The sequence below is a fragment of the Micromys minutus genome (genome assembly GCF_963924665.1).
Source record: "Micromys minutus genome assembly, chromosome: 7".
Taxonomy (NCBI): domain Eukaryota; kingdom Metazoa; phylum Chordata; class Mammalia; order Rodentia; family Muridae; genus Micromys; species Micromys minutus.
In genome coordinates this window covers 16,835,037-17,123,394 of record NC_137976.1, presented here as the reverse complement: position 1 = coordinate 17,123,394, position 288,358 = coordinate 16,835,037, and the positions used below count along the sequence as shown (strand labels likewise).

Below are 288,358 nucleotides of genomic sequence, written 5' to 3'. Positions count from 1 at the left end.
ACCATGAATGTAAAAGAGCAATGAGTAGCCAATGGGAGGGTTAGGGAACTGAAATGGAAAGAAAAAATGTTGTGACTATATTACATTCTTAAAAATAAGTGATATTTTTAAAACCATGTGTGATTTTCACAAGAAGAATGTTGATGATCAAAGAAGATGCTTTTTTTTTGTTTTACCTGACTCAACATTTTTAAATCGTTGCTGTCCTTCTCTGGGTAAACTTCCATTCTATGAGAATATTTCTGCTCAGACCTTTGGTACGTGTTCTCTCATTCTATTAAACCACAGTGGTCATCAGTTTTCCAGCTACATGGATATGATTGTAATCTCAGTCTTTGCATGAGGTGTATGCAACGGGAACAGAACTGCAACACCACACCTCCTCCAACAATCATTCAGGAATATATAATCAGCAGCCATGGTAATATTAACAATGGAAGCTGATTTCAGGGGTAGCCATGCTATTTTACCTTAAGGATTGATTGAGTTTAAAACATTACTGAACATCTTAAGAAATTTTCAGTAGAGATCTGAGAAAAGGAGTTAAGCTTGTAATTGTAAAGGAAAATTTTACCATATAAGTGTGAGTGAGGATTGAAGTGAATAAAGTTATTACTATATTAGGAAAAGAATAACAACAAATTTTGGAAACAATGACGACAGAACTTTTGCTACATAATGGTTGATTTTAGTCTTCAGGGACCTTAAGATGCCATCTCACCTTGTGCTGTTTATAGAGCTCATGCATTTAATTCCAACAATTAGGGGGCAGAGGGCGGCAGATCTCTTGAGTTTGAAGCCAACTTGGTCTTCAGAGCTAGTTCCAGGACAGCCAGGGCTACAAGAGAAACCTTACCTTGAAAAACCAAAACCCAAACCAAACAACAACAACAACAAAAATCAAATCTAAGTAAAAATGCTGCTTTTTCTACAGTGTTCCAAACTGAGCCTTAGGTGTAAGAGTTATGTTGTAGAAATACTACGATGAGGTCTACAACTCTCCATTTTATTGGTTGTAGTTTTATGCAACTGATTCTATTTTTAAAAACATGGATATTTTTATTTACATTTCAGATGTTATTCTCTTTCCTGGCTTCCCCTCCAGAACCCCCCTATCCCAACCTGCTTTCCTGCTTCTATGAGCGTACTCCCCAACCCACCCACCCACCCACCCACTCCCTCCTGCCTCCTCACCCTGGCATTTCCCTACACTGGGGCATCGAGCCTCCACAGCACCAAGGGCTTCTCCTCCCACTGTCCAACAAGCCCATCTTTTGCTACATCTGCTGCTGGAGAGATGGGTCTCTCCATGTGTACTCTTTGGGTGGTGGTTTAGTCACTGGGAGCTCATGGTGGGCGCATATTATTAGTTGATATGTTCTTCTTATGGGGTTCCAATTGTCTTTGTATTGCAAAAAGAAATGTACTTAGTGAGGACTGAGGACAATGCTTATTTGTGGGCATCAGGATAAATATTCAGGGCATCAGAATAAATATTTAGAGTACAATTTAGAATTTCAATGATCTAATAACGTGGCAGTTGAGGACTTCTACCAAGATCCATTACTTCTCTAGTGTTGAATAGTTGTGTAGGTTTCTAGTACTAGGCATTATTTTCTTCTCATGGCGTATTTTCTCAGTGGGTTACAGAGTGCTGTTAGTTACCCCCGAAGATTTGCATGTCACTAAGCACACATAGGGCTATCCTGGATTGCTGGCTGTTGTGTCTGCCAAGTATATTAGCAGAAAAAGACTATTGGCTATCACCCTTGGGAAACATGCTGGCTACCTTTCCAGGCACTGTGGAAAGGTGACATTTAGGGACCCATTGTTTCTACTAGTTCAAATGGAAAGGCATTTTGTACACAATATATTCATTAATACTCTAAATAAATTTACTAAACTACAACCTTAAAATGTGGAATAATTTTCAGATGTCAAATTAGAAATTAGAGTCTAATTTTTTATTCATAATGCAATAGTTTAGATCTGTTTGTATGCATTAACATGTAAAATTTATATATTGAACCACAATCTTTATAGACATTATTATATAGCTCTTAACCTAATGCCTATCAGTAAATCAATTTGTTTTGACAACCAGACAAAATATTTATATAAATAATTGAGTCATTGCATCTAATAAATTTTCTTCAATAAGTGAAGTTGAAACTAGACCCTGGAAGGAAGAAGAAATAAGTTAGAAATATAAAGATAACATTATTGTCACTATTGTCAATAGAAAATGAAATTGTAATGAAAAGCAATAATGTCAAACAAAATATCAAACATAAGAGCTGAGCTTCTTAAGCAAACACTTTACATGATTCTGTAGGTCTAGATCATGAATGCTTTCCTATAACTTCAAGAGCTTTCACTCCTTAGAAAATTTAAATTGGCGAAATATTTCTTCACAGGAAGTCTGTTCAACTTAATGAGCATTTAAAAAAATGAAAGGCATCCTGTGGTTTATGGCAAAATATAGAAACATGGATTTCACCTTCCTTTGAGGGACTCTTTCATATACTTATTTGTAGGAAGACAGGAGGTACATTTGAAAAAGAGATTTTAAGGACATTTGTAATGCTACATTTGCATTCACAGGACACCAGTTCTTTTTTACATTCATATTTCAAACATATTATTGTGTTGATTCTTTAAAGAAATATCTCTGCACATTCTGTCTACATTGTAATTCTTGAATTTTTTCAACATTTAATTTTGTCATTTAGTTTTGAGTGTGCAATTATTGACTTCAATTTCACAGATAGGGAAAGATGTATATCTTATGGCATTCAGATAGTAACATTTAAAAATATGTGGAACAAACATCACCAAGAGATAGGTTATATTTTGCATATTTCTCATTCCCATGTCAGTTGGTGATATTATTGGTCAGTATCAGTCATGTATTTATATAGGAGGATATTCATAGCTATTTTGAATAAGTTACTGCTAGTACAAGATATGCTTTAAGATGCGGGCCTGTCTTTGAGCCTTTGTTGTGGTCACAGTACAAAATACACTGAGTCTTAACTATTTCTCATGAGAATCTAAGCAAGGTGGTAAACACAGTAACAGACCAAGGGTAATGCAAATCAAAACCTTATGACTGCAGAAGCTTACTCTGGAATAAAACCTAAATCAGGCATATATATATACATACATACATACATACATACATACATACATACATACATATATATGATGTGGCAAGCCATCCCTGGTGAGGTTTTCTTCATTTTACAGCAAGCCTTATAAATTCTTACGGAGAATTTGGGATATATAATGTAACTAAGGATATCATAGTAGAAGTATATAAGTAATAAAATGACAACCACACATGCTTACACAATTTTGAGAATATGTACTTATGATTGTCCAGTAGATATAATTATCTTTGCAAATTAAAGTAAGGTAGCCACAGGTCTGAAATCCAGGGTGTATTTTTACATTGAGAAGGTAAAATCTAGAGACATGTCTAGTCTCTTTGCTGATACTCATATGAGACTTTGTCAATGAACAAGCTATGCTTGTTAAATATTCCCAAAAATCCTGTCTCCCTACAGTTGGTTCAGTTACACATAGACTACATTTACAAAACCAAATTTCTGTCATGCTGGGCTGATTAAAGAGACTAAAGAATTCAATAAATCAGACACACAAAATTGTCGTAACACACTTCTTTGCTTTTCTGCCACTTTGTTCATTTTAACAGACTTTGGAGAGGCCTGTGCATTACATTTACCAGTTTGTGAAATGTTTTTTTAATTTATATGAAGCAATTTGTTATGATAAAAATTATTTTTTAAATTTCATATTCGAAAACACCGTATTTACACCATATGTACCCCTCTTTCTCCAACTCTTTCCTGGACTCATGATCTCTTTTGTAATCGCTATTGTTATACATATACATGTCCACACTCACAGCCACTTGTTCAGTGTTACATTTGTGTTGTTGGTATGTACGTATGCTTAGGGATAATCACTTGATATTGGATAATGTATCAGGAAAGTCACCCCTGGAAAATAGTGATATTTTTCTCTCATAACTGCCTGCTGTTCTTACTATGGGAATAGTCACCTTGTGGAATGTCCTCCATCTGCACTGGCATGTCCAATGCTGTGCTCATTATGGGAGTTGTTTTAGGCAATGACAGTGTGGCATTCTCATGGCTGTTGCATATTTGTTATGTCTACTGGTTCTCTGGCTCTTAGACTCCTTTCTCTCCGTTTCCCTAGTGTTCTCTGAGCCTTAGGTGTAGGGCTGTGCTGTTCGATATTCTATTTAGCAACAAGTATTCCATGGTCATTTATTCTCCGCATTTTTACCAGTTGTGGATCTTGACAGTAGTTCTTACCTGCTGCTAAAACTTTTTTTGTTGTTGCTGTTTTATTGGATTGCTTATATATTTACATTTCAACTGATATTCTCTTTCCTTGTTCCACCCTCTCTGAACCCCTGCCCTAGCTGCTACCTGAGGTCAAATTCAAAATAGAAATGATTTCCCAACACCTAGAGTATACCTCCTGTCCCTAATTATGTTTGTAGATTCAGTACCTCTCATGGTAACTTAATGGTATTTAAGATATTTTCTTACTGATATTTGCCCTAAGATGCCAGGTGCTTCTAATTGCCTAGCTTGAAGACTAAAGCAAACTCTAATGGGCCTTCCTTTTGCCTCTGCAGACCCGGGTAATAAAATATCTTAGTGTTATGTACAATCTTCTCACACATAGAAGACATTGACACAGAAATTCTATCTTCTTCCCAAGTTTGTACTGTGCATCATTGGCAGCTGCTATCAGAAATATTATCTGAAGTTTCTTGCTTTCCCATCAGCATATTTAAAAATAATTTACATTTCTTCTTAAGCCTCCTGTTGCTGGCCCTGCAGTAGTGGCCTGAGTGTGACTTAGTGCTCTTCATCGAGACTTGGCTATCGATAAAGAGCATCAGGGCATTTTAAGCACTGTGACAGATTGGCTTTTCATTTACTACCTCTTTCCAAAGAAGCACTTAAGCCTGATAAGTCTATGTCTTTGGAAAGCTTACTTTCTCATTTACAATAAAGCTATTTAGAAAAAAAAAAGCAAGATCATGTGCCCAAGTGATCTTTCAGTCTATGCATGTGGAGGAAAAAATAAATAAAACTTATCCCCTCCAACATTCATCTTTAGCCATTAATCTTAAAGATAGATCAAGATAAAAGAAGAAAGTTCACTTTAACTGGAGGTTTTTTGCTAATATCTATCATAATTTAACACTAACAATTTCGTGTAGGCCATGTTTGCTTATTTCTTTATACATGTTTAAGTGATGCTTGTGTAGGCATAGTCTGATTTGTGCTATCGATACTCCAAAGCCAGAATCAGGGGTGACTTATGTTTGGTGATGACTTACACACTTGACATATTTCTGGCCTTATCCACTGCTTGCCAGACTGACTACATTGCTGTTCTGGTTAGATTTTTGTAAATTTTATAGAAGCTCGTGCTGAGAAAATGTCTCCATGAGACTGGCCTGTCAGCCAATCCATGGGTCATTTTTTCTGTTGTCAATGTGACCTCTGGGCAAGGTAGTACTGGGTGTCATAAGAAAGCAGGCTTAACAGGCTATAGGGAACAAGCCAGTAATTGGCATTCTTTCAGGACCTCTGCTGTAGTCCTGACTCCAGGTTCCTGCTCAGAATTTCTCAGCTGAATTCCCTTCACGATGAAATTGTAAAATGAAATAAACCTTTCTCTACCAAGTTTCTTTGGGTCATGCTAGTTATCATAGCAACAGAAATGAAATTAGTCCAATTGTCCTTGGCTGATGAGGCTCTCCAATTGAGGTTTCTGTCCCAGGTTACAGTTCATCATAGTGAAGAAGAAATTACGTGCTGATGCCAAGAAGTACTTCCTGGCAGGAACCAGATAGGGGTGCTTCCTCAGGGGCTCTGCCAGAGTCATACAGATACAGCTGACCATGCTTGCAGTTAACCAGCAGACTGAACATGGGGACCCCAATGAAGGTGCTAAAGAAAGGACTGAAGGAGCTAAAAGGGGTTGCAACCTCGTGGGAAGAACAACATTATCAATCAAACAAACCTTCCACAACTCTCATGGACTACAACACCAACCATTGAGCACACATTGAAAGACCTATGGCTCCAGGTGCATATGGAACTGAAAATAGCAGTGTCTAGCATCAATGTGAGAAGAGACCGTTGTTCCAGGGAGGGCATGTTTTTCCAATGTAGGAGAAGGTTAAGGCACTGGGATGGCAAGGATGATTAGGAGGGAGTACACCTTCTGGAGACAAGTGGAGGGTGATGGGGAATAGGAGCAGGGTGAGGAAAAGGGATAACATTTCAAATGTAAATACAGAGAGTATCTAATAAAAACAAAGTCACCATGTGAGGACCTTAAAGGTGCAGCTTGAATTTGTAGCCAGTGGAAAAAGAGGAACACATACATGTGAGTGCTTATCTCCTTCATTTTCATTTTTGGAGTCCGGGGACTCCCTGTCCAGGGAATACTCTGCCCATAATTAAGATGTTTTCCCCATCATGTCAATTAACATAATCAAGATTATCCCCAAGGCACCCCTTAAGATGTCAGTCTTCCTGGTAATTCTAGATTTTGTCAAGTAGATAATTAACAATCTCCATCACAAAATGTAAACAAAGAAGCCTGAGCAGAATTAATTATAAGTCATGACATTTTGGGAACTAGAACAATGGAAGATTTGAGAGAAAATATTTCTTTTGCTTATCAGCCTTTATATGATAGTGACAATCTAAACGTTCGTGGTTTTGACTGCCACATCCCTTTCAGTGTTGCTCACAATAACCAAGTTCTGAAACTGACTTTAGTGAATAAAGAAGGTGTGATGAGCACATTCAGATGGTTCCTGGGTTTAGCACGTAGTCTTAAGGATGTCCTGTTGTTTGTGACATCTATGATGCTGGAGAACACCATGCTAAGTAAAATAAGTCAATCCAAGATGGACAAATGCTTCATAGTTCTACTTACATGTGAAATTGCAAGATCCTTAATACAAAGAAACAGAGAATTGTGGTTTCAGGTCATGTGGAAAAAAATGAGATGATATTAATAAAAGGACCCTAAATTTTGGTTATGCATGTATATCTTCTCTAGAGACTTAATCTAAGAGCATAGTGACTATTATTAAGGAGTACATCGATGTTTTTAGTAAATTAGATCTTATTCTATATATAAGCATATAGTTTCTCTCTTATACACATGCATATACATATCTCACACACAAAGTTTCTCTCTTACACATACACACACTCTCTGTTATATATCCACTTACCTTCTTTTTCTCTCACACAGAGATGTTTTCTAGCATACGTGGAATCATATGAAGGAATGATATGTGAACTATCTTGAGAGTGTTAATAATTTTCAAGTATAGACTTATAACAAAATATTAATTGAATATGTTAAATATATAATCTTTTCATTTATATTGTAATAAAGCTGGAATAAAGTAAAATTCTGAAGATGGACAGACTTGACTAGTATATTTAGGTTGCTAGTATACTTAAATTAAAGTATGGATTCAACTGAAATTTGAACATGGTGTTAAATAGTTTTAATATGCAAGTATTGTGAAATGATAAGTGTATAAAATAATTATTTGCAATTTAATTTGGTGAAAATAAGGTTTAAAAATTAGTTGGTGCCTCTTATTGGATGATGGAAGAATGGGACAAAACTTTGTAAAGTCACCAGAGGGGAGAGAGGGAGAGAGAGACTTCAATTAGAATATCACAATTAAAAACCACAAAATTAATAAAGCCAAGCTTAAACAAGTATACATAAGATTGTTGACATTTCTGTGATTTACAGTGCCCTTAGCTTTCAGTATTTTAATTGTTCATTAGTTAAAAAATCTTAAGTTTAGATTTTAATAAATGGAGAATCTCTAAAAAAAAAAAAAAAACTGCCTCATTAGGAGGCGAAAGACACCTGAAAAACAATCAAATAGAAGACAAAACTTGCAAGGGAAGCCTTGTCCATTTCGCAGTTATTCGTGGGAGTGTAAAATTTGCAAATGTGCCTGAATAAATATTTCATGATACTTTAAACTTACCTAAGCATCTTGAGTCACTACTAAGAGGAAGAACACAAAATTGACTGGACAATCAAAAGGCATTTACTTAATGAAAAGCAATGGGTATTAGTGGACTTTCTTATTTATTTGAAAATAGCAAGCTGAAAGTTATCTGCACGTCAGCAAATAATGCAGACAACTGAAAGCACAAAGGTTCTTTGGCATCTATGATTTTACCTAATTAGATTTTCAGTTAGACACTAAGCAATGCATTATATAAAGGGCTTCCATATTCCCTAGGTGGATATAATAGTTTATGGAGGTATTGCATTCTATTAATCTAGGTATAATTATAGATCAGTGATACGATTATGCTTCATTTCATAGCAGACCATGGAGATATTTCCAATAACATTAAGATAAAATGAGTCTCTGTCAATTATTTATGCTATTTCTCCCACTTTTAAAAATATGTCCTATTATTAAAATCCAGGATTTTTTAAAAAAAAAGAGTAAAAATTAACATGATTATTGTCTAAAATAGGGAATGGTTTGATGTTATAGAATACTATAAATAATTAACTGATACAATTTGACATTGTTATTTGTTGTATTTCTAAACAAAAAAACACTCCTAGTTTATAATATACATATATTTTCAACAATTTATCTCTTATATGTTTGTTGTGTTTGTGTTAATATAGTAGGAGTTTAAGACAGATGTTATTGAGGAAAGAAAAGTGTTTTCTTTTTTTTACAACTTTATTTTAAAAAAGAGAGACATGTATAGATTTTTAAAAGCATTTTGGCATAAAAATATATTAATATATTTTTGTCAGTACTTGATTTTTAAAGATTTGATAGTATGCATTGAAATCTTACTAGTTACCATAAGCATAAATTACATGTAAAACAAAACATAACATGGAAATAGTCAAAGTTTTCTTGGTGTGTATAGATTAGACATAATGATTTTTAAATATCAAAAATTGCCACAAGGCTATCTTTTTAGCTCTTGAGTTATTAATGATTTAAGTTCTAGGTGTACCACACTCTGAGTGAGTGCTATACACTTGTTGTTGCTGTTGTTGTTTTTCTAAGAAGAACAAGAGGCTTCCAATTTTTGGTCTTTCTTTTTTTGAACTTCATATGATCTGTGAATTGTTTCTTGGGAATTCAGGGCTTTCTGGGTCTAGTATCCAATTATCAGTGACTGCATATTATGTCTGTTCTTTTGTGATTGGGTTACCTCACTCAGGATGATATTCTCTAGATAAATCCATTTTCCTAGGACTTTCCATGTAATTTGAGGTTAAGTTCATTATATAGGTATCTTATCTAGAGTTTTACTGCTATAAACAGACAAGATTACCGAGTAACTCTTATAAATGTCAACATGTACTTTTTGCTCATTGTAACTAGTAAGACCTTAATGCAGAGTATCAAACCTTAAAAAAAAAAAAAAAAAAAAAAAAAAGAAGCCAAGCACGGACACAATTGTATTTGTATACATTTATGCAAAAATGTTTAAAATTTTTTCTTTTATTTTTGTTTTTTAAAATAAAGTTTTAGAAAAAATAAATGGCAACATTTAATTGCAGCTGGCTTACAGGTTGAGAGGGTCAGTCCATTATCATTAATGTAGGAGCATGGCAGTGTCCAGGCAGGCATGGCCCAGGAAGAGATAAAAGTTATATATCTATATCCAAAGGTAGCCAAGGCCCAGACTGATTATTTGCCATTGGGCAGAACTTCAAAGCCCACCCGCACAGTGACACACTTTCTCCAACAAGGTCAAGGTTCCTGACAGTATCACTCCCTATGGGTCAAGCATATTCAAACCACCACAATTGGTAGGATATGTGTTACTATACAAACATGAAAACAAAGGGAGTAGCAACATTATACAAGTTAAAAACAAAGGTTCAATAGCACAACATAGCCTTGCCTTCAAATTACAGCAGGTGAGAAGGAAAACTAATCACATTTGAGTCAGACATCATCAGTGAATAAATAAACTTGTTATGCAATAAAAATTGTATGAAATCATTTTTTAATTAAAGTTGAATTTTAAGCTCCTGTCTCATAAAATTTTAAGGATATAGAGACCTATTAGAAGCAGACTTAAAATAAGTTGATGAACTTATCTTCTGCTTGTTAGAAAACCACAACTGCAAGTAAAATACTATTTGGAGTCATAGAAATAAAATAGCAGCCTCTATTTATTTTCTGGCTTTCAGATACTGTCAGAAAGTGGATCCAGTAAGGATGAAAGAGAAGAATGACCATAGACCAGGTATCATGTGATGAGATGGGTAACCTCAGGTAACTTTTAAGAGCTGATTGAGTCAAATCAATCTTAATTTTAGATAAAAAGAAAAATTCACTTTAGAGTTTTATTTTTCATAATAGTCCTAGGTAGATTAATATACTTAAACAGATATTCGTAACCATTCCACAAATGTTTGGAAGTATTTTACATGTAAGAAACATTTAAAAAGAATATTTTAAGAAAATGTTTAGACAAAGGAGATTTGATAAGGGGTTCAGAGGATTCCCTTCACACCAGCTCTCTTCTCTTTGTTTCTATTACTATTAATATCCTTATCACCATGGTGGCTGTTGCAGTTGACTAATTTACACTGATATAGCATTAGCCAAAGCCTAACTAATGTTGATACAGCATTAACAGAAGTCTAGTACTGGTATAGCACTAACCAAAGTGCATACCTACATTAGGGTTCACTTCGATTTTGTGGCTATAGTTTCTGAAAATCTATATCATGTCAACTAGTTTTTTTTTTTTATTTTTTACAGAAATAGTTTAACTGACATAAAAGCCCATGTACACAGATTTCATTTCCTTTGACCCTTAAGTTTTTCACCAATAAGACCCCAAGCCTTTCCTCATTCTCTTTCTCATCCACAAGGTTGCATTAGCTACTCTTGTATTGTCGTGGCATAAGGAAGGATTTATTTGGGGTTTTATGTTCCAGAGAGTACCCATGATGCTGGAGCCGAAGGCTTGCAGAGAAGGTTCAATTTAGAGCTCATTATGTTGGACAGCAAGCAGGAAAAAGAGTGAAGTCCACAGGGCACTGGTTTTTGAAAACTCAAAGCCCACCTCCAACAAGGCTGCACTTCCTAATCTTTCACAGTTTCAACAACTGGTGACCCAGTATTCAAGTATATCAACCCACTGAATCTTTTATGTTCAAGTCGGCACAGAGGTGAAGAGAATTTCTTACTACCCGCTACCACCACACAGTCTGCAAAACAAAGACACAACTGTTACAGAATTGAAGCCTTAAAAATCCAAGTTTCCACTCTCAGTTGGCAGTCCTAGGTACTCACTGTGTCTGAAAGTTCTCATAGGAAAATGGCGCCAGAAATTGCGACTATTGTTGATGCACTGTTGTGATGTGGTGACATTTTCTGGATTACTTTGCAGGAAGATTTTGGAAAAGTTTAGAGGAAGAGGTATGACACACCTATAATCCTAACTGTCTACAAACCAAAAGAGAATAAACAACAGAAAACCGAGTTTGTCTGGCTCTGAAACATGTGCTTCTGACATTAAGAATAATGAAAATAACTTAGTGTCTCTGTTGAATAAACTGACTTTGTAATATCCCATAGCAACCCAAGTAAACTAATAGTGTTTGTATGATCATATAATTAGTGCTTAATCTACTTCATATTCCTTGGAAAGTTCATATAAGTATTATTACCACCACAGAGGATAGAAACTAATAGAAAAGTAATTTGTTTTGTACTAAAGTGTCTTTCTATTCAAAGGGATAATATTCTGTTCAACTTAACATAAATAATAAATTTGCTAAAACTAGTAATTGTCCAATGTCATGTTCAATAATTTAAGGGAACATTTGTCTTAAAATTTGTTTTTATTATCTGATAGAAAAAATAACTCATATGCAAAGATCAGTGGAACCATTAAATAAACTGTATTCTAAATTCAATGGTTTTTATATTTGTGATCTAAATTATTTATACTACCAAAAAATTCACATACATTATTTAATATACCTGAAGTCTTTTTTAAACATTTTTTTGCTTAAAATTATACATTTTTGTCAGTACTGTTTTTTCAGACATTAAAATAATTTCTACATAAAACCATGTGAATATATTTTTTAGTCAGTACTTGATTTTTTTCAAAGGCTTGACAGTATGCATTGAAAACCTAATAGTTACAATAAGCATAAAGTACATGCAAAACAAAATGCAACATGGAAATAGTCAAAGTCTTCTTGTTTTGTAAATATATATATATATATATATACATATATATATATATATATATATATATATATTTGTTTTCTTTATTTTTTGGACTTCATACAGTCTGTGAGTTGTTTCTGGGGGAGTGCAAGCCTCTGGGGTTAGCATCCCACTGCCTGAAGTCTTAAGTTTCTTATTTTGATTAAAATCAGAAGATCCTGTCTCAGATAAAGTTTTGAGACCATTAGAAGATGAAGAAAAACAGTAGCAAATTTTGTAGGGAGCCATTGAGTATCTTGTAGTTTTTAATACTTGGGTGAAAATTCAGCTCTGAAGCCTGATTTTTTTTTTCAATCAAATATGGAGATGAATTCTGCAGTATTTTAAAATAATAATGAAAATGCTTGCTTATATAAATGTACATGTAGACACTTTATATTTTCAGGCTGACTTTTTAGTTGCATCTAAATCTTTGCAGACAACAGTTACAAGGATTTATGGTGTTACTTTTTACTGCTGACTACACATACCATTTCCTTGGTATAATTGAAAGGGTAAGGGGGGTTTCAGTGCTAGTGTAATAGCTCATTAAAGCTCTGAATTTTCCACATCAAGAGTCTTTTTATTACTCTACCCCATTTACTTCATATTTTGTAAAGCTTTATCCACTTGGAAGAATGTAGAGATTAATGTATATCTAATTTTAAACTAATCAAAGGAAGATAGTTCTTTGCATCTACTCACTATGAAATAATGAGGTTGTTTCTTTGACCACTACATTGTATATTTGTTTAAAACAAAGTAATACTGTATGGAAGCAATAGGAGTAGCTTGATCTACATCAAACCTTAGGGGTCAGGATTACAGTAGATGATTTTGATTTGACAATGCCATCTCCAAAATAACCAATATAAGCCCGAGGATTCTACTGTGTGCTTTTCATACTGAAATAGTGTGTTCCTGTGATATTCGTTGCTTAAATTCTTTCTTTTTATTCAAATTATTATAATATTGGAGGTAAGGTTCAACAAAATATTTTAAGAAAAATAAAAACTGCTAGTTTTTAATTTTATTATTTATTTATTTATTTATTTTTGCTATCTTTTTAGGTATTATAGGGAACTATCCCCAAAGCTGTTGCCCATATGTTCAACACAGAACTGGAAGTCTCAGACAAAACAGTCAAAGAAGGAAAATAAAATTCATCTATACTGTAGAGGAAGAAAAATTATGGCACTTTCAGATTGATAATTATATATAAATAAATTACTCTTAAATATTCACAAAACCACTGTTAAGGCTAACAGAATTAATGGAGTTGCCAGACACAAATTCAACATGTAAAAATCTGTGTTTCTATATACAAATAGCAGGTTAACTAACATTGAAATGAAATCATTTGTAGAATCTTGTGGTGGCATTTAAAATATCATCAAAAATGAAATCAAAACAAATTTCATGAAATGTATGAAGTATGCTCACACTAAGAACTATAAAGCATTCATGAGAAAGTAAAGACTTGATGAAACACAAATATATAGAAAAGTATCTCATATTCATGGAATCAACAATAAAATATATTCAGCTCCTAAAGAAAGCTATAGATTAGATGAGGTTCTTATTTGTTTTGCACAGACATTTAAAAAGAGTATAAGCAATGTGAGACCCTGAGATCAATTATCTAACACTCAGGAACCCAAAAATGTAGATTATTAGTGTGAGTCTAGCTTGGGCTACATACTGAGATGCTAACTTGAAAATTAAAAAAAAATTGGAAAAAAATCATAGAATTAGGTAACAACAGAAGACACCAAATAATCAAAATCATATCAAGAAAACAAATAGACAACACATGAAACTGAAGATGTTCTACTAAGAAAGTTAAAACATAGAACAAATACAGAGTAATTGAATAGCATGATATCGTCATACAAAATGATACTCATTCAGATTGTAAAGAGTAGGACAAAAATAAATTCATACCTTTATAGTGTGCAGTTGGGATAGGTACTCAGTTGACAAAAACCAGTTTCTTCAATAAATGTATTTTAAAATGATATTTACATGAAGAGAAAACACTATGACCATATTAGAAAAAAATACACAGGGAAAAAATCTTTAGGCCCCTGTACTTTGGAGGAGGCTATGTAGCTGCCCATGTAGGATTAAGTAATTCACCATCACTAATTTGAACAGTTTTACAAGTTACTTATTTGTTTTTCAACTTAAGTTTGTTCCTTTGAAAATATTCTATGTTGCCCATCTGAGACCCTCTCTGGGAATAAAAACTGACAGACCGTTATGGAAATCAGTGTGGAGATCCCTTCAAATGCTAAAAATTGATCTGCCACACTATCTAGTGTTGAATCTGTCTTGTTACAGAGACACTTACTCATCCACATTCATTTCTGCTTTATTTATAGTAGCCTGAATTTGAAAGTAGCCTAGCTGTTAATCAAATAACAAAAGTTGTAAAGTTTGCAGGAAAATAGATGGAGCTAGAAAGAGTTACACTGAATGAGAAACCCACTCAGACTCAAGAAGACATATATATATATATATTTTTTTTTTTCTTATATATGTGGATGGTAAATTTTAAGCTTTCAATGTGTGTGCATTAGTATGAATAGACACAGAATTAAGGGATCTACTCAGGAGTATGAGGAGATCTTCCAAGGTAGAAGAGATAAAATGGAGTGTTAAAAATAGAGAAAGAGGAAACTGGAACAGGAGAATTAAATGAAAGGGGCTGGGATGACTGAGAGATGACAGGAATAAAGAAAAGTAGAGAAAACTAATACTAAAGGCCTTTGGAAATGCAAAAATAAAAGGGGGTTTTTTGGAAACCTTCTATTCTAGAAGCTTCCATGTGTACACACACACACACACACACACACACACACACACACACACACACATGATTCCTAATGGCATATTACTATACCCGTAGATAGGATATTTCTCAGCCATCATCAGAGAAGTTTATTTTCTCATTGGATGCCAGTTAACACAAACACCTATAACTTGACAGTGTGCAGGGTGAGAAACTTTGGAGCACTCAGTCTGAAATTGTGTGTCTTCAACAAACTATTTCCCTCAAGGCTTAGAAAGTTACATGAAACAGGAGAAAGAGTGATTGTGAGGACCAGAGGTGGAAGATGATTAGTAGGAAAGTGTCTTTCATACATAACAGAACTGAAACACATGAGCTCCCAGATACAGTTACAAAATACACAAGACTCACAGACTCAGAATAGACAAAATCCAATTACTGAGAAAGGAGAGTGGACACAAATTCCCGCCAAGAAGCAACTGCAATTGGTACCTCCTAGGAAAGGGAAAATCAATGATTCCAAAGGCATGTCACTGGCCGTACTAACCACATGTCACATTTGGCTCCTTGCCCAGTCAATAAAAAACCAACACACCAAGAACTTTACAGTCCTGTGTGTGTTTTCTCTCGGTCTCTCTGTCTCTCTGTCTCTCTCTTTCTCTCTCTCTTTGTCTCTCACTGTTTCTCTGTCTCTCTGTCTTTTTTCTTTCGCTCTCTGTTCCTTTCTTCCTTCCTTCCTTCCTTCCTTCCTTCCTTCCTTCCTTTTTCCCCCTTGCTCCTTGTCTCCTTCCCTTCCATTCCATCCCCCTCCCTCTTTGTCTCCCGCCCTTCCTTCCTTCCTTCCTGCCTTGCTTTCTTCCTTTATGTTCTTTTTTTTTTTTTGTTTTGTTTTTGTTTTTGAGACAGGGTCTCTTTCTCTATGTAGACAAGGGTAGACTTGAATCCACAAAGATTCTCTTGCCTTTGCCTCCCAAGTGCTGATTAGTAGTTTGAACAACCATGCTTGGTTCATTTGGATTTTTTCTTTGTCAAATTGGTTTGTTTATGTTGTTTGATATTAATTTTGTTTTGTTTGGGGGAGAAAGAAAATAAAATAATGAGCTTGAAAAGTTCTGGGAGGAATTGGCTAGGGGAAAGAATGTCATCAAAATATATTCCACAAAAAATTGCTAAATAAAAATCTAATTAGTATATATAGATATGTTATAGATAAAAAGAGAAACTGTTCTTCAGGAAGCAAAGCAGTTGTGAATTAAGGATATGTGTTTGTTTATTTAGGGGATGTGTAAATTACTGCAGTTTTTCTGATTGCACAAACAGATATTGTTCTATTCACTAATTCAATTGATTATATGTGGACATTGTAGGTTTCCATCCATACATAAACTTTTGTTGTTATATTTAAAAATTTATCAGTTGTAATGATTATTTAAAACTTAGTCACAATTGACTAAATAGTTAACAGTCAGTTTGTTGTAACAATTTTAATAATTTACCTGTAATTTTTAAAAATAAAACTTTGTGTGTCATTATCTATTTTCTTCCCAGGGTAGGAATAATACCAAATCTGCATTTTTCTTAATAAATCTAGAAGGCTGAATGTTTAGAAAATAGAACAAGTTTAAGAAACTTAGTGTAAAAGAATAATGTTAGAACAAAATATCATGTAGTAAATGTTTTATTAGAAGGACATATGAAATATTAAATGTACAGAAATAAAGTAGCAATTAATCTTTTGTCATGTATAGACAGGAATAGGCATGTAATATACTTAAATATCTTTTTGCTAGAATCATAACTCTCAGAAAGAAAAAGCTGAACATTTATGTTGAGAATATTTATGTTTATTGTTGAAAATTGGCAATTACTTTCGGTCTGACTATTAACTAATAACATGACTCTGCCTCTGTCCAAATAAAGTCATAGTTAATAGCAATTTTAGTGTCTGAAACCACCATAATTGCTCTTAGAAATCAATAAATCAATGAGCGAAGCTTTTTGGTTTTAGATACAAATACCAAACAATAAATCTCATTTGGAAAGGTTACTTTTGATCTTGACAACCCAGACAAATTTAGAATTGGTTTGAAAACAAAATAGAAAGAAGTGAATTGCTTTTCCAGCTCCCATATGTATGAGCTCAAAGAAGTGCCAACCCATATTTACAAGCTGAAGTCACTGAAGCATTAACAACTTTCTTTGTAAAAAAAAATTCACTACACTAAAGGAACTGGTAGATGAAGAAAGCAAAACCATTGCTACTTGTGCACAACACAATTTTCTCATGTATATTCACTCTGGGTTCTCAAAATGTACTGAGAAACATACATTGGACTTAAGATAAAACTTGGTCAAGAAACAGTTTATAGTGATCCTTCTGTGAGGATTGTTTGGAAGTAGTCAGCTCATCTCTTTCTTGATTTATTTTCATTACACATAAAAGGAAAATGATGCTGCAATAAAATGTGTCAATACAATACTCATTACATCTAAGCACCAAAACAGGGTGAAAGCAGGGAGCCCAGGAACAGAATGCTATTTGGGAAGTGATGATGTTGTCAGCTCAAGAGTAATCACCTGCATTGACTGAATCCACTATTCAGGAAACACCAATGAAGATGCAAAGATTTGTTTGCTTTCTCAATAGCTGATGTCAAGAGAATTCGCTAGGCCCAATCTGCAACACAGGAGCAATGCTTATGGTGGCATTTGTTCCAGGAATTGTGAGTAATGTTCTGATCAAAGATGTATCTTTTAAGTTGCTCTTGTCATTTCTCCAGGCTCCCTGGCTTCGATTGCTATTTGGACATTTTCAACCTTTAATGTTGCAGGGACTTGTGTGACTGCACACTACTTTTATGTACAAAATGGTTATCAGCATGATCAAAGTGCCTATAATTTTGAAGGGAGCAGAAAACTATCATTTCAGTCACAGAATACAAAGTGTCGTATAGATGCTTTATTATGTTTCAATCAAAAATCAGATAACAGTGTTACCCAGTTCTTTTACTTTTCTTGTTTGGGATTGAAAGCACATTTCAATGTTGTTCTCAGCATAGCTTGTGTACGTTAGTATGTTTCATAGCATTTAGTGGATTGAACTTAGATGGATTGGAAATAAATAAGAAGAAATGAAGCTGGCTTGAGGGTAAAGGGAAATCAGCTTATGCTGGAATTTGAATTTTAACAGAGGTGTGGTCCACAGGAACAGAAGCTAAGACCCAGGGACATGTGACCCGATGATCTTAGAAACAAGGTGGCAAAGGCTACTATTGGGGTGAGTGAGTATAGAGACTTCATATTTAACATCAAGGCAGAGGAAAGAAAGACTGAACCCCGATAATTGAATGTAGTTTAGATCAAAATGTCCAAATGAGGCAGATTTTCCATCACTAGTTATGGCAGTAAAGTAGCCTGATAAAATCAGAGGGAGTTGGATCCTTGCCAGATGAGCAAGCTACATCCCTTCTGTATAGTGAATGGTACCATCTAGATAGCTTTGAATGTGTGTGGATAACTGCCACTGTGTGAGGCTTCAATGAGTGTTTAGTACAGAGTTAAGATTATTTTCCTGATTATGTCTTGTATATGCAACTTTCTTCCATTTCAAACATGAACTGATTTGTTTAGCATTACCTATGAAATCTGGGATGGTACAAAGATATATTCATTAAAAAATAGGATAGAAATAATATGTTTAAAAGTTTGATAATTTCTTTTTTAATAGTCTATTGATTTATCATCTACATCATATGTCTCCAGGAGAGAATGGCTGTTATTAATGGGGATAGCACAAGTACTGGTTTCCTTGTTGATTATATGCATTTTTAACTCAATGTAAGTAGATTTAGAAACACTGTTACTTTATGAGTTCTAGTGTACCTGTCAAATTGTAAAAACTGATAAAAAACAGAAACCCTGGATTTGAAAATGAACTGGAAGGTTTTGGAGGGGGAAGTGAAGGGGGAGATGTAATTAAGTTATAACCTCAGAGAGAGAGAGAGAAGAAAACTTTGTTAGTCTGTTCTTTCAAGATAATAATATTTTTGGTAGACTGAGCATTTGTCCAGTAATTCTTTTATCCTTTATGATTTGTGGTATGACATAAAACATCTGGTATCATTCTGAACAAATTCTAAGTTTGCTATACTTAAGAGATGATATATGTCATTATTAGAAAAATTTTGTAATTACTCTTGAAGAAGACTAACTCTTTTGTTCATTTTGCGTTCGTATTTAAAATGCTTATTCTTATATTCAAGGGCGGTTGCTTATCACCTGTGGTTGTTGCTTCATAGACTGGGATTTGTACGAAAGCAGATGAAGTGACTATGGACATGTGACCAGGTTTGATATTTGGCTTAATATCTTACATTTTCTTTAACTTTTCTAACAGTCATTGAATATTTACCTTTTGTTCCCTTGATATTAAGGCACTCAAGAAAGGTACAGATTATATTCTTAATTGAAAATAAAGTCCTCTACGCAATAAAAATTCAGCTCCATTTGGAGTTAGAAAATCTTCATTCAGAATTGGCTTCTTATTATCAGCCATGGGAAGAACTGAGAAGATAAACAAATTATTTGATGATGTCTCAGGTATTTCATAAGGTAAATGAAAAAGATACTATCATGTACTGAGCATTTAATAAAATCGTTAGCAGCGCTCTTTGTGAATTAGAATAACCTGGAAACTATTATTTGTTCCTGTGGTGAAAAAAAATTATAATCCCAGCCCAGGGCTTCTTCCCTGTCTTAGGCAATTTATTTGACTAGACGAAAGACACACATAGCCTTTATAATTTTAATAGGCCCACAATTACTGAGCAGCTGCCTATCCTCCATGATGTTAGAATCCAGGTTACTATCGATAATCCCAAATTATCGCTTACCATGACTATGTTCTATCTGAGCTACTCTTAGTTCACATTTGCCAGCTTTCTGGACTACATTCTCTTTCCCTTAGCTCATGGTAGTTCTCCTTCATCCTCTACCCCCACCTCCTCTTCCTCCTCCTCCTTTTTCCATGGTGGTTGCTTCTTCCCTCTCTCCCTCCTCCTACTTAGTGCTTCTCTCTCTCCCAATCTCATGAAAACTCAACCTACCTATGTCTCTTCTGTCTCTTCTGCCCAGCCATTGGCTGTTGGCACCTTTATTTACTAATCACAATTACCTGGGGTCAGGGACACTCAGCATCTTACACAGAGGAGGACTCTCTCTTCTGTGGGGCACCAGTCTTGGGGACCCCAAATTAATATTAGAATACAAGCATCCTTAGGCCAACTCACTACATAATCCTTCCTGATTATGGTGGTTTGAATAGAAAATACCTCCCACAGGTTTTGTTGTTGAAATCTTTGGTTCCTGTTGGAGTTGTTTGGGGAGGCTTACTAGGTGAGGCCATGCTGTGGGGGATGCATGTTGCTAGGGTCAGGTTGTGAGGATAAAAAGCCCTTCCTGTTTCCAGTGTAAGCCTCCAGCTTCTTGCTTGCAATTCCATATACCTGCTACTTGCTGCCATGCTGTTCCCATCATTTTACAGATTCTAATTCTCTGCAAAAAAAAAGAAGCCATGTAAAGTTTGCTCCCATGAATTGTATTGGACCTGCTGTTTTTATCACAACAGAAAGACAATGATATAGAGCACATAAACTGGAACAAATTCAGATCTCCACTATTATTATTATTATTATTATTATTATTATTATTATTATTATTACTATTATTATTTGTAGATTGATTCAGAAAACAGAGGACACTGACAGTATCCAAATGAACTCTATGGTTTACTATAGAACTAGTTAAATTCCTAATTTCCAGGAAGGGCAAGACTTGAGTGTTGACATGATTATTGTGACATGGTTATGCCGTGGCTACTGAGAAAAACTTGAGTCCTGCTGGGAAACCCTGAGTTCCCCGGTTTTCATCTTTTAATTTGATAGAGTCCAATCAATTACATCTGTGTGTTTAGTACGTTTATAAACTATTGCTACTCTTCTTGTATCCCACCTCAATATTTACACTAATAATTTAAGTGTAATTTAAATTTAATTTTTTAAATTAATTTTTAAGTAATTAATTATTTAAGTGTAATTCGATTTTAAAATGTAAGCTTTGAGTGGGACACTCATAAGTATGTGGATGGTGTAAAAGAAGATCACACAGCAAGGAGAGTTTCAAATTTCTGAATGGCTAGACATTAGACTATGTCTGTATGCCATTGTAGCATCCATGTGTAACTTGTTTTCATGTTCTGCTGTTTCTTTTCTTCCTCTTTCTCTTTCTTTTACCATTCCTTGATACACATCTGTAAGAAACAAAATAGTGGATGCATATCCACCAGATGGCTTTATCTTAACGGCTGTACCATGGATGCCTCGTTAATACTAACTTTACTGTGGGCATCTGCCTGCCAGTTCCTCCGGGGGCTTGTCAGACAAGTAATCCAAGAATCTCAGCTGTGCTTTTAGTCCCCTAGTGGCTGCTCTGGCATGAAAAGGCACTCATGGGCCCGCATAATCCTCTTGCCAATTTTATGAACTGCTAGAAGAGAACTCTTAAATCCTAAAGCCTTATTAACCACAACAACTTTCTTCTATCTTTTAAAAGAGTTGATCTGTTGCTGTTTCTCACTGTGGGTTTGTTTAGTGAGATTTAGGATATTATCATTAAAAGTAAAAAACTCAATGAGAACAAAGATACTGTATATGGGATGGATCCCCACATGGTGTGATCTCTCTATGGCCTTTTCTTCAGTATCTGCTCCATACACTGTCTCTGTATTTCCTTCTGTGAGTATTTTGTTTCCCTTTCTAAGGAGGACTGAAGCATCTCCACTTTGGTCCTCCCATATACAGTCACCAAACCCAGACACTATTGCAGATGCCAAGAAGCACTTTATGACAGGAGCCTGATACAGCTGTCTTCTGAGAGGCTCTGCCAGAGACTGACAAATACAGAGGCAGATGCCCACAGCCAACCATTGGACTGAGCACAGAGACCCCAATGGAGGAGGTAGAGAAAGGACTGAATGAGCTGAAGGGGGTTGCAACCCCATAAGAAGAACAACAATAGCAACCAACCAGAGGCTCCAGAACTCCCAGTGACTAAACCACCAACCTACAGTACACGTGGAAAAACCCATGGCTCCAGCCACTTATTTAGCAGAGGATGGCCTTGGTGGCATCAATAGGAGGGGAGAGGCTCTTGGACCTGTGAAGGTTTGATTTCCCAATGTAGGGGAATGCCAGGGCAGGAAAGCGCAAAGGAGTGGGTGGGTGGGTGGGGGAGCACCCTCATAGAAACAGAGGGAGGGAAATGGGATAAGGGGTTTCCAGAGCAAACCCAGAAAAGGGGGTACCATTTGAAATGTAAATAGAGTGTTTAATGAGAAAAGAACTAAAGTGCTGTTTATATTGAGGTCAAGCAGATAAGGAGTAATAATCATGGAGCAAGGCCTCTACAGAATGCAATCATAAATTTTATTGATGTCTTATGGCTTTAGCACAGCAGATAATATAGAATTCCATGCAGCTTTTCCCCCATGCCATCCTCATTTACCACGTTCTTGCAGATTAGAAGTGCAGAACTTAATATTTAGTCATGGGTCTCCTGGAATACAGATTGTAAGAATGCTTGGTTAAGTAAAACTGATTATTAACGCATATCTATTTTTGCCATACAATAGATTGTATAAAACACATTCAGATAGGGGAAGGTTGCAAGAGTTGATAATCAAGTAAAATCTTACTTTTGCCCTCATGTAACTTTAAATTGCTATTTTGAACTTACAGCATTGTGTATTTGTGAGATTTATCTGAGATGATTTTTAAGTAAGAAATTACTGCATTTTTTCAATAGCTTAGATAAAAAGTCTTTATTTCCTCTTTACATGTCTGTTTCTAGATCTAGGTATACCAGGTGCATTCAGCTTAGCTGTCATTTACAGCTCTTGTGTGGACAAACACTGACAAATATATTGCTAGTGGTGAAATAGAAAATAGGGTGAACCGAAACAATGAAGCTCACTTTCAGCTTTGGTGTGAGTAAGCCTGTGCTGAATCCTATCCCAAAGGCTTGGTTGAAAGAAATCATGCCAAGAAGCCTGCCACTAGTAAGATGGACACCTATTCTTTCCCAGGGATAGTTTGGGAAGAATGGAAATCATGATTGGAAAACAACCCATGGGTACACTGTTTTTTAGACCACAAGTATACATTTCCTCTATTCTGTCCATTAGTTATTAGAGCCCTGATTCAGGGAAGGTTTTCTCTTCTTCTCAAAGTACCTTTTCCTTTATTGGAATTTTAAAAAGTACGGTTATACCATTTTATCCTCATCTTCTTCCTTTCAAATCCTTCTCAGGAGTCCTCTTTATAAGCTCTCCCAGTCCTACTCAAACTCACAGGTTTTTCTCTTTGATTACAATTGTTACACACACACACGGGGAGAGAGAGAGAGAGAGAGAGAGAGAGAGAGAGAGAGAGAGAGAGAGAGAGAGAGAGAGAGAGAGAGAGAGGGAGGGAGGGAGGGAGGGAGGGAGGGGGAGAGGGAGAGGGAGAGAGAGAGAGAGAGAGAGAGAGAGAGAGAGAGAGAGAGAGAGAGAGAGAGAGAGAGAGAGAGAGAAATCCATTTAGAGTTGCTTGTATATATGTGATTTTAGGGTTGATCACTTGGTTTTGAAGACCCACTAAGGGCTTACTTTCAATGAAGACTAATCATCCCTCCCTTTCTCAGCAGGCATTAGTTTATAGTTTTTTGTTTGATTGTTTTAATCTATGGATAGGGTTCCCTGAGCTTTTCCCTTTGCATTTTAGTATATTCTTATTCAGATGTTTTTAAGGTAGCAATAATGTTAAGGTGCCAGAGGCCAGCCCCAGAGATGGCCCAGTCCTACAGAGGAGATAAAAAAATCAGAGACAAAGGAGTGAGTGAGGCATGGGTATCAGGGAAATCCTGCAGCCTGCCTGATTGGCAGTCAAGTTGATTCTTGTACAGACCTCGATAAGCAGGGGTAGATTCATGTTATTCCAAAACACCGATGATATTTTTGTCTCTGGACACAGGTTTGACTTCCTCTTGATTGTAAATTTAGTCATCATTGATAGACTGTAGCAGAAGAGTTATCTTTTACAATCATTTCCTCTCTTCAACCCCATAATCTAACTATTAAGTATCTAAAGGCATAGTCTTCCAAAGAGTGATATTCTCAGGGTGATAGCTCTTGTGGTTTCAAGGACACGGGACGAAAAGAAAATTGCCAACCCAGCCTTGGAAGTTCATATACTGATAGTGCAGTATCAACTTTGAATGGTTGGAGTGTTAATTGTCTTTAGAACTAGAAAAATATTCAAGCCAAACCTGCTGTGGTTATTATTCAATTTCTGCCACAGTGGCAATGTTTGTATTTTTTTTAGAATTTATTTATATGTTTAATCTTGGTATCCTTTTGTTCCTTGGTCATAAGGTAAGGCATGAGCTAACTTTTCTAAGAAATGGAGAACTTGATACTTCATATATAACTTTCCACACCATTCTTTGTCTATTAATGTAAGTCCCAGGGTAGGGCAGAGAATACTTTAGCCAATCAGACTTTGTTGCTGTATCTTTTCCTCAAGGGGCATGTCACATGTAGCCCCAAATCTTATACAACATATAATACTCTGAATGTTCATTAGAAAAAGACTGTAGTGTGATCTGCTGACAACTCCTCTATCCCAGTGAATCTCTTTTACTACCTGATTTTCTTGTTCCTAAGATGTTCTTGTTCCTAAGTACAGATGTTCTCAGGGGCAGATGTTACAAGAGCCTCATAAGGAGAATTTCTGGCATCTTTGAGTCACAACTTCAAGTAGGGACAGCTACGATATCTCCCTAAAAGTGAGAGGGGCAGTCTGCAAGGACTTCCCTAGGGAAGTTTAAAAACAGTACTCCTAGGAGAAGGCAGAAGTGATTTATAAGAAATGCCTCAAACTGTACAAATAATAAAAGCTCCCCCACCCCCGTAGCCTAGCAACACTTGAGGTCAAGACCAAAAATGAATGATGGCATGACAGCATCATGCAGTTCAGCTTTGCTGGATTTTTGACAGGCTTAAAGTTGACTTTATGACTTTTGCTGCCCCATGGATGTGCTCCCCTACCTTCAGTGGCTGTGCTGTTAAGGTATCATAGATGTAACTTCCCTGTCATGTCTGGTATATATTATTTTACAACAGACTTTACAGTCCTCTGATTCATATACTCTTTTTACCTCCTCGATAATGACCCTTGAGACATAATAGTAGGATTTGAGCTGTCAATACATCTTTTGAGGCTGTGTACCTCAATAGCAGCTTAATCTCTTTATTGTACTAGTTGTACTTCTCTGAAATGGTTCCTATCTGATGCAAAGAGAATATTCTTTGGAATGGATGAGAACTACACTTATCTTTGGATGTACGTACTGTACTAGCTAGCTTTATGCCAATACAAGCTAGAGGAGGTAGCCTCAAGTGAGGAAATGACTCTGTAAGACGGAGATGCATGTATTTTCTTAATTAGTGACAAAAGGGGCAGAGCCTAGCCCATTGGAGGAGTGCCATGACTTTTGTGGCTATTCTATGAGAAAGCACACTAATAAAGCTGCAGCGAGCAAGCAAGTAAGCAGCACTCCTTCTGTGGCCTCTGCATCAACCACTGCCTATAGGCTTCTCTCTTCTGTGAGCTCCTGCCCTCACTGTCTATAATGATGAACTGTTATGTGGAACTGTGGGTGGAATCTAGGTTCTTTAAGTTGTTTTTTGTCATAGAGTTTCATCACGGCAATATATCGTCACACAACTATGTCCAGTATAGCGAACACCTTTTGGAGTTATGCTGACTTAGTAAATTGGGCACAGTAGGGTTCTCCTCCAAGATCCATTACTTCCATAGTCCAGGTAGGTGGCTGGGTTTCTAGTACCAGGCATGAGTTTTCAGCTTTAAAGCAGGTGTTAAGTTCAATTAGACAGTTTGGTTATCATAAAGACACATGGGTACTATTACGCTCAGGAATATCATGTCATGCTGTTAAATATGGCTTATAGACATCATGGAATGTATAGAATGTTTTCCTCCTTTGGCAGCTTATATAGCATGTATGATATAATATCATAAAAACTAGTCAGCAAGAAAGACAATTTCTGGTCAAATCCTGGTTAATATTATTTCAACCTTTTTCTTAAATTACATGGCATCATTAGCAATAGGGGTTTATCTTCCATCTCTACATGAAAAATCAAAGGAAACAATATACTATATTGTTTTGGGATGTATACCTATGTCTATCAATCTGTATCTATTTCTCTCTCTCTATCATCTATTTGTGTACTATAAAATCACATATATGTGTGTACATGTGTATGCCTATGTAATATATGTAGTATTTTCTATGAAATAATATGCTTACTTAAGGGTTTCTCAAACATACTTAATGTTATCTATTCCTCCTTTCTCTCTCCTTCTTCTGAAATGACCTCCCTCATTCCTCTCCAGTTACAACTTCCTTTCCCATTTCTTCTGCTTTGCCCTTCATAGCCTCACAATATCCATTTTTATTGTTTAAATTTGTACTTTGACAGCCTCTCTCTCTCTCTCTCTCTCTCTCTCTCTCTCTCTCTCTCTCTCTCTCTCTCTCTCTCTCTCTCTCGGAATAATGTCTGGATGTGGTAATTAGTAATTTTATTGTTGTTTTTTTTAACACACCAAGTGTACCAAGGTCTCTAGAATATATACTTTCTGGTTTTTGGTTACCTAGTGTACTAGTTGGGTTTGTGCCAACTTGACACAAGCTGGGGTTATTACAGAGAAAGGAGCCTCAGTTGAGAAAATGCCTCCATGAGATCTAGCTGTAAGGCATTTTCTTAACTAGTGATCAAGAGGGGAGGACCCAGCAATCAATGGTACCATCCTTGGGCTGGTAGACCTGGGTTATATAAGAAAGAAGGCTGAGCAAGCCAGGGGAAGCAAGCCAGTGAGTAACATCCCTCCATGGCCTGTGCATCAGCTCCTGCTTCCTGACCTGCTTGGGTTTCAGTCCTGACTTCCTTTGGTGATGAACAGTGATGTGGAAGTGTAAGCTGAATAACTCCTTTTCTCCCCAGCTTGCTTCTTAGTCATGATGTTTGTTCAGAAATAGAAACCCTGACTAAGACACCTAGGCAGTTTTGCGTATGGGTTCCTTCTTGTGGAGTGTGGCTTAAGTCAAATCGGACATTGGTTGGCTATTGCCCTGAAGTTTGTGCCACCATTACCCTCGCAGATCTTGAAGATGGGACATATTTCAAGTCAAAAGTTTTGTAGCTCGGGAAAGGCATATATTGTAGCTTGCTTTTGAAAAATGACTCAGCTTTTCAGTTTAAAAATACCATAATCTGTGTAATAATACAATAGCATACTTTTAATAAAGATTTCTGACAAGGTAAATGACTTTTGTATGCCCTGCCAGACCACTAAAGTGCTCAATGCTTTGGAGCACATCACAAAATGAAACTGCTTTGAGAGTGCCCTGCAATAACCCATTTTATTTTATAACCTACTCAGCAGAAATGGGTTCTATGGCTGCTGGCCACTGAGTGTACAAAAACTCCATGACTTGGCACACAGTGCTACCACTTAAGTTAATTTAAACACTTTTCATCTCCAAGTAGACTGGCTACTGAATTCTCAAGGCTTTCCAGAAATGGTCTAGAAGAATAAAGAAGTCATGAACTAGCTTGTTGATTGTAGTAGTTCAGGGTAGTAGTTCTGGAATCATGACTATGTGGATATTCTAACATTTGTAAATCATGAAAGAATCAAAATATATTTTTGGTCTTTTAAAGATTCATTCTTTTTCATATTCTCTTTCCCTCCCTTCTATATCTCTCTCCCTCCATTTTCATTTTAAGGTATAAAATAACACTGGGCCTTTGTCTTGGCACCATTTTGAAGAATAATGTAGACAAAGTTTATGTAGCCTCCTATCAAAGGCTTTGTTTAGTATGGGCTAGTATTTCCCCTCTTAGGACCATCAATTTGATGATGTTCTTTTCTATCTGCCACTATCTTTTCCCCTCTCTGTTCTACAGTACTTTCCAAAACTGCATGGTTAGTTGTTCTGGCAACTTAAGCCCTATTCTGTTCCACAAACTACCACAGATGAAGAAGGAATATGACTACTTCCCTTGTGATTCATGGTTTTGGTGAAAAGATAAATCTTTTGAATCTATATAACATAATGTCTTAGCAACATCATGATGTGGTTCTAATGATTTAGCTGCAGAGTTGCTCAGGGACTCAAGGCTGATCCATAAAAAAATTGTCTTCATAAAAGACAGCATTGTTGAGGCCAATGTTTTACAAATCTCTCTTTATCATGTCATCTACACAATTTATTTTTATCTACCTCTATATCTTTATTTCTATTTCTGATTGTATACAACACAGAACCATTTTGTCTTTTACAATAGGTTCTACAGTCATCTCATGTTGCATATTACTTTTCATACATAGATTTTTAGCTGCACATCTGTTGTGCTGTATGTTTAACCTAGAGTGCATTTGGAATCAAGGAAACTGGAATAAAGCCTTTGGAATGAGGTATGCCTGAAGGAAGGAGAGATAGCAGGATTTGGCAAGGTGATGAATGAGAGTGGTCATGCGATAGAAAGGTTCAAAAAGATACTAGAGTGATGGTGATGGGAAAATGAAGGGGGATTGAAATGGTTAGCTATAACAATTTAGTGAGCATAAAAACTGCCATAGAAACATGACCTCACAACTTTATAATTTATGTGTATGTATGTGTGTATGTGTTTATGAAGAAGTAGCAGAGCAGATAAGATATGGAATGTGTGGGTGGTATTAGGGGCTAAGGTTGAAGGGCAGATAGGAGAAGAGAGACAGCAAAAGAACAGAGGAGTGTTTACTAAACTAAAGATGTGTGAAAGAACCCGTAGTCCTGGAAGCTAATTGAAAATATATTGACCAAGGATGGCCTTATGTGGGCATCAGTAGGAGGAGAAGCCCTTGGTCCTGCCAAGACTCGATGCCCCAGTGTACGGGAATGTCAAGGCAGAGAGACAAGAGGGTATAGGTAGGAGAGTGGGAGGGGCAACCTCATAGAAGCATGGGAATCGGGGATTGGATAGTTAGTTTATGGAGGAGGAATAAGCAATATCATTTGAAATGTAAATAAAGTATATCCAAATAAAGCAATTAAAAAAGATTTAAAAAATGTTTTGCCATTCAGTAGTGGTGCATGTCTTTAATCCCAACACTCAGGATGCAGAGGCAGGTAACTATCTTGAGTTCAATGCCAGCTTGATCTATAGAGTAACTTCCAAAATGGCCAGAACTACACAGAGAAGCCTTTTTTTTGGAAAAGACAAAACAACAATAACAACAAAAAAGCAAACAGGCAAACTAAAATAAGAAACAAAAGAAAATACTAAAAATAGAAAAATAAATTTGAACAGAGGTACTCTGCATGAATGAACAGGATTGTACCAAAAGAAATCGCAAATTAAATGGAAATCCCAGGTATAGGTCATCTGTCTATGAGCTATTTGTCTCAGGTACTCCAGAGGCATATTATCCAATAAAGGCTATTGTTATTGATCATTGGCATGGCGAGATGGTAAATTCCTATTGTGGTTGACACCACACATTTTGAATGCAGGTCACAGATAAAGCAATCTCAGTCTGACCATAAAACTCATTACAAACATCCTAGCCTTTACAGTTCGAGAAATTGATAAGCTGATGGAGAAGAGATACACCAATGGTCTTACCTAGAGATGGACCCTGTATTTTACAATATGGGCCTGGAAGAGAAGATGTTCTCATTAATTCAATAGTGGCAAGACTTCTTGTGGGATAATCAAATGAGCACTTGATTGAATTTGAAGTCTTATCCACATGATCATGCCTGGTTTAGCAATCTAATTTTAAAATTTATTTTAGTAGTTGTTTGGGAATAAGAGACCATGAAATACACATTCTTGTCTTTAAAGAGGAATCTAAAAGATTATGAAAGCCTTGGGCATTAGATGATGTGGTGATTTGAGAAATATTCCTCATTTGAAAAAATTGTCCCAAGCTGGATAAAATATCAATGTGAATTTGTTTGAGAAAGTAAGTTACTAGTGGCAGGCCTATGGGTGGTCACTGTTTCCTACTTGCTGTTTGAAGTATAAAGTCTTATTCACTTTTGCCCCCATGTTTTTTGCTGACACTCTTTCCTTCTGTGATCATAAAGGGCTCCTATCCCTCTTCAACTGTAAGCCCAAAATTAACCTTTGTTTATGTAAGGTTATGTGGTCATGGTGTTTGTTACAGTCAATAAATGTAAGTAATGAAAATATCCACAATGTAACATTGTCATCTGGACACAGTAGAGGCAGCTGTGTACATGAACTCACAATGAGTGTGACAGTATGCACCTGACCTATTGAAGCCCAAACCAGATTATGTCCCAGCATGTAGGGGCAGGTGGACACAGAATCTTACTCCTAGCTGTGGGACTCATGACAATTGGTAGCTACTGGGGCTTAGATTTTAGAAGGCAATGAATGAAGGACAGAGAAATTCTGTTTCTCTTTTACTGGACAAACTACCAGTTAAAGCCTACACACTTTAAAAGTAGGAGCCTTAGAAACTGAAGGGATGACTAAATTTTTTAAAGAGGACTCACTGCTCTTTCAAAGAACCCAAGTTCAGTTTACAAAACTTATGTTAGGTGGCTGATTGCTGCTGTTTTTTCCAGCTCTGGTGAGCCAATGTCTTTGTCTTCTGTGGGCACTTTCATTCACATTCACATACTCACATGGACACACACACACACACACACACACACACACACACACAGAGAGAGAGAGAGAGAGAGAGAGAGAGAGAGAGAGAGAGAGAGAGAGAGAGAGAGAGTTTTATGAGTAATAGAAACATTGAAAAGAACTTTAGAATTTTGTGTGAACTGGAGTAGAAACACAGCTCAGAAGTTAGGCACACTTGCTTCTCTTACAGAGGTATCAGGTTTAACTTCAAAAACACATCATGGCAGCCTACAACTTCCTTTAACTCTACTTCCAAGGGATCCTATGCCTTCTTCTGTCCTTCTGAAACTAGACATAATTGTCTACATATCAGTACATTATAGGTACTCATAAAAGACACAAAGAGAGATCTTTGAATAAATAGAAATTTGAACTGACTGCCCCGACTTTATATATAGTGCCCAGGTAGCAGATGAGTTTTACTACACACAGCCTATAAGGTGTGAATCAAACCCAAGACTTCATGCACGTTTAGAAAACACTTTGCCAAGTGAGCTGTATCCCCACACACATGGTGTAGATTTTATAAGCATATTTCTACTAAAATTGAAAAAAATAAGAAATTAAAATCCTAAGTATTTGAAAAATAAAGTGGTATTTGAGACACAATAATGTGTTCGTGTAGATGGGATGCTAAGTGGTTGGAAACAGCTGGAACATGAATACTAGTTTACTCTTAGGATTGCACACCATTACCTCTATGTGTCTATGAGTGTTAAGCATCATTTAAGTGTGTTTAAGGGTTAACAAGTACCTGGCAGAGGGAAGAACATGTTCAAATACTTTTATAAATAGCAGATTCTCTGATACATGTGACTGTGTTCAGTTAAATAAAGTATATGTTATAAATATTTTTTCTATCAAAGCTTATTGTCAATTGTATTTTGTTGTCACGGCAACCTAAAATAGAAATTGAAAACTAGAGAATTAGAGGTGAGTCAGAGAAGGCAAATATCTTCTATTCAGCCATATGCTATTCCTCTTAACTTCCATATATTAAGAATTTTACATTTTAAAGTTTCATGTACTTTTCTCCTAATAATTGTTAGATTTAGAGTGTCCAGTCACAGTTGAATTCTCTTTGAGTTATTAAATAAGTAAATCATCTCCCCAGTCTTTCTGAACCTGAAAATGTTCTATACTTTTTCAGGCTTGTCAACTTGTGGTGGATTCTAAACACTTGCATTCTTCAAGAAATATTTTGGTCAAATCATGGTCTTTAGAGTGTGTTTTATAAAGGTTCAAAATTCTGCAAATAAACACTCAGGATTCTTTAAAAGTTGTGAGCTTGCAGCTGTGTAATGCCACCAGTATTTATTATACCTTTTCTGTTTCCTGTCAATGTCAAAGTGAAAATCACAGTAGGAGCATCAAAAGAAGTCAAGGCACAAGAAACAGGGGGCAGGAGGACTGCATTGCATCTGTAGTTAGGAAACTGAGAGTGATCAGGCATTTGGAATCAGGTACAAATATCTCAAGGCCAGTTTCCACTCATCAACTTCCTCCAGCAAGGTTTCTAATCTTGAAGGATTCACAACCATCATCATTTGGAGACCAAGTGTTTAAGCTCATGAGGCTATGGGGTACATTTCCTGTTCAAACCACATCATCATTTAATATTTGTAGCATGACACATACTCTTAAGTGTAAGTGGTAACTTGATAATTAATGTTTATTTACAAAATAAATTATTTTGCCCTCCTATTTTTTATTTATGAAAATGTATCAAATATTCTGTTTATTGTGCATTTGCCATATAGTCATTCTACTTATGACATAGGCAACAGATTTGTGAGCAAACACACCCACTAACAGTAAATAAAACAAGCTCAAAATTTACAGTATGCAGGAAGAGACACACATAATAGACATATAACCACAACCATTTTAGCAGCGTAACTTCATGGTATACTTAAGCAAGTATTTGTTAAATGAGTGACAGATGTTGTATTGAGACACATTGAAGGCACAATTAGCAATCAGATGTGGATTTAGATTCTGTGGTCAGGGACCACTGGCTACAGGCTTAGGTACAAGCAGATATATTCTCTCTCTCTCTCTCTCTCTCTCTCTCTCTCTCTCTCTCTCTCTCTCTCTCTCTCTCTCTCTCTCTCTCTCTCATTTGATAGGGCCACCTTACAGCTCTGGGTAAATTGAAGACTGGACTTGGGAAAAGAACCCACCATGCTACCTATAGGACAGGGTACTAATGGCCTCTGACTATTAGAATCAGCTGTGTTGTGTCATGCCTCATGTGAGAGTCTAGGTCTGGTTGACTATAGATGGTATCATGATTATTTAAGATAATAAGACTCTCTCTCTCTCTCTCTCTCTCTCTCTCTCTCTCTCTCTGTGTGTGTGTGTGTGTGTGTGTGTGTGTGTGTGTGCTTGTGCATGTGACTGTACACATGCAAATGTACCCATGTGTATGCATAAAGAGGTAAAAGGAGGTATGAGGGCTCATTTTCTACCACCGTATTGTCTTTGACACAGGGTACCTCAGTGAACAAGAATGATCACAAAACTTGAGGTATTCAGGCTGGCTGCTCAGTATGTGGGTCTTTGTCCCCATCAGTGCTAGGGTGACATGTGCAGCCATGCAGCCATACCTAGTGTTTTGTATTTTGGGTGCTGGAGATTTCAGGTCAGGTCCTTATGCTTACAGAAAAAGTGCTTTGAACCACTGAGCCCCACCCCAGTTCAACAGAATTCTTTTACAGTCTCATTTTATTGAGTCCCCGTGGAGATGAGCCCAAGGCCACAGTACTTATGCTTGTGTTTGGTAAGAACATGTTGTGTAGCTTGTTGTACTACTTAACTTTATAAATATTAAAACTCTTAAATGTTATTTCTGGTATTTTAGTATCAGGTTAAATGCCTTCTTCCCATTGGAGAAATACTTGTCTAAAATCTCTTGTCTTGCTGATGGTCTTTAAAGATTTTATAAATCAGGGCTATTTTATTCTATATCCATTCTTTGGAAGTAAACAGTAGAGCACCCATTCCTCCAGTAAGTTCTGTTACGAAGAGGTTGGCAACAGAGGAAGACTTAGTTTTATTCTTTCCTCATTTCTTACCAGCATTATTTTGAAAACATGGATGACATGCTTTTCTGTGGATGGCAGAATAGGTGACTCGGTGACAGCGTTTCCTTATTACTTCGAAAATGCCCCCTGCGCTGTGCTGCATCTCACACATGGGCTTGGCCTCTGAGCTGTTTACCCATTGAAACAGGTTCTGAAAACGCAGCAAAGCGGCAGGTGCACATCCAGAAGGATATGCAAATTGACTTTTTTGTACAAAATACCTTCGTGTTTTCCCGAAAATTCCCTTCACACGAAGCACCTCAAGCTACGCGACTCAGTTAATTTGCTACTATGCCTAGCGTCAGAATTCTCACCTTTTTAGTTGCGTGACTGATATGAGCCCACACTATTTGGAAACACAACAAATGCACCATTTATGCTTTGCCAGGTCTTTAGCTCTTCTTCTGCTCGCACTTTTTAAGATTTTTTTTCTTATGTAAAAGTCGGGATTTTCAAATCGTCTTCAAAGTTCTACCATCTGTTGCTTGGCTTAGCTTTCACTCACCTTGGCCCTCTGTTTAATTTGACCGTGTTTGGACTTTATGTGGCATCTTTGTGATGCGATGGCATTTCATAGAGGGCCACCGAAGCAGACATAGGACTTTGATTTGCCGAGAATTTGAACATCTACTGGGATAATACTCGTTCATTATGAATTGGTATTTTTTTATAGAAAGAATTTGTGAGAAAGGAAGGAAAATAGAAAGTGATGAAGGCAACTAAGAGGAAAGTGGGAGAACAAGGTAGACGGGGTGAAGGAAAGGGAAGGGGGACATAAAACAGAGGCTTTTCCAACTCTGTGAACATAAAATGCAAAATTGGAGATTTCAGAAATAATCTGTCCGCATATTGATTACATATATGGAAAGTAGCTCTATAACTTTCATGATATTTAAAAATTAACTTTACATTTTATTAGAAACGAGGACTACACGTACTCATAAAATAAGTACAGACCTCATACTACACTCGGGCAGGGTGCTGTGTTCGAAACTAGGACAATTTGTAAAAGAGAGAAGCAGCATTTCAAATGAAGGACATGGTGCAGTTGGGAACCGCACAATTTCTTCCTCTCATTCTTTTAAAGTCAAAGACAAACAGGTTAGAGACATTTGGAGAAGACTGTGGCAGGAAGAGTGGGGGCACCTCTTAGGTAAACACCAGGGGCCTCAAAGTGCAAAAGCAGCACCTGATGGAGGACCTAATTGAGGACTACTGGAGCGACCAAAGATTGCGGATGCAGACAATGCCAGCCAGTTGGGAACTGCTGTTTAGAAGAGATGCTTTCTTGGGACCAAGGGGGTGCAGGCGGAGGAGGGTGTTAAAGGAGCTTGCAGCAGCGTTCAGATGAGCTTGCTCAGGTGTTTCTCACCTGCTCCTGGTGTCTGGTGTCATTGACTCTGTTCCAGCTGACCTCCAACCCAAGGATCAGTAGGGTCAGGTGTCCAATAGTCTAGGGTACAGGTAACAGAAGATGACACCTAAAAAATTAGGGTCATATTTCTGACAGTGAAGTAGATGCCTAGTAATCTTTTTCGTCCTTGAAACCCCACCTTCCAGGTCTTCTTTTGACCTCCTCTGTGTTAGATCACTACAGTTTTTATAAAAGCTTACAAACACTGCACGGGTCACCCTCAGAATAATCCAAATACAAGTGTTTTTATGGGGCTCCTGTCTATCTGCATCACTTAAACAATAACATTGAGTTTTTCATTCATTTGTATCCTTGCACTGGATTGTTATATATTTTACAACTATATGTAACTATATGTTTTTTTATGTTCCATGCATATTTAAACTCAGAGCAAGTGTTTTGACTTATATAATATGAAATGAGGTAAAATTCCTGCATAGATAGGGACTCCAATGCCCCACCCCTATGGTAGGAGCTAGCTATAGTTAAGAACTGCTGAGAGAAGGAAGTCTCTTTCCTTTACGAATGTGGCAACTGGGAGGATGCTCCTGCCCCATAACCATATATAGGTAGAACTGACTGCATCGAGAGCATTATTAATAAAATCTATTAAAAAGAGGAAACAAAAGCTGGGAGTCAGATGCATGAAGTACACTAGAGAGTGTTGGAGGGAGGCACTGGTCTGATGGGTATGATCATAATGAAGGAGTTTGTCAACTGTGTATCTAATAAAGCTAGACAGCTAAGGCGGAGGGAAAGATGACACTAATATAAATTACAATTGGATTCAGTAATTAAGACAGGGTTAGAGTAAAAGCATTTACTCATTCTGGATCCATAGCAGTGCCATTCACCTTAATTATTTTTAAGCTATATTAAATGTTTGAGAACTTGATGCGCACAGATTGGTCATATTCCATCCACCCCTCATGCTAATTCTGCCGAAATCCACTCCCACCTTCCTACCACACTCAACTTTATGTCTTCCTTTTATTTTAATAACTCATTGTTTCTAATTTGCCCCTAAATAAACCTGAGTGTGGAGTCATCCATTTGAGCATAGTTGACCTACTAGAAGCTACTAAAAGTATTTAATTAAAATTGACTTTAATTTTAAGTGATCAGTTCTTCAGTTCTGATGTAAAATGTTCCACTGGTAGAGATCCACACTTAGAACAGATTTAATGATCAGTAAACGTAAAGTGACAGAAAAACATCCTTTTGCTGCCTATGCAATTCTCCATTACATTTCTAGCATCACTATGAACACTGGAGATCTGCCAGATAGCCCTACAAGAATATTTCTGGAATTTCAAGAGTCACACTCGTCCCCAATTGAGTTAGATCATGTATCCAACAGTCCAAAGACCCTTTGAGATGACCAAGTGCGTCTTGGAGGGAGTTTGGCCACCTGTTCATCCCATGTTTGAGCCAGTTACAAAATGTCTGCAGAAATTCAAACTTTCTGTTTCTATCCCAAGCTAATGACTTTTTTCTCTATTCATTCACTTTTTAAAAAATGGTGGCACATGTTTTTAATACCAGGACCCAGGAAGTAGAGGCAGGCAGATCTTTGTGAGTTCCAGGTCAGCCTGGTCTACAAATTGAGTCCAGGAGAGCCAGAGCTCTGTTATATAGAGAAACTTTTATCTTTAAAAACTAAAAAGTAAAATAAAATTACTTGTCAGAAAGGTCTATATTCACTTTCAAGGTGCACTCCTCACTAAGCAACTCTTTTCATGTGCCCATTAGTTCATCTGAAGATAGCCCGGAATCCAGAAACTTGTTTGCAATGAGTGGCTTTTGTGTAGGACAACAGTACACAGTCACTTGATGATCAGACACAGCAGAGTTCATTCATGTATGCCTCAATTAAGAAAAACGACCATCACCTTCTCCAAGAGAGAGCTCCTATAACTTTACATTTATATAATTGTGATTTATCAAACCCCAAATTATATAGTTCATTAATTTTATTACACTTTTGTAGGCTTACATTTTTCAAAGCCAACTTTATTTAGTGTTCTTGAATGCTTCAACTTCCCTTCTAACCCACTGACTAAACGTAGAGGATAAAGATGAGTAATAGGCCAAGGGTGTTGTAGACCTGTATAGAAGTAGTTCTTTGAGGTGATTCCAATCATTGTCAGGATATCTGCAGCTCAGTCCAACAGGAAATGCCAAGCACAAATCAGTAGCAGTGTCTTGATCCAACAGAAAGCACAAGGTTCTGCCAAAACAGTGTGAGTCAGAGGAAGTGACAAGAATCATCCAGAACACCATGAGAAGTTTTTTTTTGGCACATTTCTCTCTATGAAGTGAAGACCAGTGAAGAAGAAAAACCAGTGAAGATTAGCAAAGACCAGCAAAGTGTTGCAAAGCATAGCAATGTAAGAGCATCCTTTCATTGTCTATAGGGTTATACTTATACCCTTTCTGAACATTACATACCCTCTTATGCATTCACTTCAGCAAAACACCATATGCCCACTCACATGTCTGCTTCAGCAAAACATCCTCTCATGTGTCTGTCTTGGCAAAGCATCCTCTCACAAGACAACATCTGGTAAAACACCGTGTAACACAACTGAGTTCCCAAAAGAAACCAGAAAATTTCTACTTCACACTTTACTTAATAATAGTGTATGATTTTTCCTGAACCATCGGAACATGGTGAGATGATTTGGGAGATACCCTTTTGGAGATTACCTCCAAAACATGAGGCCTGTCCTAGAGTGGTTGATGTACCTAGTCTCACTCTATTGGAGAAACTTATCTTCCAGCAGTCATAGATGACAGCTTATCTTTAGTTTCCTCTCGTCACTAGGTTTCATGAGAGATGATTATAATATATGTTCACTCACATATGGATATTATAAGCTGTGAAGTCAGTAATAACCAAACTACAATGAATAGAACCATACAACCACAGAGGGTAGTTGGAGACTAAGGAACTAGAGGGAACAGATAGATCTCATTAGGAAAGGGAAGAGAATAGATAGCTACAGATAGATGGTGGTGACTGGAATGAAAGGATCAAGAGAAGAGGGAAAGAAGAGATGGACTTATGGGAAAGACTACAAGGAAACACAGATAAAATCAAAGGATATTTGCAGGGTAATACGGAAACCCAATACAGTATAAATTCAATAAGTATATAGGCAAGTTAAATGAAGTTGGAATAATATTTCAATTAAAATTTGGTGGGTTTTGATATAAATCTTCTATATTATATAGATTATATAATACAAAAATATATGTAATCTCTATGAAAAAATTCTGTTACATATATTCATAAAATACTTTTCTCATAGTAGTGCTCTTTATGGAAAATATCCACTCATTATTCTATATTTAAGACCCAAACGAAGCTCCCTGTAGTTAGTGATAAGCCACCCAGATATTTTTAGTGGTAGAGAAACAAACAAACAAAAAATTTTTGATTTTGCCTGTTAATCCCCTTTAAAATACTGACTCAAAAGTGATTAAGAAACAAGACTGTATTTCTCTTAATACATTAGCTACTAGAAACACTGCTGGACCAATTAGTCGATGGCTAACTCAATTGCATTGGTATAATTCTAGCATGAACGATAAAAGCCCATGAATCCACACTGAGGGTGTAGTTGTAGCTGGCATTCAGATTTGACCAAGTACTAAAAGTATAGTGTTCCTTCCCACCAGTGGTGGTTTCAACTGCATTATGTCTTTGGTGTCTAAGAGAAGTCTGGTGTTCAGGAGTCAGTTTGCTGGATTTTCTTCCCCAAGAAGGATCATTTCATGATAGTGCTGGGTGATGCTGGTGTCTGCAGATGGGTGGCATGATAGAGGAAAATAAGTTTCAGCCTGGATTTCTTCTATAGGCATTAATAAAAATCACATATATCAGCCAATGCAGATAACCACAAATATAACTCCACCTTCATTTCTACTTCTTCCATGTGGTTCGATCCTTCATTTACTCTTCTTCTACACCTTGCTTTATACTGTGGTACTTTTTTCCTTCCCATGTGGAAACATGAGCCCAAGCCAGACAACTTTCTGAACAAAGATACCGACGAGGGTTCGCACTGACATGGTTTTCAGGGGCACACTACAAACGCAGGATCTAAGGGCTTTTTCCATTTCTCATCTTTTATTTAAAATTTCAATAACATCTTCTCTGTGAGGACATGAACTAATGGTAAAAATAATAGACCCTCTATCAAATCTAAATTTATCAATTGTTCATAACCCTATAGTGAGATAGTTCATTCACAGTCAATAAAAAGAACAAAAAGTGTATATAGATCTATCTTAATCTAATCTGTCTATCCATAATACATATACACACATGTATACGTATTCATATACATATGCATGTGCATATACATATGTATATGCATATACACATACACATATATATACACATACACATACATATACATGTACATATACACACATACACACACACACAAACACATGAACACACACACACATATATGTATATATATTTCTGAAATATCTGATTCCACGAGACTGGTCCTTATTATGGTAGTGCAAACTGCCCTTTTCCAAGTAAATGATCCCTTAGACAGAGTCCTCATTTTATAAGAAAATTAAAGACAGTTAGACCTTGGAGGAAAGTGTGCTTCCCATTAAGACATAAAATGATCCTATTTAACAAATCTTGGTGCATTTAAGCAATATAATAGGGGCTGAGGAAATGGATCAGCAGTTAAAACACTCAGCACTCAAACAGAAGGACAAGAGTTAGGATATGCAGAACCCACCCAAATGCCACGTGGGTGTGGGTGTGGGTATGGTGGCCCTCCAGTAATGGACCCTCTGAAGATGAAGATGGGGACCCCTCAGCAGTTGGGCTAAGGAGACAGGTCATATGGATAAGGTCTGGGTTTCAATGTAAGACGCTGCACCAATGAATAAGGTAGAAGGAAGGTAAGGGAGAATCCTGACAGTGCCTTTGGGCCACAACACATACACGTACAACACAAACAACACACACACAAAACACACACAACACACACAATCACACACATATAATAACATACACACACAGGTACAGGCACACACACACACAATAACACACATACACGAGCACACACACATACACACACACAGTCACATACTTGAACACAGAAAAAAATAAAACTATAACAAATTATGAATTATAATGAAAAGCAACATAACAAAAAATTCCCTTTTAATAGAAGCTAATACTAAGAAGAATTTTAGGTTTCCTATCATGGAATATATATAAGCTCTCATTGCAAGAGCTCTCACGATCCATCAAAATGGCAAGTCAGTCATGGGCTTGGAGTAGAATGGATCAAGTTTAGAAAGGTACACATTCCTTAAAGTGATACTTTCCTTTAATGGAATTCACAGACCACTGATGGGTAAGTTCAAAGAAATACAGTCATTTTACATTAGTGAAGTTTCCAAAACTGGTTTCCAGGATTCTTTTCAATTTGCTTCTGTGGCAATTTATTCAAGCAACCTGCTTGGAAAGAATCTATTTGCAGAACATAGGTGGGGAAAAAGCTTCCACGTTATATAATTCACTGAGTAGATTTTGGCTTCCACTCTGCCAATCCATCTTAAATAGTGGCTAGTGCCCTGCATCGTGCCATACATATGATCAAGCAATTTAGCAGGAAAAGAGAAAGACCCTGAAACTTGGCATCCCCGTGGACATTTATCTCTGAGAAAACCAAATGGAGCCAACTTTTGCCCGAGTTTAATAGCAAAGCTGTCACATTTTACACAAATGAGTACTGAAGTCTGTTGGCAAATGGGAAGGGGGTGGGGACCGGAGTGGAGGAGGAGGGACTGCTGACTGGACTCTTTTCAAAGTGGCTCCAGTTTTTGGGGGAGGGGCCAGGATGCTCTGCTTGGCAGGAGGAACGAAGTAGTTAAAATGATTACTAGCTAGGGGCTGGAACCCTAGGCTCTGGGCATATATAAGAGTGCGCAGCCAGCACAGAGCGGCTGTTGCTGCTTCTGCTGTTGCTACTCTTGGAACCAGGACCAGGGCACACCAGCTCAGTCCCTTAGAACAGAGACCTGAGAAGGGAAAGCGGCTGCTTGGGTTGGTGCTAGAGCTCCTGCTTAACCTTTTCAACAGATCCAGACACAGGAACTTTTAACACCGTCCCCTGCTCCCAGACACACGCCCACGGTGTCCTGCACTCCAACCCAGCGCTGCCCGGGGCAGCCTGGTAGCAGGTCACTAAAGGCAATGCTCACAGGGATCCCAGCTCCTGCGCTGGGACGGAGGGAGTAGGAACCGGCAGGAAAGCAAGGAAGCTGCTGTTTAGAGCCGCCTCCGGCAGTGGCTGTGCTGCGGGAGGACCTCGCCTTTCCCTCACTGGACACCTGCTGCAGAACCCTGGCCAGGATGATCCCCATTGCCTCGCTAGTGCTGGGAGCTGCGCTGCTCTGCGCCCAGGGAGCCTTTGCCCGAAGGGTGGTCAGCGGTGAGTCAGGGTAGGGGTATTGTCCACGCAGCAGAAACCAAGGGACTTGGGATTCTGGGGCGACATAGGGTACTCTGCACTAGGGTGGGGACTCCTTGTAGAGTTAGAAAACTGTACTTAGTAGGGCGTCCAGAGGGATGCTGAAAAACATGCTATTGTCTTTTTCTTTACCTTCTCCCCGGGTAACAGAAACGTTTCCTGTCTTTTCTTTTTTTTTTTTTTTTTTTTTTTTTTTTTTTTTTTTTGAGTGCCATCTATAGATACAGAGCAAGCTCTCGGCGCTCTCTACTTTCTTTGGAAGACAGTGAGTGGAACACAGGGAGTGGTAGAGCTACGCAGACAGAGCTCAGACACTCAGGAGCTGCTGCTGCCGCATGAATGCCACCTCCTGTTGGTCTGGCTCTAGTCCAGCCTGGGTGCTCACAGGGATGGTTTCTAAGACCAGCCCAGTCCAGATGTCTGAGTTTGCAGCCTTTGTTCTCGGGAGGACTGACAAAGAACAGGGGAGAGCTACTGCCTTGCTACCTTTGCTTTTGTACTTCTTTCTAAAGGAGAACACTCAGTGAACACCCACTGGAGTTGTGTAGAGGTTTCGCTGGAGTTGTTCGTGGTAACGAGAATTTGGATTTGTGCAAACAACAGGTGCACAATTAAGTCTCTCAAATCAGTGAAAGGTCAGAATTGCCAGACTTCCTTGCTGTGTATCTGATTTTGTTTTGCCCCCAGTGTTTATTGGCTAGTCACTGAGCAATTCACACCTCATCCATTCTCTTAGTTTGGGAAAAGTCTTCTAAGGTTCTTCGGGGTCTGAGACAACTGTGACGAGAACTGCACAGGACAGCTGAACAGTCACCCATAAAGAAAGCTCTTGCTATGCTTATCAAACTGTTGGAATGAGAATGTTGCTTCTGCCAGACAAGGGCAATGTGGTCCTCTGAAGGCTTACCCACCTGTGTAATAGGTGTTACCAGTAACGAGGTAGATATGAGAAGGCAGTACCCTAATGCGTTCAGAAAACAGACCTTTAGGATCTGGCATACTAAGCTTGCCTTTCTCCTCAGCAATTCATGGATTTCACTCAGTCAGGTACAATTCTTAAATATACAGGTAACCAATCAGTCTCCAGTAGCTTTATACAGGCTGTTCAGAGCCTGTTTAAGTCTCGTTCCTTCTTAATTTAGCAGAAGATAAGAAGTCTGTATTAAGATCTATCTGCTGGAACAAACTATATATTTCACTACTTTTGTTTATGAGTATTTATGCAAATAAATAAGTAGCAAAAGATCATGCCTTGAACATATGACGTTTTCAAAACAAAGAGAAGCATTTAACTAACCAAAATAATGTTCCTTTGTTGTATGCCTATTTATATACCTTAAAGTTCCAGGGGATGAGGAGATGTCCAGAGTAGAAAATAGAATTCAAGTACTTTGTTGATGAAAAGTTTAATTTCCAATATAGTTCTACACAAATTATTCCAAACTTTTGGCTATGTTTGTTTCATTTTATTTTATTTTTTTGGCAATTCATAGGCATCTTGAAGGTAACATCTGGACATTTTCTAAGTAACTGAGCATGATTTATTTGATTTGGTATAAATCATGATGTTGAGTTGAGATTAAAACAATTATTTAGATATGTTTCTCTTGTAGATAATTTGATTCTCTCTACATTGAAATTTATCCATCTGTAAACGGATTTCTGAATCATAGGATTAGATCCATTCTAGCTGTTACTGGGTGAGCATAGAACAGCTTAAAATGTATTATTTTTGAAGCAGTATTTCCCAACATGTCTACTGACTGCCTGTTGATATTTGTTCTGAATGGTGTGGCAAACATTTTAGGCCACTGGGGACTGGTTATCCAGTTTGGAGAGAACCGAGACAGCATTTTTACTTTCCATTATTTGGATCACACTTAGATCAAAATCACTTACCCACCATGACCTCAAAAGACAGACACTGACAAACAAAGTATGTTGTTCCTGTACCAATACATTCAGCAAGATACATTATAATCGTTTTAACATGCCATTGTAAGGGTAAAATATTTTAGGGATAACACATCTTGAGCTGATCTACAAAAGATTTAAGGGTATCTAATGTAATATGATAGTACACAGACACACAAAGAAGTCTCTGATGATAATAGTCACTGTATTTACTGAATTTATGGTTCATGGGAAACTAATTTGAGGATTTGAATTGTATGGTGATCTCTTACGCCACATAGATGTGTGGAAAACATCTGTTGCAGCCCTTTAAACACTCAGTTCAGAAAGTCAATAGCTGATGATTACGTTTTTCTTATGACCATCTTTTAAGATTTTTCTTTATGGTATAATATGAAAAAGGGGGATTCAAATTTGGAGTCTCTAGTTTGGGACTATACTTGGAAGCAAGTGAAAATTTTTCCAGAACACTTGAAGTATTTTAACATTTTTTGTGTGTTTTCTTTTAGAGTTCAGATCACTGGCCCTCATCACCCACATGCTGTGACGTGGCAGTCACCATATTTCTGGCATCTCTTAAATTTTTAAAGAACTCTATTACATGTGCAGCTTTAACTCTACTACAATTGAGATACACTTCATTTTAAAGGTGGAGTGAAAACAGACCATTAGAGAGAAGGGTAATAAGTCTGCTACTGACTTCAGCAATTTATGCTCTTCATAGAATCAGACATAATTTTTAAATGTACACTCCCCACAAACTTTTTCTCAGTCTCTGACTTTATGCCATTCTCCATCATTTCACAGCGAGTAAAGAACTCACTATTAACTATAGAGGTCTAGCTAGTGGAACCAATTCTATGCAGGCTTCTATCTCTAGTATCATAAAGAGACTGTAGAATGTTGCATAAGTGATGAACGCTAAGTAGCTTTAGAAAGGACTTTAAATGTAAGGAATATATAAATGAAACTGCAGAGCATATTCAGGGTTACAGAATCATTCCCTGATATCATCAAAGTCGAAAATGATGACAGTGCAAGTTGCAAAGATGCAATTACTTTAAGTGTTTCTTGGGCAGATTAATCTTATTACTAGGCATTTAATAATCTACCCATTTATCATAGGCACTATTCCTTACCGGCTGTTCATCATTACCTTATGGTGGCTATATATATATAGATCAATGCTAGAAACCCATATGTAATTTAAAACAATTCTGAAAGGGGATATTCAGCTGATGCTTCAGTAGTTGTTTGTATTATTATCAACTCTTTTCTGTGTTATGTCTTCATTTAAGATACATGTGTAATCATTCAGACATCTGGAAGGTGAAATTTTAAAAATCTGTTTGAGTATATACCACAATGATCTGACTACAGTGACCATTTTGGTATTTGAGACAACATTCAATTTAGGCCCTAATTGTTTTATTGATAAAATAAAATAAAATAAAATAAAAATGACATCATATATATGTGATGTCTCTTCTGCTCTTTCATTACACACACACACACACACATAGATACACACACACACACACACACACACACACATAGATACACACACACACACACACACACACACACACATATATATATATATATATATATAGAGAGAGAGAGAGAGAGAGAGTTGTCCTCAAATTAACTTAGATCTAATTATTCAGCATGAAACTTCCACACTCAGAAACAAGTTCCCAATACATAATCCTGTGCTCATACCAGCAATCAATAACTCACCAATGCCTATACTAGATTGACGTATCTGCCACAGAGAGACCCATGACATGCAACAATCCTTCTATAAATAGTGTCTTAGCCGTCCAGACACATGTGAAGAAGCATAAACACCAAGAACAACAGGTAACAGTGAGCTTGGTTCCAAACCTGAGTTTGCAATTTTAAGCTGTGTGAACATGGACAAATTATTAAACTCTCTCTGCCTCCTTCCTTCCCTTAGAGATGGGGTGAGAAAATATGTATCACACACTTGCTGGAAAGACTGAAAGCCTTTTAATACAATCTGTGTCTTTGAATGTGTAGAGGGTAGGAAAAGGGCTTAACTTGGTAAGCCATGAGTCTAGAGTTGAGCTTTTCATGGGCAAGAACTACTTCTCTAGTTGAATAGTTTACCAAAAGGACGTCTTAGTAGTGTATCAACAAATCTGATTTTCTATTTCCTTTAAAGGTACAAATTGTATTGGAATTGGTGACTCGTATTTGGAATTATTGACCAATCTCAGACAATAACCGACAGTTCTTATCATTAGTTCTATGAAACATATAGCCTATGTCAGTATTTAAAAAATAATAACAACCTTTTTTCATTATTTGTTCATTCCAACTACCTGTAGTTCTGCTGAACTCAAAGTATTACTTTTTTTTAATTGAACAACTTTATTTTAAAAAACAGAGATAAATGTACAGATTTTAAAAGCATTTTTGCATAAAAGTATATGAATACATTTTTGTCAGTACTTGATAATTTTAAAGATTTCATAGTATGCCTTAAAATCTTACTAGTTACAATGAGCATAAAGTACATGTAAAGCAGGATGTAACCTGGAAATAGTCAAAGTTATCTTGGCGTGTAAAGATTAAGCATTATGATTTTTCTTTTCTTTTTTTTTTTTTTTGACCTTTGTTTTTCTTGAACTGCATAGTCTGAGAGTTGTTTCTGGGGTGTTCAGACTTTCTGGGGTTAGTATTCAATTATCAGTGACTGCATATTATGTCTGTTTTTTTGTAACTGGGTTATCTCTCTCAGGATGATATTCTCTAAATGCATCCATTGTCTTAAGAATTTCATAAAGTCATTGTTTCTGATAGCTGAGTAGTACTCCATTGTGTAAATATACCACAATTTTTGTATCCATTCATTTACTGAAGGGCATCTGGGTTCTTCCAGCTTCTGGTTATTATAAATAGGGCTGCTATGAACATTGTGGTGCATGTGTCTTTGTTTTATGTTGGAGTGTCTCTGAGGTATATGCCCAGAAGTGGAATAACTGGGTCTTCAGGTAGTACTATGTCCAATTTTTTTGAGGAATAGCCAGACTGATTTCCAGAGTGGTTGTACCAGTTTACAACCCTACCAGCAGTGGTGAAGTGTTCCTCTTTCTCTGCATCCTTGCCAGCATCTGCTGTCATCTGAGTTTTTTATCTTAGTCATTCTGACTGGTGTGAGGTGGAATCTCAGGGTTGTTTTGATTTGCATTTCCATGATGACTAATGATGTCGAGCACTTCCTTAGATGCTTCTCAGCCAATCGATATCCCTCAATTGAGAACTTTTTGTTTAAGTCTGTACCCCATTTTTTAATATGGCTGTTTGATTCTCTGGTGTCTAACTTCTTGAGTTATTTGTATAGCTTGGATATTAGGCCTCTATCAAATGTGGGGTTGGTAAAGATCTTTTCCCACTCTGTTGGCTGCTGTTTTGTTTTCTTGACCTTAGCCTTACAGAAAATTTTGATTGGCTTCTTGAACCCTGATGTCATACTATTACATAGAATCTTTGTAACTATTTCAAATATCAGGATGTAAAATATGAGACCACTCTCTTCTCAGAAAGCCCATTGTGTTGTGGGGCGATAAATATGGAAGGCTGCTGCCACCACCATCCCCGAACTGACCCAAAATGGCATATTTGATTTTCTTAGTGTAAGAGAATATATTCCAGCCACAGTGCACTCTACAATTAAGTGAATCACAAAATTCATCTCTCATAAATAATTTAGTTTTTGTAAATCTGTGTCAACTTCAAACAAAAATTCTTAAGGAATTGGTGTTCTCTTGTGAACTGCACATAGAACACTTACTAAAAGATGGCACTATATTTCATTTAGTTTAAGATAATTGGCTTTATTCTCAGAGATCATGCAACCTGATATTGCAATACAACCATGCATTTTAGTATGTTTTAGGGGAATAGGAAAGAAATATAAAAAAGATCAGTTTCTTGAATTCTAGTTGAGCATCTAAAGTTTCACCAATCTGGCTTAGGGAAGAAGGATCATGTTTCCATTTTTACTATTTTTTCAGTTTTTAAAATTTGTGTTAAAACTTTCAATTTTTAGAATTGAGTGGCTCATAACTGATGAAAAATTTATAATATGTCATCTGTGTTTTTATTGAACAACATGAACTATATATAACACTTACCTAAAGTTGCTTACATTTTATTATAGTAAGATAAATAAGGAACACATTTGACAACCTCACAGCTGCAGAGCATTCTACAATAAGTATTTTAGCTAAAATAAAACTAAGTTATTGTTTCCATTCAAGAAGAAAAACAAATTGTTATAACTTCATGATTTTACCCTTGGTTTCATATAATTGCTAAAACCATTGTCAAGTTTTGCTAAAATTTTGTGATTGTTCTATTTTTTATTAGATATTTTATGTATTTACATTTCAAATGTTATTCCTTTAATTGTTTTCCCCTCTCCCATCCCACCCTGCTTCTATGAGGATGGTCTCCCTCTCATCCACCTACTCCCACCTCAGCACCCTGGTTTCCCTACACTGGGGAAACAAGCCTTCACAGGAAGAAGGGCTTCTTCTCCTATTAGTGCCAGACAATTCCACCCTCTGCTACACATGCAGCTGGAACCATGGCTCTCTCCATGTGTACTCATTGGTTGGTGGTTTAGTTCTTAGAAGCTCGCGGGGGTATGGTTGGTTGATAATTTTGTTCCTCCTGTGGGGTTACAAACCCCTTCAACTCCTTCAGTCCTTTCTCTAACTCCTTCATTGGGGTGCCTGTGCTCAGTCTGGTAGTTACCCACAAGCATCCTCATCTGTGTCAGTAAGGCACTGACAGAGCCTCTCAGGAGACATCCATATTAGGTTCCTGTCAGCAAGCACTTCTTGGTATCAGCAATAGTGGCCGTGTTTGTTTTTACATAATTATAAAAACAAAAATACTCATTTATGGAAATGACAACAGAAAATTAGTTGTGAAAATGATAGAGATGTTTAATAGTTATTACTAAGAATTATCTAAAACTAAAAGTACACATGTAGATTTTCTGGTCAGTGTGTTCATGTATGTATAAATCTAATATGGGTAAATATTTCTGTCTATAATTTTATGCAAATTTACTTGAGAAAATTATAAAATATTTAAGTAATATTCTTAAATATTCCTGGAATCCAGAATCAATGTTTTTGAAATGCAGAGTGGAAAGTCTTTGTAGATAAGGCAAAACATAAAGTGATTTTTTTCCAACTAGATTCTAAATTGAGACTTCTGTAGAATTAGATAGTATGGGTATAACCTCAGTGTACCATAAATCATGGTATGGCTTACAGAAAATTTACCCTTCCCATAAAATATTTCTGGAAGATTTTATTTGACTATGATATTTAAATCTGAATGTCAGGGAAAGTTTTCATGTAACCAGCCAGGGTGGGAAGGGAGGCCATCATCATCCTCTTTCTCTAGGAAGGCAGTGGGAAAGTCAATCAGAGCTTCCCTAGCAGAGCTTGTCTGGGAATTAGGGCAGCCTTTGATTCCAGCTGTTGGAGTTCCCCTTGTGATAGCAGCCAAATGCAAAAGCAGAAGAGCAGCAGCAAGCACCATGCCACGACTTGTACCAAATGTGCATAGTAAGGTAGAAATCAGTAGTAAAGTAGAATTATATGTAAAGGCATTCATCCTGTTAGCATTAACTGATTCTACATGAGCCATAATAATTGTCCAGCATGTCTTTAATTTCCAAGAAACTGCCTTGCTCTCCCTGACCTGGTGGGAGCTTTTGAGTTCAAACATGAAGACTCAGCTGGTACTCATCCAAGGTCATGTGGGTTAACGTGTGTGTTCCTGCTGATAAAAGGCTTCCATCTTGACCCCTCCAGAAGCACTCTTTTGTGCTGTCATCATCACCTCTATTGTTCTTTTACTGAGAACATGAGCAACTCCATCTACAGGGAACGATTGGGTGCCATAGAATGACAGGTCTGGCAACATATCCTGGACCCATATAACATTAGGTGTGGCTATTTTAAAAAAATGTTATCCCCCTTCTCAGTTTCCCCTCCACAAACTCCTAGGAGAGTGCTAGCCCACCTACCCCCTAACTCTCAGCCCCAAGCCCTGATATTCCCCTACACTGGGTCAACGAGCCTTGGCAGGATGAAAGGCTTTTCCACCACTGATGCTCAACAAGGCCATCCTCTGCTACATATGGACCTGGAGCCATGGATCTGTCCATGTGGTTTAGTACCTGGGAGCTCTGGTTGGTTGGTATTGTTCTGATAAGGTTGCAAACCCCTTTAGCTCCTTCAATTCTTTCTTTAATTCCTCAATTGGGGACCCAGTTCTCAGTTCAATGGTTGGCTTTGAGCATCCACCTCTGTATTTGTCAGGATCTGGCAGAGCCTCTTAGGGCACAGCTTTATCAGGTTCCTGTCACTATGCACTTCTTGGCATCGGCAATATTGTCTGGGTTTGGTGGCTGCATATGGGCTGGATCCCCATATACTCCATACATATGCCCCACTCCAGGTGGGGCAGTCTCTGGATGGCCTTTGCTGCAGTCTCAGCTTCAAACTTTGTCTCAATACTTCCTCTTGTGAATATTTTTGTTCCCCTTCTAAAAATAACAGAAGTATCTGCACTTTGGTCTTCCTTCTTCTTGAGCTTCATGTGGTCTGTGGATTGTATCTTGGGTATTCTGAGCTTTTGGGCCGATATCCACTTACCCGTAAGCGTATACCATGTAGTTTTGTTGTTGTTGCTGATTTTGTGTGTGTGATTGTGTTACCTAACTTAGGATGTACTTTCTAGAATCATTCATTTGCCTTAGAATTTCATGAAGTCATTGATTTTAATAGCTGAGTTGTACTCCATTGTGTGAATGTCCCACATTTTCTGTATCCATTCCTCTGTTGAAGGACATCTGGGTTCTCTCCAGCTTCTGGTTATTATAAATAAGGGTGCTATGAACTTAGTGGAGCCTGTGTTCTTGTTAATTTGTTGGAACACCTTTTGGCTATATGCTCAGGAGTGGTATAGCTGGGTACTCAGGTAGTTCTATGTCTAATTTTCTGAGGAATTGCCAGACTGATTTTCAGAGTTGTAGTACCCACTTACAATCCTATCAACAATGGAGGAGTGTTCCTCTTTCTCCACATTCTTGCCAGCATCTTCTGTCACCTGAATTTTTGATCTTAGCAATTCTGACTGTTGTGAGGTGGAATCTCAGGGTTGTTTTGATTTTCATTTCCCTTATCTCTTGAATACAGTTGTGAGGATCTTGATCTTCAACCAATTTCTGTTTGCCCAGACCTTGACTGTCATTCCTTATCACAAATTGAAGTTTAAGGGGATGGGTTTTGCTTTAATGTTGGTATGGTAATAGTTGCTGAGCATGACAGACTGCAATTAAGTGTAAAACATTGTAAGTGCTTCAGTATTTTTTTCAGTATTTTTCAGTATTTATCCCAGTGTTTAAGCATGGTCCCTCAACCTACACGTGACAACTTTTCATGCAGACTCTGAAATTCAATAGACAGTATAAGAGAATGGCAAACATTTTATGTGGGTACTGGGAAGAAGAACTTACACAGCAAACATTCTACGCGTACAGCATGTCTCAAGTCCCATTACTTTTGGAAATTGAAAACAATAGATTAGAAAGGTAAACTTTTTGATCTTATTTGGTGAGAAGGCGCTCTTAAAATATTTTTGTCAATTCTTAGAGAATTTCACACAGGATAATTTTTTATCATATTCAGCTCAAATTTTTCTTTAACTCCTTTCAGATCTTCCACTCCCACCCCTTCCCAACTTTATGCCCTCTTTTTATTAAAATTAATAGCTAATCACCGCTAATATGTGCTGTTCACATAGTTATTGGTATGGGGCCATCCATTCAAACTATTAAGGAAAACTGGTTATTTTTTCCCAAGAAACTATCAGTTGTCCACAGTTTCTTAAAGGTGGGGTCTCATGAAACTCTCCCTACTCTATAATAAAATGCTGACTGATTTTATCACAAGACTAATTTTATCTTGTGCTGACAATTACAACTTCTATGGGTACCTGAATCTAGTGCTCCTGTCATATTTATAAAACAGGTTTGACCTAGTCCTTCCTAGCCTTTGACTCTTACATTCTTGCTCTGCCCTTTTTCAATACCTTGGGTAGAGGAGTCTGATATTTATGACTTATTGCTAGCAGAGTGCTCTATAGTACTCTATAGTCACCCTTTCTTTATAGAATTTCTGAGATAACCAGTATCCACTGCCCATAGACACATTTCTAATCTGTTCTGAGGGGTGCACCGGTCTATGAGTGGAGACATGTGAGCTTAGAGGAAAGGTTTGATAATATGTTATACATACCAACAATATCAGTAGTAACATCCCGTGGTGGCCTGTGATCTCCCCATTCAGTAGTTCTTGACCCAGTTTACAACACTGGGTTTGTACTTCATCTTGGAGAGGAGGTGTTTAAGTCCACCCAGAGGGTATTTGTTTACATCCATAACTATCATGAGACTATGTCAACCATAGGCATAGTTTGGCAGAAAGAACTCATGATATTTTTTCTATTTTGAATTATTGTGTTATTGCGATTAATATCAAACTTATGAATAGAGACCTCACAGTTTACTTTATTTGTTTGTTTGTTTGTTTGTTTATTTATTTATTTATTTATTTATTTATTTATTTATTTATTGTTTTAGGTCAAAAGGTGTGTTTTGCTGATGTGAAACATCCCTGCTACAAAATGGCCTACTTCCACGAACTGTCTAGCCGGGTGAGCTTCCAGGAAGCACGGCTGGCTTGTGAAAGTGAAGGAGGTGTCCTCCTCAGTCTCGAGAATGAAGCCGAACAGAAGTTAATAGAGAGCATGTTGCAGAACCTGACAAAACCTGGAACAGGTATTTCAGACGGTGACTTCTGGATCGGACTTTTGAGAAGTGGAGATGGCCAGACATCGGGTGCCTGCCCAGATCTCTACCAGTGGTCTGACGGAAGCAGCTCCCAGTTTCGGTAAGCTGTGATTGGGTCCTAAGCTATTAATTTGTACCTGCTGGAGTCATTAGGGCAGAAAAAAAAAAAAAAAAAAAAAAAAACCAAAAAGCTCTGAGAGATGTTGCTAAGTGTCCCCATGGCTCTCTATTTGTAGGAACTGGTACACCGATGAACCTTCTTGTGGAAGTGAAAAATGTGTAGTCATGTATCACCAGCCAACTGCCAACCCTGGCCTGGGAGGTCCCTACCTTTACCAGTGGAACGATGACAGGTGCAACATGAAGCACAATTACATCTGCAAGTATGAACCAGGTAAAAGACATCCAGAGTTATGGTAGATGTTTGCGCGTGTTTGCTTGTATGAGACTGTCTTTACAGGTCCCAGGCTTTCTCTATTATTCCTGTGGAAGAGGCATTACCGCACAGCTTGCCCTGTTAATGTACTGAAGCACATTGTTTGCAGTAGAGTCAGCCATAATAGTGGGCTTAATCAAGGGGAATGAGAAATTTGTTGGGAAAGGGGTTTCCAAAAGAAAATAATAATGATTTATACAAGAAACAATTTGTTCTCATGTTTTGTAAATGACCATGGTCTCTATGAAAATATCTTAAAAACTAATGGGATGTACAGAAAGTACTACCAATGTGCCTATGGACATACACACTTCCTTGGTTTATACCTGTTGAATTTAGGGGAGTAAAGCAGTTTCCTTCAGACTCAGTACATCATGTCACAGCATAATGCTTGCTACATGGCCTGTTACTTGGCTGCAACATTTTGCTCCATAGTTAGAAGGATTAAGTTCACATTATATTCTTACTCTGATTTGTAGCCTTAGAAAAATGACACTTTGGTCAGTTTTCTTTTGTCATGTGCAGTAACTGCAAAATTTACCTTGACCTATGGCACACTAGCATGGCTTCCTGCTGAAACAGTGAAATTGAGTTACTTTAATAAAACACTTCAATTGAGTTGGAATTTGACCTGAAAGAAGGACTAATCAAAGATGTGCAAACATATACTTGATCCTCTTAGACACTCAAGTTAGAAACTTAAGCCTTGATATATTTATTTTTCCATTTTTCTCCACAATGTTAGAAAGGGTCATATTAACACTTCTGAAGGACTGTCTGCATGACTTCATAATGTGTGCCCATAAAAGGCAATTATAACCAAGTGGCAATGTTCCTATTATTCTCCTGAAATTACATAATTTCTTTTCTCACAAAGCCATGAAGCACAAGAGATTATTGGATTAGACTTACTCTTATGCTTATCCTTCTTTCCAGTATATTAGCCAACTTCTTCTATCCCTGGTGAGTTTATACTTGGTTGCTAAATCTGTCATTACAGTCTTGGAAGCCTGTGCAGACTTGGTCTGCTATTCATTAATATTCTTTCTAATTGTGTCTTAGAGACACACAATTGAAATTCTGTGATATTTAAGGTTTGATGTAGCACTTGACATTTATTAATGTCAAGGTTTTATTATTCATTATTTTACAAGTTATTATTTAGTAATTATTATTTATTAATTGTCAGTGTCAAGGGTTAAAATGAGTTAAGTAGTAAGTATGTATTTATGTACATGTAATATGCTCAATCAGTTTGAAATTTATTATTTACTGTCATGATTTTACTCCCATGTGCTGACTAATAACATGGCCAATAAAGTTGATAATGTTTTCAAAAATTACCCTAGGTATTCAGAAATGGAATAAATGAATTTTAAGTTTTTTCTCTACTAAAACACGTATATGTTCTTTTAGTTCACTGATATCATCTGTTTTTTATGTCAGTGCTTTTAAATATATTATTTGTGCTAAATTTACCCTTTAGGGCTGTTGAGATGACTTAATAGAGAAAGACATTGATTGTCAAGCTTGGAAGTTGAGTTCCATCCCAGGGATTTATACAGTAGAAGAAAACCTAGTAGTAGAAAGAAAACCTAGTCTTTCAAGTTTGTTTGTTGGCCTCTATATGGTCAACATGGCACCAAAGCCCTCAGCCACACCCAAAATAGATGTAATTTTAAAAATTAAAATTTTCTCATTAGCGTTTTACCTTTACCTAAAAATAACATATATAGAATCATGTTACTAAATTTTTGTTTAATTATCAGTCATATTACAGTTTGTTAAAAATGTTTTAAATATAAATAGTTTATTGACTAATTATATTTATATATAAGTTACTCTAAAATATCAGTTGAAATAAGTGGCTATACCACCAATGAATCAAGATTGTAGGACAATATGACAATTGACATTTTAAAACTATTATTATGCTCCAATGACTACAGTAAAATGCTCCATGTACCACTTTTGTTCATAAAAATAACAAAAGTAAAATAATGAATTTAATTATTTGAACAGTGAACACATTTATGTCTTTTTTCTGCTATTGTTATTGTTTGTTTTTGATGGCAGGGTTTTACTTAATGACCAAATCTGGTGTGAAACTTAAAATGTAGCCCAGGGTGGCTTCAAACTCATAGTTAACCTCTAGAGTTGTCACAAAAAAAGAGAATGTTATAGGTTTATAGAATGAAAGTATAAAGCTTACTACCCAACCCCAAAGAGCTTCATTAAGTAAGAAACCATTACAGATACCACGATTTACTCCTGCACAAAGGTAACCTTCTGTTTTATTTCAGTTCTCAGAGAACTCCATTTAGAATGACACACATCATGAATAGCATTATCAGAGTTCCATAGGGAAGCACTGTTGACTCCCTTCACTATCAGAATATTGGAGGAGTTATAGTGTGTGCCATATGGGAGAGAATTCCCACAGGTCAGGAGAAATAAAAGGAATTTCTTGCCTTACAAATTTCTAGAGTTAGAGGTAGATGAGTTGAGGGTGTGGCAGACACCACACCAAGGTGCCTAACCTGAGCTCAAGCCGGTTTAATAGAGGTGTGGCACTAGATAAGACTTATTCTTGGTTCAGATTTGGGGCTTTAGGATGAAATTCTTGCAGCTAGTAGCAAGTTGGAAGAGACATTAAGACCACAGTAGGTTTGCTGTTCAGCTTGACTGGGCCTCACTACAGTCTGTGAGTGCTGGGTTGGGGCTTAGTTAGAAGAATTGTAACTTTTTCATTCCTTGCTACATTTTTCCCCCTCAGGAGTACAATTTGCTTTGGCTAACTGTTAAGGCAACAATTGTTTTCTCTAGGGAAAAGTATATGAGATGGTCTTATCTGACCATCTTAACAATAAGAAATCTCAAGAGTTTCTCATGAATTTGAAAATTGAAAAGATATCATCATACAAAACTAGAAGAGAAACAACTTGTAAATCTTAATCTTAATTTACTCCCATTTAAAGGTGTGGGCTCTATTTGAGTGCACACCTACAAATCTCATCATTTGGGTAGCACAGACATGCTCTTCAGAGGGCTGCTGCTTGAATCAGCAATTCCACATGCAACTATGCCGTCATCTGCTAATTATTATTTCCCAGTAAATTCTATTACATACAGAACTTACTTTGGTTGCCTTTTGAATTGTTTCTTATTCCTTACATTTTTAAAAAATAATCATTTTTGTCCTTTCCATCCCAAATGAGATCCCTCTTCCCAGTTACCCCTCCACAATACCTCCCCAATTAATCCACCCTTTCCCCCTCCAATTTGCCTCTATGAGGGTGCTCCCCACCCACCCACCCTCTCCTGTCCCACCATCCTACCATCCCCCTACACTGGGGCCTCAAACCTCCACAGGACCAAAGGCCTTCCTTTCCATAGATGTCAGATAAGGCCATCATCCTTTGCTACATATGCAGCTGGAGCCATAGGTACCTCCGTGTGCTCTCCTTGCTTGATGGTCTAGTACCTCGGAGGTCTGGGTAGTTCACAAATTATTGTGTACTCCTGTATCCCTTTGTCATTTCTGACTGTAGCAGACCAATTGAGGCACTGTACCATCCTTGGTTGTTAATGATGTTTGCGTTATAAAGGCAATTCATCAAATTGGTTGTTTTGTTTAAACATAATTAAATATTGACTACTGTTAGCTGATTTTTTTGTACATTTAAATTTAGAATATATATTTACCTACAAGATATTCAGAAATCAAAATCAACCTTCTTTTCTGTTTGTTGATACATTTTCATTTTACTGACACTTGCATTTTTTTTTTTTTTTTGTGTAATTATTATTAATGATTCCTGTGCTAATCGCTGTTTACAGAGATTCAGCCAACAGACCCCGTGGAAAAGCCGTATCTTACAAACCAACCAGAAGACACCCACAAGAATGTTCTCGTTACTGAAGCAGGTGATTCTCTTCTGTGCCTCTTAACAATCACCTCAAGTACTGTGCTTTGAGCCAATACTTCACTTTAACCCCAGTGAAATTTTTCTTGTTCTTCAGGGATGTGGTACATTAATTACGGGCCCATCAACACTTTTGAACTACATTAGACATAATTATGCAATGATAGCATTTCCAATTGAAAACCATTTCTTAAAATTTCTATTTCAGATGGAACCATCTAGTATGAAACCAAGTGATCAATATTAACACCTGAATCTACAAAGCATTTCCCAATCTAAAGTAGTGACTGTCATTTAAATTAGCTTGTTTAGTGGCTTAGAACAGTGGCTTGCTGTTGAATGTACAGGCCGTGTCTGAGCAATAAGGTATAAGTAAGCCTGATTATACCTTCTGTAGACTTCTCTGTATAGAAACCTCTATCTGACCACTTCAAAGCTGCCACCGGGATACAACTGTGTGGCTTGTTAGAAGGGGTTCACACAAATGGGCTTTCTATCCCACTGCCACCCCAGATGACAGAATAAAACAAATCTAATCCTGATGTGAGTTTCATATTAGCCAGCAACTTGTCTTATATTCCTTAGACCTCCTTTTAAAAAAATAAAAAACATGGTGTAAAGCCTATGGACAAAAATGTTTTATCTATTTTTCGTTGTTAATATTGACCCAAAGACCCAAGTGTTTCAAAATCCATAACTCCTAGATGTAATTTGATATGTTTTGCCATTTGTATTGGAAATGTCAACAGTAATTTAAAAAGAAAGTCTTTCAGAAATCCTTCAAACGTTTCATAGACCTGGTGAAGCCTCAGAAAGAAGGCTGAGGACTTTGTGATCACTATTGTCTGCATTTTGATCCCACTAGATAGCACATGACCGCCCCCCTCTCTCTCTCTCTCACACACACACACACACACACACACACACACGGAATAAGAAAAAGAAATGGATCTTTGAGCACTTGGAGTGAGGAGTGAGGGGTGACTTTGATTAAAATAAAGTGAATTCATCACATATGAACTTAAAAATATCTGAAACAGCAATGTAGCTTTGAATTCTTCATCACTAGATCTCTTTAAATGAACTCCTTAGCAAAGGAAAGACTGAGCAATGAAGAGAACTCACTATGGGCAACTCTTCTCGGAAGCACGAACATTTATGAGTGTAGATTAACTTCCAGTTTGCAAGCCAAATGCCATGTTCCTCAGCTTGTTGTCCTTAGGCAGACATCTCTTAAGCCTCTGAGCATTTTCTGTTTCAAGTATCTGTCTGTAACATCATTCATAACAGTAAACATAATTAGAATCATTAGTAAATAATTAAACTGCAGATATTTTACTCTTATATCCTCTTATAAGATTGGTTTCATTTCATGCTCTGCAGGTCTTGAGTGTTGGTTGTTTTTTAAATGTACTAAGAATACCCATCATTATGGAGTGTGATAGAGTAGGGTTAAAAAAGTACATATTAAGTCCAAGAAATAAAGAAAACAAAAAAAAATATATATTTACAAAACAAGAAGACTTTGACTATTTCCATGTTGCGTTTTGTTTTGCATGTACTTTACACTCATTGTAACTATTAGGTTTTCAATGCATACTGTCAAGCCCTTGAAAAAATCAAGTACTGACTAAAAAATAAAAAAAAAGAGCACATATTTCTAGAATGTAATTAAATCTGGTCATTGTCTCCAGAGTCTTATGACTCTCTTATGATGGTTTCACAACCTAGTATGTGCTATCGTTCTGCAATCCCCAGTACTTTCATCTTATCATGACACTGAGCTTATTGAGGAAGATAATTCATTATCTTCTGGGCGAACAATGATTATAATAACTGTCATTCCTTAATATAAAGTCTTAATGTGTCCAATGATTCAGAAAATTAAAAAAATGAGACAGGTAGGATTATTAATGCAGTATGAAAATTAGCTCATGTTGGAACCACAGATGCAATAGAAATTTTAAAAGCATGCATCTTTAATTGAACATGTCAGCCAGGGCATTACAATTTTGTTTATCATTTTTTTTCAAAGCATCCCTGTATTTTTAATAACCTTGTGTTGATAACCTTGTCTTGGCGTCCTTCCTGAACTATTACTGAACACAAAAACTATTTTTCTTCTGTAGGCATAATTCCCAATCTAATCTATGTCATCATACCAACGATTCCGCTGCTCTTACTGATACTGGTTGCATTGGGAACCTGCTGTTTTCAGATGTTGCATAAAAGGTAAAAGCCATATTGCTGTTCATATAATTAAGGGAAATAAATTCTTTGCAATAAACTTTAATACATATTTTAAAAATGTCACTATGTCTTTAACTTATATTAAACAGGTTTAGTTTTCTTAGCTGTCAGTAAAATTCCAGGACATACAACTATAGTACATACTTGGATTTTATTAGGCATCCACTGTCTCCTTTACACTTCATAAATCCTGTGGGCTCTTTGCCTTATGGTTTCTTTTATTCAGTCAGAAAGGTGGTGTGTCACCTTTATTTGCCTTGTGTTGTACACTTAGCGTATGTTGTGGGTCTCAAGTTAGAGTGTTTGTAACCTCATTTGAGATGTACTTTACCATCCAGTCTCTGGCTGGGTAAAAAAAAAAAAAAAAAAAAAAAAAACTAAACCTTTCAATGAGAATATTGTGTTTTATGGAAGGCTTGACTTTAAAGGTATGTATGGAATGTTGTATAGATTCCAATCATAGCCTTCTGTTTTATTTCAAAAACACTTTTTTTAGGTTAAGAAACTAAGTGCAGCTATAAAGATAGCAAGGTGAGTGTGGTAGCTGGAAAGACTGAGGCAGGATTATCATGAATGAAAGGTCAGCTTGAGGGATCATTCTCCATCATCACCATCATCATCACCATCATCATAAAGAAAAAGCATCAGTTCACACACACACACACACACACGTAATTTCTTGTTCTAATTCCTAAGACTATGGATGGAACCACATTGATTTCTTGCTGGGAAAGTGGTGGCTTGGGAAATTGCAGATCTTTTCTTACGCAGACAGACTGTTAAACTGGGCCCTTTAAGTAGCAGAACAGTTAGTGAACACTAAATACATGATTTAAACATTCCCACTTGTCAAGTGAAATGTGGCAACATGTTGAGCAATGGCCTTGCCTTAGGTTTGTTTTGTTGTGCCCGAGAGTGGTTGTTTTCACTCGGAAGGGTTGTGGTTGCTTTTGCTCATTTGCAAATTTTCAGTGTGAGAAAATTAAACCAAAATTGGGCACTTTCAGTTGCCGGGATGAGCTCAAGTGCTTTGTCCATCATTCTTAGACCCTCCCCTTTTCCTTTCTTCCAGGAAAGCAAGGAGAAACTTCATCAAAGACTCCACTCCATTATCATCTGAGTGCCTTGCAGAAAGTTTAAATTCCAATCTGGTACACATGGCGGGTTCTCTCATTCCATACCATGTCCAAAATAATTCTCCTTCCCTTAACTAGTAGAACTTTTTTTTTTTTTAGTAAATATTAATTACTATTGAAGCCACATGGCTAACTTAATTATTTTTCCTTCAATTTGAAATACTCTCATCTTTGTAAACTTTGCCTGACTTATTTTCTGTTTATGCTGGATATACCTGGAAGAATTAAGTTATGTTGACTTATTTGTTAGAAGCTATAACCATAGAATGTGTAATTTTAGTTATCACCACAACACTCAAATTGATAGGAATCAAGTATTTTTGCATTGTAATGCTCAGAGCTTTAGAATTAGATCTTTTTTTCTTTAAGGAGTTCTGCAAATTGTCAGGATGGTGGAATGGTGCCAGAGTATATCTGTGAGGGTGGCAAAAACTATTAGAGGCTGTGACGTGTGGGAGCCTAGGGACAGACGTTTGCCCTAAATGTAGAGTGCTGTGGACAGACCAAGTGAGAGATCATATCCAGGAAACGAAGGCAAAGAAATGCAGATCCTGATATGTAATCTTAGGGATACTTACAAACAGGAACTTTTCCTGGAGTCAGAACAGTCACTACTCTGGGAAATAACAATCCGAGTCCCAGGCACAAATTACCATAAGGGCCTAGGTCTAGTTCTAGAAAGTGGAAGTTACATGTCAGACATATCTTGGAGGAAGAACTCGCGAGCTCCTCCTAAGTAGCTCAATATGCATCTGCCTTTGGCAAGCATTGGTTTGAGAGAGAGAGAGAGAGAGAGAGAGAGAGAGAGAGAGAGAGAGAGAGAGAGAGAGAGAGAGAGAGAGAGAGAGAGAGAGAGAGGCACAATTAACCTCTCAGGACACAAATGACTTAAGTATAGTTCAGGAAGAATGGTGGAAATCAGCAATAGGTGGTTCCTTGCACTTAGGACCAGAGCATGTGCTTGTGAATGATTTGTCACTAATTGTATCAACCATTATATGAGAGTGCACATAAGGCAACATTCAGAAACATGGCCAAAGAAAACACAGTTTATTGAGGAAGAATGGGAAGTTTTAGTACTGTCAGGCATTGTTACACATGAGGGTTTGAACTCTATAGTTAGTCAAAAGGTGCAAATATATTTGCTTGTCTGCTTGTAACATTCGCAAGAACTGTTTGCCATCTTTACACATTGGAATAATCCAGACTTTTTTTGTAGGAATGAAAAATGTGCTCAGGAGGAGAGAAGAACTCATAATATCTCGTTGTCTTCGTCTGGACCAAGAAACGTCTAGTTCAATATGATTCACGAGCTGAATTTATTTCTTTTTGTTTTTCAGTAAAGGAAGGACAAAAACGAGCCCGAACCAGTCTACACTCTGGATTTCAAAAAGCACGCGGAAGGAGAGTGGCATGGAGGTATAACAGTGGGCTGGCATTGCTCTGGAAAATAAAAATAGTTTCATAATTCTTGGTCAGTGTAAGGAATGGCATCATTAGTTTGGAATGGCTTGAAATCTCAAAGGATCTGCAAGATGAACTGTAAGCTCCCCCTTGAGGCAAATGTCAAAATACATTTTATATGTTCATAGTTTCACTTATGAAATAAGCTGAGTGAGAGAGACCTGCTCACTCTACTGAAGGACACACCCAAACTTCATGTAAACAGAATGGACCATGCAGATATCATTTCTGTGGACAGATCTGGAATACCTGTGTTGCAGTAGTTACTTTTGTTTTGTTATTTTTTTTCATCTTCATAAATTTTGATCTACTTTATGTAATATAAATTGTATCCCAATTGACAGTGTGCAGAAACATTTTACCTTCGCTAAGTGTTTGATGAAGATAGAGTGTTCTGATATTTATATTCATGGTATTTGATCTTTACAGACATGCTGTTTTCATTAAAAACTGAATTCACCTAGACACAAAGAAACCTATCCCTAGGGAAAACATTTCTTTTGTAGAATAGTTTATGTTCTTTCTGTTTCTTTGCTTTTGGTTCAACAAAGTTTAGAAATTCTCTTCAGAAATAAACTATTTCATTGACTTACTATACACCTGCTAAAACACTTTACTTAGAGGCAAGAACTGTCTAACTTCAGTTGTGCAAGACACGTGCCTTACAATTATTCTTAATTTGAAATTAAACAGATTTTTGTAATAAAGTGTCTTTACTAATACTTGTATAGACATCAATGTAGTTAACCTTGAAAAAAAATGGCATCTACGGTACAAATCACAGGTCTTCACCTGTTGCCTATCCTATTACAAATAGCTCCCGGAGTGTCTGAAATCAATGTGGCTCCTCACCATCAATAAAACAGGATGGCTATTGGAAGCTTTTGGACTCAGTCAGTTGCTGTTTGGCTGAGGTTTTTCTAACTGAATTTAGCCTGTATAATATATAAAGTTCAATGGTTTCTAGCAGTGTGATGCTAAGCAGAACTTACATTACAGACGAAAAAAGAAGAAGAAGAAAAACAAAACTACAAATCACATCAAGTAATGAGCCATGGACTAGAGGTCACGGATGTTTGCTTATCTTTGATGAGTGTTGTTTGTGATTGTGAACTGTGGCTTCCTTCTGTCTGATGGAGTTTCCTCAACACATAGTGTTTGTTCTTCTCAAGAGAGTTGTAACTATTTTGTCTTCAAATGTCCCAGTGTTACTTTTAGCCAAATAAAGAGTTCTTGTTTCTGAAGTATCATCACTGGTGGTGTCCACGTTCTTAAGGGATCAAAGTCCATATGTGTTTCACTGTCACCTGAAGATGAAACCAAACGTTCCTTGGGAAGAGCACAGACAGCCACATATCCGAATGAGCAGGGAGGTTTCTTCTTTCTCTGTGAGTCTGTTTCAGTTAGACAGTAATGCATGTTCCTTAAGTAGACTTGGTTTTCCAAACAGGGGGCAAAAATGGGCCCTCTGATCCTTTTCTGCTGCTTTGAGACAGGATAGGCAGCTGCATCCTAAGCTCAGCTGTCCTCACTTCGCCCCATCCTTGTGGGTCAAATAGGAAGCCAGCTGCTTGGATCTATGTTTTCCCTCTATGCCAACTCCACCCATTTCTCCATTTAGCTAGGCAGTGAGAAGGAAAACTGGCCCCCCCCTTTGTCTGAGCCACCCAGTACTCTAACAGCTTAGGCTGGGAACACAATGTGAACGGGGAGAGCTTGTGTTCTCCTTCTTATCATTATCCAGGTCAGAGAAACTTCCAGTGTCAATGAGGAACTCCATCTGTGACAAGGGTGGAAAACCACTTCTCCTTTAAAAGGTGGTGATGATACGGTCCTAAGGTTTCTGTGTTTTAGCTGGCCCTTGAAAAACAGATATATGATGTAACTGTTCTGTATTTTCAGAACAGTGTTCTAATATATGTTGGGAAATGCTACAATCAAATGTTCAAAACAAACCACACCTGCTTCTTCTGCTTGTTCCTCCTTTTTACCATTAGGTTATTAGCAAGTTTTTATTAAAAAGATCTGTCAAGAGACCTTTGATTATGAATGCCACTGCTTGTGGGAGCATCTAGTTCTCCATTATCTTGACAAATCTTCTTTTACTGAAATGTTTTCCAAGCTCTGACTATCTTTAGGTACAACATGGTTGCCACTCAACCTCTGCCCTCCACTATCAGGGTCACTGTCACCTGCTGAGTTGTTTCCAGTGTCTCTTAAATGCATTGGATTGTAATTATTCCATCTAAGTGTAGCTCAAACTTTCTTCCTTCCACAAAGCAAATAATAGCAGTTGCTTCTTTTTGATACAACTTGTTTGAACCGTATTCATTCTTGCATTGGGTTAATACATTACAAAAAAGAGTATGTTTCTGTTGGTGGAATATGTCTGTCTTAGTGTGAGCATATATGTATATGCATTTGTGCTACTTTACTGTGGATATCAGCAGATTCTACGTGATGAACTGAACTGACATTTGCAATTACTCTGGAAATAGTCCAAGGGATTAAAGGAGTGGGGCAAATTCATTTATTACGCATTGTTGCCTTTACAGGATAATTCCACTGTGTCTGAACAGATTTTTCACATGTCCAGGATCGTCTATAAGTCTATAAACTGTACATTTTTAAACTGTCTTCTTTTTTTTTTTTTAGATAAAAAAGCAGTTTGAAGTAAATGCATAGATTATTTGTGGAGAATAAGGGTGTGGAGTGGTTCACTGATATGTTGCTGCTTGGCCAAGGGAAAGACATTTGCATGCTCTGTTTATCTGAAAGAAAGGCACACTTAGGATGTGATTGTTTGATATGGGCTCATAATCAATATATGTTTATGAGCAGGGAAATATATTTAAATAGAAATGCATGTGAATGGAGAAGCAAGAAAAAATGGTGACTCTGGCGGTAACACTAAATTGAAATGAGATGAGTTACAACAACTTATTTCAAACAATAACATACTTTAGGAAAACAACCTCATTTCACCTCACCAATTTTTACTTAGAAGTATGGAAAATGTCTTAAAATAATATCCCTTCACACATGGAAAATGGTTAAAATTGATTCAAGACAAAGGAAATGATAAAATCTATAGAAGAGTAATAGTTTATTATGAAACAGGATTTCAATTTATGCAAAGATTAATTTTGATTTATTGTTTGTCTCTCTCTTTGCCATTCCAGCATTTAAATGATTTAGCTAAAAATATGTTTTCTTCTTCCTCTCATGAAACTCTTAGTTGTCATACTCGATCGAGTAAAAATGAAGGGAAAAAACCTGTCCATCATGTATGTGTGGGTCAGGAAAATGCCTAATGCAGAAAGCTATGGATCCATTCTACAAACTGTGAGGCCCGGGCATATACCCCAGGGCGATTAGGCAGTGCACACTGGACTCCAAATGACGTCACACCAACAAGAAACCATCTGTTGTTTTCTTGGCACATTAATGGTCCTCCAGAATCACCCTGAAATAAGAACCACAGAAGAAAAGTGTGAGTACATAACCACTCAGTAAGTACAACATTGATAAGTTCACCGATCAATAATGTGCAGAAAAACGACTGGTTGATGATTACACTTCTGTATTTTCACTGTGTCATTCCAGTCATGAGACATTTTCCTCAAGGAGACAGTGCAAAATGGGAACAACAGAAAGGTGGTAATTCTGATAGTGCACTTCTTAGCAATTATTTTCTCACTTCCATTATTCAACATAGTCTCTAAAATGGTGGAATTAAAAACAATCATGTCAACCTAGACAATCACCTAGTTACCTAATATGTGAAAGATCCAAAAAGCCTTCAAAGAAAAGGCAAAATATACTGTTGGACCCTGCTACTAGGGTTGTAGTCTCTCATGTCCATACAGCTTTCCTGAGCTTGGTGCAAAATGGAGAACTCCCTTTTCTTAGCAGGGCTTTCTCTTTTATGCCTGATTTGGAGGGTTTGCCACCCATATCTTCTACCTGAGGAATGGCACATAGTCCTTGGCAAAATTAAAGGTGTAACTTACTCTCTCCACTTTAGAGCACAATTAGCCAGCCTCCCAAATTCCAGCAATGCCTCTCCCTGAATATGAGGCATTTCAAGTATGTTTTCCATTCAATGACTTACATTCAACCTGAAAACTCCATCCTACTCTCCAAGTTTTGTATACAGCTCTTGTTCACCCTGAATAAAGTGTATGTGAACAAGTTGTCTCACTGAATATTATCTAAGAGAGCTATAACACTAAAAATTTAGGAGAATTACTTCTCTCTCTGGCACTCCATGCCAGATGGGGATCCTGCTGACCCAACCATTCCAGACTTCATTTCATCCTTTCCTTTCCAGTATGCACCCTGAAGGAGGAAGCCAGATTTGGAACCACAGTGTTCTACATACACTCAATTTTAGAAGAGTTAAGAGCTTATGCATGGAGTTGGTTTTACTTCTCCTATGTGAAGAAAGTTTTGTTAACTAGTCATTAGGTTGGAAACTTGAAGGTCTCAACAGATATAAGCAAACCTCTTGTTTTCTGGTAACCAGTACATGTGTTTTCACTGGAGATTTCATTTGTAGGAGGATGTCTCTTTATCACAATGCAAGTGACAGTGGTGACAGTGGTGCTAGTGCATTTAGCCATGCAGCTCCTGTTTGTGCGCAATGGTTCCTTTCTAATGCAAATGTGGACAGGTAGTAGTATTATCTGATTATGAAAATTTTTTTCTTATGTTATGCACTGAATTCTGGTTATTTATTTATGTAATTGTTTATTTTTGAGGCAAGGCCTCAGCATGTAGCTTTTCTGGTTTGGAACTGGCTATGCTTGGCGATCCTTGAACTCACAGAGATCTGCCAGTGCCTGCTGGTGTGAACTACCCAGCAAGTCATCTGTTTTTGTCTCATGAGACAGTATGCAACCTTATATATTTTGACCAAAGTAACTGCTGCAATCACGTATTTAATTTGAACCATATGTTAGGAATTACCTTGTGAGATCCCTTGTCTGATATTTTAACGACGATCATTGGTGCTATATTTAAAAGGAACAGGTGACGGGACGAAGCCCTTCCTGCTCCAGAGTTGGATTTAGAGGAGTTCAAGTGGCATTGGCAACCACAGGTCGCCTGTATTTGAGGTGATAGAACTGTACTAGAACGGACTGAAGGAATGGTTGTCATTTTCATTTTTGTTTCCTGAGGCCTAGATCTGTATCTTTGAAATACTTATGGAGAAGTCTTGTCCACAAAATGTTACATATTATTTAGAAGTCATTAAAACAAACTGAGGTTTAATTGGAGGTTTTAAGAAGGAGTCACATGGTTCTTTGCATTTTATAAAAGTGTTTGACATTTTTATTAGGTAAATATAAGATATTGGTGTTGGAATAGGGGACCTTAATTTACTCAGTGTATACTAAGTCAGTTTGAGTTGCAGAGATTTGGGCACCATACAGAAGGCTCGCTAACTTCCTTCTGGGTGTCTGCCTGCCTCGGAGCTTTGTCTTTGTTTCAACTGTATTGCTTTCAATTATCAGGACATATTATGCCATTTATTATGTAAATCCATGGCCTTGGTTTTATAATTCATTCAATGACATTCCTATTATTATTTCAAAGAAATTGTAAGCTAATGCAACAAAACAAAATATTAAAACTGACTGTGTATTTGTACTTAGGCATTACCTGTAGTATATAAGAATGTATAGTATGTATTAATAAAAACACAAAAGATTCCTAATTTATTTGAATGTGAAGGAATATTGACTATTTTTTATCTAGAATGATTCCCAATCTTTATTATATATTATGATCACTTGTAGGACACAAGAAAGCAGTCATCACTGGGCCTGAATTTAATATTTTGATTTGCTGATGTGTGATGGGCTCTAAAATTTACAACTTAAACAAGTTCTAGGGAAAGAGATTCATTTGATGGACTGAAGGCCATGTTTTTGATGCTACTGATAAAGAATGCAGTTTCTGAGTGGACAATGTGATGACATTTACTTTTCTTATCAATGAGAAGTAATTTTTTACTCTTTCTTATTGTCTCTAATTTCAAAAGACTACTTCAAATATGCAAAGGAATTTGGCATGCCTGACTGAATATATTTTAAAGGCTAAAAAAAATGATTCAATGAACATGTTCACACAATGATGTATGAAAATCTTGAAATAATGTGTTAATATTTAACCTGTTAATATTCAAGTTGCCCCAAGAAAATTGTATTATAATCTTGTGATGGCTACTCACCTATAGCAACATTCTATTACATGAAATATTTCTATGCACTGGGAATTTTTCTTGCTAATGAATAAAATGCTTAGATCCTGTTGAAAAGCAGAGCCAAACAAGATTTCACAGGTCTGGAATGAGTTACTTGCTTAATGTAACTCTAAGATCAATAGCATTAGTTATCATATTTTCTACCTCATCTGTGAGGTGTCTGCCATTCAACCCCCATTAAGTATAATTGAAGTAGCATAAATGGTTTCCCTCTTACAAATAATTCCATAAATCACATGTTAAGTGCTAATGTATCTTATCCTTAGAACATTTTTTTTATTATATAAGGAAAGCATAAAGATCCAGAGGTAAATCTTAAATAAGTATAGAGCTATTTAATTTGTATAGAATTAAAGTGTTCAATGTAAAAGCAATCTGAAAATTTAACGACTTGAGACATTGATTTAAGTAGGGAGTATATCTACAAATGTATCTTCCTGTCTGTTAAAATACATTGTAAAATAATCTTTATCATAGGAGACAAGTAGTTACACTTTAATGCAGTATAAGATTTTTCACAGTATAAGTGGCTACTTTTATATCTGTGAGTTATTCATTTGTTCTATAATAATTTTTAGTTTAATTTAATGCAGTAGATGTGGATACAATAATATTTCATTAATTTTCAAAGAGTTAAGATATGCCAGATAATGTATTTAGTGAATCTTCTGATAAAATATCCTAATAGGATTTTAATGTTTGCTGATCGCTTTACATGTGTTATCCTTCTTAACCCTCTCAATAAATGGCAAGTAGCTAACCAAAAGTTACTCATTCTCAACATGAAAGGGGAGTTGAGGATCCTTAGTGACACTGTGATTCCCGAATCATGTCTAAACAAAGAAAGTGCGATCTCAGTGTATAAGATGACTACTGTCCTGTATTTACCTGGCAGGAATCTATTCCTCCTTCCTCATATCCCGCACATATCATACTCTCAGTGATGTTGTATTCTGGCAGCTGTTGCTGGCACTTTTCATTAGATATAAGAGGAACGTCAGCTTCTTTCAGCACATCAACAGTAGAACCTGCTAGAAAGGGGAAATGCAGACAGCCAGTCAGTCACGATTCACAGGCATCCTTGAATGAAACGCCATCCATCTGATTGATTCCAGCATTCTGCTCTCATTATCAAGTACTATGTGGATGCATAATGGGACTAACTACCAACCTTGCACTTTCAAGTACATAATAAACCCATCTGTGCACTTTGGCAAATGGATAGCATTTCTTTCTTCCTTTTGTAAGGGGTAGTAGGAATGGTGGATTGGACTAGGGTCGTCTTTAGGCATTCTCAGTGTTTTTTAAAGAGTTACAGTACTACTCATAGAAGCGAAGTCTGCCAGCACAAAGAGTTCATTCATGGAAATCAGCACCAACGTGGATATCCAGGAGAGCTTTTCATCCAGCACCTGAGGAGGTGCTCCCTCCTGTACAAAGGCATTCAGCTCCTTTGTGGTTCTGTGTGTGTGAGCAGGTGCACACTGAGCAGAGAACAAAGCTCCGATGAACTGTGCTCTGCTCTGGGGCAATAAGCTTGCCATCCCGTGCAGGTGAACAGAAGAAAAGTATATTTTAGCATTGTGTATTTGCATTTGTTTTGTATAACAAATCACTCATGGGAAGTATGACTCTCTCCTCACTAAACTACTATTCCCAAGAAGCATGTGAAGCAAGCAGGTGTCAGTACCTGGAGAAAAGGTACATAAGCACTTCTTCATGATTAGCAATTCTATTTGGTGTCACAAAAGAGGTAGCAATTTAAATGTAACCTATTCTCTCTGCCAGGCAATACTGTAAAACCATATACAATCTCACTTTGGGCTAAGTTTCACCTCTACATTAAGGAAATTACTATATTAAGAAAACAAACAAGGTGTGTTATGTTATGTGTGTGATTTAAGTGAAATTACACACACACACACACACACACACACACACACACACACACACACACACCTTAGTATATGTTTGTAAATATGTAGCTATTTGTTATCTAGGGGAAAATGTCTCAAATATGCCCTCTTTTCTTCTTATAGCAAACAGGTCTACAATGGATGATTTAAATGTAGAGGCACTAAGATGTAAACAGAGTAGGAAAGAGAATGTACAATTAGCTCTTGACTTCATGATTCCAGCTAAGTAAACAACACACAGCCCACCACTGGCTTCTAAGATCTGGCAGATTTCAAGCTAAGAAAGCAAACACAGGAGACTGAAACGAAGTGGAAGGTTCAACACCTCTTGTCATTTGCCCTGTGAACATCAATGATGTGTGGTCAGAATGAAAAATACAGTAAAAACAGAAACTTCTCTTTGTACTTGCCCCTGAATATATATTTTCTTTGAATAAGTAACAGAGCTCGTTTTAATGGAAACTATGAGCAATGTATGCATATTTAATATTTCTCTCATATGATTTTTTGTTTTTATGACTTTAAAGTTATGATTATGTGTATGCCAAGGTGTATAAAAGAACAAATGCCAGAAGAGGGTATCTGATACCCTAAATCTAGAGTTAATGGCATTTGGTTGTGAGCTAACTGCATTGGTGTGGACTCAGGTCCTCTGAAAGAACAATGTACACTCAACTGCTTGCTGACCCATCTCTGCAGCATGTGTGTATGTCTTTATATTAGTGTCCATCTGTGTGATGGAGAGGACACATAGATATAAATAGAAAATCATAGATGGCCAATATCTGGCTATTTTAAAGCACTGGCTGCCTAACTTAAACACTTAATTCCTCAGCTATTGCTAGTGAAAAAAATATGCCCCAAATACCTTTGATAATTAATGAAGAAAATATCCTCACAGTATCAGAAAATGGGACGATATTAAATTAGGTATGAATCATAAGGCAAAATTAATAAAATTCATGAAAACATATAAGAAGGATTGAAACATGGTCTGGCCATTTCATTATAAATGATTTCTGATGTTGTTTGCCTCTTCTGGCTCCACACGGCCTTGAGAGACATTTTAATTTAATTAAATATATATTTTAGGAAAAATAAGTAAGCCATGATTACTCAGTTCCAAAAAAAATAATACATGGAATAAAGAGTCTTAAATCTTGTTAGCAGATAATTTGTTTTTTATGTCTATATTATGGCTAAAATTATTTTTTTTGAAATTTGAAAAATAAGACATCCATTTCTTAATCATTTTACTATTTAAGTTTCAAATGTAATATGTCATTACATTTTCAAGCAGAAGAAATAAAAATAATGCACATAGTCTTTAGCTTGAATATACTTTGTGGACAACACCATGAGGTACTGTCAGCCAGATAGTGTGACTGTTATAGAGAATTATACTGAGCCAAAAGCAGGTGAGCACTGGCTCCGAAGCTTAATGCTTTCTTTAATAAGTGAGTTGGTTTTTAAAATATTTTTAAAGATTACTTTGTGATTAAAATTTCATTTTTAATGATTAGCATATGTGAATCACAGTTTCTTTTTTCTCTTTTACTTTTTAAAATATTTATTTGATTGAATATTCTCTGTATTTACAATTCAAATATCCCCTTTCCACCAATCCTATCCCTCCTGCCCCTCCACTTGGTTCCATGAAGCTGCCCCCTCTCCCAACATCCCTCTCCACCTCAGTGCCTTGCCATCCCCTAGTTTCTTGGGTTATATTGATCCAAGTCCTCTCTGTCATTCCATTCTAAAAGTGAAATAAGGAACAGAATGGAAACAGTGTATATTACACATGTATGATGTCATGTTGAGATTTCATGTCATCATGTCTCATCTGAACAAAGATTAGAAAACCTCTGAGCCATTACATACTTTTTCTCCAAAGGGTATTTTCAAAGTGAGTACTTTGATTCTGAGACTAGGCTTATCCATTTGTGGATTTTATTTTAAATACATCTGAAGCAATTAACCATCAGAACTATAATATTTTGTGACTATAGAACACAGGTAATTGCTCCATACAAAAGTGTCTTTGCTTTTTGCCTTGCCTTACTGAACATTCAAAACTCTGTTCAAGATTTTGTGGACCTAGAAGGAAGGTGAAATATTTGGTGTTATTAAACAAGCACAAACATAGATAAGGTCCTGACAATTGTTCAGCAGATTGTGCAAATATAATAGACTAAGAGATGTAAAAATATTAAAAATAGCCACAACAAATTTCAGTAGCATACACATTTCAAATGTGATAACTTACCATTTATTTTATTATATCCCCAGCCAGCAATTGAACAAATTCTTCCAGGCATAAATATTTGATTTTCTTCTGGTAAACAAATAGGCTGTATATAATCTGAAAACTCAAGCAAAACAAAATAAACAACAGAAGAACAATAACAGCAACAACAGAGAGAGAGAGAGAGAGAGAGAGAGGGAGAGAGAGAGGGAGAGAGAGAGAGAGAGAGAGAGAGAGAGAGAGAGAGAATGTGCCACTTTGTTTCTTACAAATAAATATCATCCTGAGCGAGATAACCCAGTCACAAAAGAACAGACATAATATGCAGTCACTGATAGTGGGATACTAACCCCAGAAAGCTCTGAACACCCCAGAAACAACTCACAGACTGTGTGAAATTCAACAACAAAAAAACCCAATATATTTTTATTAAAATAGAACTGTATCACATCCCCTTTTCCTCCCTACAGCCCCTCCTAGTCTCTCTCCTATCCCCTCAAATTAATAGCCTCTTTTCCTATATTATTGATACATATATACATATGTGTATGTATATGTACCCACAAATACTTAATTACAACCTTAAAAATGTATTCATATACTTTTATGCAAAAATGCTGAAAATTTGTACATTTATCTTTGTTTTTTTTAAATAAAGTAAAAAAATAAAAATAAAAAAAGAAAAACTCAACGATTTCCAACATTTAATCAATACAATTGTATTTGATTTTATTATAGCTGAACACCTTCAGATAATAAGGACAAAGGCATCCAGGAGCATTGATTACTTGTGTTTGACTTGATGGTGTTGGTGGTCACTTTGGATTCCTGTACTTTATTATCCAATTAATCTTTTTATGTCAATGATTCAGGATTCATCAGTTGTATTTTTAAATAGTCATGGTACTCATTTCAGGATAGTTTCAATTTTGTGAAGTGTCCAAAATGTTCTTTTAAATCTTTATTTATTTTCATTATATGTGTTTATATATATATATATATATATATATATATATATATATATATATATATATATGAGTGACTATATCTGCATATATGTATAGATGCCTATGTACATGTATGTCAAATTTCACTCATTTGTATGATGAAGGCAGGGGACAACTCTACCGAGCTGGTTCTTTCCTGTCATTTTGCAGGATCCAGCCGTGAACGCAGGTTATTGGGCCTGCAAGAAAGTGCCTCTGCCTACTTCTCTCTTCCTGTGGAAGCACCTTTTAATGTTCTTCCAAATGTTAGCTAAGAAAAACATATTTAGAATATTTTTGAATATTCTTTTAGAATATTTTTAGAACTTAGAATTTGCAAGTCTTTTAGATGATTTTTGACACATATAAACATATTAAAATAGCTTCCCCCCAACAGTTGTTCTACTTGGATCTTACCGGAGAGTCCTGTTTGATCTTTCTACATCACTTACAAGTAATTAGATTTCATCTGAAGCTCACAGATGCAAGAAAAGTACAGAAAAGAAGACAACCCCAAAAGTGTGGTGGTAGTAAAGAGTGAAATGGTCTACTTTCCACATGTAGACCAACCTCATAAATTTGGTTTTTGTATTAAACACAAGTATAATCATAATAATTGTTTTATAAGATTCTGCAAAGATAAATTAAATTCAGAGGGTGGTAATGTCTCCATGTCTGCCTGTGGGCAACCACACCTTCCTTTCTCCTTGTGTATTGTTTTGTGCATTGTAGTAGATGGACCCATGTTTTTATTACAGAGCAAACAGAGGCAGCAGAGCCGTTCTGGATACTTCTTCCTTAGGAAATTTTAAGAGTTCCCTAAAGCTGAATTTACACACTATGATGAAGATTTCACACACTTTCCTTTAGACTTTAATTGCATTTAGGTTATACACGTGTCTGCAGAGAACTGCTAATTTTTATGGCTTCCCCGAGTTCTGCTCTGGATGACATTGCAAGTCTCACTTTGGCATTTAGCACATGGGATGGCTAGGTTCTCTTACCTGTGTAATTTACTTCCAACTCAAGGTGCATCATAGCAATGTCATTGACCTTTCTTCGACTGTCATAATGAGGATTCATGACAATTTGATCGACCACCCTTCTTACTACTTGAGGAGAAGTCAGATTTGATTGCATATGCAGGCCCAGGACTGCTGTCCATCTGGTTGGATCTAGATTTCTTCTGAAGATTATAATAAGAAAATAGTTTCAAGAAATCTCTCTTCCAGAACAGAACTTTCCAGAATATAGCTAGCACACAATGTTTGGACTCTGCAACATTTCCATTCTATAGTATCCCTGATTCCCCTATGGAATGCTTTTGTGAAAGTGATTTTTATTATTTTTTATTTTTATTCGGTATTTGAAAATATCTAGGGATTGACTTTTGCTGTTTTGATGCAGGCATATATATCACATTGTAACATTTAAGTCAAGGTAAGTGTGTACAACTTCTCTAACATTATTTTCTTGTGAAATTTTTCAAAGCACTTTCATTCACCATCTTGAAACACACAATGGCACTGTTATCTGCAGCCACACTGCTCTGACATAGAACACTCACTTCTACCTATGTCCCAGCCTTACATTTTGATTAAGTTTTCTTCCACTCTTCTGTCTGTCCTTCCTCACTTAGTGTTACACACTACTGCATTATTAGTTTCCCGAAGACCACATTTTCTGAACTTGTTTGTGATCCCATTTTAATATTTCAATCCAAATGACAGAAGAAGCTCATTAAATAATGTCATTCTTCTAGATGGTTTCCTTAAACACCTTTTCACATTATATTACTTATTTTTCTATTGCTATAAAAAATGTCACCACAAAGACAACTTATAGAAGGAAAAGTTTGTATCACTTCTGGCTCCAGTGGGACAGATAGAAAAGTCTTCCTGGATATCATTTCATCAGAAAAAAATTCTTTGGGATTTTTTCTTTCTTCACAGATTCTACTACCTTCTAGCCAAAGTATAATTGCTGTTCTGGAGGTTTAACTCAGTGGTGGAACACTTGGCTTGCATAGGCAAAGTCTTCAGATTAATCACAGCTCTGAAGGGGGGGCATAGAGGAAAAGAAAGAATAGAACGAGTAAGAATAGAGGGGAAAAGAGAAGAATAGGTGATGAGATGAGAGGCAGGCAGAGGAAGAAATACTCGTGTAATACAGAAGACAAGTAGACAGGCTGTCAGATAGATAGCAATACCCAATCCTTTGGATGCTACCAGAATGAAGGAATTTTTTGGGGGTGTATATGTGGGCTGTGATTTTGCCAAATTTACCACCATTTATCAAATGTGCTAAAAGCACTTATGTTAGAGTGGAAGAAAAAAGAAAACTTAGAAGGAAGAGGAGAAACATGGATTTCTCACCTGGTGACCTCAAAGACACATAGGAAGTTGGATTAACCAGTCTTATTTCCAAATAGTGGTGTTGGTTCAGGGATTGATGTTTTTGGGAGTGAAGCTAGCAAGAGACTCATGGAAGAGCAAGATGATAGTGAAGAAAATAAAAACAAGTGGGATTTTGTGAGTGTAAACTGAATCCATTCTCTACAAAAAAAAAAAAAAAAAAAAAAATGGCACAAGTTTGTCTAAAGCTCTGCTTTCTTCTAGGAAGAGGTTTTAGACTCTATATTTATCCTTTTCTAAATAAGACGAAAACTCCTGGAAGTATATATAGTCAGTTATAATTTCATGGAGTAAAAATTAAAAGGTTTCTGGAATAGAAATTGATACTAGAGTAAAAAGTCCTTTAAGAATGACAAAGAGTGATTCAGAAAGTACAAAAACATCAGATTAAGTTGAATAGTATTGGCCAAGCTTCAGCAAGTTTTGACTCATGTAATAATTATCACAATTATCCTAGTCAGCATAAACTTGGTTGATGGGGGAATCTACAATACCTGCCAAAGGGGGAAAATAAAGCATGAGAAAGTGGCAGCACTATGAAAAGTAGACAAAGAACACATGCTAGATTTCTATGAATAAATTTAAGTATTGTGTAAGTACAGGAACGCACACATACACACAAACACACACACACACACACACATATGACACTTGGAAAAGCCAAAAAAAATCATTATATCTGCCTGTGCACTGTTCACAGAAAGACAAGGAACCAACTTTACACAATCCACCTTTGTATAGCTTCCAGAATGTCTTTCTACTTATGGTTTTCTTTTACTTAACTCCTCTTTCTTTATCTTCCTCCAGCTCTTTCATATTAATCTATAATTATTGAAATATTTCTGGATTCTACATTAGAAATTTTTTAAATTTACTTTTACATAAGAGATGAGCTTTTCCAGTGATGCTATGAGTTCAAATATCAATAGCATGCTATTATACTTTAAGTATTGTTTCTCTAGAATTTAGATCCATATGTCGATTGACCAGTATCAATAGAGATACATTGTAAGACATAATGTAGAAAGTCTAAATTGGAGGTCTCTGGTTCCTCCCCCAGGAGATTAGTGAAACCCCCTCGATGAAGGTATAGAAAGACTGTAAAGGTCAGAGGAATGGAGGAACCAGGAGATCATGATCAAGTAATCAGGGCTCACATGGGCTCACAGGTACTAAATCAGCAAGTATGAGGCTTTCATGGGTCTCTACTAGGTTCTGTGAGTATATGTTAGGGCTGTTAGTATGGTGTTCTTGTGAGAGTCCTAACAGTTGGACCAGACACATCTTTGATTCGTTTGCTTGCTCTTGGAACTCTAGCCCAACCCCCCCCCCCTTCCGTTGCCTTGTCCAGCCTCAAAAGCCTAAAAAGGGCTTTTACCTTGTCAGATTATATCTTGTTTTGTCCTATTTATCTGTCCTCTTTTGCAGGCCTGCTGTTTTCTGAAGAAGAAACAGAGCGGAAGTGGATCTGGAAGAGTGTAGGTAGGTGAGCGAGTGGGAGAAGTAAAGAGAGAGAAATTGTATTTGCATTGTATTGTTTGAGAGAATAATCTATTTTCAACAAAAATGGCTCAGAAATCATGTATAAATATAACACACATCATTTCCTCTTACTTCCTATTTGTTCTCATCTCTCTCCTCTCAGTAGTGTAGTGATGTCCAAGGCCACACTGTTACCTATTGTCCCCTTAATTCTTCCTTGTGCCTTTATACTTGGGTCTCATTATTACTATATTTCCATCATCTCAGCTGTGTTCCTCCACCTACTGCCATCAATTTCTATTTCTTTTTACAGTGTCATTCCTGTAAAAAGTTTCATCCCCACACATCACCTGATTAGATTACCTCTGTTAGACATTTAGGGGGCTATTAGATGTCCCTCTAAAGAGCTGTTCATCTACTTCTGATGGCCTAAGATTCATCATTTACTCTGTACTTCAGTATCCTGTGTCATTCCTGTTCCTTCAAGAGCCAGGCCAATTGTAGCAAGGATTCTTGAGGTTTCTGAAATAGACCTACAACACTGTTACACCAGAGTGTCTTTGTTCCTAGGCACATATATAATCATATTATCTATCCATTGCTTCTTAGCTGTTCCTTCAAAGAGATCAGACTGAACGTGTGCTTATAATAGTTCGGACCACCTTTCTACCCATCCATGTATTTGTGGTTTAATCTAGTATTTCCATCACGCTGCCTGTGTTGGTTTCATGCATCTTTAGTGCAGACATCATTCTCTAAAACATTTATTTGGATGTTTTCATCTTTTAATATTTAGAGTAAGTTCTACTGGAACAAGAGTTTTGTTGGTCCATATAACACTATCTAGCCCAAATACTCACAACATGCTTAGGACAGGATGAGTTCTTAGCAAATATCACTTTCCTGGAAGAACATATAAAGCATAAAGCAAAGAAATACTCGAAAAGACTGAGTGACTCCTCACCCTCAATTATATCTAAAGCCATATAAACTCATGTGTTTTCCCAAACCTAGGATGAATAAGATTCATCCATGAATTCAAGAGGGTAGATGTTCTCAGCACAGAGACAACTTTGTTGATTGGATACAGAAATGTGTGGGAAATAAAGCTTCAGAGAAGTCAAATAACTGCAAGATATTTGTTACATGCAATTAAAGGACGTGTTAGGAAAGTGTCAGTAGAGAATTTTGAATAAATACAAAGGGTACAGAAGAGCCAACCACTTTATGTGCTGGGTAAAAGCCAGCTAAGGTTGTATAAAACCTAACATATTTGTGGAGTGTTAATTCACTGAATATCTTGATCATGGTTTTTTCCTTTCATTGAGAAATTATTTTTACTGATAAAATTAGTGAATAAAATAAAAATTGGTAGCATGAGTTTATTATTCCATTAAAGAATTTCTAGTATAAATCACTAAAATAATTGGCCAAACTTTCTACCTTTGCCAGTGACATCAAGCAGTATATGGGATTATTTGTAAATTTAATTAGTAAGAGAAATAATTTCTATTAAATGACTAAAGATAGTCAAATGCAAATATTTGGGAACAGTTGTGATTTTTTAATTCTAGTACATCTTACCTTTACTCATTTGTATTCAAACTGAGCTTAGGTGATGTATTGGCTGGTTTTGTGTGTCAACTTGACACAAGCTAGAGTTAATCACAGAGAAGAGAGCCTTGGTTGAGGAAATGCCTCTATGAGATCCAGCTGTAAGGTATTTTATCAACTAGTTATCAAGGGGGATGGCTCAGCACATTGTAGGCAGTGCTATCCTTAGGCTGGTAGACCTAGGTTTTATAAGAAGGCTGAGAAAGCCAGGGGAAGCAAACCAGTAAGCAACATCCCATCATGGCCTCTGTATCAGCTCCTGCTTCCTGACCTGCTTGAGTTCCAGTCCTGACTTCCTTTGGTGATAAACAGCAATGTGGAAGTGTAAGCTGAGTAAACCCTTACTTCCCTTTGTTGCTTCTTAGTCATGATGTTTTTGCAGGAAGAGAAACCCTGAATTAGACAGGTGAAGACATTTTGTATTCTGTCTGATTAAACATGTATTTATAATACACAGAACAGCTTCCTTTATTTCCATACACGTATTCATGATTTATATATATATTATATTGGCATCACTGACCTACAAAAAGTACATCAATGGGACAGATAATTGAAAGATGTCAGTAGTTATGCTCTAGGCGGATGTGACATGCAAAAATCATTTGTTTTGTAAGGATGTCAAACATGAACTCACCAAACTTGATAATCCACCAATGTATAACATCAGAGAGTTATACTGGCGGATGGAGCAATAGCTTGGATGTACTCTGCCATTTGTCTAAGACTTCTGTGAGTCTGCTTTTTAGTTTGTCCTTATTATGGTGCCATTGGAATTTTGGTGGGGGTGGAGTCAATTTTGACCAGGCTCTCTGCATATCTTCCTATATTTCCTGAAAATGACAATTTGTTTGCATACATCCAGTAGCTCTTATTGTCCTTATTGGAAGAAGAGCTTCATTACTCTAACCCAATTGTGTAAATCTTTCTCCCCCATGTTTGAGCCATCCGTTCCTTCTCAGAGTCTCTTGCTGCTAAAAGGAGAATTACTGTAATCCTTCTAGATAAAATTATGGGAGACAATGTCATATTGGCTCTTGGATGTAGGTTATCAATTCTATATCAGGTTCCTGTACATCTTTGTGGAATTTTTCTTTCTTTTTGATTTCATTGGGAAAAGTTAGTAGGTAACTAAAGACTTGACATTCTTTGTGTTGAAGTTGATGAACTGTTTCTTGGGCCCACCACATTTATTTTCACTTTTCCTCCTCATCTTTCCCATGTACTTCCTTTTCCTCTATGACACTGCATTAGAAATTATTACTTTTAAAGAGGGGAAATAAATCCTAGAATTAGACAGGAGTTTTGCTCTTTCTTGTTGAAAAGCAAAGCTATATGTGGAAATTTGTTTTAAATTTTAGCTATCTATACTATTCACTTAGATGCAAACCTGCAAATTAAGTCATTATAATGTACTTAACACAAAAACTTTAAAGCGCAATATGTTTATAACTTAAGGGCTCGCAATGAATGTGGTTTTCCTAGTGATGCTTTGCTAGCAGTAATTATTGACCTAATTAAATAATAATAAAAATTATGCAATAAACATGAGTTCTACATTTTGAAGTGTGTACCTTCTGACTAGATAAAGTGTCATTTTTTTTGTATTGGGAGATATAATAGTTGAAATAATGAATGATTAATATATCTTAATAAGAATTTATACATAATTTTACAAAAAAAGTCATTGAAAAGTTTAGGCCACAAACGGAAACAATATTCTCATGGTAGGGCTTGGAAGCTATACAACCTGAGAAGTTCCTTTGTGTCTATTGAAATGACCTCGTTTGCTAAAGAACCCCTTGTTTAGGCTGGCCTCAAACTTGTGATCCTCCTCTGCCTCTGTCTCCTTCAGCAAATCCTAAAAGATGTTAAAAAAAAAACAAAAAAAACCTTGCTTAGGTAGAAAATCATTTTCTGTAGGTTTTAAGAGAAAATCGCCCAGGACTCATAATGGTGAGTATAAATTGCACAATCAAGTGGGAAAGGATGTTACAGTTAAAAGGGAATGTTAGAGCCAAGCAGTGAGGGCACAGACATTAGGACCAAGAGACAACTTGCAGTTCCATACGAGGTAGCCAAGAGGTCCTGAGAAGAGGCAGGTTCTGAAAATTACGGTCAGTGTCACCAAGCCAGCCAGCCAGCTACATTTCCTGAGACCACAATCCCAATTTCCCAGGAAACATATCTGAGTGCCTTTAAAAAACAAGCAAGCAAGCAAGCAAGCAAACAAACAAACAAAACCCATATTCTTGTTTATAACACAGGCCAATGAAATGTAATCTCCAAGGAAGCCTTTGTCTTTTTCAGGGAGGAGACGCCAGCCTATCCTGTAGACCAGGGGTAACTAACTACCTTTGGTAGATGGCAGTACAGAATAATTTGCAGCACTTCTTACACCTGCCAGGTAACCAGTCAGGCAACTAACACCTGGCAGTCAGTCCTGACTAACAAAAGTTAGTCACGTGGGCTAGGGCTCCACACGTGTCCAGGACACGTGGACAGATGGGCTCCACACTCCTCAGGGGGAAGTTGTCCATACGCAGTACATGGTCACTTCCCCAGTTGGGCAGGGAAACATACACAGAGCATATAGACTGAGAGTTTCTTAGTCTCTGCCAGGCCCCCCCCCCAAAAAAAACCCCAATACATTGTGTAACAATCACCTTAACCTTTGTTGTGTTTATCCTATGGCTCGCTAAAATCTCAGACTATGTCAAGGGCTTTTACTTCTCGTTATACCCTCTCCCTTTCCTAGCTCTCAAAAGTTTCTCTCATGCTTCCTTAATTTGTCAGATTTACTTACTGTCCCTTCAAACACGCACTGCGCTGTGTTTCCTCATAGCTAGATATACATATGATATCTTTATCAGCATGAGAGGGAGAACACAGAGCCACTGTCCCAAGTCAATAGTTGGAGAGCATTTGGCTCACGCTGGTTCTTGAGTTTGAATTACTGACATTTAGTCAGAAGCCCCGTTCGAACTCACCTATACACACAGTGTGCAGCAGACAGCAGCCAGTCATTGCTCACAAGAGAAGCACCGCAGAGCAGCCGGTCTCTAGACCTGTCTCTATAATACAAAGCCACAACCCATGGCCATGCTCCTGCCTGGGCGTCATTTCCACCAACGATCTTTGGGCCAACTTTCTGAGTCACCATTTTTTCTCCACATGCTATCAAAATAATTGAAGAAAAGGATATACCTTATTTTTAGATAATTTATTTGGTCAGGAAAATTAAAGTGATAACAAAATAGCTTCAAGTGACATAAAATTCTGTCTGGGATTTTAAACTGAGGGCTTAAAGGATGACAAATACTTACATTTGTGGTTACATTGCAACAGAATCAAGGAATCTTGGGAGCACTGTAGACTATAACAGAAAAAAAAAAGATTATAGTTTAAAAAAACCATTTAAATCTATGTACCAGATATGAAGTTCAGGAGAGTTGAAATCCACAGAAGAAAATGGCTCCAATGGTCAAACAGGGCCGTGTTTGTATCCTTCCCAGTTTGTGACATGTGATTTTAGGATAATTATTCAGTGCCAATCTGGATGTAATAGAATACAATGTACTGGGATTTCACGAAGATTATGAGAAACACTTGTTGTGGATTTTTATCACGAATTATTTTGATTACAGCAAATTTATATTTCACTACTTTCTCATTTCACTATGACAGGCTGCAGGTTTTTTGTTTTTTGTTTTTGTTTTTTTTTTTTTTAGCAATATTATCACGTCTTTTCTTTTCCTCCTTATTAGCTAGAAAAACTTTTACTTAAAGACACACAGTATTTCTTTTCTCTGGTGCAAAGCATGATTTACTTGGAGAAAGGCACTGAATACTGCCAGTCAGCTTGGGAATTAAATTAATTTCTGAAGAAGTGTGGAAAGGTAATGCATGTCTTGATCCTGCAAAGCAAGAGACGGATCGTTCCGGACGCTATGAGCTTGGCTAGCCCTACGAAGATTGGTAATAACTGAAGCTAACGAACTGTTAATGTATGGATTTACCCTTCAATGCTTTTAGACGGTGGCCATTTGGTGACAGACACAGTAGAAACTAAGACTGCAGGAAAAAGACGAACTGATGAAAATCAGCTTCTGTCTCATCAAGTTCAGGGATGTTCAGTGATGAATCCGTCTGTGAGGCTGTGGAATCTGTTCTGGGAAGTAAATGAGTGACCTGCAGCTTACGTTTATAAAAGCCGCAGATACGTGCATAGAGACTATAAAATAAGGACTATGCATAAACTGCCGAAGCCACGTCACCTATACTTTTGAAATGTGGTTTCTCAAAAGCCCAAAAAAGTTACATTAGAAGGAAAAATGTTTACGAGATGTTACACAATTCGACCAGCAGAGGGCAATATTACACCAGGAATCATAACAATACCACCATTCTGCTTCTGAGGATATCCCACCCATTAAATATTTATATACGTGTGCCCACACGTAGATTTAAATGCTTAACACTTATGTACTTACTTAAATGAGGTGTGCATATTCCTTGGGAAAGGGATAAAAAAAATTACAAAACAGTGCTCTGTGCTCGCTAAATATTTTTAGAGCATTCATGGGAAAGCTTATTTCAAAAAACGATGTGACTGCATTCTATTATCAATATCTTTTAATATATAAGACAACTTCAATAAAATATAAGAAAATGTACTTTGTTAATGATCAGAATTTTTATATACCTCTATATAAGATGCCTCAAAAAAAATCTCAATTAGTTTTCCTTTAATGCCCACTTGTGTTTGAATGAAAAGTAGCTCACGGAAGGTATTATAGGTTACTTTCAACTCCCACACAACCACTTTTCATGCCTACAGCACTCATCAGTAAAGAGCCATGTCCAGAATGGCTTCTAGGACATTGTTACTGACCTTAGAAAGACCAAACAATGCTTAAATATTTTTAATCAAGCACAGAAGCCATTCATTACCATATATATATATATATATATATATATATCCCCTTTTTTCAAATATCTCAAATGTAAATACAACTGTGTGACTAATATTAGTTGAATCTGTCACCTGGTCTCTTTGTAACAGACATGCAGCTGGGTCTTCATGTGGGTCCCCTAACAACTGAAGCAGGTGCTGGCTTGACTTGGTTTCTGGCTCTAGATCCCATTCCTTTGGCTGAACTGCCTTGTTGGGCCTCAATGGGAGAGGATGAAGTTAGTCCTGCTACAGTTTGTTCTGCTAGGATGCTTTGGTATCCAGGTCTATATAGTGCCTCCCTTTCTCCTCAATGGGAAGATCTTGTGAGGAAGGGACTGGGAGCAGAGGAGGGAGGGGGCTGCAACTGGGATGTAAAACGAATTAATAAACTTAGAAAAAATGGAATAATATGGTTCTTCTCTGAAAGAGGCTTTCAGTTTATTTGAATGGTTTTAACACATCTTTCTCTTTCTTACTAATATTTACATCAAGGATTCATAAATAGAATTCTCAATAAACTAGAGAACCATGGAAATGACTTATTAGAAAGGAAGTTGGGAAACCTGTGTGAAAACTTTCAGGTGGTTTGGTTCAACCCCTCCGAGATTCCTATCAGCCAGCAGGGATAGAAAATACTAAGCCCCAAGGTTCTATCATTGAATCTGAATGTAGTCCTCACAAATACTTTGATTACTCGAGCTTTTGGGAGTGCTAATTTTAGGAACAGTGGAATAACCTGATGCTGTTTTAGCATCAAGTCTGTTAAACAGAATGTACTAGTAATAGGATGCTAATTTTTAGAGTGCAGTTTTGATGCCTCCTTGCAGTCATTTCTCATCAGGAGTTTGTCTGCAGTGGAAGACTCAGAGGCCAATTTTATCAATTTCCAACAAAACTCACTAGTGCCTAAATAGAAATTACATAATTTACTATGACATACGTCTGAATGGAAGGATGCTGCTGTTTAATTCTCCATAAAAAGAGTATAAGACAAGACCTAACTTAAAATAGCAAAAATGATATGATGTAGGACTAATTAAATTATTTTAAAATTATATTCATATTTATTTGCTAAGAAAGATAATATTTGATTCCCATGTAACCCCTTGTCCTTTGATGGTTGTCTGAGGAGGTTTTATCCTATTTATTCCCAGGTTTACAATTTATTTTCATGATATTTAGAGCTTTAGAATATGGAAATAAAAATAGTATTATGACATAACATCTCCCTCTCTGTATGCCAGAACATTAATGGCTTGTAGTTTATTAGACTGTCCTATACAAATTAAGATCAAACAATCCTATTAGAAAAAAAGAAAAGCCAGGTGTTTCTTGACATTGCACAAATTAAAGACACTGAACAATTGTCACATGTACGTGGTCAATATGTTGTGCCACTGGCATATTATTGGCTTCAAATATTTTTATCTAGTCCTATGCACCAAATAAAAATAAAATGTCTTCATACTCACCTAGGTGTTAGCACCAAGCTGCCATTAGGGGCTTTGTTTAGTCGCACAAATGGTCCACCTCCAGTAGATAATATTGGCAGTGATGAGTTTGCACTCCTAGAGTAGGGCAAATGGTATGTGAACAGAAGATAAAATTACCAACAATAACACGTCACATTTTAAATTATATAATGATACATAATTTGAAGTAAATTATGTTAATACTTGGGAGAAGCTGAGGGAGGGGAAATTGTGGTCAGGATATATTGTATCAAAGAAGAACCCATTTTCAATATATAGAACATCAAACACTATTATAGACCATTAGCAAAATTATTAGTAATGACATTAAATATAGGCGACTTTTGGGAAATGTCTTTAGTACTTGTTTGACTATCCTACATTATATTACAAAGTCACTACACATTGCTTTTGAAAATCTTATTCCTGTTATGTTTTTTAAAAATTTCTTTTTTTGTGTTATATTGAGTAGATGTGAATAGTTTAATGGATCAGCTTGCATAAAATTCAAATTAAATTTGAATAATAAAAGTAAATGTAGTGCTCATGATTTAAACCTTTCTTTCACCGGGCATAACTCATTTGTCAAGAAAATCAAATCACCTAAGAATTACATAGAGAAATAAGATTTTCAGAGTTTAGCTTTCTAATTTTCTTTTTTTTTTCTGTTATCTTATTAAATTTAAAGTCAAAGCAATCCTAAATCTAAGGTGGACGACATGTGGTTGTGCTGAGGGCCTCTGTAGCCTAGATCTGTTCTTGACAACTGGTGAGTCACCACAGGGTGACAGAAAGACACCTACATGTAAAAAGGCATCAAATCCTCTAGGCTACAACCTGCGGTCTCTGCACCATCTACTGTGCAGCTTAGTGAAGGTTTCTCTTAATTAATTTTACTTGTATGTTAAAATTTAGCTCAACAATTAAATTTCAATCCCAATCTTTTCTTAGTTCTTTTATTCAATCGATACCTTCATATAAAGATTAACACACCAAGAAAACTTTGACTATTTCCAGGTTACATCTTGTTTTACGTGTATTTTAGGCTCATTGTAACTAGTAAGATCTTAATGCACACTATCAAACCTTAAAAAAAATCAAGTACTGACAAAAATGTATTCATATACTTTTATGCAAAATGCTTTTAAAATCTGTACTTTTATCTTTGTTTTTTTTAAAATAGAGTTGTTCAATAAAAAAAAAGATTAAACTATGCCTTTAAATTTAAAAGTCAGTGGGAAGAACATGGAAAGGGGAGGAGTAATGATTAAAAATGATACAACATGCATGTGGGAAATCCTCAGCCTCATCATCATTGTCATCATCACCATCATCATCATTTTTGCCTCTCAATTCTAGGTATATTTGCTTTACTGTTGCCTATGTTTGTTAGGAGACAATGTGGTTGTCTTTATCTCCTGAAATAACATGTTTTCTAGCTGCCATTTCCAGAGTATTTAATTTCTCCCATGGATGATAGCAAACAACAATGGTGTACTTGGTTGAACAGGAAAAGGGCCAGAAGCACCCAAAATTCTTAAAATCAATAAAAGAAAAATGTTCAAAGGGTAGTTCCTCTTCTTTCCAAACCTTTAACAGACTTAACATTTGTTTGGTGCCTTCCAGTCACTGAACAGGGAGTTGGGAAAATAGATTCTCTGTCTAATGCCCAAGAATTTCACTTTCATTTGATAAGTAGACAAATGAAATAAAAGGACACAATGTCATCAATCTTCCTTTAATAAACTATCAAATAGATTTACCGAAACAAAGACAAGCCTTGCCATTGTTATTGTTGGATTTTATACTATGTTCTCCAACCACATGAGTAGAAGAATTATTTCATTTAAATACCTATATGCAAGGTATTTGCTGAAGCTTAGAAAAAAGGGCAGAATTGGATGTAGAAGGTTAAGGATGCTTGAATCATAAAATTATTTATCAACAGAAACACAATTTTGTGAGAGCAACTGTAAATCAAGAGCTCTAAATTTTATCAACGTGTGGCTTCTGGTAGGTCTCATCACACCAATGTAAAGTATCAGGCCTCCTGAACATTGGGGGCTTTATTTGTTCATTTTGGCTTCAGGCTTCAGTACTGCAACTGGTTAGTTCAATTCCATGGTGGGAGGGTAAAGTCCATGATGATAATTACTCTCTAATTTCTCTTGAGACCTCTTTCTTCTCCTGTTTACTCAAATTACAGTTCCTTAGTCTTCCTATGGTTTGCTACCTTTGAGCAATTTTCTAGGTAGTTTTCTAGGTCTCTTATCTGTCAGGAGACATTGGCACAGTGCTTTGTCAACAGTAGCAGCTGTCACTCTAGAAATTTAAACATTGGAGCTATAAACTACCAAGGACCACTTTAGATCAATGGGATGAGAAAGTCAGGTTGCTGGCCCAGCATGGTGCTGTAACAAATCTTTCAAATGACCCTGATATCTGCTATAAAAAGGGAACATGGTTACAAGCTTGATTTATCAGAGTAACAAAAGGTTCTGTCTTTTTGTTGCAACTTGATTTCTGACTATTTGAATCTGTTTGACTTAATGCATAACATGAAGAACACCAAGACTCCTTTATTAAAATGTGTTGCAAGCATTTGGATATTAAAAAATTCAATTTCTCTGCCCTTTTTCTGTTCCTTTGAAGTTTCTTTAAGGTAGGTCCTAAAGGAACCTAACAGTATCTGTAGAAATCTAAATGAAAATTAAAAAAAATATTTAATTATAATTTTCATAAATGTTGTCATTCACTTATTACATGTCTGCTATTGGTGATACATGGTGAGACTGTGCTAAATGACTTTAACACATGTATTCTGAAACAAAGGAAGCCTAGAGAATGACCTTTAGGAATAATAGGTACTCTGAGTTTGATGATTTTCTTCTACCTACTCCTCTTGGGTGTATCTGTTTCATTCTGTTCTAGAGTTTTCAGCTGTTCTGCCAAGCTGCTAGTGTATGCTCTCTACGGTTTCTTCTTGGAGGCACTCAGAGCTATGAATTTTCCTCATAGTTCTGCTTTCATCGCATCCCATAGGTTTGGGTATGTTGTGCCTTCATTTTCATTAAATTATAACAAAATTCTTAATTTCTTCATTGACCAAGTTATCATTGAGTAGCAAATCTTTCAGCTTCCATGTGTATGTAGACATTTGTTGTTTTTGTTGTTATTGCAGGGCATCCTTAGTCCATGTTGATCTGATAGGATCAATAGGAATATTTTGGTCTTCTTGTATCTATTGAGGCCTGTTATATTATGGCAATTTTGGAGAAAGTACAGTGAGTTTCTGAGAACAAGGTATATTCTTTTGTTTTAGGATAAAATGATCTATAGATGTCTGTGAAACCCATTTAGTTCATAACTTCTGTTAGTTTCACTATGTCTCTGTTTAGTTTCTGCTTCCATGATCTGTCCATTGATGAGAGTAGGATATTGAAGTGTCCCACATTATTGTCTGTCATGCAATATATGCTTTGAGCTTTACTAGAGTTTCTTTTATGAATGTGGGTGCTTTTGTACTTGGAGCAGAGATTTTCAGGATTAAGAATTCATCTTGGGAGATTTTTTTTCTTTGATAGGTAAAAAGTGTCCTTCCTTATCTTTTTGATAACTTTTGGTTGAAATATATTTTATTTGATTTTAGAATGGCTACTCCAGCTTGTTTTTTGGGACCATTTGCTTGTAAAGTTTTTCTGAGGTAGTGGCTGTCTTTGTCACTGAGATGAGTTTCTTGTATGCAGCAAAAAGCTGGATCCTGTTTATGTATCCAATCTGATAGTCTAAATCTTTTTATTGGGGAATTGAGTTTATTGATTTTAAGAGATATTAAGGAATAGTACTTGTTGTTATATGGTATTTGAGAGTTTTGTTGGATATAGTAACCTGGGCTGGTATTTGTATTCCCTTAGGGTCTGTATGAAGTCTATCAAAGAAGCTGTCATCCTGAGTGAGGTAACACGGTCACAAAAGAACACTCATGGTGTGCACTCACTGATATGCAGACACTATCCAAAAATCTCTGAATAACCAAGAAACAATTTAAAGACCTTATGAAGCTCAAAAAGAAGGAAGGTCAGAATGTGGATGCCTCAGTCCTTCTTAGAAGGGAGAATAAAGCACTCACAGGAAGAAATACTGAGACAAAGAGAGAAGCATGGATTAAAGAAAAGTCATCCAGAGACTGCTTCACCTGGGGATCTACTGCATATGCAGCCACCAACCCAAGCTCTATTGCTGCTGCCAAAAAGTGCTTACTGGCAGAAGCCAGATATGGATATCTCCTCAGAGGCTCTTCCAGTGTCATACAGACACAGTTAAGGATGCTTTCAGCTAACCATTGGACTGAACATGGAGTCCTCAATTAAAGAGCCAAAGAAAGAACTGAAGGAGCTGAAAGGGTCTACAACCTCATGGGAAGAATAACATTATCAATCAACCAAACCCTCCAGAATTCCCAGAGATTAAAAGACCAGTCAATGTGTACACATGGAGAGACAGACACATGGCTCCAGTTGCATATGTAGCAGAGGATGGCATTGTCTGGCATTAGTGGGAAAGGAGGCCTTTGGCTCAGTGAAGGTTTGTTTTCTAGTTGTAGGTGAATGCCAAGGCACTGAGGTGGAGAGGGTGGTTGGGACAGGGAGCAACTTCATGGAAACAAGTGGAGGGCAAGGGGAGCTGGGAGTAGGGGGAAAGAGGATAACATTTGAAATGTAAATACGGAGACTATCCAATAAAAAAATTAAACAAGAATAGTAGACACATGCTCTTCCCTTAGGGTTCTCAAAAATGATGTTCCATGGTGACATTGGTGCTGTCTAGAGAGGTAGTAGAAATTATGTATTCACATGGATAAAGGAAACATATCACTTTTTTTCCTATGTGATTCAGATGAAAATAAGATGAAGAAGCAAAGCATATTTAATTATGTTGTTAGGTTCACAGAGTCTTGCTATGTATCCCAGGTTGATTTTATTCATCCCAGGTTAACCTTGGGCTTTCAGTACACTTGTTGAGTATTGAATTGAGTCTTGAGTACTATGTTTGTGGGGATTCAGCATCATATCATCTTCAGTTTGCTAGAAAACAGTGTAACTTTTCAACAAAATCTATAATATTCACATGCACACATTTTCATATTTAATATTGACATCACAATCCTAAAAGTATTTAACAGAGTTTCCAGTTCATCATTTTATTTCCATTTGGGAACTTAATTAGAAGTAGATTGTGCAGATTTAAAATCCTGCCAGTGTAAGTTTATCCTTTCTCCCCAGAAATGATTCTGGTTCACAATAAATAGTATACAAAGCAACAAAAGTTTAAGAGATGCTATTGATTAACACAGGACAAAATAATAAACAATACTTGGAAAGTAAGAGATCAGCCACTCTACGTGATGTCATTATTCATTTTTGAAAAATAATCCTCAGTGTATACACTGAATCAAGAGGACCAGAATTGCACATCACAGAGAAACAATCTTTGATGATTGCAATTAGTTTAAAATCTTTGTAATAATTTCCAGACGTGTTCATTTTGAGAACTCCAAAGCCCATTCCCACAAGTGTTTAAAATGACTATAGATTTAGTGTCACAATGTTCACCATATATTGCTTTACTCTGCTTACAGAGTAGTGTCTCCTAGCAACCTATTTCCAAACCATTATTATAAATTTTATGGCTTATATACCCTTAAAAGGCTCTCCTGACTTCAGAAAAATTCTCTTCTATGTAAGACGAGAAGCATATACTTACAAACATTATTACTTTTTAGGTCACAGATGGGGTATAAAAATATACTTATAATGGAATTCTTGGGAGAGAAAAAGAGGATATCCCTAGGCTGCTTCGATGGTATTCAGTCTTCAGGCCCTTTTCTTAGGCCCTGCTTAGGTTGCCTCTCTTTTGTCTTGTTACTCAGACTGCATTTGCTGAGATAATGATTCTTCCCTGCAGCAGGAGCTTAGGTAGAGATGTTTTAAGCCTCTGGACACACTGAAGCTGAAGGAATAATAATGCAGACTGCAAATAGTGCAGTCCAACACTGTAGCTCATTTCACACCCCAAAAGGTTTAAGCAATGAATAGAGCCAGGTGGGATTAAGTTAAAAAGGCTTTCAGAGAATGAAAGTCCTTCTCTTCTGATTGGAGGGTAAGAAGGGGATTGATTTGGCAGGGCAGAGTTCAGGGCTTTTATAGATGGGATTGGTGGACAGAAGTGAGAGTCAGAAACTAAGTTTCTCACTCTGAGGGTCTCAGCAGTGGGCAGATATGTAACACCATGTCATATTTTAATTGCAATCTCATCCATTTACTTTATGTAAAGCAACAGACCTATCACTCACCTAAGAAAACTTCTCAAGAGTAGGTAAACATATTGAATTTTAGACTTTTTTTTAATGCACTCAGGTTTTAAGGTTTGGTACACATGCACAGAAGCAAAGAAATGTCAATAGAAAAGTTATCTTGACCCAAATCAATCCTTTCTTTGTGCAAGGTACCATACTTACAGAAAGGGAGAAATCAATGGGTCAGTCTTGCACGTTGTTATCTTACAGACATAATAGTGTTTGGATGAAAAACTGTTGGCTCTTCAGCCAATAATGTGGCTGAGTGATGATGCTTTCAGGAGCTTGTCAAGGAGGTAGGGTCCTCCATGGATACTATTTTGAGTACTTTGTGCAGCATAGATCTACTTTAATTCTATTCTCCCAAGTGTTACTGGTTTTATTTTAATTAAATTTATTTATTTATGTTTTTCTTTATTGTGCACATATTTGTGGGTGTTTGTGTATATTTGTGTGTGTGTGTGTGTGTGTGTGTGTGCATATGTCTAAGCCAGATGACCAATGTACACCCAGTCAAATTATCTCTATACTGTTTTAGTTCTTGAGTTAAAACTTGTTGGCATTCCTTGCCTATGTCCCTTGACCAGCGCATAAGGCAATGATTGATCAGAGATGAATGTTGGGAAGCTGTTGAACTACGGCAGCTCATTAGCTCCTCACTTCTTTTTAATTAAAGCATCCTTAATTTTAAAGCAGAAGAAAATGGGTGCAAATTGTATGTCAGGTAAATTACATGCTTTTAGTAGAGTGTAACATTTGCTGAAATTATTTCAGTAGTCATTTTAATAGAGTAAAAAGAATTTTTCCAAAAACCTGTTCAGAGCTTTCCCCCCTCCACCACACTGTCTCTGTCTGTTTGTCTCCCCCTCCCCATCTCTGTATGTGTGTATACATGCACTTACCAAGCTATCAATCAATCAATCAATCAATCAATCAATCAATAAAATGGGTAAAAGTATCATTTATTTACCAGATGTAATTGTTGTCTTAGAGGCTTACTGCTGAATAAGTTCACCAGTTCTAGTTCTTTCCGAATTCTGGCTGGCTGGTTCAAATCAGCTGTTCTGGCCTAAACTCCTCTCCAAGCTGACTGATTCATCTATTGACTGGATTGCTCTACTTGACCCCCGAACTAAGTCTGGCAATTTTTTCTGATCTTCTGGCTCCTTCTCAGTCTCTGGATCTTTCTGTCTTCATCTGCAACTTGTCTCTGTAAAACTTCTTGTAAAAACTGCCTCCCCATTTCTTCCCTCCCCTCCTCCTCCTCACTCTCTGTGTCCATGTGTGTTTAAAGTTGTAGTGAGGTAAAGCTTTGACTACATAGTTGAAAATTATCGGGACACTGATTGACAGTACCTCAGCTTAAAGAAGAACACTGATACAAGTCTTGTCTTACCCAGCTTTGAGAAGGAGAGAATAAAAAAGACTTGTCTGGCATGTAAGGTATTGATATATTGCACAAGACTCTTAGAAGGGCTAGCAACGTCCTCCCAAAATGTCTAATTGAGAAATAAGTGACTAGTTCTACTTCCTATTTACTATTTTTAAATATTAATTTTAATAATTTTACTAGGCAAATCTCATGTGCATGAATTTGGGCTGAAACTTTTGGAAACTCCCCATTACCTTTAGCATTGCTCTCACCTCAATGAACAAACAAAATCAAGCAACCAATCAAAACAAACAAACAAACAAACAATCAAACAAATTGTTCTTACTTTCATCAAAGACATAACATTCTTATCCAAAGTCCCTTTTACTTATGGATGAAGTGGAATTAAGATGTTTAATAAAAAGGAGTAAAAACTGATGAAATCTTCCTCATGGGGTTTATTCAAGTCTGTGGGAAATTGCAGGTCACACCGAATCTGCATAAACAACCTTAAGAGAGCACAGCCCCCACTTAATATGTTGGATCTTAAATTATTTCCTCCTGTGCCAAACACATCACTTGAACACACACTACTTTTTTTTTTTTTTTTTTTTTTTTAGGATTTCCAAATGCCAGTCTAGACGACTCTCGTTAATGCTGTAATGTCCTTTCAGTTATTAAAGCACTACAGAGACTAATAAGTGTGGATAGAAACAAAGATTAACATCTTTTCACAAATTAACTGTATCATTTCAGAAGAAAGCAAGTAACTGGCCTTTGTCAAAAATGTGTCTAAGACAATAGACTGCATAACTTATTTTCTATACTGGAGGACCCTGTCTCTTGATCACCATGGCTCACAGCAAGAACTGTGATCCACAGGAAATGAGGTCAATGGACCAGACAGTAAAGTCTGGCTGGGGATGAGATAACATATCAACAATAGGACTCAGCATTGTAGAACTGATTTATATTCACTCAACTCAAACCAGTCCCTTGAAAGCCTTTGCTGATACGCCCTAATTGACTTCAAGTCTCCTCTACCACACTTTTAAACAGTATACAGTGATTTTCTGTTGATATGTTTAATCCCAACATATAAATATGTAAAACTAAGTCATAATTTACTCATTCATGTTCTTGATTTAATATTATTGCTAATGCTTTTATTTCTGAACCAGGAATAATCAAAATATACAAAGTTTAACTGCACTAAAGACACACATTCATTCTTGTACATTGTATTTTGCATCTGAAAAAAAATCACTTCATCTCACATACTGAATTCAAGGTTAATTTGTTAATTAAGTAAATGTTTTTTGTGTTCAGTTTTTGAAATTAAAATTGCATCATCTCTCCCTTCTCTTTCATTCATTCTAATGCTCTCATATACACTTCCTTTCTTTCTTTCACATTCATGATCATATATATATATATATATATATATATATATATATGTATGTATGTATGTATATATCAAACTGAGATGTTGATCACTTTGACTTTCATAAGCAAAACAAGCGTATGCATTTTCTAAAAAAGAATTGAAATTTGATTTACAAATCATAGCATGAATGTTTCTTGCATTTATAACCCTGGAGCAATTTCAAACAGTCTGGTTAAAATGAACGGCTTATGGATGGTAAAAACTCAGTAATTCTAGATATTCAGAGGCCCTGGTTTGGGAACAAGGTAAACTCATCAGTACCTTCAGCTTCAGTTGGTTATAGTAGCAAATAAACTATAAATCCAATAATCAAATCCCAAAACTTTGTTGTCCTCGGATCTTTACATGTGCAACCTGGCCCATTTTCTTTTTCCCTCCCTCCCTTCTTCCCTCCCTCTCCCCCAACTCCCATACACACACACACACACACACACACACACACACACACACACACACACGCATGCACGCACAAGCACACACACCAAGTATTATTAATAATAAAAGATAAGAAAGTAGATTATGATAACTTACCCTAATCCCAGAAGATGGCAAACTTCATTTGAAATTTGTGTGGTCCAGTGCTCAGCACAAGCTATATGCCATATGCTATGGATATTGAACTGTACCAACCCATTGTTGCTCCTTGTGCCATTGATAAAACGCACTAAAAATGTAGAGAATTGAATGGTGGTTACAAGAAACAGGGCCTGAGGAAGATTACGGTGTATTTCTCAAAGAGAAAAACACCCATCTATCCTGGAGGAAGAAGCTTTTTGTGACCAAGTGCACAGTCCAAATATGTTGAGTAGTTACTATTAAATACTAAAATAATATATAAATAAAAAAATAAATAAATGAATAAATTTCAACCTACCTCATCATGTCATTATTAAGCACCCGAGGTGTTGTTTCCATTGATTAGCTAGGTTTGTTCATTTCACATTGTATGCATAATGTGAAATGTCACTTTGTATCCCAAGAAAGTTATACCGTTTTAAAAATTTTAATGGAATTTAAAAATACTAAAAAGTACATAGAGATTGTTAAGGATATTTTGTTATATAGCATATCATCTTGATTGAATTTATGGAGGAATGGTAGCCTTACTGAAAAGATGCTCATACTTAAAAGTTAGATTAGCAATTAATTGTAATTTTTGAAGAGTTTCTTGGGAGATATGACTTGAAAAATCTAAATTGAGATGATGTTATTTTGTGTTTTTCTATGACTATAAAATGAGCAAAAGCAAAACGTGTAAGTTTATTTCCCAGAAAATGAATAAAAGAATGTTGAATATTTTGCTATTTACTAAAATTTATTTATGAAAAGCCTTGCTTATAAACTTATAAGCTAGAAAGGGGAAAAATGAAATGCAGGAGAAAGCTCATGTATTTTGTACATTTATACTGCCTCCAGCAATGTACATTTTTTGGCTGTATGTTCTCTTTAATTGTGCTCTTCCCACAATCTTTCAAACATTCTTCAGAGAATATTATGCCCAGGCAGGGGTTCAAGCTAAGCTTGTTGTCAAGGTAATTCTCAGTGATGGCAGTCCGACCTACAAACTCCATGCTGTTATTGTTTTCAGTTTATTCTCTCATTGAAGGAGTTTGATGTAGAATTAAACAGACTAAGAATAAAAAAACATCCTTAGCACTTGTGAGGCATGTATTCTTTGACAGTTGCTTAGTTTCTTCAAAACTCAGTTTCTTCAGGGCTAAATCAAGTTAGGTATTAATGTGGGACTCTTGTCTTCATGCTTATTTATATTGCAATGCACATAATATATAATACTGCTTTTAGAAATAAAATTAAAATTAAAATTATATTCAATAAAATAATATATTATTCCTATTACTCTTGAGTCAAGAATTGAGGACTTGGCTTCAAAACAATCAAAGCAGAAGAAGTAGAAGACACTTAAGAACTTAAAATACAAAGAGCCCAAACCAAAGGGGTCAATAAAAATATGTATTTAGATGCTCTTTTGGAAGGCAATAAGCAAAATAGCATAAGAAATGAGCCAGGTACAATGGTGTCCAGTTTGGTTATAATTTTGTCTTTGATATTAATGTTTTCTGGCTGAATCTTTTTTTCCCTAGAATTAGTTATTACATGTAACCAAGCTTAACAAGCAACATACACAAACTAAAGGTCTATATATGAGTTTTACTACAAACCACAATGGTTTCGAAGCTCATCTTGGGAGAGCAGTTCACATTCTTCAACCCTTGCAATGTAAAGATATATAATCTTCCTTTCATGCTTGGAGGATCTAATAACAAAGTTGACCTAACACAAGCATTTGTACGAAAAGAAGACATACCACAATGTGCTTCATCTGAGCCATCACTACAGTGCCGATAGCTATCACAGAGATTCCCCCTCGGGATGCAGTTTCCGTCTTTGCACTGAAATTCGTCATCTTGGCAGGGCTCTGTTCATTTTAAAGAGAAAAATATATAAATGAATAATACAAAAGTTTGAGGTTTCTGAATATCCACTCCACTTATGGCCCTTTAAACATCAGACGTTTGCTGCAGCACTTGAAGGAAGAAGTTTGATGTGAAAAACCGCCAAAATTTCTTACCAAGATTGCTTCAGAAACAGTACTGAAGGTCTATATTTGGCTTAAATTAATATAGATTAAACCTTGGTCATCTTTTTTTTTTTTTAATGCATCTGGGAAAGTTCCACGAGGGAGCTGAGGTTGTTCTTAAAATGACCCAACTTTACAGATCTCAGATATGGCTGGGAGGTACCTCTGTCAAAGAGACTTATCCTCACTTACAAAGATATTTATGACAAGAGGAGCTCTATCTAGATTGTATATAACATACATACTCTGTAACTGCACAGCTGTGTATGGAGACACTTAACACATTATGTTCGATAGACAATCTGAAAGTGGAAACAAAACCCTCTGCTAACAAGAAGATTCAGGAGACCTCTACTTTGCAAGCAACTAGCAAATATATATTGAAATCAAAATTATATCATCATATTAAAGTGGATTGATTTTACTTAGGTATTCATTAGAAGAATATCATAAATTAAAAAAGAGAACTTTCCCATAGAAAAAGTTACTCCGAATTAACTATTCATTTGTCATTTATGTGTGTGTGTGTGTGTGTGTGTGTGTGTGTTGTGTACACATATGGTACAGTGTCACTAATCATAAATACAAATAAAACAAAGGAAAATGTTGACCTTTTGACAAAGGTAATGAAAAGTAGGCATCATAAGCCTGGATCTCCTCTAGAAACAATTGTTCTGTATTAGCAAGTTACACAATATTTGAGGAAGGTGGGGGTCAACTTTTACTGATTTTTTTCATATATGTATGAAAATAACAAAATTTATACATGTATAAAACTCCAATATCTCTGTAATTTTCTATAGTTATTCTCTCTCCTTACAAATTTTTATTCTCATACTCATTAATTTTTGGATGCAAATCCAACCTGAACGTTGTTACTTCCATGGTGTTTGGGCCATTATTGTGTTTGAATTTCTTGCCAGACCAGTCAATATTGTAGTTCTCAAGGTTTATTTATAATAACCAAATGTGATAGTTCCTCAGAGAAACTATTTCAGCTAAGAATCTTAGTTTTAGAGTAAAAGTACTAAATACTGGTCCATTTTTCATGAGATATTTTAATTTTTTTCCACTAAGGTTTTATATATATTTGATTATGCTTCCTAAGCCCCCAACTTGGATACACTCTCCTTCTCTTTCTACTCAACTTTGTGTGTTTTTAATCATTTAAGAGTGATTGTTTACATAAATTAATCGTTCTGAGATTATTGGATCACAAGTGACTTGATTGTTTTTGAGTAGTTCTTCTGCCATAGTATTGAGGATGTGACTGCAAGTATTCATCCTAAAATTCCCCTGAAGTTGCAATCACCAAAGAGGGAAGGTAAAGATTGCAAAGAGGTTGGAGGTGCAAATAAGCCCTATGAAACACTATCTTGTCTGATGAAGAAGCATTCTGTAGCACTCACAAATCCATAGCAGCTGTGATCACTTGAACAAGGTCTACTCAAGAACAAGCAAGTCAACAAATCTAGCATGGATAGAGTCATCTCTCTTGACCCATTATCCTTACCTGGGGTGCCTTTGGAGACTGATGGTTATTAAAGGAAGGGGATCCATTTTTCTTTGGGAAGGTGATCCCTAGAAGGTTACCTGTGATCCACTAGATGACCCCCCACTAATGTGCATATAGGTAATATTAATAGGACTAAGAAGGATAAAGCCTAAAGGGTCACTGTAATTGCTTCAAAGGTATAGAAATTGGGTTTGAACTCAGGGACCCACTTGGTGGAAGAGAAGCATGAACACCTACAATGGTTCTCTGACTTTGGCAATAGTGCCAATATACAGATGTCCACATACATACCCATACTTGCTAAGCAAATGTATAAAAAACAAAAAGCATAAAAACTCAATTTTATTTTATTTTATTTTATTTTACACTTTTAGTAGATTTTCAAGTAATCCTGTCTTTATTTTATTCTTTCTTTTTTTTAAATTGAACAATTTTATTTTAAAAAGCAAAGATACATATACAGTTTTTAAGCATTTATGCATAAAAGTATATGAATACATTTTTGTCAGTACTTGATTTTTTAAAGGGTTGATAGTATGCATTAAGGTCGCACTAGTTACAATGAGCATAAAGTACATGTAAAACAAGATGTAACCTGGAAATAGTCAAAGTTTTCTTGGTGTGTAAAGATTAAGCATAATGGTTCTTCAATTTTAAAAGCAGAGGGTATAATGTTGGTAGGGGAGCTAGAGCATGGGCCTAATCAAAAATTAAAATCTCTCTTGCAAAGTTTCTGTAAGGCTAAGGACATTGTCAAGAAAACAAAACGGCAACCAACAGAATGGGAAAAGATCTTTACCAACTCCACATCAGATAGAGGCCTAATATCCAAGGTATACAAAGAACTCAAAAAGATAGACACCAGAGAATCAAATAACCCTATTAAAAATGGGGTACAGAGCTAAACAAAATGTTCTCAGTTGAGGAATATCGAATGGCTGAGAAATATGAGGAAGTGCTCAACATCCTTAGCCATCATAGAAATGCAAATCAAAACAACCCTGAGATTCCACCTCACACCAGTCAGATTGGCCAAGACCCAAAACTCAGATGACAACAGATGATGGCGAGGTTGTGGAGAAAGTTCTCCACTGTTGGTGGGGTTGTAAACTGATACAACCACCCTGGAAATCAGTCTGGCGATACCTCAGAAAATTGGACATAATACTACCTGAAGACCCAGCTATTCCACTTCTGGGCATATACCCCAGAGACACCTTAGTACACAACAAAGATATATGCACCACAATGTTCATAGCAGCTCTATTTATAATAGCCAGAAGCTGGAAAGAACCCAGATGTCTTTCAGAAGATGAATGGATACAAAATTTGTGGTACATTTACACAATGGAATACTACTCAGCCACCAGAAACAATGAATTGACCAAATTCTTAAGAAAATGGCTGCATCTAGAGAATATCATCCTGAGTGAGATAACCCAGTCACAAAAGAACAGACATAATATGCAGTCACTGATAGTAGGATGCTAACCCCAGAAGGTTCACATTGCCCCAGAAACAACTCACAGACTGTATGAAGTCCAAGAAATAAAGAAAACAAAACAAAACAAAAAAAAAAAAAAAATAGTCATGCTCAACCCTTACTCACCAAGAACACATTGACAAATTCCGGGTTGTACCCTGTATTACATGTACTGTCTGCTCATTGTAAAAAAAAAAAAAAAAAAGAAAAAAAAAAGAAAAATTCTTTACACACCGAGAAAACTTTGACTATTTCCAGGTTGCATCTTGTTTTACATGTACTTTATGCTCATTGTTACTGGTGGGATCTTTATCACAATATCAAACCCTTTTTAAAAAAAGTACTGACAAAAATGTATTGTATAATTTTATGCAAAAATGCTTAAAATCTGTACATTTATCTTTGTTTTGTAAAATAAAGTTGTTAAAAAATTAAAATCTCTCTCTCTCTCTCTTCTTCCCACCTTCCCTCCCTCCATCCCTCCCTCCCTCAATCCCTCCTCTTCTCTCTCTCTCTCTCTCTCTCTCTCTCTCTCTCTCTCTCTCTCTCTCTCTCTCTCTCTCTCTCTCTCTCTGTTGGGTGGGTCCTAACAATGAGCTCTAAAGCATCTCTTGGTTAAATCAACACTCTTGTTCTTCACTTGACATCTACCATGTTTCTCTTGAAATAACTAGATATGCCAGGGATGTCTAACCATCCTCTCTTGGTAATAAAATTAATAACTGGGGATGTTTGTCTATTTTAAGCTTTAAAATATCCTATCTTTTACCCAAAATTTAATTTGCTTTAATGAAGGTATTTTAGGAGGTTATGACTGGCATTTTCTCCAAAGTTTTATAACAGGAGAAAAGGAGGTTATATATCTCAAAACATAATTTTATTAGGGAGATTCTAGTAAATGCAATTACCAATTTGTTTCACAAACACATATTTTTAAACAGATTACTGAGATGACAAATGGCCCCAAATGATTATATGTTTTTTTTTTTTATACAAGGAATCATAAGTATCTTAGTGGGAACATTTTCTTTCTTCTGGAAATTATCATATCTTAAACTTACATTAATACAGGAAATCTTTAAAGTAAATATGCACACATAAATATGTATTGTATAACAATATGTATTTCAGCATATATTATATTTTATAGGGTAACAGATTAATTTTGGACCCATAATTAAATATTTTAATATAATCTGTTAGTCATTTCAAGTTACTATTAAATTATTTTTCATGTTTTTCATAGCTACTATAATCATTATGCTAAATGAACTTACAATAATGGTATGTATTTATAAATGTATTGATAATTTTACTTTTATTATTATAGTCAAACTACATTCAATTGAAAGGCATACTTTAGTTAATTAAAATAAATGTAAATATATAAATAAAAATTGAGTAGCAACTTGTACCATGTTCCTGTCTTAAAAATTTGTAATTTACAGTTCTTCTGTACTCAAAGCCGGTAGGATTATGCCTGAGAATCTAGAAAACACAGCTAGTTTAGATGTTAGAATAAATCGGTCAATCAATTTTTGAATGGGGAAAATGTCTTATTCTTGCTGATGTGAATAGGAATTATAAAATCTGAGAGGAGGTGTGAATAAACTATTTCAAGCTTTCCATATATGTCAAAACTTGATTTTCATTGTTTGGAACATACATTATTTCAGGTCATTAAGAAGCCTTGGATACAACCATTCACTCTCTCTGGAGTCTGAAATCTTACCTCAGATAGTTTTATGCCCATGGTGAAAGAGGAAAAAAAGTAATATCACTCAGACTTGAATTTCCCAATCTTCTCTTTATGAAGTCTCTATAGCTCTGCTTCATTTAGACACCATATGCTTGCTTTTTAAACAGGAACTGAATTGGTTTCTCAGGCACACCGCACACAAGCTGGGGCAGGCTCGGGGTCCCGATTGTAACCAGCTGCCATTTGTGAGTTACCCGCATGCCTTACTGCATCCCATGTGAAGACTACTCTCATCAGAAACAAGGAACTGGTGCACATTCACAAGCGACATCTCATAATAAGTACTTACTGTGAATCCTCAAGTTCAGCATAGGGGGAAATGGTTGGGAGAGGATAAATAAAATAATATATGCCTCATAACTATTTTATTTGAATTCGTTCAGGAATTCCTACAACATCTTAGAAGACAAGGAAATATTTCATAAACACTGGAAACAGTTTATAACATGGAGTCTGTGTGCCCTAGTTACCTTTTATTGCCAAGTCCCTGTTTCACTGTTTTGCAGGCTTTTGTTATTAAAACAAACAAACGTTTGACAGGAGACTATGCTAAGAACAACTGTGTCACTGGACCAACATCCCAGAGAGCTATCTTCTAGGTGCAGCAGGAATGGCAGCTCACAATTGGGTACAATAGTCATGTCTGATGTTCTCCTGCTTCATTTAAAAAGATTCTTTGTTTATAAACAAGATGCTCATGAGCAAAACATGGGTCCATACCCAACCAAAAGCAAAGAACCCTGTCACATAAAACTGTATGTATATTCTTTATGTTGACTGTGTTAAACTATATGAGTAACTTTCTCAGAGACTTTTTTCTCCCCAAAATACTTAACACACTTTTTTTTTCAAGAGTAAGAATGGTATAAAATTAATAATGAATAATTTTGTGGGAGAAGATGTGTTTGTACCTGGTTTTGATCGTCTATACTATTTCAAATCTTTTCATCTCTTGTCATTTGTTACTATAAAGTAGGTTTGTAAAAATCTATTGCTTTTATAAACTTTGTTTTGAGGTGCTCTCAATTTTATATGTGAAAGAAGGCTCTACAAATATTTCAATTGCTTAGGTTTGTAACAAATACACTTCTCTACCTGTTGGTGTATAGATTTTCAAAAACTATATTATTTCCTTTGGGGTTATATTTTTCATTTAAAATTATGTGTAATTATTTCATAAAAAAATTCTTTTCACAAAAATATAACTCTTGAAAACTTGAGAAGTCTATCCCTCTGGCATGAAAAGTATCTTTGTGTTAGCTACTTCCGTGATCCATTGTATGATGCCTGCATATCCTAGCCTGTAACTATCCAGGATGCATGGGAATTTAATGTCTAATTAAATACACATGATATACTGTCCTCCTTAGCATGTAGACAGTTACTGAAGACTCATAGGGAACACATATCTGAATTTTTTGTTGTGCAGTATTTTTTTAAATGTAAATTACCATTATATTTTCATCAATATAATTGATATAGTAATCAACAAGCTCATATATATATATATATATGCATATTGTTTGTAAATATTGTTCTTTTGGAAACTCAAAGTGTTAGATAGAAAAGGTTATAATACTGATACTTGCTAATTAATTTTTATTTTACAAAATTCAGTAGATGTAAAGATTTTCCAGTTCATTTTATCAATCTTATAAAGTGTGTTATTTTCCCCATGTAGTTTTCTGTCTGAACTTGATGTGTAGCATGTTCTTCGGTTTTGAGATTTTCTTTGGTGTGTTGTTTGTCTTGCATCCCCTTTACTGACCCCCAGCCTTTCCCTTGCATTTGATATTTTAATCGGATGTCATGTGATTCCCAGCATTTCAGTGTCCAGTCTCCCTCCTCCCCTCCCAACAAGAGCTTGGCAAAAGGAAGATCCCTTCCTGACTGAGTCAATTACTTTACTTTGAACTGTATGTTAAAATGTACCTTTGGTGGATAGAAGTCAAGGAGCTTCTGAGAGAAGTGTTAACTGATATACCAAAAATGTTGTGTTCGCCTGCTGTGTCAAAACTTAGATAACCATTGTATTGATAAAGGGGAGGGAGAAAAACTGCAATATGCTAGGAAGACAAAATAGAATCTCAGAATTCAAACATATATATTGTGATCTGGACTTGAAGTGGGTTTTGTTTCCACACATTCTAAGGAGGTATGCTTTACTTACCTGCAATCCCCAAGTAATAGCCAGAAGTGAAATTGGCTTTGAAGCCCTTGCCCCTGGTCTCTTTGTTTGTGGCAAAAATCACAGTCATTCTGTTCGTGGTAGAGTACAAGTCCTTCACAGGACCATGCCCTGTGTACACAGCTGCCATAAAAGGAAAAGGGACAGTAAGTTCTAGAGGTAGGATTGCATACAGCAGGGCTACCTAAAGAATATATAGTTTAGATGCTGGTTTTTTAACTGCTTTATCTATTAGAAGCAGAAAAACAATTCCAGAACAAAACAATTTCTATCTACAAGTTACAGTATAATTTAGATATCCTTCTGGAATATTTATTTCTTTGGATTTGTGTGAATATTAGGAAGTAAAATAAAAAATAAAAAAATAAGTAAAATAACCAACTGTTATTTTTTTTGATCACATAAGAAGGGATTTTAGTAAAAGACACAATTTATCCCAAAAATGTAAACAACATCAACAACAACAACAAAATGACCATTTGAAATGTGTATACAAATGCATATAAAGATCCATATGTAGCAGAGGATGGTATTCTCTGACATCAGTGAGAGCAGAGGCCTTTGGTCCAGTGAAGGCTCCTTTCCCAGTGTAGGGGAGTCGGAAGGAGCTAAGGTGGGAGAGGGAGGTTGGGAGAGGGGCACCTTCATGGAGGCAATGGGAGGGGGAGGAGTGATGGGATTGGCAGAAAGGGGATAACACCTGAAATGTAAATACAGAGAACTTCCAAGAAAAAAAAAAAGAGGGGGTAAAAAAAAAGATCCAGATGAAATGTTTCCCAATACTTGCTGGTCCCATAATATTTCATTGTTTTATTTTGTGTGTCACTCGGACAACCCATTCCAGAAAACTGTGATCTGGAACTCTGGGGGGTTTTCCTGACACATCTGGGGAGTCCTCACTGTTATTCTGGGTCCTTCAGAGGGTAGAGACTCAAGGTGAATATTCACTCTCCTGCCACAGTTTTGTGTAACAGTATCCTGATTTACAGAGCCTCAGGTATATTATAATTAATGATGGACTCGAGTTACAAGATAAGACCTGTTTTGAGGTGAAGCATGGTAGCTAATGCTTCCCAGTTGAACATCACAGGGTCTTTGTAATTTAAAAATATTTTTTTTACCAAAATATTTTTCTTAAAATGAATGCCTAAGCTGAGCAAGCCCAGGGAAGCAAGCCAGTAAGCAACATCCCTCCATGGCCTCTGCATCAGCTCCTGCTTTCTGACCTGCTTGAATCCCAGTTCTGACTTTCTTTCCTGATGAACAGCAATGTGGAAGTGTGAGCTGAATAAACCCTTTCCTCCCCAATTTGCTTCTTGGTCATGATATTTGTGCAGGCATAGAAACATGTGAGTAGTAAGACAACATGTGAATAGTGTTTCCTGAAAACTGTGTTTGAGGAAAGGAACATGGAAAATGCTGCTTTTGTGTTTTTTAAAAAATAAACTAAGTGGGCTGCTTAAAAAATAAATAAAATAAAATGAATGCCTAAATGATAAAACATAATCTTAAGCTCTGCTAATAACCTTTAAATTATATAGTATATGTTTTATTATCCAGACACAAATATTTCTCACGTATAGCTAGAAAGAAATAGTTAATAGCAATAGAGAAAAAAACAAAAACAAAAACAAAAACCTTGGTTTACTTTTGAATCCTTCTCAGTTGTTGAGAAGAAGAGGATGCCATAGATAGTAATAAACAAAATGGTGATAAAATATAGAATAAGTGGACTTAAAATATTTACAAGAAACAGTATTTCAATATGTTAGGGCCAGAGAAAATCTGGTTTAGTAATTATTTTTAAACACCTGTTGTTCACGTATTTAATAAAACTACATAGTAGGATATACATGGTTCTTTTATAGTTATTTATTACCAACTTTTAATAACTGTGAAGCAAATATGTGAATTGTGATTAGCACAGAATGTTCTCGATGAGTGTTATTTCCTCAGTATTTCAAACATGTCCCAAAACAAAACTCCGCATATGCTGAGAAAACTTGGTAGAAGGGAAATCATTATCAGCATACATTGTTTAAAATATTTTCAATAGAGTAAAAATCCTTAACATGTTACCTGGCTGTTACATTTTCATCTTGTCAACAACTGGAAAATGCTTGGATCTGCTTTAGTGTACACTCTCTGTGAGTCGAGTATTTTGAGCTATCCAACTTCCAGAGGGTTGAAATTTCAGTCTTACCTAAGAGCAGGGAGTCAAATTCTCCCCCATCTCTAACTTCAACCACATCATTGATGTTTTCTAAGTCGAATTCTTGAAAATGAAGTTGAATATTTTCCCCCTTTGGTGCATTTAAATTCCATACACCTTGAAGGCAACAAATAATGACAATTAATTTACAATGGACATCTTTGTATTTTTGTTTATTTTCATTGTTTGTGCATTTGTGTATATTAGGATATATGTGCCTGAGTTCGTGTTGTACAATCTTCCCAGAGTGTACACAGGATGGCTTGCTGAAATAGTTCCTTTCTTCTGCCACTGAGGTTCCCAGAATCAAACAGAGGGCACCATGCATACTGGCAAGAAAGCGTCTTTACCTGATAAGCTGCCTAGCCAGGCTCAGTTCGCCTAATTTTCCATGATCAAATAAGCAAAGTCTGGTATTTATTTGAAAGCATCTCCATTTATTAAAATAAATTGCAATCTGTTCCTTCTATTTTTTTTAAACTTGCCTGCCCCAATAAATGTTTTTTTTCCCTCAAAATTAACTTCTGAGTTGGTTCAACATTCAGATTCTTTTATACTATTCCCTCTTACACTCTGAGTTTTCTCACTCACACTTCTAGTACCAACCTCTAAATGTACAGTTCTGACCTCTCCAGGTATTTGGATTACGCCCTTTACTTGGCGAAAAGATAGGCAGACCTTCGGACTGGATATGGAATACACACACACACACACACACACACACACACACACACACACACACACACGCGCGCGCGCGCGCGCGCGCGCGCGCACGCACGCACGCACGCACGCACGCACACACACCTACAACCAACCTGAGAAACTTCAGTCCTGCCTCCTGTAAGCTTCACTCCTCAATCCTCAGCATTCATTGCCCTATCAGAACGCAAGATACTGACACTGCTTACGTCCTGATTGGATGGGAAGAATCGGCTGAAATGCAAATTGATTCTATCCTGATTTTCATGCAAATTTCTGGGAATTTCCTCTTTTCTCTCTTACAGAATTTGAGTCCCATAACACAGAGCAAAATTGCTGCATATTACCAATTTTGACCAATGACAAATAATTGGTTTCCCATAAAGAAAGCACTGATTTCACAGGCTTGTTTATGAAGGTCCCTTCCATGTTGCTCTATAATGCCCTTCTTTTACTAGTATTTTAATAATATCTTGAACATTAAGATAAGAATGCTGGTTGCCTATTACCAAATTATCAACCATAAAAGCATATATAAATAACATTTTACTATATTAAACTACATGAATATGTGTATATTTATATGTATGCATATATATGAATGCAACAATGATGCATGTAAAAAGAATCCATGAGTTTGAAAGAGAATAAGAATGGGTATATTGGAGTGCTTGAAAGGAGGAAAGGAAAGGGAAAATAATATTATCATATAATCTCAAAAATAAAAGCAATAAAATTTTTCTTAGTTGAATCAGTGATGGGTTTTCTATTTTTTCATCTTCGTACAAAAGATATAATTACTGGTTGACTTCATCATCAAGTGTGAAGTAGAAAAGACATTCTTTGCTTCTACTTTCAGACCATGTTAAACCAATGTTTACCTATCCATGTGTCCTGGCATCCTCCATTTGCTTTGGTATGGCTGCTCATCGCTATGAGGAAATGCTCGTATTTTAAAATCCATTGGCACTGTCATTGTTGCACTCATGTCTGCGACTCAGCACGAGAAATGAGCCCTAACGAGGTATCGTCATAGAAAAATCATGGCTGGAAATCTGAATTTCTAATGCAGACTGTGTAGTCTTCAGACACTAGAATGAATGCCTGTCCTTAGATACTAACCCTGGCCCAGCAGTAGCTTTCCCACATATTACTGTAGGTTGCTTTCTCTAAATTTAGGTATTGCAATAGTCCTAATAGCTCATTTGTGCTGGGGTTCTAATCATCCTACCTTCATCAAGTCTGGTACATGTTCTCTATAGGTGAAGATATTATGCTGGCTGTTTCTACCCATTCCACTGGTCTCCTTAATGGAACCACAAGCTTGTTGTAATACTCTGGGGATTATATCAGTGAGCTAGGAAATGGTAAGAGACGACTATCTGGAGCAAAGGGTGACTGCCTCAAGGGCATTGTTTTTATGTTTTTATTCTGAATTACAATACTAAAAAACGTTAAAAAATAGTGAGAATTTTTTAAAATAATGTATAGTGGACATCATTGATTTGCCTCCATTTAAGTTATTAGTGAAAACAGAGGTCATACATTTGGAAGAAAAAAATCAGGCAAGGGTTTATGGGAGGTTTGTGAGGGAGAAAAGCAAAAGAGAAAATGAAATAATTATAAATACTCTCAAAAATTAAACAAGCCATTAAAGAAGTATTTCATTCTAGCAAACATATTACTGTATTCATTTTGACAAATTCATAATCTACTTTGTTCATTTAAGAGGCACCTCCCTTGTTATATACATCTTTCTTTAATAAACTGGGAGAGAAAGGACTTACAGAAAGCTTGGTTTGGGTATTTGTCTGGAAAGTTTGGAGAACTGAATGTTGTATTTGGCTCCCAGAGTTCAAAAGGTCCTCCGCAGTCAGCTGAAAGGGATTAGGAAAGAATCATCAACACCATTCCCACTCCACAGGGATTCTATTAGATGCCAGACATGTTACAATTACATTTCCTACAATGCTAGTTCTGAAAGATTCATTTTGGATGTAATACAAGTTGTCAGGGAAACAATGTCAGTACATCAGTGTCGTTAATAGAAAAGTTTTCAAAACCTCTATATTTTTATTGCTTTTATAAGATTGGTGCAACCACTCTGAAAATCAGTCTGGCGCTTCCTCAGAAAATTGGACATAGGGTTAAATCAAGAGAAATATTTTGCAAAACAAAAGGGAGAAAATAATAGCTGCAGGAAAACATGAATATTTATAATACAGCATATCCCATCCTTCCTACCATCTTGGAAGAGCCAGTGCTGGAAAATCACTGATCTTGCAATCTGGACTTTCCTATATTTTAAAAATCTTGGAATGTCTGAGGTTATTTTATAAGTAGAGAAGCTTTGGAAGCTCCGTGTTACAATCTGGCTAGCAGCATCTTGGGAAAAGTTTTAAATACAGATATTTGTATTATTAAATTTGGACCCATAGTCAGAAAAGTCAGATCATAATTGGCTTTTTTTTTAATTTCCTTAACTGTTGTAATTTACACATTCATAATAATTTTGATTTTAAAGATAAATTTATTTATATTTTAACAGTCAAAATCTTTGCTGTTATAGTCTTGAACATTTTGTGATTGTGTGCATATATGTTTGTATATGTGAGATTATGTATGCATGCATGTATTTATGCTGCTTATTTTTGTTTTTACAGGTATTTGTGAACATGGATGAATATGTTTGTGTACTTGTATGAGTTTGCACATGTGTTTGTGTGTGGTTTTTGTACATAAGCATGTGTGCATTTGTTTGTATGCATAAAAGTGTGATTGTGTGTTTATGTGTGAACTAGATTTTTGGGTCCAGCATGTCCTCGATAGTGGTGGAATGATATGCTTTCTGCCCTTAGAACAGGACTAAAAGGGCATGGGTCTCCAGGAGTGTTAGTTGCTGCTCTGGACCTAAGGATTGTTTGTATAAGAATGTATATATCTTTACATTCCTTTTTCAAGGAGTGACCTTCCTGTTAATGTCAATGACTCCATGATAATCAGACATAGCAAGAGTCTTGGGTTAGGGGTGTAGCTAATGTCTCAGTAACATGGTAAAAGCTGAGATTGTAAGGTCTGCTCTTCAGGGGTTATCTAAAACCCTAAGTTAAAAACTCTAAAAAAAAAAATAAGCTGAAAAATACATCATTTCTCAACTATGTAAAATATAAGGCTGTAATATGAATTATATGAGAGGCTTCATGAATATTAAAGCACAAAAGCAGCTAGCTTATTGTCTGTGCTTAACAAAGTGAGACAGATCCCTGAAATCATTTGCGAAGCTAAAAAATATGTGCTTGCTGTCTCCTAAGAATCAAAAGGCTGGGTCATGGGTTGAAGATTCATAGGATAATCAAAAGGCAACCTGGAGTAAATGACTAGATTGAAATGTAAAATAAGACTGGGCTTGTAAACTGTAAGGATTTCAGAAAAATCTTTAGAATAGTAAGAGAGAACTGCTTGGAGACTTTTCTCAAGCAGAATACATAGAGAGAGTTATCTGGAGATATTCAGAGAAATAAGAACAAATAGAAAGCAGTCGAGAAAACTGTCTGGAGCAGAACCTAGGGCACCAGCTTGGTCCCATGACTTGATTTCATGTTGTTTGTTTTTGCTGCTCGCAAACATTCTTCTCTCAGTAACCTGCACTTAGCCAATGCTGGTCCTTTGCACCTGTGTCTTTGCATATGTGTATTTCACGTTAATGCTCACAGTATGGATTTGTGTGCATTTATACATAAGTGTATTTATCTGTAAGCATTTGAGAGTGTGTATGTCTTCATAAATGTATAATTGTGTTAAATTCTCACATTTTAATAGACCTAGTTCTCTTCTTTCAAATATTTGTATTTTGATTAGTCTTTTCTTATGTCATAGTGATTGTCATTATCATAATGAGTTATTGTAGCATTCTCCAAGTTAGGTTTTAAAGATGGAGTCTGTTCTTAAGGGATTCTATTGGTAACCTCTGCTTACACCCAACACTTATAAAGTATGTGTCCATATGGAGGTGTGTCCAGGAGGAGAGGAAGAGGAGGGTTAACTTACACTCACAGAAAGAGTTTGAATGAAACACCTGTGGAAAAAAGTAAGAAAAAAACTAAGGCATATATCCTTTGACTTCCTATTTTTTTTCTAATTTCTCTGGCCAAGATTTTCAGTACCATATTGAATAGGTAGTGGGAGAGTGGATATAGTCCCTGATTTTAATAGGATTGCTTCAAGTTTCTCTCCATTTGGTTTGATGCTGGCTATTGTTTTGCTGAATTGGTTGCTTTTAATATGTTTAGGTATGGGCCTTGATCTTCTGATCTTTCCAAGACTTTTAACATAAAGGGGTGTTGAATTTTGTCAAAAGCTATCTCAGCATCTAGTGAGATGATAATGTGGTTTTTCTTTGAGTTTGTTTATATTGATTGTGTTGATGAATTTCCATATATTTAACCATCCCTGCATCTCTAAGATGAAGCCTGCTTGATCAAGGTGAATGATTATTTTGATGTGTTTGTGTTCTTGGATTCAGTTTGCCAGAATTTTATTGAGTATTTCTGCATTGATATTCATGGGAGAAATTGGTCTGAGGTTATATTTCTTTGTACAGTCTTTGTCACCATCCCTAACCTCAAGCTATATTACAGATCAAACATGATAAAAAACAGCATGGTATTGGTACAGAGATAGGCAGGTAGATAAATGAACAGAATTTAAGACCCAGAAATAAACCCCCACACTTATGGTCACTTGATGTTTGACAAAGGAGCTAAAAACAGTCATTGAAAAAAGGACAGTATCTTCAAGTAATGGTGTTGGTTCAACTAGCAGTCAGCATGCAGAAGAATGCAAATGATCCATTCATATCTCCTTGTACAAAGCTCAAGTGCAGGTGGATCAAAATCACCACACAAAACCAGGTACACTGAAACTATTAGAAGAGCAAGTTGGGAAAAGCTTATAACACATAGGCACAGGAGAAAATTTCCTAAACAGAACACCAATGGCCTATGCTCTAAGATCAAGAATCGATAAAGGGAACCTCATGAAATTGCCAAGTTTCTGTAAGGCCAAGGACGCTGTCAAGAAGACAAAACAGAAGCCAACAGATTAGAAAAGGATCTTTACCAGTCCTACATCTGATAGTCAAATATCTAATATACACAAATAACTCAAGAAGTTAGACTCCAGAGAATCAAACAATCCTATTAAAATGGGGTATAGAACTATAGAAATAATTGTCAACTGAGGAATAGCGAATGGCTGAGAAGTACCTAAAGAAATGCTCAACATCCCTAGTCATCAGGGAAATGTAAGTCAAAACAACCCTGAGAATCCACCTCACACCAGTCAGAATGGCTACGATCAAAGTCTCAGATGACAGCAGTTGCTGGAGAGGATGTGGAGAAAGAGGACTACTCCACTGTTGGTGGGGTTGTAAGCTGTTACAGCCACTCTGGAAATCAGTTTTGCAGTTGCCCAGAAAATTAGACTTAGTACTACCTGAAGACCCAGCTATTCCATTTCTGGGCATGTACCCCAAAATGCTCCAACATATAACAAGGACACATGCTCCACCATGTTCATAATATCCTTTTTTATAATAGCCAGAAGCTGGAAAGAACCTAGATGTCTTTTGGTAGAGGAATGGATACAGAAATTGTGGTAGATTTACACAATGGAGTACTACCCAGCTATTAGAAACAATGACTTTATAAAATTCCTGGGCAAATGGATGGAATTAGAAAATATATCTGAGTGAGGTAACCCAATCACAAAGAACACACATGATATTCAGTCACTGATAATTGGATACTAGCCATAGAAATCTCTGAATACCCAAGAGACAACTCAGATCATATGAAGCTCAAAATGAAAGGCCAAAAATGTGGAAACCTCAGTTCTTCTTAGAAAAAAAAAATGGATAAAATGTGTATTCATCATATATTATTATGTAACAAATTTTGTGAGCTAAAATAATATTTTATAAAATAAATAAATTAATAAAAAGATAGTACAGAAAATGTAAAAGTCACCTTGGAAAATCAGTTTCTCTAAATCTTACTTTATAGACAATAAGTTTAACTCCTTATTGGATGATTTTATACAGAAGTAAAAATAAAAGTCATATAAATATTCAGCCTTAAAAATAATTAAAAAGAGAAACAAAGGCATAATTTCAATTACTAGTAGGCATGTGATTGGTAGTCTTTTATTAGGGAAATAATAGATACAGCTTGAGAAATAATAAATGACATGTAGTTTATGTGAAGTAATTTTCAGTATTTTCAATCATCTACTTCCTTAATAATAAGTAATTAATCTTTTGATATTATAGGAAAATGTTAATGAGTTTATGTTAGAATCTAAAATTCAATTTGTCCTGGAAATTAATAGTCTGATTTTAAAAATTAATATTTTAATACATTATTGCAACCATTCATACTATAAATAGATTTATGTATTTTGTGACAAATCTGTTTAAATGTTCATTCATGAAAACCAAATTTTATTTGTTCATGAAAAGTGTAACCAATGATAACCCTAAGTAGTCAAGTTGTTGCAAAGAGAGACTGATGAAAACAATATAGCATAGGAAAATGTTCTTTGATGAAAGATTCTATGAATAAAATTAATATTTGTGTTTTAGCGGTTAAATATAAAATTAAACAAATACCATAGAATGCTGGTCTGAAAAAAAAAGCTAAGACAGCAGGAATTCAGACTTATTTTCACATGGTTGTCCAATAAATTAACTCTTACTGCGTGTTAGGAAATGAAAAATGGCTTAAATCAGGATACAATAGAAAACAATCTTAAAAATAGTGAACATTCAAATAGCTAAAGCCACGTATTTTCTTAATTATTCAAGTACTCCAGAAATCAGTCAGGGCCTGAAGTATAGATTGTTTTCTGTCTATTCTTACTGCCCTTCATCACAGAGTATCAGAATTGTTTTCAAATCAATAAGATGTTTGTAAAGTAGAGTAGTAGCCTTTATAAACTTCTTTCAATAGACTCTCCATATTAATTGTACCATCATTACAAGGGCCATCCTGAAGTTGCGGGAGCAGAGACTAAAGTCACATGGTAGAGGCATCTTTGGAGTTGTGAATTTGCTTGAAATTCCCAACAATAATCTCAGGAGTGGAGTGGGCATAGAATTTTATTATTCACCTTCCTGTCTAAGGATTTCTTTTTTAACTGCTGTGTAAAGAGTGAAAGGTTTTACAAGTCAACCGTGATTTCCTTTTATTTTAGCTTTAAACAAATCAGTGGTTTGGAATCCAAGTAGCTCTTTAAAAATAGGACTTACATTGACCCAACTTGCAAAGGGTATTAGAAAGAAATTGTTCAGAGTGTATTGGGTGGTAATTAACATTTTATGCTGTGCTAAACATTGGCTCAAAGTGAGCCAATTGGAAAGTGGAATAAACACACTCTGGGCAATTTGTGAATGTATGTCTTAAATTCAGATGCGTTGTTCTAACAATACAGTTTTCCCAGCCCTAAAATATGCATGGATGTAAAACTTTTTCATATTGAGATACTGTGAGAGGGTTTTATTTTTGTTGTTCTTGTTGTTGTCATTGTTTGTTTTTTCTGGACTATAATAGATATGATGATGCTACACATAATATAGGTTTTAGCATGGGCAGCCATATTTTGATGATTTTTTAAATGTGTGATATTATATAATATGTTATCTCAGATTTAAGTAATGCAACTTGGCCAATGCCTTAAGTATGGAGTATATGAGACTTTTCTAAGAAAACACAGGTTGGACTATTTATTGATTAATAGAGGGGTATACTGACAGAAGAAATCTGTTTTCATAAATCATCAAAAAATATTTAACTTATAGGAACTACTCATCAAACCAGTAGAGATTTTAAGAATTTTTAACATACAGTTTTGCGTAAGATGTCATACACTATAAATATAGAGGATGCACACAGAATAAAAATAAGACCACTATCTGTCATTGGCACCAGGCCCGAATTATTGCCTTCATATTGGTATTACTTCAACATTTAGTTCCAATGAAAATATTTATTTCAAAACTATTTTGGATATCAAGGAGGAATATGAGAAAAACATCAGGAGGCATGTCTAATAGTATTTATGGATTATTCACTTCATGTAATATTAGAAACCAGACAGATACAATGAAACACAGGTGCACTAAACCAAGCAAAAGCATTGGGATTAAGGGGCCCACTTGTGTATCTGCCTAATGTGTCAGAAGTCTTGCACTCCATTCCCAGAACTGGAAATAAAACATAAAGCCTTTGATTTTGCCAGAATTTAGCTCTGTACTGTGGTACCAGGGCTCTTGCTCCCTCTCCTGAAGCCTTCCTAGTGCTGCTGATTCTATACATTTTCTTACACAAACATTTTTACTCTTTCTCACAGATGAGCCATAGATGGTGTGTGTGTGTGTGTGTGTGTGTGTGTGTGTGTGTGTGTGTATGTGTGTGTGTGTGTGTGTGTGTGTGTGTGTGTGTATGCATGTCTGTATGTCTGTGTAAATGTATTCTGAGCATGTAAAGGACATAAGACAGTTATGAGACAATCTGATTTGGTTGCAAATGCATTTCTTTCTCCATGCAGATATTTTGTCAAATGTTTTTGCTTAAGTGTTTGTTTATTTTACGTTGAAGCTTGCAAGTAGAAAAACGTGTACTTTTGTGAGTGTTTTATGTGTTTCAAAATTGAAAGTGTTTGAGACAAAATAAGACAAGGAAAGTCTGTTTGAGTGTTCACATACATGATGGAATACATTGTCTCTCTCAGCTTCCCATGATCACAAGAAAGATATTTCCTCAAAGGCAAAGTAGAACACTTTGTTAATTGTCCCTTAACAAAGGGACAGTGGGTGTGTTGTAAAAGGCATTATCTGTGATTCTCCTTTTATGACTAGTCAAGGTTCATGCTCAGTAATAGTGTATGCTCCTTGGATATGGATAAGATGAATAGTAATGAGGTTTCTTTGAAACTTAGGCTTTCCATTTTGAACTATGAATAGAACTAAGCATATGATCTATTTTATTCTTTGAGTTAAAATTTCTGACAATCTAAAAGTCTCAGGTATTGCTCAACTACAATCTTTTAAGCAGCTACCAAAAAACATGTTCTAAAGTCTTACTGAGGTAACATTTCAGGAGAAAAATACTTTCCATTTATTATGGCTGTATATTAAACTTTTAGGTTCCATATTTTCTATCAAATTATTATAAAATAGACTTGTGGTGTTTTAGTTTTAACATAGCAATAGTAGTCGTCAAATTTTTCCTGAGAAGGGCAATGAGATCTGGCATGAAGTTACTTACTAGGAAGCTCTGGTGGAGGGGTGGGCACCAAGGTTGGTTCTGGATAAGGACTCTCACTGCAAATTCCCCTTGTTAGGCTTATATCATCCAGGGCTACTGTACTGCAACCTTGGTTTCTAAAAGCATTGAATACAACCTGAAATTCAGAGAGATATATAATATTATTCCACTCTAATCATTTCTGACTTTGTTATTCTTAAGGATTCAGTGTCACATCCATACATGATGCATAGTAAAATAATCCACCTTGAAATATTGATAAATCATACATTATAAATTAGTTTGAGGCTTTCCACTTTCTTATCACATATAAATCTTGGAAAATATCTATGCATGTCTTCCATCTGAGTTAGATTATAGCTTTATGATTGATCTCTCTTTCTCCTGACTTTATATTTTAGTTAACTTAGTAAAGCATACACAAAATTCGGAAGCATAGGTAAATGTACTCAGGATGATTTTTAAAATGATGTTATCTGCTTTTCTTAATAATATACACTAGTCCTGAAAAGAAGATATTGTGATTAGATTATTTAATTAGAAAATTTGGACACGAAGAAATGACTAGCATAGTAAGAGCATTCAGGATTATCTCATACTGGACATAAAGTACTGAGCTGGGACTTTCTTGATCGTGCTAACCACAAGATGCACAAACAGACTTAGTCACAGTTTCTGTGGGCCTTAGGCACAACAGCAGGTTCTCAGAGATGTAGCTGTTTTCAACTATATTGCCCTGGACCTATCTTAAGTAGGATAAGAATGGCATGAACATAATACTTGTTGCATGGTACTTGCTGTCCTAGGCTCAAGATATACATAACTTATGTGATACTATGTTTTCCTCGATTCATTAATGTGTTCATTAACTTTATAGATCTTCTACAAAACACTAGTCTAACTAAGTGTGACTCTCTTTCCATTTCCCATAAGAGAAAAATCAAGATTTAAAGACATTCAGTAAGTTGTCCAATACTTCTCAATATAATGACATAACCAAAAAGTGAGTTAATATTCTCCCATAGAGAACATATTTTGCAGAACCAACTTCATTTTTAAAATTTTAAGTGTTGCTGAACCTCATGTTGACCCAAATATATCTTATACTAGCTTACATACAAAGATGTATGATTTATAAACTAGACACATTAGGGATCTAGAATAGTAACATAATGTATCAAAACAGTTATTTTGTGAAATAATTTCCTAAATCTTGCAAGGAGACTCCTTAAAACTCAGGATATTCTAAAAGAAGCAAAACATCTCATCCTGCTGGGATGTTCTTTTTAAGTCAGGAATCAGATCACCCAATACATTCAAAATTTTCTTCAAATTGATGAGGATCGTGAGGTCTGCCCTTTTCCAGGTTTTATTTTTTTATTTACTTTTTAATGTATTTTGGTGTTCCTGTGGGTTTGTGCATCCCTTCAACTCTTTAATCCTTTCTCTCACTCTTCATTGGGTATCCTGTTCTCAGTTCAACGGTTGGCTGTGAGATCTCCCTCTGTTTGTCATGATCTAGAAGAGCATCTCAAGAGACAGCTCTGTCAGGCTCTTGTCAGCATGTACTTCTTGACATCAGCAATATTGTCTGGATTTAGTGGCTGTATATGGGCTGGATTTCCAGGTGGGGAAGTCTCTGGATGGCCTTTGTTTCAGTCTCTGCTCCACACTTTGTTCCTCCTTCCTAGAAGGACTGAAACATTCCCACTTTGTCCTTCCTTCTTGTTGATCTTCATATGGTCTGTGAATTGCATCTTGGGTAATCTGAGCTTTTGGGGTAGTTGTTGAGAGGCACTCTTAAGACAAGTGGAGCTGCCTGAATAGACTCAGTTCAGACTGGCTGAGCTGCCTGGAAAAGGCACTGGCCAACTTGTAAAGAGTTAGTTTCAGATTTGCAGCTTTTGTGAATGATCATCTCTATTTTCCGTCATATAGATTTCTGCTTCTCTAGGTAACCCCTCACTGATACTCCAATTATCTCACTGATTCAACAAGTTATACATTGTTGATATCTTTACTTTGGTCTGTCATTGTTTCTCAATCTGGAGTGATTAGATCTTAGTTCATATATCTCCAGAATTACTGTCTTAATGTTATACAATATAATTATGACAATATATTATAAAAATTTTGACTGATAAGTTTTATTTCCGAGAAAGAATTTTTCTGTGTGGCCCTTGTTGTTCTAGAACTCACTATGTGGACCAGATTGACCTCAAACTCACAGAGATCTACCTGCCTCTGTCTCCTGAGTGTTGACATTAAAGCTGTGTATACACCTCTACCTGGATGAGGATTATTTTTTAATTTTACATTCAGTGATTTAGGACTGCAGCAAACTAAACCACAGGAGCTAAATCATGAATAAACAATCCTTGCTGTGCATGTGAGATATGCCAAGGTCTTTCTACTTTGTGAGCTATGCTCAAAAATAATGGATCATTAGAGGTTTAGAAAAGAACCTCAAAGTCCAGGATTACCTGCAGAAGTATTGATTTCCTCCTTTCATTTATCTTTTTTTTTTTCAATTTGATATTCTGTATTCCTTATTTGAGTTATCAGAGAACAAACAAAACAAAAAATATGTAATAAGAAGACTAGATTAAAAAAATAAAGTATGATGAAAAATACAGGCTAGGGTTACTGATTGTGGATGTTGTAATCTGTGTCAGTGGTTTTCCAACCTGTGAAGCACAACCCCTTTGGGGCTCAAATGACCTTTTCACAAAGATGACATATCTGATATCTGCATATTAGATAGCTGCATAAAGACTCATAGCAGTAGCAAAAGGACAGCTGTGAACTAGCTAGAAAAGAAGTTTATGGTTGAGGTCGGCACAAAATGAGGAAAAGTATAGCAGCATTAAGAAAGTTGAGAACCACATCTCTGTGTCCTAGGGGAGAATCAGTGTCTCTGGTGATAACATTGTCTGTTCAAACATACATCCTGTGAAAGTGATGCTAACTTGTTCCAAATCACTCGATTCAAATCCTGTTAATTTAGTCAAACTAATAGCCTATAATGTCCTATAGTTTAATTGCACCAACCCTCAGGAAATCAAGACATTAAATTCTTATCTGGAAAAATTAATTCAACTTAATGCAGAATAAATGATCAGAGACTTCCCAATGATAAGGCTCATAGAATTTTGTTCTAAGGGAAAGTCACAGAGATTAAGTCATTGTAGGGTCAGTTTGGTGGATAATTATGGGCGTGGATGTCCTACCAGGAAGAGATAATCAAGAGTGAAGAGTTGAACCAGGCAGAGCTTGTGAGCTGTTCAAAGTCCCCATGAGCAACACAGATCAAAGTTTGGAAGGAGGAGATGAATTGTCTCCTTTCCTATGGATTTCCTGACCTAAGTGGAATGTTAATATTTCAGGTTATGACTTAAAAGTGAAAAGGGAATAAATGAAACTAAATGTCATAAAATATAAATAAGGTAGATTAGAAAAGGAGAGAAAGTTACTAGCTTTTCTCCACAAATTCTTTATCATGTCATTGTAGAGTATACTTACACTATCACACAAACACAAAATAAGAAACAGAAATCACAAAGCAGGTTTGCCAACCTTAAATTCTACTGTTTCATTTAAGGTGACTTGACCATAATTCCAGTTTCTCCCATAGTTTCCTTTCCTTTGGAAAACTATCTTGTCTGTGGTTTCAGTGCTGCTGATATGAATGTTTAAGTTGTGGACATTTTCGCAGCACATGTAATACCTGGTTGGGAAATAAGCAAAGATAAACATGTTAGATTCCTAACATATTAAATACTCATATCTAGTTCTTTTTACATTTTTTTCTTGTATTTAAAATACCCTTGTTTTCTTGGAGTCTTCCTATGTGTGTGATTCAGCATTCTACTAATACTTTGCTCTTATATCAATTAAAAAAATTAATGCATTAACTATTACTTTAGCCAAAATCTCAGTGAAATCTGAGCCTGCTTCCACAATAAAAGCCTTGCTACCTACCCATTTACAAAGAGAATGTTCAAATATTTCCTACCCAAAGCTAAGGGACTGACTGCAAACATACCAGAAATGAAGGCAGAATGGCTCTGGAGTGAAGTCTAAAGCGAGGCTTGAAAGGCCTACTCTTTCACCCTTCCATGCTTGTTCCGTTGGAGTAGAAATGTAAAATCCTGAAAGGCAACCAAGAACTTTTACTTGTGTAAAGGACATAGGCATTTAAAATGAAGCATCAGGATGTGCATTTTTGCACACTGGATGAGGTACTACACTTGGGTCCTTATGGTTGACTCTGCCATAATAAATTGTTTATGAAAAATCACGCAACTCTGGACATCCATCCTTAATTTTAATTTTCTGTACATCTTGATGAATTCGTAGCTTGACAGGTTGTCAGCTCATGACTGACTTTATTTAGATATACGGATTGGTGGACTCATGGGATTCACAATTACTTAAGCACATTTGATGACAGGGCCAGGCTTTCTAAGGAACACTAACTTTATATCCCATTGACTACACTGCATATCTTTACATAAGAAGGTGCCTGATTTTCATAAGGGTTTTATATTTCCATGTTTCTTTGAATGATAACTAATCAGATCACAGAGAAGCAGGAAGCATGCTAATCCACATAAAATCTTTTGAAATAGAACAAGACGCTGCGTAACTCCTTTCTGGTTTAGAATTCATTATTCCAGGCAGTGATTTGAGCCATTCCCAGTGTGTGAAGTATGATTAGAAAGAATATTTTGAACATTCTCTTTGATGCATTTACTTCATTCTTAGTTTGCTACTCATACATTAAAACAGAATCAGGTATCATGCAGCAAATCATGATGAAAGCAAATGAAGTATTGGACTAAGAGAATGTGATTGACATGTATTGTTTCATGAAATGCTCAAATGTGTTTGCTTGAGATCAATTTCTCCTCTCCTGTGCCTTTCAACAGAAAAGTATAGGCGGTGTCATATATAAAGTACAAATTACTGCATCGGTAATTTGTAGAATAAGAATAAGATACAAAAAAGAGAAATGAAAGCTGCTTATAAATACATATTTAGACTATTGAGGCAGAAGTTATTCAGAATAAATGAGGGTTCTATCAAGGGAAAATTGTGGTCAAATGTCTTACAGATGTGATCTATGCACATACATTGGATTCCTATTTAAAATGCAAGGTAAAATAAACATGTTTAACAGGTTGTGCTCCTATCAGCTCACTTGCATTTTTATATATGTCGTGATATTATATGGATATTTTAGCTCTGCCTATGCTCACTGACACAAAGCTGTGTAAAGGACCTGCTTCCGATCAGCAGAAGTCCCCTCATGGGACTGCTAACTGTCCACATCCAAGTTCATCTCAAATTCATCTTGATTTTACCTGTTTAGAAAATGCTAAGAAAGAAATTCTTATTTTACTACTTAGGCTACAGGTCCAACAGCTCAGAAATATTCCTACTGAGCTGGTAGTTGTATGGTGGAAGCACACATCATGTTTCTCCCTCTGTTCAGTCATGTTCACACATCACAGTCTGTCTACCAGGCATAATGTGAAGTACATCGAGTCTATTATTCCAACATCTAGTGATAACTGGCTTACAATTGATTATACAATCAATACATGACTTCATGTCCGAGTAAAACAACATTAATTATGGAAATTAGAGTACCTATTATAATTTACACAAATTAATATCATGTGCAGCTATAGATACTGTTGTATATAAAATAATATACTCTTACTAAATTATTACCCAAGTTAAATAAATTATTCAGCTAACAAAAGATAAATTAAGTTCCCTATGAAATTATAAAAATAGGACATGTAAATTATATTAAATTTAATCTACTCACCCAATTATTCGTTAACATTATCTATGCTATTTTGATTTTGACCACACCAACAGGATGCAATAGAGATTCTCAAAGGGAATACATTTCACTTTAACTTGATAAGAAGTTTTTTATAGCCTGAGCAATTCTATATTCTAGAAGAGTAATGTTTTATCCACAATTTGCTATTCTTGTCCCTGGGATAAGATACATATTTTAAAAAAATCTAAGACATTATGCTGTTTTTCTTAAGTCTTCTAACAACTGACCATATTTGCCTGCCTTCCAAATTTGCATATGTTCTAAACTTTGTGCTTTTATGGGTTGAACTCTAAATTAACTCTGCAACTAGCTGTTATACTCAGAGTAAGACATCAGACAGACACTATTTTAACGGCAGTTTAACTCCCAGCACTATGACTAGTGACAGTAAGTCATGACACCATTTATGCTGGTTAAGTCTTGTGTGCTTGACAGAAATAGTAACTCAAGAAGATAGGACCTCAGTTGAGCAACCATCACATTACATTGGCTTATGAGCACATCTGAGGTGGCATTTTGCTAATTGCTAATTGATCTAGAAAGGTCTAATCAAGTGTGGGTGGTGCTATCTCTGGACACTTGAGTCTGAGCTATGTAAGACAGTTGCTGTGCAAACCCGAGGAAGCAGACTAGTAAGCTGGACTCCCCTGTGGTCTCTGCCACAGTTCTTGCTTCTAGGTTCCTTTCAGGAGTTCCTGACTTTCCTTCCATTGATGATAGATAGAACAGCAAACTGTACACCAAATGAACCCCTTTCCTATTCAAGTTGTTTTAATCAACATTTTCTCACAGCAATTTATAAGCTAATTAGAACACTGCTGTAGTGTTTATTTTCAAGGAAAGTGCCTTCCTTGGGTTGTTTTATAAATCTGTATCAGCAGAATTCTTACAGCAATGCTTAATGATGCTTCCTGAGATGCAACCTGATCAGTTCATTATCTAATTCTATCTTAGCAAATACAAATTCATTCTGCTGAGGCCTCTTTACTATGGCAGCCATCACTTCCAGCCCTAGTCAAAATGAGTTATCTATTAAATGCAATCAGTTCTTCAAGTTCTGATTCTCTGTGTATTTCCAAGTAGTACAAATCTGAGGACATTTCAGATCCTTCTCAATCTCCTGGCCATAGTCTCCTTCTTTCAACTACTCTGTCTTAACCTACTATACTTAAAATAATAGACTTTGACTCATAGAAAATTTAACTAAGTTCCTTAAGAAAACCTCCTTGATACAAGTGAGCAAAGCATTTGAATTTTATTGGATTTCCACTTTTATAGATATTTGTGCATATGTGCATGTTGGTTGTGTCAGAGTTAGTGCAGGTTCACCTGTTAACACACAAGTGCATGAGCTTATATAGGCCAAGGGATGACCTTAGCTTTTGGACCTCTTCCATTATTTTTGATACAGGGGCCTTGTGATTTGGCTATTCTGTCTGACAAGGCAGACCAAGAATCTTCCAGTTTGTGGAACTGCAATTGCCTACTGCCTGCTTAGGCTTTTTGCCAATGAGCTGAGAAGTCTAGTTCAGCACCCCCTCTTTGCCTGGTGAACACTCTCTTTATGAAGCTACCTTTATAGGCCTCTACTACATACTTGCTAAACTTGTTGGACGTGGGGAGATGAGTAGTATCCTGTTTACTTTTGCATTTTCTATTTGGCACTGGCAAGTGCTGTTTAATCTATCCTCGTTACACCAAGTTGACTTGCTTTTACATTTATTAAATTCCTACGAATGACTCACTAGACATTGTATGTAGCCTCATGAGGTCACCATGGTTAAATGATAATGCCTTTTGTTAATTCTTTAATTTTCTTGAGATGCATTTTAGATCTCTTGAAAGCAACCTTAAAGTCAGAAAATTGAATAAAGCTTGCTAATTGAAGCTCACAATGAACTTTTTTTTCTAGTCATATTTTTCTTTGTACAACTTTCTTCTGTCGATTTTTCTGTTTGTCTCTTCAGGACTGAATTCAAATTCTCTTCCACCAAGATTCCAATTAAAGTTATCAGCACTGATGCTGACACATACAGCCGAGTCTTGGAAGGTGGTTCTGATTGCTAGAAAATTGTCAGTCTCCATTAAAAAGAATATAGACTGAGGTAAATGGCTTCGTGTGCCTTAGTCTGTACAAGATAACTAAATCTACAGATAAATATTACTAAGAGGTTTGATATAAAATGATCTAAATTCGGTTTTTTAAATACTATTAAGTTTCCAACAGTTTCCAAAATTTAATACAACAGTAAACTCAAGAGAAACGAGAAGAAGAAAGGTAATTTATGTAAATAGCGCTGGGGGTAATAAAATTTAATCTTAGCTAAGACATCTTAATTTTAATGACCTCCTTTCTTCTCAACACTGTCCATCAGAGCAGTGGAAACAATTGCAATGTTGTTGAAAAGAAGGGGAAAAAGAACCAAAGAAAGCTATGCCTTTAGTGACCCCGACATTGTGAAGTCTTTTTATGCTACTAACCTCATTTGCTCAAATTCTCTGAACAAATAGGCCCCCTCCGAGGAAGAGCATGCCAAAGCATGGCCCTGCATCCACACCACCACCCCCAATTCCTTTTACTTTTAAGGGATACAAAGTGACCCTGAGAGCTGACAGGGCAAAGATTGGGGAGCTGTGGCTCCCCCACGAGGGAGTCCTTTAGAAGATCTGGAAAAAGTTAAGCAGCTTAGATGTTCTTCCCTAAAGTGATGCTAATTCAAAGTTTATCTGTTCCATTAAGGCTTTCCTGTCATTTAAAGGGAAGGTTAAGAACAAAAGAATCCTATATGGAAAAGAAGAACTGCGGGAGACATTTAATTCTCCTTCATTTCAGACACACAATGTTCTGACACATAAAAAAGCCAGTTGGAAGAAAAATACCCCGGGGGGTGAATGACTGGTAGATTATGAAATCACAGCTTTGTGAGCTAGGGAGACCCATCAAGCCCTACCTTCACCCCATTCCCCACTGCCACTGGTGCGTTCTGACCTGCTTGATCTTGTCTAATTTTTAGAAGTCTTGCAAAATAACTTTCTCCGGAGACTACAATTCCCTCCCAACTGCTTAAAATCTCTACCCTACATTCATCCTGTTACACCTTTGTCCGGTTTCATCTCGTTTCTTCAGTTATTAATCCGTTAGCAAGCTGAAAGCACTTTTTCTTTCTGTAATGTACTTAAACTCCTTTAAATAGCAGCAGAATTATTTTATCTTTATTATAATGACACAAAAGTAGAAAGTGAGAATTTTAACATCAAAGGTTTCAACAACATAACACATATCTGTCATAGTCAATAGGTACTAATGGTTTCCTGAAATTTCATCCAATTCCTCTTGATTAAGTGTGGTAGAGACTTTATTAGATATTTTTTTTTACACAAGAGGAAATAAAAGGTGATTTTGTTATATGGTTGTTTCAGCATGTCTTTAGAAGGATATGGTGATTATTAATCTAATGGTTAGTTTTTATCTCAGTGAGTTATTAGTTTATTTATATGGGATCAGGCTTTTGGAAACAATTTATTCCAGGCTAATTACACAGGATCACTCATATGTCAACATTTTCAATAGTAGATGTCATTGAGCTTTTGGAAGCAGCCTTTTTGCAGAACACATTTACACACATATGGCTGGAGTTATATATAATATTTCATGTTCAATTAATAGCTGTTAGTTATTATTAACTAGTAATTATTAATTGCAACTGCTATCCCTTGCATTCACTATTAAACTGATTACACCTGCTCTCTGATTCAGGGCATGTGACCCCCATCTCTGGGTCAGTGGGTACCCCAGTGCTGGTGTCTCTTCAACTGTCTTGCCTTGTTATAAACTGTTCTAGGGTTACCACGAGCTATAAAACTTCTCTGAGCTGTACTTTAAGCCAGCCCCAGTCACTACTGCTGATGCTGAAAAGTGCTTGCTGACAGGAGCGTGATATGGATGTCTCCTGAGAGGCTCTGACAGGCCCTTACCGACAGAGATGTGGATACTTGCCTGCAGTCAATCATCAAACTCAGCCTGGAAACCCTGATGGAGTACTTAGAGAAAGGACTGAAGGAGCTGAAGGGGTCTGCAACCCCATAGGAAGCACAACAATATCAAACAACCAGATACCCCAGAATTCCCAGGGACTAAACCACCAACCAAACAGTACACATGGAAGGACCCATGGCTCCACTACATATGTAACAGAGAATGGCTTTCTTTGGCTTCAATGAGAGGAGAAGCCCTTGGTCCTGTGTAGTCTTATTTCCCCAGTGTAGCAGAATGCCAGGGTGGGGAGGTAGGAATGGGTGGGTAGGAAAGGGGGCATCCTTATAAAAGCAAGGGAAGGGGAAATAGGAGATCAGTAAACTGGGAAAGGAGATAACATTTGAAATATAAACTATCCAATAAAAAAAGGAAAAGATAAGCCAGTTTCTTCTAATCCTCAGTACACAAGCCAGCAGCACAGTGGATCCACGGTTAGATCTGCTCCACTGTTTATATCACTGCACTCCTACATGGTGGGCCTGACGGTTTTCCCTCAAAGGGCCAACATTATCTTCTGTTCTCTTAGCTGTCTTTGCTCCCTTTGTCTAGTATAGGTGGGGCTGGCTTCTGTGATCCCTTAGAAGTTTGATTCATGTCACTGCTTCAATGACATCTAAAGTGATTGCCTTGTTTTAATGAATAATTTCTTCCCCAATTTTACTTTCAAAGCTTTAGGTTCTTCATGCACATTTACTGTATCAAAATTACTTTTTATGTAAACTGCTTCCTTTTCTAATTTTAATAGAACTTGTGATGTGTAAAACCAGAATATATATATATATATATATATATATGTATATGTATATATATGTATATATATATACACATATATACTTATATATATGTATATATATATATTATGTGAGTGCGTGTATGTGTGTGTAGATGAACTATGAGTATGAACAATGAACTTGGGGTCAAAATGAATAAATGAATACATCAGAGGTGGTTTTTGGTGATTACTGTGAAAATACATTAATTATCATCATGTTAGTAAAACAGGTAATTGAAGCATATTAGCCTATTCATCTATTATTGAGATGTCTCTGTTTAAAGAGCCAGAGTTAAACAGGCTTCTATGTTGAAAATTACTTAACTTTCCAATTTTCTTTAAGTCATAGGCCCATCACAGCTCACACTGTCAATTACTGACTCTTTAGCTCACAAAAAGGAAAATACTGGTGATTGTACTACAAACGATCATTAATAAGAAGTAACACCTTACATTTGCTTAGACGATTAGCATTTTTTTTTGCACAGGATAAATCATTCAGATATGGGTAATTGAGTCAAAAATGTACATATTCATTCCTATGTTCAAAATGACCTTACATGTTGGTTAGAGAAACATAAATGCCACTGCGCTGTTGTCACTGGAAAGAATGCTGTGGCAAAAGAAACCAGTAGGCCAGTGTGACAGAAAGTATGGGTATAACTCTAAATTCCCACTGTTGTGTGGAAACTGTTACATGCGATTTGTATCCTTAGTGCTTTAACACAGCACTGTCAGTGAAAGGCTACTGTTACTGCACTTTCCTTTTGAAGAATGAATTATATATATATATATATATATATATATATATATATATATATATATGTCTGTACAAACACATAATATACATACATACATGAATGCAGATATATACTCATAAATACAAAGATACATATATGCATATACCTACACATATGCATACATATACATACACATGTACAATATATACATGCACATGCACAATAAGCATACACACAAATACACATGCACACATAAGTATCCACACAAATACACATGCACACAGACTTTCATTCTACTGTGATTGTGATTTCTCTTGACATTTATAATAACCTGTTTTAACTGAGTTTGCAACATTTATTACTGGGTTTGTTAGTGGTACAAATGTGTTACTTCAGGTTTCTCAGTCGAATCTTCCCAGTACAATCACTGACCCCGTATTTTTCATACTTTACTACTTAGACAAACTGTGTTATCTTTAGTGGTGGTTTTCTATGTGTTATCTAGCATCTCCTCCACAGGGTGCTACCTTTACATGCCACAGTGCTCCCTTGCAATTGATGCTCCCAATTCATTCTTCTCCATGGCGACCTGAAGACAATCTGTATGTTTTATTCTGATAGAATTTGTACTTTCACAAACTCTAAGTTGTTGTTTTTTTTTCGTTTTAAATAAACAACACTATCTGAATAAGTTCACAACACTTATGGGTTCTGGGCCAATATATTAAACTGGATTATAGTTCTGTGTGCTCACAATGAACAATTGGAAAATGAAATTAAGGTAAAACAGACTAATGGTCAACAAATTTAATTATCTTACCCAAGTCCACTTACTAATGAATAATTTTAGAGCTATGGCTACAATTTCCTTATCTCTAATGAGATTTCAACTACATATCATCATATCTGGATAGAATAAGGAAAAAAATATATTTCAAAACCCACTCACTTAAACTTAGATATTTCATTGCCTTTTTTCCTCTCTTACAACTTTATTTTTAAAAATAAGAGATACATATACAGATTTTTAAAGGCATTTTGACATAACACTCTATGAATATATTTTTGTCAGCACTGAATTCTTTTAGAGGTTTGATAGCATGCATTGAAATCCCCACTAGTAAACCATAAACATAAAGTATATGTAGGACAGAATGTAACATGGAAACAGTCAGCTTTGGTTGCCATTTTTAATATATATATTAATCTGTGTGTATCTGTACCTACATATTATTTTATAATAGAAAAAATAAAATATTTTACTTAATATAGCTCTATTTAAATGAAGTATTACTGATACTTTTCTGCTTTGCTTTATGAACAAATATAAATCACACCTGAGTCATTTCCAAATGTGTGGTCAAAAGGTGGGCCAGTGTAGCAGGGAAACGTGGTCCCTTGGATTCTTTCCCACTCATTATCATCATCAAGATCCTGGGTCCAGAAGCAAAAGCCATCATCAAATGTACAGTTGACTTTCTCATAATCTGTGAATTAAAAAAGCTTAAATTTAATATTTAGCAATTTATAACATAGAACACAATCCAACTTTCTATAGTTTGTGATTGCTTGCTGTGGATCAAGTTATTGTTTTTTTTTCTTTTATTAATGTTAACTCTGATCTACTTTATAGACTTTAAATACCTATTTGTTTCTACCATGACAAATTATTGTATATTGGGCTTTAAGAGTGCAAACTTATATTGCTTCTTTTCCATGTTGATTACACTGTCTATCTACATAAACTTTGTCCCTTCAGTTTCTCTCTCCTGAAACTAAATTCAATAAAGTCAATGTTTTGTTGAAAATTTTCAGGATTAGTTTGTATTAATCTATTTTCACTTGTAATACTTAACAAATATAAAAAATTCATTTAATTGTTACATTGATTGGTGATTTTTCTCTTTTTTTTATTTTTGTTGGTTATTTTATTTATTACACCTGCTTGGTGTAAGCGCAGTCACTCCCAATGTCCTGACTCTCCCAGCCCTGTTTCAGAGCAGAAGAGAGACCCACTACTGTACATTCCCCATGATTTTTCTAAAGCTGGACAGTCAATTTCTATGAAAAATAGCAGCAACTTTTAATTTGCCATTTGTTTCTAAGAGAATTAGTTAAGGGCTAGGAAAGAATCCACATAGTGTGAAAACTAGATTTTGCTGCTGAAAAAATACTACAGTAACCAGAGAGCTCAGTACAGACAACGATGAAACAGTAGAAAGTACTTACTGTTCAGCTCACTGCTGTTGAAGGTACTGTAGGTTGCATTAAAGCCAATGTAATCATGCTCATCAGATTTTATCAGAAAGGTGACAGTACCTTGGTTGGAAAAAATTCGGATTGTTCCAGGATCAGTTTCCCAAAAAGAGCCTATAAATGAAAATGTTTAGAAATTATTATAAGCATGTTCTATCTCTACACAAAGAAGAAAGATGAAGCACTTTACATCATACTCCTCTAACACAACAAAGTTGGGCAGTTATGGGACTAATGTTAGCTTGTGTCTCATACTGCACCAAAGAGCAATAGAACATCATCTTTCTTAATACCTCTGCTCTGCTCATCCACATTAAAATAGAATCTTAATAATAGGCAACGTAAAAATGCTTTTATGAATTTAAATTGATTACATTATTATTCTGCCTTAGCTCTTCTACCTTGGGAGTATTTTTTAACTTTTGATTCTCCAGGATTGATATGCTTATATTTAAGGAACTCACATGATTTATAAAATTATTATTATATGAAATGCTTTTACAACAATGTGTAGCTTACCATGTCTATCATCAAAGGAATTAATATCTCACTCAGGAGAATCAGAATTGAATTTTATAGGGAAAATCAAATATTAAAAGTGTAATGTTTAAGTACACAAAAGTACATATGTTAGATGGGCAATCTGGATTGGGTATCAAATTCAGGCCTTTGAAAAGTGTCTAACTTCAGACAGAGAACACATCAGTGCTATTTTTTTCAAAGTGACACTTCATGAAATACTGAAAAAATATGCATTTCCGTACAAATTCATAGAACTTCACATTGGCATGTTGATTTTCACAAAATTCAGGAGAAATAGCATGAGCCAGTTTTCAATGTTCCCATCCATAATGTGTCCTGCACTCAGCTTTGTTCATGAAGGCTTGTGTTGTCAATTTGACTCTTTCTAGTAGTGTTTGTGACTTCTCTCCATCATGGGTCTCATATTGAAAATCTTGTGCAATGACTTACAAGAGATGAATATTCTATAAACCTGGCTTTAAGCTTATGCCTCTTTCTGGTACTGTGTTCATTTGCTGTTTATTAAAATTCTATGGAGAGTGGCTTCTGGGTGGAACAAATGAAAGCAGGGACACCAATGCACATGACAGTGTAACAGACCCCACAATGGCAAATGTTAGGGCTCTGCTGTAAATAGTTTAAGGCTTTAGGTCATATAGCTCATTAACCTGATTTTGGTATATAAGCAGTCCTCTGGGAAAAGTATAGAATGTTTATCTTTAGAGATTTCATGAAGCATTAATCATACAGAAAAACTCTTTTGATCACATATCAAAACAGAGCCACAGTGACAGATGGTATGCTCTGCACCAGAGAGGATACCAGAGTGCGAAGATTTTAAGGTCGGGTCTCTGTAGACAGTATTCAGTTTAGTCTCCCTCCTGTCTTCCTCTATTGCTTTCTGTTCCTCTTTACTCTGATGGAGTGTACTGATTCTTAGGAGAGGGACAAAAAGTCACTTTTATGGGGAACAGTGGTCAAGGCACAGAACATGTTCAATGATTTCACTTATTTCTGTGTCCCAGCAATTAGATTTTTAATCCTGAAAAGCAAAAGCTATGATTTCATAGTTTTTGTGACTTTCTCACTTGGGCAGGTCATGAGTACATTTTATTTCATGATTGAGCACAAGTATTAAAATATGAATTATCAGAGCTATTTAATATTTCTATAATATATTCTGATTTGTATAAAATCAGTTTATGATTTTAAAAGATAAATTTTTACCTAATATTACATTAAAACTGGTAGTATAATTTTCAGCTATATCTTTCATCAAAATTTAAACCTATATGAATATTAATTTGCATAAAATTGCATAAGTGTCATTGATCAACTAATCATTCCTTTTCTAACAGCATTACCTCTGGCAAATAATGTTAGTTAAAAAAAGAAAGTAGAGAACAATGGTAAACATGCAAGTTGTTTAGCAAGAGGGCAAAGGACAGACGTGGCAGACATTCTACAGAGTAGGTTTCAACAGGTGCTGTAAAATTGTCTAAATTCTTTTATTTGAACAAGAAAACTCATGATCTGAGTCATTAAAGGAGTGTTTTTTTAAAGATAATTTCAATTAAAAATGGCCAAGAGTAGTCAAGGTTTAACAGTTCAGAGAAGCTTTATGTAGATAGATAATTTTCAAATGTGTCAGAAGTCCACAGACTATGATATTTATGGACATTTTAAAAATTAAGGATCATTTGACTAGAGACCTGTCTCCTCCTGACAGTACCCCCTTCTTAGATTACAAGAAGAAATTGAGCATCAGTAGAGTTGCTCCAATTGTGGCAAGACAGCCACTAAGCAAGAATTGCCTCATTCATCTACAGACAATACTGTCCAGAAAGACAGTTTTGTGGAATAGTTGACTGATAAGTTTTGCCCAGTTGAAATTATCAGCCCTTCAAATTTCTGCATTAAAAAGGTCTGTCAGATATGATCCTGTGCCAGAAGGCTGAAGACTGATGCTCCAAAGTTTTGAGAGATGTGGGACTATCCTAGTAATCAGTGGTCTCGGCATATTGGCTAATTTTAGAAGCTGTGTTTTGCACTTCTCATGTATCAGTCATTCTGAAATTTCGGACATGGTTTAAGACCGGTAATCTCATAGCCAAACCAACTGTTTGACATTAAGAAAGTTAATATAGATCTAAAAAGGTGGTTTTCAGATGACATACAATCTAAAACAGAGATAGAAGTCAGGTGTAGAATTATTTTTTTTAAGATAGATTAAAAAGGTGCTTTATTTAATAGATAAAATTGATAGACTGGATGTTAAGGCTGTATATACATTATAAATTGTAAAATGATGATAGTTATATTCATTTTAAAGTTGAGGAAAAAAGGCCTCTTAACTGGACAAAAAGGGGGAAATGTATATTGTCCTAAAGCTGTTTGTACTTTAATGTTAATTCTACTTTCCTAAGAAGGGCTGCCTAGTCAAATACTCATGAGGTGACTTCACCTGAACCTTCCCATTTTAATTAGTAAAATAAGGGAAAGCCAGTGACTGGGCAGGGTAAGGGAGGTAGAGAGAGAGGATCAGAGAGGAGAGGTCAGAGGAGGGAGGAGGACGGAAAAGAAGGTCCAAGATGGGCTTAATTGGTGCTAAATAGCTATGAACATTTAAGGATTTTATAGATCTAATATCTCATATAGAAGCGCAGTTTGTATTATTGTCTATTTGATGTAATCTTGTTGTGTAGAGGGTTTGTAGATTGATAATTGAATACATAAACCTGTATAAAAAGCTAAAAAAAAAAAGAAAAGAAAAATGATCGCATTACTAGAGCATCAGGTTATAAGAGAACCTCAAAGATGCTCAACATGTTGCCTTGAATACCCACTGAAAGTTGAGTATTGCACCATGTGCTGATGATCTAAATTTTCCAGGCACACTAATGAAGTATTTTTTTTTGCCAGTTTCAGTCTGAGGCAATTCTTTAAATAAGTGATAAATATTTTCATACAAATTATTGCTGTCAACAAAAGTGAGTGTGTACTTTTGTGTGTAAAAAATTAAGGTGTGTCAATGAAAGTTCCATGTTGCCTTTTTATCCATATTTGATGTTCATCTAGACTTTTCCTCCCTTCAATTCCATTTGCTGTGATAATTAAACTGTACAATTTAGGTCAAATGAAATAAAATTCATAGGTCTGGTGTGGGCTACCATTTGATTTCCTACTTTTTCACAACTCCATCACTGTCTCTGCACTAATGACAAATGTTCTGACACAGTAACATCATTTACACATATTATTATTATTATTATTATTATTATTATTATTATTAATTCAGGAGAGACTGAGGACATGCTTGAAAATAAGATTTAAGATTTTGAGTTTGTAATCTACACATTGTTATGAATAAAGAGATTGTAATACAATGGGTTAATTTTATTTTAGGAAATGGGTCAACATTTAAACAACAAATTACATATTTACAGATGCATGAATTTACATGACTTTTACACATCGTTTTTTTGAAAGACAAGGTACAGCTCTCATGTCCTACTTTTGACAGCAAAGGACAGTTTTCTTTTAGTAAATTAAATGTGAAGTTAATATTGTCATCAAATAATCAAAGAGCAACATTGCCACTCACAAGGCTTTTCATGTATTTTCATAGTGATAATCAATTCTACATTTGTTTTAACTTACCTCTTAAAATTTTGCTAGGTCCTACGCCTTCATAAATATCTAACACATCCGTATAATATGAAACAAAGGATCCAAAGTTCATTTTAATTGATAGTCCTTCATTTACACTGAATTTAAAACAAAATTAAAGTTCTTAAGTTGTGATAAATCTCAATGAATTCTACAATTTGTTTGTATTTTCCATTCTTGTGATACAAAACATATAGTATAAGCCATCCTACAGATTTAACCACACAATACAGTACTATTAACTACTATCAAAACACTTAGGACTTTTTTTCATCTAGCACAATTTAATTCAGCATCTATTAAACAAATTGCTTCCAATATTATATCCTCCCCAGCCAAGTAACATTATTCTAAGAATAAAGCAATTTTAAGTATATCACTTAATTGAAATTATTCAGGATTTTTCTTGCATGGTTACCTCATATCTAGCCTATTTCTTATTTAAGTCTCAAGTTGCAATCTTTAATAGTGGATAGGAAGCCATTTTCTATGCTGAATAAAAATGTTCCACAATATTTGCATTCCATATGCAGAACATTGTAAAAACTGCTGATATGTTCAGGAAGTTACAGTATCTTTTGATATCCTGAGTATAGTCATTTATATTAATAACCTGAATTGGATCACAGGTTAAAAATAAATAAACTATATAGTATTTGTATAAGAGAAGCACAATTTACCACATTATATATTTCTACCATTAATAAACAAAAGTTCTGATTTCCCATTTTTTTTTTTTTTTTTTTTTTTTGGCCAACACTTTTTTTTTTTTTTTTTTTTTTTTTTTTTTTTTTTTTTTGGTATAGAGGACCTACCATCTGCTTTTGGTAAATGCTCTTAGTGGTGATGACTAAAATTTTATTTTTTTATGTAAAGCATTAAAAAATTGTCTTGTAATTGTTCATTTCTATGTCATTGGTTTGACATTTAATAAGTCTTTTATCCATGTTTTTGTAAATATACATGTCATGAAGACAAATGTTCAATTGAAGAGCTTTTTATGTGTATGGATGTCTTACCTGTGTGTTTTGTGTATGTCTGTGAATCACCTGTGAGCCTAGTGCCTGGGAACTGGAGTTAGAGATTGTTATGAGATGCCTTGTGCATTCTAAGACTCACACCCCGGTTTCTTGAAAAAATAGAAAATACTGAAGGAAATAAAAAAAAAAAAGAAAATGGAGGAGAGCAAGGCAAAGTTTGAGAATCTCTGCAAGCTTATGAAGGAGATCTTGGACAAGAAGGTTGAAAAAGTGACAGTCTCCAATAGGCATATTGTCACCCAGCTGCACTGTGACAAGCACCTATGGCTGGACAGCCAACATGGAATGGATCATGAAGGCCCAGTCATATTGAGACAACTCTACAATGGGCTACATGATGGCCAAGAGACACTTAAGAGATCAACCCTGACAACCCCATTGTGGAGACCCTGGGGCAGAAGGCTGAGGCAGACAAAAACATCAAAGCAGCTAAGGATCTGGTGGTACTGCTGTTTGAAACTGCTCTGCTCTCCTCTGGTTTCTCACTTGAGGATCCCCAAACTCACTCCAACTGCATCTACTGCAGGATTAAACTAGGCCTGGACATTGATGAAGATGAAGTCACTGCAGAAGAGCCCAGTGCTGCTGTTCCTGATGATATTCCCCACTGGAGGATGCTGGGGATTCTTCTCACGTGGAAGCAGTCAGTTTACTCCTGGGAAGCCCATTCCTTCTGTTTAGTGTCCCTGTGGCTCCCCAAACAGCCTTGAGTCCCCTGACCCACATGGCTCTCTGCTCATGTCTACAAGAATCTCTTCTATCCTCTCCTTGTGCCTTAAGTCAGGAAGATCCCCTCCCACGGGATAGTAGAGTTGGGTGTTGTATGTTGTATTTTTGTGTGTTTTGTTTTGTTCTGAAATTAAATGCATGCAAAGTAAAGGAAATGCAATTTTGTTTAAAAAAATGCTCTTGATTGCAGAGCCCCAATTTTCACTCAGGGTGTAATTACTTTCTAAGGTGCTACTATGGAAATTCTTTATAATTTTCGATGAATTTTAATGTTTCGTCTGCGTTGTGGAAGCTGTTAATTTGAGAATGGTTTCATTTACCCATTTGCTTGCATTACTTTTGCTATGTCACACCTATGAAATTATTGTCAAGACCAGTAAAAATACATGTGTGCTCTATTATTTCTGACAACTTTCATTCTTTGTGGTTTTGCATTTCCCATGACTGACTTTTTTTTCTGTAAAATTTTTGTTAGTACTTTGTTATAGATGACATAGAATCTGTAAACCATGAAAATGTAAACAATTTTCTTCACTAAATGTGTGTGGATTATGTTACCTATAATCTTTTTATATTAGTAATAATATTAGCCACATATTTACTGTCTTGTTTATCAGAAATCTGTGATTCAAAGTCAAATTTGTTGACTCATTTTGTATACATTAATATTTGTACACATTATTCGCTAATATTTGTATATATTATTTTGTGGTCATATATTAAACACTGTTAGGATAACTATCAGTAATAGTTTATAGCAAAAAGCTGGTGGCTGCATTGGCAAATATTAAATTTAATGGAGTTATTACTTTGCAGCAATAAATGTACAAGACTACAAAAGTTTGTAGATATGGCAGAAAATGTTTGCTCAGATTTGTTTGCTCACTGCAGAAATATGATACAGGCAAATGTGTAGTTGGAGTGTAGGAGCCCCAGCCCAGAATAAGAGGAGGAAGCATAGCTGATGGTGGTGGCTGCATATTTAATTTTCGTGCTGTTAGGGCAGTTCAGAGAAATGTTTAGTCGAAGATCTCCAACGAGTAGAAGAGCCTGAGGAGATCAAGACTCAGGACCTGCCCGCAGACAGCTGAGCTCCAGAACAGCCTCACAAGGGCTTTCCCACCTGTACCCACTGTGAGCCTGCCACACATTCCCACCGGTTATCTGGGCAGGGAACTTAGGGAGCTCTCAGAGCACAGATAGCATGTGCTCTCTGGGAATGTGTCCATTCTGGCCCAGATAGAGAGAGAGCCGAATTACCACCAGCAGGACTCAGGACCTGCCGGTCAAAGGCTGAGCACCCAGAACAGCCTTACAAGCACTCTTCTACCTGACTCACAGAGCCAGAACTGAGTCACTGCCATCAGAACTCACTGCCTGCATGCAAAGAGCTGAACACCCAGAAGCAATCTCCCTCCTGAGCCCACAGGCTCTCAGGCCAACAGGAGAGACAAGCTCCAGTCAGAGACAAGATCACCTATAATCACAGATAACAAGATGGGAATAGAAAAGCTCAAGAACCTAAGCAATGGAAACCAAGACAACTTGGCAATATCAGAACCCATTTTGCCGACCACAGCAAATAGTGGATTTCCCAACACACAATTTAGACTTAAAAATCATACTTCATGATGATGATGGAGATCTTCGAGAAACACATGAATAACACACTTAAATAGTTGCAGAAAAACCAGGAGAACACATATAAACAACTAGAAGTCCTTAAAGAGGAAACACAAAAATCACTCAAAGTATTAAAGGAAAACGCAACCAAACAGATAAAGAAATTGAGAGCAGAAATAGAAACAATGAAGAAATCACAAAAAGAGACAATGCCAGAGATAGAGAACCTAAAAGAGAAATCAGGAATCATATAGATGCAAGAATGACCTACAGACTACAAGAGATGGAAGAGAGGATCTCAGGGGCAGAAGACACCATAGAAAACCTTGACTCAACAGTTAGAGAAATTGCAAAAATCAAAAGGCTCCTAACCCAATATATCTAGGATATCTAAGACACAATGAGAAGACTAAACCTAACGGTAATAGGTGTAGAAGAGGGAAAAGATTCCCAATTAAAAGACACATCAATTATCTCCAACAAAATCATAGAAAGAAACTTCTCTAACCTTAAGAACAAGATGACCATGAACATACATGAAGCCTACAGAACTCCAAATAGATTGGACCAGAAAAGAAACTCTTCCTGAAACATAAAAGTTAAAATACCAAATGTTCAAAAACAAGAATACTAAAAGTAGTAAGGGAAAATGGACTAGTAACATATAAAGGCAGACCAATCATAATTATACCAGACTTCTCAACAGAGACTATGAAAGCTAGAAGATCCTGGACAGATATCATACAGACCCTAAGAGAACACAAATACCAGCAAGGTTACTATATCCAGCAAAAATCTCAATTACTATATATGGAGAGACTAAGATATTCCAGGAGAATTTGTCTACAAATTCAGTCCAACAAAGATAATCGATGGAAAAACTCAATACAAGAAGGAAAACTATACCCCAGGAAAAGCAAAAAAACAAAACAAAACAAAAGAACAAAACAAACAAAAAAAAAAAACCACACACACACAAACATGATTCTACCTCTAACAACAAAGGACTATTTTCAATTTTCTGAGGAACTGCCAGACTGATTTCCAGAGTGGTTGTATCAACTTACAACCACAACGGTGGAGGAGTGTTCTTCTTTCTCTGCATCCTTGCTAGCACCTTCTGTCATCTGAGTGTTTGATTTTAGCCATTCTGACTGGTGTGAGGTGGAATCTCAGGGTTGTTTTGATTTGCATTTTTCTGATGACTAGGGATGTTGAACACTTCCTTAGATGCAAAGAGGACATAGGCACCACAATGTTCATAGCAGCCCTATTTATAATAGCCAGAAACTGGAAAGAACACAGAAATCCTCCAGTTGATGAATAGATACAAAAAATTGTGGTATATTTACATAATGGAGTACTACTCAGCTATTAAAAACAATGACTTTATGAAATTCCTAAGAAAATGGATGCATCTAGAGAATATTATTCTGAGTGAGGTAACCTAGTCACAAAAGAGCAGACATAATATGCAGTCACTGATAATTGGATACTAGCCCTAAAAAGCTCTGAATATCCCAGAAACAACTCGAAGGCCATATGAAGTTCAAGAATAACAAAAGCCAAATAGTGAAAGCCTCAGTCCTTCTTAGGAAAAAAATAAGTGTGTAGCACCCTCTCAGAGTGTGGTACACCTAGACATTAAATCATTAATAATCCAAGAGCTAGGAATATATCCTTGTGGCAATTTTTGATATTCAAAGATCATCATGTTTAATCTATACATACCAAGAAAACTGACTGTTTTTATGTTCTGTTCTACATGTACTTTATGATTCCGGTAATGAGTGGGATTTCAATGCATGCTATCAAACTTCTAAAAGAATTGCCAAAATGCTTTTAAAAACTTTAAATAAATTTGTAAAAAAAAAGAAATCATCAAATTCTACTACAAAAGCCTATACTCAACAAAACTGAAAAATCTAGATGAAATGGACAAATTTATAGACAGATAGCAGGTACCATAGTTAAATCAAGATCATATAAATCATCTGAACAGTCCCCTAATACTTAAAGAAATAAAAGCAGACATCAAAAGCTTACCAAGCCAAAAAAAAAAAAAAAAAAAAAAAAAAAGTGTCAGGACCAGATGGGTTTCAGTGCAGAATTCTATCAGACCTTCATATAAAACCTAATACCAATACTCTCCAAACTATTTCACAAAATAGAAACAGAAGTATTACCACCTACCTCATTCATTGAAGCCACAATTATGATTATACTGAAACAACACAAAGATGCTACAAAGAAAGAGAACTTCAAACCAATTTCCCTCAAGAAAATTGATGCAAAAATACTCAATAAACTTCTTGGAAACCCAATTCAAGAACACATCAAAACAGTCATTTTTCATAATCAAGTAGGATTCATCCCAGGGATGCAGGGATGGCACAAAATACAGAAATTCATCAACGTAATCCACCATATAAAAAAACTCAAAGAAAAATAAAACATGATCATCTCTTTACATGCTCAGAAAGGATTTGACAAAATCAACACCCTTTCACGTTAAAAGTCTTGGAAGGATCAGAAATCCAAGTCCCATACCTAAACATAATAAAAGCAATATATAGCAATCTAGTAGCCAACATCAAACTAAATGGTGAGAAACATGAAGCGATCCAACTAAAATCAGGAATTAGACAATGCTGACCACTCTCCCCCTACCTATTAAATATAGTACTGGAAGTCTTTACCGAAGCAATTAGATTACCAAAAGAAGTGAAATATCTTTTCACTATTTGCTGATGATATGATAATGTACATAAGTGACCCCAAAAATTCCACCAGAAAACTCCTACACCTGATAAACAACTTCAGCAAATTGTCTGGATATAAAATTTACTCAAACAAATCAGTATCTTTCCTCTACTCAGGAAAGAAATTAGGGGAAAGTCACCCTTCATAATAGTCACAGGCAATACAAAATACCTTGGAGTGACTCTAACTAAGCAAGTGAAAGATCTGTATGACAAGAACTTCAAAACTCTGAAGAAGGAAATTGAAGAAGATCTCAGAAGATGGAAAGGTCTCCCATGCTCATGAATTGGCAGGATCAAGATTGTAAAAATAGCCATCTAGCCAAAAGTAATCTACAGATTCAATGCAATCTCCATCAAAATTCTAACTCAATTCTTCACAGATTAAAAAAAAAGCAATTTGCAAATCCATTTGAAATAACAAAAAACCTAGAAAATCAAAATCTATTCTCACCAAAAGATTCACCATCCCTGACCTCAAGCTATATTATAGATCAATTGTTAAAAAAAAAAAAAAAAAAAAAAAAAAAAAAAAACACATGGTATTGGTACAGAGATGGGCAGGGAGATCAATGAAACAGAAGTAAAGACCCAGAAATGAACACACACACCTATGGTCACTTGACCTTTGACAAAGGAGCTAAAAACATTCAGTGGAAAAAAGACATTCTGTTCAGTAAATGGTGCTGGTTCAACTAGCAGTCAGCATGCAGAAGAAGGTAAATTGATCCTTTCTTATCTCCTTATACAAACCTCAAGTGCAAGTGGGTCAAAGACCTCCAAATAAAACCAGGTACACTGAAACTAATAGAAGAGAAAGTGGGGAAGAGCTTAGAACACATAGGCACAGGGGAAAATTTCAATGGCCTGTGCTCTAAGATCAAGAATCAACAATTGGGACCTATTGAAATTGCAAAGTTTCTGTAAGTCTAAGGACAAGAACAGTGTCAAGAAGACAAAAAAAAAAAGCCAATAGATTGTGAAAGGATCTTGACAAATCCTACATCTGATAGAGTGCTAATATTAAATATATGCAAAACTCAAGAAATTAGACTCCAGAGAATCAAACAATCCCATTAAAAATGTGGTACAGAACTAAATACAGAATTCTCAATGAGGAATATCAAATGTCTGAGAAGCACCTTAAGAAATGTTCAACATCCTTAGTTATAAGAGAAATGCAAATCAAAACAACCCTGAGATTCCACCTCCTACTTGTCAGAATAGTTAAGATCAAAAACTCAGATGACAGCAGAGACTGGCCAGGATGCAGAAAAAGAGGAATATTTTTCCACTGTTGTTGGGGTTGTAAGCTGGTAAACCACTCTGGAAATCAATTTGACATTCCCTCAGAAAATTGGACATAGAACTACCTGAAGAACCAGCTGTTCCACTCCTGGGCATATACCCCCAAAGTGCTCCAACCTATCACAAGGACACACACTTCACCATGTTGATAGCAGCCTTATTGATAATAGCCAGAAGCTAGAAAGGACTTGATGTCCTTCAGCAAAAGTATGGATATAGAAACTGTGCTACATTTACACAATGGAGCACTACTCAGCAATTAGAAACACTTACTATGAAATTCCTAGGCAAATGGATAGAACTAGAGACTATCATCCCAGTCACAAAAGAACACATGTTATGCAGTCACTGATAAGCAGATATTAGCCCCAGAAAGCTCTGAATACCCAAGAATCAATTCACAGACCTTAAGAAGCTCAAAAAGAAGGAAGGCTAGAATGTGGATGCCTCAGTTCTTCATATAATGGAGAACAAAACACTCGTGGAAGGAAATATTGGGACAAATAGAGGAGCAGGTATTGAAGAAAAGATCATTTAAAGACAGCCTCACCTCAGGATCCATCCCATATACAGCTACCAAACCCAAGCACTATTGCTGTTGCCAGAAAGTACTTACTGGGAGGAAGTAGATTAGAGGCCTCCACAGGGCCTCTGTGGAGTAGTAGAAGAGTGTACTGGGAGGGGAATAACATCTTGAGTGTTAAATTAAAATAAAATAAAATAGAATAAAATAAAAGTAAAAGGCCACTGGGGAAGCTAGAGCCAATGCTAAAGAACACGTGCACGCGCGTGTGCGCACACGCACACACACACACACACAAAGAAAATTAAAAAAAAGAAAGAAAAAAAAGAAGAGATAGTAAGAAAAAACTCTGCTCATTTAATTGCAGTCTTGGTGTCTGAAGACAAACAAAATAGTGAATTGTTTATCTGGCATAGGTTTAACATTATAATTCCCATGAACATAAGAGTTGCATGCTTCTCATCAGAGAAGCTGTTTCCCCATTGACTTCTGCCCTTTTGAGAATAAACTAGGGAGTAGAGAAGAAGAACACTCCCACTTGGTTCTTTGCTACCTTTTGAAACAGAAGCACTAATCCCCAATAAGCAGAAAAACGGTACATGTAAGCGCAGAGAATAACCTCTCTCCAGTTTAAACCTCTCCTTGGTTACTCAATACAGGGTGGTCAACCTTGCACAATACAAAAAACAAAAATGAACTCAGCAGTTGTATTTAAATATTTGTGCATCTTTCTACGTATATATGTAACAATAATGATCATAAAATAGTTGTGAATTTGAGGTGGAAGAGATTTGTTCACATTTATGTGAACATCTTAAATCTGTAGAAGCTATGAATGAAAACATATGACCTATCTTTTCTGTCCACATTAAAAAACACTGGCAAGATGCTAAATGTGGTTATACATTTCAAAGTGGTTAAACTTTAGTGTTCTGTGTATTTTACTGGCACATCGAACATTTTATCTCTAATTACTCTGTCCTCTAAACATGTATAAAATTCACTGTATTTTCCCATACTTTGATCCATGGGGGTGGGAGAAACCATGCTATGTGGTAAATTCATCTCTAGTACAGCAAATGATTTTAAAAGTAGAAAAGTTAAATGGTTTATTTGACTAATTAAACTAAGTCTGATCATTACATCTTCAGTTTGTTTAGAGGAGATAGCTTAGATCACAGTATACCATTCCCATTTCTTAGATTCAAGGCCTTTCTTGGTACAGAGTGATTTTTAAGGTTGTGGTTGAAAGAGGAACTTGAAACAGTGGTTGTTAATGAAAACTAAAATTACTTTAAAAATGCTATAGAAAAGGGAAATGTCATGTTGGAAGATTTTCAGACTCAAGAGCTGGACATAGACAATGGTCTCTTACCGGATGATCCAGCGGCAAACAACACCTGATTCATCTGGCCTTGGATAATGATGAGCTTGGAAAACCCCAGAATCTTCAGTCAACAGAAATCTTCCATCACAAGCTGTGGCTGCATGAATATATCAGGTAATATTAGCTCTACGTAATCTTTGTATTCAAGGGATTAATTAACTCACTCAATGGTTCATAAATAATATTCACAGCAGTCCTTCTTTCTAGAGGCCTCTCTGTGAAATTCCCCTTGATAATGTACATCAAGCAAGCAAAAGAAAATTAAATTCTCCCATCTTTTGCAAGGTTCTTGAACACTAATACCGGTTATGTCTTTAGTGTCCTGAAAACAAGAAAGGGTGACATTAAAAGTTGGGAAAACAAAACGCTGTAAATATTTGCCAGGACTATTTTCTAGTGAAATTGAGCTGTTCTTCAGATTTATTCTGACATATTTCTAGAGAAAAGTACTCAACAGATTCATGCTATAAAATCTGATTTGTAATTTTACTTAAATTTTATGTTTGTTGAAGCCCTTGGCTGGTCTTCCAGGAACAAATGGCATTTCTGTACTTTATTAGATGCCATGCAATCATATGGAGTTCATGTGACTGAGGTACTCATTGACTATTTCTAGAAGCTAAATATCTTCTTGCCTGTGAACAGTTCAGGGAAGAACCAAGTAAGAGAGGGATACAGGACCCTGGCACCCCTATGCTTAAGTATGGCTAAATTATGAGGCCTAGTATCATCTTATGTGGTTAGGATCTTGTGTCTTGGTATCTAGCCTGTCTAATTTTCTATGAATATTTGCATTTTTATTGCCAGTGAAAAATCTGCTTCTTAGTCTGATGTAAATGGACCCTGCTAGATCCTGAATGTAAACAAAAAAAAAACAGAATATCCATGATGGCATTTAAAATTACAACAGTATCAAACAGTTTGCAATAACTGTGGTCAAAATGCCAAAAATGTCATGTCAAAAAACACCTGGGTAGATGGAATCATTATTTTTCCCAAGGTGTGTTTTGAATGAGGCAGTTTTGCAGTTGATGTTAAAGCAAGATAGGTTCTCAGGATTCAAAAAGCATTGAAGATATATCTTAACTATGAATAAGAAGAGTGCTTATGATTGTGCTTTTTTGTGACCTTCTGAGAGCCTCCTAGATGAACACTACAGCAAATCCTGAGTGGGACACAAGTCAATCTGCAAACAACAGTAGCCATTCTTTTAGCCACAGACATGTTGCCTGCATTCACAAAATAGTTCCAGTGACATGAGCTTGGGGCTGACCAAGAGCTCCCTCTGCTGGCTCAATATCAACCAGTCCTGTCTTTCTTCAGGTGTCCGATTTTGTAGGCTATAGGAATTAAACATCTATTCGGACACAGCAACTGATACTGTGTGCACACTTTTGAGTTACGAGAACACTTGCCAACTTTGAAACAGCCCTGTACCTTGGCCCAAGAGCTGTGAATCTGCATCATTTCTCCACATAGGTCAGCTAAAAAGTAAACTTTCTTGCTGATCCAATACTAATCAGAGAAACACAACTTAAGGAAATCTTATTTTAGCTATAGTCAGCTATAAGTTGAACAAACCTAAATAACCAAATGCTAAATACAGAAACTTGGTACCGAAGCAATCATTAATAGGGCTCTATTAATAACACAAACTAGAATCAGAGCCTGCAGCTGGGGTAAAAATCAATACATAAGCAAGAGATCAAAGGTCGGTGTCTCACAGAGAAAACTCTTAAGTTAGTTTACACATTTTTCTCTGATTATGGATTGATGCACGGGGCTTGGGGATGCCATCCTGCTGCTAACATTGGAGCTGGTGCTGAAGGGCTGTCGAGGGCTCTGGGCTCACCACCACCACTGATTAAAATGAAGAAGACCACCTGTGCCCGGGAACACCTGCTGTTGAAGCTAGTTTGTTTGATTGATTTTTCTCCCACCTTGTCCAAACAATGATTGGAAACTATCTTTCAGAAATAAATGCAATGCTAAATTTATCATGCATATAGGGGAAGAGAGAATGTAAGCACACAAAAACTTAAGAGTCACTTGAAAGCTGGATGACCTTACAGTTAAATAAATATAAAGTCACTGAAAAGGAACTGGGCAGATCCTCGTGTGATTAATGCAAAGGGAACCATTTAATTTAGATACTGAGACTCATCCTGTGACCTGGAAAAATAAGTAAATTTATAACTCTAAATTTTATTTATTTTTTGCTATGGGTTGTTATCAACTTATTTTGAAAACAGAGAATTCTATAACTAAGCAAACTTGGTTTGGACCAAGCAATAAGTGAGATGCATTTGAAAATTTATTTGATTTGCGTAGTGTTGTTACATTACTTCCTACATTTAAAGTTATCAATCATTTGTACATAGGTTTAAAGCTGTGTGTCTAATTTTGATATGGATTATCGTTTTTATTTTTGGTTGTGAACCTAGCCTTTATCGGCTGAGCCATCTCTCCAGCCCAGTATTATCATTTTTAAAATGGAAACCAGCATTACCAGTCTTTCCTCTTGATGGCACACTTGGATCACATTCTCTTGAAAAAGGTTTTGGAAAATGGCAGGAATAAAAACATCAAACATTCACCCTCCTCCTCTTAGAGTAACAGAGTTATATAAAATAGATTTAAAATATTTCATAGACTGCATTTTTTCCCAATATGTGACAACTGCATTTCAAAGTACCTAGTTTAATTCTATATGTTTGAAATTTTTCCAAGAACATCTGATTTGGGAATTTTTAGTTGAAAAAAAAAAGTTAAGTGTACCTGCTGTTTTGAGTTGTTGCTGAGGAACAGACCTGTTACCTGTCTTATGAAGCATTGACCTAGTAGCGAGGCGATTTTTCTAAATTAGTTTCTTATTTAAATCTTATCTTTAACTAATGTCAAAGAATATGAGAACACAGTAGTCACAGACAAGTAAACTGCAGACTTAAAACACCCCAGAAGTTGTGTTCACAAGCAATTTTATAAGAGTTATAGAGTTGACTAGTATTACCCATGTCGGCTACCCCAGCACCCAGGAGCCTTTGCCAGGGGTATCCTAATGTGAGCTCGAGGACAGACCTCCTTTCAAACAGGCAGAAATTTTAAAAAGTTATCATGGCTCACACCAAAACAGTCTTAATTCAGGATTCTTATTAGGGTTTTAAAAATAAATTATAGGTTAGAATTAAGTCAATGACACTTGGCATTACTTACACCCTGAATTTACACTTACATGATGATAGAATGCTCCTGGAAGTACATTATTTGACAGGGTTCTTTCTGGTAAGCTTTTGTGAATGCAACCAAACTATGATAAAATATAAATGGAGAGATTCCACTTCGATAGTCTAGATTAATGTTTGCTGTAGTCTATGTGTGTTTACTGATGAAGCAATTCAAATAAGAACCTACAGAACCAGTAACAAAATGGTGGGTTTAGTTCTGAAGACCTTAATTTGTTACTCACAACTGTACTATGTATAGAACTGAAAGAGGCAAATCAAAGCAATGAAAAAATGGTGAATAACACTCATTGATTTGATTCTTTGAGAAACAGGTAAGGGAAATGATAGCATGCGAATGTGAAAATATTATAAAAATGTATTATTAGTGCTTTCACCTAAGAATCAGGGTCGCATAATACAATGTGACATGAAGAAAAGGGACATTCCCTGCCTACCTGAATGGTGTAGAATTCCATACAGTGTTTTCAAATGGGATTATGTAAAATTAATTGCACCTGGTACTATGAAATTAAGGTTAAAATAATATAATTTAGATTTTGGATTAAGTTATGCACTTGGTTATTGGGAAAAAAATCAGTGCTTTCAGCTAGCTGAGATGTAATGTGTGTTCATGAGTATGTGCATGTATGTGTGCTTGCATGTGTGTTTGCAGTGTGTGTGTGTGTGTGTGTGTGTGTGTGTGTGTGTGTGTGTGTGTGTGTGCTCATGTGGTCAGGGAGTAGAAAAGATAAAGGGTGAAAACATGTGAGTGGCCTTACCACAAAGCCCGGTGTCTTCATCTGAACCATCTGGACAGTTCACTTCTCCATCACAAAACAAATCAGTTGCTACACAGTTCCACGCATTAGCACAGGGCCGTGAACCAGGTTGGCACTCTAATGAGACATTGCCTTAAAAGACAGATTCAAAGTATAAGCGTTGGAAAGGTAAATTTCTTTAAAATTAAGAAAGATTCGCAATACACAATGTTCACAATTGGCAGAATGTTTTTATATGTTTTTACTCACTTTAGCTTCATAATAGATTGAAATACTTTAATTTTGCAAAAAGAAATGTTTGTTTTGATGAATCAATCATTTCTAAAAATTTAAACTTTAAGTTCTATGAAAGAAATATATTTTACTAACGTTAACTGTTAATGTTGATGCTGTTCATTTTATTTCTGTCAACAAATAATTTAATCAATTAATCTTTATGTGGATTTGAGTGAAAACACTCCCCCCCCAAAAAAAAGATAAGGTCATATATATGAATACTTGATCTTCTGTTGTTGGAACTCCTTCAAAAGGATTAGAAAGTATGACATTGCTGGAGAGGATGTGACACAAGGGGCCAGTTTTGACATTTCAAAAGCTATTCCAGTTAGTACTCTCTGCTTCTCTCTCTCTCTCTCTCTCTCTCTCTCTCTCTCTCTCTCTCTCTCTCTCTCTCTTTCCCACACTTGAAGATCAGGATGTAAACTCTCAGTTTCTGCTCTGGTGCTATGCCTTCTGTAATGATCTCCCTTGGTCATGGTGTCATTTCACAACAATAGAAAAGTATCCAAGTACCTAAAATTATAACTTGAACAAGGTTGAGATATATGATATGATTATTGGATTTATTATAGCATGTAGTAGAAACTTCATGTACTCTGAATATTATTATTTGAAAGCACAGGCTTTGGGTGTAGAACAGGCGATCAGATGATCTGCCACCAGGAACAGCAAAGATCGGGGACACAGGCATGGTGAGAAGGCTTTCCAGGTAGCTGGGGAGCAAAGAAATCTCTGCTAAGCACACTGAAAGTGCGCCCCCCCCTTCCCGCTTGGTTCAGGAAACAAGGAACCCTGCATTGGGCTGTCTGTTCTCAGCCAGCGACCTTTGGGTTCCGAGCAGGTGCTCAGGACATCTGCCACAAAAAACACTCAGAGATCCAGGGACACAGACCAGGTACAAGGGAAAGGTCAGAATCAATCACTGACAACAAGATGGCAAGAGGAAAGCAAAGGAACATACCCCAGGGAAAACAAGACAACCTGGCAACACCAGAACCCAGCTCTTGATCATAGTAAACAGCAGAATGCCAAATACTCCAGAAAAAGAAGACTCAGACCTGAAATCATACCTCAAGATGATGATAGAGATCATTAAACAAGAACAGGATGAAAAGCATACAGAACTAGCTTTTAAAGAGGAAACAAGAAAAACACTCAAAGAACTCAAAGAACTAGAGGGAAACAAAAGCAATGAGATGAAAGAATGGAAGAAGGAATTTAAAAAGGAAATGGACACAATAAAGAAAACACTAAAAGAGACAAACCTAGAGGTAGAAAACCAAAAAAGAAATCAGGAGTCACAGATGCAAGCATTTCCAACAGACTACAAGAGATGGAAGAGAGAATCTCGGGACCCGAAGACCACATTGAAAACAGTCAGAGAAGATGCAAAAACCAAAAAGCTCCTAATTCAAAATGTCCAAGAGATCCAGGACACAATGAGAAGACCAAACCTAAGGATAATAGGAATAAAAGGGGGCGAAGAATATAAACTAAGAGGCACAGTAAATATCTTCAACAAAATCATAGAAGAAAACTTCTCTACCCATAAGAATGAGATGACCATGAGCATAAAACAAGCCTACAGAACTCCAAATAGGTGGGACCAGAAAAGAAATTTCTCCCGACACATAATAGTCAAAATGCCAAGAGCTCAAAGCAAAGAAAGAACACTAAAAGCAGTAAGGGAAAAAGGTCATGTAACATATAAAGGCAGACCAATCAGAATCACACCCGATTTCTCAAAAGAGACAATGAAAACTAGAAGGGCCTGGACAGACATCATGCAGACCCTAAAAGAGCACAAGCGCCAGACCAAGCTGCTATACCCAGCAAAACTCTCAATCACCAGAGATGGAGAGACCAAGATATTCCAGGACAAAACTAAATTTATACAATATCTGACCACAAACCCAGCACTACAACCAATTATAGGAGGAAAACCCAATACAATGAGGGGAACTACATCCTAGTAAAAACAAGAAAACGCTTAAGCAAGAAAACCAAATGAAGAAAGACACACAGGCATAATTCAACCTCCAAAAGCAAAAATAGCAGGAAACAGCAACCACTATTCCTTGATACCTGTTAACATAAATGGACTCAATTCCCCAATAAAAATATAGGCTATCAGACTGGATACATAAACAAAACCCAGCATTTTGCTGCCTACAGGAAACTCATCTCATAGACCATGACCTGCACTATCTCAGAGTAAAAGGTTGGGAAAAAAACTTCCAAGAAAACGGCCCTGAAAGCAAACTGGAGTGGCCATTCTAATGTCAAATAAAGTATATATTTAACCAAAAGTTATCAAAAAAGATAAGGAAGGACACTTTTTACTCATTACAGAGGAAATCTGTCAGGAGGAAGTCTCAATCCTTAACATATATGCTCCAAATACTAAAGCACCCCTATTTATAAATGAAACCCTACTAAAGCTCAAAAACTACATTGCACCCCACACAATAATAGTGTGAGATCTCAATACCCCACTCTCACCAATGGACAGATCATAGAAACAGAAACTGAACAAGGACAGTGTAAAACTAGCAGAGGTTATGAACGAACTTGAATTAATAGATATATACAAAACATATCATCCTAAAGTGAAAGAATACACCTACTTCCCAGCACCCCATGGTACCTTCTCGAAAATTGACCAAATAATTGGTCACAAACTAGGCCTTAATAGATATAAGAAGCTAGAAATACTCCCATGCATTCTTTCAGATCACCATGATCTAAGGCTGGTCTTTACAACAACAAAGACAACAAAAAGCTCATATACACCTGGAAACTAAACAATACTCTTTTAAATGATAGCGTGGTCAAAGAAGAAATAAAGAAAGAGATTGAGGATTTTCTAGAATTCAATGTAAATAAAAACTCCATATACCCAAACCTGTGGGATGCAATGAGAGCAGTACTGAGAGGAAAACTCATAGCTCTGAGTGCTCCCAAAAAGAAACTAGCAACTTGACAGCACAGTTGAAAGCTCTAGAACAAAAGGAAGCAGATACACCCAAGAGGAGTAGGTGGGAGGAAATAATCAAACTTAGGGCAGAAAAAGACCAAATAGAAATAAAAACAATGATTCAAAGAATCAACAAAACCAAGAGCTGGTTCTTTGAGAAAATTAAAAACATTGATAAACCCTTAGCCAGACCAACTAGAGGGCAAAGAGAGAGTATACAAATTAACAAAATCAGAAATGAAAGTGGATACATAATAACTGAAACTGAGGAAATTCAAGAAATCATCACATTCTACTACAAAAGCCTATACTCAACAAAGCTGGAAAATCTCGAAGAAATGGATGGATTCCTAGACAGATACCAGATACGAAAGTTAAGCCAGAACCAGGTAAACCATCTACATAATCCCATAACACCGAAAGAAATAGAAGCAGTCATCAAAATCCTCCCAAACAAAAAAGCCCAGGTCCAGATGGATTCAGTGCAAAATTTTATCAGACATTCATTGATGACCTAATACTAGTACTCTACAAACTATTCCACAAAATAGAATCAGATGGAATACTACCTAAGTTATTTTTTGAGGCTACAATAACCCTAACTCCTAAACCACACAAAGACCCTACAAGGAAAGAGAACTTCAGACCAATCTCACTTATGAACATTGATGCAAAAATACTCAACAAAATCCTTGCAAACCAAATCCAAGAACACATCAAAACGATCATTCACCATGACCAAGTAGGATTCATCCCTGGAATGCAGAGATTGTTTAATATGCAGAAATCCATTCATGTATTCCACCATATAAACAAATTCAAAGAAAAAACCACATGGTCATCTCACTAGATGCTGAGACAGCATTTGACAAAATCCAATACCCCTTCATGTTAAAAGTCTTGGAAAGAATAGGAATCTAAGGCCCATACCTAAACATTACAAAAGCAATATACAGCAAACCAACAGCCAACATCAAACTTAATGGTGGGAAAGTTGAAGCAATCCCACTAAAATCAGGGACTAGACAAGGCTGCCCACTCTCCCCCTCCCTTTTCAACATGGTACTGGAAGTTCTCTCCTGAGCAATTAGACAGCAAAAGGAAATCAAAGGGATACAAATTGGAAAGGAAAAAGTAAAATCATCACTATTTGCAGATGACATGATGCTGTACTTAAGTGACCCCACAAATTCTACCAGAGAATTCTTACAGTTGATAACAATTTCAGCAAAGTGGCTAGATATAAAATTAACTCACACAAATAAGTAGCCTTCCTCTTTTCACAGGACAAACGTGGATAAAAAAAAAAAAAAAAAAAAAAAAGAAAAGTTACCCTTCACAATAGTCACAAAAACTATGAAATACCTTGGTGTGACTCTAACTAAGCAAATGAAGGACCTGTATGACAAGAACTTCAAACCTCTAAAGAAGGAAATTGAGGAAGATCTCAGAAATGGAAATATCTCCCATGCTCATGGATTGTAAGGATCAACATTGTAAAAATGGCCATCTTACCAAAAGCAACCTACAGAGTCAATGCAATCCCCAGCAAAATACCAACCCAATTCATCATTGAGTTGGAAAGAGCAATGTGCAATTTCATCCGGAATAATAAAAGACCTAGAATAACAAAATCCATTCTCAACAACAAGAAAACATCTGCGGGGATCACTATCCCTGACCTTAAGCTATATTACAAGGCATTTTTTCTAAAAACTGTATGGTACTGGTACAGAAATAGGCATGTAAATCAAAGGAATAGAATAGATGATCCAGAAATGAGCCCTCACAGATATGGTACCTGATTTTTGACAAAGGAGCAGTAAACATTCAATGGAAAAAGGACAGCCTCTTCAACAAATGGTGTTGGTACTACTGGCACTCAGCATGCAGAAGAATGAAAATAGACCCTTTCTTATCTCCTTGTACAAAGCTCAAGTGTAAGTGGATCAAAGATCTCCACATTAAACCAGATACACTGAAACTATTAGATGAGAAAGTAGGGAAAACCTTAGAACACATAGGCACAGGTGAAAATTTCCTGTACAGAACAGCAATGGCTGGTGCTCTAAGGTCAAAAATTGACAAATAGTACTTAAGAAGATTGCAATGGTTTTGTAAAGCTAAGGACACTGTCAAGAAAACAAAATGGCAGCCAACAGAGTGGAAAAAGATCTTTACCAACCCTACATCTGATAGAGGCCTAATATCCAAGGTGTACAAGGAACTCAAAAAGCTAGACACCAGAGAATCAAATAACCCTATTAAAAAATGGGGTACAGAACTAAACAAAAAGTTCTTCATTAAGGAATATCAAATGGCTGAGAAGCATCTAAGGAAGTGCTTGACATCCTTAGCCATCAGGAAAATGCAAATTAAAACAACACTGAGATTCCACCTCACACCACTCATATTGGCCAACATCAAAAATTCAGATGACAGCAGATGCTGGCAAGGATGTGATGAAAGAGGAACACTTCTCCACTGTTGGTGGGGTTATAACTGGTACAACCACTCTGGAAATCAGTCTGGCGATTCCTCAGAAAATTAGACATAGTACTATATGAAGACCTAGTTTTTCCACTTCTGGGCATATACACCAGAGGCGCTCCAATATACAAGTACACATGCCCCACAATGTTCATAGCAGCTCTAGTAATAATAGCCAGAAGCTTGAAAGAACCCAGATGTCCTTCAGTATATGAATGGATACAAAAATTCCACTATCAGAAACAATGACTTTATGAAATTCTTAAGAAAATGGATACATATAGAGAATATCATCCTGACTGAGATAACCCAGTCACAAAGAACAGATATAATATGCAGTCACTGATAGTTGGATACTAACACCAGAAAGCTCTGAACATCCCAGAAACAACTCACAAACTGTGTGAAGTTCAAGAAAAGAAAAAAAAAAAAAAAAAAAAAAAAAAAAAAAAAAAAAAAAAAAAAAAACAGAAAAGAAAAAAAAAAACATTATGCTTAATCCTTACACACCAAGAAAACTTTGACTAATTCCAAGTTACATCCTGTTTTACATGTACTTTATCCTCATTGTAACTAGTAAGTTCTTAATGCACACTAGTAAACCTTTAAAAAAATAAAAGCCAACACTGACAAAAATGTATTTGTATACTTTTATGCAAAATGCTTAAAATTTGTACATTTATCTTTGTTTTTTAAAATAAAGTTTTTCAATACAAAAAAAAGAAAACAGTGGATTTCATAAAGTTTATACATTCTGGACAGGAAAATGTATCAAAGAATGGCACCTAGAAATGAGATAAATGTCTACTTGCAAGTGCACTATGTAATTTCTCCAACTGGAGAAATCCTTTTTCTATTTCTGCTCCTCAATTCTCTACCTTTTTATCCCAGCCATTTTTAGGACATCCTATACAAACACACCCCTTCAGGGTGCCAGATAATACCCTCTCTTCCCAGGAGTATAGTTTTGTAGCTCTCAGTCTGTTTATCCTTTAACTGCCTAGCTTCCATAGATATGGAATAGAGATGTTCCAGGATACACATACTTTTTGAAATTCACTTTGAAATTTTAAGTTCAATCCTAAGAATAATACATATTCTTATGTGCCTCCAGATAATATGTATCTTGTTTTCCAGAACAATGTGGAAATTTGAACATTTTAGTTGTGATTAAAGCACCAATAGTGCTTTAAGGGTTTTTGGAAAAATTTAACTCCATAACATTTTGTTTTATGATTTTCCTAACTTTATGAAGACTTTTACCTTTTAATTATTCCTTGAAAATATCATAATGTATGTATATATTTTGATCATTTGTATCCTCAATTCCCCCTCAGCTCTGCCCAGACTCCTCCAACATGTCTCCTTTCTACCCTCCTTTCTTTTCCTTTTCTCCTCAGTAAGTGCTGTTAGTGCTCCTGGTACTTGCAATGAGTACAGACATCCTCTGTTGTTCCTAACATGAAGAAAAACACTGTACTTCCATTGCTGGGCCATAAACCTATAAATGAATCCTGAGGTTTCTTATGCTCTCTATAAAATCAACAGGGAGAAATCTAATATTTATATCACTATACCAAGCTAAACTTTTATAGATACAGTTGGTGAATACATATAAACCTTAACCTCTAAAAATAGTTAAAATAAACATCAATTGCTAGGAGACAAATGGGCAAATTAATATCTAATACATAGTATAAATGTCAGTCATATTTTCAAATGGCAGAATGTTTTCATTTAATAAAATAAAATAAAAATAGAAATAAATAGTAATTATTAAACGCAAATGCACACAATACTTAGAGTACAAGTGCTATTTATCATGCAAGTTAGTCAATTGCTGTATTCCAATTCTCAAAAAGGCATACTATTTGATAAACAGTATATTTAAATAAACAGGAGGGAGAAAAATACTTATTTAAATGTATACATTGTTTTACTAGAGGCCCATGCCCACAACATTATGTGTTTCAGTTGTTTGGAAACTTGGAAGACTGGATTAGGGGCCATAACTAGGAAGAAAAATAATTTTGGCTGTCTTGATGCTGCCTGTGGGTCCTTGTTTCCTGAAGTTCTACTTGTTTCTCTATTATTTGTTGACCCTCAATGTCTCACTGGCAGGAGATTTTTCTCAGGACCCTTTGATTCCTGTGCTGAGTGGTGTTATGCCAACTTTACTTAGTCTGGAGTCATTTGAAAAGATAATTTTCCTAGGAAATCGGCTCATTAAGTAGGGTGGGCCCAGTCCATTGTGGGTGGTGCAACTCCTGTGCAGCAGTCCTGGGGTATATGTAGCATTTAGGTGTTAGCTTTGCCTCCAGATTTCTGCTTTGTTGACGTCCCTTAGTGATAGACTATGATGTGGAACTGCAAGCTGAAATAAACCCTTTTCTTCCCAAGTGGATTTAGCTGAGTGATTTATCATATCCCTGTAGTAAAGATTTTTATGGCTACTTATGTCACAGAACTGTAAAGTGTGGAGACAAACATAAGAGGAGGAAAATGTGGTACAACACAGCCTCACTTCTTCTGTTATGGAAAAATAGTTCACTAATAATTTTAGTAGGTTTGTAAAATTGTTATTTATGGGGCTGGAGAGATGGCTCAGCCGTTAAGTGCACTGACTGCTCTTTCTAAGGTCCTGAGTTCAATTTTCCAGCAACCACATGGCAGCTCACAACCATTTGTGATGAGACCTGATGCCTTTTTTCTGGTGTGTCTGAAGATAGCCATAGTGTACTCATAACATGAAAAGAATGAATAAATTAAAAATATTTATTTATTTTGAGACAGTGTCTCAAGCAGAGGTGAGTCTCAAGCTCCCTACATAGCTGTAGATGACCTTGACATTTTGGTCATCCTGCTTACATTTTGAGGGTGTAGGCATTGTAGGCATGTACCCCTACACTCAGGTTATGAAGCAGCGAAAAGTTACAACAAGTGTTTAGCAGAAGACAACTGCTCCACCAGCTGTCCTGCATGCCAAGAGTTTTCTGATGACATGCTAAGGGTTCAGTAGAGGTACAGAGGCTTAGGCAAGTGTTAAAGTCATCTTCACAAGAGAACTCACATTTAAATTAGATTAAGAAGAATTCCTAAAAGTAACTTAAATAGACAAGTATGGATTATATATGATGACTTGACAAGAGGACATCAAAATAAGATACATAGAAAACTCTAATTTATCTCGATGTCCTGATGCTGGGACCATGCCACAAAAGAAGGAATGCTGCTGAGATATGTGAAAACAGTCATTTCTCAAGGGAGGACCACAGTATGTTTGCTAAGGGATAAAATCTCTGGCTTGATACATTCAATCAAGGCTTCAAATCTTTCTAGATTCTTTTGGCCCACCACCATGTCATTCACAAAACCAGGCGATTACTTTCCTTCTATCGTCAATTTTTTTAAAAAAAAAATTAATTTAGATATTCTCTGCATTGACATTTCAGATGTTATCGCCTTCCCCAATCCCACCCCACTCCCATTACGTCCATAATGGTGCTCCTTCTCCCAATGACCCTCTCCTACCTCAGCACCTTGGCATTCCCTTACGCTGGGAAAACAAGCCTTCCCTGGACTAAAGGCCTCTCATCCTACTGATGTCAGAAAATGCCATCCTCTCTTGCATGGGCACCTGGGGCCATGGGTCTCTCCATGGGAACTCACTAGTTGGTACTCTAGTCCATTGGAGCTGTGGTGGGTTTGGTTAGTTGATAATTTTGTTCTTCCCATACAGATAAAGCTGAGGATGCTTGCAGCTAACCATCGTACTGAACACGGAGACCCCAAAGAAGGAGCTAGAGAAAGGACTAAAGGAGCTGAAAGGAACTGAACCCCCATGGGATGAACAAAATGATCAACTATCCTTAAATTCTACCAACTAGTGGAATAGTGGCAAGAAGCTGCATTTTGTATGAAACAGAGAAAGGTTTTGTGTTTTGAAATCATTGCATGCACAGTCAGCAACAGAGGACTAGTACAAGCTACAGTGTGGGAAGCCTCCAAGTATATGAGCAAGTAGCCCAAAGAGCCCCTCTGGGCACAGTGCAGCAGCCAAGCAATCAATCTGTGTAATACTGCCTTAGTTCCTGTCGCTCCCCTCTAGTGCTCCAAATTGGTTAGTAAAACTTTACAGTAATTGGTGGCAAAGGAAGCTGAACAAAAGAACATAATCCACATGGACATTTTACCTCTTATCATATAAAAAAATTCTCTTCGGCACAATTTATTGTAGTACTAATTCTGGGTATATAATGCATGTGTTTGTTGATTTTTCTCAAACTCTAACTTCAAGGCATATAAAAATGAGAATAAACTTAACATCCCTGAAAGACATATTCATAATAAATTACTGCCTGGAAACTGCAGTTTTCAAGTTTAATTGCCTTGTTCCTCTCTATAAATCTATAGTGTCTCTCTGTACGAGAGGGATAAATGAGAGTTAGGATTCGGGACTCATGTGCCACATGAACTTAGTGCCATGGAGAATATTGTATTTCATTACCTAGTTACCTTCCAACAATTGCTTATGAGTTAATTAAGACAATTCAGTGAAAGGAAATAGAGACAATATTTATTGTTGAATAAGTTACCAGATTTAAATGAACAACACCAATTCAAAATTGTGTTATAAATCTAGTATTAGACAAAGAATCTCTTTTTTAGGGAGTTGCTCCCGTTAGCGTTGCTGTTATTTTGATGTTAGTCGGTAGGAAAACTGACCTAATTAATCCTGGTTTTGTTTTCCTTTGTGTGAATTGCTGTGATGCCTACAGTGACACAATATAATAAAATCATTCCTTCTTTATTTTTAGTCTCCTTTTTAGTAACAAGAAATATCTAGGCACTATCTCAGGCATGTATTTTAATATTTATATTCTATGTGATACTTACTAAATTCTAAGATGCTAAATAGCTTTCTAAGTACAGAAGGAGTAGTTGCTGCAGTTGTTTAATGCAGAAATTAGATCACGTCATGTCCATAATGAGTAATTTTATCCACTTTTATGTGATGTTGAGCATTATAAGCTAAAGCTCTGGACATGCTTTGAGATACATTATTGTTTTAGATTACATCTTCATCTTTACCTCAAATATCACTTGCTCATGTCCAATAAGAAAGGCAAGCACAAGTGTATAGTGACTCTGTTCTTTTAACTTAGATGGTGTGAAGGTGCCTGAGATATTCTGTGTTATTTCCTGGAACCAATTTCACTGTCCTTTCCTGCTTACCGAAGGCATCCGGCATTATGTTCAGCTAGGCTTCACAATTGCTTGACTATTGTGTTCAATCTAGACCTGCAGATGTTCAAGGCTTTCTTTTGTTGATGTATTTCTAACGTTTATTATCTCACCTTTCAGCTATTACATGTACTTCCTCGAGAATACTTTATGCATCTAATAGGACATTAAGGCTTGATTCAATTAATGAGTTTGTAAACTGACAACTGGAAATTAGGGCACTAATTTAGATGCTTGGGGATTATTTTCAAGTCTCATGAAGAATGTCTTGCAATATTAAGCTGGTTTTCAGTTTGTTTTAGATATCTATCAACAATTAAGTTTTTTCAAGGTAAACTATTATTACTGTTGTTGTTGGAAGTAATATATATATACACACATATATATGTGTATATATATATTATACATATACATATATATATATATGTCTAAAGATGATCTTTGGAACCGTTAGTATTCCTTCATATTGTAAAACTAAATGTGGCTGACAATTTTCAAAGTGTCAGGGCCACTGTTTTGCTGTCCCTAAACATTACTGTGAGTATCCTAACACTGTGATGAACTTCCTATGGACTTGAGACTTGAAATTATTGATAATAAATCATTTTAATTAATGGATCAGGCTTGATTTTACATTTCAAACACTGTACCAGCACATGTTGTACAGGGTTGATCAATTCTAAGAAAGGGCATTTATAGTTTCGGAAATAATTTTTTGTATAGGTATGTAATGTGAGATATACAGACTAGTGAGATAAAAAGAGAACATAGAAAGTACAGGACCTTCCAGAATGTTCCAGAGACCTTGGAGGTGAGAGACCCTCAGGACTCAAAGAGGGACCTTAGATCAAACCCTACAGTGGGCAGAGCGAACTTGTAGAGCCCACCTCCAGCAGAAAGACAGGGCATCAAGTGAGGGAGGGGTTGCTATCCCACAGTCAAAACTCTGACCTATAATTGTTCCTGTCTGAAAAACTGCAGGGATGGAAATGGAGAAAAGCCTGAGGAAATAAAGGTATAGCAACAGGCCCAAAGGGGGATCCAGCTCAAGGGGAGACCCGAAGGCTCACAGAAAAGGGGCCTATCATGATTGCCCATCAAAAGACCTGACAAGCAGCTGAAAGAGTCAGATGCAGATATATTTGCACCCAGCCAACCAAAAGAAGCTGCGGACCCCTGTGGCTGTCTTAGGGAAAAACTGGAGGAAGCTGAGGAGGAAAGCATCCCTGTAAGAGGACCAATTTTAAGTTAAGTCTCAAATAACCTGGACCCTTTAGCTCTCTCAGAGACAGGATCGCCAAGCAGGTATCATACACCAGATGAAATGAGACCCCCAACACATATACAGCAGAGGACTTTTGGGTCTGAGTTCAGTCAGAGAAGGTGCACCCAACCCTCAAGAGACTGGAGGCCCAGGAAAATTTAGAGGTCTGGAAGTGTGTGCAGGGCAGGAAATCCTGGTGAAGACAGTGGGGCCAGGGAGGAGGTATGGGATGTGGAACAGTAGGGGGTGGACCAGGAAGAGAATAAAATTTTGAGTGTAAAAGTAAAAAATATGATTAAAAAAGAAAAAGAAAAAGTACTGTAATAGCAGAGTTCCATGTCCTTCAAGTCAGAATGATAAATTTTTTGCCTTGAAAATTTATGTTGCCTGGGATATGAGTCGCCTCCCTTTCAAGTGCTTCTATCTTGAACACAGCACTCATTAGTCACAGAGAATCTATCTTTTTCATGTTTTCTGAGTCACATAGTTTATGTGCAAATGATTTCCTTTAATAGCTGGCCCAAAGAATAAAACTCACATTTAAAGTTTGTATATATCATTAGAACACCATAATGTGGTTTGTAAGATGCAAAGTGAAATGCTAATAACAATAATATACATGCATATATAAGAAGTAATACAGGTAGATGCTTTTCTGTGTACCATAGGTTTACACATTGACTAAAACCATCATTGTTGCTAATGGCATTTCAAAGCTTCATTTAATACAGCTAATGAACTAACCTCTTACCTCATATTATCTGACCTCAAACACGCCCAGAGAACTCTTATTAAGTTATAAATGGGTAAAATCATGCAAGAGGGGTCTACTTTTAATAAAGTATGGGATGTTTGATATATTTACTAAGTATTAAAATTACAGATTATAACGTAGTGCATGCATTCTATATCATAATGGCCAATTTTTAAATTTGAATCACTGTAAGTTTGTGACTTTGTGCATAGTGTTCAGTTTTATCTGCTGTTTTGGGAATTCCAGGGGTCTGAGAATTTTCAAACCATTGGGAGAGAACAATTGGAGATGTGGGTTTTTGGAATTGTTGAGTTTAGTTAATTGTTGGGCCATACTTTTTTTTATTTAACATGAAGATTAAGTTAAGGTCAGGGCAAGCCTCACTATTGTGGCCACCTAAGTATGAGCTCGGCAAGGATGACCAGTTGGCATGCCAGATTGAACTGGAAAAACCCCATGAGGCCTTAGTCATACACAATGAACTGCAGAAAGCTGGGAATGAAAAAGATGGTTTTCCCCCAGAGAAAAGCACACCAATTCTTCATGGAAGTACCAAAGGGTCAGCCCTGAACATATATATACAAGTAACATAATAAGTACTCAATTACATTAGATTTTGTAATATACATTCATACATACACACATATGTATATAATATATGTCTCTATCTATGTATTGGTCAATCGATATTTAGATATCTTCATATGATATATTGAATATACATTTATGTATGGAATATTTATACCACATATATGTTGTATGTATATGAAAATGCATGTATTCATGCAATAACAGTGAAAAAGGCCATCAATTAGAAGAAGAACAGGGAGAGGTATATGGGAGGGTTTGTAGGAAGAGAAGAGACGAATGTGATGAATATATAGTCACAAAAATAAACAAGAGACACACAATGTGCAAATGTCTAGTATTCTAGAGAATATGTCACTTCCCACATAGACCTTGGCTGGGCAGTATGCTCAGAGTGAAGACATCTCAAGCCTGGAAATTTGAATGTGCTCATTGAGACCCACCTATGGAACGAGAGAACTCACTGGCTCCCATGAGTTACCTTCTGACTTCTGTATGTGAAGTGTGACACATGTGCTCTTCTACTTGTGGAATAAATCAATGAATACATATAAAAATAACCTCCTGGGTCTAGCTTATAAAATACTTCTATGAAAAAAGTTGACTAAATAAATCAAGCCATATTTTATCACTTATGATAACAGGACCACATTTTCAGTACAAACCTGTCAACACTGTATGCAGAGAATATAGTCAAAAGGAAGATCCCAATATCTGATAAATCTGGCATCCTTTCTAGAAAAATGCTTCAATTCTAGTGGTTACATGCCTGGCAACAGGTGATAACCATAGTTTTAAAATCAGAATGTAAAAATAAATCAGACAATAGAGATATTAGCCTCAAATATACAACCATGTTTGCTCCTTTAGAGAGTTAATGAAGCTGCTGAGGCACCAGACTATTTCCAAATTATAGCAATAACTTTACAAAGTATAAAAACAATATCCAGAACAACTGGAGTGAGGTAATTCGGGAGCTGTTTCCTGTACATGGGATATGTGTTTTTAGCTGAACTGCTCTGTTTGCATCAGTGAGAGAAGATGCATTTAGTCTCACAGAGACTTGATGTACAGGACAGCTAGGAGGGTCCTCACCAGCTCAGAGGAGAAGAAAGGGGTTGGGGAGGAAGGCAAGGATTGTGGGAGGGGGTGACTGGGAAGTAGGCATTGAATAGGAAATGAAGTGAATAAGTAAAAATAAATACATAAGTAAGAAATAAAAATAGTTTACGTGAGTACTAGCTATTTATTTTATATTTTTCTGTATAAAATTTTACCTTAGCATTTTTAGCTTACTGTAAATTAAATTATTAATACATGATAACTTATATAATTTTGTGTGGATCCAGAGATATACATATTTCGTTATTTTAATATTTTTATGGTGTTTTAGCTAGCAGATAATTTTGAATATTTATGACATCGCTGTAATACTGTAAGATTTGACCTGAAGTTGTAACAATTAGTGTTGAGAAGTCACCCAATGGTGTTAAAAGATAGCAAAGCTGATTTGATGGCCAAATTTATGGTATAAATTTACTGTAAATCACTGATATAGTTTAAGTCGGTTTGATGCTATAAGAACTAACCTGAAGTTGTTGTAATGATTGCTGTTGAGAAGTTATCCAAAGAAGCTAGAAGAGAGCAAAGTTGGTTTGATATTCAGGTTTATTATATCAATTTAATATAACAGTTTAATTTAATTTGATGCTGTAATAACTGACCTGAAGTAGTAACAACTGTTGTTGGTAAGGTGTCGAGGGATGCTAGAAGAAAGCAAAGTTAATTTTATCCTAAGATTTATGGTATAAACTTATTGTAAATCATTGTTACACTATGAGTTTCTTTTCCTATGTTATCTGTGTTGTTGTTCATTGTTGTACTTGTGGTAGATGCCTTTTTAGCACCTATTGTTGATAAGCTGTTAGTTCTGATCTTAGGTTGTCAGTGGACTAAAAAGATAAGTCACATTAAAATAAAATGTTTTAAATACTATTTAATGTTTCATCTACTGGGGCTGGAGAGATGATTCAGCAGTTATGAGCACTGTCTTTCCAGCATCCACACAGTGGTTTCCCAACCATTTGTAACTCTAGTTCTCAGGGATATAAAACCCTCTTCTGCCCTTCAACGGAACTGGGCAAATACACAATTCTAATTACCATTCTCCCTTCTAGTCTTCTCCCAGAATATTTCCATCCCCTCATCCAAACTATTTCATCCCTTCTCTTTTCCTCATTAGGAAATAAACAACTCACAGACAGTGTGAAGTCCAAGAAAAAACAAAACAAAACAAAACAAATCAAAAAGTCATGCTCAATCCTTACACACCAAGAACACATTGACAAATTCCGGGTTACACCCTGTATTACATATACTTTTTGCTCACTGTAAAAAAAAAAAAAAGAAAAGAAAAGAAAAGAAAAAAAAAATTGTATTGATTGATATTTTCTACAACATTCTTTTATTTCTGTTAAACTCTCTAAAATGTTTTTCTAAAGTCTTGGACAACCAGGGGACTATTGCCTGCAAATTTTTCACTGCCTTATTTACCATGTAGAAAGAGTTTGGTTAAATTCTGTGTACTAGAAACACTGTGCTTCTCCTTTAGATGTTTTGTGTACTATTGTTCTTTCTAGAAAACCCCATTGTGGTTTTTATTGTTTCTATGTGCCATTTTACCAATAAAAGACGGTCTATGAAAAAAAAAATAAACAAACATCTAAATAATAAAATATAATAATTATTTGGCACTTTCTTTTTTTAACGACTTTATTTTACAAAACAAAGATAAATGTACAGATTTTAAACATTTTTTTGCTTAAAATTATACATTTTTGTTAGTACTGTTTTTTCAGACATTGAAATAATTATTACATAAAACCATGTGAATATATTTTTTTCGTCAGAACTTGATTTTTTTCAAGGGCTTGACAGTATGCATTGAAAACCTAATAGTTACAATAAGCATAAAGTACATGCAAAACAAAACGGAACATGGAAATAGTCAAAGTCTTCTTGTTTTGTAAATATATGTATATTTTTTGTTTTCTTTATTTCTTGGACTTCATACAGTCTGTGAGTTGTTTCTGGGGGAGTGCAAGCCTCTGGGGTTAGCATCCCACTATCAGTGACTGCATATTATGTCTGTTCTTTTGTGATTGGGTTATCTCACTCAGGATGATATTCTCTAGATGCAGCCATTTTCTTAAGAATCTGGTTAAGTCATTGTTTCTGGTGGCTGAGTAGTATTCCATTGTGTATATGTACCACAATTTTTGTATCCATTCATCTTCCGAAGGACATCTGGGTTCCTTCCATCTTCTGGCTATTATAAATAGAGCCGCTATGAACATTGTGGTGCATATATCTTTGTTGTGTATTGAAGTGTCTCTGGGGTATATGCCCAGAAGTGGAATAGCTGGGTCTTCAGGTAGTACTATATCCAATTTACTGAGGTATCACCAGACAGATTTCCAGAGTGGTTGTATTAGCTTGCAACCCCACCAACAGTGGAGAAGTATTCCTCTTTTTCCACAGCCTCGCCAGCATCTGCTGTCATCTGAGTTTTGGATCTTGGTATTTGGCACTTTCTATGTTTGTTTTTTTTTTTATTTTGTTCTTCATAATTTTAGTACTTTTTTCTAGAAGTAAGAGATTCAAATGTATAAATCATAAGAGGGACCAAGGCATGCCTCTCATGAAATAGGTTCTTGTTTTCAAGATTAATGACATGAATTTAGTCCTATAAATCCACACCAGTCAGATTGGCCAAGATTCAAAACTCAGATGACAGCAGATTTTGGCGAGGTTGTGGAGAAAGAGGAACACTTCTCCACTGTTGGTGGGGTTGTAAACTGATACAACCATTCTGGAAATCAGTCTGGCGATTCCTCAGAAAATTGGACATAGTACTACCTGAAGATCCAGCTATTCCACTTCTGGGCATATACCCCAGAGACACTCCAATATACAACAAAGATACATGTGCCACAATGTTCATAGCAGCTCTATTTATAATAGCCAGAAGCTGGAAAGAACCCAAATGTCCTTCAGTAGAAGAATGGATACAAAAAATGTGGTACATTTACACAATGGAGTACTACTCAGCTATCAGAAACAATGACTTAACCAAATTCTTAAGAAAATGGTTGCATCCAGAGAATATCATCCTGAGTGAGATAACCCAGTCACAAAAGAACAGACATAATATGCAGTCACTGATAGTGGGATGCTAACCCCAGAGGCTCGAACTGCCCTAGAAACAACTCACAGACTGTGTGAAGTTCAAGAAAAAAAGAAAAGAAAAGAAAACAAACAAACAAAAAAAACCATATGATCAATCCTTACACACCAAGAAAACGTTGACTAATTCTGGGTTATATCCTGTTTTACATGTAATTTTGCTCATTGTAACTAGTAAGACCTTAATGCAGAGTATCAAACCTTAAAAAAAAGAAGAAGAACAACAAGAACAACAACAAAAAAGCCAAGCACTGACAAAAATGTATTTGTATACATTTATGCAAAAATGTTTAAATTTATTTCTTTTATTTTTGTTTTTTAAAATAAAGTTTAAAAAATATTAATACTAAATGTATTATTGATTTATTGATACTCTTTAGTAACTTTATTGATACTCTTAGATTTTAAGTTGTCTATTGCTAACATGTATAGCACATTTTACCTTTGACTATTAATATTGTATCTTTTGACTTTTTAAAATTTATTTGTTCTTTTAATATTTAGAGGGTTTTGATTTACATGTACTTTGTGCTCATTGTAACTAGTAAGATTTCAATGCATACTATCAAACCTTTGAAAAAATCAAGTACTGACAAAAAATATATTAATATAGTTCTATGCCAAAATGCTTTAAAAAAATAAATCCAAAAGGTGGAAATGAAGTTTTCCTAGACATTGGCAAGTGCACACCATGGCAGGTGCACACACACACACACACACACACACACACACACACACACACACAAACATACACATGCACACTCATGCATACACATATATACACATATATACACATACACAGAGACATTAACATACACACTAAAATGAATATACACATAAACTTACACATATGTGCACATGGACACACAGATGCACACAATAAAATCATAAATAAAATAAATAACAAATTAAGGCTGACCTAAATTTGTCATAAAACTGTTTATTGTTAGGTTATGTACAAATACAAGTGAAATTAAAATTGCCATTTCATATTTTACACTGGTTATTAGGACTTTATGGTATCATATTTCACCTAAAGCAGTTTAAGTTTATTTCAACTATTTTTGTTTTTGTTGGATATGCTCTGATTCTAATAAAACTTTTTATGTTTTAATTTAATGATTTGTGCTTGTTTTAGTTGAAGACATTTTTTTGTAAATTTAAGAGATTAAATATGATGATTTTGATACCTAACTACAAGGTAAGATAATTAAGTTAGATTAATAAACTAAGCTTATGTACTTATTATTCATTGACTTTTAAATATCAAAATGTAGGCTTTAGACTTTTACCTACACTTTCCTTTCTAATGCATCAATGTTATTCACTGGTCATTAAGTTAACATCAGAAATCACCAATCTTCAGCTCACAACAATGTTATTCACTGGTCATTAAGTTAACATCAGAAATCACCAATCTTCAGCCTGTGAGCTGAATGCTTCCAAACTGTATACAATCAGGAGACATGCTTTCTTAGTCCAAGCATGTCACCTACTTGACATTTTGCTTTTTGACATTGGCATGAGCCTTGTTACCCTGGGCATGTAATTTTTCTTTATTTTAGAAAAAAAAAAGATTTACTTGTTGTGTTTTACATGTGGGTGTGTCACACCTCCAAGTGTTTTTGTGCACCACGTGTATGTGTGGGGTGTAATTGGAAGCCAGAAGGCTTGAAACACCTGAAACTGGAACTACTAAAAGCTGTTGGCTATAATGTATGCGCTGAGTCCAACTCAGGTCTTTAGAAGAGCAGTAATCACATTTAACCACTGAGCTATCTCTCCATCCTTCTATTTATTTTTTATGTCTTTTAAGTGTGCAAAAATGTCATTTCCCTAACAGGTCTGCCTGAAAACTAAATGACATAATGATTGGATCAGTTATGTGCTTGTCTCAAAGACTGGGAATGTCAGGATTATGGATAACACTAAGATTATTATCTTTACAATCTTATAATGATTTCCATTTCTTAATTAGCTAAGATTGACATTTAGGATAACTTCTGCAACACTCAAGGGAACACTAGTAATCACACAATTTTTAGGACACCCATTTCACAGAATGTATAAAAACAAGGTGCCTGTTGGGTTTGGTAGATGGCAAAACTGAAATGAGTTTTTGGGTCTTTGGTTACTATTTAATATATTTTATTCCATTACAGATTAATTTTACATTTTAAGGTAGCTAGTCTTGGTTGAACAAACATGGTTCCATCATTGCCCAGAGAGACTTCTAGTAGTGATGTTACTGTGATGAGACAAGAGGTAGCTCTAAATATTATGAGCTCAGTTAGAAATTTACATAAAAGAGACAGAGTGGTGCTGGTGTGGATAAAGCAGCATAGAGTTTGGTTTACTTTCCAAAAAATGCAATATATTTCCTCAATAATTATTTTAAAGGTGTTATCTCATACATATATGTCTTATGACATAGGTTAGATATAAAATATTACACACACTGTATAAAGTTTAAAACAAGAGTATCGAAATTAGAAATATCTATCATTGAAATAAAAGTAGGTATCATTAAGTTTATAATAATCTCAGCTACACTACTTCTAACCAAAATACAATTTTTATATTTTAAGATGAAGACTACATACCATAGCTGCAGAAATAAAATATATTTATAGTGTCATCAAGTTTGATGATCACCAAATTGTGAGCAGGCAAAATTAGGAGCAGGTGTCGTCAGCAAAGTGCCTGCCATGTAAGCACCAGGAACTGAGTTCAGATCCCCAGAACTCCTAAAAAATTTGGGTCTGACCAGGTGATGTGTTACACCTTTAATCCCAGCACTTGGAATGAAAAGACAGGTGAGTTCCTGACCAGCCTGCTCTACAGAGTGAGTTCCAGGAGAGCCAAAACGACACATACAAAACAAACAAACAAACAACCTGATTTTAAACCCTCTACCCCACCCCCCCAAATCAGGCCTAGTTGTATATCCTATAGATGGTGTGTAAGGAAAGGCAGGTGGGTCCTCAAAGTTGATGTTCAGCCCACCTGGCCAATATTTTTGTCTGAAAACATAAAAGAAAGATGCAAGACAGCATTCTTATCTACGTGTTCACAGACATGACTGTGCACTCATAAGTAAGCACATACACAAACAAACACAAGCAGACACAAACATATACACAGGCACACATGCATATCATAAATACAAATACTGACCTGAAGTTGTTACAGGAAATGCTGTTGAGGAGTTACTCAAAGATGCTAAAAAAGAGTAAAGATGATTTTATACTTTGCTTTATAATATAAATATATTATAAATCACTGTGTACAGTTTAAATACTTCTTCAAAGGGCATCTGTATTTTTGAGTTTCTATTTTCTTTTTCTCATATTACTCCTATTCTTTATGTCCCTGTGATACTTCAGAAATATTTTTAGTAAGTTCATAATTAGTTTTTCTAACTTACCTAAGGTAAGTTTGCTTTGTTTTATATGAATTTATGAAAAGTATCTAATAATTCTTGCTGTGGTTATATGGAATAGTTTATATTCAATTGACAAACAAAACCTATCAGATGGTGCCATTCCCAGGAACAAAAACAATCAAATATATTTTAAAAATTGGATAATGCAAGTATTAAACATGAATTTAAAAAGTTATGCTTGTGTTTATAGATATGTTTTATGATGATTAGTAAATCAAATATGACATAACTTTGACTTGAGACTATTCTTTAGTGACTGTTGCATATGTGTGTGTGTATCAGACAGACTAATGCCAACTCAAGAAAATATGATTTATTTGAATCTGTATCTGATTTTTCGACCATATATTTCATCTTTCATGTTATGGAAGTCTATGGGCCCATTAAGATTTATTTTAGCTCATCTGTCAAATAGTTTATCAAAGAAACTACTGACACAAATGCACATTAAAGAGAAAAGAAAATTTACTCAGAAAAATTTCTTGAAAGAAATCAAGAGTTGTTTTTCAATCATATAACAATTATAAACAAATTCTAGTCTCAAAATACCTAGGTCAGAGTTCTTTATCTATTGTAAATAGAATATGATGAGTAATTCACCAAAATCCTCTCCAGTTTGTTCTTTTCCTTTGCAAAATGTGAATGGAAATCTTGTTGCACCATAAGATTCTGCCAGACTTACTTACAAAATGGTTGATGATTAATGTATTTGGTATAGCTAATGATGGCTAATGGTAACCTTCAAATTAACTTCATTAAGTTTCTAAATATACTACTTTTGTTCTACAGGCTGTACTGAAGTAAATGTAGCTTCACTTGAGCTGTAGAGAAATTTAGCTGATGTCTTGGCAAGTAATTAAGGATCAACCAGTTTAAAAAAAAAAAAAAACCTAGAACTATGCTTTATGAACCAGACCTGCTAAGAAATTATCCTATACTAATGGGTCACAGGTGCGAATCAATTGCTAAGAAAGTCTCAACATAGAACCTTATGCAGTTAATTGAAAAGCAAATCTGCATTGATTGCCTTTGTGCTTTCTCAGAACTGATGGTGGTCATTCAGTTTGTCTCTACTGATTTTGGCATGCATATTGATGTTATTTTGTCCATGAGTGTCCTAATATTCCCAAAATATGAATTCTGAAGTATATTTAGCTTCAGCATTTAGAAATAAGGCACTGTGAACATAGGAAAGCAAAGAATATCACCACTGTCTATAACTAAACTAAACAGACTATAAATAGTTTTTAAATTGAACTGAATGGAAGTGAACTAGAATAAAAATAAAATAACATTAATATATATATATATATATATATATATATATATATACATTAGCATATATCTACATATGTGTTAATTTTAATTGTTGATGTGACAAGATAAAGGAAAGGTTTATTTAGTCTCATGGGTTCAGAAGGTTCAGGTCTAGGTGACTAGCTATATTTTTTTCTGAATAAGAGATGAGGTTGGACAATTATGGTGGAACGAACTGCTTTTGTTTCCTTTCCTGATGCTGTTATAAACAACATGACCAAAATCAATTTGGACAAGAAAGTGTGTATTCTTACTCATTATTTAGGAATACCAAGAAGAACTTGGGGGCAGGAACTGAAGCAGAGGCCACAAGAAAATTCTGCTTATTGGCTCCCGTTTAATAGCTTGCTCAGCTAAATCCCTTAAATAGTCTAGGCGCATCTCTCCAGGCTTGGCATCACATACCATGGGCTTATTGATCCTCCTAACAAGAAAATGCCCACATTCATGACCATGGACAGATACGATAGAGGCAATTGGCAGTTCCTTAACTGAGATGGTTTCTATTGCTCAGGTATCTTAAACTGACAAGTGAACACATATATATTAATGTCACAATTATCTATCTATCTATCTATCTATCTATCTATCATCTCTCTATCCATTCACCCAACCATCCATATCTATTTATTTATCTCTCATTTGCCATCTATCTATCCTACAAAGCCACAAAACTGGCTTACTTTTTTCAAGGCTGTAATACCCTCTAATAGCACATTCAATAAGCAGTTCATTAACGAGTTAATCCATTGGTTAATTAAGCATTTTCCTGATCCTAGTATCTCTCAAACACTGTGTGAATTGAAGACCAGCTCTTCAATGGGACCCTTTCAACGAGAAATTTTATATACAATATTTGGGGGTCAGGAGACATGTCTGAGTGTTAAAGATTATTATTTTGTATAATTTGTGTGTGTGTGTGTGTGTGTGTGTGTTCTCTGTGTGTGAATGATGTGTAAAGAGGGTATGCTTATAGAAGTGAAAAATCAATGTTTGGAGTCAGTTCTCTTCATTTTAGCTTCAGGAAGTTGAACTCAAGTTGTCTGCCCTGCTTTGCTTCCTGCTGAGCCATTTTCCCCAGGATCTCCAAAGTTACCTTTGACTCCCAAGCCTTTCTCTTTTTGTTTAATCTTAGGATAACAATGCCTTGTCATGCTAAGTGCAAACTTAACTTTTTCTGGTAGAAAATTGATTGGATTAAATTTCTCAATTCCTCTTTTTCCTTCATTTCCATTTCTAATTAGACATTTGTCCTTGCCTCTTGACTGTAATCTCATAGGGTCTCTGACGCAATCATAAATTCTATAATTTGACTTCCTAATGAATGACGGAAGAAACTCAGATAGAATGTGACAAGACTCAGAAACATCTATGCCCACTGACATTCTCAGAATCCTTTTTATACTTGATGGTTTCCAAACCTCTCTTCACTGATACTTCTGTTCAAATATTTCACTTTTGTCATGTAAATGTGTTACCTCAGGCAATTTGACATACTCCTAATGCCAAGGACTACTCTCCTGTCTAGCTCCTATGTTGCTAGAATCTTAATTTCATAGCTTAATGATTCAAAGAAATCAAATAACGTCCACAGATACCTGTGATATCAATGCTGTTCAAATCAATATGGAGCATGACCAGTTGGCTGGATATATTTGCTTCAATGCCCCGAATCAGTTCTTCTTTTACGTTTTCATCTGACACCCACTGAGCAAAGAAAAGGTCAAAAAGAACAATAACGCTGCCATTTCTGCAAAGCAAAAGGAAAAAAACAGTAATGATGTAAGAGTAAAAATGGCTTCAGGTGCTTTGTTCTCAGTTCAGGCAGAATGTCTGTGAAATGTACTAGTTATCTTTCCTTTGGAAAGCTTTGTAACCTCTACTCTGAAACAGGGTTTGCAAGACTGCTTTTCCAAAATGCAGAAATAAGAATGAATGTAACAGATGCAGGGAAGTACTATCCTAACTTACCCTCTAAGAAAAGGACAATTAGAAACAACCAATAGCTTTTTCCCAAGAGGACAAATGCTGACCTCAACCCAACAGCAGCATTCCCATTCAGTGAGAACCCAGGAAAACAGCACGGAGTTCTAGTCTCTGTGTTAAATTAAACACTGTCCAGTTGTTTTACTATTTGAGGGAATGGAGTGTGTGATTTTTTTAATGTGCATGGTGGGTTTTTAGGTCAAGAGAAATCTCACGTTTTTTGCTCAATTCACACAAACTGTACATGTTTTCAAAAGGCCTGACTCTAAGTTTCTGTGAACAACTGTTCTTAGTTTTCTTTTGTTTAACCATAAATGCTTTAAAACACGTTCTAATTTTGAGGGCTGGAAAGAAGACAAACTTACCTGGAATTACTGGACACTCAGGATATGTATGATAATAATTTGATTGCCTACATGATCTTCCACAATGGTACAATTCAACCATATGGTCCTAAATTCTTTCTTACTTTAAATCCTTCTCTGTATTTTACAGTTTAAACGGTATTTTCCACTTCATGGTAGAAAAGATTTGAAAAAAAAATTGTCCAGCAATTCCAGGTTTATGTTCTTTCCAGCTATCAAAATTAGGACACATTATTTAGCATTTAGGTTAAACAAAAGAAAAAAGAAAACTGAACACAGACTTTCACAGGAAGCAATAGTGACAGGTGAGATTTTTGTTGTGTTCTCTTCCCTAGAGTTTCCCCCTTAGCTTACAATTACACAGGAGGAGAAACTCAGGTGATCTGTGTTCTGAGCTGGAGATGAGCTGGACTTCTCAGGTTGAAGCTGACACCTTAAGAACAACCATGGAGAGTCAGCTCTGACAATGACTGTTGGTGACAATACAAAGGCACTGTACTCTTGCAACCTGGTATTACCAAGGTAACAAGCATCTGCAGAGACTGTGTTACCCCTGACATTTTAATTATCTACCTTTTTGGCTGGAACCTAGAGTAAAATTCATTTGTCCCTTTCATGATTATGTCCTGAGAGCAGGAAGTTTCTGGAAGACCATGGTAGTTTACCATTTCCTAAGACAGTATGTCTCCTTTTAATGGTTGCATCAGTTTTCAGGTTCGCAGTCCAGTAGGAATATTTCCATTCCATAAAGCTTGTTTTTCCTTATTTAAATGACTAAGACACTTTGTTAAAAACCTCTAACACTTCATGTCTATGAGTTAATTATATGAAAATGTGGGGAGGTTTAACTGTCCAATTATTTTCTTAATTTACAGTAACTGAATCTTCTGGGTAGAACAGCTCCTTGCCAATCAGCCAGAACTAAATGTTCACATATAAGAAACTCTTGTCCTTACTAAGGATTCAGCAACTTACAGTCACTTCTTACAATCTGGTCTACAATGCTCCTTAAGTTTTCTATGCCAGCCGACCACGGTTTTTAAAATATTTATTTAATACCTTATTGTTTTTGTTTACATGTCTGTGTGTTTGTGACAGGAGTGTTGTGAGTGGGGTGTGCACACATGACTGCAGGTATGTGTATGAAGACAAAAACGGAAAGATGACTCTCCTGCTGATTATGAGTCACTTGGTGTGGGATCTAGGAACTAAATTTTTGTCTTCCACAAGAGCAAGTGTCCTTAATTCTGAGACATTTCTCTATTGCTCTAAACCCTACTTTTATCAGAAATTATCTCTACACATGTAGGGGAAGTAGCTATCTTCATCTATTTCTCAAAATGGGGTCATTATGATTGAATGTGAGAAGACAGGCAAGAACATTTTGGAGTTTTATTTTTAATGTAAATAATAATAATTATTATTATAATTATTATAGCAATAATAATAAACTACAGAAAAGTGCTGCTTTAATTCTTTGCCCATTTTTATGTCTATATGTAGTAGGCAGAATTAGAGACTCATTTGAGGGCCATATGGGGATCATTAGGCCAGAGATGGCCAAAAGTCATATGCAGCATACAGAAAGAAATCAAACGGTAGAATCTTTCCTACTGCTGCTAACAGACCATTGAATTCACCTTCACAAAAACCAATACTCCTTGCGATGGCAGAAAAATCAAACCAAATTAAGGAAAACAAAAGAAAAAAACCCGTCCACTTTTAAAGGCTTCGATCATTTATGCACTTTGTTAACTAGAATTGAAAAGCCGTGTTGGGTAGTATCCAACTCTCACGTTCCATCCTACCCCTGGCGAAAGAATGGTGAAGATAAGGAGATTTCCAGGATGCCTTGCATTGGCCAATGTGTGCTCTATAATTAAAGAACCTTTAACACCTAGAGCTAGAGTGTAAACTTTAAGCAGCGTGCTATGGCTTTTGTAGCAGGTGGGATAAACATGTTTTTTTTTTTTTTTTAAACAGATGACATAAGACCACATCACTGCTTCCTGGAAACCCATGAATAAAATTTTCACCCATAGTTTTTTTAAACTTTAGTGAACTGTTCATCTCTAGGAAAGAGACAGAGACAGGTACATATATTTACTGTTTTGTATTATTTTAAGATGTTTGGATATGAACAGATGGGGAAATGCTGCCTATGTGGATATTTTTGTCAGGTCCTATATGCTTCTGATAGACGCAGCTTCCTCTTCCTCATCACCTCTCATCAGCTTTCCGCCTCTCTCAACCTCTCCTCTCATACCACTGCCCGTATGTGTTCAGAATCCATGCCCTTTGCCAAAACATGACTGCCTAAGCATGAACTAAAGGTGGTGAGAATTAAATATGCTTTACAATAAGGTGCACAGAAGTGTTTTATCTGCCCTCTTCAGCTCTATGGTTTTACTTTCTCTTTTGTTGCGCCAAAAAAAAAAAAAAAAAAAAAAAAAGATTTAAATGGCAATGAAATCTGCATATTCTCTCTCTATTTTCATGTATTTAATTTACACAGGACAATTGACTTTGAAATGCTTGAATCAGGCAGTAGAAGACACAGGCACAAGGTATTTGGGGCACAGGAAATGCAATTTTGAAATTTCCCCTCACTGGGTTGTAACTAACTGGATTAATTCAACCTCAGGCATAAACATATTTGTAAGAAAGACTTGTCTTTTTAGTTGTGAATAATATATTGCACTTAATAATTTTTATCTGTGAGGATAAAGCATCTATATTACAAGCACACATACTATTGTATTTTTTTATACTTTGATTTCTTATTCAGTATAAATGTTGAGATAAGAGAGATGATATAGTAGAAATCAAAGAAACTGTGATACATATTTGTTTCATCTCATAAGGAAACAGAACCTTGTTTTTGGTAGTTTATCCATGATCTGTATCCATGCTGTGAGCTTTTTTTATTTATTAAGATAAATAAAGAAATCACTCCTCTATGGAAAAATAATAGCCATTTTCCTTTTAAAGTACTAGGTTTTTTTTTTTTTTTTTTTTTTTTTTTTTTTTTTTTTTTTTTTTTTTTGTTTGTTTGTTTTTCTGTTGTAAAGGAACTGCATACCTCCCCCCCAATCCGTTTAATTTTATAGCTAGATAAATCCTACCGTTGTACAGAGAAATTGAATGTAATAGATCAAAGTATTTCTTATCTTATATTTTCCTTAATGATACTGATAACCTTTAGGTTTGCTGAATAAACACAGCCTTTTCCTTTGAGAACCTTGTGACTCATCTATGTGAAAAGGGCAAACTTAAAGTGCACATTGCCACAGAGGGTAAACAGCCCTTTATTAAAAGAGTCAACTGCTAATACTCTGTGAATCAAAACATTTTCCACAGAGCAGAATAACAGTATTCCCAAAAGAGAGGGAGAGAAAAATACCTTTTGCCTGTTCTTCAGACTGGTTAAACACACACACACACACTCACACACACACACACACACACACTCACACTCACACACAAACACACACATGAACACACACACATTTTTAAAATGCCAAAAATATATTAATTAATTGTAAAATACTATAAAATAGATTGATGACTATGTTTGGTATTCTTAGCAATAGGTCATATTAGGTCACTAAAATTGTAGAGTTTTGAATAGAGTTTTAGATATATTTTTTTACCATGTATACTTGGGTAGAAGAGAAATAAATCACTTCTGTTTCCTAATTTTATAATTTAAAAAATAAAATGCTTAAGTCTAATGACAATTTTGTTGCTTTTATTCATATGACTATAGATATTCATCCATGATTATTTAAAATAACATTGAGGATGGTGAAGGGCCACACAAGAATTGGAACTGGAATTTGAACCCCCTATGCCAATATAAATGCTAAGAGGGCATTTATCTCCTAGGTGGAATATCAACACTTAGGGGGCAGAGCTTGTAAACTTGTCTTGGTTGAAGTAAAAGATTCTGATTTTACACACACACACACACACACACACACACACACACACACACACACACACACGAATAACTCAGTGGCTCCTTGATTTTTTTCCCCTTACCACATCTCTTTTTTCCAGATCATTGTTGTAAAATACGTAAAATTCTCCAGCCTGTCTTTTCCCATTAATCTTCATTTGACCCTATCTCATTATTTTCTAGGGACAATTACAATGTCATCAAGAACAGAGAATTCTAAGCAGGAGAGGAGTAGAGGCATCAAGAGTACTTGTTCTTGTAGAAGACCAGTGTTAAGTTCCCAGCTCCCACATTATTGTTCAGAACATTTACATGACTTAAATTTCTGGAGACCCAGTATCTCTGTGGTCATACCCTATGGTCTACTAAGAAGAAAGAAAAACTAATAATTCCATCAATGCACCTTTGAGTATAGTATTTAATATGATAGCCCAAGGCTCTGAATGAGATAGTGAGGAAAATCCTCACTTCAAAAAGGGGGCTGAAGGGCCACTGAAGCATTAATGGAGGTGTGGCATGGAATGAGGCCAGATGGGAAGGTAGAGGGCAAGCAGAGGAAACAAGCATCCAGCTGGAGACAAGACTGCATCACAAAATGAAGGAAGGCTGTCGGTGTATCTACATGACGACAAGTCAACACAGATGCTAAAACAGAACAGGAAGGACAAATGAAATCTGCATGGGTGCCTGAGACTGCACACATGAATGTGCCTGTACTTATCATGGCAATACTATGAAGTCTTCAGGAGCTGAAAATGCAAGGGATGAGTTGGGAGTCAAGCCTAGGTGTCATGATATTGCCTCCATAAGTGGATGAAAATGCATATACTGTGCATCGGGTGAAGGGTAATAAAGCTTCTTTCTAGTAACTTGAAAGCAATTGTCAGAAGAATGTTTTCTGGATGTCCATAACAATCTTAACAATCCCCAGTCATTTCATAAATACTGTTTGAGGGAATAAATTTTAAGTAGCATGAATATTTTTCATGCTACTTGAATGAACTTCCTTCTGAAGTTGTGGACATAATCCAGGCAAAGCAGCCAACCCAACTTTAGGCAACATTATCTTAAATTTCTTTTTGCACTATTGTATGGTGTACATGCATAGTCTGCTATAAACTGGCATTTGATAACACTATTAGACATTCCTTGATATTGATAAAGCTCTTAAATATTTTTACTTCCTTAAAATGTGTTTTAAGTTAGTATCCTAACATTTTTACAGAGTGATTTATTATTAATTAATTAATCAAGGCTGCAAAAATTCATAAATTGTCTCCTAGGTAAATCTTGGTAGGTAGAATTATTAAAAATTATAGGAGGAGCTGGAGAGATGGCTCAGAGGTTGAGAGCACTGACTGCTTTTCCAGAGGTTCTGAGTTCAATTCCTAGCAACTACATGGTGGTTCACAACCATCTGTAATGGGATACAATGCCCTCTTCTGGTGTGTCTGAAGATATGTACTCACATATATAAAATAAATAAAACTTTTAAAAAATTATATGAGCACCACAAATGTAGGAAGGTGAGTAATAAACTGTCAGGATCTCAGCAAAATAGAATGTCTTAATGGTGTTGGCTATGCGATCTTTTTAATAAAATGCTTTCCCAGTATCTTTATTCTTAAAAGACCTGCAAATTGTCTGGTTCAGAACAAGGTTCTTTTGGGTCTGGTATGAATGAATAAGAGAATTAGAAACATCAGGGGATGTTCATTGGTTATTGTTGAGGAAACAAACTATTTGTTTTAATTTTCATTGATATTAATACCTTAATATTTTAATGTATCTTTTTACATTGTGTGTATATGCATGAGCACATATGTATATATTTTCTCGTGGAGGAATATTTGAATTTGTGGGTGGGGAGAGTGTGTGCATACACTATACCTGAAGACCAAAGCCACCTCAGCTGTCTTCCGTCAGGATGCTGTCCATGTTCACTTTTAAAGCAGAATCACTTACTTTTTCTCTAAGTCTCAATAATTTGGATTTACTACTAAGCCAGAAAGATAAGGGGATCTGGTTGTTGCTGCCGTTATAAACTGCACATTGTAAATCTGCTTTATTCTGTCAATTCCGGACAAATAACTCTAGTATTCACGTAGTGCACAATCCTACTTATGCCCACCTCTATGTCATCTTAAAATTTTGATCATATCCACAAGACAGTTACTGTAGAACCTTTATTATACCTTCAGTTTTCCTGTAGCTTTGAACAACAAAATCTGTAGATTGTTTTTGGTAAGATAGCCATTTTTACAATGTTGATCCTTCCAATTCATGAGCATGAGAGATCTTTTCATTTTCTGAGATCTTCCTCAATTTCCTTTTTTAGAGATGTGAAGTTCTTGTCTTACAGGTCCTTCACCTGCTTAGTTAGAGTCACATCAAGGTATTTCATATTGACTGTGACTATTGTAAAGGGTATCTTCTCCCTTATTTCTTTCTCCGCATGTTTGTCTTTTGAGTAGAGGAAGGCTACTGATTTGTTTGAGTTAATGTGATATCCAGCCACTTTGCTGAACTTGTTTATCAGCTGTAGAAGTTCTCTGGTGGAATTTTTGGGGTCACTTAAGTACACTATCATGTCATCTGCAAACAGTGATGTTTTTCCTTCTTCCTTTCTAATTTGTATCCCTTTGATTTCCTTTTGCTGTCTAATTGCTCCAGCCAGGATTTCCAGTACTATGTTGAATAGGTAGGGAGAGAGTGGGCAGCCTTGTCTAGTCCCTGATTTGTGTGGGATTGCTTCAAGTTTCTCACCTTTAAGTTTGATGTTGGCTACTAGTTTGCTGTATATTGCTTTTATTATGTTTAGGTATGGGACTTACAGATTCAATGCAATCCCCATCAAAATTCTAAACCAGTTCTTCATAGAGTTGGAAAGAGCAATATACAATTTCATCTGCAATAACAAAAGACCTAGAATAGTGAAATCCATCCTCAACAACAAGAAAACATCTGTGAGAATCACTATCCCTGACCTCAAGCTATATTACAATGCAATTGTGCTAAAATCTGCATGGTACTGGTACAGAAATAGGCACATGGATCAATGCAATAGAATAGAAGATCCAGAAAATGCCCTCACATATATGGTCACTTGATTTTTGACAAAGGAGCTGTAAACATTCAATGGAAAAAGGACGGCCTCTTCAACAAATGGTGTTTGTCCAACTCACACTCAGCTTGCAGAAGAATGAAAATAGAGCCTTTCTTATCTCCTTGTACAAAGCTCAAGTGTAAGTGAATCAAAGATCTCCACATTAAACCAGGTACACTGAAGCTATTAGAAGAGAAAGTAGGGAAAACATTAGAACACATAGGCACAGGAGAAAATTTCCTGAACAGACCAGCAATGGCTTGTGCTCTAAGGTCAAATATGGACAAATAGGACTTAATGAGATTGCAAAGTTTCTGTAAGTGTAAGAACACTGTCAAGAAAACAAAATGGCAGCCAACAGATTGGGAAAAGATCTTTACCAACCCCACATCTGATAGAGACCTAATATCCCCTAATATCCATAGTATACAAAGAACTCAAGAAGTTAGACATCAGAGAATCATACAATCCTATTAAAAATGTTTTCAATTGAGTAATGTCAAATGGCTGAGAAGCATCTAAGGAAGTGCTTGACATCCTTAGTCATCAGGGAAATGCAAATCAAAACAACCCTGAGATTACACCTCACACCAGTCAGAATGACTATGATCAAAAATTCAGATGACAGCAGATGTTGGCAAGGATGTGGAGAAAGAGGAATACTTCTCCACTGTTGGTGGGGTTGTAAACTGGTACAATCACTCTGGAAATCAACCTGGTGATTCCTCAGAAAATTGGACCCGAACACCCAGTTATTTCTCTTCTGGGCATATACCCCAGAGAAAAACCAACATACAACAAAGACACATGTACCACAATGTTCATAGCAGCCCTATTTATAATAGCCAGAAGCTGGAAAGGACCCAGATGTCCTTCAGTAGAAGAATGGATACAAAAATTGTAGTACATTTACACAATGGAGTACAACTCAGCTATCAGAAACAATGACCTTATGAAATTCTTAAGAAAATGGATGCATCTATAGACTATCATCCTGAGTGAGGTTACCAAGTCACAAGAGAACAGACATAATATGCAGTCACTGATAATGGGATACTAACCCCAGAAAGCTCTGAACACCCCAGAAACAACTCAGACTATATGAAGTTCAAGAAAAACAAAGGCCAAAATTAAAAAAAACCAAAAAACTAAATTTGCAAGTTTGATATGACACCTAATGCTAGCACACCCTCTAGGCTTCAGGACTGACTAGCACTCATCAGACCCCCATAACTTAGTAAATAATCTAATTTATTATCTTTCTATATGCTTGTTCTAGGAACCACTACTGATATTTCAGAGAAGAATTTCACTTATGTACATATTTTCACTGATAAAAACTTAAGACACAGTGCAATAAGATTTTACACTGTTTCAATTATAGTTTCTATAGTTACCAGAGTCATTGATACTCTGGTTAAAAATGAAAAGAATTTCCAATGCAGATTGTGCTGTAAGTTCTCACATAAGCTGATTAATTCTCAGCAAAGGAAAGAGAAGGAAGGACACCAAAATGAGGGACAGTTAAAGGATGGAACTTTCTGATAAGAAGTCAATTTAGGAAGAGAACTAAATGAGACACACAGAGGTAAGCTAAGCCACAGGGAAAATGTTCCTAATAGTGATGTGATGGTTCATAAAATGTGACCTTGGAGGTGTAGACTACATTCCATGGTTCTCTGTCTTTACTAAAATTTCACACAAAAATTATCCATAAAGGACAGAAGTGATTACATTAGGCCTGTTTTCTCATCCTACATTTGCCTTCTTTTATTTTTTCTTATTTTAAGAAAAAAGCTCTCAAGCGCCTGTCTACTTCAGATGCAAAAAGTATAATCCCTCAATCTGTTTTGTTTTATGTGTAGGCTTCTCCCTCTTCGTTGGGATCTTCTAGGTTTTGAGTGGACCTCTCCTTCACCAATTTGTTCGTTTGTTGTTTGTTAAACGTAATAGCTTCTCATGAGCAGGACAGTCTTTTGCTCCCTGTGTTATATGCATTTGTATCTCTGTTTCAAAGTTCCCTCGGTCCTCAGAGTTTATAAGTCACTAAATTCACTGGGACATAAGCAAACTGAATGGGACACGGAGTCCTGGACTTTCATTTATGGACACAATGATTCAACAGAGACATGGATCAATATTCAAAGGAATATTAGTTTTCAAAAGGTTAGATCTCATATTACATGTTATAGTTACATGTAAAATGTATGGTAACATACTTACACAGCACTTCATAATCTAGACCGAAGTATCACTTAATGAAGTTGTGTTTTATTATTTTGAGACCCGTCCACTTATTATACATTGATAGTATAAATATTTACTCTATGTGTGTCCACAGAGATCAGAATGGGGAGAGATTGCTACAATCACAGTATTTTTTTCTAAGTAAAACTTTTAAGGCATTTACTGTCATTTGTGATTTACAATGTAAATGAAGTAAGTGCTATATTATTATATTAGTAATAAGGAAGTTTCTTTCCCATATTCTCAGCATATTAAACACTACATCTACATGTGCATATATTCAATCTCAATGCTTTCTCATGTCTGCAATTTCATCCTCATGAGAAACTTAATAATACATAAATTATCAAATATTACTATTATCTCTTACTAAAATATTTTTTACCATAAAATATTTCCAAATGCTCTGAACATGTTGGAGATCATTCTTCTTTTCTACAAATAGCAACACTGCACATTTTGGCAGTTGTGGCCCAGAGCAATGTGCTACCAGTAGAATGGTTTAGAGTATACTTACTCAAATTGAAAAACCCTCGATTTTATATATTCCTTCTTCAGATTACTTGATTCAAAGATCTCGTCTATCTAAAAAGATAAAAATATGTGTTAAACTGAATAGTTGAAGTTTTAATACAGAGTAGAGATAATCCACTTGTTTAGGAGTGAAGAAATATCCCAAATGGGGCCTTCATACACTTATGAACAATGAGTGACTTTTACTGATATTTTCTGTGTAACAAATGTGGTCCTTTTCATCAGTTGAAGAGAAGTTACTAAAAATGATTAGGAAATTTAAAACAAGCTTTGCAGAAACAGTCCCCTACCATTTGCTGAAGGTCAAAAGCAAGAAGTTTGAAATCCACCGAGAGTTTGTCTTGTAAATTAGGATTATATGTCACTCCAGATGTTATTTTAAATGTCCCTCTGACTTCATAACTTTTTCCCAGGGCTGCATCTAGATGAATTAATAAGAAAAAATGCTCCCAGTTATGAATAGAAGAGAATATGTCATCCTGGTTCATAACATAAAGGCAATGACTCTCACTTAATATATTTTCCCCGTAATTATTTAATTATTGCTTTTTCTTTATTGTCCTTATAACTCAAAACTAGGTATTTCTATCTTTATTTTTTTTATGTTCAACTGTCTGGTTGTTTTAAAATACTGAAAAAAAAACTATGTTTATTTTGTCCTTTAATATTTCTTCCTCTTTTCTTTGAAGTCAAATCATTCTTTTTCTTTCTTTCTTTCTTTCTTTTTTTAAAATTGAGATTCCTGTTGGAAGTCCCAGGGAATAATCAGACCTTACCAATTATGGGAAGTGATTCAGGAAAACATAGTGAGAAATGGACCATTAAAATTGTGTCGCTGCTGTTAGATGTTTCTTAGACCCCAAGCCTCCAGGACACTGCTGGCTTTCTGCATGTGAATTTCTGTGAAGAATTCTGTATGTGTGTATCTTTGAAACACAGCTTTGAAGCCACTTCTTACATCCTAGTAATTATAAATTTGGCATGTATGACTTTTTGGCATGAGACAGGAACTATCTATTTTGGAGAAGTTACTGAGAATGATGTAGAAAATACACTGTCTCAGTGGGAAAATAATATAAGATGCAGTGAACAAATTAAACCATCCTTTAATCAGAATATTTTCTGTGATACATATTTATATTAAAATGAATAGCTTTGGCTTAATCATACAAAAAGAGAAACCATTTATCAGTTCAATAAGAACATTCAATAATTATCACAATGGGAGATATAAGGCTTTTTTTTTCTGCGAGAACAAGAAAATTATGTTCTATAATGACATAATTTCCTAATGTAGTAAAGATGAGCACTGATGGTGGTAAAATTTAAATGTATGTTTGACTAACTGTAAGTTCAAAACCCTTCTAGATATATAATTTTCCTGTCCTCCAAAATATTAAGTCTAACATTTTAAACAATTAACTTACACTTAGCTTAACCCATCAGCACTATACAATTATGTACCTTCCTGGTATTTATGCAGTTCTCATTTTGTGAACAAATTAAGTTACATCTAAAACTTCCCTTTTAAATATGGAAGATGATGAAGGGTTAGGAGATGTCAGATTGAAGGAGGCTCAGAGACCTTCATTAGCATGTTTTGTGTTTGGAACTTAACTGCATCATATGCAATAGGAAACTGGTAGGAAAACCTGCAAAGTCTGGATAAAGAGTATGGTCTAGTTAAAAATATGATTTTTTTAAAGTAGAGATAAGTATACACATGCATAAGAAAATAACAAGTTTGGTGAAGGCTATATTAGAATTTGATATAACTCTTACAGGTTGAAATTGTACACATACACCTAAAAATAATCAAGGAAATATGCTATCAACTTGAGAGTTGGGGAAGATTAGAGGGTCATAAAGGTGGTATCTGGGGGAGATTTGAAGAAGCAGATGGAGGGTGAAAGTGAGAAATACATTTCAATTAAAAATGTTAAAATTCTATTATGTCAATAAATGCATAATTTAAACAACTATAATACATTTGATTTCCTCTAATGATTGTTACTAGTTAAGCTCATATTTTTATTCTGAGTTACTCATTATATTACATTACATCAACATTGACAAATAATGCCCATAAAAGACATATTCTTTATGAACTCAAACAATTATATCAGGTTGAAAACTATCATGATTCTTAAAGTTATGTGCAGAATATAAATACAATGCAAACCATCACTTCTCTAAAATGCTAGGTGAAATTAGTGTTTTTCACACCACTCAAAAGTATTATTTATCTAACAGGTAGGTTCCCTATAAGTGGTTATAATATTTAAATTTTTAAGGATTACATTAACATTGTTTTAGTAAAGTCACAATTGCTTCTTATTATATTCAAATTCAAAACATTTATTTCTCATGGAAAATAGCACACTTACTGGGTCATACTAAGGTCACCCACAATTATCCTCTTCTTTTTGTGAGGTTTTAGAACTAATTTGCTCACATAGGTTGTTTTAAAATGTAAATTAAATTTTATCAAAAAAATGAATCAACTTTCATTATTCGCACCATTTCAATGATTCTGATTTATTTATTTATAAGCTCATAAGTAGTGAAAAAGAATAAACTCTCAGACTGGGATCTAGTTTAGTATTTAATGTCTTTTAATGTACCAATTATTGCCAAGTTTTGTTGTAAGCTAGTTCTTGAAATTTTTCCTTAGATTTGTAACCTGAAAATGAGGCACCAGTAACAATAAAGTCAAAGATTTGTTATAGCATGGTATTATATTTGAATATCTTTGAAGTATTTTTGGCCCATAATAACATAGTTCTTATTTTAATTTTGAAAATCATATTACCCCTCAAACAGAACGCATTTCCTATATATTTATGAAGTTACCTTTGAGTTTGTTTATTTAAATTTAATATCAACATTTTAAACCAATGACAGAACATAGATATCACTTTTACATAAATTGACAATAGTGCTAATTTGCACTATATGAGCTTGAATTTTCCAGAATATTTCAATGTTTATGATTTCATTTTCATCACAATAAATCAGATGATATAAAACTTATTGTATTATATGATGAAATGAAAAAAAACACTGAAAAGAAAAAAAATACTGAACATTATTTTTCAAAAAAAGGGGGAAAAAAGAAAAATCTTCTTCCAGGGTTTGAATTTGGGGTTATTTTAAATAATATACAAAATCATTTTCCTACTATTCTGCCAAGTAAAGTGTCCGGAGTCGCACAAAATGAAAGAAAATATCTGTGGTACATTCAAGGTAGTGAATAAAATACAGCAAAGGATGACTTAGTATCTTCTTTTTGTCAGAGCATGACTTACCTGTTTCCGATTCCTTAACTGCAAGCCAGGACACTGCAATTATCCCAATGGAGAGGACCATGAGCATAAGGAAGAGAGCCGATAGCATCACTTCGAAAGAGCTGAGAGGATGATGTTCTGCAGCCGCATTTCTGTTAGATTTCATTTCTGATTTTTGAATGCTGGATAGTTTAGGAACTGTGAGATAATATAGTTTTCCACATCAACAAAAAGGATACTCTAATACCAACTTTAGAGTAAAACCTCTCAAGTTCCTAAGGATTCTAAAGTCATCAACTATTGAAGCTAACATTGACTGTCTTCACTGTGAATGTACTGTACGTGTCTTTCTGGAAATGGTCTGTTTCCATGCATTCAGTATCTGTAAAAGGAGTAGTGTAGTTAATCTTTAAGACAATACAGTGAGTAAAGATGCCTGTAGTTGTAAATTACAATCACATGAACAGGCCGTTTGTCAGGGCGAGAAAAACTAAATGCATGCCATAAACAAAAACAATTGACCCTTAATCTCCTCAAGAACTATTAAAAACATGAAAATGATGATGGACATATTGGTCATTAGGGAAATGCACTTAATATTTGTAGGAATGTTCCAAACAGATTGACCTTCTGCCCTGTGACTAAGGACCTTATCATTTTCATTGCTCTGTAGAAAGTTTAAAACTAAGCCACAAATTTCATAGATATATAGTGTGTATACATCAATACATTCATACATGTATTGTATAGATGCATGGCATCTTATTCTATCTCATTTCTCCCATATGTGTATATGTGTACATCGACACCTAACTGAAACAAACACAAGTCTTCTGAACTTTATGATGTCACATTTGAAGTTATGCCGTGTAAGGCATTAGATTGCACTTAAAGGAAAGTCCGCTCAGGCATCATATCACTACTCTACATGACTTGAGCAATCGCTGGTACTTGGGATTAATTACTCTGAGATAAAGAAGAGTGTTGGTTTCTATTTCAAGAAAATATGCTAGATAGAGAAGACGTTGCTCATTTATTTTTGTACTTTAGCATCTTAAATATGTCAATCAAACAAGAGACCAGGTTAAGATGTTCATGGCAATAATCATAAATGTGTGTTTTCCAGGAAAATCAAAACAATTTTAATAAGCAGAGTAGAATGTACAGTTTGAACTTTCATAATTTGAAAATAATGAGCCTGGGATATAAATTAATCAATTAATTATCCAATCAATCAATTGCATCTAATCTATTTTGAAGTGAGCCATATACTTGTTATTATGCTAGGTAATACTGAGATCATAAACACTGTTACAAACAGAATTCACACAGAAAATATATAATTGAAATTTTAAAGGGATATATTTAGGTTCAGAACAAATACAAAATTTGAGATTATAATTACTTCCACCTGATACAATGTAAATAGCTGAGCTTACTGTGAGCAATATATACATGGAACAATATCTTGTTTAAAACAATAGTTTATGAGGACAGTCCAAAATTAAATAAACAAGTATATATGAGAAGAAATACATCAATTGTACACTTGATGTGTACAATGAAACTATTAAAAGAAAAACAGAGCCACCCTCTCAGGCAACACAACTCATTGTAGAGTTGTGATATGTGAGTGTAGAGTCAGTCATGAAGCAGAAATACAACTCAGTATAGAACAAAGAGCCCAGATACAACTTGATTTGTGCATGGAAAACATCATACATTAACCATAGTGTAATTGTTTATACCTGACTAAAAATAATCACTATTCAAGGAATAATGCTAAGTTGAATTTCTATCTGTCAGCAAAATTTAGATCACTTTCTTACAGCTTAAGGGTGAATAAATTCAAAGTACATAAAAACTACACATACATTTACAAGAAAAATTTGCATTTACAAAAACAAAGTCAAAGTTATCGAAAAGGTGGTGAGATTATCTTTCTGGATTTGTTTGCAATGTAATAGTCATTAGACCACTATTGTAACCCAAAATGTTTATATTTATTTGGGAAGGAGTCCACAGAAAGTTCACTAATAAAATTATAAAATCAAAAATTGCACAAAAAATAAAGCCATTGATGCACAGGTGGGGTCAAATTCATTACCAATATTGGCACCTGGAAGAGTATCTTGACTGTACAGGTGGGAGCCAAAGACAGCAGGCTCAAAGGTCTTCTGGTGAGTAATGAGTATCATTATTTACCACACAGTCATGCTAACTGTGGGAGAGTGACTTCAGAACTGCCTGCTTTCCTCTGGAATAGTCAGCTTGTTCTATAAAGGAAGAAATGAACACTCAAGAGATGCTTGATTCATCAGCTAGGGTGAAGAAAAATTCATGTGAGTGGAGGAACTCTTTACATTGTCTGTTAAATCTGAAAATGGCACTGTGGAACTTACTGCCTTGCACAACAAGGATATGCAACAAAATTAAAATAATGATAGAATTTTAAAAAACAATCTCTATTGAAGTAGCAGGAAATTAAGAAAACTCAAAACGAAACAAAACAAAACAAACAAAAAAACACCCTAGCAACACCAAAAACAAGCAAAGTAAAAATCTCTCTCTCTCTCTCTCTCTCTCTATCTCTCTCTCTCTCTCTCTCTCTCTCTCTCTCTCTCTCTCTCTCTCTCTCACTCTCTCTCTCTCTCTGTGTGTGTGTGTGTGTGTATGTGTGTGTGTGTGTGTGTGTGTGTGTGTGTGTGTGTGTGTGTGTGTTTGTGTACTTGACTATAGCTTTAAGGATAGAACTGTAATAAATATGAGAAATTTACCAGGAAACATTAAAAGTATACCACTCCAAAAAAAGTGACATTACTTGTTAGTTAGAAAAAAATACAGTCTTCCTATTATAATTCCCTGGTCTCATCTCCAGCTTTGTAGATGGCCATGTTTTTTGGCCTCTCCTTTCATGCACCTCCATTGTCAGGGGTCTATGTACCACTCAAAAAGTACAGGAGCAGATAATCATCCCAAGAACTATAATCATTCCAAACTCAGATTTTTAGGTGTCCTGTAAAAACTATATCCAATATTAGCCAGGACAATATATCTCAAATAAAGTCAAGCAACTCTTTTATAATGGGTCATGAGAAATGTGATATAGATGAAGTATGACACAAGACTTCAAAAGAGCTACCATCCATATATTTAAGACCCTTAAAGAAGATATAAATAAAAACACTATCGATATTTGTGGAAACAGTGACACTAAGTGTCTTAGGGTTTTACTGATGTAAACTGACTCTATGACCAAAGCAACTCTCCTAAGAACAACATTTAATTGGAGCTTGGTTACAGGTTCAGAGGTTCAGTCCATTATCATCAAGGCAGGAACATGGCGGCATCCAGGCAGGCATGGTGCAGGAGGAGCTGAGAGTTCTACATCTTCATCTGAAGGCTGCTAGCAGAATATTGGCTTCCAGGAAACTAGAAGTAGGGTCTTATAACCCACACCCACAGTTACACACCTACTCCAACAGGACCAAAACTTCTACTAATGCCATTCCTTGGGATTAACATATACAAACCATCACATACTTGAAAACATAAAAGAGGAAATAGAATGGATTTTAAGAAAAACCTGAGGGAAAACTGGAAATGGTAAATTTGTCAACTTGGACAGGAATCTCAGAAGCAAGCGTCATCAATGGAATAAAAGAGGTGAAAGAAAAAATCTTGGGCATGGAAGTTGAGATAGAAGAAATGATCCCTCAGTAAAAAAAAGTTCAGTCTAAATAAGTGAAGAAATGAATAAATTATAACCCAAAACATTCAGTAAATTTAAAAGACCAATTAATAATATGAATAGAAGACAAAGAAACACCAGGTCATGGCACAGAGAACATTTTCAAAATAACAAGGCCACAGAAAGATATATTCTATATTAAAGAAGGAGGTGCCTATGAAGGTATAAGAAGCATGCAGAACTCAAAATAGACTGCATCAGAAAAGAAATTCCCTGTAGCACAAGATGAATAAAAACAGTAATTGTACAGAGTAAATTAAATATTGAAAGCTTCAAGGCAAAATGATTGAGAATCATGGACATGAAGTCAGTCTCAATGGAGAAGAAAGTTGAAATAACATCCTGTATCTTATCTGCCCACCAAGGATTAAAGCTGGACATCAAGAACAAAAGAAACACATGCAAACTGACAACTCAATACTGAATGTTCAAGGGCCTCCACTAAAATAAAAAAGAAGTAAAAAAAAACTTTCTAAAAGAATGAAAATGAAAACACAACATTCTATACTTATGGCTCACAATATGGCCTGTTGTAAGAGCCAATTTCATTGCACTAAGTCTCTACCTCTAAAAAAAATAAAGGAAGGATCTCATACTAGTAGAGTAACACGCCTAAACCCTGAAGAACAAAAAAGGATATACAGCACCCAAAAGGAGTAAACATCAAAAAATAAACTTGGACCTGAAATCAATAAAATAGAATTAACAATCAAATGAACAAACAGTAGATAGAATCAATAAAACAGTAAGAGTGGCGATCCCTTAACAAAATTAACTAAAAGCCAGAGAAAGATGGACCAAACTTACAACCTTAGAGATGAAAAGTGGAGCAAATAAAGAGAAACTGGGCAAATCCAGAGAATCACAAGGTTATACTTTTAAAGAGAATATTAGAAATATTGAGGTTCTATATCTTGTTAAAAGTTATTCAGTGCCACCTTGTAGCTTCCAGAAATGTGAGTCAAAACTGTAAACAGTTTGCAAAAAAAGAGAATCTGTACATTGTTTTTGGTAGGATTGCCATTTTTATTACATTAATCCTATAGATCCAATAGCATGGGAAATCTTTCCATCTTCGAATATCTCTTTCAATGTCCAAGTAGTTTTATTATACTAGTCTTTCATTCGCTTGGTCAGAGATACCTAAGCTCTTTTCTATACATTAATTGGAATCTTTAGGAAAAAATATCTCTGTGGTTTCATTGCCTAACCATGAATATCAGCAAAATTGTTCTTGCTAGTCTTGTTACTGTATCAATCGTTCTTGCTGGTCCTGTACTTTATCATCACTTCCTGTTTCCTCAGACGTCCCTCAGTGTATGAAGGGATAAAACAATGATACATTTCTTTTTTTTTTAAATGACTTTATTTTACAAAACAAAGATAAATGTACAGATTTTAAACATTTTTTGCTTAAAATTATACATTTTTGTCAGTACTGTTTTTTCAGATATTAAAATAATTTTTACATAAAACTATGTGAATATATTTTTTAGTCAGTACTTGATTTTTTCAAGGGCTTGACAGTATGCATTGAAAACCTAATAGTTACAATGAGCATAAAGTACATGCAAAACAAAATGCAACGTGGAAATAGTCAAAGTCTTCTTGTTTTGTAAATATATATATTTTTTGTTTTCTTTACTTCTTGGACTTCATACAGTCTGTGATTTGTTTCTGGGGGAGTGCAAGCCTCTGGGGTTAGCATCCCACTATCAGTGACTGCATATTATGTTTGTTCTTTTGTGACTGGGTTATCTCACTCAGGATGATATTCTCTAGATACAGCCATTTTCTTAAAAATTTGGTTAAGTCATTGTTTCTGGTGGCTGAGTAGTATTCCATTGTGTATATGTACCACAATTTTTGTATCCATTCATCTTCTGAAGGACATCTGGGTTCTTTCCAGCTTCTGGCTATTATAAATAGAGCTGCTATGAACATTGTGGTGCATATATCTTTGTTGTGTATTAAAGTGTCTTGGGGTATATGCCCAGAAGTGGAATAGCTGGGTCTTCAGGTAGTACTATATCCAATTTTCTGAGGTATCGCCAGACTGATTTCCAGAGTGGTTGTATTAGTTTGCAACCCCACCAACAGTGGAGAAGTGTTCCTCTTTCTCCGCAGCCTCACCAGCATCTGCTGTCATCTGATTTTTGGATCTTGGCCAATCTGACTGGTGTGAGGTAGAATCTCAGGGTTGTTTTGATTTGCATTTCCCTGATGGCTAAGGATGTGGAACACTTCCTCAGATGTTTCTCGGCCATTCGGAGTTCCTCAACTGAGAATGTTTTGTTTTGCTCTGTACCCCATTTTTTAATAGGGTTATTTGATTCTCTGGTGTCTAGCTTTTTGAGTTCCTTGTATACCTTGGATATTAGGCCTCTATCTGATGTGGAAAACAATGATACATTTCTACAATGAAATACTATCAACTCTTATAAAACATGAAATGATGAAAGTCACAGTTAAATGGATGTGGGTTGAAAACGTCATCCTGAGTGCTGTAACCCAAGACCCAGAAAAAAAATCAAGGCATATATTCGCTTATTTCTCTATGTTAGTCATTATTCATTCATAAGGAAGTTATAATCCATACAACTAGAGGTAAGGTAATAGTATAAGGGGCCAGGGAGGAGGTGTACATTTGCCCAGCAAGAGGAACTAGAGTAAATATAGATGAGGGGAGCATTAAATTAGGAAGATCAAACAGAAAAAAAGAAGGGAAGAGGGGACATGCAAGGGAATAAGGGAAGGGGCAGCTGAAACAAATGGATTTTTGATACAGCATGTGGAAACCTCATTATGTGTGTGTGTGTGTGTGTGTGTGTGTGTGTGTGTGTGTATTTCTAATATATATTTCATATATCTATATCTATATATACATATATATAGATATATATATATATATATACACACACACACACACACATATGAAGGTTATCTAAATGAAATTGTCAAATAACAATGTATGATAAAGGTCCCAACAAAATATCTCTCATCCTCAAATGAAATACAGCTACTGGGAATTTATTATATCTAATTGAATTGTTGCTCAAAGGGCTCCCACCTAAACCCCAAACAATCCAGGCAATCAGGAACTCTGTACAAACTGACAGTAAGCCCCTACTGCTAAAGACAACACCTATACAAGCCACTGAACATGGGGAAAAAATCAAGTTGGTGAGTACCTAAAGTATTCATTCCTATGAACTAGTATTCATGGTACTGAAAAGTTCTGTGTAGGCTACTAAAGAATGAAGGTAAATGGCCACCCACAGACCCTTTGAGCAGAGTGAGTGCCCGAACTACAGGATTCACCAGCAACCTCACTGGTGCAATCATGGCAGGAAGCTTGAGGGTGTACCGAAGCATGCTCTAAATTGCTTAAGGACCACTCCATAAAGATGGCACCCATACCTAGTACTGCTTGAGTGGCCAAAAATCTGAGACTAGATAGACCAGGGACTTAGTGGGTAAGGAAATACTACTGTTCTACTAAAAGAGTGATTCTCAGCTAGTTTGTCATAACACCTGTGGCCTATAGCAGGGGGGCTGCATATTGGATATCCTGCGAAACAGATTATCTTCACATTATGATCCATAACAATAGCAAAATAGCAGTTATGAAGTAGCAACAAAAATAATTTTATTTGGGGGATCACGACAATATGAGGAACAGTATTGAAGGGTCATAGCATAAGGAAGGTTGAGAACCAGCACTCACTAAAGGAAGTTAGCAATGACATGACCCCTAAGAACATTCTGTTATACTCAACTGGTATCCTGCTTGCCCATCATCAGGGAGGCTTCCTTCTCCATCCAGCACTTGAGAAGAAAGAAATAGAGACACAGCCTGACAATATGCACTAGTCAAAAGACCTGGGAATGCTTTTCCATACAGGGATATTTCCTTTAGATCCCATCCAAGGAACTCTGTGGAAGAGGATTCAGAAAGAGTGTAAGAAGCAGAGAAGATGGAAGACATTAAGGAATCAAGGGGTTTTAGACATAGTTGGACAACCACACCCTTGAACTCAGAGATGGAAGTCACATAAACAAGGTCCCAAAGAGTCTGAACTAGAGGGGGGTTCTAGACCTCTCATCCTTAACCCCAAAGCTATCTCCAATTCTGACATTAAAGTCAATTCTGACATAAAGCCAATGCCCATTAGTAGATGAAACAAACTCAATAGTTAATTTGGCCGTTCTTTGTATCATTCATCTGATAATGTTGTCAGGTTTTTGTTTATTTTTTCTACCTTTTATGTTATTTGTGGCTATAAACCATAGGTGATTTTATGGCTATCAGTTTGGGGTGTTTATGGGATCCACGTGTGTGTGGCAGTGTGTGTGTGTTCATTTATATATGCTTCATGTGCTTTTTGTTTGGTTCTTTTGTCCTGTTTGAATGTATTATCAGATAGAGAACTGGGTTGTTTTGATTTATCTTATATTATTGTATTATTATTCCTTAGATACCTGTTTGATTTCTAAAGAGACAGAAAAAGTATGGATCCAAGTGGGAGAGGAGATGGGGAAAATCTAGGAGGAGTAGAGAAGGAGAAACTATAATCAGAATATTATTTGGGAAAAATTTTAAATTATTTTATTGGATATTATCTGTATTTACTTTTCAAACATTATCCCCTTTATTTCCACTCTCATCCCTCTCCTCTTCAACTTGCTTCCATGAAGGTGCTCTCTCTCCCAATCACCCTCTCCTTCTCAGTGCCTTGGCATTCGCCTACAATGGGAAAACACACCTTCACTGGACCAAAGGCCTCTTCTCCCATTGGTGCCAGACAATGCCATCCACTGCTCCATATGCAACTGGAACCATGGGTCTCTCTATGTGTGATCAATGGTTAGTGTTTTAGTCCATGGGAGTTCTGGAAGGTTTGGTTGGTTGATAATGTTTTTCTTCCTATGAGATTGCAACCCCTTTCAGCTCCTTCAGTCCTTTCTCTAGCTCTTTCATTGGGGTCTCGATGTTCAGTCAGATGGTTAGTTGCAAGCGTGCTCATCTGGCAGAGCCTCTGAGGAGGCATCCATCCATCCTCTGAGGAGGCTCCTGCTAGTAAGCAATTCTTGGCATCAGCAACAGTGCTTGGAAAAAAAATTCTATTAAAGTAAGTAATTCGGTTTTAAATAATTTTTCATACTCTGCGCTTCAGTATGATACAGTTTAATTTTCAGCACCCTTATGCCCACTCACAACCCTCTTCAATCACATGGATTAATTGCATCCTCTGTACTCCACTGGCACTGCAAGCACTGGCTACCCTTACAGATGTGCAGACAGGATACTCCCTTGCATCAAATAAAAGTCAATCTGTTAAAAATGAAAGCCAATCTATTTTCATCTTGTGTATGTGTGTGTACATGTGTGCAGGTACCCACAGACATCAGAAGAGAACATTAGGTCACTTGTTGACTTAACAGAAGTTGTGAACCATCAGACTTGGGTCCTGGGAACCTAATATCTTTGCCAAGTGTCTTAAGAGTGCTTAACTGCTAAGATACCTCTAACACCTGGAGTTCTTTATATTCTTACTTTTGGACAAATGATATTTTATGTATTTAGTTTTTTAGACTATCTGCTTATATTTCTGTTTGTTTTTCCTTTTAGGTGAACCTTTAATTGGTGTATAACTAGGATTTTATAATTATGTAGATTACAGATATGAGATAAGTATTTCTTCCTTCAACTTCAACTACATGTTAAAAGAATACATTTTTTTTACCTAAACATCTGAAGCCTACATTAATTTTACTCTATTAAAAGTGCACGCGAAAATTAATTTAAGTTTCATATAGAAGTTTCCTTGACTGTAACAACCTTGGAAAGACATATTATTCTGTTACTCAACAGTTTAAAAAATACTACGAAATTCAGTGTCTGGCAGAATACAGTGTTATAAACCGATGGCAGGAAAACTGAAGTCATTCACAATCTTTTGCTTCTACTGCAATGTTTCTTGTTTTCAGTTTAGGACTTAAAGCTGCCCCTTAAATTTTCTGTGAACAGATGAGAGAGTACAAAAGCACTCCCTTTCAAGTAGTTAGAGATGTTATTCAACAAAGTGGTATGATATTTACACACACACACACACACACACACACACACACACACACACACACACATACACACACACATACCCTAGAAGCATTGTTGCACAATTCGGCATAACCACTGACCTTTACTGTGTTACTTGGGATTTCCAGAAAAACTCTGTGCTACCGTTTTCTCATCTGGAGGACAAAGTTATTGATTTTTTAAAAGTCTATTTTTTTATTTCATGACTTTGGTTTTATAATTTTATAGCTCCCTCCAAAAGACTGCATATGATTTATACACCTTCCCATTTAAAAGCAAAGTAAATCTTTCAGGTAGTCATCTAAAACTTGTCTTTGTGAAAAGATGCCTTTTAAAATATTTTCTGAAGATCTTTCCCCTATACCTTTCTCATTGTGGTCCATTTCACTGCCTGCCCCACTCCTCTGACTACAGTGAGAAGGTATTTGCTTTCCTTTTGCTGATGCAAATTCTTCCCAGCTCTTCCAGCCTTTGTGCTTTTCTTCCAGCACCACATGTGGCTTTTTACCTTGTCATATGAAAGTCACTCTCCCCAAGCCTATCTCCCTAATCTCCCTTTATCTGTAGAGTGGATTATAAAACTTTTGAATAAAGGGTATTGTACTAGAACCTGATGAACTGCATAGCACTAGCAGTTAGCTGTTCTGAAGGAAAGAACTCTATTCAGGGAAGTATTCAAAAATAAACCTGTATTTCAGCAAAGAAAAATGAACTAGGCTGGGGAAGACTCGTTTTTCCCAGTAGGGGTTACCGCACTTTTTATAGGATCTTAGTTGGTTAGTAGGGAGCTTTGAAAAAAAATATATCAGCACGTTTTCCCCTATCAACTGCTAGTTTAGGTCATTTTCAAAGAGACCCCCTGTGTATCCAGGATCCTAACCAATTCTCAACCCCATGATTTTATATTGTTGTGCCAGCCACATCTGTAGCTCAGGCATGATTCATCTTCTCACCAGGCTAATTTTAAACTTTAATCATCTTAGTGCCTTAAGGTCAAAACATATTTTGATATTGAAAAAGCGGGAGCCTGCTTCTCAAATTTTCTCAGCATTCTTTATATCTAATTGCCCTGCCATCATCCCTAAACTGTGTCATCCACTTTCCCTCTTTCCACAGAACAAGTTCTCTACATCAGCTTGCTAAATTGTCTGTCTTTTCATTAAAACAAGCACAAAATCTTATACTTTTCTTCCTAAATGATAGAACAGGGTTGAAGATAATTAAGATACATTTAGTTTAGAAAATTTAAGGTTTTATGTTCTGATTTATACCTCAAGGTTCTCAAGGCTTTCAAAGAAAAATTTTTATATACCACTGAAAGAAATCCACTGGGGGATTAGTTTGCCTTGGGTTAATCCATAGTTTCATATGGATATCATTCAATTACCTTTGTTTCAGCTCATAAAAGGAGTGTCTAAGTATGTAAATTTTTCTTAAACAGCATAATGTGGCTTCCAAAATTGTGTACTTAATGAATGCTTCCATGATCATTCTGATGCTGCTAAAACTATGACTATCAGTATTGAAATCGAAAAGGCACACAGTAAAGGGAAGCAGGCTCATGCTTTTATTGCATTAAATAGCCAAAACTAATGGTAGGACGAGTCAGGTGACTCTGACTAGGGAACTAAACAGGATATAAGCTCATTGGGTTATATTTCTAACAATGGTGATTGCAAAGGTATGTAATATACAGTAACATTTTTAGGTAGACTTATTTTGGTTTGGATTTTAAATGGCCTCCAATGAGTGGTTCACATATTAAATCATGGTTGAAGCCTGTGCCACTGCTGTGAAAAATGGGGCTCTTTGGGATGTAAGGTATGGTGGAAGAACAGTTGGCAGGGCCCTTGAGCATAACTATTGATTTCTGGGTCGGAGAGCATTAGTCCACCTCATACTTTCTTCTATGCTATTCCACTGCTTTCCCATCCAAGGCTACTAATTGACCATTGACTCAAAATAGTTCATTCTTCCACTTAGTTGATTTTATCCTGTGTTTTGTCACAACAACAGAAAGATCACTAAGAAAAGGGGTCTAATGGTGATATCAGGGGTAGAGCTCAATGGTAGAACAATCATCTCACTTATTCAAGACACTGAAGTAAATCCACAGTAACATTGGTGTAACCGGATCATACCAGTAGCATGAACCATCTGTGTTCACACTCCCTTCAGGTTTGGTAAGTCACACATTGGGATGCTCCCTATGGTCCATCAGCAATTTTGATTTTCCTTCAGATTAAAGATTTTCATGGGTTAAAAAAGGAAGTGACACAAGAAAACTTTCATGACATCTTATTCTTCTCTCTGAATGTGACAAAAGAGGCTAAGCAGCACTTTCAAAAGCTGTCTGGGAATGCCAGTATGAACTCAGACATTCATCAGTGCTATTTCTACATCACCATGAAACAAGAATTTTTTTCTTGATACCTCTTTGTTGTTCTGTATACAGGGAGATGAGAATAGTAAATATGAATTAGAATTTTAAATAAAAACTAATGATAGAAATTAATGTTATCTATTTAGAAGGTGATTATTCTTTTATCTGAAAGCAGGGTTTCTTCAGTTCTATATATAATGACTTTTTTTTTTTACCTTTAGAAAGTAATTCAGGAAAAGAATTTATCGGATGTGAACTAAATAGATATCCACTAAACTATTAAAATGTTGTATCTATTAAAGCTTTTTTCTTAGCATTCTTTTTAATTTTTCTGATTTTTCCTATTTAATTGTATTCCTTGTTTCCCTGGATTATATAGAGTACTCTAGGTATTTAATGTGAAGATGTTATTAAGTCTGGGCATAAGCGGTCACTGGAATATCACTAAAACCGAGTTTATAGTTGTCTCCAATTCATCAAATAGTCATTTCTGTCCCTTGTGTATATTAAGAATGCTTAGTATGAGTGTCTGTATACTTTTCCAAAATTGCTTTTAACTATACCAGGATCTATTGTTAACTCTAGATATTATATTACACAGCACATCTGGAGGAAGTTTAGGCTATTTATTTTTGAGAACATTGTTTTAATGTGTTTGGTTTTAATAATCCTTTAAGGATGTTGTCTCCTTGTAACTAGTCTATATAGAGCAAATGTGCATATAACAAAGTGAAAATGTAGATAGGTAATCAACTTACATTTGGACCAATTGCAAAATCGATGTTGACATTCACTCAAACTGAACTCAAATAAAGTGAAAAAAATCACATACTTATTTATTGTTCCTCAGCCAAATTTTACTAAAATATCTTTCAAAATGGGAGTCTTAAAATTATGTGTTACATATGATTCTAATCACCATTGGTTTCATCATTCTAGTTTTTAACTGCTGCTCATAAAAATGCAGTATTAAAATCCAATCAAATTATCTCCACTCCCTGAGACAAAGAAGGCAACAATAAATAATTTCAGTATTACACATAATCCTACCAGGGACCCCTCCTTTATTGAAACAGTTCTGTCATTGCAAACAAGCAGGTGTAATGGACTAGCAAGGAGTTTCTGGAGATAAAACCTAAACAAAGATGCTATGGATTTGTTACATAACACAATCCTGTAATTAAATATATTATTATAATAGCTAATGAGTTTTCTTGAATGATAAGGAACAAAGTGAAGAGAAGTTATATTCTGAAACATTGTAAGATTCTTGCTATCCATACTGTGCAAGACTGATATGTTCACAACTTGATAAAATGTAATCTCTCAATAACTCTCTGATAAAGTAGAGCTCAAAACTCTCAGCTGCCTGCACCTGCTAGATGTTTTTGATGAAGAATAATAAAATTGACTCTTCAGTGAAGTGAGCTAACCAGATTGCCAGAAGCTAATTGTGATCAATGGGAATTGACCTATATAGTAAAATATGAGTAAAATAATTAGAAGAATGCTGTTATAAGCAGTTATATATGTCAGTCAAAACTATAGCCCCACATATGTAAAAACAAATAGTCAAATATTATAAGTGCAAGTATGTATATATAAATAACACTGGTACATACAGATAGATATAGATTAACCTGTATATTTTCCCATATATATATATGTATATATGTGTGTGTGTGTGTGTGTGTGTGTGTGTGTGTGTGTGTTCACAAACACAGTTGTCTTAGTCAGGTTTTATATTTCTACTAAAACTTTATGAGCAAGAAGCAAGCTGGGGAGGAAAGGGTTTATTCAGCTCACATTTCCACAATATTATTGGTTACTGAAGAAAGTCAGGGCTGGAATTCAAGCAGGTCAGGAAGCAAGAGCTGATGCAGAGGCTATGGAGGGATGTTGCTTACTGGTTTGCTCAGCTTGCATTCTTATAACCCAGGTCTACCACCCACAATGGCCTGGACCTTCCTACCTTTATCATTAGTTGGGAAAAATACCTTACAACTGGATCTCATCAAGGCATTTCCTCAACTGAGGCTCCTTTCTCTGTGATAAATCCAGCTTGTATCAAGTTGACACAAAACCAGCTAATACAACTGACCCCTTGTCAACTTGACACACAAACACATCACTATTAAGCCTTAACATTTACATTTTTATTCATCCCCAAGATCTAAATAACTTTAAGAGTCCCACAGTCTTTACAAAATCTTACATGGTAAAAATTTCAATCCCTTTAAAATATTCAATCTCTTTAAAATTTCAGTCTTTTTTTTTTTTTTCCCAGTTCAAAGTCTTTTTAACTGTGGGCTCCACTAAAATACTTTCTTTTTCCTTCATGAAAGAAAAATATCAGGATACAGTCACAATCAAAAGCAAAATCAAACTCTAACCATCCAATGTCTGGGATCTACTCACTAACGTCTAGGCTCCTCCAAAGGCTTGGGTCTCTTCTCCAGCCCTGCCCTCTGTAGCACACACCTTGTCTCCAGATGCCTGTACTCCACTGCTGCTGCTGTTCTTGGTGGTTATATCATGGTACCGGTATCTCCAAATCACTGCTGCCTAATGCTGCAACAGGCTTCACCAGCAGCCTCCCATAGGCTCTCTTTATGGTGCCAAGCCTTAACTCCTTACATGACTCCTTCAGTCCTGGGCCATCAATTGCAACTAAAGCTGTACCTTCACAAACGGTTTTCCATGGGCTCTCACAGTGCTGAGCCTCAGCTGTTCTTTATGACCCCTTCATGCCTTCAAACCAGTATTACCTGGGTGACTCTTATGACATTTCGGATGGTTTATTTTGACCTTTCTTTAGGAATACAATGATTTAAACCTCATGGAGTTTCTAATTCACATTTATTGAATGCCCCAATTTCAAGTTTTACTCTTTTAGAAAAAGAAAACATATAATATATATCTTTATTCCCAGTAGTCCCAGTCTGGACTATATGATTCCAGGTTATTGGTCTCATACTTAAGAATAAATCGAAGCCCATATATCTTTTGAAAGTAACACAAAAACATTGTTTAAAGTGAATAGCCCAGGTCTGACGAATGGTTAAGAATAACATGAGCACTTGATGATAAGATCTCAAGGGCTGCTTGAGTTTTTGAATTTCTATTATCGTCTGGGACTCTCTTGTATAGATTCAGGAGAAAGAGTTTGGTTCATAGGCACATAGTAAGGATTATTACTTATTTTGATAGACATCCTAGATTGTATTTGTCTTGGATATTTGTACAAGTTCCGTTCCACAATGCACTTTATTTAATCACATGCATGCCCAATAGGCAGAACGTGGGAAACAGAAGATTCTTCCTAAACAGTTGACTCTAAGAACACAGTTGCCCTTATACGTCATGTACACAGAACTGATTTGATTGGTCAAAGGTTGCATATGTGCCTGCACAATGTGCTTGAAAGAAACAGGCTGTTATTGAAGCATTGCTAGGGGAATAACGTTTTCTTGAAAGTAGATATTCATGAAGTCTGACACAGGGTGTTTTCCAGGTTGCAAGAAGGTGGATAAGGAATAGTTGTGTGCAGATCTCAAGCCAAGAAGAGCCTGCCTTACCTTTTTGCTGAGACCACTGGAATTGATGCTAGTTTTCAGCTGAGAACTACTCAAATTACTGGAGCTTCTGACATCAGTTAGAGTGCTGAACACAATGTGTTATGTTTAAGAGATAACAAAGAAAGCAAAAAAAAAAAAAAAAACAGTCTTTTGATATTAGCATTATTGTGACTTTGAAAATACTTCTTATTTGAGATTATAATATAATTACATAATTCTCCCCTCCTTTTCCTCCTTCTATACCTTCCCATATCCCCATCCTGGCTCTCTTTCACATTCATGTCTTTTTTCATTAATTATTATTATATGAACACATAAGAACACAAACATAACCTGCTCAGTATGCATAATATTACTTGCACGCATGTTTTCAGGGATGACAACTGGGTATTTGATAATGAACCAGTGTGGTATTTCCTGATGAATGCGATTTCTTCAGCTCTCAACATTCCTTAGTGTCCTATACATGTTTGTTTGTTTGTTTGTTTGTTATTTTATTTTGTTTGTATTTGTTTGTTTGTCCTGTAGGTTTGAAGCCTTTTTGGATTTTTTTCTGTTTTCTTTAGCATATCTGTTGCTCCTGCCCTTGTTCCTGTTTTGACAATCATGTTGGTGAGACTCGGAAGGTGTTGCTTCTGACTTTACAAAGGACATCTTACTCTAAGCAAAGATTCATGCAGCATGGCCGAAGAGCAGGAAACACCAGTTCATGGAACTCTTATTCACCTGTGGTACAGGAGACTGAATTCAAGACCTCATGAAAATTAGAAAAGCATGCTATCATTGAACTACATCCTCCACACATTTGAAAGTGGACAAAGTAAAGTAAGCACGTAGATATAATTACTTCCAATCAATGGGCATCTTGTATGTTCTGCATGGGGTTCTAAGAAATTAATGTTTATTTATTAAATCTCACATCAACCAGGAGTCAGACAATTTATTAATTTTTTGGTAATATGGAAACTGGCAAAAGTGCATATGAAAAGAACCTATTAAATTATTTATTTTCCACTTTCCTTTTATAAAACCCCTTAACAAAAGCAACTTAAGGAGAGTTTCTTTGGTCTCCAAGCTTGAAGGTATGGCCCATTAGCATAAAAAATAAAAGTCAGGGCAATAGGTGATTGAGGTGGCTGGTCACCTTGAATCCATTGTTGAGAAAGAGAGTGAAGAATTCCACTCCTTGGCTCACATTAGCCTTTCTCTATGGTTCAGGATCCCAACTCCTGGAAGGTGTTACCCATTGTAGGATAGATATCCCGCTGCAATTAACCTAATTAAGAGAATACCCCTCTGGCATTCCCAGAGATCCTCTTCTCTCTGGAGACTATAGAGCTCATTAAATTGATAATAGAGATTAACCATCACATGTATTCAATCCAGTAGTTACTAGATTTTAAAAAAATATAACTCTGGGAATTTGAATCTTAAAACTAACCTCAGCGTCTTTCTAAGTGTTTTTCTTAGTTAAACTCCAATTTTACTTTTTTCAAAATATCCACATCTAAATATTTTTTGGTAAGATTGGAACAAAAGAAATTTATGAAATTTGAAATAAGGATGTGAAATGGTGGACAGGGAATAGGAAAGTTGATCATAGGGCTTTAGGTCTTTCTGTAGGTATCAAATGTGTTACCGATTATTGATATGGTTTGCATTTTGTCAGCACAAGAGTATATAAGCATAGGATTACTTCATTTCTTTATGCTGTGGGTCAAGCTTTTATGCAGGGCTGGAGAGGATGGCTGTGGTGGCCTGCGAAGTTCACTCGTCACGACACTTATATTAGTTTCACTTCTGATGTTAAGATAAAATACACGGACAAAAGAAATTTAAAGAAGAGCATCTTTAATTTGGCTTACAGTTTCTGTCATGTTGCAAAGATGTGGTAACAGGCAGGGAATGCACAGTTGCCGGATCTAAGAGTAGGGTGACTGCACTCTACTCAGGTGGTAGTCAGCAAGAAATAGTCAGGATATATAACCTTGAAGAATGACCCCAGTGACCAAAGCCATTCTGCCCACCTTTTAAAGGTCTCATGACCTTTCCAAACAGGACCATTATCTGGGGTTGAAGACTTTGGTTATTGTAGCTATTTTTTTAACCTTTTTAAAAATATGGAAATTTTTTAAATTTACATTTTAAATGTTATATCCTTTCCTGGTTTCTCTCCAGTTTCCCCTCTGAATCCCCTTATTTCATCCCATCTCCCCCCAGCCCCGCCTCTATAAGAGTATACCCTACCTACCCACCCACTCCCTCCTGCCTCCTGCCCTGGCTTTCCCCTACACTGGGGCATCAAGCCTTCACAAGACCAAAGCCTCTCCGCCCATTGATGCATGATAAGGCTATCCTTTGCTACACGTGCGGCTCAAGCCATGGATTGCCTCCATGTGTACTCTTTGGTTGGTGAATTAGTCTCTGGGAGTTCTAGGGGGAGGGGAGGTCTCTGCTTGGTTGATATTATTGTTCTTCCTATGAGGATGCGAACCCCTTCAGCTCCTTCAGTCCTTTCTCTAACTCTTCCATTGGGGACCCCATTCTCAGGCCAATGGTTTAAACATATGAGTATACACAGAATTAAAATTGATGAGAAAACCATAGTAAGAAACAGACATGAATTCTCAGTTATATTTATAAGCTTACCACTTTTTTATTACCTTATTTCCAGATTTAAAACCGTTGTTCACCTGATCTTCAGTTACTCCCTTTGTGCCATCAATGGAGGGACAATAATCCAGGATAGACACTGCTAGCTCTTGCCTTAGTTTCTCGATATTTTAATTATGTGACTGATGTTCTGTTCATAATCTTACTGATTTTTCTTTGGGTGTACTTTGTCATAGTCACAGAACTTAAGTTTTGGTATAAACTCTGGTTTTTCAACACCTCTGAAGTTCTTCTTTTCTAATAGAATTTACCGAGAGATATATCTCTAAGAAATAAAGATATCTTGTTTAACATGTACTTTATGCTCATTGTAACTAGTAAGATTTCAATGCACACTATCAAACCTTTAAAAAAAATCAAGTACTGACAAAAATGTATTCATATACTTTTATGCAAAAATGTTTTTAAAATCTGTACATTTATCTCTGTTTTTCAAAATAAAGTTGTTTAATTTAAGAAGAAATGAAGACATTTTTCATTTCCTGATATTGAGAGGTGAAGGTTTAAATGACAGAAAGTGATTATAGCTCACGGCAGTTAGCCTTGCAAATGGATATTGGATATCATCATCATCCCCACTTAGTCTACCTTGAACCATCATGAACTTCTAATTATGAAGACACTAGAAAGGAGACATGCCGTAGTACATGGAGTCTCAGCCTGACATTGCTGTTTTCTCTATACATATAAACAGGACATTTCTTCACACATCCTCAAAGGATGAATAATCATATTTTCACCTTTAATTCGAATGTGGTAAATCCCTGTAGCAATACCTAGACCATATTATCTAAGATCTTAGATTTATTCAATGTTTTTGACTTGGTTTTCCTGAGGAGACTTGGCTGTCCAGGAGCTTACTTTGTAAACCAAGCTGGCTTGAACTCAGAGATCCATCTGTCCCTGCTTGCTGAGTGCTGGGAATCAAAGCGTTTGCCACCACATGCAGTTTATTCTTTGGGCTTTCATTTACCTCAGCAATAATATGCAAGGTCCATGACTCTGCAAACTTGTGAGAAAAATCGATTTTCCAAATGCTTCATTCTCCTTGATATCTTTTACCATTCTGAAGACTTTGTTTAAACGCTGCTACCCAGAGTGCTCCCAGGTGTCTAATAAAGTTTTTAACGCAGGGAGACTTTTTAAGGGGACCGTAGAGTCGTTTTACGTGCCACTCTTGTTTTGACATCTCAATGAGTCTATTTACATGTCGTAATTTCCCAGGACCGGTTGGAGCCAGAAAAAAAAAATATGTGATTCATTGTAGCATTCTTGCAAAAAATGACAGATGGGCTCATTAGTCTTTTGATTCATAAAACTCAGGATGTTGTTTTGCTTAAAATAAGAAGGAAGAAAAAAAATGAGCAAGACCCTGATATGTTGGATTGTGAGTCAGAGCTAACTAAAGTCGACTCTGCAGATCCATGTAAAGACTTGACAAACGAATAACAGGGGGAAAAGACGCCTGTGCAAATGAATGCCCTGTGCTTTGTGAGAAGCTATGAATTATAAGGTAGTGTTTGAAATAGAACTGTGAAGCCCAAAGTGCTGGGCACAGGAAGTGCTGGAGAATGATGGAGTTGCCAATCATTTGTTGTCCTTTTTTTTTTTTCAGTGCAGCTTTACAGAGAACCAGGAAACTAAATACCCAAGCCTTAAGAGAACGTTAGAAATAAAGTGCCTGAGAGTTTAAGGGAAAAAAAATAAACCCACCACCAGTAGATGAATAATAGAATAGAGAGAGCTCTGTGTGCAGAAAGGAACGGAACTTAAAGGAAAGAAAGCGTTCCTTGGAATGGCAATACCAAAAACTATTCAAGAAAGACCCAGTTGAGAAGCCTCCAGCTTATTGTTATTGAAATTTTACTCATATTGATGAACCATTCATGCATTTTTTTCCTTGCCCTCAGCAAAACTACTCTAAAAATAGAGGACTCCTCAGACAAATCCACATTTAAAATTATAGACCGAAAGTCTCAAATAGTATTGTCTGCTTTGCATCTGGAAGCAGCTGGTAGATGGAGAATGGGGCTTGCAACATTTTTATATAATCTAAAATTAATGATAAATCCCTAAAGGTTTACTGAACAAAAGAAGATCTCACAACATAATGATCATTGAACAAATTATTCACCGATTCATTAAAATTACTACCACAGGAGAATGTTTCTCATGGTTTGCGTTCATTTCTGTGTCTGGCCTTCATAATTTGTGAATCTTAGGTTATTTCTTCACTGCTGATGATTTAAGCAATTGTGCAAGAAACAATTTTAAAAGTTCACCACTATTATATATAGAAGACATATAAAGGTTTTAAAGCTTGTAAATATTATCTTCATCGAGAAACCTTTTGTTTTATTCACATTAAAAACTAAACAAAACAAAACAAAACAAAAAACCAATCAACCAACCAACCAACCAACCAACCAAACAAACAAACAAACAAATGATACAAGAAACCACACACAAAATAGTCACATTTTGTATCAGTAACACTGTGTAACTTGACTACTCTTGACAGGCAATCTCGGCTCTGAGTTTACAAATTGGGAAAAAACTTACCTGGGCAGGTCTGTGTTCAAGAGGAATTAAGAGAGGTGAAAGACACTTCACCAGAGTAGGAGGCTCCCTTAGGTCGGAGCCCAACTATAAATAGGACTCAGCACCAGGCAATGATGCTCCTGCCTGCTAACCTTCACTTCCCGCTGCTGACTGCATCTATCCTCAGTGAACCTGGAACCCAGCTTTTTCAGACTTCCTCCATGGACTAGGACCAGCAACCCTCTGGAATTGTTCTAGGGCTAACTCTTAAGTGCTAAAGCATCCAGCTTCGTGCACTTAACATTAGCACATTCTTTTTTGGCACGAAGGTGCCCATTGTACTGCCTAGTCTTTGTCTTGTGAGGCAACACAGTGAATCGACTTTTGTAATATAGATTACTTTCATAACTGTTCCTTCAGGGAAGACGGACTTACACACTACCGTCTCAGATCTGAAACGTATTATATAAGCTTGGATTTAGTTACCCCTCCTCCGAGGTTTTGACGGAAAATGTCAAGGAATAGAGAGTTTAATTAGTTTTTAATTATTACTTAGCAAGTTAATGATAGGTCCGGATTCAGTATTAGACAACTGAACTGGCGGCAGAGGATGCAACCTGATGATTGGCAGACAGGGTCTGACGTGAGCAGCTGAGCTCAGGGACTCCGACCTTCTGGATTTAACAAACAAACAAAAGCACTTTTACTAAAATGTCTATATGGACAAATGAGTAGCTTCAACAAAATTTTCATTTCCATATTATTTTTAAATTAGCTAAGATTCTCTTCATTATAAGATTTTGTGTTTTCACTGAAAGAAAACACTTCAAAATTAAGATCTAAAATATGTTACCAAGTGGCGTACTAGCCAATTTAACGGAAATGTAATTCAGATCACCGCTGCCTGATGATGTGCCATAATCTGCTTCCTCTTGTTTTTTGCAGAATTGTTAAAGGCAACTAGAATGTCTTTAAAAATAATAGGATGTTATGAGGCAAAAGGAAAAGAATGAAAAATGAAGTTCGTGTTGCCTCCTAACCACCATGTCTTGGTCAGTGCAATCACTCTGGTACTCATGTTTGTAAGAAATTGTGATGGTATTAGGGCCTGACTTCTTTACTGTCTTGTATTGTTACTTAGCTAATCCAGCTGCTGTCAATTAGATGTGGCTGAGCAGATAAATTGGGTGCTCACAGGTTGAAATTTAAGCCACATTGTAAGGCTGAGGATATCGGGAACTTGTTACTATCAAGGTGGTTAGGGGGGACTGCTGAGGTGCTGAGGTAAGAGAGGGTGGTTGGGAGATGGAGCACATTCATGAAGGCCAATGCATGGCACTTTCTTGCTCTCCGTGCTTTCAGTATTAGCATAGAATTGCTTTTCTTTCGAAAGAAGTTCAAGTCTGTTTTCAAATGCTAAACTCAAGCACATCAGCATTTCATTGATCTTAGATTGCACAACAGTTTTGTTCCCACTGCAGCTGAACAATGAAAACAAATTAAAAACTCAGTCCTAAGAATTCTTTGTCAATTAGTCTGGGCATCTAATAAGCTGCTTCTAAATAAAATGAGTCAATGGGATAACTTGATTCCTGGTTCCCAAGCATGTATGGTATACAGTGGCTGTGCACCAGGGAACAGGTCTAGCAAATCTTAGCACAGGGTTCTAAGTGTGAGTCATTTCTATGGTAAGAGTTGTCTGGGGTAAGAATACACATGAGCCCTGGGAGCATTAACGAGTTTGCTACTCTTTCTGTTACACTCTTCATCTGGTCTATAAAAGCCATCACATCCATCCTCTGAGGGATATTACCAATAGCTTTAAATGAGCAAATAGATGAACCGAAGAGTGAACACATAAGTAAATATAAAAATATCATATTCTTATTAATGCTCTGAGAATTATATACATGCATTCCAATGTTTCATACCTACATACATACAATGCTTATTGACCACACTCCTATTTCTTTCTAATAACTCTCAGAGCCACTGCCCACTTGCCTGACTCTTCCTCACTTCTTGTTTTCCTTACAATGAGTTGTGAGTTTTGAACTCCCGCTTCCTTCCTTCCACTGTGCTCTCAGAAAAAGCTGTCAGCAAGGGAAGAAGTTCAGTACCTTTGGGCCATGACCCACTTAAATGCTTCTTTAGCTGGTGGAAAAATTCAACACAGTTTTAAATGTCAGCATTACTGTAGAAAGCCCTGGTGTCACTCTCCAGAGTAGGAATGCCATGCGCGAATATAAATTCCAGGCTTTTCAAATAAAATACTAGAAGTTATTATATCTGTCAGATGAAACAGATAATACAAGTCTGTAAAATTCTTAGATGTTTGCTGCTCACAAACTATCTTGGGGACTAGACAGATGTCTGAACAGTGAAGAAAACTATCTTTTTAAAAAGCTCAGTTTTGATGATCAGTGCCCACATCCTTGGTCATGGCTATCCATCATAACACCTGTTACTTCAGTTCCAGAGGATTTTACACCCTCTTCAGGCCTCCTTGGGTACCAAGTAAGCCCATGGTGGTCATTCCTACATACAGTCAAAACATAGAAATAAATTTAAAGAGTTAAAATAAATCTATCTTGGATGTAAATAGATTTAATTATCCAATTAAGAGAGGCAGAGACAAATGGAAAAAAAGCAAAAAGAGATTACAAGAAATTTGGTAAAATTAGAGGTTGTACATACCAAAAGCAAAAGAATTTAAGACCTTCTATATATCCAAAAATAAAGTAAGGATGACCATAAGTACAGCAGATAACATACACTGCATATTAAAATGAGCAAACAGAGACAGTTCACTGTATAACAACATGAGGCCAGTACTAGGAAAAACCCTCTAAATATGTATACACATATCTCCAGAGTCATCAGAAATCCATTCAGTAGTTTCATAACTGACAAACTCTAAATATTACGTGAGCTATTTCTGAAAATGGGTGCTTCTTTTGACCAGAAGAAAAAGGTCAACAATATCAAAATCTAAAATCTTATCAAGATTTTTTTCAGTAACAGTGGAACAAAATTATGAATAAATTACAACAGCAAGCTTTAAGTATAAAACTACATGAAATGAAACAACATACTCTGAATAAACAACAGTGCAGGTAGAAATTAAGAAAAAGATGAAAATTTCTTGAGACAAATGAAAATGGTTCTATTTAAGTATACTGAATCCTGAGGGAAACACTAAAAGCAATATTAGAAAACAGGTTTCTAGCAATTAATGCATCCATTTAAAAATGATGGATGGTCTGAAATAAGGAGCCTGTTGTAGAACCTCAGGAAATTAGCAAAATATAAGAGCAATTCATGAATTGCATCTTTTATTTGCCAAATGTAATGTCATCTCGGGGGCTTACTACTAAATGAGCTCATTCTTTTTAGTTCTTTTTTAAAATTCTGGCTGGCTGGTTCAACCCAGCTGTTCTGGTTTCAAATTCCTCTTCAAGCTGACTGACTCAACTGGCTCCTCTTTGTCTCTCTGTGAATTGCTCTGCTTGGCCCCATGCTAAGTTTGACATTCTGTTCTAATCTTCTGGCTTCTTCTCATTTCCTGTCTTCATCTGTTTCTAGCTTGTTCTTTCTGCAATCTGTCTCTGTAAAACTGTGTTAGTAAAATTGCCACACACACACACACACACACACACACACACACACACACACACACACACCATGTCTTTCTCTCCTTGTGTTGCTCTTGAGAGTTGGGCATATTCTCCTTGAGAAATTCTTTCAAATCATTCTCTGATTTGTCACTATGTTTCTGTAACAATTAGATATCACCTTCATACATGGCCACTTCCTTCTACAAACTAACCTTACCTCACTATTAGAGATTAAAGATGTGTATGAAGGGCATGTCTGTTCTCCAGTCAGATCATACTGCAATCCATAAGATGTCTGCATTTCAGCTAGCTCACATAAAGCTAGAAGGTCTTTGTATGAAATCTATTACTAAAGCAATCATGTTGCTGGATTAACATTCGTCTATATCATCCCACTTCCTGTTTAAGCTAAAAATTGTATAGAGTTTGACTATTACAGTGGAAAAAAATGTCAATTCCACAAACTTAACAGTCTGAATATGACTATGAAGATTCTTGGATGCAATGATCCCTCCTCAGCACCCTGGCGTTACCCTACACTGGGAAAACAAGCCCTCACTGGACCCAAAGCCTCTCCTTCCATTGATGTCACACAGTGCTGGTCTCTGCTACATATGCAACTGGAGCCATGCATTTCTATATGTAGCACTCTAAACTGGTTGAACCACTGCACTGCTGCTGCTGTTCTTGGTGGCTCCCTCTGGTTTTGGCATCTCCAATATGCTGTGGTTTCCCACTGAAACTATAGGTTCTCTTCATGGTACTAAGGACCAACAACTACAACTGAGTCTGCACCTTCGCTAGTGGTCTTTCCTGGGCTCTCACACTGCCAACCCTCAGTTTCTCTTCATGATTCCTTTATGTCTTCAAAACCAGTACCAGCTGGGTGATTTTTAAACATGTACGAATCCAGCTGCAGCATGAGGTACAATCTTAGCTATCTCTGGAACACAGTTTTGTTGTGCTCTCAGAAAACACCTCCCAGAAGATTTCATATCAGTGATGCTGGTCTCTTCTTAATCACCACTAGTTGGTGATTAAGAACTACTTAGTTCCTAGTTCTAGCTAACCAGCATCAACTGTCCCAGTAGTTTTTCACTCAAAAGCTAAAGCCAGAAGTTCAAAGCTTCTGAGTTCTGCCGGTTGCTGAGTTCCCCCAACTGCCACCTTTTCTATAATATCACTTGTTGCCTAGGCTTATCTGTCCTAAACCTTCCTCTGTAACCTGACATTGAACTCAGAGTTCTGCATGCCCCTGCCTCTTGAGTGCTGGAATTAAAGTTTGGTCCAACAAACCTTTACTCTTATAATGGATCTATTCTACATCCATTAAGCTGAAATAATTCAAGTAAATAATGACAAAGTAGATACTGCAGTCAAAACCAAGAGTTCCATGAGAATGTTAGGCTGATGTGAAGAAATAATGGAACACTAGTGAGGTTCTGAAGTAAAATCAACATATCCAGAAATCATGCTTTCCCAGTTGTGTCCATTAGGTGGCGCTAAGCGGACGTCTCTCTCAGTGGGTACAGTGACTGTACTTTTTAGGAGTCTAAAAGGTAGAATAATTTGAATGTCTGATCAAGTTCTTCTGCAGGCCGTCACATACGATAATCATGGCCCTTTGTGGACAACATGTTACCTTGATGTACACAGACAACACGTCAGCAGGACTGCCAGAACTGTGCTGGTCTCTATTTCCTGGAACTATTGGGATTTTCTAAAAACCACAGTAAACCCCAGCCCTTGGAGGTTTTCATTTGCTCATTGCAGACATCACCAACATTTCCTTTTAGCCAGGGAAATTCTTGCTTATTTCATAGTCCGGAGCTCTTGGGGAAAGAATCCTTAAATTTCTCAGCAAGAGATTCTGGCTTTGTGTCAGAAACCGACAGTGACAGTCAATGAGTTCAGAAGAAGGAGGGTGAGCAAGTGATTGGAACTAATCACACCTATTGACAACCTAAAATTAAGCCCAGAAAGAAAATGAAAGCTAAACAATTTCCACTTGCAGTATTGTATAACAATTTTGATTAAAAAATGATTTGATTTTTTTCAGAGTAATTAACTTCTGCCTACTTGTAGATTACTAAAATGAGTAATCACCAGATCATGCAAGTTATTTCAAATAAAATTAATTCTTTGGGTAAGGCTATGTCATCATAATTAACAAAGAAGAAAAGTGTCATATAATTATTTTTTTTTTCACAAAGAAATGAAATTACCACAATTACCCTTGACAGATACCATAGAATTTTCTTTTTTTTTTCTTTATTTTTTTTTTGGAAAAATTGAACATGTTCACAAGAAAAGAAGTTAGTTGGTCAGTAAGAGATTTAGAAGGACATCTAGGGGTTCATCTTTTCTCTGGCTCATTCTCTGGTACTCTCACATTCATCTGCAAATATTTAAATAGAATGACTATAGAAAAGATTTCACTGAACAACTACAGAGTTGAACTTAATTTTGTCTTAAAATTGCAAACCTCATGACATTTTTACTCATCTTCATGTTTAAGAATCTAGTAATGGAGCAGAAGAAGGCTTCATCACTTTTACATTTCATTGTGGTACTTGAGTCACTGAATTAAAGTCATCCTTTCAAATAGCAGGAGGAAGAGTGAACATACAAAGGGAATGTTTTATTGAAGATTGTCAGAATTCTCATAAAAAGAAACAGCTGATGAGTTTAAATCTCAGGTAGGTACTGTTATGAACAAGCTATTATATGACTATTACTCAAAAAACTATCTATATCTATATCTATATCTATATCTATCTATATCTATGTATATATATATATGTATATTCTTTCAACAAACACACTGTCTTTAATAATAGTCAAAATACAGTCTAAATAAACAGATTTCTAAGAAATATTATTTTGATTTTAAATATTATCTCAAGTTGGAAATAGCTTTTTTAATATTTGCATCTATGTTTTCTTTTTTAAAAAATTTTATTGGATGTTCTCTGTATTTACATTTCATATGTTATCCTCTTCCCACCAATCCCATCCGTCTTCCTTCATTGCCTCCATGAAGGTGCTCCCTCTCCCAACCTCCCTGTCCCACCTCCCTTTGCCTTGGCATCCCCTACACTGGGAAAATGAGCCTTCAGTGGGCCAAAGGCCTCTCTTCTCATTGATGTCAGAGAATGCCATCCTCTGCTGCATATGCACCTGGAGCCATGTGTCTCTCCATGGAATTCATTGGTTGGTGTTTTAGTCCCTGGGAGCTGTGGTGGGTTTGTTTAGTTAATAATTTTTTTTCTTCCCATGGGGTTGCAGACCCTTCCAGCTCCTTCAATCCTTTCTCTGGTCCTTTCATTGGGGTTCCTGTGTTCAGTCCGATGGTTAGCTGCGAGCATCCTCCTCTGTACCAGTATGTATATGGCAGAGCCTCTGAGGAGGCATCCATATCAGGTTCCTGCCTGTAAGCACTACTTAGTAATGGCAGTAGTGCTTGGGTTTAGTGGCTGTATATGGGAAGGACCCCAAGGTGATACAGTCTCTAGAGGATCTTTTCTCCAATCCCTGCTCCTTTATTTATTCCTTTATTTCCTCTCATAAGTGTTTTGTTCTCCCTTCTCAGATGGACTGAGGCATCCACCTCCTGGCCTTCCTTTTCTTTGAGCTTCATAATTTCTGTGAATTGTTTCTTGGTTATTCCAAGCTTTTTGGGCTAGTATCCATTTATGAGTGAGTTCATACCATGTGTGTTCTTTTGTGACTCGGTTACCTCGCTTGGGATGATAGTCTCTAGTTCCATCTATTTGCTTGTGAATTACATGAAATCATTGTTTTTAATAGCTGAGTAGGAATCCATTGTGTAGATGTACCACAATGGTTGTATCTATTCTACTGTTGAAGGACATCTGGGTTCTTTTCAGGTTCTGGCTATTATAAATAAGGCTGCTATGAGCATGGTGGAACATGTGTTCTTGTTAGATGTTGGGGTTTCTTTGGGGTATATGCTCAGGAGTAGCATAGCTGGGTTCTCAGGTAGTAGTATGTCCATTTTTTTTTTTTTTTTTTTTTTTTTTTGAGAAACCAGCAGACTGATTTCCAGAGTGGTTGTACCAGCTTACAATCCCACCAATAGTAGAGGAGTGTTTCTCTTTCTCCACATCCTCCCCAGTATCTGTTGTCACCTGAGATTTTGATCTTAGTCATTCTGACTGATGTGAGGTGGAATCTCGAGATTGTTTTGATTTGCATTTCTCTGATGACTAGGGATGTTGAACATTTCCTTAGGTGCTTCTCAGCCATTCGATATTCCTCAATTGAGAATTCTTTGTTTAGCTCTGTACCACATTGTTAATAGGGTTATTTGATTCTCTAGAGTTTAATTTCTTGATTTTTTTTGTATGTATTTGATACTAGCCCTCTATCAGATGTAGGATTGGTGAAGATCTTTTCCAAATCTGTTGGTAGCTGTTTTGTCCTTTTGACAATGTCCTTTGACTTACAGAAACTTTGCAATTTCATGAGGTCCCATTTGGCAATTCTTGAACTTAGAGCCTAAACCATTAATGTTCTGTTCTGGAAACTTTCCCCTGGGCCTATGTGTTCCAAGCTCTTCCCCACTTTCTCTTCTATTAGTTTCAGTGTACCTAGTTTTATGTGAAGGTCTTTGATCCACTTGAACTGAGCTTTGTAGAAGGAGATAGGAAAACTATTAAGCACCATTTGTTGAATTGGCTTTTTTTTATTGAATGTTTTTATCTCCTTTGTCAAAGATGAAGAGACCATAGGTGTGTGCATTAATTTCTGGGTCTTCAATTCTAGTCCATTGATCTAACTGCCTGTCTTTGAGACAATACCATGTGGTTTTTATCACATTGATCTGTAATATATCTTAAGATCAGGGATGGTGATTTCCCTGGAAGTTTTTTTAACATTGACACTAGTTTTTGCTATCCTGGGATTTTTATTATTCCAGATGAATTTGCAAATTGCTCTTTCTAACTCTATGAAGAATTGAGTTGGAATTTTGATGGGGAGTGTGTTGAATCTGTAGATTGCTTTAGGCAAGGCCATTTTTATTATGTTGATCCTTCCAATCCTTGAGCATGGGAAATCTTTTCATCTTCTGAGACCTTCTTCAGTTACCTTTTTGAGAGTCTTGAAGTTTTTGTCATACAGATCTTTTATTTGCTTTCTTAGGTCAAACCAAGGTATTTTATATTTTTGTGATTTTTGTGAAGGGTGTAGATTCTCTAATTTTTTCTCAGCCTGTTTATCCCTTGAGTAGAGGAAGGCTATTGATTAGTTTGAGTTAATTTTATGTCCAGCCACTTTGCTGAAAGTTTTTATCAGCTGTAGAAATTCCCTGGTGGAGGTTTTGGGGTCACTTAAATATACTATCATATCATCTGCAAATAGTGATATTTTGACATCTTCCTTTCCCATTTGTATCCCTTTAATCTCTTTTTGTTGTCTAATTGCCCTGGATATTACTTCCAGTACTATATTGAATAGGTAGGGAGAGGGAGGACAGCCTTGTTTACTCTCTGATTTTAGTGAGATTGCTTCAAGTTTCTCCACCATTCAGTTTGATGTTAGCTACCAGTTTGCTGTATATTGCTTTTACTATGTTTAAGTATGGACCTTGGATTCCTAATATTTCCAAGACTTTTATCATTAAGGGGTGTTGAATTTTGTCAAATACTTTCTCAGCATCTAAAAAGATGATCATGTGGTTTTCTTCTTTGAGTTTATTTATATAATGGATTATGCTGATTGATTTCTGTATATTGAACTATTCTTGCATCACAGGAATGAAGCTTACTTGGTCATGGTGTATGATCGTTTTGATGTGTTCTTAGATTCAGTTTGCAAGAATTTTATTGAGTAATTTTGCATCAGTGTTCTTGAGGAAATTTGGTCTGAAGTTTTATTTCTTTATACAGTCTTTTTGTGACTTAGGAACGAGTGTATTTGTTGCTTCAAAGAATGAGTTGGGTAATGTTTCCTCTGTTTCTACTTTAAGTAATAGTCTGGAGAATATTTGTATTAGGACATCTATTAAGGTCTGGTATATTTCTGTTCTAAACCCTTCTGGTCATTTTTGTTGGGAGGCTTTGGGTGAAAGCTTCTATTTCTTTAGTGGTTATGGGGCTCTATAGATGGTTTATCTGATCCTGATTTAACTTTGGTATCTGTTTAGAAAATTATCAATTTCATCTAGACTTTCCAGTTTTGTTGAGTATAGGCTTTTGTAGTAGGATCTGATGACTTCTTGAATTTCTTCAGTTTCTGTTGTTATGTCTCCCCTTTCATTTCTGATGTTGTTAATTTGGATACTCTCTCTGTATCCTTTTATTAGTCGGGCTAAGGATTTATCAGTCTTGTTGATTTTCTTAAAGAATCAGCTCCTGGTGTGTTGGTTCTTTGTATAGTTCTTTTTATTTATATTTGGCTGATTTCAGCTCTGAGTTTGGTTATTTCCTGCTGTCTACTGCTTTTGGCTGTGTCTCCTTTTTTTTTTTTTTTTTTTTGTTCTAGAGCTTCTTTTTGGAGGTGCTCAGAACTATAAGTTTTCCCCTTAGCACTGTTTTCATTGTGTCCCATAAGTTTGAGTATGTTGTACCTTCATTTTTGTTAAATTCTAAGAGGTCTTACTTTTTTTTTTCTTTATTTCTTCTTTGACCAAGCTATCATTTAGTAGAGCATTCTTCAGCTTCCATGTGTATATGGGCTCTTTGTTGTTTTTGTTATTAGTGAAGACCAGCCTTAATCCATGTTGATCTAATAGGATGCATGGGATTATTTCAATCTTCTTGTATCTGTTGAGGCTTGTTTTGTGACTGACTATACATTCAATTTTGGAGAAGGTGCCATGAGGTACTGAGCAGAAGTATATTCTTTTGTTTTAGGATAAAATACTCTATAGATTTCTGTTAAATCCATTTGGTCCATAACTTCTGTTAGTTTTACTCTGTCTCTGTTCAGTTTCTGCTTTCATGAGAGTAGGGTGTTGAAGTCTCCCACTATTATTGTGTGTGCTGCAATATATGCTTTGAGCTTTAGTAGAGTTTCTTTTATGAATGTGGGTGTCCTTGTATTTGGAGCATAGATATTCAGGATTGAGAGTTTGTCTTGACAGATTTTTTTTCCTGTGATGAGTAAAAAGTTTTCTTCCTTATCTTCTTTTGATAATTTTTGGTTGAAAATCTATTTTATTCGATATTAGGATGGCTACTCTAGATTGTTTCTTTGGACCATTTGCTTTGAATTTTTTTTCCATACTTATACTCTGAGGTAGTACCTGTCTTCATTGCTGAGATCAATTCCTTGTATGCATCAAAATGCCTATTCATGCATCCAGTCTGATAGTCTGTCTTTTCATTGGGTAATTCAGTCCATTGATGTTAAGAGATTTTAAGAGATAATGGCTCTCGTTTCCTGTTATTTTTGTTGTTAGAGATAGAATTATGTTTGTGTACCTTTCTTTTTTTGGTTTTGTTGTGAGAACATTATTTTCTTGCTTTTCCTGTGGGGGTAGTTTCTCTCCTTGTGTTGGATGGCTACTATCCTTTGTAGGGCTGGATTTGTAAACAGATACCGTGTAAATTTGGTCTTATCTTGGAATATCTTGGTTTCTCTATCTATAGTAACTGAGGGTTTTGCTGTATATTGTAACCTGGGTTGGCATTTGTGTTCTTTTAGGGTTTGTATGACATCTGTCCAAGATCTTCTAGTTTTCATAGTTTCTTTTGAGACATCCAGTGCAATTCTGCCTTTATATGCTACTTGTCATTTTTCCCTTACTGATTTTAGTATACTTTGTTTTGAACATTTGGTGTTTTGACTATTATGTGTCAGGAGGAATTTCTTTTCTGGTTCAATCTAATTGGAGTTCTGTAGGCTTCTTATATGTTCATGATTATCTCTTTCTTTAGGTTAAGCAAGTTTTCTTTGATAATTTTATTTTAGACATTTACTGGGCTTTTCAGTTGGGAATCTTTGCCCTCTTCTAAAAATATGGGAAGATAAGAAACATACATTTCTTCTCTGTGCAGTTAGCAACTCCACATGGTGTAGTTATATACTGGAGATTAACTCTTTCTCTGTAACTATTTTATCTGTGTCTAGTACATTTGCTTGAGTCAGTACTTTAATTCAACCATGTTGGAAAGAGTAACACCACAGCAAAAAAACAACCCATCAATGTTGATATTGATGACAGTGTATTTATGGACATACTGATAGGCACATAGGTTTCTTACAAGAAATAACAGAAGCTGTGGTACTAAAATGTTCTTTCCATTCTCAGTGGCAAGCATCAGGAACAGCCTCAATTTTGTCTTCAGGACTTATGCACAGATACTCGACTGAACACCCTCCTCTACCCTGGTGAGTTCTTAGTGCTCATTCAAATTTGGAATGGGTCTCCTGAGACTTTTAGATTTCCAGCTTCTGACTCTTGTTCAATGAGCCTCTGTCTTTTCTTCGGGATATATTATTTCAATCTAAGAAACCACACAACACTCTATGCCTTCAGGATGTTTTAGATTTATTTGTTTTTATCTACACTTTCTTATAAACATTGGGAGGGATAAAAAGAAGAACACTATTGTGTGGCATTTATGACAAAAATTAATTATGCCATAGCAACCATCATTTTTTTGTTTCATTTCTTTTTTGTTTTTTGGTCTGGAGTTAAGATTCCACCAATCACTGGAACATAAATTTCTAACACAGTCTGCAAATAGCATTAATTTATGAGCACAAACTCAATGGCACATAAAGTGATCTGGCAGGTAAATCACATTCATTTAACACAATACTATCAGTTCCTACTCACTAGGTAGAAGACCTCTTCAGCCATGCATTTTTGCTACATCTTTTATTGCCAAACAAGAATTCTTTCTTGTAGCACTAGCCTTAAATCTGTTAAAAGGCAGTTGAAATAAAAATGGGGCCAGGTGCAAAGGCTCCATGTTTAAGAACATAATGTTATTCTCCTAAAGGATGCAAGTTCTATTCCTAGTACCTAAATGGTGTTGCATAAATATCTATAACTCCAATTTCAGGGTATTCAACACATTCTTTGGCCTCCAGAGTCATTCGACACCACATAGTATATGCACATGCAGGTAGGAAAAACACTTGTCCACATAAAATAATAAAATCAAATCAATACTTGTGTGCTTGTTCCTACAAACACACACTACGTTCTCACGACCAGGCATGTGGGATATTGTGCATAGTATCCATGACTGAGTATCATTTTGTGTCATAATGCAACTTTCACAATTTCTTCTGTCACTTGAGAAGCCTGGCACCAGGAAAGGACTGACTAGTGAAACTTCATTTTGATTTCTCCTTTGCCCTTTAAGACAAAGCATAAGGTGTCTTCAGGAATAGAGACATAAAATATTTGTTCTGGTATTCAACCAAAAGTGTGCTGCTCCAGGATCCTCCCAGCAAATATTTACATTGCGATGTACATGGATGATAAACAATTTTTCTTCCAACAACATTACAGGTCTTGGGAAGACATTTTTCTACTGATGTAAAATGCCTTGATGAGAGACATATTTTTAATCTTCTGCAATATGTTAAGATTCAATTAATTTTTAGCTTAAATTATTTCTAATTTTATTTTTTCTTGAAAATATTTTTCATACTGTATGTTCTGATTATGGTTTTCCTTCCACTAACTCCTCCCTGAATCTTCCTATTGCCAAAACCCAAAAAATCCATAGACTTCCTTGATCTCTCATGTTTTGTTTTGTTCTGTTTTGTTTTTGTTCATTTTTATCTTATCTGAGTAATTTTTTGAAGCCCATAACAGTTGAATATACTTGGTTTGGTATTCAACACAAAGCAGTGGCTTTTGAACGTTTTCCTAGTAAACATATATAGTGAGACGTGAATTGTTGGTAAAGGAATTTTGTTCCGACATTATGGGTCTTGTGAATATATTGTCTTACCCAGTTTAGGTGTGAAAACATGGGTAGCTTTAGCTAATGAAACCATTTGATGATGCGTGGGCAAGTTCTCTTAAGGTATGACTCTACTCCACTCTTCTAATCAAATCTATTTGTTCTGAGATTCAGTAGCTAATAAGATACAAATAACAGCAAAAACCCAAACAAATAAATAAAAATATAGGGAAACCCAATTTAGAATGTGATGACCTCATAGTATAGCAATTAATTCATCAAAACAGGTGCTTATATTAGATGATTCACAATATTTCCCACAATATTTACTCAATAATTCACAATATTTGCCACAACTCATTTATATGGCCATCTTACCCAGAGGCATTTATATGATGTCTCCACATGATGACTCTCACTACTACTCAGCACCCATGGGAAAGGCTTATATTCATCGTATCAGTTATGGCTGGTCATGCCCATATCAGAACTGTCTCTCCAACTGTGAAGGATTCCAGTCTGGTACTATGGCTAGTACATGGTTATTAGCCACACCAGGATGGTGAAAGTCTCTAGGTTAGGAGCAATCTCTATTCCAGCACATTTTCTTAAAAGGCACATGCACATAGCTTGATCTGGAAAGGAGCACACTAACCACGTGGGCATATTTTGCAGCCAAGATGATGGAAAAAATGAGTTGGAATAATTTATTTCTTCTCTGATTTTTGTCATAATTGATGGACATTATTGGAAAGCAGGCACTGAAATCATATGCATTAGCAAGAAAAGAAAATAATATACAACTGCAGATTTTGTGCACTTCTTTGAAAAACTCTATTGGTACACTGCAAAAATTACTACTGACATCCATTTTTATATTTTGTATCCTTTGTAAAGAGTTATAGTTATTTTGCCTCATAATAAACAATACTGAGCCACTCAATAATATACAATGCATATATATTAGCAATATATTTCTCAGTTCTGTTAGAAATTGTATGGGATAAATGTCAAGTGAAGAGAAAATCTAAAACCTTACTGTAGGTTTAAAGGAATAAGGTCTAGCATGGTGAGGAGGGAATGTAGCAGGAGACTCTATGCTCCAGGAAGGGGTATGGGGTGGGCTGCTCATATTTCAGTGGATCAGGAAATAGAAAAAGATGAATTGCATTGCTCAGTGTCTTTTCCCTCCTCCTTTTTCTACATACTGGGTATGAGGCTGAGATTCATGGAACAGAATAGAAGATCCAGAAATGAACCCTCACACATATGGTCACTTGATTCTTGAAAGAAGAGCTGAAAACAATCAATAGAAAAAGGACAGCCTCTTCAACAAATAGTGTTGGCTCAACTGGCACTCAGCATGCAAAAGAATGAAAATAGACCCTTTCTTTTAACTTTATTTTAAAAAACAAAGATAAATGTACAAATTTTCAGCATTTGTTGCATAAAAGTATAAGAATACATTTTTAAGGTTGTAATTAAGTATTTGTGGGTACATATACATACACATATGTATATATGTAACAGTAATACAGGAAACGAGGCTATTAATTTGAGGGAATAGGAGAGAGACTAGGAGGGACTATAGGGAGGAAAGAGGGATGTGATACAGTTCTATTTTAATTAAAATATGTTCTTTATTTCTTGTTGTTGAACTTCACACAGTCTGTGAGCTGTTTCTGGGCTGTTCAGAGCTTTCTGGGGATAGTATCCCATTATCAGTGACTGCATATTATATCTGTTCTTCTGTGACTGTGTTATCTCACTATGGATGATATTCTCTAGATGCATCCATTTTCTTAAGAAGTTCATTAAGCCATTGTTTCTGATAGCTGAGTAGTATTCCACTGTGTAAATGTACCACAATTTTTGTATCCATTCTTCTACTGAAGGACATCTGGTTTTTTTCCAGCTTCTGGCTATTATAAATAGAGCTGCAATGAACATTGTGGTACATGTATGTTTGTTGTTTGTTGGAGCGTCACTGGGGTAAATACCCAGAAGTGGAATAACTGGGTCTTCAGGTAGTACTATGTCCATTTTTCTGAGAAACCACCAGGCTGATTTTCAGAGTGGTTGTATCAGTTTACAACCCGACCAGCAGTGGAGAAGTGTTCCTCTTTCTCCACATCCTCACCAGCATCTGCTGTTATCTGAGTTTTGGATCTAGGCCAATTTGACTGGTGTGAGGTAGAATCTCAGGGTTGTTTTGATTTGCATTTCCCTGATGGATAAGGATGTTAAGCACTTCCTTAGATGTTTCTCTGCCATTTGATAATCCTAGATTGAGAAATTTTTTTGAGACTATACCCCATTTTTTAATAGGGTTGTTTGATTCTCTGGTGTCGAGCTTTTTGAGTTCTTTGTATACCTTGGATATTGGGCCTCTATCTGATGTGGGGTTGGTGAAGATCTTTTCCCACTCTGTTGGCTGCCATTTTGTTTTCTTGACAGTGTCTTTAGCCTTACAGAAACTATGCAATCTCATTAAGTCCCATTTGTTAATCTTTGACCTTAGAGCTTGAGCCATTGGTGTTTTGTTCAAGAAATTTTCTCCTGTGCCTATGAGTTCTAAGGTTTCCCCTACTCTCTCATCTAATACTTTCAGTGTATCTGGTTTAATGTGGAGATCTTTGATCCACTTGCAGTTGAGCTTTGTACAAGGAGATAAGAAAGGGTCTATTTTCATTCTTCTGCATGCTATGTGCTAGTTGGACCAACACCATTTGTTGAATAGGCTGTCTTTTTTCCATTGAATGTTTACAGCTCCTTTGTCAAAAATCAGGTGACCATATATGTGAGGGCTAATTTCTGGATCTTCTATTTTATTGCATTGATCCACGTGCCTATTTCTGTACCAGTACCATGCAGTTTTCAGCACCATTACCTTGTAATATAGCTTGAGGTCAGGAATAGTGATTCGTGCAGATGTTTTTTTGTGGCTGAGGATGGATTTTGCTATTTTAGGTTTTTTGTTATTCCAGATGAAATTGCACATTGCTCTTTCCAACTCAATGAAGAAAGACATACAGGCACAATTCAACCTACCAAAGCAATAATAGCAGGAAATAGCAACCACTATTCCTTGATATCTATTAACATAAATGGACTGAACTCCACAAGAAAAAGATGTAGGCTATCAGACTGGATCATCCTATATAAGCTTTTTGTTGTTTTTGTTGTTATTAAAGACCAGCCTTAGACCATGGTGATCTGAAAGAATGCATGGGAGTATTTCCATCTTCTTGTAGCGAATGAGGCTCATTCTGTGTCCAATTATGTGGTCAATTTTTGAGAAGGTGCCATGAAGTGCTGAGAAGAAGGTGTATTCTTTTGTTTTAGGATGATATGTTCTGTAGATATCTATTAATTCCAGTTGGTTCATAGTCTCTGCTACTTTTGCAATGTCCTTGTTCAGTTTCTCTTTCCAGGATCTGTCCATTGGTGAGAGTGGGGTATTAAAGTCTCCCACTATTATTGTGTGGGGTGAAATGTATTTTTTGAGCTTTAGTAAGGTTTCTTTTATGAATGTGGGTGCTTTTGTATTTGGAGCATATATGTAAAGGATTGAGAGTTCCTCTGGACAGATTTCCCCTGAAATGACTGAAAAGTGTCCTTCCTTATCTTTTTTTATAACTTTTGGTTGAAAATCTACTTTATTTGATATTAGAATAGCCACTCCATCTTGCTTCTTGGGGCCATTTGCTTGGAAGGCTTTTTTCCCAACCTTTTATTCTGAGATAGTGTCTGTCTTTGTCTCTGAGATGAGTTTCCTGTATGCAGCAAAATGCTGGGCTTTGTTTATGTATCCAGTCTGATAGCCTTTATCTTTTTCTTGGGGAGTTGAGTTTATTTATGTTAATAGATATCAAGGAATAGTGGTTGCTATTTCCTGCTATTGTTGCTTTGGTAGGCTGAATTGTGCCTGTGAGTCTTTCTTCCCTTAGTTTTCTTGCTTGGAAGTTTTCTTGTTTTTACTATGAGGTGGTTCCCCTCATTGTATTGGGCTTTCCACTTATAATTCGTTATAGTGCTGAGTTTGTGGTCATATATTATGTGAATTTAGTTTTGTCTTGGAATATCTTTGTCTTGCCATCTATGGTGATTGATAGTTTTGCTGCGTATAGCAGCTTGGACTGGCACTTGTGCTCTCTTAGGGTCTGTATGATGTCTATCCATGCTCTTCTAGCTTTCATAGTTTCTGTTGAGAATTCGGGTATGATTCTGATTGGTCTGCCTTTATATGTTACATGACCTTTTTCCCTTACTGCTTTTAGTATTCTTTCTTTGCTTTGGGCACTTGGAGTTTTGGCTATTATTTGTCGGAAGGAATTTCTTTGCTGGTCCAACCTATTTGGAGTTCTGTAGGCTTCTTTTATGCTAGTGGTCATCTCATTTTTAAGGGTAGGAAAGTTTTCATCCAGGATTTTGTTGAAGATATTTACTGTGCCTTTTAGTTGATATTCTTTGCCCTCTCCTATTCCTATTATCATTAGGTTTGGTTTTCTCATTGTGTGCTGGATCTCCTGCACATTTTGGGTTAGGAGCTTTTTTTTTTTTGCATCTTCTTTGACTGTTTTGTCTATGTTTTCAGTGTTGTCGTCGGCCCCTGAGATTCTCTCTTCCATCTCTTGTAGTCTGTTGGAAATGCTTGCATCTGTGACTCCTGATTACTTTTTTAGGATTTCTACCTCTAGGTTTGTCTCTTTTAGTGTTTTCTTTATTGTGTCCATTTCCTTTTTAAATTACTTCTTCCATTCCTTCATCTCTTTGATTCTGTTTTCTTCTAGTTCTTTGAGTGTTTTTCTTGTTTTTTTCTTTAAAAGCTTCTAATTCTTAATGATTTTCCTCCTGTTCTTGTTTAAGGATCTCTATCATCATCTTGATGTAGGATTTCGAGCCTGAGTCTTCTTTTTCTGGAGAGCTTGTCATTGAGCTCTTTGTTGTGATGGGAGAGCTCGGTTCTAGTGTTGCCAGGTTGTCTTGGTTTACCTGGGATAAGTTCTTTTGCTTTCCTCTTTCCATCTTGTTGTCAGTGATTGGTTCTCGCCTTTCCCTTGTACCTGGCCTGTGTCTTTGGATCTCTGCTGTTCCTAGTGGTGGATGTTCTGAGCACCTATTGTACACCCCGAAAGCCGTTGGCTGGGAACAGAGGACCCACTGCTGCTGGGTGGGTTCCTCGATCCCTCGATCAAACTGGGAAGGTGCACTCTTTCCGCATACTCCGCTGAGATCACTCTGCCCCCTGGCTAGTAAGAATCCATTCTCACCTGGTTGTCACCAGTCCTGTGTGTCTGGATCTCTGCTCTTTCTGGTGGCCGGTGTTGTGAGTGCCTATTGTGCACCCTGAAAGCCGCAGGCTGGGAACAGAGGGCCCAATGTCACCAGGTTCCAGGATCCCTGGATCAAGCCTGGCGGGCAGGCACACACTTTCCATGTGCTCTGCTAAGATCTCTTTGCCCCCTGGCTAGTCGGAATCTGTTCTCACCTGGTTCTCACCAGTTCTGTGTGTCTGGATCTCTGCTCTTCCTGGTGGCTGATGTAGAACATATCATCCTAAAACACAAAAATCCACCTTCTTCTCAGCACCTCACAGCACCTTCTCAAAAACTGACCATATAATTGGACACAGAATGAGCCTCAATCGATACAAGAAGATTGAAATACTCCCATGGATCCTTTCAGATCACCATGGACTAAGGCTGGTCTTTGATATCAACAAAGACAACAAAAATCCCATATACATATGGAAACTAAACAATGATCTATTAAACAATAGCAGGGTCAAAGACAAAATAAAGAAAGAAATTAAGGACTTTCTAGAATTCAATGAAAATGAAAACACTATATACCGAAACCTATGGGATGCAATGAAAGCAGTACTGAGAGGAAAACTCATAGCTCTGAGTGCTTCCAAAAAGCATACACTAGCAACCTGATAGCACAGTTGAAAGCTCTAGAACAAAAGGAAGCAGATACACCCAAGAGGAGTAGACAGCAAGAAATAATCAAACTTAGGGCAGAAATAGAGCAAATAGAAACAAAAAGAACCATTGAAAGAATCAACAAAACCAAGAGCTGGTTGTTTTAGAAAATTAACAAGATTGATAAACCCTTAGCAAGACTAACTAGAGGGCAAAAAGAGAGTATCCAAATTAACAAAATGAGAAAGGAAAGTGGAGAAATAATGACTGAAACCGAGGAAATTCAAGAAATCATCAGATCCTACTACAAATGCCTATACTCAACAAAGCTGGAAAATCTGGAGGAAAAGGATGAATTCCTAGACAGATACAAGATACCAAATTTAAGCTAGGTAAACCATCTAAATAATCCCATAACACCTAAAGAAATAGAAGCAGTCATAAAAAGTCCCGCAACCAAAAAAAGCCCAAGTCCAGATGGGTTCAGCAGAGTTTTATCAGACATTTATTGATGACATAATACCAATACTCACCAAACTATTCCACAAAATAGACCCTTTCTTATCTCCTTGTACAAAGCTCAACTGCAAGTGGATTAAAGATCTCCACATTAAACCAGGTACACTGATATTATTAGAAGAGAAAGTAGGGAAAACCTTAGAACTCATAGGCACAGGGGAAAATTTCCTGAACAGAAGAGCAATGGCTTGTGGTCTAAGACCAATAATCAAGAAAGGTGACTTAATGAGATTGCAAAATTTTTGTAAGGCTAAGGACACTGTCAAGAAAGCAAAATGGCAACCAACAGATTGTGAAAAGATTTTTACCACCCCCATATCTGATAGAGGTCTAATGTCCAATATATATATATATAAAGATCTCAAGAAGTTAGACAACAGAGAATCGAACAATCCTATGAGAAAATGGGGTACAGAGCTAAACAAAAAATTCTCAATTTAGGAATATCTAATGGCTGAGAAGCATCTAAGGAAGTGCTCATTATCCATCAGGGAAACACAAATCCAAAAAACCCTGCGATTCCACATCACACTAGTTAGAATGGCTGAGATCAAAAACGCAGATGATAGCAGATGCTGGCAAGGATGTGGGGAAGGAGGAACATTCTTCCACTGTTGGTGGAGTTGTAAACTGGTACAACCACTCTGGAAATCAATCTGGTGGTTCCTCAGAAAATTGGACATAGTACTACCTGAAGATCCATTTATTCCACTTCTGGGCATATACCCCTGAGATGCTCCAACATACAATAAGGGCACATGCACCACAATGTTCATAGCAGCCCTATTTATAATAGCCAGAAGCTGGAAAGAACCCAAATGTCCTTCAGTAGATGAATGGATACAAAACTTGTGGTATATTTACATAATGGAGTACTACTAGGCCACTAGAAACAATGACTTTATGAAATTCCTAGGAAAATGGATGCATCTAGAGAATATCATCCTGATTGAGTTAACCCAGTCACAAAAGAACAGATATAATATACAGTCAGTGATAATTGGGTACTAGCCCCTGAAAGCCCTGAATACCCCAGAAAGAACTCACAGGCTATATGTAGCTCAAGAAAAACAAAGGCCATAAATTGAAAGCCTCAGTCGATCTTAGAATAAAGAATAAGTATATAGCACCCTCTCAGAGTGGGGTACACCTACCTGGACCTTAAGTCATTAATAATGCAAGAGGTAAGAATATAGCCTTGTAGCAATTTTTGGTATTAAAAAATCATTATGTTTAATCTATACATACCAACAAAACTCTGTTTCCATGTTACGTTCTGTTCTTCATGTACTTTATTATTATGTCAACTAGTGGGATATCAATGCATACTATCAAACCTCTAATAGAATTGCGTACTGAAAAAAATATATTTATATGGTGTTATGCCAAAATGCTTTAAAAATATGTACATGTATCTTTCTTTTTGTAAATAAAGTTGTAAAAAAAAATATTAGCAGAAGGAGCATTTAGTTGCTGACTAATTTTTCAGGCTCTGGAATATTCTTCAAATAGAGAACAAAGTAAATACTGGGAGAGATGAAACTTATTTTTACAAAAATGATCATTTGCATGTCTTTCCTTTTTCAAAAACTATTTCTTTTTTGTAGATTTGCAAAGTTGCAGTTTTAATTTTTTGCTATTTATTTTCTGCAGTTCTTTGTATGTCCTGACTACTCAACCCTTGTCTGAAGTGTAACTGGTAGAAATTATTTTTCTGTTTTCTAGGCTAATTTCTTGTACTGCTGATTAATTCTAATGCTGTACAGAAACTTCATTTCCATATAGTTCTTCTTGATAGTATGTTTGGTCCCCATGTTGGTAACTTTTTATTCATTCTTTGTGCACTTCACATCAGGAACACCAGTCCCCCTCACTCCTCTCACAGTGGTAGCTTTTCTCAAAGGAAGAAGATATGGGCCCATTGGCACTCAAGGTTCATGAAATTGAACACATACATTTCCCTGGTTCTGTACCCATCTAATTTTGTTTTCTACCTCAAAGATTAGAGACACTCTTTAGGACCAGCTCTGTTTAACTCAGTGGTGCATCTGACTTGCTAAGTATGTGTAAAGTCAGGTGCATTAAGTAAGTGCAGGCTTCATCTCACTTCATCCACAGGGATTTTCATTTGTTCTAGCATGATGTGCAACTTTTCCTAAAGAATCTAATACATTTCAGATATCAATCTATCATATAAGTTCGCATCTATTTCTCTCCTCTGCAGTCTGTTCCACTAGACTGTATTCCTACCCATAAATTCATGTCTGTCTCAGTTAATATAGCTTTAGAATAAATGCATACATATGGCAGTATAAATCATGTTAATGACTTTCCCTTTGTAAACCAGTTTTGTTCTTCTGCCAGATCCTTACATTTCTAGGAAATATCATGATCATTTTGTAAATTTCTATTAAAGAACATTTTGAAATTTGATGGTAACTTAAAAAATAAACCTGTTGTGAAGTTACATAATTTTAATCTTCTACAGGATACATATTTATAATGATATATACTTTCTCTGATTTAAATTATAAATAATCTCAGAAATAATGTATAAATATCGCTGTAGATATATTGTACATAGTCTTCTAAACTCATTTTTAGAACCGTGTTTAATTGTTCTAGACTAATATTTTATTATTTTATGAATGCACATAAGTGTGTGTGTGTGTGTGCATGTACATGTGTGTTTGTTTGTACATGTGTCTCTTTGTGTGTGTGCAAGACACAGCAGATATGGAAGTTAGTGGATAAAAGTTTTTCTCTTTACCATCTTGGGTTCTGAGGTAGATCTCAGACCATCTGACTCGGTGGCAAGCAGAACTAATTACCTGCTACACTAACTTGGGGCCAGAATATTCCATGAATTATTAAAAAATTATAAGGCACACTCAACATCTTATTCTTTGACTTAAAATCACTTATTTTGTAGTTTCTGGGTATATTTCATATATACATATCCCTCCTTTATAATTTTTCACAAATCTGATTATTTACTTATACATGCATTGGCCAGGATTTACTATAGTAATAGAGGGAGTAGAATGTATCTGGGTGAGAAAAAGATTTATTTTACATGGTTGACATTACATCATTATGAAAACGAACAGCCCCAAATATACACTGCAAACTGACAGTCTGGGGACTGGATGGAGGAAACACTGAGGTTTGACCCAGAAGGACCTGTTGAATATCTGCATATGTATTCAGCACAGTGTACAGCTAGTTGTACACAGTGCTGATTTGTCAATTCCAACCTTGAACGTCTTTAAAAATTTAGAAAGCGTACAACAACAATTTTTTTAATCTTATGCTATTAATAACAGTGGTTTACTAGAAAGAAACAAGAAATTACAACTAATTCCTCTTACCTACCTTTTATCTAGGAAGTTATCAGTACCTGACACTATGACTTCCACTCTTAAAAAATATATTTTCTGAAAACTTCTATGAAATAGGTATAAAATAAAAATTAGCCGTAGGGACTTTATTTTTCTCAGCAGAAAATTATTTTGTTCGAACATTTGCATCTTTTCCTCTTAACGCTTCAGCCTTCAGTTTCGACACAGTGCAGATTCCTGTTATCAGACAGAGCATCCTGTTTCCTAAAACCATCAGTGAAAACAAGACTCTCATTTAAATGTTTTCTTGTCTGTCATTTGATCTCAGAGAGGAGGAAAGTAACTAATACCTTTGTCCATTGGAACCCTCCTACATTTAAATTGATATTTTTAGTTAGGCATAGTTTTCTTTACTAAGAGAATTACATTTCTTTATATTTATTTACATTGCTTTAATTACATTAAAACATGTGTATTTTCCAAGTAAAGCTGCTGAAATAAGCATAAATTAAGGTTTTTAAAATTTTTTTTCAATTCATGTGAGAGTAATTTAATTTTGTTGTTGATACATAGGTATTACTTTTGTTTTCAAATTTTTATGACTTTTAATTTATTCAAATTTTTAATCTTTTGTTTCAATGAGGAAGTTACATTAACTTATAAAAACAAACAAAGAGAACCAAAGTTTTGTTGAAAATGTTTGCTTGGTGATTAAGAGAGTCCTTTATCCTTCAAAGTTGTGCTGATAAATGTTCAAGTCAGAGAAAATGAGTAAAAACAAAAACCATTGCAAAGCATTGAAAACACACCAAAAGGACATTTTCACTCTAAAAGAGTTTCCAGAGCCAAAGTCAAAGAGTGCTAGCAGCTAATTGTGGTTCTAAGAAATAAAAGTGAGGCTAGAGTGATGGCTCAGTGGTTAGGAGCACTGACGGCTCTTCCTGAGATTCTGAGTTCAAATCCCAGCAACCACCTGATGGCCAGAACCATCTATAATGAGATCTGATGTCTTTCTCTGGTGTGTCTGAAGACAGCTACAGTATGATTATATATAATAAATGAATTAATTTAAAAACTGAAATACAAAGTGAGATCCATTCTAAAAAGTGTTATAAAAAGAAATTAAAATGTGACACAAAATTAAAATCTTAATTTAAATGTTATTCATGTTTGTATACAGTAGCAAGAAAAATACAACAAAATATATTCTATTAAATTATGAACTTTTATCTATAAATCTTTGTTGTATGTCAGAAATCATGATACAGTGTTCTAATTTTCTGTGTACTCTGATGCTCATTTCTTACCAAGGAATATTGTATTAAATCCAGAAGATAAACTGTTTAATGATGTAAATGACAAGTAGATATAATTAAGTAACTATGTAAATGAACACATGTAGAGAAAGTCATCCAAAGGTTTAAATTAATAAATACAATGTCTAAAAATATTGTGTTAGTATATATTAAACACTTTCTAATATATTATTGTTTTGTGTGTGCAGGTGTTCACAGAGCCTAGTAGAGGGCACCAGAACATCTGGAGCTGGAGTTACTGGTGGTTGAAATTTATCCACATGAATTAATCAGTCTGGCTATTCCTCAGAAAATTGGACATAGTACTACCTGAAGATCCAGCTATTCCACTTCTGGGTATATATCCCAGACACATGCCATTATACAACAAAGACGAATGCACCACAATGTTCATAGCAGCTCTATTTATAACAGCCAGAAACTGGAAAAGAACCCAGATGACATTTAGTAGATGAATGGATACAAAATTTGTGGTACATCTACACAATGGAGTACTACTCAGCTATCAGAAACAATGACTTAACCAAATTCTTAAGAAAATGGTTGCATCTAGAGAGTATCATCCTGAGTGAGATAACCTAGTCACAAAAGAACAGACATAATATTCAGTCACTGATAATGGGATACTAACCCCAGAATGCTCGGACTACTCCAGAAACAAGTCACAAACTGTGTGAAGTTAAAAAAAAAAAAAAAAAAAAAAAAACAAAAAAACAAAAACAAAAACAAAAAAAACAACAAACCCCCCCCCCAAAAAAAACAAACAAAACAAAACAAAACAAAAAAAAAAAAACCAAGAAACATTATGCTCAATCCTTACACACCAAGAAAATGTTGACTAATTCCGGGCTACATCCTGTTTTGTACTTTTTCCTCATTGTAACTTGTAAGACCTTAATGCAGAGTATCAAACCTTAAAAAAAAAAAAAAAAAAAAAAAAAAAAAAAAAAAAAAAAAAAAGAAAGAAAGAAAGAAAAGAAAAAGAAATCCACAAGCTCTCTTAACTGCTCAACTATCTATCAGCCCAATGTGTGTGTGTGTGTGTGTGTGTGTGTGTGTGTGTGTGTATTCTCTTGCTTTATATTGCTCTTAAGTATCTCAGATTAAAACAACAACAACAACAACAACAAAAACAGGACTTCTGGGAATATCAAACAATGTCTCTTTGATTTTTTTTTACATTCCTATTCTTCAGCTTACTGAAAATTTGAATTTAGAAGATAAAAAACATAAAAAAATAATAGCAAGAAAAAACCTTGACCTATAAAAGCTGTTTTTGTGAAATGTAACAAGAAATTGTTTTGTTTATAATTTAGTGGCATGCTGAAAATTGTTTCTAAAACCAAGACATATTTTCCTTATCATAACCCTAAATTTTGTGGAGACAAATACATTTAATTGAGAAGTAAGTCCTAATGAATCTAGTGGACCTTCATTTATTAGATGTTTGTCTCTAATGAACAAAGCACAAAATGATGAAATATTATATTTAGAAAGTCATTTTAGAGGAAAGATTGAAATAGAAGTCAAACAATAGAATTTTTGAAGATAAAAGCACTGGTTTTATCAGGATTTGTCTGTATTCCTGTCACAAAAAATAGGGGTTGCATCAGAGTTAGTATCAGGGACATGACACTAATATTTGTCCAAGTTTCTATTCCAAAATATTTCCCTGTGGATGTTTCCAATATGACAGAGCAGAAAATGATGATGAAAAAACTGAAAGATGAGTGTCCTGCTATATTTTAAAAAGTCGTATTTTGTAAGAATTTCTGTCATTAATTCCTTTTTAAATAAAATAAAGGCAGCAGCAGAATGAAATACAGAAAAAAAAAGACAGCAGGAAAGATGGATTTTTTAAAAAATAAATTCCAAAAGTGTTGACCATACCATCCATTATACAAAAATCATTAATAAGTGTGTACAGTTTCAACAGTGAGCTCTTTTTCTCTTGTTTTCATCTTAGGTCCTCAGTAATTTAAAATTTATATAGACAACCGATTATTACTATTCTATTTTTACACCAAGGACAGAGAAGGGTCTTCTCTACAACTCCTTTAGTGCACAGGATCTGATTAGTGTGACACACTGGCAAAAAAAAAAAAATGGTTGCATGTCCATTATGAGGATATCTCAGACAGTTAGCTTCATTTTTACTTGACATACAGTTGCTGATTAGTGACAAGATATTTTTCTGGCTTGTTCACTGTTCTCAGCATTACTTGCTAAGCCTCTCTAGGACCAATTATAGGTACATGTAGAAAACAGACCATACCCAGGAAATCTCTAGTCTTTCAAGCACAGATGTAATTAGTAAGTATTTTATATACTTTCTAAATCTCTTTGATTGCTTCTTAGAATGTTTCTCTTAGCTACATTTATACAATTCATTTCCAAATTGAGAAATGAGACAAAGCCAGAAAACATATAATACAAAAGCAACTACAGAAAAGACTAATTGTTTTCTTTACCTAAGCCTAGCATTTTGTTTTATTTCATTTAAAATAAATAACTGTACTTTGTCTGTATACTTTGTCCCTTGCCTTCTAATTTACTTTCTCTAAGACCTCCAGGTGGTACCATATGTAATTCTTTCCTTCACAGGGGAGCTGTAATGCTAGTTTCAACAAAATGTGTTCTGGTAATAACTTTTAGTTTGGAAAACCAAAATAAATGCTGGTATATTCATGTGTAGTCCTACGTTATGATTGTCTTTAAATGAAAGAGAAATCATTCTGATTCCTAATGAAATTTGCATGTGTATAAAGTAGAAAATCACATGCCTTAACATAAATGCTAGAGGAAAAAGCAGTTGCAGCTGGCTTTTGAAAAACTTGGCTCTTGTGTCCAGCCAGCTAGTGAAAAAAAAAAAAAATCCCTGATGGCAGCTGGACTTCCAACAGTTTCCTTTTCTTTTCCAATTACATTTTGAAGGCAGGAGGAGGGCATACCTAATTATAGAATTTTCTAGATGTAAATGGATGTTTGTGTTAAAGGGAAAAGTCATTCTCTTTTTAAATGTTAGAGAGATTCACTTTGGGATTCAAATTTTTTAATTTAAATTAATATGTAATTTGGTGCATTAAAAATTTAAAATATAAAAGATCATATATATAATTGGTATAAATTCATTGTATATAGTACTTCATGTCAGAGTTATTTTCATTCACATCATAGATCATACATTCTATCAATTCTTCTTTACACATTAAGCCTCTACATTACAATAGCTAGTTTAATTCCTATGATTATCAAAACATACCTAAATGATTTTATGTGTCTAAAGAAAATAGAATTCATCACTGAAATAAACATAGTATTTGAATGTGTAGGACTTATCTTGCTTAATGGTGATCTCTGGATATATCCATCTTCCTGGTGATCACAAAATTTATGAATGAATGCAACTCCATTAGAGGTGTAATTTTTTCTACATCATATATATATATATATATATATATATATATATATATATATATATATATATATATGAATATAGCCAACACACACATATACACACACACACACACATATATATATACACACACATATATATATATACACACACACACATATACACACACACATATATATACACACACATACATATATACACACACACATATATACACACACACACATATACACACACACACACACACACATATATATATTATATATGTATATATTACATATATATTAGTAATATATATATATTATATATTATATATGTAATATATAATATATATATATTACTCTGTGGTATATTACTTGTAGACTCTATTAGGATTGGTAGAGATGGGCTGAGATGACCATTTTGAGGTCTGCTTTTAGAATGCTAAAGAATTACCATACAATTTTAATAGCACTAGACTGACATATCCCTCCAGAAATACATAAAATTTACATTCCCTGCACAAGTTTATCAGATTTGTTAATACTTACTTTTTTAAGTATAGGGGTTCTGACCAAGGTGAGATGGTAGCTCAGTGAAGTCTTAATTTATATTTTAATGGCTGATAATCTTATTTCTTCATGTTTATTTATCAATAACAATTTTACTTTGGAGAACTTCCTGTTAATCCTATTTATGGATTGTGGTGATTTGGTTTTTCAACTATTTGAATTCGTTATGCAGTTTTGATATTAACATCATCTGATGCATATCGTCAAATATTTTCTTCTTTTTCTTTCTTCTGTAACCGGGCAACGTTTCCCAAAGAGGGATCAAGACACCATCCAGCCATAAAACCTTTTCTGCATGCAAAACATACTAGGGTAAAAGTGGTACCAGATTGTGGGAGCTGCCAGCCAATCAGTTGTGGAATTTGAGACCCATGCCAAGAGAGGGAGTCCCCACATGACACTCAATTGATGGTGAGGAATGAGTGGTTGGATTGCCTAGACACTTAGGGTTGAACCAAAGGCATCCAGAAACAAATGCCAATGAGTTATTCTTATTGATAGACTGCTATACTTGAAGACCAGAACCTAGCACAAGTATGTTTAGAGAGGCTTCCTCAAACAAATGATCAGATCAGATTCAGAGACCCACATCCAAATGTTAGGCAGAACACAGAGACTCCTGCAAAATAAGCAGAGAAAGAATTGTATGTAAATATAATTTTTATTTGTCAGATGTAATTGTCCTATTAGGCTTACTACTGAATAAGCCTACCCTTTCTAGTTCTTTCTGAACTCTGACTGGCCTGGTTCAACCCGTCTGTTCTGGCTCAAACTCCCTTCCAAAAATACTAGTTCATTCTGACTTTTCTAGGCTTCCTTTTTATTAATTTATTTTTTATAAAATATTATTATAGCTCACAAAATTTGTCACATAATAATATATGTTTTCCTTTTTTTTCTAAGAAGGACTGAGGCTTTCACATTGACCTTCCCTCTTTTTGAGCTTCATATAATATGAGAGTTGTTTCTTGGGTATTCAGAGATTTCTAGGGGTAGTATACAATTATCAATGACCGCATACTACGTTTGTTCTTTTGCTACTGGGTAATAATCACTCAGGATGATATTCTCTAACACCATCTATTTGCCTAGGAATTTTATAAAGTCATTGTTTCTAGTAGTTGAGTACTACTCCATTGTGTAAATGTACCACAATAACTGTATCCATTTCTCTACTTAAGGACATCTGTGTTTTTTACAGCTTCTGACTATTATAAGTAAGGCTGCTATAAACATGGTGGAGCATGTGTATTTGTTATATGTTGGAGCATTTTGGGGGTATATGCCTAGAAGTGGAATAGCTGTGTTTTTAGGTAGCACTATGTCCAATTTTCTGAGGAACTGTCAGACTGATATCCAGAGTGGTTGTACAGCTTACAATTCCCCCAACAATGGAACAGTGTTCCTCTTTCTCCAAATCCTTGCCATTATTTGCTGTCATCTGAGTTTTTGATCTTAGCCATTCTGACTGGTGTGAGGTGGAATCTCAGGGTTGTTTTGATTTGGATTCCCTGATGACTAGGGATGTTGAGCATTTCTTTAGGTACTTCTTGGCCTTTCAGTATTCCTCAGTTTTCTAGGCTTCTGAGTTGTTCTGTTTCGCCTTAAACCAACTCTGACAATTTGTTCTATTTTTCTGGTTCCTTCTTATTCTTTGGCCTTAACTGCTTCTGCTGACTTCCACTGAACTGCATGAACTCAAGAGGGAATTCAACTCCACTGCACTAAACTCACTGCACTGACTCACAACACACTCATCCACTGACTGAACTCTCTTCACTCTCCCTGCCCTACTCTTAGAGAGCTATTCTCCTGAGAATTACATTTATCCTATCCCTGACTCCTTCTGTCAAATCTTTCTCTAATTTGTCAATTCTTTTGAGATTAAAGGCTTGTACTAATGGAATTCAGCCAGAAGGATTAAAGGTATGTACTAAGAGTGTGTTTACACTCCAGCAGGATCACACAGACCTAGAAAGTTTGTATATAACTAGAGCAACCATGTTAGTGGATTAAAATTCCTCTATAATCATATGATCCATATAGATCAATGGCAATACAAGAAGACAACCTACCAAATTGACTAAGATGGACTCATAGTGACTCACAGAGGTTGAAGTGTGAATCAGGAAGCCTGTATAGGTTTTATTTAGGTCCTCTGCACATATATCTTGTATTGTATATCTTGGTGTCCTCATAGGTCATCTAAGAGTAGGAATGGTGGTTGCCTCTGACTCTTTTGTCTGCTTGCGGAGCCTTTAATTCCTCTGGGTTTCCTTGTCTATCCAGTCAAACATAAAGGGATAGATATGTTTAGACATATTGCAACACAATATACCATGTTTGCTAAACATCCCCTGAAGGTCTACTTTATTCTGAAGGGAAACAAAGGAGGTATGAATCTATGGGAGAAGTTTTGGACAAGACTGGAGGAGCAGAGACAGAGAAACTGTAGTTTGGATGCTATATATGAAACAAGAATAAAATAACAAAACAAAACAATAACCCTCTTATTCTTGTCGATTTTTCTTTATACAAAGCTTGGCTATTTTCTTTTATAGCTTTCAAATTCTCTGCACTGTATAATTTGTGTTTATACTAAAGTGTGATGGGGGCTGTTTAACTTATTTTATTTGTTTGATGTTATAACTATGTATACATATGGGTGAACATTTTCCCCTGGATTTGAAAATGATTCTTTCTTTTTTAAAGTTCTATAGAATATACTATCTATGGTTTTGGCCTGTAGTTCTTCTATGCTTATGATTTGTGAATTAAGTCTTTGTAATTCCATGGAGCCTGTTCTGCTTATACCTTAGAAGAGTGAATGTTCTAATCTGCCCATCCTGTCTTCATGCCCTATTATTCTTCTATACCAGTTTTCCACTTTCTTGGTGGAGAATTGGAAAATGAGAAGATTTTCAACTGAAGTTTTAAAATCTTTGCCTTTTTGTTAAATTGATTTTCATTTTTTGTTTGTATTTACTTTTTGATGTCATTCAGGTTACTATCCTCTTTGGACTTAATCAGTTTTCTTTCTTTTTCATGAAGTTTGCTAGAGTTAAAATCCTTTATTATTTCTCTTAGGGTTCATACAATCCACCATTTTAATAGCTGCTCTTATCTAATATATCCTGATTATCTTCCTTTGATTCTCCAAGTTCCTCTGAAGCTCTCTTCTCATCCTGACCAATGCCCCTTTTGTCTCTCATTAGAAAACAGAGATATGAGGAATAATACTAAAAATTAATATGAAAAATAAAATAGAAAGCAACACATATAAATAGGACAACATAAATGAACAGAAGAAGAAGAGTAAAAGAAAAGACAAAAGAAACATGTTCACAGAGACCCACTCAGTAATCCTGTATAAACACAAAACGAGAAGCCATGATATCTATGCAAAGGACCTAAAGGCTAGAAAACATAAATTTAAAAGGCAAAATTTTTAAAAAGGAAGATCTATAACATGAAATTATGAAATGAGGAAACTCCAAAGATATCTCTGAGTTTGTTTTCTGTTGATCATCTAATGCTGGGCCGGAAGGCTACACGTAAGAGTAGTTTGTTTACCCAGTGGGACTTGCTGGGAGAAAAGCAAGTGGTTATCAATCCAATTCACTCTTTTTTTTATTTTTAAACAACTTTATTTTACAAAACAAAGATAAATGTACAGATTTTAAACATTTTTTGCTTAAAATTATACATTTTTTTGTCAGTACATTCCACTAATGACAAACTGGTAAATTTTGAAGAAGTCATGCTGACTTGTCTTTTTTTTTTTCTCCACATTAAGATGTGCACATATGATATTAGATCATAGCCTAGACTTAAACAAAACAAAACAAAACAAAACAAAACAATTTGGCTGTGTTCTATTACTTGTAGTATTGGTTACTAACAGGAGCCATGGAAGGAAAATAAACTTCTTGGTTGGGATTTCTACCATAGCAACAGCAAAAGGATTAAAGAATAGTAAACAGAAAGGAGAAATAAAATCTTGTTATGAAGAGTGGAGTTTAGAGATAGGCAATGCTATACTTAATCAAATAGAAGTGTGTGCACATGTGTGTGCCAGTGTGTTTGTTTCTACATGCTTGTCTGCATACCTGTGTACGTGTGTGTGCATGTGTGTGCATGCATGTGCATGTTTGCATGTGCATGTGTGCATGTGTAAGTATGTACATGTGTGTGTGTGTAAATATATATGTCCTAAGCAAGAAAATTAAAGTAATTGTAGACATAGACATATCAGCTATAAAGCCTTATCAGTTCAAATTTTATTTATTGAAAAAAGGTAGTGCAAAAGGCATATTATGTATCTTGGAGAAACTTTGATTGGCTAGTATGAAACTATTCTGAGTTGTGTCTTAAGAAGTTTTTCTGTAAATAACAATACTCAAGGCTTACTTCTAGCTGCCATAAACATATGGATGTACACTCATGCACAATGCAAATATACACACCCCACCCATGTTCGTATTTTAAGTAAAGCTCATTACTGTATTTTTAAGACAAGGTGTTTTACTGGATGTGTTAGTTTGAATGAAAATGGCCACTGTACTATTGCCAGTTAGCTGGATCTCACTCTCCTCCCTCTCTCCTCCCTTCCTCTCTCCTCTCTCCTCATTTTCCCTCCCCCCTCTCTCTCCTCTCTCTCTTCTTCCTCCCTCTCTCTCTTCTCTCATCCTTTCTCCTCCCTCTCTCCTCTCTCTCTCCTTCCTCCCTCTCTCTCTTCTCTCCTTCCTCTCTACCTCTCCTTTCTCTCTCTCCTCTCCTCCTTCTCCTCTCCTCCTTCTCTCCTATCTCTCTTCTCTCTCCCTCCCTCCTCCCTCTCCCCGTCTCTTTTCTCTCTCATTTCTCTCCTCTTTCCCTCTCCTTTTCATCACTCCTCCCTCCCTCTCTCCTCCCTCCCTTTTCCCTCCCCTCTCCCTCCCTCCCTTCTAATCAGAATGGAAGCATCCCCAATTAGCCCTTCCTTCTTCTTGAGCTTCATGTGGTCTATGAATTGTTTCTTGGGTATTTTGAGCTTTTGTGCCATTGGGGGAAATACAGAGACAAAGTGTGAAGCAGTGACTGAAGGAAAAGCCATCCATAAATTGCCCCACCTGAAGATCCATTCCATATAGAGTAATCAAACCCAGACACTATTGAAGATGCCAAGAAGTGCATGCAGACAGGAGTTTAATATAGCTGTCTACAGAGAGGCTCTGCCAGAGCCTGACAAATACAGAGGAGAATGCTCATAGCCAGTCTGAGCACCACAGAGTCCTCAATGGAGGAGTTAGAGAAAGGACTAAAGGAAATGAAGAGGTTTGCAACCCCATAGGAAAAACAATAATATCAATCAATCAGACCCCCCAGAGCTCCTAGGGAGGAAACCAACAACCAAAGAATAGAAGTGAAGAGACCCATGGTTCCAGCTGCATATGTAGCAGAGGATAGCCTTTCAGGGCACAGTGGGAGGAGAGGAGGCCCTTGGTCCTGTGAAGGCAGGATGCCACAGTGTAGGGGAATCCTAGGGTAGGGAGAGAGGAGGGAGTTGGTGGGTTGGTGGGGGAGCACCCTCATAGAAGCAGGGGAGGGAATATGAGATAGGAGTCTCCAGAGGGGAATCCGGGAAAGGAGATAACATTTGAAATGTAAATAAAGAAAATAACCAATAAAAAAAGAAACGAATGGTAGTCTCTCTTAAAAAAAGAATTGTTGTATAACAAAGCTACCAAGTTTTTGGTTAGTTTAGTAATTGTGTTCACAGCATTCTGTCCAAAAATAGTAAAAGTCATGTGGTCTAAGTCTATATTTTGTTGAAAATCACACAGAAAATGAAAACATCTTCAACTTTCACTTTCAAAAGAAAAGCACAGGCGTGTGATATGTATTATTTGTATTATTATTTCATTTTTTGCAGCTTTGTTCTTATCATTTAGACTGAATAGGGTCACACTTGTGGGATCTAACACTATTGAAGAGCTTACAGTTTACATCTTGCAAATGGCAAATTGTAATGCCTAAATCTTACTCATGTATACATTTGAGGGATAGATTTTGACCCATCTTATTATTCTTAAGATTTATGTTATAACTGCTTATTTAGAATATTAAATAAAACACTGTGTGTATATTTGTGTGTATGTGTAATGAGCCTTAACACATTTTACAAATGTAATTAGAACACTTAGTTGCATTCTCATTTTTTGAGATGTTTGCAACTGCCCAAAAAATTGGCAAGAGTGCGTGGATTATGAGAAATATTTTTGCCGATGTGCTGGAGATATCAACAGAAGTTGTCTGTTTCAGTACATCTTTGCCAACGCTCTAGCAAGACAACCCAAGACAGGTTTTACAATGTGCCACATGTTGATAAAACAAAGCAGGGGAATTAAACAGCCAACATGAACTATGAAGGGAAGTGCTGAAGCTGTAATGACTGTGGCTTCTTTAACAGGGTAATAACATCAAACTGACAAAATGCAGAAAATTAAGTCTCTCTTTTCAAAAAATGAAATTGCTTCAGTCACACTTTTCTTGAAAGTGGCTCAGTCAGCTGAGAAGTAAAAAAACAGGGAAATTGAGAGCACTCAGATATTAAGAAGTAGACATTGAATGAAAAAATACTGCTTTATGAATGATGTTATTTTTAATCTCACTAACCAGTTAATTTTTATCCTACAAAAAGAGACTGGAGATAGAGGTAATGAATAAATCCCAGGATAACAGCAGATGTTCATTCATGTTTGGCTGCTTTGCTTTCAAAATTTGTAAAGTAAACTAAATATAAATAATTGTATATATATTATGTATAATATACACAAAGCATTATACATATATACACATACAAAGCACTATACATACATAAATATACTCAAATGTAAATAGATACAAAACACTATACATATATAAGTATACTCAAATGTATATAGATACAAAACAGTGTAGTAATGATGAATGACTGATGTATAGTTAGAGGAACCACTGAGGCCCACAATAATGCATTTCATAGTAGAATGTAGTGTGGAAGAGAACCTAAGACTATTCCTGTGAAAGTAATAATGTATTATAACTTCAAAATTACCAGAAAGAACATTTGATGAATTAGGGTTAAGCTTGGGCTACAAAAAAAAAATTGTAGCAAGGTTGTGTTAAAACACCTTTCTGAAATGTAGGTAATCACTGAGAAAATATGAAAGAATAAGAATATGCCTTCCAGGTGAATTTAAGGAGCCATGACTTAATAATTCTTAGTACCACAAGATGTATACTACTGTTCATGTTCAGACATAGTATGTTTGTTATGGACAAACATCCCTGTTAAGGCCTAGATTAAGGCATGTGTTCAGGCTGTTGGCTGTACTCATTTTTGAAATTTCAAGCAGCAATGAGCTGAAGGGAATTACAGAGCATTCTGATGTGAAGCTGAGACTCAACCCTTTATAAGGTTTTTAAATCAGAAGCACTGTGTGTGTGTGTGTGTGTGTGTGTGTGTGTGTATGTGTGTGTGTGTGCCTGTACACATCTGTGTGCATTAGTTTTATTTGCCTTCTTTTTTGCTTTGGAGATAGAGGGGGAAGGGAAGGGGGAGAACCACATGGAGTGAGGAGTGTGGAGATGGGAAGACCTTGGAGGAGTTGGGAAGGGAAGAAGTGATCAGGATATATTGTATAAAAAATATTTCAGTTAAAAAAATCAGAATGTTTTATCTGGAGTGAATTTATCAGGGTACAAGTTTCTCTTTGCCCGTGAATAACAACCTTTTTATATCACATAGAGTAGTCACTGGTCATGAGATAACAAAGTGTGGTTTATTTTAAATTATAACAGGTTATTTAATAAAATGTGCACCTTTAATACTGTATTTCTGAAGCTCTCCTTATAATGACTGGTAAACTCTTCATCCAACTGTATTCATAATCATAACAAAAGATAGTTTGTTAATAATAACATAATATGCTAGCTAGATAAAAAGACCCGTTGCTTGTGTGAATATCCAACAAGTTCAATTTTATTTTTAAAAGCATCCTGTTTTATGTCACCTACATTTCCTTTATATTTCTCTGTCAGTAGTATGTGTGTTTTCATTTTTCTTTATCATTTTTGTGATAATATTTCAAATAAACTAACCATTTTATTTTTAAAAAAATGTACCAAGGTCTTACAAAGACCAAGCTGTTTCATCCGGTTATAACCTTAAACCTCTGATTTTCCTGTGTTTGTCTCTCAAGTCAAGGGATTATTTACTATGAACACTATGTTTCATTTAATCCTAACAGAAGTATTTTTTTAGAACTGTTATAGAAACTGGAATTTCAAAAAGGGCCATTTTTAAAAGCAAAATAAATTTGGTTGTATTGTTCATCCTGTCACCAGTGCCTCTGTGACAATATCCATTTATATGTTTCCTTTTCTATTTTAGTGCTCAAAATTACAATTAAATATTAGTTATTGAAATTTTTATAGATTGTGAAAAACTTCTTGATGTGTTTCTCTTAGTAGTTATTAATGAACAGAAAATTCATTTTATTGATATGATTTACTCTCTATTTTTTCAGCTACTTTAACTATGTTGCCATTGTTGATTTCTGTTGTTTTAATCACATTATCATTAGTTTCATAAATGATTATTATAGGTACTGAATACATAGATATATAAAATATAATTTGTAATAATTCATAGGAGTGATGACATAGAAGCAAATATGAGGGACAAACCACAGTCAGAGGCAGCAAGACCAGCTAACACCAGAGAAAACCAGATGGCAAGAGGCAAGTACAAGAACTTAAGCAACAGAAACCAAGGTTGTATGGCATCATCAGAACCCAGTTCTCCTACCACAGCAAATGCTGGATACTGCAACACACCAGAAACACAAGATTCTGATTTAAAATTAAATTCACAATTCATGATATTGATAGAGAACTTTAAGAAGACTGTAAATAACTTTTTAAAGAAATACATGAGAACATAGGTAAATAGGTAGAAGCCCTTAAAGAAAACACAACCTAGCAGGTGAAGGAATTGAACAAATTCATCCAAGATCTAAAAATGGAAATTGAACCTATAAAGAAATCACAAAAGGAGACAACCCTGGAGATAGAAAACCTGGGAAAGAGGTCAGGAGTCATAGAAACAAGGATCACCAACAGAATACAAGAAATAAAAGAGAGAATCTTAGGGGCAGAAGATACCATAAAAAGCATTGACACAACAGTCAAAGAACATGCAAATGCCAAAAGCACCTAACCTCAAACATCCGGGAAATCCAGGATACAATGGGATCTTAACCTAAGAATGAATGGAGCACAAAGATCTTCAATTTAAAGGGCCAGTAAATATTTTCAACAAAATAATAGAAAAAAAACTTTCCTAACCTAAAGAAACAGATGCCCATGAACATACAAGAGGCCTGCAAAACTACAAATAGATTGGACTAGAAAAGAAATTTCTTCTGTCACATAATAGTCAAAACAACAAATTCACAAAACAAAGGAAGAATATTAAAAGCAGTAAGGGAAAAAGGTCACCTAACTTATGACTGCAGACCTATCAGAATTATACCAGGCTGCTCAACAGAAACTATGAAAGCTAGAAGATTATGGGCAGATGTCACACAGATGCTAAGAGAGCACAAATGCCAGCCTGGATTACTATGCCCAGCAACACTCTCAGTTACCATAGATGGAAAAACTAACATATTCCATGACAAAGCCAAATTTACACAACATATTTCCACAAATCCAACCCTACAAACGATAATAGATGGAAAACTCCAACACATGAATGTTGTGGTAAATATTAAAAGTAGAAATCTTTTACCCACACAGAAACATGGGAATTTCTAACTTGGAGCTCCATGCCGCCTCTAAGAACTCAGGCTCAGTTCACTCCACTACCCTTTCTACTCTGTTCACTTCCCAGGTGGTGCCTTCTGCGTGTCCTTGCTGATTCTCTACTGGGTGGATTCCATCACACCTGCATGTTGTTTTCTCTCTTTCCTCATCACCCAGTAGAATTATGACTCCACAAAGACTAACTTATCACACCGGTTTATATATTAAATCCTCAATCCATAAACCCTCTACACAGTAAGCTTACCACCACTAGGCGACGATATAAACTGCCCATCTATATGAGAAAAATTAGACCAATAGAAACCCTTAGAAATAATCGTGACAACCTCATCAAGCTAGAGATGCGCCAAGAGAAACGTACATGTCAGCTTCCATCTCTTTCCACCTTGAATCTCCTCCTCCTCTTCAGCTTTTCTATACCTTTCCTTTCCTACCTCTCTACTGTCCAATCATGTATTTTGCCTTAACATAAACCTACCCATCACCCTTTCTGTTTACTTAAAAAAAAACAAAACAAAACAAAAACCTTTACCCTCACATGTAATCTTTGTGTGACTATTACTTGTAAATATTCTAAATGACCATGTTTTCTCAGAGTTAATTAGCTTGGGTAGGCTATAAAATTAAATTAGTCTTGAATTCTGTCAGAAATCTGAGAGTGGCCAATTATCTAAAAGCAGAGGAAGCCTAACATAGCTCTCAGAGCTGAGAGAGGTTGTAGAGACAAATCTCTATTTGCAGCCCCCTGTTAACAATATGTGAGAGCAATTCTTCAGCCTTCTAGCTCAGTATCAATGAACAAACCTTTGAAATGGAGAAATCTTGAAAGGATGATAATTTTGGCTCGGCAAAGATTTTCGTTCAACTATTCTGCATAATATGCCCATCTTTGGACAGTATTAGTCTGTAGGTAAAATTACTTTTTGCCCAGTGGCTGCCCAGCCACAAAGTATTACCTCACCTGGCAGTAGAGATGCTTTGTTTCTCATTAAATCCATGAAAAGGAAACTGTAAAAAGCAGATATGTCTCAACAAAAGATAACATAAAATGTCATAATTTATGGATTTCTGACATTTTTGAAAACCATCTAACTACAAAAATCATTTCTGAACTGTAACCCTTGGCCATTTTTAATTGAAATACTTCAAAAATACCTTTTTAATCGACTCAGAACAATGAGTTTGCTATCAGGACCTTAACTAGTATTTATTAATCAACTAAAAGCATTGTATAATAGCAGTTATAGGACTGGGTCTAAGCATTGCATTCCCAAATGTATTGTATAGATACAATACTATATGGAAGCAACACTACTAATCTCAATTTTCAATCAGCAAGAAATTATACCAATGAAAACCATTAGTCTGTTTCAGATAATTTCTATACCACTGTAAAGATTATATCTTTAACTTTATATTAATTACAAACGTAAGATATGACTTTAGTTACCATATGAGATTATTGTTGTACAAATCAATCTGGCTAATTCCTCCCTGTTAAATTATGACCATTTCTAAATTATTCATAAAAACAACTTTAGAATAAGCACCTTTATCCCCCAAGGTCCAGGGAATTGGGGCAACAACTCTTCATAGCTTCTTAAACTGAATGTATGGGCATTGAGAGTCTAGAACAGAGAAGGGAAATGAGGAAGCTGTCCAGGCCTCAAGAAGAAAGGTTGCATCAACATTTGTTGTAGTCTCTGATGTCAGGAATCTAAGTAGGCCAGTTCTGCATTCTGATGATGAGCTTCATCATAGTACATTTACACACAGAGACACACACACACACACACACACACACACACATGCATTTTAGTATTGAGCAATTTTTGTTTTGTCCCCTTAAATTTAGTTTTTCACCCATTCTCCCTCAACCAAATCTGATCCATATAACTCTGGAAGGCACACAGAGCTGAATCATATTTTTTTAAAAACAAAAGACAAAAATCCTTTCTCCCAAAGTAGCATGTTTTCTATTCGAAGAAGAAACAATATTATACATTAAAAAATTTTTACCAGTGAACTCCTACTACTGATAAACTCCTTCATCAACATAACTTGATATAAAATTAACTAAAAAAAGCAGTATCCTGCTAAACACAAATGATAAATAGACTGAGAATAAAAATAAGGCAAATAGCACCCTTCACATTAGTCACAAATAATATCAATTATCTTGGTATAACTCTAAACAAGAGAGTAGAAGGCCAGTGTGACAAGGCTTTTCAATAGTTGAAAAAATATTAGAAGATGGAAATATTTCCCATGCTCATGAATAAGTAGTATTATATTAAAATGACCATCCTTCCAAAAGCAATCAGCAGATTAAATAAAATTCTCATTACCATTCTAACACAATTTTTTACAGACCTTGAAGAAACAGGACTCAACATGAAAAAATAAAACAAAACCAACAAAAAACCATCACTACCACCAGCAACAACAACAAACCCCCATAGTAGCCAAAAAATTCCATACACTTAAAAGAACTTCTGGAGGTATCACCATACCTAATTTCAGGCTGTACTAAAAAGCAATAGTACTTAAAAGTGCATGGTAATAGTATAAAAAACAGAAGATGATAAATGGAATCAAATTGAAGACTCAGAAATCAACCCAACCCTCTATGGCCACTTGATATTTGGCAAAGAAGCTAATGCTATATAATGAAAAAAGTAGTAATATTTAATAAATACTGCATAGATGAATACAGAAAGATCTACATCTATCATCTTACAGAAATCTCAAGTCCAAGTGAATCAAAGACCATAAATGTAAAACCAGACACACTGACCCTGATAGACATGGAATTAGGGAACAAGACTAAATGCATTGGAACAGGAGAGAAAGATTGAACAGAATACCAATATCATAGGCATTAAGCTCAATATTTAATAAATTAGAATTCATGAAACTGAATAATTCTGTAAGACAAAGGGCACCATCACAGGACAAAATGACAGCCTACAGAATAGGAAAAATATTTTCTTCCAACTGTATATCTGACATAGGGCTGACATAAAATACATAGAGAATCAAGAACCTAGACTTCAGTAAACCAAATTAACTAATTAATCATGGTGTGCAGTTTCGAACAGAAAATTCTCAACAGAGGAATCTCTAATGGTCTAAAAGCACATGTTTAATATCCTAGTCATCAAGGAAATGCAAATCAAACAAGTCTGATATTTCATTTAAACAAGTCAGAATGCCTATGGTAGAAAACTCCAATGATAGCTCTCACTGGTAAGGATGTAGAACAAGATGCTTTCTTCCATTGTTGGTCGGAGTGCAAACTTATACAAGCACTATGGAATTTAATTTGCCCTGTCCTCTAACAATGGGGAATATATCTGCCTTAGTCAGGGTTTCTTTTCCTGTCTAAAACAGCAAGTTGGGGGGGGGGAAGGGTTTGATAAGCCTATGCTTCCATATTGCTATTCATCACCAGAGGAAGTTAGAACTGGAACTCAGGCAGGTCAAAAAACAGGAGCTGATACAGAGGCCATTGGAGAATGTTACTTACTGGCTTGCTTCCCCTGGCTCTTTCAGCTTGTTTTATTATTGAACCCATGACTACCATGCCAGGGATGGAATCACCCACCATGGGCCCTCCCACTTTTGACCACTATTGAAAAATTGCCTTAGAGCTGGATCTCATGGAGTCATTTCCTTAAAGGGGACTCCTTTCTCTGCGATAACTCCAGCTTGTGTCAGCTTGACACATGAACACATCACTATTAAACCTTAACCATTATTTTCTTATTCATCCCTAAGACCTAAATAACTTTAAAAGTCCCACAGTCTTTACTTACTAAAATTTCAATCCTTTTCAAATATTCAATTTCTTTTAAAATTCAGTCTTTTTATAATTCTAAGTCTCCTAACTATGGGCTGCACTAAAATACTTCCTTTCATCAAGAGGGAAAAATATCCCGGCACAGTCACAATAAAAAGCAAAATCAAACTCTTAACTGTTCAACGTCTTGGATTCACTCACATTGTCTTCTGGGCTCCTCCAAGGGCTTGGGTCACTTCTCCAGTTTTGCCCTTTGTCACACACCCCTGGTCTTCTAGGCTCCAGATACCTGTACTCCACTGCTGCTGCTGCTCTTGGTGGTCATCTCATGATACTGGCATCGCCAAAACACTGCTTTCTTCTGCTGCAACTAAGCTTCAGCAATAGCCCATAAGCTCTCTTCATTGTGCCGTACTCAGTTTCTTTGTCTGATCCCTTCATTCCTGGGCCTTCAACTGAATCTGAGGCTGCACATTCACCAATGACCTTCCATTTCTCAATGCCGAACCTTAGCTGTTCTTCATGGCCCCTTCATTTCTTCAAAACCAGTACCACCTGGGTGACTCTTACACATTACAAAGTCCAGATGCAGCTGGACATAAAACCTTGGCTATCTCTGGGACATAGTTTCTCTGTGCTCTCAGAAAACACTTCCCAGAAGAGTTAATATCAATGATGCTGGTCTATTCTTGATCACCACTAATTTCTTAGCTCCAGCTAACAAGCATCAATAGTCCCAGTAATGCAATAGTTTCTCTTTGGTATCTTGTTAATCACAGCTGATTCTTCAGCCCCAGCTAACCAAAACCACAGAATGTTTACAATCAAAATAGCAAATGCACTGATAAGAGCCTTTAATTTTCCTTCTGAAAATTCACAAGCCAGGCCTCCATTGTTTGCACTGTCTCAACACTATGTTCCAAGCTACTATAAAATTTCACACAGAGCTCTTAACACATGTAACTCTTCTAGCCCAACATTCCAAAATCCTTCCACAGTCCTCCCCAACAAATCATCAGGTTGTCACAGGAATACTTCACTATGCTGGTAACCAATTTGTTTTAGTCCAGGTTTCTATTCCTGCATAAAACATCATGAACAAGAAGCATGTTGAGGAGGAAAGGAGATTATTCAGCTTACACTTCTACATTGATGTTTATCACCAGAGGAAGTCAGGACTGGAACTCAAGCAGGTCAGGTAACAGGAGCTGATGCGGAAGCCATGGAGGGATGTTACTGGCTTGCTTCCCCTGGCTTGTTCAGCCTGCTTTTTTATAGAACCCAAGTATACCAAGCCAGGCCTGGCACCACCCTCAACAGACACTCCCTCCCTTGTTTATTATTTGAAAAAATGCTTTACAGTGGGATTTCATGGAGGTATTTCCTCAAGAGAGGCTCTGTTCTCTATGATAGCTCTAGCTTTTGTCAAGTTTAAACACAAAATAAGCTATTACAGCATCTATCTCAAGACACAGCTCCATTATTTCTGGGCATATACCCAAAAGGTGCTCCACCATACCACAAATTCACCCAACTTGTTCATCGAAGCTTTATACATAATAGCCAGAAACTGGTAACAGCATAGTTGGCCCTTCACTGAAGTACGGAGAAAGAAAATGTATTCCATTTAGAAAATGGTGTATAACCCAGCTATTGAAAACAATGACATAATGAAATTTGCAGGCAAATGGATGGAACTAAAAAAGATCATCCAATGTGAGGTAAGTCTGACCCCAAAAGGCAAGCATGCTATGTATTTGTTTATAAGTGGATATTAGTCATAAAGTACAAAATAACCATGCTATAATCCACAGAGCCAAAGAAGCTAAGTAACAAGGAGGGCCCCAAAAGTAACTCTTGAATCTCACAGAAAAGAAGAAATAGATTAGAAATCAGGGATTGGTGGAGGAGATGCCTTGGTCATGGTGTCTTGTCACAGCAATAGAACCTTAGCTAAGACAGAAATTGATACCAGAAGTAGGGTATTGTGTGATAAGCCTGACCATGGTTTGCTTTGGAGGAATGTGGATTTGGGGACACTGTAACCTATAGAATGCTTTAAGTGGGGCTTAATGGGCAATCCTACAGGAATATGGAAGAGATTGTTGCTGAGGGTAAATCGAGCTCTCAGGGCCTGGTTCAAGATGCTTCAGAGGAGAATTTTAAGATGTTGTTTAGAGATCATTCCTGTGATATTTTGATGAAGAATGTGGCTGTTTTCTTCTTGCCCTTTTTTAAAGAGTTGGCCTGAGGTTAAGGTGAAGAGAATCAGATTAATTGCATTGATGAAGAAAATCTCAGAAAAACCCAGTATAGACTTTATCATTTGGCTTATATTCATAAAGAGGTGTTTGATCAATCATAGCAAACTCAGAAATAATAAAAAAAAAAAAACACAAAATGTATGGTTAAAGTAATAAAATGGCACCAGGAAGTGCAATGGAGCTAAATCCTGTGTTCAAGGATATAAAATGAAATTAAGAGAGTGATGATCTCAGGGCAAAATACATCCAACTAAGCTTAGTGTTTTGTGTTCAGTTGATCAAGAGATTGTTTTATCATGTTAAGTGTTAGTACCAGGTTACTGTTTTCATTTGGACTTTTAATCTGGAATGAACCATGAACCAGAAATGGAGGAAACAGCAGTGATTCAAGAAAGGCTTTTGAACTGGATCTTGAGTAATAGTGGCCAGGCAAAGCTTAGCTGTGGACAGGGTTGTTCATTGATAACCTCTTTACTGATACAAGTACAATTTGCCTGTCTAAAGAGCCACTATTGTGAAATAAAGCTTAAACAGTTCAGATTTCTTTACTTCTCTCTCGCAAGATTAACAGTGGACCTTGTACAGGAATTTACTTTGTCATATGAAACTGTGATCAATATCATTTAGTTTTATTGACAACAATAGGGTAATACAACATTAATTATAAGGATATTGGTACTGGAGAATATAATAAATTAATAACTAATGAGAATTATATTTCAATGTGTGCTAAAAGAAGTGTTTGATAAAATATATGCATGTCTGAGTTAAAGGAATATTCAAATAACATTAAATTATATATCAAGAAAGACATAATGGGCATAAGGCTATGAAATCTGAATCATATTTCTCAGCATTCATCTCTATTAAGTGTTAGAGTCAGTACTTCAGAACCCTGTGAGAAATAATGTTCTCCTACACTGGAATTATACATTTTGTTTGAAATAGGACAGCATGCTCCATATTTTAACATTACTTTATAGTGCCTAGATGCATCATAGAGCCCCATGAGTTCTCCTTCACTGAATTATTTTCGGAATTGTGGCAGAAAATGTATATCAAATCTTTTTGAAAGATAAAAATTTCTATAAATACAATTACAAAATGAAAGATAAACAGGTAATTTTTCATTCATTGTGAAAAAAAATTAATGGAGAAGAAAGAAAAAACATGAAATATATTTTCTTGGTGAAAATAGACAAAATATTTTGTAATGAAGCAAAATTACTATTCATATATATTGTCAACCAAACATTGTTTTTCTTTAACATTTTACTTCATCTTGTTTAAGGAATACTCCAGTAATGCCTGGATATACATTGGATATACATATCTACAGGGCATGAAGATTTTATTTGTTTATATCATCACATTTCTTGGCTACAAGGTTACATGGCTTAAATAAAATATTGTTGCATAAATAAGTTATGACTTGAAGAATGGTTTGTGTATTTGCTATAGTTCATGATTTATAAATATTAGGTTGGTGCAAAAGGAATTGGGATTTCAGACCAATTTCAAACCTTTGTATCTAACCAGTAACACATTTATTATTCAAAATATGTCCCATTACAGTCAAACCATTTTTTGCTAATGGATGTAAGTTGCTACATCCTCATATTGTAAAACTCCATGCTTTCAGATCAGAAACCCTTTGAATATGTTGACTGAATCTTGCTGATGGTGAATGAGTTCCCTGTACAAAGCTGCCCAGATGTTTGAAGAAATGGTAGTTACTGGGGTGAGGTCAGGTGATAGAGTTTATAAGTCATTCATGCTTTCTGATAACTGAACCTAATCTTGTCTGAAATTCTTCAGTGTCAGAATATTTTTCATGGGAGGAAGCAACAAGAAATGATTAATGTAATAAAAAATGTTGGATTTTTAAAATTTGAAGCTTAGCTCAACCTTGTAGTGACTATGGCTTCTCAATCTTTATGTGAAGTAGTCATATGCATAATATGTTGTTGCAAATTGCCAATCTGTCAAAGAAAGAGGAAGCTATGTGTGGATTTATTTCTTGGTCTTTGATTTGATTCCATGAATCAACCTGTTTGTTTCTGTACCAATGCCAAGTAGTTTTTATCACTATTGCTCTGTGGTACAGCTTGGAAACAGGGATAATGATTTCTTTCAGAAGTTCTTTTATTGTTCAGGATTGTTTTAGCTGTCTTGGATTGTTTGTTTGTTTTTATACATGAAGTTGAGACTTTCTCTTTCAATATCCTTAAAGAATTGTGTTGGGATTTTAATCAGAATTTCATTGATTCTGAAGTTAGCTTTTGGTACGGCGGCTATTTTCACTATATTCATCCTACTGATCCAGGAGCAGGGGAGATAGTTCTGCTAGCTTGAACTTCTTTCTTCAGGGACTTGATGTTCTTGTCATACAGATATTTCATTTGCTTAGTTAAAATTACTCAAAGATATTTTATTTACTGAATGATCTCTGCATCCTGGGATAAGGTCTACCTTTGGTCAATGAGTTTTCTGATGTATTCTTGGATTCAGTTTGAGAGAAAAAAAATTATGTGGACGTTCCCAAGTAAAACTGGTCTAAAGATTGCTTTCTAAAAAATATGGTGTCTTTATCTAATTTAGGTATCAGGGTGACAGTGGTCTCATAGAATGAATTTGGTAGTGTTCCTTCTGTTTCTATAATTTGGAGCGTATTTTTACTTGCTTTTTTTTTTTAAATTCTGTACTAAATCATCTTATTGAAAATAGAATTTTTCACTAAAATCTTTTTGATTTGGACTCTTTTGGGTTGAGAGAACTTAGTGTCTAATTCTATTTCTGGGACTGTTTAGATATCCTACCTGAATTTGTTCTAACTTTGGGAGGTGGTATCTGTCTATAAAATCATCCATTTTATTTAGCACTTCCAGTTTTGTGGAGTACAGACTTTTGAAGTAAGACAGTGATTTTTTTCTTATTTCCTCAGTTTCTGTTGTTATATCAATCTGATTTTATTAATTTTGATACTGTTTCTGTGTGTTTTAGTTAGTATTGCTAAGGATTTATCTATCTTGTTGATTTTCTCAAATAACCAGCTCTTGGTTTTGTTGATTCTTTGTTCTGTTGTCTTTGTTTCTAATTGATTCATTTCAACCTGGAGTTTGTCTCTTTCCTGCTGCTTCCTCCTCTTGTGTGTGCTTTGTTGTTATATTTGTGTATGTTAATAGTTTTTCCTTCTCATTTGCAAAGTACTGACTTTAACTTACTCAATTAATTGTGAGTCTAAAATAAAATAGTGAATTTAAGACCAGCTAGCATGGAGATGTAGTTCACAGCGATGGGAGGCAGGCCTACCATAAATTCTTCATAGTATTTGAAGAATTACAGAGTATAATGGTGCAGGTTCTTAACCTCAGAACTTTATAGATATGGCAGAAGAGTATCAACATCTTAAGGATATCCTTAGCTATACAGAGTTTTCAAGGCCAGCCTGAGCTACATAACACTCAAGTTTCAAACAACAAATTAGAAATGTTTAGCCTGTTTCATGATTTATAACCAATAACTTGAATTTCATCAAAACATTTATTTTATTCCCAATAAACTAAATAATAAAGATGCAGTTTATTTAATATGTATATAGTCAAATTTCATTGGCAAATCACTCCATGTTATTCTCTGATGCATTTTTGTTGATTCCTGCTTGACATCATAGGGAAGAAACCATTGTTTGCCAATAGTCTTTGCAAATCATCATCATATCAAAGAGAGAGAAACATAAAAAAGATGGATTATAAAATATAACTTTATATATGGAGATGAATATGCAAGTTCTAATCATATTTTCCAGCCCTATGTATAGTTTTATAAATGCAATTATATCTCTGTTGTCTCAATTAATTTTTATTTTTATCTCTTACTATACACTGCAACAACTTTTCTAAATTTTGTATAAATACAGCATGCATGGAAAACAATATAACCTTCAATTAGGTAGGGTCTATTATAAGGCTATGCACATAAGATACATTTGTTTGTTCTTGGAAGTAGCTTTAAACAATAGATACAAGGCAATAGAAACAAAGACAGCAAAAAAAATCTATCTGAATAGTTTAATAAATTAAGGCTAATACTTTTTGTAGATAATGTTGAATAGTAATATTTTTGTAAAATATGAGTTTTACAGTTTCCTTTGATTAAGCAATTATATTGGTATGCATAAAATTATATTGAATCATTATTTCAATCTTTTAAAGATTTTTTTATACTTGGAATTTTTTTCAATGCAAGTAGTCTAGTATAGAATTACACAATTACATTAGTTCATTTAGTTTTATTTATATTTAATACATTTATGAAACAACAAATAGCTTTCCAATTTAAACACATTATGACACTTTTTGAGTTGATGTAAAACAATTTTTCACAATTCTTTGAATAAATATTTTGAGAAAGCATATATTTATGCCACTATATGTTATACTTCTAAAATAATGTATTTATAATAATATGATATATTTAAAATATTTAAAATAATTGCATAATATTTGAATGATTGATTCATACTTTACTAACATTTTTTATTATTTCATTAATTGTTTTGTAATGACAATGTAGTCAGACTATGTGGGATAAAAGTTGAATTTTTTAGCATTATATAACATATTATATTCCTGTGGTCATTTTCTAGGTTCAGAATGAAGATTATTTTAATCTTGTACATTATTTAATTTGTTTCTTTTTCATTTTCTACCATTCCCTTAAGGCCCTCAAACTAATTAACTGCACAAGGTTATATTTCTGATTCTACTGTACTAACAGTTTGAACTCTGCCTATGGGTTTTGTACTACAATGCTTCCCCCCAAGTGTGAGCACTTGAGCACGTAACCCTTGTTCCGACTGGATATCCATGGCATGCTATATCACTCTCCCGTCCCACTTCTCTAAGTTTAGCTCGCATGTCCTTTCTCTCATTTCTAACTAATATTAGTCTAATGTGCCAGCAGGTACTAACATTCATTCATTTAATTACGAGGCATCTGATAAACAGGACTTTTATCCTTTCCTCTTTATGTACAGATAATAGCTAAAACCTCAGGTCCCATGAGGCGAAGTTCTTTTCCTGTACTAATGATAAGAGCTATTATTGTCTATATTATTCAGCTACACTTTGCACAGAATTCCATCTTACTGATGTTGGTATAAATTTTTGCATTTACTATTATATATGTAAAACCATAACTTTTAATTACTTTTTGAACTCATTGAACCTACTTGATCAAAGCAGGCTAAATTTTAGAGCACATATGCTTTCCAAAGAATAAATAGGATTACAAGCAATAATACCTATCTCTATTTTTATTGCTTTTCCAAATAAAACACTTATATTCTCATGCTTAGCAAATGCTATGATTTAGCCCATTTGTTCCAATACCTTGTTTTTTTTTTCTTAAAAAATAAAACAATTTTGTCATGATAATTTTGCCATACAGAACATGACTTTTAATCTCATTGTAGAATTTTTCTTTCTAATTCTCACATTAATGGGACAAGAGCCCTTGGTCCTGCCAAGGCTCGATGCCCCTGTGTAGGGGAATGTCAGCACAGGACAGGGCGGCAGGTGTGTGGATAGAAGAGCACCTTCATGGAAACAGGGGGTGGTGGCATAAGGGGTTTATGGAGGGGAAACCAGGAAAGAAGATAACATTTGAAATGTAAATAAAATATATCCAAGAAAAAACCCCTATAACTTATGTGAGGACACATAAAATTTTGGAAAGTGGAAAACACAAATATTCTTTAGTTATTCCTCTTCTTGTTTTCATATCTCTGCTTGTATATTTCCCAATACACATAGATAATCAAAACAGAAAAAAGTCCCTGCATCTCAATTTATTTAGTTTCATCTTAAAATAATTATATGATGGCTGATTATATTGTTTAGATTTTTTTTTACTTTTCCAAGTTAAAATACTTGCATGTATTCAAAAATCAACAGAATATTTGTATTGGTCTTAGTTTTTTCATCATGGAAAGATACCCATAAAACCAGGTAAAAAAATATGCCTGTTGCCCATGGAGCGGGCCTCAGTCATCATCAGCACACATCTCTTTAGGGAACCAAGCCTTAGGGGAGTCAAAGCATACATGATCTTGTGGTACACTAACTCGTTAGTTAGTTAAGTAACCCTTAGGTTTAAATGCTATGAAGCTGGTATGTTGTTACTATTTACCTTCCTTTCTCACCCTTTTTCTTAGCAATTTTCCCAAATGACTGCTTACCCTTTGAAATCATTGTCACTCTGTCCACTAACCAGTTGCTAGGTTACCACCGCATATTTATCTCATCCGAGAAGGAATCTGATATCTTGTCCATTCAGACTCCTTGTCATGCAGCAGGTGCAGCGTGCATTAAGGCACATTTTAAAAATTCAGCAAAACTCAGAGGATCAGAGCAAAGCCATGCATGGAATTTAAAACACCACTTTAAAAAAATGCTATTTATCTCTTTCATTAGGGTTCTTTCTCAATGTGAAACAATTAATCAAAGCCACTGGCCAGCACTTATTCAGAACTGTAATTTCAGTGGGATTTGATCAGATTAATACTTTCTCATGTGTCCCATTAAAAGGAGGAAGTAAGCTACAACCCAACTTCTACACTAAGTCCTTATTTTCTCACTCAGAAAGATGTGTTTAATTACTTGTTAATTTATTCATCCATATTATCCTTCCTGCTTTAGATACATCAACCTGCATAGTGTGCACACATGCACACACACATATAAATATGTGTATGCATACATATATAATATATATGAATATCATATAGAGATCAACTCATAGAACTTTGAGTTGTATTTCCAATCAAACAGAACCATTTTGATTTAGTTGTAAAGCTTATTTATTGTGGAAGGATGGATGTGTTTCTGTGTTGTGTTCTGTAACCACTATAAATTTTGATAATAGCTCCCTAAGTCATTCAACAAAACCTTACATCTGTTGTTTATTAGCAGACACTGCAATATAACACCTTTCTGAGTTGTTCTTTTAGTATTTAAAAACTATTTTAGTTTGTGTGTTCATTCATAGACTTTCAAATAAAATTATTATTTTATTTATAAATATGATAGCAGAATTAGAATAGCCATACCATGCAAATTAATTAATCTATTGAGTTATTTAGGACTCAGCACAGAATTTTTATATAAGTATAGATCACTTCATTGTCTTCAGATTTCACATGTAGTCAAAACAGTAATTTAAAAATTTCCTTCTTATATCATTATAAATGATGGGAACATACTTGTTCTTGATAAATCTTGTTTTGAGAACATTCGGTAAATAGATGCTGTAATCACACCATCCACTGAATAATGAGCTCTGTTACCCTTTTCATTGATTTCATTACTGCGGCTGGAACTTAATAGATTTTATGAAAGGTGGCACTTAATGCTCTTTTGTTTCTGCTTTAATGTTTAAAAATGTATTTGAAACAAGTCTCAGATCTTATCAAGCTCAAAAAAAGAAAGACCAAAAAGTAGAAGTGTCAGTCCTTCTTAGAAAAAAATAAATAAAAAGGAACAACAAGTGTATAGCACCCACTCAGAGTGGGGTACACCTAGGCCTTAAATCATTAATAACTCAAGAGCTAAGAGGATAGCCTTGTGGCAATTTTTGGTATTTAAAAATCATTATGTTCAATCTATACACACCAAGAAAACTTTGACTATTTTCATGATACCTTTAGTTTTACATGTAGTTTATGCTTATGGTAACTAGTAAGATTTCAATGCATACTATTAAACCTTTAAAAAATCAAGTAAAGACAAAAATATATTCATATAGCTTTATGCCAAAATTCTCTCAAAATCTGTACATGTTTCTCTCTTTTCTAAAAAATAAAGTTGTAAGAAAAAAATTAAAATGTATTTGACACATAGTACAGCATATTAGTTTTTTTTAAAAAAAAAATATTCACTTTATATTCTGATTAGTTTTTCTTTCCTTCTCTCCTCCCAGTGCCCACCTCTACCTTACCTTTTACTCTACCCCATCTTCTCTTCCTCCCTTTCTCTCCAGAAAAGATGGGGCCTCCCATGGATATCAACCAGCCATGGAACATCAAGTAGCAAAAGACTGGCCGCTGCCTCTTCTATTCAGGCTACACAAGGGAATCCAGTAAGTTGAAAGGCAGACAAAAGAGTCAGATAGAGCTTCTGCTCCTTTTAGGATTCCCACAAGAGAACCAAGCTATAAAACTGTGACATATGTACAGAGTTCAGAGTTCAATCACATGCAAACTCTGTGGTTGATGGTTCAGTCTCTCTGAGCCCCTATGAACCCAGTATTAATGATCCTGTGAGATTCCTTGTGGTTTTCTTTTTTATTATTTTTTTATTGAATAGTCTCTATATTTACAATTCAGGTGTTATCCTCTTTCCACCAATTCCCTCTTCCCTCCCCTACCCGTTGCCTCCATGAAGGTGTTCCCTCTCCCATTCTTCCTCTCCTACCTCAGCATTCCCCTACACTGGGAAAATGATCCTTTGATGGACCAAAGTCCTCTTCTCTCATTGATGCCAGACAATGCTATCCTCTACTGCATATGTACCTGCAGCCATGGGTCTCTCCATAATAACTCATTGGTTGGTGTTTAGACCCTGGGAGCTGTGGTGGGTTTGGTTAGTTGATAATTTTGTTCTTCCCATGGGGTTGCAGACCCTTTAATATCCTTGAGTCCTTTCTCTAGCTCCTTCATCAGTGCCCCAGTGTTCAGTTCGATGATTAGCTGCAAACATCCTCCTCTGTATCAGCATGGCCCTGGCAGAACCTTTGAGGAGGCATCCATATCAGATTCCTGCCAAGAAGCACTACTTGAATTCAGCAGTAGTGCATTGATTTAGTGGCTACATATGGATCCCCACATGAGGCAGTCTTTGGATGATCTTTTCTCCAATCCCTGCTGCTCTATTTGTTCCATTATTTCTTCCCATGAGTGTTTTGTTCTCCCTTCTCAGAAGGACTGAGGCATCTACCTTCTTTGTATGGCCTTCCTTTTCTTTGAGCTTTATGAGTTCTATGAATTGTTTCTTGGGTGTTGTGAGCTTTTTTTGAGGGGGGGAATGGGAATGGATAGTATCCACTTAACAGTGAGTATATACCATGATTGTTCTTTTATGACTGGGTTACCTCACTCAGGATGATAGCTTCAAGTTCCATCCATTTGCATACGAATTTCATGAAGTCACTGGTTTTAATAGTTAAGTAGTACTCCTTTGTGTAAATGTACAACAATTTCTCTATCTATTCCTCTGCTAAAGGACATCTAGATTCCACAGCTGATAAACAACTTCAGCAACATGGCTAAATATAAAATTAACTCAAATAAATCATTAGACTTCCTCTATTTAAAGGATAAACAGGCTGAGAAAGTAATTAGAGAATTGGCACCCTTACAATAGTCACAAAGAATATAAAATACCTTGGTGTGACCCTAACCAAGCAAGTGAAGAATCTGTATGGTAAAAACTTCAAATCTCTGAAGAAGGAAACTGAAGAAGACCTCAGGAGGTAGACAGATCTTCCATGCTCAAGGATTGGAAGGATCAACATAGTAAAAATAGCCATCTTGCCCAAAGCAGTCTGCAGGTTCAATGCAATCCCCATCAAAATTCCATCTCAATTCTTCACAGAGTTAGAAATAGCAATTTGCAAATTAATCAGGAATAATAAAAATCCCAGAATAGCAAAAACTATTTTCAACAATATAAAAACTTCTAGGGGAATCACCATTTCTAAACTCAGGTTGTATTACAGATCAATTGTGATAAAAGCTGTATGGTATTGGTACAGAGACAGGCAGGCAGATTAATGGAATAGAATTGAAGACCCAGAAATGAACCCACACACCTATGGTCACTTGACCTTTGACAAAGGAGCTGAAAACATTCAATGGAAAAAAAAAAAAAAACAGCCTCTTCAACAAATGGTGCTAGTTCAACAGGTAGTCAGCATGCAGAAGAATGCACATTGATCCTTTCTTATTTCCTTGTACAAAACTCAAGTCCAAGTGGATCAAAGACCTCTACATAAAACCAGGTGCACAGAAACTAACAGAACAGAAAGTGGAGAAGAGCTTAGAACACATAGGCACAGGTGAAAATTTCCTGAACAAAATACCAATGGCTTATGCTTTAAGATCAAGAATTGACAAATAGGACCTCATAAAATTGCAAACTTCTGTAAGGTCAAGAACACTATCAAAAGGACAAAATGGCAACTAAACAGATTGTGAAAATATCTTTATCAATCCTACATCTGATAAAGGGCTAATATCCAATATATAAAAAGAACTCAAGTAGTTAGACTCTAGAGATTCAAACAATCCTATAAAAAATGGGGTACAGAACTAAACAAAGAATTCTCAACTGATGAATATTGAAAGGCTGTAAAGCACCTAATGAAATGTTCAACATCCCTAGTCATCAGGAAAATGTAAATCAAAACAACCCTGAGATTCCACCTCACATCAGTCAGAATGGCTAAGATCAAAACCTCAGGTGACAGCAGATGCTGTATAGTATGAAATGAACCTCCAGAAATTCTTTAATTGTGCAGGACTGTTTTGGCTATCCTGTAAGGTTTCTCTATGTAATGTGTCCTGTCCTGAAACTCACTCTGTAGACCAGGCTGACCTCAATCTTACTGTGATATACCTGCCTCTGCTTCCAGAGTGCTGAGATTGAAGTCAAGTGCCACTACTCCCAAGCTTGTCTCAGCTTTTTAATACTTATCACTCATTAAAGGAATTCCATAGTATTCTTCAATTATGGATATAGTTTAGTGGGTCCTACATACAACAGACACATAGTTCGTTATTAACTTGCTGGCTCCAAGGATTGTGTATAAATACTTGTTTCATTTTTATTACTCGCTGTTAATATGCTGTTCCAGTTCCTGCAAACATGTTTTATTTTAAATGAAAAAAGTAAAATCAAAAGCAAGAATAAAAATAAAAACCCACAAGACCAAAACAACAACAAAAAATTCAGTATAAATGAAGACACTAGAGTGTTTGGAAATCGTCATATAGAACTAATAAAATCCTCTTAATTGAAGTCCAACTGTCTACTAACAAGAGAACTTTACCTATCATGACTAGTGTTTCTCTATATCCAAAAAAAGCCTTTGATTTCACCTGAAGCTTTTTTCTGTTTTCTCATGTGTTTGTTTTGTGTTATCCTTTTGTATTTCTTCAGACTGAACTGGAACTTCATATGCTTGGTAAGCTCTCTGTACTCTCTCTGTGCTCTAAGCTCTGTGCTCTGGATCATGTATTTTTCTAAATCACTTCCATACAATTTCTTAGAGAAGTTTACTCCTTGACGATCATACCTTATGATATTTCTGCCTATAATAACGCAATAATATCTCAGAAACGAAAAAATAAATAAAACACTAAGGTATGTCTTATAGAGATAAAAATCACATTTACCTTTTTTTCATACTAAATATATGTTGAATGAGCTCAGTACTAAATGTTACTTAAGCAACACTTATTAAATATCCTGTTATCACAACCCTTTTTAATTACCAGCATTCGATTTGGGTTTTTGCTCACCTTCTGAAATGGTACTACTTTGGCCTTTTCGTTTTTATCTTAGGCTGTTGCTTTTCTTACCTTAAATTTACTGTGTGGGTCTTTCATTACCAACTCCTGCCTTTCCATTCTTAAAGGCAGTGAAGATTTCCTCAGAGAGCAGCATGACCTTCCGTGTCAAGGCCAAATCCTCCATTTTCATTAGTGTTCTGCATCCTTTGATTTCCTCTACATGAGAAAATCAGGGTTCTGAGATCTTACAGAGTCAGGATGTCTGTCTTCTTTGTTACTAAAACTGTGGATGGTTGCACTCAGAGAGAAAATTTAGAAGAGATCTTTGAACTGCTTCCACCCTCTATTCATCATCTGTTATTTTCTCAGTGGTTCTTTGAAGAGAATTGATACCTGTTGAACTTTATTTCTTGATATATCTGTGGCTATTTAATATTTCAGTTTCTCCAAGGGATGTTGTCTGTGATATATGAAATCTCACTTTTAGCTGACAATTCTTGCCCATCTACTTCACTTAAGGTAAGACAATATTTGATTTAAAAATAATCCATCAATTGAATTACATTAAATTACAAAGGATGACTTTTTCTCAAAATCATACTTATTATTTCATATGTATATTTTTGGCTTATTGGTAAAGAATTCCTTTCTACTTTTTATATAAACTTATCCCCTCTAATCCCTTAAAGCACCTTTTATATCATTATTCTCTCTTTATATCATTATATTATATCATTATAATATAATCTATTATATTATTATTTATTTTGATCTTACGGTGTATTATCACTTTACTTGCCAGTGTGCATATATTCAAATCAAGTATGTGTAGCAATCTGCTGTCTTAGTAGATGCATCACATTGGGATGTAAGGGACACTACTGAGCCATAGATCACATATAAATACTAATTGAAAAAGCATTGTAATTGTTATACTTACTACAAGGTATAAGTTATTATGTTACCATAAACTGAATACAAGTTAAATTTCCATCTTTAAAAAAAATATAGGTTGGCAAAGGAAAAGGAGAGTACAATAAAAGAAAAAAAACCCAAACGTTCTTTGTTGAAGGTTAAGCATGGTAAAATATTAAGTATGCTGATTGTGATCTTCACTGAGAAACCAAGACATGGAGCAAGAGATCATTTGATAACTGATATATTAAGAGTATACAGGTTTATATTTTGCCATAATTGTGAATGGACCTAGTGGAATATAAATCCCCTGATTATGAGGATCTCACCTAAGTCTTCAGAAAAGGCTTTTTAGTTGCTTCAAATTCGAACTTTCGCTTTTATGTATCCTTAAATTGTATAAGCTTGTATCAGTCATAATAATTATCACAATTTCAACATACGATTTTACAAGCATTACTTCACTATCACTTAATTGAAACTTCTTATTTCACAAAAAATTTCTAGGAGTAGGATAAATATTTAGCATGCTGATTCTAAGTGGAAAACTAATCTCAGTCTCAAGAGAGTTACAATTGCGGATTGAAATAATAAATCTAGTTCTCCACTTCTGCTATTTCATTCTAACAATTTAGTCATTCTGAAAGTTTAACATAAAACATATTCATCATTCCAAAAATCACTTTGCACACAGTGACCAGAAACCTGAGAGAAGAATTATTGTACCATGCATCTAATAAGAGCTTAGATGTTAAATAATCCTCTTGTAGAGTAGATGAGTCTTTTGTTGTTTTCACCTTATAGTACTGTGTAAGCTTGCATAACTCATGAGCTGAATCCCTCCCTCCTTCCCTCCCTCTCTTCCTCTCTCCCTCCCTCCCTCCCTCCCCCCCCCACTCTCTCTGTCTCTTCCTGTAGTAACATGGATGTGTCACAGAATTGTGACCACAAGTTGTACAATAATGTGTGGGAACAAATTCTTCTCAGAGGTATTAATATAGTTGAAGTCAGTGAGGCACGCTGTGAATGGAAAATACATGGGCTCAGAGGTTCTGGAGACATCCATGTTGCTGGAGGTAGGGAGGTAGGTATCCACCAATAATTAAAACTAAACAGTGTGAACAACTGTATAAGAAGCTTGTCTCACTGGTTATGATATATTATTTGCACTTTGTGGTTTTGCTCAAATGTTGCTTTCCCAAACCAATTAGCTTTCCACTGGTGATGCTAACCAGTGCAGCTGTGACTCCTAGTTAGGATGATCACTGAGCCTTTGATTTTATGTGCTCATGATAAATATACAGATTGCCATTGCACTTTTTGAAGAAGATATATTTGTTTTATAACATTGGATATTTTCCGAAAGACTTAGTGTGAATTTATGAAACTATACCTTTACATTTTCTGTTGAGTTCTATAAAGGTAAACAGTACAACAGTATAAAAAGTATTCTTATTGAAACATGTATTTTGTTCATTAGAAAATTCATCCACAAAAAATCAGCTACTTGTTCAAGATTGAAAGTTGCACAGGAGCATTGCTTGAAGAAAAACAAATGAGAAGGTTCATCATCACGAGCTTCATTAACAATTCAATGAAGTATTTTGAGTGCCTATATTATAATTAACAGAGATTTTGAGGCAGGGATGAAAGATACAATTCATTAACACTTGGAAATAAATGAACAAAGATTATCCCAGTGTGTGCACATAAAGAGAAATAGAGAAAATGCTTACTTTTCAATCAATAGTGAGAACCAATTAGGAGCATGCAAGCATCACACAGCCTATTAAGTGGAGAAACAAATGACTTTTCATGGCACCTGCATCGATGAAAAATTGTGGTTAAATTTTAAGTTTACAAATATCTGAAGTTACAGTTTTCTTGGCTGGAATTTGAATTGTGGTTTTTTTTTATAGTAAGGAGAACATAAAATATAGGTGAAATAAAATATAGGAATATTTATATTATTATTTTGTATTCAATTCTCCAGAAAATAAAATATTCTCTGTTCCTGCCATGATCAATTTCACTTATTAAATAATAAAAAAGTTAACAATACTGGCATAATCTTTGAGTCATGTTTTTGCACACCCTTGACTTGTCAGTAGATCCCTATCTCATGGTTGTCCACACAGGATTATTGTTGACACTTAAAGATGGCATCAATCACCCAGTTGAATGATAGAAAGGTCTTTGCCTTTACACATCTTTATGAATAATTCCTTAAACAAGCATATTTCTTTGCAAATAAGGAATCCAGCATTAAGTTAACTCTCATGTCCAGTTGGAAAGAATTTAATGACTTCAACACCATATGGCATCTTTCTAGCTAGCAAGTCTCACTAAACATGAACAACAACAACAAAAACAAAAACAAAAAACAAAACAAAACAAACCCAAAAAACCAAAAAAAAAAAAACAAGCAAAACCAAAATAAAACAAAACATTTCTATCAAACGGTAGAGTGCAGCCTCTTGTTGAAATATTTAAAGACTATTCAATATTTTTTCAGTCTTCAGGAGTCATGTTTATGAACATGAATGCAAAAGAAATGTCTGAATCTGTGTATTCAATGTCTATGAATATAATACAAATCAGATATTAGCTGCCTTCTGAGTGGGAATGCTGTGTTTTCTTTGTAGTTTTCTTTTTCTGTGTGATCATTTCTGGAAGCTTTAACTATCACACTGAGCTTAGAGCTACAGTCTATTTCTTCCTTTGAAGGACAGATGGGGGCATGCAAACATAAAACTTAAAAGGATTATTTTTCATATGTCATTGAGAATTTCATACATTAATGTGAACACAAGGAGCTTTATATGAAATCAACTCGGTAATTGGTGTTACCTTTTGTGTCAATACTAAGTATGTGAGGACAGCCAGGGGACAGGACTCATATTCATCCATAAATTTGTCCAACTTTTCCAAGATTGGTGCCACCTTTTCTAACCATCCAACTTTGTATTCTCATTTCAAAGAACACATTTAGTGCTACTTGTGCTATCCATACACCCTTTAATGTAAAGTGTCCTTCTGTAGTGTGTTCAACCTATCATTGGCTGCACAGTTAAAAGGAACTCTTCCTCATTTAACAGCTATCAACTGCCAATATTTCCTTAAGTAGAGGCAAGCCTGCACACTCCCTCCCTCTTTCTCTGCTGGGATTTTGTGCTGGTTTTGTCTGAGAAGCTTCTTTTTTTATTGTTATTTTTCTTGTTTATTTGTTTATGGATATTTACTGCTTACAGTGTTTCTTCTCAATATTTGGAGATGGTCTTTGAACACTGGAAGAGAACCTATGGATGCTATCTTTGAATCTTTAGGTAAATGTTTTTATTTGGAATAAACATAGAGATGAAATAATTTTTAAGAGACCATAGAAGCCATGAGTGTTAACTTTCAAGGATTGATTAGGATTTCATAGTTTCTAACCTCCAGTATTTACCTGACAATTCATAAATGTAAAAATACTTTTTCCCTTATTGTTAAGACAAAGATAACCAACTACAATCTGTGGAACCATAAAGGTTACACTGGCTTGCTACTTGGGTCCATTATCTTATAATACAATCTTCCATCCTTTCATGCTGAGGTGATGTCTATCATTGATATTAAGTTGTGTTTCCTGGATTCAGGAGAAGGACGGGTCCTGTTTTTATATTCAGTTGGTTAGTGTGAATGTTTTATATTGGAGAATTGAGACCAGAAAAGTTGAGAATTATCAGAGTAGTGTTTGATGGTTCCTGGTGTTGTTGTTTTAAGTATGTGTGTGTTTCTTGTTTTTTTTTTTTTTTTTTTTTTAATTTGCTTATTTGGCATTACTTATTCCCTTGTTTTCTAGGGTGTTTTTAATCTCATCAGATTGAAGTTTCCCTTATCATGCCTTCCGTGGGGCTAGATTTGTAGATAGACCTTGTATAACTTTGGATTTATCACAGAATGTTTTATTTTCTCCATCTATTGTGATTGCATGTCTTGTTGAGTATAGTATTCTGGGCTTTCATCTCTTGAGTTTGTTAAACATTTGTCACTGACCTTCTGGTTTTTAGGGTCTATATTAAGAAGTTGGTTTATTCTAATATGCCTTTCTAATGGTGTTATTAAGCCTTTCCTCTTCTCAGTTTTTAATATTTTGTATATTTAATGTTTTGATTATTAGGTGCTCCAGAAAATTATTTTTCTTGTCCAGTATCTTTGATGTTCTGTATGATTCTTTTACCTTGATAGATATCTTCTTCTTATGTTTATACAATTTTCTATCATTTTTGCTGAAAGTTTTTTCAGTGTGTTTCTTTCTTCCCTTTTTTTATTTTTAGGATTTAACATTTTCTTTAGCAAATGATTCATTTATTCTATTGTGTCTTGCTTACCTGCTTACCTGGTCTACTTAATTTCCTGGCATGCTTAACTGGCAGATTCCCAGTGAATGTCTGCTGCTGTTGTAAGCTGGTATAATGTTATAAGTTGGTGGACGGATAGATGAAGGACATATGTATGTTTTCCATTGCATTGGGACAGAGAGGAAGGGGAAGGTGCAGAAGGTGGTATGCCAAAGATCTGGGATTAATTCTAAGGGATTCGATTGTGAGAAGAGAGAAAGCTATAAATTAGCATTTAGACCATTTTCTTCCCCAAGTGTAGTGTCCTGTCTATTCCCAGGGAATGTATCTCAAATGTATATTTTTCCAAAATAATTGCCATGCAAAAGACTGCACTGCCACATTGAAATAATAAAATGTCAATCAATATTATTTAAATTAAATATCTCTTTGGCCATAAAATATCATCTTCACTCTATTTGACAATGTAAGAAATTAAGTTATGCATAGTTAAGTAAAGAAAGACAAGGATAAAATAAGAAGTTATTAGAAAGAGAATGTCCTCCATGGGTCCTTAGTATGACAGTTGGGTCCTCATTAGGTAGAACTCTTTTGTACGGATTAAGAGATGTGGTCTTGCTGGGAAATGTATGTTGCTTGGGCTTTGGGGCTTCAAAAGCCCAATTTGCATCATTCTGTGTTAGGTATTTCTCTGCCTTATAGTTCTTGTTGCAGATGTAAGCTCTCAGATACTGCTCCAGTGCCATGCCTGCCTACCTGCCCACTGCAATGCTTTCTGACTCGATGGCCATGGTCTAACTCTATGAAACTATATGCCCCTGTTTAATACTGTTATTTTTTTCATCAAAATAGAAAAGTAAATAGGAAGAAAGGTTATAGAGATTTTATTTCTTAATCACGGACAAAGTAGTGTCATAAAGTATATTAACTCTTATTGTACAACTAAAAAGTATAAAGGAGTACAATCAGAGTTGAAAACTGGTTTTGGTGCCTGATTCAGGTTTAGAACTTTATTGAACTCTTTTTTGTTTTGCATATTTATCCTTGGTAAAGAATGATCTTTTTCAATATAATATTAAATGAAGACTACCCAGGGATGCATTTCCCTGGCTATATTTGACCAGGTACAATTTTAAGAAACCAATTTCTTGTGTATTTAAATATGTTTGTTTATACATTGTCAAATGTTGTAGAAAGAACACTTGCAAATAAAGTAGTTAAACAACTATAGTTGGTAAGGAATTTGAGTAGGAAGTCCACATATGGATCAAAAAGCTTAGAGGAAAGGGTTTGGTTTCATTTTGTGGTAAATAAAGCATTGTATAAACAAAATTGTCCACTTGAATTTGAATTGCTTTATAGTTCATTATATTGGTTTTTAAGCAATTCAAACTACTTTTTATTCTTTTTTTGACAAAACAATATTTTAGACATAATAATACAAAAAGCACTCTGTGAACAAGTCAAACAAATGTCATTTAATGGTTTGGTGGACATTTGAGTTAGTTAAATTACCATTAAAATAGGGCTGATGTTTCCTAGTTGTTTTATGTTATGTTAAAAATTTACACACATTAGAGTTGATGCCTCTCTCGTTTCTGTAGTAATTTTTTGAAACTTCATTATAATGGCAATCACATTAGCTTTCCTATTGACCTGACAAAATTAGAAAAGAAAAGTTAGATATTTTTTAATGTTTATTTTCCACTTGTCACAAGTCGATGGTCCTCAAGTGATATTTCCATGTGGAAGTTGAAAATGCAACTTAGTAAAATATGTGTCTGTGAATAAGATCATCCTAAAATTATTTGATGTATTTTCAGTAAAATGACAAGAATTTTACACAAAGAACAGAAGAGGAGAAGTCATGCATAAGGCATAATGTAGGGGAACCTGGATGGAAACAAGCAGATCTGAAGGCTTCCGAAGAATCTCGAGAAGCAGCAAAGGTCTTTCTCCAAGATGCTGCATGGTACTGTAGTCTACTGAGATTCTACCAATATCTCTGCTTCGTAATTTTGGCCTCCAGAAATATGAGATGTTGAAGGTTTGCTCTTTTAATTCATCCAGTTTACAGAACCTCATTACAGCATCCTGAGGAAACCAAATGAACCGTCATTTCCACAAACTCCAAAGGCAAGAACAAATGTTAGCAGGGAGGGTGGTGCAATTAAGAAATGCACAGTTATCCTCAAATTGGGTAATTCCTGAAAGCTGAAATAGACAGTGTTTATAAAGGTGAGGCTGGGATTAAGAAAAGTTATGTGGTGAGGCTGGAATCCTGAGATAGCATAAGCTTCATATATTTGTTTTCTTTAAGATTCTAGAGGCAGGTTCAAGATAGGGAGATTCCTCACGCTACTGTTCTTGATAGCTTGTAGTTGCTACTCACATTGTCTCTGTTTATCACAGATGTGTGTGTGTGTGTGTGTGTGTGTGTAATCATTCTCATACATCTTCTAGTATCTTTGTTTTAATAAGACACCAATCAGTTATGATGAAGGCTCATGCCAACAGCTTTATTTCAAATTAATTATCAATTAAGGTCACTCAATACAGACACAACTGAAGTTTCGCCATATACAATTTGGTACTGGGTGTGAATCTGTAACCTTGTCTTAAGCAAAAATTGTCACTGAGGGACTCAAAAAGTGATCAGAGTGGAGATGGAAGCTTAGGAACAAATGACCTTGTTGCAGACAGGAAGGGGGTTATGACTGGAAGAGAGGCTGAAGAACTAATTCTCCTCCCTTTGTTTTTCTCCTGAAAAAGCTGTAAGGGTTCGCATCTATGCATCCTAATCTCAGAGGCAGAGCAAAGGTAGGACACTAAGGAGCAGAATTTGAAGAAGACATTCAGTGTGACTGAACACTAAGGTCATCTCAGTGGGACAACATGTCTCCAGTTTCGTACTCTGAAGGCATGTCTTATAAATTAAACATTACAATATCTCTTTGAATGAGTTAATTTTATTATTTACAATTATATATATATATATATATATATATATATATATATATATATATATATATATATTAAATACACATGACATATGCACATGCCTCAAACAGCACAGAGTACTGTAAAATATGACAGAAATGAGTAAGCTAAGATTAAGCAAGGTTGTGCTCTTAATGTACAAAATGCTCTGAAATACAGCATAAATGCTTCTTTCTCTGCATCATAAAGTTGGTATTTGATAAATATTCAGGGCCCCAGTGAGACAGTGGGATGTTATTTTAACAAAATAATTCCTAGAGTGATGTATTTTGTGAGGGCTGCATACTAATGTATGTTCCTCATTCAGGAAACTAACTGATATTTGATACTTATTTAAATGAGTTAAACTACAAATAGACATGGGCTTATTTTCCTTAGTATGAAAATAAGCCTCTAGAATGCAATTATTATTTGAATATCTTTATGTATTCTAGGCAAGTGAGTATTAGGTGTAAATATTTGGACTTATCATCAGGAGTTTCTTTTCTTCATGGATCCTTTAGTCTTTTTAAATCACAATGCTTCACAGATAATGTAGATAAGAATGTCAACTTATAAACGACTTCATGTTTGTGGGTATTCTGACTGTCTAATCTTATTTGGCAAATGTGTGAATGCAGTTATTTTAGTAACCGAATGGACATGTCCCTGAGTAGGTGATTAGAAAGGCTGGTGATTAAATTTCTGAAAATAATTAACGGTTGCATACATTGTAATAAAATTTATAATGAATAGACAGCAAAGAAAATTGCATATTTGTTGCAATTTCTGCTAGGAAATAATTACCACCAGAAGAGCCAAATGAGTAATAGAAATTCTCGAGGGATTTAAAAACTTTGTATAGGACCTGCATAGAATTTGACCACTAGGGGGCACTACTGCTCTTTAGCTACTGAGGATTTAAAACCGGGCTGACTGGAGAACTGGGATTACGGTATGAAATTCTCAGAAAGAAGAAAATAAATGTATTAAAGTTTATATGATTTATCAGAGCTTTTAAAAGGTTGGATACTTAACTTAGAATTTCCGTGATACTCATTTTACCTATCGTTGTGATCTACAGTTGGGGATCATTACGCAGAATGAAAAAAAAAAAATCACCTGGCACTCAAACCCAGAAAACGTTGAGACATAATTCTGTTTCTTCCTTGTAAATATCTCTGCTGCTCATCACGTGAAAAAAAGTCGTAACCATTGCTGCATAGACATACTTCCCTTTGTGGAGCTACGACAGACTTATGCAAATATAGTTTATATTCATAGCATAGAACATGCTCATATTTACACAGCCACAGTGCAAACGAGCAGGCAGGTACTTTCATGACTCACTGATAAGGAAAGAGATTGAGAAGCAAAATGCAGCCTGTGTAAGTCACATTGGAGTGAGGATGAAAATACACAAGCATGCCCATGAAGATAAAAATGCTGGGGAAGAATTATTTTTCTCCTACATTAGTAAAAGTAGTCACTACACCCTATATATGTGAAATTCAAGTTTTGTAGTGGGAAAACACAGGTTATATTTCATCAGTTGTATTTACCTTTTAGTTAAAGTCAACTTAAGACATACTATACTTCTTATGCAATAAAGACATTATAGCTAATACACAAATATGCTTCTGATTCAAAGAAGTGGAGGCTCCAGAGAATATGATGTATGTGCTCAAAGAGCATCCATTACATATCATATGCTAAAAATATGCTTGTTCTGTAGGTGGAATTAGAAGTTTCTTGAGGGTCACAGTGAATTACTGTCATCCATGGCAGAAAGACTTTTTTTGTACTTGATCATGAAATACGAGTTTATGTTCAAATTCTTGTGTAAGATATTACACAGAGGATGACTCAGAACTCTACATGTCTGAGGCAGATCCAGTGGCATTAGATATATAAATCTGTAGGCTTTGTTAAAGAGGCTAAGGGGAAGCAATTTCAGAAGATAAATGGGGGCTACGGATACCCTCAGCAGGTAAGAGCCCTGTAGAGTCTAGCAGAGGAGCTGAGTTCACGTCTCAGAAGCCATAGGATGGCTCACAGCTGTCCATAACTCCAGCTACAGTGGATCCAGCTCTTCCTTCTGGGCTCACCAGACACATACCTGGTACACATAACATGCATGCAGCCATGCTCATATACATGAAGTTAGAAACCATTAAAAACACAAATGAATACAAAACTTTGTGTGACTATGGACAACCAGGTATGTGATGATGTGATTCAACTAGCATTATAAAAGAAACCTGTTCAAGACTTATTTATTGTATGATCTTTTTCATAAATCTACCATGAAATGGTAAGAGCATTGAGACAGGGTGATAAACACGGGAAAAGAAAAAGACAAAACTATGCCATTTTAAAAAGACAGAGAGACAATATTTTTTACTAATTTATTGTAGGTGTTCAAGGACAGAGATAAAATATAAAATAGGCTAAAGTTTCTAAGAGAAGTAGTCCACAAGATATAAAAGCAAAAGAAAGAAAAAGGAGGTATATGTTATAGAGAAAAGACAAGAAATTCAGCTGGGTTTTAAATGTTTCAAAGCCTTTTATTTGATTAAATATACTCATTCTCCCTAGAAATGCAGGACGCACTGCAGAAAGGATTTATATAGTCATAAATTTAGAGTTATACTTAGAAATGCTAATTAAACCAGAAGGAAGGGTGCATTTCTGACTGCAGTGGGAAAAAGAGAACAGGGGATTAAGTCTAAAATGTGGGTCAATCTGTATCCTTATGTTTAGAGAAAGAGATGCTACCATTGAGATATTAAAAGTAATTATCTTAGATGTGTGTTGGAGGAAGGATATAAAAAATTTATCCAAGCTAAAGAATTAAGGATTCCCTGAAGTGAAATTTTAAACACTTCAAGATTTGAAAGGGAACAGTCCACAGAATTACTAATTCAGAAAAGATCACCTCCATCGAGGAAGTCGTTATTTCATAAAGGATTTGGGGGGTAGAAGTAAGATTGGTCTGTTTTAATGGAAGTGAGAGGGCATATGAAGGAATCAGGAATAACTGATGTATAAGGAATCAGCGAAAGAAGAGAAAGAAGGATGGTAGAAAGGAAAGATCTTAAGACAAAGAGAAACAAATCAAAAGACCAGTGTCAGACAGATAGAGGGGACTGAGGGCATCACCATGGTGATACCTTTTGGAGGCCGTGACAATATAAGGTGAGCATGGGTTACTAGTCCAGTGAACAGCAACCCTGGAGCTCCTAATGTGCAGAGAATTGAGAGGGTAAGATGACCTCTGAGATGAACATTTATCAGAATTTATTATTCTCCTTAGACTGATCTCAGCTTCTATTACCAGAGGGATGCTGTTTGTGTATCCCATAAGATTTTTCTACATCACAAGTTAACCTCTTCTTTCCCTCCCCAGAAATATTTATCATGTGCAACAACTATGTATGAATTAAAAAGAAAGAAGAAATTTCAATTTTAACTCACCACAGACATGTATATTTTATTACTGTGGACTCTTCAAAATACCATACAATAGACATTTCTGTCATCAAATTTTATTATGGCATGAGCTTTAATAAGTAACTTTTAATTGCTATATGTATTTGTTGTCTCAGATACTTACTGATGAATTAACTCACCCTCTCCAGCTGTCTCTGTACTCTGGTTGGCTGGATTAGCTCAACTGTTATGGCCTATGCTTCTCCAAACTGGCTGATTCAAATTGGCTTCTCTAGACTTTCTGCCAATTTGCTCAGCTTGGCTTGACACTAACTCTGGAAAATTATTCTAATCTGGCTCCTTTTCATTTTCTGGCTTGTTGCATGGAACATGTCTCTAAAAAACCATTTCAGTAAAAGTAAATACTTCTTCCAGCTCCTACCTCGCCTCTCCTCCCCATGATGATTTTTTAGGTCACCTTTCTTTCCTGTGCTGTTTTTGTGACAGTTTGGCCTATTCTATCTCTGACTCATTCTTTCAAATCTTTCTCTGAACCACCACTTTGCCTGCCCCTCAATTAAAAGTCACTTTTATACTTGGATGATTCCTCCTACAAACCAACTTTAGCTAACCAACTTTAAGGACAAAACAACTTGGAATGAGCTCTTCAGAAGCTCACTACTGGTAGTTATTCTGATGATTCTAAAATTTACTTTTTCTGTGAATGGTATCGCACAGATAAAGGTCAGAAAGAAAACTTTAGATAGATTAGAACATATAAGAACAGTTTCTACTCACTCAAATACAGAAGAATTTTAGTTCAGGGACATGGCTACTCTGAAATGGGATTACCTCCAAAGACTTTCTGGATCTTTGCACAAAAATAAATTCAATGAATTGAAGAATTGTTGTTACACAGTTCCTTAAGCATTTGTTCCTTGAAACCTATGTAACTTTATCTAAATTAAAACCAGTTAATCTATCTAAATATTGAGTTATAATTGAAGTTATAGAGTATTTTTCTTTCAAGCATAAGTCCTTATTTTGAAAGTAAAAATAACATAGAAATTGATAAACAAAAGTATGTTTATGCACTTTAGCTCTTTTTCTTATGGGAAAAAGCTTCATTATAATTACAGAGTCACTAAAACTCCTCATGGACTATTCTTAGCTCCCAGTGAGGTAACTGAATCAAGAAAACAGGTGCCAAATTTACTGTGTGTCATCTAATGATTGGCTACATTTATTATCCCTTATTGATTTACTGAATTCACATATTTAAGTAAAGTTAAATCAATTATTATTACAAAGGATACACACACACACACACACACACACACACACACACACATGCACTCATATATATCACACACACAAGCATATATATATATATATATATATATATATATATATATATGATATGAAAGATATGTGTGAACAAACAAACCAATACCAATATATGCATTGTATATATTCATCCACCATTCACATGTATTTGTATCATCAGATCAAAGCAGAAAAATCTGATCCTATAATTCAGGCCATCGCATACTTTATGTGAACTTTGTTAATAGTATGGCACTAAGAAACTTTTGTTGTGTAACTATATATTTCATATGCTGTCTCATATTTTGGTCAAAACAAGGTTGAAATGGTACTGGAAAATCTGATTCTCTGGTCTGTTTCCAACATCAAATAATTGTAGCCCTCTGGTGGTGATGACTTCATGAATCTCTAGTGACTTTACTGAAAAGTTGATATTTCATTCGTTTCTAAGATCCCTGCAGGCAGTGCCTTCTCCCCTTTCTGATACTTAGTATATGGCATAGGGGAAAATGTTTCAGTAAAACAAGCTTTAGTTAATAAGTACAATTTTTGTCTTATATTTGAAATGCTGATATAATAGGATACATGAAAATAAAATAATTATTTGAAGAAGAGTTTGTTTTTACACAGTCCCTTAAGCATTTCTTCCTTGAAGCATATTACATGGGGTAAAGTATTGTTTTTATAGAATTGTCTGAATGCAAAAGTAGTCAATGGTAGAGATTCAGTCCATAATTAATATGGCAACTGAATTATTTGACTTGACATGCAAGTTTGTATGTGTGTGAACACAGTGCTTTTTACTGGAGGAGCAATGAAACCCATCTTTGAGGATAGACAGGTACATTTTTTTGAATTATTTTGCCATTTGTACTTGAAACAACTAAGTTGTCTTTCTTTCTTTCTTACTTTCTTACTTACTAACTTTCTTTCTTTCTTTCTTCCTTTCTTGTACATTTGGGTCAAGAGAAATGTCAGTTTCTTTCAAGATCATACCTTATAAGAAGTCAGGATTCAAATCAAGAGGAGGAACAGGTTCCATCAAGAAAGGGAAAAATACTGCTAAGGGGGAGAAATAACAGTGTGTTAGGAAAAATAGGCACTTTTAACAAGAAGAGGATAGCAAAGTTAGTGTAAAACAATTTAAAGGAGACTGGTATTTAATGATGTATGAGGAGAGTCATGTAGCAGTTCTTGGGGGTTCTGAATTCTTAGTGTCTTCATGACTCGGTTGTTGTGTGTTCTTCATCTAATTCATATGAGAGAAAGAACAGAGAATTCCTGTAGTGTCTTCCTCAGAAGGAATATCATATTAGAGCATGTGTACAGGAAGCCATTAGTGTCTGTAACTTTTGGAAGGTACTCTGTCTATGCAATTTTATTTATTTTTCTTTAAGGTCCACTAATAATTTGTTTTCTTTTCTCAATATAACAGTGTCACTTGGGCAAAAAAAAAAAGTTTTTAAGTAAAGTTGTAAGGACACATTTTGAAATTTCTTTTTCCTCTGCACTCCACAAATGGCTATTATATTTGCTATTCAGGGCATCACTTGTGTGGTCTTTGAGACACTTTCCTTTCCTTATCTGTCAACTTTTCTATTGAATGTATTCTCATATCTGTTTGATTTCTTTCCCACTAATAGTATTTTTTAACTTTGCTATTTTTCACATTACCATCAACTCTATTGAAAACAATAAAATTTTTTGGTTAGATTTTATAGTCAACATAACATAAAACAGTCACCTGGGAAGAGGGATCATCAACTGAGCCGTTGCCAAGCTTGGATTGGCCTCTGGATGAGCCTGTTAGAGATTATCTTGAGCAATGGTTGATGTGGAAGTGTGCACTCCACATGCAATACCATTGACTGTGAAGATAATCCTGAACCATATAATAAGGATGACTGAGCATGAACCGGTGAGGGGGCAGCATATTGAGACCTGAGTTCTGCTTCTTTTCTTAAATGATAGATTGTGACCTGGAACGTAAGCCAAACCAACCCTTCTCTCACCAAGTTGGATTTGGTCAGACTGTTTTATCACCGCAACAGAATGACACTAGAATATCTCTTAAGTATAGTTTTACTGGGATATCGCCCCCATCCTAAATTCTTTACTTGTAGGCCTGTATTTGTACAGACAGAGCTGTGTACTATCGCTAAATATCACAAATTATCTTATGTGATATATTCAGACATGTTTCCCATGGTGTCTTAAGGACTGAATTAATTTGGAAAGTTAAATGATCTATAAGCCTCACCAACAGTTTTTCCTGAGTACTATAAAATGTAGCCAGTTATTATTTTTGTTTGTTTTGGGGAGGAGATAATAAGATTAGTTAGATGAAGCATAGCAGATGTATAAACAAGAGCAAAACTCAAGTGATGGCAAGCATACTCTCTCCCGTAATTAATTCACACGGCAGAATGATCTCTTTACATCCTTGAGAATCACAGTTCCGGGGAGTGTGACAAGCCCTATATATCAAGTCAAAGCACACCGACATTCACTGATTTACTCCTGTCTCAGCAGAATGTATGTAATTGTCATCCACGATCCCACGATCCAAACACGGATTCATTGTGGCTCTGCTCCACTGTAACAAGAATGAAGCCCACATGCTACTAATACGCTCAGGATTTCTCCATGGCTGACTAATGAAGACTGCCAGAACAAAGTGTGTCTTAACCAATTGATCTCAAGCACATACATATGTAGTTGTGTTAGCCTATGTTAAAATAGTTCACTGATAAATGAAAATTGGGAGCAAGGCAACACGAGGCCCCCAGAAAGGGTATGCTATGGGAAATCCGTCATTAGGAACGAGCACTCTGACAAAATGGAGTTCTGGGCACATGTAGCAGGCATGTCTGGGAGAAGCAGTTACTGGAAAGCACTTAGCTGACACGGGTTCTCCTCTGACTATCTGTTCTTTATTGTATTTAGCAAATTAGCGAAGCGTGTTAACGCGAGTGCCATCCTCCTGGGAAGGGGCAAAGATTTCTTCTCCTCACACTCATATTCCAGATTGACAGTTCCCTAGGGGGACGGCAGAAGTAAATTTAGACCTGCCCGATGGAGGCGAGTCAGCTCATTAGCAGCTGCCTTCACAGCACTTTACCTTCAGCTCACAGATGGAGACAAGGGCTCTTTGAAGGCGATTTTGAGGCAGCTTCGCATGGAGCAGCATAAGTGGGGTCTCTGTAAAGTATCGTTCCCCTGGAAACCAAGCGTAACAAATACCCTGTTGTCGTGAGCTCAGGATGCCTATACTTCACACATAATTTCTGGGCTTGTGCAGAAATTTGCACAGTGGATGCCTGTGTTATCGACACACATAAGCAAGAGGTCTTAAGGATTGTCAATCATCTCCTTCAAAGAGTCTTGAACTGATTGGGAAGAGGAGAGTGTTAAAAAGCCTGACATAAATTACTACTATATGATGGATGTGTGGTTCAGAGTTCCTGTGTGAAATATAGTATTCCTCCATGCAATTTAGAAAGAAGTACCAATTATAATTGAATTAGATAGTGTTTTACTACAGAGGCCTATCTTGTTAATTCAAATCCCAAGGATCTCACTTGTGAGAAGCATCATAGTGGAATTTTATTTTATTAATAGTTTAATTCTGTCCACATTCACAGGATTCAAAACACAGGTGAAAAGGGTGTTATTTTTCACAATGATTTTTATCTTGGTACAGTCTCTCCTCTAGTTCTGAGTGCTCCTTATCAGCAGACTTAACTAACTATGGTTTAAAAAAATAATACTTAAAAAAATCTTCAGTGCATATGTACAGACTTTGTGTTATTCTCATGAGATACTTAGAAATATATCACAACTACTTAGACATTGGATTCAACATACTTGGCAACTCAGAGATGATGTGTAATCATGGCAAGAAGGGCACAGATAATATTCAAGTTCTGGTGTAGAACAGTTCATGTGACAGGCTTCAGCATTTCCAGATTTTGGTATGTACAGGTGGTTCTGAAAACTCTAGGCAATCAGGAAAAATTATACAACATGAAGGACTGAAGGTATGGACCAGAGTTTAAGATGTGTCTGATGGTATCTGTAATGAATACCTGGATATTTAACTGTAGATCATGATAAGAAGTACAAAGTAGCTTTCAGGACTTAACATTCTCTATAAAGAAATCGCAAGGGTGAGTCCTAGGCAAAGGTTTAATAAGCTGTCTGCCCCATCCCTCAACTGGGGGCCATGCATAACTACCAGAGTTGTTCTCTACAGGTATTTCTGCTAAAGTCATCCCCACTGGTTCCTGGGAGCCTCTCACTTCCCTGGTGTCAATTTTCTGATTTTCCATACTTCTTTCCTGTCCCTTCCCATACCAGATCCTGCTCTCCCTTCTTCCTCCCCCTCCTCTCTCACTCCCATATCCCTCCTTCCTTTTACCTCCTGTGATTATTTTGTTCTCCCTTCTATGTAGGATTCAAGTATCCACACCTTGGTCTTCCGTTTTTTTAAGCTTTATTTGGTTTGTGGGTTGTAATTTGGGTATCAATATTTTAACCCAGAATTGTTCTTGTCCAAAAGAAAGAGACAGACAAAAATTGGAACAGAGACCAAAGAAAAGGCCATCCAGAGACTGCCCCACTTAGAGATCCCATTCCATCTGCAGACACCAAACCCAGACACTATAGCTGATGTTAAAAAAAATGGTTGCTGACAAGAGCCTGGTATGGCTGTCCACTGTGTGGTTCTGCCAGCACCTGACTAATACTGATACAGGTACTCACATGTTCTGGACCCCATCAAACCATCACATGGACCTCAATAGAAGAGCTAGGGGAAGGACTTAAGGAGCTGAAGGGGTTTGCAACCCCATAGGAAGAACAATATCAACTAACCAGAACCAGAGCTCTCAGGGACTAAATGACTAATCTAAAAGTACACATGGAGGGACCCTTGGATCCAGATACATTAGTAGCAAAGTATGGCCTTATCTGTTATCAGCAGGAGGGGAAGCCCTTGGTCCTGTAAAGGCTTGATGCCCCAGCCAAGGGTATGCAGGCAGGGGTGGGTTAGTGGGTGGAGGAGCATGCTCTTAGAGCCAAAGGGGAGAAGGGATGGGATACAGAGTTTGTAGAGCGACAACCAGGAAGGGTGATATCACTTGAAATGTAAACAAATAAAATGATTAATTAAAAAGTTTATTAAATAAAGCTGTCTGTCTTTCAGTAGACTACATGATTTACTAGCAGCAGCAACCTAAATATTCCTACTAATTTCTGACATTCCCGACCACAAACTTGGTTATGGCTTAACAGGGAAACTTCCTTCCTGTTTCATGTTTCATTCTGATAAGGTAATATTTTTAAGTCGAAGGTTTTGTACTTATCATTCAATATTTTCCATACTTCTGACTTGAATCTTCACTGATTTTGAGCAGCATGGTCTTCATTGACAGTGTTTTAAAACTATCCAGTCCGTGAGATAGATTACTTTGGAATTGCATAAGGAGAAATGGAGACACCAAACATCCAGGCGGCTCTGCTGACATCGCACCATGGCAGGTCTTTGAATATCCTTTTTACTTATTTAATCACTAGGTTATGATAGACTACAATTCAGCTCTACCTCATTAGCCTTTACAAGTGCAATGGTTGATTAGTTAATAGAGACACATGTAGTTACTTAACTGCAATTTGATCTACTTAGGTTTGAAATATGGTTTTTCACAGTCACCACCGTCAGAGGATAAAACTCGTCCTCTTTAATTCCTCGAATACTTAATGTCTCCTTGACTTGGGCATCACTGGATCATTGCAGAGCTGCTCTGTGAATTCTTGACACTCGCTGAAGTTTTCACTTTTCAGCTGTTAGTCACATCGCTCTAAGTGCATTACAAAAAAAAAAAAAATTGCTGAAGTTGAATGTTTTTATTCCACTCTGTGATACTAATGGGATTTTGCCAGGGAGCATGACCTCTAATCATATTAATATTTAATCAGGCAATAAACATGCCTCACTGTGAAGCTCAAAGGCAACTGAATTCTCTCCTGTGATGATTTTCTATTAAATTGACAAGGATTTCGTTTGCTTTATCTCATTATTGTAAAATTGGGGTAAATTTCTCAGTGTTCAGTTCCCTGTAAATGCCCTAAGGGTCTCATCTGAACTCTCCTACCTAAATAAATGAAGTATACAAAAGTGAAATTTAATATACTTCTCAAAGCTTTCTTCAGAAATGACCTAAAACGAAAAAAAAAAAAAAGAAACTACAAAGTAAAAAAAAAAACCCTAAAAAAACAACAGAGAAACAAATCAAACAACCAAAACAAAACAAAACACCCACAGATTTATTGCATAAATGTTTTTAATAAAGAAATACTCATTAATTATGTATAACCAAAAGAATTTCAAACTATAACAGTTATTTAAAATATATTAGGTAAAGAGATACTGATGTTTTCTACAATAGTAAACACTGGCCAATTATATTTCCAGCTTATTTTGATATCTGCCTTGTAGTCTATTATTTTTATCATCTACTTCTGGAGAACACAATACATATTTTAGATCATCTTCCATGCACTAACATCATATCCGGCCACTGGAAGGGTTTTTTTGTGTCCAGAGATATATATTGTGAGTTCCTTTCACACTTTTCTTTTCCTCTTAAAAATGCCGTCTACACTCCATTCACTTCTCTTCTTCATCTTCATTGACCTTGGATGCTCATCAGTTCTAGGTGTGTAGGTCCAACTGGATGCCATAATCATTGTTCACTTCTGTTTTCTCTAAATACTTATAAAGCATGTTTGCCATTCCAATTTCATAAAAATACATCTACTGGTTCCAGCAGTACCATAAAGTCAGCTAACATATGATCTTATTTGTCTTTTGGAAGATGATATATATGCTGTAACTGTGGTAGAGTTAGAGCTTTCATTAATTAGTCATCTTATTTTTGTGTTTGGCTTTGTTTTGCTTATGATTGGAAAGCTGAAAATCTAGTTAAGCAATAAAAAAGACATGTGTGTAGGGGGGGGGATACCGGTTTGTGTGCACACACACACATCCCCACATACGCACAAGTGTATTATTCATTGGAAGTAAAGCAATACAAGGCTCCTCTTACTCCAGGCCACTCTGAAGTGTATGTGTTTTTGATATGTGACAAGTGCCACCTGTCAACCTCTCAGGCAACAGCTCTGCATGTAAGGACCTTCTGCATTACTATCTGTCAGGCTTAACCATGCAAGAAGCTGGGAGCTATCTGGGGTCATGCTTAATGTTCAATGTCTCCCCATTTCAAGGTTGTTAGCACATATCCTTATACACGATCATCTGAAACAATATGGTGGCTTTTGCATAGCTCCTTATACTCATGCAACACAATTTTCTCCATGATCAGTCTGCTCCACACCCTTCTTTGGTTGCCTGATGATCTCGTTATTTCTAACCTTACTCTAAAAAAAAAAAAAAAAATTCGAAGCTGTATTTGCTCCAAAAAAAGCTCATAAGTCCCTACAGGTTGTTTATTCCTTTGCTTTCTTTTCTTTCCGTGATTCCTTTCTGTCGATCTAAAATAATTACTTTTCAAAATGGAATGCTGCATGGGTATATTTGGTGCTTTGTTAAACCGTGATAAAATTCATACTCGGGTTATATTTTGAAACAGTAAGAAGTAGCTATTTCTATTTCAGAAGAAATTTAGGCAAGGTTCATAATAAATCTTCTAAAAAGTAAAACTGTTGCTGGGGATGCATTAGGCACTAGTTCCAAACAAATTCCAGGCAGTCCAAGAATAATTCCTAACATTCACGCTCCTAACTTCATTTCCTCCAGAAAAAAGAGACAAAAAAAAAAAAAAGACTATTACAATATATATTACCTGTTGTTCAGGCACCAAAACAGTATCTTTCAGAAAATTCTATCAAGCAGATGAGTGTGATGGGATGGTACTCAGTCATTGGCAATGACATTTTCCTTCCTCACTTAAACGATTAAACCTTTGTTCAATTAGATCTAGAGATTTAATATCTTTTTGAGCCTATATGAGTTTCTGATATACGAATGATCCAAGTCAGAGCACTCAGGAAAATTAAGTAGAGACACACTTTCAAACAGTCTGCATTGTACCCTGTGGAGGGCACTCAAGGACCATCAAACATAGTCCTTTGTTCCATAGGCAGCTCCCTCATTATCATTTTCAAGGCAAACTCTGACTTGTTTGCTCTATATTCACCAAGCATTCCTTCAGGAAGACTTTAGTAAAAGATCTGAGGCTCAAATGAAGGCAACCATTTTTTTTTTTTTTTTTTTTTTTTTAATCCTACAAGCATTTCTATCTACCTGGGATGAGTCGAGATTTTACTTGGTAAGCGAATTCAATAATTATAATTTCTATAGACAATGAACAGAATTAAAGATAAAATGAGAAAAATCATTAGTGGAATGTTTACATTTTAACAAGGCTCATATATATATTGTGACAGAGACCAGGAGGGCTACAAGTAAGAAAACCACTCTGGAGTAGGTTAAAAAGCTGCCGTTTCCACACAGGGCTGAAGATCTTCTCCTTGTGAAAAAGGAATAAATAGGATTCTCAGGTCTACATGATCATAGTCAGAGAGAGTCTGAAGCCTGTACTATCTAAATAAGGGCATCTCATGAGACAGTGGGAGATCTGTCCTCCAAAACCAGTATCTACTAGCATTGAAGGAAAATACTGACTGTGCTGTCTGAATATTGTTCAGATACACAATTGCATTAGAAATGAAGTCCACACTAGAAAGAACAAGGATCCTGACCTTTATACAAGGACTATAGAAACCCAGAACTCCAGGCTCACAGATCATATATAAGGTTAAACATTTTCACATTTAGGGAGGATTTGATCAGTGAGAATAAAATGTTTGGCAGGTAAAGAGGAAAGTATAAAATGAGGAAAGTGACACTTATAAAAATATTTTGCATTGTATGCAATAGTTATTTTATGAAAATATTGATCACTCACTGATAGGCTGAGAAATTAATGAATTAAGATAAGCACCTGGTTCTTGGATAATTTCTATAAGAAGTGAGAACTTCGGAAGCCAATGAGGTTATATTCAGATAAATATATAGATGCCAGTGTTACTTATTGTTATTTTAATTCCAAGCCTATTAAAGATAATTAATGTGTGTATTCTTAATTTTCACATTCTTTGAGTTGTAAAAATTAATAATTTATAAACATTTTATTAAAAGGTTAAAGTGCAGTAGGCATTTTATTAAGTTAATAAATTCTAAAATTGCCAGCTATAGCCAGAAAGAAACATTTGAACCCTTTTATCTCCATCTATTTAAATGATACATTTTAATATGCAAAACTGGAGGCATTTTATATCTATCTATATCTATATGTGTATATTTAAACAAATATTATAGTAGTGAGAATTTCTGGAGGACGAGTGGAAAATTTTCATTACTTAGAGGAGTAGTGCTAAACTATTTAATGATAATACTCACAGGAAAAGAATCACTCTATTGAACCAAATATTCATTTTATTCTACTTTTTGTGGTGAAATTAAATGAAATATACTTATTTTCTCAGTTTAAATTTATGTAGAAATGAATAAATAAGGTTTTATGATCTTTTTTTTAACATGGAAAATTATAAAGTAGGACACTAGGTTAGGACTTCATGTGTCATTAGTGCACAATTCTAGGGAGGTAGAAGGTGTTTGCAGAAGCCAGAGTTGTTACAGAACACAGCTTCTCTTGTCTGTATTACAAGGAGCCTGAACTTGTCATAGCTGTCAAACTCCACTTGCTGAGGTGTTGAATTCTGAAAGGAAACAGAAACACAAAGAAAAACTTTGATTCTCTATGGTTCCAAACAGGAGCTCAATCTGGAGAGACAAGGAATCCTCAGAGCGTGAGATCCCTGTAAATCACAACATGAATTTCCATGCCAGCCGCTGATAAACAATACCTTAACTCCCAGGATGAAAGTCACAGAGAAACAGGTTCTATTGAACCTGGACAGTCAGACTTAAGAGCCATTTCTAATGCTGAATTCTGAAAGGTAGGGTTTCCAATTGTTGTCTTCTCCTCTTGTTCTCCCTCTGAAGGCTTTTGAGTAGAACAGGATTTCAAACCATCCTAGGAACGCATTTTTAGTGGTCATGTTTTTCAGAGACATGATTTAAGAATGTTCTTCCAGAGAGTTGAGGATTTAGCTCGGGGGGGGGGGGTCTTCAGTTTGATTTCACGTTGCTGCTTCTGCATTAGATAAAGAACGGTTCTGATGGAAGCTTAATTAAATCCACAGTCACCAGGGATTTCACATCACTACCCGAGGACCCCAAGTCATACTAGGGCACCATGAGGCATTCCGACATAATGATTGTTGCTAGTGAATATTTTCTCACAGTACAAATCACTTGTAGGCAAATGACCTGTTGTCATGTTGATGGCGCTGTTTAGGAGTAAAGTGGTTTTCCATAGTTAACTTGCTTTTCGAGATGATTGGAAATCTTCCATTTAAAAAATATAGTTTGGTTACAGACAAATTTTGGCGATCGATGTCACTTGTTATGTATTTTTCTTTACACTACACATTTAGATATGTGAATTTAGTCAAAAACAAAATCAAACAAACAAACTAACAAACAAAAACACTGAACGGTTAACAAGTCAATGAAAAAAGTGTGGAAATATGTGCCTAGCCATGTCAAGATGCTAGGATGTAGATGTTGCATATTTCTAATCCAGTAACTATTCGTGGATGTATGTTCTTGATAGATTTTGCTATACCATTGGCAACGATTCATTTGGATTCTCTTTTGCGTCACATTCTCCTGGTACATTTTCCTTTTAAATTTAAACTTATCTTGAACGTTGACCATTACCCATGATCAGTGTCTTGTCTTGTAATAATTATGGGTGGAACTGTCAGTCCTCTACAGCATTGCAATTCCTTTCTTTTCAAAATAATTGTTTTTAAAATATCACTTGAGATTTTATTGTTTTCCCTAAATTTATTCCTTAATCTTTTTATACACTCCAGATCTTATCCCCTTCTTGGTCCTCACTCTGACTGTTCCACGCCCCACAGCTCATCCCCTGGTCACCAAGAGGATATCCCCAACTGCCACACCACCAGACTCCCCCCACCTCCCCCTCCCTGGGGCCTCAAGTCTCAGAAGGTTTATGTACATTTTCTCTGACTAAATCCAGACCAGGACGTCCTCAGCTGTATATGTGTTGGGGGTTTCATATCAGCTGATATAAGCTGCCTGCTTGGTAGATCAATGTCTGACAGACCTCAGGGAATCCAGGTTAGTTCAGACTGCTGGTCTTTCTATAGGGTTGCCCTCCTCCTTAATAATTGCTTTATAATTATAGTATTTATCCCTTCCTTTTTATTCTTCCAAACTATTCCATGTACTATACAGCTTGATCTCTTTTAAATTCTTGATATTTATCTAATTATTCATTTATCTCTCTCTCTCATATATATATATATATATATATATATATATATATATATATATATATACATATATATATATGTTATGTTTGCTGTATTACATTCAGAGACATATATGCAGGAAAACATATGTAATATATTTACAATATTGTATTAAGGAATACACACACACACACAAACACACACACACACATATATTTAGTCTTTTGTTCTGTTGTGTATCTATCTATCTATCATCTATCTACTATCTATATCTGTTTTAGACAAGGTTTCTCTTCCTGCACAAAACATTACAACCAAGAAGCAACTTGGGGAGGAAAGGATTTATTCAGCTTACCCTTCCACACTGCTGTATATCACCAAAGGAGGTCAGGACTGGAACTCAAGCAGGTCAGGAAGCAGGAGCTGATGCAGAGGCCATAGAGGGATGCGACTTACTGGCTTGCTTTCCCTGGCTTGCTCAGCCTGCTTTCTTATAGAACCCGGGTCTACCAGCCCAGGGATGGCATCTTTCACCATTTTAATAGTTTTATTTTAGTTTTGCATCTTTTCTTCCTTTGATTCCTCAAGTTTAATTTTAATGTAGAGTTTCCTCATCTTCTTTTGTCAATAATATAAACCTGTAATTTCACTCACATCAATTTAAATGTTTAGTACGACTTCACTTAAGGCACTTACTCCTCCTGGCTGAATTTCATTGAAACCAAATGTTTTCATTTAAACAAAAGCCCACAAACCAACCAAATAACAACAACACAAACAAAACTCATAACAAACAAAATCAAATTAATGAATCGTTTTTTCACTCTTCTCTTATACAACATACTCTTAAATTCTAGATATTGGCATGCACTTTGCAACCTTCTGAAAAACACCAGTAGACAAAATAAAGAGAGCAATATTAAAGGAAGCTGGGCTGTTGCCATGGACATATTTGTTTCATCAGATTAGCATGAGATCTACATATGAGGCAAGCCCTTCTTCCGCATGCTGCTGAGCATTTTGCAAACCCACTTTCACAGTTGCAAAATGTACTTACTAGGGAAACTTAGTCCCTGGCATAACTTATTTGATAAAAACAGCACCATATGATTTTAACACTGCTAAGAGAAAGCAGAGAAATTACTTCATGAGACACCATGCCATGTTTAACATCATTTT

General features: G+C 35.8%; 2 protein-coding genes across 3 annotated transcripts; one reads left to right on the top strand and one right to left on the bottom strand.

Moving 5' to 3' along the window:
• Positions 1–41,841: 41,841 nt before the first annotated feature.
• On the top strand, positions 41,842–61,991 carry CHODL (chondrolectin; the record flags this gene model as incomplete). Of its 2 annotated transcripts, none has more annotated exons than XM_080918989.1 (6): positions 41,842–41,957; positions 52,609–52,918; positions 53,055–53,212; positions 57,110–57,181; positions 59,310–59,412; positions 61,907–61,991. In XM_080918989.1, the coding sequence occupies exons 1-6, from the start codon at positions 41,879–41,881 to the stop codon at positions 61,989–61,991; spliced, it is 807 nt and encodes a 268-aa protein (XP_080775115.1). In that variant the 5' UTR covers positions 41,842–41,878. The 2 variants fall into 2 exon arrangements, with proteins under 2 accessions (XP_080775115.1, XP_080775114.1); XM_080918988.1 differs by having other exon boundaries at positions 57,095–57,181.
• A 3,349-nt stretch (positions 61,992–65,340) lies between these two features.
• Positions 65,341–185,825, bottom strand: TMPRSS15 (transmembrane serine protease 15; the record flags this gene model as incomplete). The annotated part of the gene is made up of 25 exons (XM_080919410.1): positions 65,341–65,496; positions 69,190–69,332; positions 72,484–72,579; positions 74,453–74,634; positions 81,949–82,135; positions 82,285–82,334; positions 85,388–85,483; positions 95,093–95,225; positions 96,888–96,998; positions 104,089–104,229; positions 106,310–106,435; positions 108,805–108,894; positions 116,341–116,476; positions 119,917–120,067; positions 120,386–120,491; positions 129,086–129,235; positions 129,978–130,118; positions 134,187–134,293; positions 143,556–143,664; positions 147,571–147,702; positions 168,589–168,633; positions 171,772–171,923; positions 182,356–182,423; positions 182,663–182,793; positions 185,681–185,825. The coding sequence occupies 25 exons, from the start codon at positions 185,823–185,825 to the stop codon at positions 65,341–65,343; spliced, it is 3,084 nt and encodes a 1,027-aa protein (XP_080775536.1).
• Positions 185,826–288,358: the final 102,533 nt, after the last annotated feature.